Genomic DNA, 288,358 nt, shown 5'->3' on the forward strand with positions numbered 1-288,358 from the left:
ACACAACCCATTTTCAATGCCCTGGCTGAGGGAAGGAGGTTCTCACCCAAGATTTGACGGTACATGGCCCCGTCCATCGTCCCTTTGATGTGGTGAAGTTGTCCTGTCTCCTTAGCAGAAAAACACCCCCAAAGCATAATGTTTCCACCTCCATGTTTGACGGTGGGGATGTTGTTCTTGGGGTCATAGGCAGCATTCCTCCTCCTCCAAACACGGCGAGTTGAGTTGATGCCAAAGAGCTCAATTTTGGTTTCATCTGACCACAACACTTTCACCCAGTTCTCCTCTGAATCATTCAGATGTTCATTGGCAAACTTCAGACGGGCATGTATATGTGCTTTCTTGAGCAGGGGGACCTTGCGGGCGCTGCAGGATTTCAGTCCTTCACGGCGTAGTGTGTTACCAATTGTTTTCTTGGTGACTATGGTCCCAGCTGACTTGAGATCATTGACAAGATCCTCCCGTGTAGTTTTGGGCTGATTCCTCACCGTTCTCATGATCATTGCAACTCCACGAGGTGAGATCTTGCATGGAGCCCCAGGCCGAGGGAGAGTGTGCTCCTAATCTCAGCTCGTTACCTGTATAAAAGACACCTGGGAGCCAGAAATCTTTTTGATTGAGAGGGGGTCAAATACTAATTTCCCTCATTAAAATGCAAATCAATTTTTAACATTTTTGACATGCGTTTTTCTGGATTATTTTGTTGTTATTCTGTCTCTCACTGTTCAAATAAACCTACCATTAAAATTATAGACTGATCATTTCTTTGTCAGTGGGCAAACCTACAAAATCAGCAGGGGATCAAATACTTTTTTCCCTCACTGTATGTATATATATATATATATATATATATATATATATATATATATATATATATATATATATATATAATATATATATATATGTTCGAGACAGGTTATAGAAAATAGCAAAAGTGCTGCACTATCTGTTCAGAGCCCAGTCCTACATACAGGTTTTGGAAAATGTGCTCTTTATTATTTCTCCAGTAGGTTTTCTGAAGGAGAAAGCCTCCACTTCAATGTCGAAGATAAAACAAAAACACTACAGTAAATAGTACAGTACTTAAAAACACTACAGTAAATACTACATTAATTACTATAGTATATACTACAGTTTTCTTTTACTACAGTATTTATACTATAGTTAACTGTAAATACTACAGTATACTACAGTACAGTCTGCAAAAACCCTACAGTGAATACTATAGTATTTATACCATAGTGTACTATAGTATACAGTGCATTAGGAAAGTATTCAGACCCCTTGACTTTTCCCAAATGTTGTTACATTACAGCCTTATTCTAAAATTGATTAATTCGTTTTTCTTTCCTCATCACACTACCCCATAATGACAAAGGTTTAAAAACAGGTTTCTATAATTTTTTGCAAATGTATAATAAAATTAAAAACTGAAATATCACTTTTACATAAGTATTCAGACCTTTTACTCAGTACTTTGTTGAAGCACCTTTGGCAGCGATTACAGCCTTGAGTCTTCTTGGGTATGACGCTACAAGCTTGGCACATCTGTATTTGGGGAGTTTTCACATTCTTCTCTGCATATCCTGTCAAGCTCTGTCATGTTGGATGGGGAGCGTCGCTGCACAGCTATTTTCAGGTCTCTCCAAAGATATTAGCTTGGGTTCAAGTCTGGGCTCTGGCTGGGCCACTCAAGGACATTCAGAGACTTGTCCTGAAGCCACTCCTGCGTTGTCTTGGCTGTGTGCTTAGGGTTGTTGTCCTGTTGGAAGGTGAACCTACGCCCCAGTCTGAGGTCCTGAGCGCTCTGGAGCAGGTTTTAATCTCCACATCAATCTACACACAATACCCCATAAAGACAAAGCAAAAACAGGTTTTTAGAAATGTTTGCAAATGTATTAAAAATAAAAACAGATATACCTTATTTACATACAGTACCAGTCAAAAGTTTGAACACACCTACTCATTCAAGGGTTTTTCTTTATTTTTACTTTTTTCTAGATTGTAGAAGAATAGTGAAGACATCAAAACTATGAAATAACCCCAAAAAGTGTTAAACAAATCAAAATATATTTTACATTTGAGATTCTTCAAATAGCCACCCTTTGCATTGATGACAGCTTTGCACACTCTTGGCATTCTCTCAACCAGCTTCACCTGGAATGCTTTTCCAACAGTCTTGAAGGAGTTCCCACATATGCTGAGCACTTGTTGGCTGCTTTTCCTTCACTCTGCCGTCCGACTCATCCCAAACCTTCTCAATTGGGTTGAGGTCGGGGGATTGTGGAGGCCAGGTCAGCACTCCATCACTCTGCTTCTTGGTAAAAATAGCCCTTACACAGCCTGGAGGTGTGTTGGGTCATTGTCCTGTTGAAAAACATGAGAGTCCCACTAAGCCCAAACCAGATGGGATGGAGTATCGCTGCAGAATGCTGTGGTAGCCATGCACCCCCACCCCATAACACCTCCTCCTCCATGATTTACGTTGGGAAATACACATGAGGAGATCATCCGTTCACCCACACCGCGTCTCACAAAGCCACGGCGGTTGGAACCAAAAATCTCAAATTTGGACCAGACCAAAGGACACATTTCCACCGGTCTAATGTCCATTGCTCGTGTTTCTTGGCCCAAGCAGGTCTCTTCTTCTTATTGGTGTCCTTTAGTAGTGGTTTCTTTGCAGCAATTCGACCATGAAGGCCTGAGTCACACAGTCTCCTCTGAACAGTTGATGTTGAGATGTGTCTGTTACTTGATCTCTGTGAAGCATTTATTTGGGCTGCAATTTCTGAGGCTGGTACCTCTAATGAACTTATCCTCTGCAGTAGGGGTAGCTCTGGGTCTTCCATTCCTGTAGTGGTCCTCATGAGAGCCAGTTTCATCATAGCGCGTATTGACTGACCTTCATGTCTTAAAGTGATGATGGACTGTCGTTTCTCTTTGCTTATTTGAGCTGTTCTTGCCATAATATGGACTTGGTCTTTTACCGAATAGGGCTATCTTCTGAATACCCCCCTACCTTGTCACAACACAACTGATTGGCTCAAACGCATTAAGATGGAAAGAAATTCCACAAATTAACTTTTAAGAAGGAACACCTGTTAATTTAAATGCATTCCAGGTGACTACCTCATGAAGCTGGTTGAGAGAATGCCAAGAGTGTGCAAAGCTGTCATCAAGGCAAAGGGTGGCTATTTGAAGAATCTCAAATATAAAATATATTTTGATTTGTTTAACTCTTTTTTGGTTTCTACATTATTCCATATATGGTATTAAATAGTTTTGATGTCTCACTATTATTCTACAATGTAGAAAATAGTAAAAAATAAAGAAAAACCCTTGAATGAGTAGGTGTGTCCAAACTTTTGACTGGTAGTGTAAGTATTCAGACCCTTTGCTATGAGACTCTAAATTGATTTAAGGTGCTTCCTTTTTCCATTGATCATCCTTGAGATGTTTCTATAACTTGATTTGAGTCCATCTGTGGTAAGTTCAATTGATTGGACATGATTTGGAAAGGCACACACCTGTCTATATAAGGTCCAACAGTTGACAGTGCATGTCAGAGCAGAAACCAAGCCATGAGGTCAAAATATTTGTCCGTAGAGCTCCGAGACAGGATTGTGTCGAGGCACAGATCTGGGGAAGGGTACCAAAAAATGTCTGCAACATTGAAGGTCCCCAAGAACACAGTGACCTCCATCATTCTTTAATGGAAGAAGTTTGGTGCCACCCAAGACTCTTCCTAGAGCTGGCCGCCTGGCCAAACTGAGCAATCGGGGGAGAAGGACCTTGGTCAGGGAGGTGACCAAGAACCCGATGGTCACTCTGACAGAGCTCCGGAGTTCCTCTGTGGAAATGGGAGAACCTTCCAGAAGGACCACCATTTCTGCAGCACTCCACCAATCAAGCTTTTATTTTAGAGTAGCCAGACGGAAGCCACTCCTCAGTGAAATACACATGACAGTATTTCTTCATGTGGGTTCTCCCTCAGTTGCCTACCAAAGCAAAAAAAATAAAATCCAGACTTTGATCTTGGAGATTTTCCCTGAACACAGCAACTGCTGTCCAAACTAAATAAATACTTTTGGGGGGGTTATTTTGTCCCTCTGTAACCCTAATAAAGTCCCCATGTTCTTTTACTGAAGTTGGTACATCCATTTTAGTGATTTTCAATTAAAGCTGCATTATGTTTTGCACGACCCGACATAATTCAGATAGAAATATAGTTATAGATCTGTCGTTCTAATTAAACGCAAGTGTGATACATGGTAAATATGTTCTGTAGGCTAGATCTATTCTTCCTATCCTTAAGTTTAGCTTTTGCATCTTTTTACTATTCAGTTATGTTATGTACATCAGTTCATACTGCTGAAAATACAGTATTTTGGGTTATTGAAAATATATTTCACAGTGGTTTAGATGGTACAATGATTCTCTGCACTATTGCTTGTTTTAAATGTCACAAACTGAAATTAGGTGAACATTTTAGAATTTTAGCAACTGGATAATGGTGGAACAATTTCTACTTATTGCACCTTCAATAATAGCCACTGATTCTTGAAGAATACAACTTTTAAATGCCTCATGAGCTTATTAGTTCAACTGTCTGACGCTATCAGAACCCCAATTAAAAGCTTGTTTTACTCCATTCTTTAAAGCAATGTAATTGTAAACAAACACTGTATAGCTTAGAAACATGGTTAAAACGATCATTTTGATTTCATTGTCCTTGCATCTATAGCACCGTCTTTAAATTTGAGAGTGGTTGGTTATATTTCTCCATCCCCATCCCACAGCTGTTTACCAAAACAAGTGGTGTAACAAAACAAGTTGCGGGGATGACTGGTTTTTTATTGTTCGAATCCCAGATTGTAGCTTTAACAGAAAAACGTGTGTAATGTTTGAAGAAAACACCAGACTTCCCCTATTGATTTCTGAACTGCTGTTCATGAAGAAAAAAAACATGCCCTTTGCAAATTGGAGCTTAATGGAGCCGTATTATTTTTTCCTAAGTAATGGGAATACTCTTTGATAAGGCAGTTGGTCTATGAAGATAACACGTGTAGCCTGTACGTTGTTTTTTTTCAGAATAATTTCACAGTCTAATGAGGGAGACAAAACAATGACGATGACATTTTAAATATGCCCACTCCGCTTCATTTGTTATCAGAGGCACCCACGTCTTAATTAGTGATATTTAGGAACCAATTTAACCTTATTAAGTGTCATGCTGCATCGACTTTGTCAACTTTGGGAAACGATTCAGTGACTATTGCTTTTAAGCAAATGCTCCCGAAGTCACCTCAAAACCCCATGTACAGTAGGTTTTCATCCCAACCCACTTCATTTTGCCATCTAATTGACTAAGGGCTCAATTCAATCCATATTGCAAAACCAACATATGAAAACAAAACATGTAAAATGTACTGTTATATTTAAATAAATACAAATGTAACCTTTGTTCTAATTAACCCCTTGGCTTCTCAACCTTTAATTATAGAACACATATTAAAACATTAACTGGCATAATAATCCGTATCATGGGAGGCCAAAAAGCACTAAACCAAAGCCACGCCCCAACAAGCCACGCCTCCAAGTCTTCTAATAGGCAGCTGCTGCTACAATATATTTTGTCAAAATAATGTTTTATTGTACTTCACACATACCAAAAGCATACCAAAAGCACTAACATGCATAATTATTTTAATATTTTTTTAACTACAAACAAAGTGCATTATCGGTCATGTCGTGACTCCATGTCTTTCATGTGCATATGACAAATAAACAAACAAACTTGACAAGAGCATTGCAACCAACGTCCAACGGGCAAAACTTACGTGTACTGGGTAGTTCCACAAAATGAGTGCACATTGATATGTAGAAAAGTTTAATTTTTATGCATCAATACAGAATTTTAAAGGCCTGTTATTTGAAATGAAGTGCCCTTTAATATAGACAACATGGAGAATTCAATCAATCTGATTTTAACTCACTAACCCCAAAAAATAGTTTTTCATTGCTTTGACAAAGTTATTATTTATTTAATGTGTTTAGTGATTCATTTACGTCTCTCACTCATATTAAGGTCATCCCTGTTACGTGAACTGAACTCTCGTTTTAATGTGGTGAAACTATTCCTTTAAATATTTATTTCAAAATAAACACTAAATATCTAATAGTCAAATCATAGTGTAAAAGTGGGTGAGCTGTTTCTACTCTTTTTTGACATTTTCTAGTGTTTTGTGGCAAAAGACTGAGCGGGCTAGAAATAATTTAACAATGGAATTTTTTTGGTGTGATCTTGCATTCAATTGCCCCTCCCTGTTGCACACAACAAGCTTCCATTCCCCCTTTCACAATGGGATTCATAGCTGATTTAACAAGTAATTATCAGATTTTTCCCATATTTGGTACACTATCAGTCAAAACTTTTAGAACACCTACTAATTCAAGAGGTTTTCTTTATTTTTACTATTTTCTTGATTGTAGAATAATAGTGAAGACATCAAAACTATGAAATAACACATATGGAATCATGTACTAACCAAACATTTTTTAAACAAATCAAAATATTTATATTTGAGATTCTTCAAATAGCCACCCTTTGCCTTGATGACAGCTTTGCACACTCTTGCCATTCTCTCAACCAGCTTCACCTGGAATGCTTTTCCAACAGTCTTGAAGGAGTTCCCACATATGCTGAGCACTTGTTGGCTGCTTTTCCTTCACTCTGCAGTCGGACTCATCCCAAACCATCTCAATTTGGTTAAGGTCGGGGGATTGTGGAGGCCAGGTCATCTGCTGCAGCACTCCATCACTCTCCTTCTTGGTCAAATAGCCCTTACACAGCCTGGAGGTGTGTTGGGTCATTGTCCTGTTGAAAAACAAATGATAGTCCCACTAAGCCCAAACCAGATGGCAGAATGCTGTGGTAGCCATGCTGGTTAAGTGTGCCTTGAATTCTAAATACATCACAGACAGTGTCACCAGCAAAGCACCACCACACCATCACACCTCCTCCTCCATTCTTTACGGTGGGAAATACACATGCAGAGATCATCCGTTCACCCACACCACGTCTCACAAAGATACGGTGGTTGGAACCAAAAATCTCCAACTTAGACTCCAGACCAGAGGACACATTTCCACGGGTCTAATGTTCACTGCTCCTGTTTCTTGGCCCAAGCAAGTCTCTTCTTCTTATTGGTGTCCTTTAGTAGTGGTTTCTTTGCAGCAATTCGACCATGAAGGCCTCATTCACACAGTCTCCTTTGAACAGTTGATGTTGAGATGTGTCTGTTACTTGAACGCTGTGAAGCATTTATTTGGGAGGCAATTTCTGAGGCTGGTAACTCTAATGAACTTATCCTCTGCAGCAGAGGTAACTCCGGGTCTTCCATTCCTGTGGTGGTCCTCATGAGAGCCAGTTTCATCATAGCGCTTGATGGTTTTTGCGACTGCACTTGAAGAAACTTTCAAAGTTCTTGAAATGTTCCGTATTGACTGACCTTCATGTCTTAAAGTGATGATGGACTGTCGTTTCTCTTTGCTTATTTGAGCTGTTCTTGCCATAATATGGACTTGGTCTTTTACCAAATAGGGCTATCTTCTGTATACCCCCCCACCCTGTCACAACACAACTGATTGGCACAAACGCATTCAGAAGGAAAGAAATTCCACAAATTAACTTTTAAGAAGGCACACCTGTTAATTTAAATGCATTCCAGGTGACTACCTCATGAAGTTGTTTGAAAGAATGCCAAGAATGTGCAAAGCTGTCATCAAGGCAAAGGGTGGCTATTTGAAGAACCTCAAATATAAAATATACAGTTGAAGTCGGAAGTTTACATACACCTTAGCCAAATATATTTAAACTCAGTTTTTCACAATTCCTGACATTTAATCCTAGTAAAAATTACCTGTCTTAGGTCAGTTAGGATCACCACTTTATATTAAGAATGTGAAATGTCAGAATAATAGCAGAGAGAATGATTTATTTTTTATTTCTTTCATCACATTCCCAATGGGTCAGAAATGTACATACACTCAATTAGTATTTGGAACCATTGCCTTTAAATTGTTTAACTTGGGTCAAACGTTTCGGGTAGCCTTCCACAAGCTTCCCACAATAAGTTGGGTGAATTTTGGCCCATTCCTTCTGACAGAGCTGGTGTAACTGAGTCAGGTATTTTACATTTAGTAATTTAGCAGACGCTCTTATCCAGAGCGACTTACAGTTAGTGAGTGCATACATTTTCCATACTGGTATGTAGGCCTCTTTGCTTGCACATGCTTTCTCAGTTCTGCCCACAAATATTCTATAGGATTGAGGTCAGGGCTTTGTGATGGTCACTCCAATACCTTGACTTTGTTGTCCTTAAGCCATTTTGCCACAACTTTGGAAGTATGCTTGGGGTCATTGTCCATTTGGAAGACCCATTTGCGACCAAAATATAACTTCCTGACTGATGTCTTGAGATGTTGCTTCAATATATCCACATCATTTTTCTTCCTCATGATGCCATCTATTTTGTGAAGTGCACCAGTCCCTCCTACAGCAAAGCACCCCCACAGCATGATGCTGCCACCCCCGTGCTTCACGGTTGGGATGATGTTCTTCGGCTTGCAAGCCAACCCCTTTTTCCTCCAAACATAACGATGGTCATTATGGCCAAACAGTTATATTTTTGTTTCATCAGACCAGAGGACATTTCTCCAAAAAGTACGATCTTTGTCCCCATGTGCAGTTGCAAACCGTTGTCTGGCTTTTTTATGGCGGTTTTGGAGCAGTGGCGTCTTCCTTGCTGAGCGGCCTTTCAGGTTATGTCGATATATGACTCGTTTTACTGTGGATATAGATACTTTTGTACCTGTTTCCTCCAATATCTTCACAAGGTCCTTTGCTGTTGTTCTGGGATTGATTTGCACTTTTCGCACCAAAGTACGTTCATCTCTAGGAGACAGAACGCGTCTCCTTCCTGAGCGGTATGACGGCTGCGTGGTCCCATGGTATTTATACTTGCGTACTATGTTTCATGAGCTGAAAAAGGAAATCCCAGAAATGTTCAATAGGCACAAAGAGCTTTATTCTCAAAAAATGTTGTGCACAAATGTGTTTACATCCCTGTTAGTGAGCATTTATCCTTTGCCAAGATAATCCATCCACCTGACAGGTATGGCTTATCACGAAGCTGATTAAACAGGTGCACCTTGTGCTGGGGACAATAAAAGGCCACTTTAAAATGTACAGTTTTGTCACACAACACAATGCCACAGATGTCTCAAGTATTGATGGAGCGTACAATTGGCATGCTGACTGCAGGAATGTCCAGCAGAGCTGTTGCCAGAGAATTGAATGTTAATTTCTCTACCATAAGCTGCCTCCAACGTCGTTTTAGAGAATTTGGGAGTACGTCCAACCGGCCTCAGAACCACGTGTAAGTACGCCAGCCCAGGACCTCCACATCCGGCTTCTTCACCTGCGGGATCATCTGAGGAGAGGCAGGGATGCTGTTAACAACATTGAAATGTTTTTTCTTTCGTATTGGAAGTTCAGCGATTGAGCCGACATATGCATTGTTTACCGTGAATGCAGCCTCCACTAATGCAGTAACATCCGTGCTTCATTTGAGCCGGATCCTGCCCGAACAGGATCTGGCACCTCTCTATTTTTGACTGTTTCGTTCCGGGATCCTATTTGGACGAATCCGGTACCTCTTGTGGCATGAACAATTATTGTCACTTTTTGCTATGTAAAAAAAATCATAAAAAAAGTTAATTTGAGTTCCCTCATCATTAATTATCTTGCTTCCATTCAGCCACAAGAGCATTAGTGAGGTAGGGCCCTGATGTTGGGCGATTAGGCCTGGCTCGCAGTTGGCGCTCCAATTCTTCCCAAAGGTGTTCGATCGGATTGAGGTCAGGGCTCTGTGCAGACCAGTCAAGTTCTTCCACACTGATCTCGACAAACCATTTCTGTATGGACCTCGCTTTGTGCACGAGGGCATTGTCATGCTGAAACAGGAAAGGGCCTCCCCCAAACTGTTGCCACAAAGTTGGAAGCACAGAATCGTCTAGAATATCATTCTATGCTTTAGCGTTAAGATTTCCCTTCACTGGAACTAATGGGCCTAGCCCAAACCATGAAAAACAGTCCCAGACCATTATTCCTACACCAAACTTTACAGTTGGCACTATGCATTTGGGCAGGTAGAGTTCTCCTGGCATTAGCCAAACCCAGATTCGTCCGTCGGACTGCAAGATGGTGAAGCGTGATTCATCACTCCAGCGAACACGTTTCCACTGTCCAATGGCGGCGAGCATCACACCACTCCAGCCGACGCATGGCATTGCACATAGTGATTTTAGACTTGTGTGCGGCTGCTCGGCCATAGAAAAACATTTCATGAAGTTCCTGACGAACAGTTATTGTACTGACATTGCTTCCAGAGGCAGTTTGGAACTCAGTAGTGCAACCAAGGAAAGATGATTTTTACGTGGTTCAGTGCTCGGCGGTCCCGTTCTGTGAGCTTGTGTGGCCTACCGCTGTTGCTCCTAGACGTTTCCATTTCACAATAACAGCATTGACAGTTGACCGGGGAAGCTCTAGCAGAAATTTGACAAACTGACTTGTTGGAAAGGTGTCATCCTAGGACGGTGCCACATTGAAAGTCCCTTAGCTCTTCAGTAAGGCCATTCTACTGCAACTGTTTGTCTATGGAGATTGCATGGCTTTGTGCTCAATTTTATACACCTGTCAGCAACGAGTGTGGCTGAAATAGCCGAATCCACTAATTCCAAGGGGTGTCCACATACTTTTCTAGATACAGTGCATTCAGAAATTATTCAGACCCCTTTACTTTTTCCACATTTTGTTACGTTAAAGCCTTATTCTAAAGTGGATGAAATAAAAAAAAATCCTCAGCAATCTACACACAATACCTCATAATGACAAAGCGAAAATAGTTTGGTATAATTGTTTGCAAAGTTATTTAAAATAAAATACAGAAATACCTTATTTACATAAGTATTCAGACACTTTGCTATGAGACTTGAAATTGCGCTTAGGTGCATCCTGTTTCCATTGATCATCCTTGAGATGTTTCTTCAAATTGATCGGAGTCCACCTGTGGTAAATTCAATTGACTTGGACACGATTTGGAAAGGCACACACCTGTCTATATAAGGTCCCACAGTTGATAGTGCATGTCAGAGCAAAAACCAAGCCATGAGGTCGAAGGAATTGTCCGTAGAGCTCCGAGACAGGATTGTGTCGAGGCACTGATCTGGGGAAGGGTGGCAAAACATTTCTGCACCATTGAAGGTCCCCAAGAACACAGTGGCCTCCATCATTCTTAAATGGAAGTTTGGAACCACCAAGACTCTTCCTAGAGCTGGCCGCCCGGCCAAACTGAGCAATCAGGGGAGAAGGGCCTTGGTCAGGGAGGTGACCAAGAACCCGATGGTCACTCTGACAGAGCTCCAGTTCCTCTGTGGAGATGGGAGAACCTTCTAGAAGGACAACCATCTCTGCAGCACTTCACCAATCAGGCCTTTATGGTAGAGTGGCAAGGCGGAAGACACTCCTCAGTAAAAGGCACATGACAGCCTGCTTGGAGTTTGCCAAAAGGCACCTAAAGACTCTCAGACTATGAGAAACAAGATTCTCTGGTCTGATGAAACCAAGATTGAACTCTTTGTCCTGAATGCCAAGCGTCACGTCTGGAGGAAACATGGCACCATCCCTATGGTGAAGCATGGTGGTGTCAGCGTCATGCTGTGTAGATATTTTTCAGCGGCAGGGACTGGGAGACCAGTCAGGATCGAGGGAAAGATGGAACGGAGCAAAGTACAGAAAGATCCTTGATGAAGTCCAGCTCCAGAGCACTCAGGACCTCAGACTGGGGCGAAGGTTCACCTTCTAACAGGACAACGGCCCTAAGCACACAGCCCAGACAACGCAGGAGTGGCTTCGGGACAAATCTCTGAATGTCCTTGAGTGGCCCAGTCAGAGCCCGGACTTGAACCTGAAACGAACATCTCCGGAGAGACCTGAAAATAGCTGTGCAGCGATGCTCCCCATCCAACCTGACAGAGCTTGAGAAGATCTGCAGAGAAGAATGGGAGAAACTCCCCAAATACAGGTGTGCCAAGCTTGGAGCGTCATACCAAAGAAGACTCGAGGCAGTAATCGCTGCCAAAGATGCTTCAACAAAGTACTGAGTAAAGGGTCTGAATACTTGTGTAAATGTGATGTTTCCATTCTCTATTTTTTATATATTTGCAAAAATGTCTAAAAACCTGTTTTTGCTTTGTCATTATGGGGTATTGTGTGTAGATTGATAAGGGGAAAAAACGATTTAATCAATTTTAGAATAAGGCTGTAACGTAACAAAATGTTGAAGAAGTCAAGGGGTCTGAATACTCTCTGAATGTGATAGTAGAGGGAACACACTTAATGTGTTGTGAAAAGTGTTATGAAATGTTATGTCATGTAATACTTTAAATTCTATATACTGTAACTGCCTTAATGTTGCTGGACCCCAGGAAGAGTAGCTGCTGCCTTGGCAGAAACTAATGGGGATTCTTAATACATACAAAATGCATACACTTATACAAGACAACATTTCTAAATCAACAGTTAACTCCCTTCACCTGGGAAACAGTGTTGTGCAAATCAAATGCACTTATGAAAGTGCGGTGCTGAAAAATCACTATCTGGGCCTGTATTTTTGTGAGTTATTGTGGTGTTACCAAGGCTTGGATTGGTGCATCTTGTTAGTCGAGAACTTGGGACTAAATGGTTCTATCTGCAAAAAGATGATTCTGAGATAATTGGCTTTAAAGTTCCAATCCCTCATTGGTTTCAATGGTGTCAGCAATTTCTATTTTGTATTCTTTTGAACTTAACAGCATGAATTGGGGTATTTTGACAAGAATGCAGATATAACTTTATATTCCCAAGCTCTCGTAGTAACTGAGAAACTTTTTTGACTTTTACACAGTTTTGAGTATTCTGTTACACCAGACTGTCATATAAACACCAAATTGGTAAATAATAAAACATATATTTATTTAGAAAGACACAAGAAGACTGAATCTCACAGTGAGCTTGCATATTCACCCAAATCAACACATTGAGTAAAGATTTAATTTTTAAAAAGGACCAACTGATAATCAACTTTTACTTCCAATAAATTAGCCCAGTATTTTAGGGCAAGGCATGGATACAAACAAGCAGTATTGATGGTACAGTATTAATTTGCATACATTCACTGTTGCAGGATGACATTAATCTAGTGATTTAAAACCTCTATGTTGACGGTGCCTAAATTGACAAAAAACTTCAGAGGCTCAGGCACCATTGCAACAAGCAATACATTCTGTATTTTTACTTGTAGTAGTGGACTGCCCGCAGTTAAATATAAAGTATGTGGGCACTGGGCACAAATGTATTTACTTCCCAATAGACAGGTTTTGTGAAGTACAACCTCGATCTTGGATTTTGTGAAACATGCCCTGGATATAGAGTATCCTATTTCAATATTAATCTATTAACACTAGCATGTGCTATGATATGGCTTAGACATAAAACTAAACACAAATAATGGAACAAAGTCTTTACTATACTAGCTAATACCAACAGTTACCACATAACCTGTTACTCTGTTGTAGCCAGATAAATGTTATTATAAGGTATAAATGGGCACACCAAGCAGTCCACTACTAGAAGTAGCTAAAGTATCTCTTGTGTTTTTTCAGTGTAATTGCTTGTAATGAGCAGGCATTTACTGGTATGAAATACTTTTTGCTTGACAAATGTGAGGGTATGCAGGGGGCTGAGGATGAGTTTTCTCCCCCAAGACCTGAGCAGACAGACAGCCTGTCTGGGTGAATGAAGTACGGTGAGGTGTTGGGTTGGTGGGGAGGGCAGGAGGGAGGGAATAGAACGTACAGTATACCAGCGAGGCATTTGCCAGGAAGAAAACAGAGGCCACTTTGCAGGTCCCGAAGGAGTCACCACCGCCGCCTCCGCTGTTCCTCACTGCCTCGCTGCCCCTGGTAAATCGTTGATTAAGGACCTCTTTGATGAGGAATGTGATTGTTTTTCTTGAATGGCTTGTAAATCTCTGTGTTTTTATTATGTTGTATTTGTAAATGTTATAAATTGTGTATATGCATGGATCCCTTGCGAAATACGCCTTCGTCTCAATGGGACTCCCTGTAAAAATATTGGTTAAAAATAGAAGATGCTGTATTGTGGGGGATCAAGAGATCGGAGGAAGGGATTAAGAAAGGCAGTGAAGGAGCGTGGCCAAAGATGGCTGTTATAGGATGGAGGTAGTCGATAGGAGTTGATGGGAGAATAGATGTGGTTGACATAGGGTTTACATACGCTTGATATACAGTAGGATTGACATACAATAGGAGTGTTGAGGGTTGATGTTTTTGTAACATAAAAATCCTGTGGTAGAAGTTTTGAAGAAAAAGCTACTTCAGAGAGTCAGCCACCATTGCAACAGGGCAGGCAATGCTTTATACTGCAGAGTGTTTCCCAACCCTATCCTGGGGCACCACCAATCCACATTTTTGTTCTAGCCCTGCACTGACACACGTGCTTCATCTTATCACTGATCACAAAGCCCTTGATTAGTTGATTCAACTTACCAACTAATCAACAATACCTTGATTAGTGAAACAGGTGTCAGTGCAGGGCAAAATATTTTATTTGTTACATGCGCCGAATACAACAGGTTTACCGTGAACAACAACCTTACCGTGAAATGCTTACTTACAAGCCCTTAACCAACAATGCAGTTAAGAAAATAGAGTTAAGAAAATATTTACTAAATAAACAAAAGTAAAAAATAAATAAATAACAATAACGAGGCTATATACAGGGGGTACCGGTTCCGAGTCAATGTGTGGGGCTACAGGTTAGTTGAGGTAATTTGTACATGTAGGTAGGGGTAAAGTGACTATGCATAGATAATAAACAGCGAATAGTCTGGGAGGTTATTTGATTAATTGTTCAGCAGTCATATTGCTGTTAAGGAAGTTTTTGGACCTAGACTTGGCACTCCGGTACTGCTTGCCGTGTGGTAGCAGAGAGAACAGTCTATGACTTAGGTGACTGGAGTCTTTGACAATTTCTTGGGCCTTCCTCTGACACCGCCTAGTATATAGGTCCTGGATGGCAGGAGCTTGGCCCCAGTGATGCAATGGGCTGTACGCACTACCCTCTGTAGCACCTTAGGGTTTCAGATGTTTTTGGAAGATCGGCAAGGACTCTGCTGTCCTAGCTTCAGGGGGAAGCTGGTTCCACCATTGGGGTGCCAGGACAGAGAACAGCTTGGACTGGCCTGAGCGGGAGCTGCCCTCCCGTAGGGGTGGGAGTGCCAAGAGACCTGAGGTGGCAGAACAGAGTGCTCGGGTTGGGGTCTAGGGTTTGAGCATAGCCTGAAGGTAGGGACGGGCAGTTCCTCTTGCTGTTCCGTAGGTAAGCACCAAGGTCTTTTAGTGGATGCGAGCTTCAACTGGAAGCCAGTGGAGTGTGCGGAGGAATGGGTGACATGAGAGAACTTGGGAAGGTTGAAAACCAGGCGGGCTGCTGCGTTCAGGTGGGCCGACATCCAAGTTGAGATATCTGCCAGGAACGCAGAGATGTGTGTCGCCACCTGGGTGTCAGAAGGGGGGAAGGAGAAAGGTAGTTGAGTGTCATCTGCATAGCAATGATAGGAGAGATCATGTGAGGATATGACGCAGCCAATGGTCAGGGATGAGTTGATGAGGGAAGTGAGGAATGGGAGAAGGTCTCCAGAGATGGTCTGGAGAAGGGAGGAGGGGATGGGGTCGAGCGGGCAGGTTGTCGGGCGGCCAGACCTCACTAGTTGCAGGATGTCATCTGGAGAGATAGGGAGAAAGAGGTCAAGGCGTAGGGTAGTTCTGTGTGACTGAGACCAGTGGACTCAATAGGCTGAGTGAATGAGTAGCGGATGTCGTCAACCTTTTTTCCAAATTGGTTGACAAAGTCGTCCGCAGAGAGGGAGGAGGGAGAGGGGGGGGGGGAGGATTAAGGAGGGAGGAGAAGGTGGAAAATACTTTCCTAGGGTTAGAGGCAGAAGCTTGAAATTTAGAGTGGTAGAAAGTGGCTTTAGCAGCGGATACAGAGGAAGAGAAGGTAGAGAGGAGTTTAGTTTTCCTCCATTTTTGCTCAGCTGCCCTGTTCTGTAAACTCGCAATGAGTCACTCAGCCACGGAGCAGGAGGGGAAGGCTGAGCCGGCCGGGAGGAAAGGGGACAGTGCAAGTCATAGGATGCGGAAAGGGAGGAAAGTAGGGTCGAATAGGCATAATCAGGAGACAGGAGGGAGAAGGATTTAGCAGAAGGGAGAGATGATAGGACAGAAGAGGAGAGAGTAGTGGGAGAGAGAGAGCGAAGATTGTGACGGCGCATGACCATCTGGGTAGGGGCTGAGTAGTTAGGGTTGGAGGAAAGGGAGACAGAAAGGGACACAAAGTAGTGATCAGAGACCTGGAGGGAGGTTGCAGTGAGATTAGTAGGCGAGCAGCCTCTAGTAAAGATGAGGTCAAGCATATTGCCTGCCTTGTGAGTTGGAGGGGATTGGGAAAGGGTGAGATTAAAAGAGGCAAGGAGGGGAAAGAGAGTGTAAGAAAGAAATTAATCAAAGGCAGACGTTTGGAGGTTGAAGTCGCCAAGTAGAAAAAGCGGTGAGCCATCGTCAGGAAATGAGCTTATCAAGGTGTCAAGCTCATTGAGGAACTCTCCAAGGGCACCTGGTGGGCGATAGATGACAATAATGTTACGCTTGAGTGGACAAGTGACAGTGACAGCATGGAATTCAAATGAGGAGATGGACAGGTGAGGGAGGGAGAAAAGAGAAAATCTCCACATAGGAGAAATGAGTAGACCTGTGCCACCACTGCGATGAACAGATGCCTTCGGACTATGAGAGAAAACATAGTCAGATGAAGAAAGAGCAGCTGGAGTAGCAGTGTTCTCTGGAGTGATCCATGTCTCCGTCAGCGCCAAATAGTCAAGGGACTGAAGGACAGCATAGGCTGAGATGAACTCTGCGTTCTTGACCGCAGATCGGCAGTTCCAAACGCTGCCAGAGACCCGGAATTCCACATGGGTTGTGCGCGCAGGGTACACTAAATTAGAAGGGTTGCAGCCAAGCGGTGGGGAGCGTCTGTAAAGCCTACCGGGAGAGGTGCGAACAGGTATAGAAAACACACACATAGTTGAGCAAAATGAGAGAATCTGTAAATAACTAGGTAAAATACTAAAGTGAGAGAGTGGGGTGGAGCCTTCCTCGAACAACACCGCAGAACAACTCAGCAGAACCGTCTGTTTCGGTGACAGTCTTAGTTTTGCGACAAAACCGCCACTAACACAACCGCCGCTTACAGCTCCCACTAAGAAACCAGGGGAGACTGAAGAACTAACACTAATTGCTAATTGCCTAGGAGAGGTGGAACCACTCCCCCTCCAATACAGCCACTGATTACCAAAACAAGTCACAAATTGCCCTGCCCCTTGATCCTGGTTGATGTGTAAACAACTACAGTGGGGAAAAAAAGTATTTAGTCAGCCACCAATTGTGCAAGTTCTCCCACTTAAAAAGATGAGAGAGGCCTGTCATTTTCATCATAGGTACACGTCAACTATGACAGACAAATTGAGAAAAAAAATCCAGAAAATCACATTGTAGGATTTTTTATGAATTTATTTGCAAATTATGGTGGAAAATAAGTATTTGGTCAATAACAAAAGATTCTCAATACTTTGTTATATACCCTTTGTTGGCAATGACACAGGTCAAACGTTTTCTGTAAGTATTCACAAGGTTTTGTAGAGCATTCCTAGCATGGGTTCAATTCCCACGGGGGGACAGTATTAAAAACATTTAAAAAATAAAAAAAAGGATAATGTAAGTCGCTCTGGATAAGAGCGTCTGCTAAATGACTAAAATGTAAATGTAAAATGAGAGAGAACAAAGGCATTTCATTCAATTTATAACATCTGAAGGAGTAACCTTTCAACCCAAAACCAACCACCTTTGACCAATCAAACAATACCAAGTTTACAGTGTAACCTGACCACCAAGGCCTAATCTAAACAGGGTGTCACAGCATTTAAATGCTTGTGTGGGGGATGAGACCAGCGTAAATAATACATAATTCCTGAGAGGACCATAAAATATTTTTGTATTTAGTAATTCAGAGTTCAACCGAGATAGATAAAAGTAACCACAGAGATAATACATCCATATAGATAGCATCATAGTTATCCTCGGTGAACAAGTTTCAGATAGATACCAGACATGTATACTATAGCATTATTCTATCACATTAAATAGTCAGTCCTCTGAATACTGTAACAGAGAAACATTTGGTCCCTCAGAGGGGGGAAGAGCTGACTAGTCCTTTGGCATGGTCCTCTGTCTTCCAACTCCAGGTGTCAGAGAGCACATAAATTAGGGCCGAGTCTACGTGTGTGTATGGCATGTCAGGTTAGGTACCATGTCAGCAATATTATATATGTTATGATACAGTACACTATTACTACAATGTCTAGTGATAGTAATAGATGTCTTAGGGCAACCAGAACACAGGCTGTTAAAGGGAGTAAAGACAAACTTCCGGTGACAGTAATTACACATAAATCAGAATCTCCAAAACAGTTGGATGAATGGTCAAAGACTTTGAAGCATCCACGAGACGTAGGTATGAAGACGTGGGACCATTTCAAGCGATATCACAAACTCCACAATCTACATCCTTATGATGGGTTACAGTTGTCAGTCTTTGTTATGCAGACTGCTTACGTCGCTGTGTCGATGGTGGCATCGCTTGTTCTCGACCAACATCTTACTATCAAGTGTCCACATGCTGTTCATACTCTTTTAACAATGAATTGAGCTGCACAGGCCACAGCTGCTCGTTGGAACAAGTGGTCAACTGTGTTGGAGGCTCCTAACATCACCATACAACGTGGCACACCATCTAATCCAGCTACTCTGATGCTTCCTCCAGATACCACATTACTTGAACACAACTGTTGTGAGTTGTATCAGCTCTCTGATGGGTTTATTAACCCTCCCATTGTCCTAGGGTCAAAATGACCCGCCACTTTGTTGAACCAACTTTATTTAATTTTTATATTTTTGGGATAATTTGTGAGAAGGAGGCAGTGAGACTTTAAAGAAAGTATCACTGCCTCCTTCTCAGAAATGATCCAAAAAATATAAAAATTAAATAAAGTTGGTTCAACACAGTGGCGGGTCATTTTGACCCTAGGACAACGGGAGGGTTAAAAGTCATTCGTTGGAAAACCTTGAGTTTATGTCACGCCCTGGCTCTGGGACTCTGTTATGTTGAGCCAGGGTGTGTAGTTTCTATGTGTTTGGGTTATAGGTTCTTTATCTAGCTCATGTGTTTCTGTGTTGGCCGGGGTGGTTCTCAATCAGAGGCAACGAGTGTCAGCTGTTGCTTGTTGTCTCTGATTGGGAACCATACTTAGGCAGCCTGTTTTGCCACAGTGTTTGTGGGATCTTGTTCCGTGTTGGTTTTGTATTGTAACCAAGGACTTCACGTTATCGTTTTGTTGTTTTGTTCGTGTGGTGAATCTAAATAAAAGTATGTTCACTTATCACGCTGCGCATTGGTCCACTGTGTATGACGATCGTGACAGAAGATCCCACCATAACTGGACCAAGCAGCGTGTCCAGGAGCCAACGCCAGAGGTGACTCTGATGGATGTCCACCTCGACTGGGTCAAGCAGCGTGTCCAGGAGCCAACGCCAGAGAGGACTCTAATGGATATCAACCTCGACTGGGTCAAGCCGCGTGAGGAGGAGAGAGGTTGGACTTGGGAGCAGAAGATGGAGAGTCTGGTGAGAGCCATGGAGGCCATAGCCACGGGGGAGAGACAAACCCAATACATTTTTAGGGGGGGGCTCACACCGTGGACGACGGGGCTGCTGGAGGCAGATAAGGGGCGAGTTAGTGGACGAGGAGAGAAGGCCACCGGGTTACGGGAGCCATTGGCGAGTAGAGGGAAGGAAAATGTAGAGGCACGGCGAGAGGTACTGAGGTGTGTTGCCAGTCCGGTCCGGCCCGTTCCTGATCCCCGGGTAAGGCCAGTGGTGTGTGTTCCCAGTGCGGTCCGGCCTGTTCCTGTCCCTCGCACCAAGCCTGTGATGCGCGTCGCCAGCCCGGTCCGGCCTGTTCCTGCTCCCCGCACCAAGCCAATGGTGCGCGTCGCCAGCCCGGCCCGGGCTGTTCCTGCTCCCCGCACCAAGCCAATGGTGCGCGTCGCCAGCCCGGCCCGGGCTGTTCCTGCTCCCCGCACCAAGCCAATGGTGCGCGTCGCCAGCCCGGCCCGGCCCGTTCCTGCTCCCCGCACCAAGCCTGTGGTGCGCATCGTCAGCCCGGTTCGGCCCGTCCCTGCTCCCCGCACCAAGCCTGTGGTGCGCATCGTCAGCCCGGTCCGGCCCGTTCCTGCTCCCCGCACCAAGCCTGTGGTGCGCTTCGTCAGCCCGGTTCGGCCCGTCCCTGCTCCCCGCACCAAGCCTGTGGTGCGCGTCGTCAGTCCGGCACAGCCCGTGCCTGGGTCACCGGTGCCTGGTCAGGTACAATCAGAGGCAACGAGTGTCAGCTGTTGCTTGTTGTCTCTGATTGGGACCCATACTTAGGCAGCTTGTTTTGCCACAGTGTTTGTGGGATCTTGTTCCGTGTTGGTTTTGTATTGTAACCAAGGACTTCACGTTATCGTTTTGTTGTTTTGTTCGTGTGGTGAATCTAAATAAATGTATGTTCACTTATCACGCTGCGCATTGGTCCACTGTGTATGACGATCGTGACAGTTTATCTTATACACAGACGGTTCAAGCATTGGGAAGGTCCTTATCAAGTTTTGCTCATAACGAGGTCAGCAGTGAAAGTTCAGGGAAAATCACGGTGGATACATGTCACTCATTGTAAGGTTGTCCATTTTAATGACAAAGCAGAGACTGGAGAATAAATAAGTAATTGATTGGCAGTCGGGGGCCAATCTCGGGTAAAGAAGCATAGTAAGATGATCAGAACCTGATAAGCTTCTATGTTGTACATCGCAGTCATCATATTTGGGATATCTAGGTGGAAGGTCCACTTTTTCCTGAAAATTGGGACATGCTTACTTAGTGAAATCTAAGTGAAATATCAATTTCTCTTCAAACCAGGACATGTTTACTTTCTTTCCTTCATTACAGGTTATGATAATCTATTGTCTGAAGCTGCAGTAATATCCCTTGACCCAAGGCCTGTACCTGAAACGATACAAGATCACTGGTGAAGTGTTCATTAGAGACATCCTTATCAACCAGTGGAATGGAAGAAGAATTCCTCACTACCGGCAGGCTGTCAGAACATACTCTTTAATAGTTATCTATGTGGGACTTCCTTTGGAGTCTGTGTTATTGAAGAATAACATCAACTGCTAACACTATACAGTATACTATTGCTACAATGTCTAGTGATAGTAATATAATTTCTGTGCAAATGGGTACATAGATATATTTTATATTCTTATACCTCCCATTCTGCCACTCCTCTGCTCTGCCCTGTACCTTTTCTGCACTGTCTGGGACTTGTGCTGTCATAGCAACCTGCCATCCCGACCCATTTATTATGTATACTCCATGGCAACCAGTCCCTTATCACTCCATTATCCATAGCAACCTGACCTGTGTTACACCCCTGTCATTAGAAACCAGAGCCATGTTACACCCCTCTCCATAACATGAAGTGGAATAAAAAAGGTGCTGGTACTTATCTTAATTCTACTGTAGAAGCGTGTTAGAGATGTTATTGTATAAGAGCTGCAGTAGAAAATGTACTTACTATGACTGTGATATTTGTCTCACCTAGCTATCTTAAGATGAATGCACTAAATGTAAGTCGCTCTGGACAAGAGTGTCTGCTAAATGACTAAAATATAAACCACTGGTCCATCGCAACATGTCCCTCTGTCACTCATCTGTCTAGCAACCTGACCCGCTGGGCTAAAGATGGACCAGCCCATCTGACATTTGCCGGAACAGCTGAACTTCCCTATGGCCAGTCCGTTTCTGTCGTGCTCCTGCATAACAGACTTCAATGACTACCCATGAAGCGCTCATAGTGAACTATATTTTATGTGGGGTGGTCAAACTGTGAGAGCGCTCCTCTCCAGATTTCAACAGCACTCAAAGAGAAGCATAGTATGGACTTGGACTGGCTAGGAATTTCCATGGGGATTTAATTGGCTACAAGCATTCCTTGCTCAGAGTGGAGCGTTTTAGAACATATTTCATATCGTTTGTATAATACAATTACACAACCAAAGGAAAGAAAGATTTAAGAATGTAGAATTTGTAAATTAGCCTAAAGGAGAAATGTTGTCATAGGCCATATTGTCTACTCATTCAGAGATATAGCCACACACGAGTCACGACTGGATAAACTGTTCCCACTGGGCACACACTGGTTGAATCAACGTTATTTCAACGGAATCTTGTGAATGTATTGTGACGTGGAATCAACGTGGTAAATAGATTAGATTTGAAAAACGTCATCAACCAGTACTGTTTTCATCTCATTTCAACCAGCATTACAAACATTGAAATTAGGGTAAAACTTGACTAACAGGTTGATACATCAATCTAATTTAAACATAATCATCAGAACTATGTATACGTGGAGATTGCGTTGTAAATTCCACATATAAAAAGTTCACAATCTTTTTCTTCCTATATGCCTTCAGAAAGTATTCACACCTCTTGACTTTTTCAACATTTTCTTGTTACAGCCTGAATTTAAAATGCATTAAATTGAGATGTTTTGTCACTCGCCTACACACAATACCCCATAATGTCAAAGTGGAATTATGTTTTTCCCCCCAAAATAATGAAAATGTATTAAAAATGAAAAGCTGAAATGTCTTGAGTCATTAAGTATTCAACCCCTTTGTTATGGCAAGCCTAAATAAGTTCAGGAGTAAAATGTGCTTAACAAGTTACATAATAAGTTGCATGGACTCACTCTGTGTTTAACATTATTTTTTAATGACTACCTCATCTCTGTACCCCACACACAATTATCTGTAAGGTCTCTTAGTCGAGCAGGGAATTTATATATTTATATATATTTATACGTATATAGTGCTATTTCTATTTCTATTTATGTTTTATTACCATTTTCATTATTTTATTTCACTAGTCCTGCATGTTGGAGCTCGATGCCTAAGATTTTCGCTGTACCCTGCAATCCCACCTGCACACCTGTACATGTGACTATTAAACAGTCTGAATTTCAAACACAGATTGAACCACAAAGACCAGGGAGGTTTGCCAATGCCTCGGAAAGTGCACCTATAAAGCAGACATTGAATATCCCTTTGAGCATGGTGAAGTTATTGTTTATCTTTGGATGGTGTATCAATACACCCAGTCACTTCAAAGATACAGGCTCCTTCCTAATTCAGTTTCCGGAGAGGAAGGAAACCACTCAGGGATTTCAGCATGAGGCCAATGGCAACTTTTTAAAAAATTACAGAGTTTAATGGCTGTGATAGGAGAAAACTGAGGATGGATCAATAACATTGTAGTTACTTCACAATACTAACCTAATTGACAGAGTGAAAAGAAGGAAGCCTGTACAGAATGCAAATATTCCAAAACATGCATCCTGCTTGCAAAAAGGCACTGTTTGCAACTGCAACAAAATTTGGCAAAGCAATTCACTTTTTGTCCTGAATACAATCCAAGTCCAATACAACACATTACTGAGTACCATTCTCCATATTTTCAAGCATAGTGGTGGCTGCATCATCTTATGGGTATGCTTTTAATCGTTAAGGACTGGGGAGTTTTTCCAGGATAAAAAATAAACAGAATGGAGCAAATCACAGGCAAAGTCCTAGAGGAAAACCTGATTCAGTCTGTTTTCCACCAGACACTGGGAGGTGAATTCACCTTTCAGCAGGACAATCAAATGAAAATCAAATTGTATTTGTCACATACGCCGTGAAATGCTTAATACAAGCTTTTAACCAACAATGCAGTTTTAAAAAAGTAAGTAAGAAAAATTTGCTAAAATGCAGTTTTTAAAAAAGTAAGTAAGAAAACTTTGCTAAATAAATTTAAAGAAAAAATAGTATCACAATAAAATAAAAATAATGAGGCTATATACAAGGGGTACCGGCACCGGGTCAATGTGCAGGATTACGGGTTAGTCGAGGTAATTGAGGTAATATGTACAGTACATGTAGGTAGGGTAAAGTGACTATGCATAGATAATAAATAGAGAGTGAAGAGTGTGAAGGAATGTGAATCTCTGTGTGTGTGGCGTCAATATGCATGTGTGTGTGTGTATTGTGCATGTGTCTGTGTGTGTGTGTGTGTTTGTGTATCTGTCTGTGTGTGTGTGTGTTGGAGTGTCAGTGTAATATGTGTGAGTGTGTGGTGAGTGTCCAGTGTGTGGTGAGTGTACATTGAGCCTGTGCAAGAGAGTCAGTGCGAAAAATAAGAATATAATAAGGGGGTCAATGCAAATAGTCTGGTTAGCCATTTGATTAACTGTTCAGCAGTCTTATGGCTTTGGGTAGAAGCTGTTAAGGAGCCTTTGGTCCCAGACTTGGCGCTCTGGTACCGCTTGCCATGCGTTAGCAGAGAGAACAGTCTATGACTTGGGTGGCTGGAGTCTTTTACAATTTTTAGGTCCTTCCTCTGACACCACCTGGTATAGAGGTCCTGGATAACAAGCAGTTGCCGTGATGCAACAAGTCAGGATGCTCTCGATTGTGCAGCTGTATAACTTTTTGAGGATCTGAGGTCCCATGCCAAATCTTTTCAACCTCCTTAGGGGGAATAGGCATTGTCGTGCCCTTTTCACGTCTGTGTTGGTGTGTTTGGACCATGATAGGTCCTCAGTGATGTGGACACCAAGGGACTTGAAGCTCTTGACTGGCTCCACTGCAGCCCTGTCGATGTGAATGGGGGCGTGCTTGGCCCTCCTTTTCCTGTAGTACACGATCAGCTCCTTTGTCTTGTTCAAGTTGAGGGAGAGGTTATTGTCCTGGCACCACACTGCCAGGTCTCTGACCTCTTCCCTATAGGCTGTCTCATAGACATTGGTGATCAGGCCTACCACCGTTGTGTCATCTGCAAACTTAATGATGGTGTTGGAGTCGTGTGCAGCCATGCAGTCGTGGGTGAACAAGGAGTACAGGAGGGGACTAAGTACGCACCCCTGAGGGGCCCCTGTGTTGAGGGTCAGCGTGGCAGATGTGATGTTGCCTACACTCACCACCTGGGGTGGCCCGTCAGGAAGTCCAGGATCCAGTTGCAGGGGGAGGTGTGTGTCTCTTTGTCAATAACAGCTGGTACGCAATTTCTAATATTAAGGAAGTCTCAAGGTTTTGCTCGCCTGAGTTAGAGTACCTCATGATAAGATGCAGACCACACTATTTACCAAGAGAGTTTTCATCCATATTCTTCGCAGCAGTCTATTTACCACCACAAACCGATACTGGCACGAAGACCACACTCAACAAGCTGTATAAGGCCATAAGAAAACAAGAAAATGCTCATCCAGTGGCCAGGGACTTTAATGCAGGAAAACTGAAATCTGATTTTACTTCATTTCTACCAGCATGTCACATGTGCAACTAGAGGAAAAACAATTCTAGATCACCTTTCCTCTACACACAGAGACACGTATAAAGCTCTCCTTCGCCCTCCATTTGGCAAATAATCTAAAACACAAGGTCAAATCTACATTGTAGTTGCTTACCAAGAAGACAGTGAATGGTGCTGAGTGGCAGAGTTACAGTTTTGACTTAAATCTACTTGAAAATCAATGGCAAGACCTGAAAGTGGTTGTCCAGCAATGATCAACAACCAATTTGACAGAGCTTGAAGAATTTATAAAAAAGGGTAATGGGCAAATGTTACACAGAGACTTACCCAGAAAGACTGACAGCTGTAATCGCTGCCTAAGGTGCTTCTACAAAGTATTTACTCAGAGGTGTGAATACATTATTATAATTTTTTTTCACCTTTATTTAACCAGGTAAGCCAGTTGAGAACAAGTTCTCATTTACAACTGCGACCTGGCCAAGATAAAGCAAAGCAGTGCGATAAAAACAACAACACAGAGTTACATATGGGGTAAAAAAACAAAGTCAAAAAAATACAACAGAAAATATATATACAGTGTGTGCAAATGTAGCAAGTTATGGAGGTAAGGCAATAAATAGGCCATAGTGCTAAATAATTACAATTAGTATTAACACTGAAATGCTAGATGTGCAAGAGATTATGTGCAAATAGAGATACTGGGGTGCAAAAGAGCAAAATAAATAACAATATAGGGATGAGGTAGTTGGGTGGGCTAATTTCAGATGGGCTGTGTACAGGTGCAGTGATCGGTAAGGTGCTCTGACAACTGATGCTTAAAGTTAGTGAGGGCGATAAGAGTCTCCAGCTTCAGAGATTTTTGCAATTCGTTCCAGTCATTGGCAGCAGAGAACTGGAAGGAATGGCGGCCAAAGGAGGTGTTGGCTTTGGGGATGACCAGTGAGATATACCTGCTGGAGCGCAGACTATGGGTGGGTGCTGCTATGGTGACCAATGAGCTAAGATAAGGCGGGGATTTGCCTAGCAGTGATTTATAGATGGCCTGGAGCCAGTTGGTTTGACGACGAACATGTAGTGAGGACCAGCCAACAAGAGCGTACAGGTCACAGTGGTGGGTAGTGTATGGGGCTTTGGAGACAAAACGGATGGCACTGTGATACACTACATCCAATTTGCTGAGTAGAGTGCACAGTGCATTTGGAAAGTATTCAGACCTCTTGACTTTTTCCACATTTTATTACGTTACAGCCTTATTCTAAAATTATAATAATAATATGCCATTTAGCAGACGCTTTTATCCAAAGCGACTTACAGTCATGTGTGCATACATTTTTACGTATGGGTGGTCCCGGGGATCAAACCCACTACCCTGGCATTACAAGCGCCATGCTCTACCAATTGAGCTACACAGGACCACAAATTGATAAAATAAACATTTTTCCTCATCAATCTACACACAATACCCCATAATGACAAAGCGAAAACAGGTTAACATTTTTTTTTGCAAATGTATTACAAATTAAAAACAGAACTACCTAATTTACATAACTATTCAGACCCTTTGCTATGAAACTCGAAATTGAGCTCAGGTGCATCCTGTTTCCATTGATCATCCTTAGGATGTTTCTACAACTTGATTGGAGTCCACCTATGGAAAATGTAATTGATGGGACATGATTTGGCAAGGCACACACCTGTCTATATAAGGTCCCACAGTTGACAGTGCATGTTTGGAACCACAAAGACTCTTCCTAGAGCTGGCCGCCCGGCCAAACTCTGACAGAGCTCCAGAGTTCCTCTGTGGAGATGGGAGAACCTTCCAGAAGGACAACCATCAATGCAGCACTCCACCAATCAGGCCTTTATGGTAGAGTGGCCAGACGGAAGCCGCTCCTCAGTAAAAGGCACATGACAGCCCGCTTGGTATTTGCCAAAAGGCACCTAAAGGACTCTCAGACCATGAGAAACAAGATTTTCTGGTCTGATGAAACCAAGACTGAACTCTTTGGCCAAGCATCAAGTCTGGAGGAAACCTGGCACCATCCCTATGGTGAAGCATGGTGGTGGCAGCATCATGCTGTGGGATGTTTTTCAGTGGAAGGGACTGGGAGACTAGTCAGCATCGAGGGAAAAATGAACGGAGCAAAGTACAGAGAGATCCTTGATGAAAACCTGCTCCAGAGCGCTCAGGACCTCAGACTGGGGCGAAGGTTCACCCTCCAACAGGACAACGACCCTAAGCACACAGCCAAGACAACGCAGGAGTGGCTTTGGGACAAGTCTCTGAATGTCCTTGAGTGGCCCAGCCAGAGCCCGGACTTGAACCCGATCTAACATCTCTGGAGAGACCTGAAAATAGCTGTGCAGCGACGCTCCCCTGCCAACCTGAAAGAGCTTGAGAGGATCTGCAGAGAAGAATGGGAGAAACTCCCCAAATACAGGTGTGCCAAGCTTGTAGCATCATACCCAAGATGACGCGAGGCTGTAATTGCTGCCAAAGGTGCTTCAACAAATACAGAGTAAAGGGTCTGAATACTTATGTAAATGTGATATTTCAGGTTTTTTTATATATATATTTGCAAAAATGTCTAAAAATCTGTTTTTGAGTTGTCATTATGGGGTATTGTGTGTATCTTGATGAGGGGAAAAAATACAATTTAATCAATTTTAGAATAAGGCTGTAACGTAACAAAATGTGGAAAAAGTCAAGGGGTCTAAATACTTTCCGAATGCACTGTAGTTAAATGCACTAAAGAGGGACAATGGGTACATATTGAAGATGCGCATGCTCATCACCAGAATCTTTTCACATGTGTCCATTTTCAAAGGATAAAGTTAAGAACATTAACAACTTCATAGTTAAGAACACTATAACACCATGGAAGAAAATGAAACGTATTCTATAAGAACCAATATCACTCCCTAAAAACACAACCCTATGGAACAATCCTTGGATAGCTTTTCAGAATTCACCAATAAATTGGTCCACATAGAAAACTAACGGTATAGAAACCGTAAATTAAATGGTAATAGGAAATTTTCCATGACTGAATTAAATGGCAATTTTGGACTGACCAATGTAGATATTTTCCAATACATGCAACTTAAAAGTTTAATATCAAGAATTTTTTATTTAAAATCTTTTGGACATCAGATCAATCTTGAGGGAATACTAATTGAGTCAGAAAAAGACATTCATATGATAGGTAAGATATACAAAACCTTGCAGAGAGCCTATCCAACTGACAACCTCTTAGAAAAAATATAAACTATTGGAACCAAGACTTAAAAAGAACTGATATTGGCACAAGATGGAGGCAATGTTGAACATACCTAACAAAATTACAGTTCATGTGTCACGTTGTATACTGATAGAAGACAGGCGTATGTCATGACCCTCCCTGGGTGAGGATCAAAGGCCTCATATCAGCTTGGCAAATGGCCGACAACAACCACACCCTCTTACCCACAGGGGGGGCTGTGCCGGTCTTGACACCTTAATACTACCATAAATTAGAGAGGAGGAGAATCTATCTCTGGCCCTCAAGTATGGTGAAAGGAATGTCCTTTGTTTCAGAGACTTTTGCTGCCCAAATACTTCAACATCCAACAATGAACATTGGGACAATATATTTCAACATCCAAACGTTGGGAATGATGAGAAATGGAATATGGAAAATTAATGTATATTTTGTGATGTCATAAAAAAAATTATAAAGACGTTATAGCGAAAACATTGTAACTTGAAGAGCTTTTACACTGTCAGATTTACATCCTTTACATTGTGTAGAAAATATCAAGGAGGAAGAAAATGTTTTCGTGAAGATAGGAATGTGATTTTAGCTTTCTAACAAAATCATTTTGATAATAATACTTTTGCCTCGTAACTAGCCATGCCCGAGGGAGCTCAGAGCGTGTCAGTATGACGGAAACGCCCCTCTTTACCAGAGTGCATAAAAGACTGAGATAAGAATTATCAGATCAGACTAGACGGACCCCAAGCTGCAGCTTTTGTCCATATTGTTCCCGACCCTGAATATCAACACGAGGTGAAGACGACAAAGTTGCCTCCACTAACAATCAACGTCACGGCTGAGTAGCTGTTCTAAGTACTGTATCTAAGAAGGTGAATTTAAGTGGGACCATCCTGTTACTCTCTTCAAACCATCGTCGACTACACTGCTCTCATCACCCCACAGGGGATCATCGACACGGCTGATTAGCCATCCTCAGAAGACCATTTCCAGAATGAGGGAAAGTAAACAGACAACTAAGAAGAAGGACATTGTGACCTCTTGTGGACAATCTGAGCCTTACATCTAAAAGGCCTTCTGAGAGAGAAGGCCCAATAGACTCCTTCCCACGAAGGCCTGGGTCCAACAGAGATACACCAGAAGACGTCTAACACGTCAATACATGCATTGCTTTTCTTCCTTAATGGGCGGCAGTTCTGGGCAAAGTATTAGGATTACTGTGAGTATAGGTCCATGTGTATCCAAGTGTTTTCTCTCGCTCTCTCTCTCTCTTTAAATTGCCATCTTTTGTAACAAGTCTCATATTGTGTTAGTCCGCTAGGGACCCGTTTTCATTGTATTACGTTTCAAATCCCTACCTATACCATGTATGTGTTTGTATCTTGTGTTATCATTTTTAATTAGTTCGTAAATAAATAATTAAATCAATTTGTGTGGTACGGAATGATCAGCAAGACCCGGGTTCGTGCAGACATAAAGAGCCTACGACGTTCAGAATGAGACTGATATGAGGTAAATGATTAATAAATGACTGTTAAATGATAAGAGATATCTAGATATCTTTAGAGTTAATTTGGGAAACGGTAACTCGTTAAACAACTTTTCCCGTGGTGCCCCAAATTCCTAATGAGTTAATTGTTACATGATTAATTTAATCTAGTAACAATTAAACATAGTAGGTTATTCAATAAATAATAGTCATCACAATAATGAAAGGCACGTCATGACACGTAATAGGGTTTTTTATTACTCTACCCAGTGATGCGGGCGCTTGTGGGTCTGGGCAGGTGGGTCTGGGCAGGGGTGATGTTGTGGATGTTTGTGAGCGTCTGTATGTTGTCGTTTGTATGTGGATGTTTTGTATTGTTAAAAAAAAAGAAAACGTACATTTGGTTTTATAAATAGCGGTTTAGATGGAACAATGATCCTCTAGACATTGCTTGTTTTGTCACATAAACTGAAATTAGGTGAAATATTAGAATTTTAGCAAGCAGGAAATGGTGCAGCGATTTCTGCACATTGAACCTGTAACTTTTTTTGTACATAATGTTTCCGCCATCGTTTCCTATGACCGAAAAGAGCTTCTGGACATCACAAAAGCTATCACTAACCTCAATTTGGATGAGGACTTCTACTTCAATGAGTCGGAGGTGAAAGACATACTGATTATCCCAAATCCCCGACACTCGAAGAAGGAGGAGACGGCGCTGTAGAGGCTGGCGTGCAGGATACCTGACAAGCCTATATTGCAGAGTGTATAAATCACCTCTAAGCTATGTTCTATTGGCGAACGTGCAATCACTGGAGCTGTAATATCCTATGTAAATGTAAACCTAGCAGATTTTTCTATACATCGGCAGGACAGAACGGTGGCTTCGGGGAAGCTTCAGGGAGGGGGTGTGTGTCTCTTTGTTAACAACAACTGGTGCACGATCTCTAATATTAAGGAAGTCTCAAGGTTCTGCTCGCCTGAGTCAGATTACCTCATGATAAACTGTAGACCACACTATTTACCAACAGAGTTTTCAGTCTATTTACCACCTCAAACCGATGCTGGCACTAAGACCACATTCAACGAGCTGTATAGGGCCATAAGCAAACAAGAAAATGCTCACACAGAGGCAGCGCTCCTAGTGGCCAGTGGCTTTAATGCAGGACAACTGAAATCCATTTTAACTCATTTCTACCAGCATGTCACCTGTGCAACTAGAGACGAAAAAACTCTAGATCACCTTTACTCCACACAGAGACGCATACAAAGCTCTTCCACACCCTCCATTTGGTAAATCTGATCATAACTCTATCCTCCTGATTCCTGCATACAAGCAAAAACTCAAACAGGAAGTACCAATACTGAAGTGGTCCGATGAATCATATGCTAAGTTACAGGACTGTTTCGCTAGCACAGACTGGAATATGTTCCAGGATTCATCCAATGGCATTGAGGAGTTTACCACTTCAGTTACCAGCTTCATTAATAAGTGCATTGACGACGTCGTCCCCACAGTGCCGTACGTACATACCCCAACCAGAAGCCACAGCCGCACTGAGCTAAAGGCTAGAGCTGCCGCTTTCAAGGAGCGGTATGTTAATCCGGACGCTTATAAGAAATCCCACTACGCCCTCCAAGAACCATCAAACAGGCAAAGCGTCAATACAGGACCAAGAACGAATCTTACTACACCGGCTCTGATGCTTGTCAGATGTGGCAGTCCATGCAATTTATCACGGAATTCCATAAGACTGTTCGAGTTCCTCTGTGTTCACATCACTAAGGTATGATCATGGTCCACACACACCAACACAGTCGTGAAGAGGGCTCGACATCGACTCTTCCCCATCAGGAGGCTGAAAACATTTGGCATGGGCCCTCAGATCCTCAAAATATTTCTACAGCTGCACCATTGAGAGCATCTTGACTGGCTGCATCACCGCTTGGTATGGCAACTGCTTGGCGCTTCAGAGGGTAGTGCGTATGGCCCAGTACATCACAGGGGCCGAGATCCATAACATCCAGGACCTCTATACCAGGCGGTGTCAGAGGAAGGGCCTAAAAATGGTCAGACTCCAGCCACCCAAGTCATATACTGTTCTCTCTGCTACCGCACGGCAAGTGGTACCGATGCACCAGGTCTGGAACCAACAGGACCCTGTACAGCTTCTACCCCCAGCAGTTAAAGCTTACATTTTTCTGCATTGGTAGGCCTACTCTGTCTGGTGTGGAAAGGTAGGCCTAACTTTTGAAAGTACCATGCTCAGATTCCTAATGGCATGTCAGATTTAATTATTTGCAAACAGGGACAGTTTTGTTGCAAACAAGACACACTGATTTGGCATTGGAGAAATATGATAAGATGAATACACAGGCCTATCTCTCTGTCCATTCTAATTAGCCTGTAATTTCGGTAATTTGTGTGGTATTATAAAATATTCTGCTAATATGCAAAATGATGCAGAATTATATGACATTTTTATAAAAAGGACCAGCAAATACGTTGATGGACTCATACAATACTTTCCACCTCTGCTCTTGTCCACGAACCCACAACCTTCTGGCCCGCAGCCCTGTGCTCTATCAAAATTCCTGCGTTGCCATGTAACGCTAACAGGACGAAGAACAGGTTCTAAAACTGCATATCTAAGTCTCTGGTCTGTCCAAGAAGTGAGGGTAAATGGCAGACATGTTCTCTGCTATCCACTTAATGTTCTAATTATTATTTTGGGTATAGGGGAGGGTCAGCTGTTTTTTTTCAAGGGTTCAGGGAGGGTTTAGTAAAATATATTGTGCCATCCATTTTCATTTTAGAGCAGTCTGATGTAACCCTTATTATAAATAAAGTTCACTCCCTTACTGTTTATTATCTATCCTGTTGCCTAGTCACTTTACCCCTACCTATATGTACAGTGCATTCGGAAAGGATTCAGACCCTTTGACTTTTTCCACATTTTGTTACGTTACAGCCTTATTCTAAAATGGATCACCCAAAAAAACATCCTCATCAGTCTACACACAATACCCCATAATGACAAAGCGAAAACAGGTTTTTAGACATTTTTGCTAATTTATTAAAAATGAAAAAATGAAATACCTTATTTACGTAAGTATTCAGACCCTTTGCTATGAGACTCGAAATTGAGGAAACAGGATGCACCTGATTCCATTGATCCTCCTTGAGACATTTCTACAACTTGATTGAAGTCCACCTGCGGTAAATTCAATTGATTGGACATGATTTGGAAAGGCACACACCTTTCTATATAAGGTCCCACAGTTGACAGTGCATGTCAGAGCAAAAACCAAGCCATGAGGTGGAAGGAATTGTCCGTAGAGATCTGAGACAGGATTGTGTCGAGGCACAGATCTGGGGAAGGGTACCAAAACATTTCTGCAGCATTGAAGGTCCCCAAGAATACAGTGGCCTCCATCATTCTTAAATGGAAGAAGTTTGGAACCACCAAGACTCTTCCAAGAGCAGGCTGCCTGGCCAAAATGAGCAATCAGGGGAGAGGGGCCTTGGTCACTCTGACAGAGCTCCAAATCAAATCAAATCACATTTTATTTGTCACATACACGTGTTTAGCAGATGTTATAGCGGGTGTAGCGAAATGCTTGTGCTTCTAGCTCCGACAGTTCAATAATATTTAACAATTTCACAACATATACCCAATACACACAAAAAAGTAAGGAATGGGATTTAAGAGTATATACATATATGGACAAGCAATGACAGAGCGGCATGGACTAATATACAGAATAATATTACAGAATAGAATACAGTATATACATATGAGATGAGTAGTGCAAGATATGTAAACATAATTAAAGTGACTAGTGTTCCATTTCTTAAAGTGGCCAGTGATTTCAATAGGCAGCAGCAGCCTCTAATGTGCTAGTGATGGCTATTTAACAGTCTGATGGCCTTGAGATAGAAGCTGTTTTTCATTCTCTCGGTACTGACCTCGCCTTCTGGATGATAGCGGGGTGAACAGGCAGTGGCTCGGGTGCTTGATTTCCTTGATGATCTTTTTGGCCTTCCTGTGACATCGGTTGCTGTATGTGTCTTGGAGGGCGGGTAGTTTGCCCCCGGTAATGGGTTCGGCAGACCGCACCACCCTCTGGAGAGCCCTGCGGTTGTGGGCGGTGCAGTTGCTGTACCAGGCATCTGTAAACGTTTGTGAGGGGTTTAGGTGATAAGCCACATTTCTTCAGCCTCCTGAGGTTGAAGAGGCTCTGTTGCGCCTTCTTCACCACACTGTCTGCGTGGGTGGACCATTTCAATTTGTCGGTGATGTGTACGCCAAGGAACTTGAAGCTTTCCACCTTCTACACTGCGGTCCCATCGATGTGGATTGGGGGTGCACCCTCTGCTGTTTCCTGAAGTCCACGATCATCTCCTTTGTTTTGTTGATGTTGAGTGAGAGGTTATTTTCCTTGCACCACACTCCCAGAGCCCTCACCTACTCCCTGTAGGCAGTCTCGTAATTGTTGGTAATCAAGCCTACTACTGTTGTGTCGTCTGCAAACATGATGATTGAGTTGGAGGCGTGCTTGGCCACGCAGTCATGGGTGAACAGGGAGTACAGGAGGGGGCTGTGCACTCACCCTTGTGGGGCCTTAGTGTTGAGGATCAGCGAAGTGGAGATGTTGTTTCCTACCTTCACCACCTGGGGAAGGCCCGTCAGGAAGTCCAGGACCCAGTTTCACAGGGCGGGGTTCAGACCCAGGGCCTTGAGCTTAATGATGAGCTTGGAGGGTACTATGGTGTTGAATGCTGAGCTATAGTCAATGAACAACATTCTTACATAGGTATTCCTCTTGTCCAGATGGGACAGGGCAGTGTGCAGTGTGATGGCAATTGCATTGTCTGTGGATCTATTGGGGCGGTAAGCAAATTGAAGTGGGTCTAGGGCAGGGTTCTTCAATTCCGGTCCTGGAGGGCCGAAACACTTCTGTTTTTTTATTTTTACCTGGTAGTTAATTGCATTCACCTGGTGTCCCAGGTCTGAATTAGCCCCTGATTAGAAGGAGAGGATGAAAAACAGAGGTGTCTCGGCCCTCCAGGACCGGAATTGAAGAACCCTGGTCTAGGGTGACAGGTAAGGTAGAGGTGATATGATCCTTGACTAGTCTCTCAAAGCACTTCATGATGACAGAGGTGAGTGCTACAGGGCGATAGTCATTTAGTTCAGCTGTTGTTCGAGCCCTGACCGTGTGGAGGCACTGGCTCAAAGGGGCGAAACACCCTTTCCTCGTCTGGACGGACCACCGTAATCTGGAGTACATCCGGGCAGCGAGGAGGCTGAACCCTCGCCAGGCCAGGTGGGCCCTATTCTTCACCCGGTTTGATTTCACACTATCATACATCCCGGGTACGAAGAACATGAAGGCAGACGCTCTGTCATTGCTGTACGACACAGAGGAGAGGCCCAGAGACAACACCCCCATACTCCCGGCCTCCTACATTGTGGCGCTGGTAGTATGGGCGATGGACGCGGATATAGAGCAGGCGTTACGCACGGAACCATCTCCACCTCAGTGTCCAGCTGGGCTGCTGTACGTGCCTGCTGTTGTCCATGACCGTCTGATCCTCTGGTCACCCAGGTATCGGTCGTACAGTGCGCTGCCTGACCGGAAAGTACTGGTGGCCTACCTTGGCTAAGGACGTGAGGGTGTATGTCTCCTCCTGCTCGGTGTGCGCCCAGAGTAAGGCACCTAGGCACCTCCCAGCAGGTAAGTTACAGGCTTTACCAGTTCCACAACGGCCATGGTCTCACCTAAGTATTGATTTCCTGACTGATCTGCCCGTCTCTCAAGGTAACACCACCATCCTGGTCATTGTGGACCGCTTTTCCAAGGCCTGCCGCCTCCTTCCTCTGTCTGGTCTCCCCACGGCCCTGCAGACTGCAGAGGCCCTGTTTACATATGTCTTCCGGCACTATGGGGTACCAGAGGACATAGTGTCTGACCGGGGTCCCCAGTTCACATCCAAGGTCTGGAAGGCGTTCATGGAACGTCTGGGGGTCTCGGTCAGCCTGACCTCTGGTTTCCACACAAAGTCTAATGGGCAGGTGGAACGGGTAAATCAGGATGTGGGTAGGTTCCTGCGGTCCTACTGCCAGAACAGGCCGGGGGAGTGGTCGGTGTTCTTGCCATGGGCCGAATATGCCCAGAACTCTCTCCGTCACTCCTCCACTACCCTAACGCCATTCCAATGTGTTTTAGGTTACCAACCGGTTCTGGCACTGTGGCACCAGAGCCAGACCGAGGCTCCTGCGGTGGATGACTGGTTTTGGTGCACGGAGGAGACGTGGAACGCTGCTCATGTCCACCTCCAATGTGCCGTGCGTCGTCAGAAGGTCAACGCTGACCGCCAACACAGTGAGGCCCCGGGTGATCGGGTCTGGCTCTCGACCCGGAATCTGCCCCTCTGCCTGCCCTGCCGGAAGCTTAGCCCGCGGTTTGTGGGGCCGTTCAAAGTCCTGAGGAGGATCAACAAGGTTACCTATAGGTTATTACTCCCCCATGATTATCGTATTAACGCCTTGTTTCATGTGTCTCTCCTCAGGCCGGTGGTGGCTGGTCCGCTCAAGGAGTCTGAGGTGCGGGAGGTCCCTCCGCCTCCTCTGGACATCGAGGGGGCCCTGGTATACTCTGTCCGTTCCATCCTGGATTTGAGGCGTTGGGTGGGGGGCCTTCAGTACCTTGTGGATTGGGAGGGGTACGGTCCGGAGGAAAGGTGCTGGGTCCCGGTGAGGGATATCCTCGATCCCTCCCTGTTGCGGGATTTCCACTGTCGCCATCTGTCTCGCCCTGCTTCGCGTCCTCCTGGCTGTCCCCGAGGCTGGTGTCGGCGCGCTGCTGGAGCTGCATGTCAAGGGGGGTACTGTCACGACTTCCTCCGAAGCTGCCTCCTCTCCTTGTTCGGGCAGGCTTCGGCGTTCGTCGTCACCGGCCTTCTAGCCACTGCCGCATCTCATCTCATCATTCCATTTGTTTTGTCTTGTCAATTACACACACCTGGTTCATATCCCCTCATTAGTACTTGTATAAGTGTTCCCTCTGCCCTCTTGTCCTTGTGGGTGATTGTTTATTGTGAGGAGAGAGTAGCTCGGTTGAGCTACGTGTATTTTGTATTGCCGGGGTAAACTCTGTATTCTGTGATTTACCCTCCTGCGCCTGACTCCTTCAAATCACCCATCACACCGAGACCATTGTTCCTTCTCCACCAAACTTTACAGTTGGCACTATGCATTGGGGCAGGTAGCGTTCTCCTGGCTTCCGCCAAACCGAGATTTGTCCGTCGGATGGTGAAGCGTGATTCATCACTCCAGAGAACGCGTTTCCACTGGCAGCGAGCTTTACACCACTCCAGCCGACGCTTGGTGCGTATGGTGATCTTAGGCTTGTGTGCGGCTGCTCGGCTGCTCGGCCATGGAAACCCAACGAACAGTTATTGTGCTGACGTTGCTTCCAGAGGCAGTTTGGAACTTGGTAGTGAGTGTTGCAACTGAGAACAGCGCTTGCCGGTCCCGTTCTGTGAGCTTGGGTGGCCTACCACTTCGCGGCTGAGCCGTTGTTGCTCCTAGACATTTCCACTTCACAATAACAGTTCTTACAGTTGACTGGGGAAGCTCTAGCAGGGTAGAAATTTGACGAACTGACTTGTTGGAAAGGTTGCATCCTATGACGGTGCCACGTTGAAATTCACTGAGCTCTTCAGGAAAGGCCATTCTACTGCCAATTGTCACGTTCTCTGATGCGGATGTGGTGCGAATCAATTGCAGGACACAGGAGCTAAGTCAATCCAGACTTTACTAGAAATTCCAAAATAACAACACGGGTCAAACAACCCGGAGGCGAAATACGCCACAGTGCGTAAAACACTCCAAAACCGAAACTGCGCACAAAACAATAGTGCGTCAGTACACAAAGAGCGACTGGCAAACAGCACTGCACCAAACGACAGGAAAACAATTACACACAACACATGACAGAAACAACGAGAACTTATAGGACATATAATCAACACTAAACATGAACAGGTGTACTAAACAGACCAAACCAATCAAACATCGAAAACAAAGAATGGTGGCAGCTAGTACTCCGGAGACGACGACCGCCGAAGCCTGCCCGAACAAGGAGGAGGAGCAGCCTCGGCCGAAACCGTGACAGTACCCCCCCCTTGACGCGCGGCTCCAGCCATGCGCCGACCCCGGCCTCAAGGATGACCAGGAGGACGCGGAGCAGGGCGCGTGGGATGACCACGATGGAACTCAGTCAGAAGAGACGGGTCTAAGATGTCCCTCCTCGGCACCCAGCACCGCTCCTCCGGGCCATACCCCTCCCACTCCACGAGATATTGGAGACCCCCCATCCGACGTCTCGAATCCAAGATGGACCGCACGGTGTACGCCGGTGCCCCCTCGATGTCTAATGGGGGCAGAGGAGTCTCTCTGATCTCATCTTCCTGGAGTGGACCAGCTACCACCGGCCTGAGAAGAGACACATGGAACGAGGGGTTAATATTCTTATACTCAATAGGCAGTTGTAATCTGTAACACACCTCGTTCAATCTTCTCAGGACTTTAAACGGCCCCACAAACCGCCGACCCAGCTTCCGGCAGGGCAGGCGGAGGGGCAGGTTTCTGGTAGAGAGCCAGACTCGATCACCAGGTGCGTACACCGGCCCCTCACTGCGGTGGAGATCGGCGCTCGCCTTTTGACGACGGATGGCCCGCTGCAGATGGACGTGTGCAGCATTCCACGTCTCCTCCGAGCGCCGCACCCACTCATCCACCGCAGGAGCCTCGATCTGGCTCTGCTGCCATGGTGCCAGAACCGGCTGGTAACCTAACACACATTGGAAAGGGGTTAGGTTAGTTGAGGAGTGGCGTAGGGAATTCTGGGCCATTTCTGCCCAAGGAACATACCGTGCCCACTCCTCCGGCCGGCCCTGGCAGTATGATCTAAGAAACCTACCCACATCCTGGTTCACGCGTTCCACCTGCCCATTACTCTCAGGATGGTAACCCGAGGTAAGGCTCACCGAGACCCCCAAACGCTCCATAAATGCTCTCCAGACTCTGGAGGTGAACTGGGGACCTCGATCAGACACAATATCCTCGGGTACCCCGTAGTGCCGGAAAACGTGGGTGAATAGCGCTCGGGCGGTCTGTAGGGCAGTAGGAAGGCCCGGCATAGGGAGCAAATGACAGGCCTTAGAGAACCGGTCCACAACGACCAGTATAGTGGTATTCCCCTGCGAGGGGGAAGGTCAGTGATGAAGTCCACCGAGAGGTGAGACCATGGTCGTTGTGGAATGGGCAGGGGTTGTAACTTACCCCCTAGGCAGATGTCTAGGCGCCTTACACTGGGCGCACACCGAGCAGGAGGAGACATAAACCCTCACATCCCTGGCTAACGTGGGCCACCAGTACTTAGCACTAAGACAGTGCACTGTCCGGCCAATACCAGGATGTCCAGAGGAGGGTGACGTGTGAGCCCAATAAATGAGTCGATCCCCGAACCTCGAGCGGAACGTACGTCCGACCCACAGGACACTGTGGAGGGCTAGGGTCGGTACGCAACGCCCGCTCGATTTCAGCATCGACCTCCCATACAACCGGTGCCACTAGACAAGACTTCGGTAGTATGGAAGTGGGCTCAACGGACCTCTCCTCTGTATCATACCGCCGGGACAGGGCGTCTGCCTTACCGTTCTGGGACCCAGGGATGTACATGATTTTAAATACGAACCTGGCTAGAAACATGTTCCACCGAGCCTGGCGAGGGTTCAGTCTCCTAGCTGCCCGGATGTACTCCAGGTTCCGATGGTCAGTCAAAATGAGGAAAGGGTGTTGAGCCCCCTCATATGTTTCCAAGATGGCGAAGTAGTGCAGTTCTGTTTTTGTCGTGTGTCTGTAAATACCCTGTTTTTTTGTATTTTTCGTACATATTTCCCTATCACACTTTTCATCCTTCTACAAAATATACTTTCCTGCAACCCGCCTCACTCAATGTGGAACGGATTCTATTATTGACTTACCTTTTATATAGAATCTCCAGTTGAAACTAGCTAGCCAGCTAACTAGCTACTTGCTATTAGCCACAGTTAGCGGTATTTCACCCAGAACATTGGATTTTTTTTTCTGCGGGATTAATTTAATCACTGGATATTAATCACCGGATATTCGGCCAGTCTGCACAGCGCGTTATCGACCCAGAACATATCAGTTTTTCTGCCGGAATCACTGAATCACTGGACCTTTAACTCCGGATTCATCGCTACCAGCTAGCTTCAACTAAATGGACGCTGTGGTCTGGCTAATCATCCTGAGCTAGGCCCATCTCCCGGCTATCTACCTCTCTGTCAACCGGACGGGACCACCTAGTGTTGACACGGAGCCCCGCCGATCCTACACGACAGTCTGCTGGACTGTTCCTTTTTACGGTACTACATCCTGTTTATGTTTAGCCTCAGCCCAAACATGGTTAGCTTATTGTTGTTTCGGTTATTTGTAATTGTACTATTTCACTGTAGATCCCCCAGCCCAGCTAAACCTGCCTTAGATAGCTCCTTTGTCCCACCCCCCATACACGCAGAGACCGACTCAATTGATGCCTCTAGTGATACTATCTCTTTCATTGTTACCCAACGCTTAGGTTTACCCCCACTTTACTCATATCCTTCCATATACTTGTCTGTACATAATGCCCTGAATCTTTTCTACAACACCCGGAAATCTGCCCCCTTTATTCTATGTACCCAACGCACTAGAAGACCAGTTCTTAAAGCCTTTAGCCGTATCCTTATTCTAGTCCTCCTCTGTTCCTCTGGTGATGTAGAGGCTAACCCAGGCCCTGCAGCCCTCAGTATCACTCCTACTCCCCAGGCGCTATCATTTGCTGACTTCTGTAATCGCAAAAGTCTTGGTTTCTTGCACGTAAACATCAGAAGTCTACTTCCTAAGTTTGAGTTATTCACTGCGTTAGCACACTCCGCCAACCCTGATGTTCTAGCAGTGTCTGAATCCTGGCTCAGGAAGGCCACCAAAAATTCTGAAATTTCCATCCCCAACTATAACATTTTCCGTCTAGATAGAACTGCCAAAGGGGGTGGAGTTGCAATCTACTGTAGAGATAGCCTGCAGAGCTCTATCATACTATCCAGGTCTGTGCCCAATCAGTTTGAGCTTCTACTTCTAAAAATCCACCTTTCCAGAAATAAGTCTCTCACTGTTGCCGCTTGCTACAGACCCCCCTCAGCCCCCAGATGTGCCCTGGACACCATATGTGAATTGATTGCCCCCCATTTATCCTCAGAGTTCGTACTGCTTGGTGACCTAAATTGGGATATGCTTAATACCCCGGCCATCCTACAATCCAAACTAGATGCCATCAACCTCACGCAAATTATCAACGAACCTACCAGGTACAACCCTAAATCCGTAAACATGGGTACCCTCATAGATATCATCCTGACTAACATACCCTCTAAATACACCTCAGCTGTCTTCAACCAGGATATCAGCGATCACTGCCTCCGGATTCATCGCTACCAGCTAGCTTCAACTAAATGGACGCTGTGGTCTGGCTAATCATCCTGAGCTAGGCCCATCTCCCAGCTATCTACCTCTCTGTCAACCGGACGGGACCACCTAGTGTTGACACGGAGCCCCGCCGATCCTACACGACAGTCTGCTGGACTGTTCCTTTTTACGGTACTACATCCTGTTTATGTTTAGCCTCAGCCCAAACATGGTTAGCTTATTGTTGTTTCGGTTATTTGTAATTGTACTATTTCACTGTAGATCCCCCAGCCCAGCTAAACCTGCCTTAGATAGCTCCTTTGTCCCACCCCCCATACACGCAGAGACCGACTCAATTGATGCCTCTAGTGATACTATCTCTTTCATTGTTACCCAACGCTTAGGTTTACCCCCACTTTACTCATATCCTTCCATATACTTGTCTGTACATAATGCCCTGAATCTTTTCTACAACACCCGGAAATCTGCCCCCTTTATTCTATGTACCCAACACACTAGAAGACCAGTTCTTAAAGCCTTTAGCCGTATCCTTATTCTAGTCCTCCTCTGTTCCTCTGGTGATGTAGAGGCTAACCCAGGCCCTGCAGCCCTCAGTATCACTCCTACTCCCCAGGCGCTATCATTTGCTGACTTCTGTAATCGCAAAAGTATTGGTTTCTTGCACGTAAACATCAGAAGTCTACTTCCTAAGTTTGAGTTATTCACTGCGTTAGCACACTCCGCCAACCCTGATGTTCTAGCAGTGTCTGAATCCTGGCTCAGGAAGGCCACCAAAAATTCTGAAATTTCCATCCCCAACTATAACATTTTCCGTCTAGATAGAACTGCCAAAGGGGGTGGAGTTGCAATCTACTGTAGAGATAGCCTGCAGAGCTCTATCATACTATCCAGGTCTGTGCCCAATCAGTTTGAGCTTCTACTTCTAAAAATCCACCTTTCCAGAAATAAGTCTCTCACTGTTGCTACAGACCCCCCTCAGCCCCCAGATGTGCCCTGGACACCATATGTGAATTGATTGCCCCCCATTTATCCTCAGAGTTCGTACTGCTTGGTGACCTAAATTGGGATATGCTTAATACCCCGGCCATCCTACAATCCAAACTAGATGCCATCAACCTCACGCAAATTATCAACGAACCTACCAGGTACAACCCTAAATCCGTAAACATGGGTACCCTCATAGATATCATCCTGACTAACATACCCTCTAAATACACCTCAGCTGTCTTCAACCAGGATATCAGCGATCACTGCCTTATTGATTGCGTCCGTAACGGGTCCGCGGTCAAACGACCACCCCTCATCACTGTCAAACACTCCCTAAAACACTTTAGCGAGCAGGCCTTCCTAATTGACCTGGCCCAGGTATCCTGGATGGATATAGATCTCATTCCGTCAGTAGAGGATGCCTGGTTGTTCCTTAAAAGTAATTTCCTCTCAATCTTAAATAAACATGCCCCATTCAAAAAATACAGAACTAAGAACCGATATAGCCCCTGGTTCTCCTCAGACTTGACTGCCCTTGACCAGCACAAAAACATCCTGTGGCATTAGCATCAAATAGCCCCCGCGATATGCAACTTTTCAGGGAAGTTAGGAACCAATATACACAAGCAGTCAGGAAAGCAAAGGCAAACTTTTTCAAACAGAAATTTGCATCCTGTAGCACTAACTCCAAAAAGTTTTGGGACACTGTAAAGTCCATGGAGAATAAGAGCACTTCCTCCCAGTTGCCCACTGCACTGAGGCTAGGAAACACTATCACCACCGATAAATCTACAATAATCGAGAATTTCAACAAGCATTTTGCTACAGCTGGCCATGCTTTCCATCTGGCTACCACTACCCCGGCCACCAACTCTGCACCCTCCGCTGAAACTTGCCCATGCCCCCCCGCTTCTCCTTCACACAAATTCAGACAGCTGACGTTTTGAAAGAGCTGCAAAATCTGGACCCCTACAAATCAGCTGGGCTAGACAATCTGGACCCTTTCTTTCTAAAACTAGCCGCAAATTGTCGCAACCCCTATTACTAGTCTGTTCAACCTCTCTTTCATAACGTCTGAGATCCCCAGAGATTGGAAAGCTGCCGCGGTCATCCCCCTCTTCAAAGGGGGTGACACTCTAGATCCAAACTGCTACAGACCTATATCCATCCTGCCCTGCCTTTCGAAAGTATTTGAAAGCCAAGTTAACAAACAGATCACCGACCATTTCGAATACCACCGTACCTTCTCCGCTATGCAATCCGGTTTCCGAGCTGGTCATGGGTGCACTTCAGCCCCGCTCAAGGTCCTAAACGATATTATAACCGCGATTGATAATAGACAGTACTGTGCAGCCGTCTTCATCGACCTGGCCAAGGCATTCGACTCTGTCAACCACCGCATTCTTATTGGCAGACTAAATAGCCTTGGTTTCTCAAATGACTGCCTCGCCTGGTTCACCAACTACTTCTCAGATAGAGTTCAGTGTGTCAAATCGGAGGGCCTGTTGTCTGGACCTATGGCAGTCTCTATGGGGGTGCCACAGGGTTCAATTCTTGGGCCGACACTTTTCTCCGTGTATATCAATGATGTCGCTCTTGCTGCTGGTGACTCTCAGATCCACCTCTACGCAGACGACACCATTTTGTATACATCTGGCCCTTCATTGGACACTGTGTTAACAAACCTCCAAACGAGCTTCAATGCCATACAACACTCCTTCAGTAGCCTCCAACTGCTCTTAAACACTAGTAAAACTAAATGCATGCTTTTCAATCGAACGCTGCTGGCACCCGCCCACCCGACTAGAATCATCACTCTTGACGGGTCTGACCTAGAGTATGTGGACAACTACAAATACCTAGGTGTCTGGTTAGACTGTAAACTCTCCTTCCAGACTCACATAAAGAATCTCCAATACAAAGTTAAATCTAGAATCGGCTTCCTATTTCGCAACAAAGCCTCCTTCACTCATGCTGCCAAACATGCCCTCGTAAAACTGACTATCCTACCGATCCTTGACTTCGGCGATGTCATTTACAAAATAGCCTCCAACACTCTACTCAGCAAATTGGATGTAGTCTATCACAGTGCCATCCGTTTTGTCTCCAAAGCCCCATACGCTACCCACCACTGTGACCTGTACGCTCTTGTTGGCTGATCCTCACTACATGTTCGTCGTCAAACCCACTGGCTCCAGGCCATCTATAAATCACTGCTAGGCAAATCCCCGCCGTATCTTAGCTCATTGGTCACCATAGCAGCACCCACCCGTAGTCTGCGCTCCAGCAGGTATATCTCACTGGTCATTCCCAAAGCCAACACCTCCTTTGGCCGCCATTCCTTCCAGTTCTCTGCTGCCAATGACTGGAACGAATTGCAAAAATCTCTGAAGCTGGAGACTCTTATCTCCCTCACTAACTTTAAGCATCAGTTGTCAGAGCACCTAACCGATCACTGCACCTGTACACAGCCCATCTGAAATTAGCCCACCCAACTACCTCATCCCTATATTGTTATTTATTTTGCTCTTTTGCACCCCAGTATCTCTATTTGCACATCATCTCTTGCACATCTAGCATTCCAGTGTTAATACTATTGTAATTATTTTGCACTATAGCCTATTTATTGCCTTACCTCCATAACTTGCTACATTTGCACACACTGTATATATATTTTCTGTTGTATTTTTGACTTTATGTTTTTTACCCCATATGTAACTCTGTGTTGTTTTTATCGCACTGCTTTGCTTTATCTTGGCCAGGTCGCAGTTGTAAATGAGAACTTGTTCTCAACTGGCTTACCTGGTTAAATAAAGGTGAAATAAAAAAAATTAAAATAAAAAGCCAATGCCTCCACACCTTTAGGGCCTGTACCACGGCTAACAGCTCCCTGTCCCCTACGTCATAATTTCGCTCCGCCGGGCTGAGCTTTTTAGAGTAAAAAGAACAGGGGCGGAGTTTAGGTGGCGTGCCGGACCGTTGAGATAGAACAGCCCCTATACCGGCCTCAGACGCGTCCACCTCTACCTGAAATGGTAAGGCGGGATCCGGATGCGCCAGCACCGGAGCCGAAGTAAACAGGCCCTTCAGTTTCCCAAAAGCCCTGTCCGCCTCAGCTGACCACTGCAAGCGCACCGGACCCCCTTTCAGAAGAGACGTGATGGGAGCTGCCACCTGTCCAAAACCCCGGATAAACCTCCGGTAGTAATTCGCAAAGCCCAAGAACTGCTGCACCTCTTTAACAGTGGTTGGGGTTTGCCAATTACGCACGGCTGACACACGGTCCACCTCCATCTTCACCCCTGACGCGGACAACCGATAACCCAAAAAGGAGACAGACTCCTGGAAAAACAGACATTTCTCTGCCTTGACATACAGGTCGTGCTCCAACAGCCTCCTCAACACTCGACGCACCAGGGCTACATGCTCGGCTCGGGTAGGAGAGTACACCAGAATGTCATCAATGTACACGACCACACCTTGCCCCTGCATGTCCCGGAAGATCTCATCCACGAAGGATTGGAAGACCGAAGGAGCGTTCATCAACCCGTATGGCATGACGAGATACTCGTAATGACCCGAGGTGGTACTAAAGGCTGTTTTCCATTCATCGCCCTCCCTAATGCGCACCAAGTTATATGCGCTCCTGAGATCCAGTTTTGTGAAGAAACGCGCTCCGTGCAATGACTCCGTCATAGTCACAATCAGAGGGAGTGGATAACTGTATTTCACAGTAATCTGATTGAGACCACGGTAATCAATGCACGGGCGCAACCCTCCATCCTTTTTCTTCACAAAAAAGAAGCTAGAGGACGCAGGGGAAGTGGAGGGCCGTATGTATCCCTGTCTCAAAGATTCGGCTATGTAAGTCTCCATAGCCTTTCTCTCCTCTTGAGACAAAGGATACACGTGGCTCCGTGGGAGCGCTGCTCCTGCCTGGAGGTCTATCGCACAATCCCCCTGTCTGTGAGGAGGCAACCGCGTCGCCCTCGCCTTACTGAACACAAGTGCCAAATCCCCATATTCAGGTGGAATGTGCAATGCGGGCACTTGGTTTGGACTTTCCACCGAGGTCACCCCCACGGAAACACCCAGACATCGCCCCTCACACTGAGCAGACCACTCCTTAAGAGCTCTCTGTTGCCACGAAATGGCAGGGTTATGGGTACTTAACCAGGGAATTCCCAGCACCACCGGGTACGCAGGAGAGTCGATCAGATATAGCTGAATAGTCTCCTCATGACCCCCCTGCGTACACATCCTAAGTGGCGCTGTGACTTCCCTTATCAACCCTGACCCCAACGGGCAGCTATCTAAAGCATGAACAGGAAAAGGATCGTCGACAGGCAGGAGGGGAATCCCTAAATCTAAACAAAACTTCCGGTCAACAAAATTCCCAGCTGCGCCTGAATCTACTAGCGCCTTATGCTGGGAATGAGGTGCAACCTGTGGAAAACTAACAGGTATACAAAAGTGCACAACAGAGAGCTCTGGGTAAGTGGGGCGTCTACTCACCTTGGAATGCTCCCCAGGCCTGTCGTCCCCTCCTCCTGGAGACCCTCCCCAGCACCTGGCCGCAGTGTGCCCTCCACGGCCGCAGTTGGTGCAGGTGACAGCCCCCCTCGGGCTCCTTCTCCTCCTTTCTCTAGCGCCAGCACCCCCGAGCTCCATGGGGCTCGGCTCGGAGGTGTTGGAGGATGGAATGGACGGACCCCACTCGGAACGTCCACGGGTGGCCAGCAGGGTGTCCAGACGGATGGACATGTCGACCAACTGGTCGAAGGTGAAATTGGTGGCTCTGCAGGCCAACTCACGTTGAACGTCCTCCCGTAGGCTACATCGAAAATGATCGATGAGGGCCCGTTCATTCCACCCTGCATCTGCTGCTAGAGTCCGGAACTCCAGTGCAAATGCCTGTGCGCTCCTCCTCCCCTGTCGGAGGTAGAATAGACGCACCCCGCCGCTTTGCCCTCAGGTGGATGGTCGAACACGGCCTTGAAGCGACGGGAGAACTCCGCGTAGGAGATGGTGGTGGCGTCTATCCTCCTCCACTCGGCGTTGGCCCATTCCAACGCCTTGCCCGTGAGACAGGAGATGAGGGCGGAAACGCTCTCGTGTCCCGAGGGCACCGGGTGTACAGTGGCCAGGTAGAGCTCCACCTGCAGGAGGAACCCCTGACACCCGGCAGCTGTGCCGTCATACGCCCTCGGGAGTGAGAGCTGAATCCCACTGGGTTCCGGGCCTGGGACGGGCGGACCGACCGATGGTGGTGGTAAGGTAGGTGGAGGTGTGGGTACCCCTCTGGACTCCAATCGGTGCAGGGTGTTGATGACGTCCTGCAGAGCGGTCCCCAGTTGTCGGATCTGGTCATCCTGACCGCTGATATACTCCTCAAGCGACCCAGGTGCTGCAGCTGCTCCTGCTGATTCCATCTTATGGTGTGTAATTCTGTCACGTTCTCTGATGCGGATGTGGTGCGAATCAATTGCAGGACACAGGAGCTAAGTCAATCCAGACTTTACTAGAAATTCCAAAATAACAACACGGGTCAAACAACCCGGAGGCGAAATACGCCACAGTGCGTAAAACACTCCAAAACCGAAACTGCGCACAAAACAATAGTGCGTCAGTACACAAAGAGCGACTGGCAAACAGCACTGCACCAAACGACAGGAAAACAATTACACACAACACATGACAGAAACAACGAGAACTTATAGGACACATAATCAACACTAAACATGAACAGGTGTACTAAACAGACCAAACCAATCAAACATCGAAAACAAAGAACGGTGGCAGCTAGTACTCCGGAGACGACGACCGCCGAAGCCTGCCCGAACAAGGAGGAGGAGCAGCCTCGGCCGAAACCGTGACACCAATGTTTGTCTATGGAGATTGCATGGCTGAATGCTCTATTTTATACACCTGTCAGCAACGGGTGTGGCTGAAACAGCCAAATCCACTAATTTGTAGGGGTGTCCACATACATTACGTATACAAAAGTAGCTACCTCATACCCCTGCACATCGACTCGGTACTGGTACCCCGTGTATATAGCCAAGCTATCGTTACTCATTGTGTATTTATTCCTTGTGTTATAATTTTTCTAATAAGTATGCATGTCACTGGTAGTCTATACCCGTTGTTTACCACACGTGACAAATTTAAATACAATATGAAGCCCCAGTCCAACAATTTCCACATGTACAGTGACTGGTATATGCACTTCAGTGATAACCGGACTTCCATCCAGAAGCCTACTTTTTTATATTTTATTTATTTAACTAGGTAAGTCAGTTAAGAACAAATTCTTATTTACAATGACGGCCTAACCCGGACCAATTGTGCGCCGCCCTATGGGACTCCCAATCATGGCCGGTTGTGATACAGCCTGGAATCGAACCAGGGGGTCTATAGTGACGCCTCAAGCACTGAGATGCAGTACCTTAGACCGCTGCGCCACTAGACCGCTACTTCTATGTACTCTGCTTAGCTTTCAAAATAAGCTATGTTCGATTCAGCTGAGCCATCATGTCAACACATTTAGACGTTGATCAGCTTCCATAGTCATTTACATAGACTACCTCAAATTAAATGTCTAATCAAATATAACATTCCACATAATTTCAATCACTCAATACATGAATAGGATTAAAAAGATCTTGAATGTTTCTATGTGGAATTCTCAACGCAATTTCAACATATATATAGTTATGATGATTATGTTGAAATTATATTGATTTAACAACCTGTTAGTCAGATGTATTCAATTTATTTAAATTGAAGTTTTACCCTAATTTCATTATTTACAATGCTGGTTGAAATGAGAAGAAAACTGTTCTGGTTTATAACTTTTTTCAAATTCAATATATTTTCTACGTTGATTACACCTACATTGACAAATTACCTTTAAAACCAGTGTGTGCTGCAAATCATATTCACATTTACGTCATTTAGCAGACGCTCTTATTTTTCATACTGCCCCCCCGTGGGAATCAAACCAACAACCCTGGCGTTGCAAGGGCCATGCTCTACCAACTGAGTTACACGGGGCCACTGCCCACTGACATTCAGATTTAAAATATTCCTAATTACAATTTGCTCTGCTCATCACGAACAATTAACACAATATAAAAGTAACAAATAGGCTAGCTTAATCTAATTTGATAATCATGTAATATTGACATAATTTTACGCACGTGCGATGTCCCCTGTAGTCCCCTGTAGCTCAGTTGGTAGAGCATGGCGATTGCAACGCAAGGGTTGTGGGTTCGTTTCCCACGGGGGGCCAATATGAAAATGTATGCACTCACTAACTGTAAGTCGCTCTGGATAAGAGCATCTGCTAAAATGTAAAATGACAGCAATGCATCACGTGCTCCAGAAGGCTCTGCAGCCTAGGTTGAAGATGACAATGTATCTTTTCGCTCTAGCTAGCCTGACGACTCACACTAAATTCTACCACTGCTCTGACGTTCTCTATACACTTGAAGAAACTAACGTCCGTGGGCGTGGCAAGTAGTCTGAGTAGCCAGGCAACTTGTGCTCGCGACTATTTGTAAGAAAAAGGAATCCTTCCCTAGTATCATTAATGCTTAGTGGTGGTGGATTTCAGTTTAAGTATCGACTCCTTTCTCCTACAGGCAAGACATCTATCTCATCCATACCCCACCTCTCTTCACAGCGTTTGTTTTATCAGGAGCGGCAGGTGGAGACTGGAAGGAGGAAGCCTCAACATAAATCATGCTTTGTCGGGAGCGGTCGGCTTTGGAGCACGGGTAGGCTACGGGTCAAGTCCGTGTGGACGTCTCGTTCCTCATGGATAATTTAGCCAGTGTTTTGAGCTCGCCTAGCCTATGTTTTCTGAGTTATTTTCACATTTTAGCGATGGAAATACAAGGTGTTGTAGCCTATTAACTGTTGACAGTCTGTTAAGGGTTATGAAATAACATGCCGTGCAATTGTTGCTCGATTCTTGTTAATGTGGTCGAATGTTTCCATTCATAGTAGCTGTAGCCGTTAGGTATGACCCCCCCACCCCACGCGCACACACACGCACCCACCCACCCACACACACACACACACACGCACACACACACCCCCTCCAGTCAGACTGCGGAGCACCTCCCTTTATGAAGGGGACCAGATCCCTACATGACCCTCTGCTGAAGTCATCTTGATTTATCGCCTCAGATCATGGCATGCGGCTCATACCAGATCTCCATAAGCGCGGCGCCAAGGATCACGAGTGAACATGGGGATCAGGTCCAGAAATGTTGCTAACGGTTCTGAGGAGCAGAGGGACAAAAAGACATCAGCCCTGCCCGTGGACTTGGACCAAGGGGCCGGGGTGGACAAAGATGGAGCTCTCCTGTTGGTGGCTCCAGGTCGGGAAGATTTCAAGAGGAGCACGCAGGGTTTCGGACTGTTGGCCAAGACGCCCCTGGGGTACACGCGACCCGTTAAACGGAATAACATCAGGAAGCGGAGAATTCAAACCCTTATTTATGACGCCCTGGAGAGACCGCGAGGATGGGCGCTACTGTACCACGCGTTTGTGTAAGTAACCCAAATCTCGATGTGACGTCTGTTTTACTCACACACATACATTTGTTCCCTTTGTTCTACAGTATTTCAATTTGAAACATTTGCTGAGAAAAGTCTCTGGCAGAAAACTGTAGAGAAATAAAAAAGCACACCTGGCACCTGTGAAAATAATCACAGATGTCAAGTCAATTTTATTAATTTTCACTTCCAAGCCATTTATGCAGAAAATATTGCCCTAAGATAGAAATTGCGGTAGACAGCATGATATGCTCAGAGCACACATCTCAAGTGTCTCACTTATCAGTCTTGCCCAAGTAATTTGGGCATAAGTAGTCAGCCATTTCCAAGACTTAGCACTCACAATTTAAAACCTACATTTTTTTTAAGCCAGCCCTTTTGTAATTGAGCAAAATGTATGGTTTTTCTTCAACCTGTTTGTCCATGTCACAAATCCCTTCACAGATGAGTAACTGTGTATGTATGTAAGTCCAGTAATCGTTTAATTTTGATTAATTGGAGAAGTGGTAGTTTTAAGTCAATGAAAGACGTCTGTTTCACCAGGACAATACAATAACACCTAAATGGGATGGATGCCTCAAACCAAACCCAAAAGCAAATTGTTCTCAAATGAAATGATGACCAATAGTCTAGGGCAGGGATGGCCAACTTTGATGTGGGTGGGGGCCACAAAACATCGGAACTCATCATGGGGAGCCGCAGTGGCTCTTGGGTCGTATCCACATCTACCCATCCCCCCCCACCTTGTGAGCAAAACATTATTTAATGTTTTAAAGTTAATTTCCTGCATTTCTGCACATTTTGCCATGGGGCGTAGTGAATATTTTTCCATTTTAAAGCAAGTTTGATGCAATTCTACACATTTTGCCATGGGACGGAGAGAAAAATAAGCAGTTTTACAGCTAATTTCCTGCAATTCTACACATTTTGCAATAAAATGGAGGCAAATGTTTGTAGTTTTTGATATGATAACTGATGATCAATGGGCCCAACCCTAGTCGGTAATTTGACCATGCTTACTACAATTTTAGATAGCTGGCAGCTAAACATTTAGCTGACATAGGCTAGCTGAGTGACTGCTGATGCACAACCAAATTTCGAAATCGCACCTTGTGTATTCTATTATACTAACTCTCAACAGTAAGTTGAGACCCCGACTGAGTACCCAATCTGTGTGAAATAGGTCTCAATAACAGATTGCAAACTCTGTCTGTCTGTCTGTCTGTCTCTATCTATCTCGTATGGAGTCAGATAGGGCTGATTAATAACATTAATTTAGCCCAGGTCAGGGTTTACTTCCCTGCAATAGTAGAAAGAGGGCAGTTGCCAAGATTGATGTGTGACCCTGGAGTAGCAATAGCCCATTTCTAGTAAGGGACCCTTCAGAGTGTGTTCAGAGTGACTAAGGTTGGACTAGCGAGATGTGAGTGATAGGAGACTAGTGACAAATGGGATTCTTAGTAGTGGGGTGAAGGGATCAGGGAGAGGTACATATGGGTGGCACTTAGTTTCCCGGGGCTTGAGTAGAGGATGGCTGGAAGTGTTTGTGTGCGTGCATGTGTCTTTCAAATTTACTGTGTGTATTCATTTATATCACTATTTTACATATCAGGATGATGCTTGCGTATCTCTTTTCATTCTGTAACTAGTCAGGGCTATGGAAGTGTAAACACATAAAATGTGTAGCCCTATATTATTATTATTATTATTATTATTATTATTATTATATACAGTAGCAGTAAAAAGTTTGGACACCTACTCATTCCAGGGTTTTTCTTTCTTTCTTTTTTTTTTACTATTTTCCGTTCACCTACTCTGCGTCTCACAAAAACCAAAAATCTCCAATTTGGACTCATTAGACCAAAGGACAGATTTCCACCGGTCTAATGTCCATTGCTGGTGTTTCTTGGCCCAAGCAAGTCTCTTCTTCTTATTGGTGTCCTTTAGTAGAGGTTTAGTTGCAGCTAATCGATCATGAAGGCCTGATTCAAGCAGTCTCCTCTGAACAGTTGATGTTGAGATGTGTCTGTTACTCGAACTCTGTGAAGCATTTATTTGGGCTGCAATCTGAGGTGCAGTTAACTCTAATAAACTTATCCTATGCAGCAGAGGTAACTCTGGGTCTTCCTTTCCTGTGGCGGTCCTCATGAGAGCCAGTTTAATCATTGTGCTTGATGGTTTTTGTGACTGCACTTGAAGAAACATTCAAAGTTCTTGAAATTTTTCAGGATTGACTGACCTTCATGTCTTAAAGTGATGATGGACTGTCATTTTCTTTTTGCTTATTTGAGCTGTTCTTGCCATAATATGGACTTGGTATTTTACCAAATAGGGCTATGTTCTGTATACCACCCCTACCTTGTCACAACACAACTGATTGGCCCAAACGCATTAACCTCTTAAGGATCGGACCCCTTTTTTTTCAATTTTCGCCTAAAATGACATACCCAAATCCAGCTGCCTGTAGCTCAGGAACTGAAGCAAGTACAGTGAGGGAAAAAAGTATTTGATCCCCTGCTGATTTTGTATGTTTGCCCACTGACAAAGAAATGATCAGTCTATAATTTTAATGGTAGGTTTATTTGAACAGTGAGAGACAGAATAAAAAAAAAAAAATCCAGAAAAACGCATGTCAAAAATGTTATAAATTGATTTGCATTTTAATGAGGGAAATAAGTATTTGACCCCCTCTCAATCAGAAAGATTTCTGGCTCCCAGGTGTCTTTTATACAGGTAACGAGCTGAGATTAGGAGCACACTCTTAAAGGGAGTGCTCCTAATCTCAGTTTGTTACCTGTATAAAAGACACCTGTCCACAGAAGCAATCAATCAATCAGATTCCAAACTCTCCACCATGGCCAAGACCAAAGAGCTCTCCAAGGATGTCAGGGACAATATTGTAGACCTACACAAGGCTGGAATGGGCTACAAGACCATCGCCAAGCAGCTTGGTGAGAAGGTGACAACAGTTGGTGCGATTATTCGCAAATGGAAGAAACACAAAAGAACGGTCAATCTCCCTCGGCCTGGGGCTCCATGCAAGGTCTCACCTCGTGGAGTTGCAATGATCATGAGAATGGTGAGGATTCAGCCCAGAACTACATGAGAGGATCTTGTCAATGATCTCAAGGCAGCTGGGACCATAGTCACCAAGAAAACAATTGGTAACACACTACGCCGTGAAGGACTGAAATCCTGCAGCGCCTGCAAGGTCCCCCTGCTCAAGAAAGCACATATACAGGCCCGTCTGAAGTTTGCCAATGAACATCTGAATGATTAAGAGGAGAACTGGGTGAAAGTGTTGTGGTCAGATGAGACCAAAATCGAGCTCTTTGGCATCAACTCAACTCGCCGTGTTTGGAGGAGGAGGAATGCTGCCTATGACCCCAAGAACACCATCCCCACCGTCAAACATGGAGGTTTATGCTTGTGGTTTTAACTTCACCGCATTAAAGGGACGATGGACGGGGCCATGTACCATCAAATCTTGGGTGAGAACCTCCTTCCCTCATCCAGGGCATTGAAAATGGATCGGGGATGGGTATTCCAGCATGACAATGACCCAAAACACACGGCCAAGGCAACAAAGGAGTGGCTCAAGAAGAAGCACATTAAGGTTCTGGAGTCGCCTAGCCAGTCACCAGACCTTAATCCCATAGAAAATCTGTGGAGGGAGCTGAAGGTTCGAGTTGCCAAACGTCAGGCTCGAAAACTTAATGACTTGGAGAAGATCTGCAAAGAGGAGTGGGACAAAATCCCTCCTGAGATGTGTGTAAACCTGGTGGCCAACTACAAGAAAAGTCTGACCTCTGTGATTGCCAACAAGGGTTTTGCCACCAAGTACTAAGTAATGTTTTGCAGAGGGGTCAAATATTTATTTCCCTCATTAAAATGCAAATCAATTTATAACATTTTTGACATGCGTTTTTCTGGATTTTTTTGTTGTTATTCTGTCTCTCACTGTTCAAATAAACCTACCATTAAAATTATAGACTGATCATGTCTTTGTCAGTGGGCAAACGTACAAAATCAGCAGGGGATCAAATACTTTTTTCCTTCACTGTATATGCATACCATTTGAAAGGAAACACTTTGAAGTTTGTGGAAATGTGAAATTAATGTAGCAGAATATAACACATGAGATCTGGTAAAATATCATACAAACAAAAATTATAATAATAAATTTTTTCATCATCTTTGAAATGCAAGAGAAAGGCCACAATATAATATTGCAGTTTAGGCACAATGTGTGCAAAGTTTCAGATTGATCCAGTGAAGCATTGCAATACTGGACTATATTGAATCAAGTCTGCCCAAATGTGCCGCATTGGTCAATTGATACATTTTCAAGTACATAACTATAGAGAACATACAAAAATGATATGATAATACAAAATGTAAGTTTACACACTCCCAGGAATGTCATACATGATGGATCATTAGCTTATACACTAACTTTCACACTTCTAGATGGCCGGGCGGGGTGGGTGGGTGTGGAGGGGTTCAAACTATAGAACCCAGTTCCTACATTTGAATATAAAAATTGATTCAAACTGTAGAACCCTGTTCCTACATTTGAATATAAAAATGGATTTTATCAAACAAAACTATGCTACATTTTATCTCTGGGACCCTTAGGATGACAAATCAGAGCAAGAATACTGAATGTAAGTACATTATTTACCTTCAGAGGTGAATGTATAAAACCAGTTGCCGTGAAAAGTTTGTTGTTGTTGTGCACTCTCCTCAAACAATAGCATGGTATTTTTTCACTGTAGTAGCTACTGTAAATCGGACAGTGCAGTTAGATTAACAAGAATTTTAGCTTTCTGCCCATATAATGTCTATGTCCTGGAAAGTTTGCTGTTACTTACAACAGTCATGCTAATCACATTAGCGCACGTTAGCTCAACCCGTATACGGGACACCGATCCCGTAGAGGTTAAAAAGGAAAGAAATTCCACAAATTAACTTTTAACAAGGCACACCTGTTAATTGAAATGCATTCCAGTGACTACCCGATGAAGCTGGTTGAGAGAATGCCAAGAATGTGCAAAGCTGTCATCAAGGCAAAGGGTGGCTACTTTGAAGAATCTAAAATATATTTTGATTTGTTTAACACTTTTTTGGTTACTACATGATTCCATATGTGTTATTTCATAGTTTTGATGTCTTCACTATTATTCTACAATGTAGAAATAGTAAAAATAAAAACCCTGGAATGAGTAGGTGTGTCCAAACTTTTGACTGATACTGTATATATTTTTGCCTGATGACTCAAACTGAAATCTTCCCCTGCTCTACAGTGGGGAGAACAAGTATTTGATACACTGCCGATTTTGCAGGTTTTCCTACTTACAAAGCATGTAGAGGTCTGTAATTTTTATCATAGGTACACTTCAACTGTGAGAGACGGAATCTAAAACAAAAATCCAGAAAATCACATTGTATGATTTTTAAGTAATTAATTTGCATGTTATTGCATGACATAAGTATTTGATCACCTACCAACCAGTAAGAATTCCAGCTCTCACAGACCTGTTAGTTTTTCTTTAAGAAGCCCTCCTGTTCTCCACTCATTACCTGTATTAACTGCACCTGTTTGAACTTGTTACCTGTATAAAAGACACCTGTCCACACACTCAATCAAACAGACTCCAACCTCTCCACAATGGCCAAGACCATAGAGCTGTGTAAGGACATCAGGGATAAAATTGTAGACCTGCACAAGGCTGGGATGGGCTACAGGACAATAGGCAAGCAGCTTGGTGAGAAGGCAACAACTGTTGGCGCAATTATTAGAAAATGGAAGAAGTTCAAGATGACGGTCAATCACTCTCGGTCTGGGGCTCCATGCAAGATCTCACCTCGTGGGGCATCAATGATCATGAGGAAGGTGAGGGATCAGCCCAGAACTACACGGCAGGACCTGGTCAATGACCTAAAGAGAGCTGGGACCACAGTCTCAAAGAATACCATTAGTAACACACTACGCCGTCATGGATTAAAATCCTGAAGCGCACGCAAAGTCCCCCTGCTCAAGCCAGCGCATGTCCAGGCCCGTCTGAAGTTTGCCAATGACCATCTGGATGATCCAGAGGAGGAATGGGAGAAGGTCATGTGGTCTGATGAGACAAAAATAGAGCTTTTTGGTCTAAACTCCACTCGCCGTGTTTGGAGGAAGAAGAAGGATGAGTACAACCCCAAGAACACCATCCCAACCGTGAAGCATGGAGGTGGAAACATCATTCTTTGGAGATGCTTTTCTGCAAAGGGGACAGGACGACTGCACCATAATGAGGGGAGGATGGATGGGGCCATGTATTGCGAGATCTTGGCCAACAACCTCCTTCCCTCAGTAAGAGCATTGAAGATGGGTCGTGGCTGGGTCTTCCAGCATGACAACGACCCGAAACACACAGCCAGGGCAACTAAGGAGTGGCTCCGTAAGTGGCCTAGCCAGTCTCCAGACCTGAACCCAATAGGAAATCTTTGGAGGGAGCTGAAAGTCCGTATTGCCCAGCAACAGCCCCGAAACCTGAAGGATCTGGAGAAGGTCTGTATGGAGGAGTGGGCCAAAATCCCTGCTGCAGTGTGTGCAAACCTGGTCAAGACCTACAGGTAACGTATGATCTCTGTAATTGCAAACAAAGGTTTCTGTACCAAATATTAAGTTCTGCTTTTCTGATGTATCAAATACTTATGTCATGCAATAACATGCAAATGAATTACTTAAAAATCATACAATGTGATTTTCTGGATTTTTGTTTTAGATTCCGTCTCTCACAGTTGAAGTGTACCTATGATAAATATTACAGACATCTACATGCTTTGTAAGTAGGAAAACCTGCAAAATCGGCAGTGTATCAAATACTTGTTCTCCCCACTGTATGTTTGCTACATACACTGAGTGCACAAAACATTAAGAAAACCTGCTCTTTCCATGACATAGACTTATATCGTAGTCCCGTGTAGCTCAGTTGGTAGAGCATGGCGCTTGCAACACCAGGGTTGTGTGTTCGATTCCCACAGGGGCCATTATGAAAATGTTTGCACTCACTACTGTAAGTCGCTCTGGATAAGAGCATCTGCTAAATGACTAAAATGCAAAAATATGTAACCCCAGCAGTGTGGTGCTTGCTTGTAGAAGCCTATGGCTGTGCAATGTTAGTTTAGCAGACAAGAAGCTTTTATTTCCCGAGCCCTTATCACAGTGAAGACACTTATTTTATAGTATAAAACATGATGTAATATAACAGAATAAAATAGAACAAAATACTGCGGCTGGAACAGTTATTTTCAGCGATCATCGTTACAAACCAAAATCTGTCTTCTTTTTGATATACAGATGTTCGATTATTATTCCTTGGAATTTTCTACATGGATTAACAATTCTACATTGAACACTGCATGGCGATTTCATTATCTGTTTGGTGAGTGGGCTTAATGATTCTGATGAAAATACGCACTTTGTCTTTATCAAACTAATGTTTTTGCATATTTTCAGTATGGAACCTGTCTTCTTTTAGGGGGGAGGTTGTGATAGCCTAGGCTAACCAATTCTAAATGCCACTAGCAGTTTGCGAAGTAGGGTCGTTACTATCGTTAGTTACCACAGCCACAAAGTCATAAACCCTGCCTGTTTCTACAATTTCGCTTCTTTAAAATCTGATTTTAAACCTTACCCTTAACACTAGCCACACTGTTAAACTTATGCCTAACCCTAACCTTAAATTAAGACCAAAAAGCTAATTTTTGTTTTCATAAATCTTTACAATATAGCCAATTGTGTCTTTGTGGCTGTGGTAACTAGTGAAAATGGCGAAATAGTCTAATTATTAATTATTCCAAAACTGCAGCTCATTGTTGGAACACATATTTCCCTACTTCAGTCAACCAGTCCATTTTGAATTTGTGATAAAACTGTTGTCATTTGGCAAGGAATGTAGCTTGTGTATCCCATCAGTTAGATACCTTTTTATAGGCATTCATTTCTTTAGGCGCACACAGTGTGGGTGTGTGTGTGTGTGTGTGTAGAGCGAGCTTCCTGCCACTATACCAGGCGGTTGTCAGAGGAAGGCCTTAAAAATTGGCTAAGGTGTATGTAAACTTCTGACTTCAGCTGTATGAACAGTTGAAGTCTGAAGTTTACGTACACCTTAGCCAAATACATTTAAACTCAATCTTTCACAATTCCTGACATTTAATCCTAGTAAAAATGACCTGTCTTAGGTCAGTTAGGATCACCACTTTATTTTAAGATTGTGAAATGTCAGAATAATAGTAGAGAGAATGATTTATTTCAGCTTTTATTTATTTCATCACGTTCCCAGTGGGTCAGAAGTTTACATACACTCAATTAGTATTTGGTAGCATTGCCTTTAAATTGTTTAACTTGTGTCAAACGTTTCGGGTAACCTTCCACAAGCTTCCCACAATAAGTTGGGTGAATTTTGGCCCATTCCTCCTGACAGAGCTGGTGTAACTGAGTCAGGTTTGTAGGCCTCCTTGCTTGCACACGCTTTTTCGGTTCTGCCCACAAATGTTCTATAGGATTGAGGTCAGGGCTTTGTGATGGCCACTCCAATACCTTGACTTTGTTGTCCTTAAGCCATTTTGCCACAACTTTGGAAGTATGCTTAGGGTCATTGTCCATTTGGAAGACCCATTTGCGACCAAGCTTTAACTTCCTGACTGATGTCTTGAGATGTTGCTTCAATATATCCACATAATTTTCCTTCCTCATGATGCCATCTATTTTGTGAAGTGCACCAGTCCTGCAGCAAAGCACCCCCACAGCATGATGCTGCCACCCCCGTGCTTCATGGTTGGGATGGTGTTCTTCGGCTTGCAAGCCACCCCCTTTTTCCTCCAAACATAACGATGGTCATTATGGCCAAACAGTTCTATTTTTGTTTCATCAGACCAGAGGACATTTCTTCAAAAAGTACGATATTTGTCCCCATGTGCAATTGCAAACCGTAGTCTGGCTTTTTTATGGCGGTTTTGGAGCCGTGGCTTCTTCCTTGCTGAGCGGCCTTTCAGGTTATGTCGATGTAGGACTCGTTTTACTGTGGGTATAGATACTTTTGTACCTGTTTCCTCCAGCATCTTCACAAGGTCCTTTGCTGTTGTTCTGGGATTGATTTGCACTTTTCGCACCAAAGTACGTTCATCTCTAGGAGACAGAACGCGTCTTCTTCCTGAGCGGTATGACGGCTGCGTGGTCCCATGGTGTTTATACTTGCATGCTATTGTTTGTACAGATGAACGTGGTACCTTCAGGCGTTTGGAAATTGCTCCCAAGGATGAACCAGACTTGTGGAGGTCTACAATTTTTTTTCTGAGGTCTTGGCTGATTTCTTTTGATTTTCCCATGATGTCAAGTAAAGAGTTTGAAGTTAGGCCTTGAAATACATCCACAGGTACACCTTCAATTGACTCAAATTATGTCAATTAGCTTATCAGAAGCTTCTACAGCCATGACATCATTTTCTGGAATTTTCCAAGCTGTTTAAAGGCACAGTCAACTTAGTGTATGTAAACTTCTGACCCACTGGAATTGTGATACAGTGAATTATAAGTGAAATAATCTGTCTGTAAACAATTGTTGGAAAAATGACATGTGTCATGCACAAAGTACATGTCCTAACCGACATGCCAAAAATATAGTTTGTTAACAATAAATGTGTGGAGTGGTTGAAAAACAAGTTTGAATGACTCCAACCTAAGTGTATGTAAACTTCCGACTTCAACTGTACATATTTACCTTAATAAACTCACGGCACTGCGTATCGGCTCAGTACTGGTACCTCGTGTATATAGCCAAGTTATCGTTCATTACTCATTGTGTATTTATTCCTCGTTAATATTTTTCTCTCTGCATTGTTGGGAAGGGCCTGTAAGTAAGCGTTCCACTGTTAGTCTACACCTGTTGTTTTAAGAAGCATGTGACAAATACAAATGTATTTTATTTGAAACCCACTCTTGCTCCACAGACTCATGTTACGAGAGATATGCACTTAAAGGAGAGAGAGAAAAGAGCAGGATAGACAAATACAGATAGATATTAGAGATGGGGCGAGAGAGAGAGAGGAAGGGAGAGACGTTGTGCATCAGCAAATCTATCCTGGATCAGTATAGCGATCCTTTCCCTCGCCTTGGCATGCAGACAAACTGGTGCACTCATTGGCAGACAGCCCCAAATGCCTATGCTCTCAGAGTAGAGATAGCTGTATAATGCCTTGCTAATATGGAAGTATTTCCTTTTACTGGAAAAGGAAAGACTGCAATTACCAAGCAGGGCATTTCCTTACTTGGTTTTCAGCATGGCATATACAGTGAGGGAAAAAAGTATTTGATCCCCTGCTGATTTTGTATGTTTGCCCACTGACAAAGACATGATCAGGTTAATGGTAGGTTTATTTGAACAGTGAGAGACAGAATAACAACAAAAAAATCCAGAAAAACGCATGTCAAAAATGTTATAAATTGATTTGCATTTTAATGAGGGAAATAAGTATTTGACCCCATTGCAAAACATGACTTAGTACTTGGTGGCAAAACACTTGTTGGCAGTCACAGATGTCAGACGTTTCTTGTAGTTGGCCACCAGGTTTGCACACATCTCAGGAGGGATTTTGTCCCACTCCTCTTTGCAGATCTTCTCCAAGTCATTAAGGTTTCGAGGCTGACGTTTGGCAACTCGAACCTTCAGCTCCCTCCACAGATTTTCTATGGGATTAAGGTCTGGAGACTGGCTAGGCCACTCCAGGACCTTAATGTGCATCTTCTTGAGCCACTCCTTTGTTGCCTTGGCCGTGTGTTTTGGGTCATTGTCATGCTGGAATACCCATCCACGACCCATTTTCAATGCCCTGGCTGAGGGAAGGAGGTTCTCACCCAAGATTTGACGGTACATTGCCCCGTCCATTGTCCCTTTGATGCGATGAAGTTGTCCTGTCCCCTTAGCAGAAAAACACCCCCAAAGCATAATGTTTCCACCTCCATGTTTGACGGTGGGGATGGTGTTCTTGGGATCATAGGCAGCATTCCTCCTCCTCCAAACACGGCGAGTTGCGTTGATGCCAAAGAGCTCGATTTTGGTCTCATCTGACCACAACACTTTCACCCAGTTCTCCTCTGAATCATTCAGATATTCATTGGCAAACTTCAGACGGCCCTGTATATGTGCTTTCTTGAGCAGGGGGACCTTGTGTCCTTCACGGCGTAGTGTGTTACCAATTGTTTTCTTAGTGACTATGGTCCCAGCTGCCTTGAGATCATTGACAAGATCCTCCCGTGTAGTTCTGGGCTGATTCCTCACTGTTCTCGTGATCATTGCAACTCCACGAGGTGAGATCTTGCATGGAGCGCCCAGGCCGAGGGAGATTGACCGTTCTTTTGTGTTTCTTCCATTTGCGAATAATTGCACCAACTGTTGTCACCTTCTCACCAAGCTGCTTGGCGACGGTCTTGTAGCCCATTCCAACCTTGTGTAGGTCTACAATCTTGTCTCTGACATCCTTGGAGAGCTCTTTGGTCTTGGCCATGGTGGAGAGTTTGGAATCTGATTGATTGATTGCTTCTGTGGACAGGTGTCTTTTATACAGGTAAAAAACAGAGATTAGGAGCACTCCCTTTAAGAGTGTGCTCCTAATCTCAGCTCGTTACCTGTATAAAAGACACCTGGGAGCCAGAAACCTTTCTGATTGAGAGGGGGTCAAATACTTATTTCCCTCATTTAAAATGCAAATCAATTTATAACATTTTTGACATGCGTTTTTCTGGATTTTTTTGTTGTTATTCTGTCTCTCACTGTTCAAATAAACCTACCATTAAAATTATAGACTGATCATTTCTTTGTCAGTGGGCAAACATACAAAATCAGCAGGGGATTAAATACTTTTTTCCCTCACTGTAGGCCTAACAGATGTTTATTTTAAAGAGGGGATGCTGGACCCATACTGCAAAACAAAAGACAAGTTATTTTAACCTAAAACATTTTAGTAAAGACATTTATACATACATTTATAAGATCCAGGAACGATACATTTTAGGTTGAAACGATTGGTGCGATTCGGTTTGATTAGAGAACGATTCAGTTCAATGCGATACGATTCGATGCACTGACATTTGTTGCATAAACACATTAATTTTCCCTCCCTCCCTCATGTAAATTAACAGCTGTTACTGGTGGAACTCATGAGCTGAGCTTCTCTGAGCTGGATCTGTCTGAGCTGACTTTGTGTGTGTTTTGTAAATGATGTATGTGTATGTACTATGTAGGCATCTGAGCTGAGCAATACGGATGATTAAATGGCGCAGACGGAGAAGGGCGTCATCTTACTAGTTCCAACCTGACTTTGCTATTTGGTGACTTTTTTTGTGACCATCTTTATTCTCCCAAGTGGCGCAGCGGTCTAAGGCACTGCATCTCAGTGCTTGAGGCATCACTACAGACCCCCTGGTTCAATTCCAGGCTGTATCACAACCGGACGTGATTGGGAGTGCCATAGGGCGGCGCACAATTGGCCCAGCGTCGTCCGGGTTTGGCCAGCGTAGGCCGTCATTGTAAATAAGAATTTGTTCTTAACTGACTTGTCTAGTTAAATAAAGATAAAATACAAAAATATTTTTTTCTTTTTTTGTTGTTGTGGGGGGCTACATGCATAATACACAAGTTAATATAATTTAATAGTTAGCTCGCATCACAGAGCAAAAAAGTTACAATAAATATAGTATGTAAAGAGGAAAAGAAAAAAGAAAAAAGAAGTGAGCCTCCTTTGGGTGGTGGACTATTCTTGATACACACAGGAAACTGTTGAGCATGAAAAACCCTGCAGTGTTGCAGTTCTTGACACGAACCGGTGTACCTGGCACCAACTACCGTAACCCCGTTCTAAGGCACTTAAATCTTTTGTCTTGCCCATTCACCCTCTGAATGGCACACATACAGTTGTCTTAAGGCTTAAAAATCCTTATTTAACCTGTCTCCTGCCCTTCATCTACACCAGTGATCACCAACCTTTTCTGAGTCAACATCACTTTCGTAGTCAAAAAGCAAGCTAAGATGTACAGCCCAGATTTATTTTTTAAACATGACTTAATAAATGTAACAAAAATGAGGTTTGGGGAGTAGGTCTAATACATTATCACAGTATATTGGCTATATGCCTGGCCTGCCAATATTGTTGTTCTCAGACCATATTATATTTAAAAACTCGAGCTTTCATAACAAATTAGATCAGTTGGTGTACTTATGGTTATACTGAACGGAGCAGAGCAGGTATTGCCTGTTTATTACAATGGCTGAGGGATTGGCATCATATTTTAATCATATGTTCCAACACTGACCAAAGATATGACCATTCTAGTGCATCAAACGTTTCCTTGGGCAGTTTTTGGGAACTGCCCAAGGATCTTTGGTTTCTGGTGAAACATGTAAGATATGTAAACGGCATGATCATTACACAGGTGCACCTTGTGCTGGGGACAATAAAAGGCCACTCTAAAATGTGCAGTTTTGCCACACAACACAATGCCACAGATGTCTCAAGTTTTGAGGGAGTGTGCAATTGGCATGCTGACTGCAGGAATGGCCACCAGAGCTGTTGCCAGATAATTGAATGTTCATTTCTCTACCATAAACCGCCTCCAACGGCGTTTAGAGAATTTGGCAGTACGTCCAACCGGCCTCACAACCGCAGACCACGTGTAACCACGCCAGCCCAGGACCTCCACATGCGGCTTCTTCACCTGCGGGATCGTCTGAGACCAGCCCAAGGAGCTTTGGTTTCTGATTAAAGGCATGCCACCGGAACCGGACTTCCGCATCTTTACTTTTTTTTAAAATAGAAAGTTCATACTATTATGCAGTGGTTGGAACCGAAATCATTTTCCAATTGTTTCATTCTGAACATAACTATATATTTTTCCTCATTCTGTTCTACCAGCAAAATAACGTTTTGAACCGGTTCGAACCCCAAAAACGTACAGGTTTATATTGTTCCTTTCTGTTCTTTTTTAAATCTCTGAAATCAACATTTTTCTGTACATTTAGCTCGACATTAAATTACTTCACCATTCAGTGCAGATAGAGCAGCTAGGCTCTGTCGTAGCCGGCCGCGACCGGGAGACCCATGGGGCGGCGCACAATTGGCCCAGCGTCGTCCAGGGTAGGGGAGGGAATGGCCGGCAGGGATTTGGCTCAGTTGGTAGAGCATGGCGTTTGCAACGCCAAGGTTGTGGGTTCGTTTCCCATGGGCGGCCAGTATTAAAAAAAAAATAAATAATAATAATAATGTATGCACTCACTAACTGTAAGTCGCTCTGGATAAGAGCGTCTGCTAAATGACTAAAAAGTAAAATGTAAATGTATCCTTAACTAGAATTGAAAAAGTTGATCCATTCTTCTCTTATTTAAGAATCTCTCCCTAATTTCTGAATCACGCTTGTATGTCAGTAAGCCAGTAGCCTATGCTTCGGAGGGGCAGGTAGCCTACACACACACACACTGGTATTGATTTTCAGCTGGAAGGCAGACACTGGAATAAGTTTCTGAGTGACAGTGAAGGCTTTGCATAGGCGCTTTGTTGCGTTTTTTGTGGGACCCCAAAAATATAATGCCCGCAGCGTAAAATAAAGTAAACTGGTTCCCATGCTTTTAAAATAACGGTTCTGTTCCAGAAGAGTATAGATCACTTTCGTTCCCGATTCTGATCTAGTTCCTCGAACTTGTAGACGCAGCAGATGAGCTGGCATCCTTTCGAGACTGAGACGAAGGGAATATCGACTGGCACTCCCCTCCGTTCTATTTGCTAATGTCCAGTCAGTTGAGAATAAGATGGATGAGCTTCCTTTGAGGGTCTCCTATCAGAGACTTGAAAAGCTGCAATATTATATGCCTTGCAGAGACGTGGCTGGATCACTCAGCATTTTCACAAAGACCTAACTATATGTCATTTCCAAACATTCTATGAATTTAGGAAAACGTGAAAGTTAGCATGACTTGTCACAGAATGTAAAATGATGGGTCATATTCTTTACAAGGGTGTATATGAACAGATTTGAATAAAACAGTGTCAGTTCCTCTTTAACACTCCCATAGTATCACTCACTGCTCGGAAGAGGAATTACACTCTTTAAAAAAAAAGGTGTTATCTAGAACCTAAAAGGGTTATTTGGCTGTCCCCATAGGAGAACCCTTTTTGGTTCCATGTAGAACCCTTCTATTTGGGAATAAAAGTTCATTTAGGACTCTGCTGTAAAGAATTTGGATTTCATATATTTCCTCAGATATCATTGAATTGCCTTGTTTGAATTGCCAGTTTCTTTCCTATGTTTACACCTAAACTAATGTCGTTTTGGCATCTAAAACATGCCACTACTTCTGCATCACACGGACCTATAATATAAATAATATGCCATTTAGCAGACGCTTTTATCCAAAGCGACTTACAATCATGTGCGCATCAATTCTTACGTATGGGTGGTCCCGGGGATCGAACCCACTACCCTGGCGTTAAAAGCGCCATGCTCTACCAATTGAGCTACAGAGGACCTCCACCTAACTTCATATTTATTGGATACATAGCTGGAGGGTACACTTATGCATCCGGGAAATTAAATCAAGTATGCATAAATGCACGTACATTAATCGAGCACTCAATTAATCGCGGTCTTTACCGTACAGTGAATGTATCCATCGTTGGATGACATGCAATTACTCTTCAAACAGTGACAGTGGCACAAACGTGCTATTCATATTGCATGCCAGACCAGGGTTACACGGCATGTATGTGTATACGTAGGATTCAAGTGTTACTTATGGATTACACCTTTGAAAACATTGTTTTTCTTTTCAAACTTGACACGGTTTTCTAGATAAATTGCGCTCACACACTTTTACAGATCTACACACACTGAGTCAGACAATCACCTCATCGGTACACACACTGGGCTGTTTATCCTATTGTCACGACAGCGGTTTGTCACTGAAATCTCTCTGTTCCAAATAAAAAATGTGCCGAAGTGTAATCACTAATGTTACAAATGTTTTAATGTGTTTACCCAAAAGACAGAGTAATTCACCATAGGAGAAGATAAAGGGGATACCTAGTCAGTTGCACAACTGAATGCATTCAACCCAAATGTCTCCCCATTTAACCCAACCCCTCTGAATCAGAGAGGTGTGAGGAGCTGCCTTAATCCACGTCCACGTCATCGGTGCCCAGGGAGCAGTTGTTGTTGTTGGGGGTTAACTGCTTTGCTCAAGGGCAAAACAGCAGATTTGTCTGCCTTGCCGGCTCAGGAATTTGAACCAGCGCCTTTCGGTTACTGGCCGAATGCTCTTAAACGCTAGGTTAGGTGCCCCCTCAGGGAACCTACAGTCTTACTAAAATGTCATGATCAACGATTGGTCGCAATGACTTAGAGCAATGGCATTTGTTCATAGAAATGGAAAAATACCTACTTTATTGTCCAAACAATGTGGAGATCTGCGTTTGGATTCACACATACTACAGTGTAATAACATGAAGAGTTTCGTTCCAAAACGCTGTATCAACATCTTTTTCACATTTGTATTTTCCTCAGAAATTATTGCTTATGGGTACCTTCATATGTGAAATTCATATTTGAAATTCATAGAAAAACTCTATATGTCCATTGTTTGGCTGGAATGGAATGTTCGTATGCTGTATATTTGTCAGTGATATGTGGTTGTATCTCACCTACAGTTGAAGTCCCCTGTAGCTCAGTTGGTAGAGCATGGTGTTTGCAACGCCAGGGTTGTGGGTTTGTTTCCCACGGGGGGCCAGTATGAAAAATGTATGCACTCACTAACTGTAAGTCGCTCTGGATAAGAGCGTCTGCTAAATGACTAAAATGTAAATGTAAGTCGGAAGTTTATATACACTTAGGTTGGAGTCATTAAAACTAGTTTTTCAACCACTCCACACATTTCTTGTTGACAAACTAGTTTTGGCAAGTCGGTTAGGACATCTGCTTTGTGCATGACACAAGTAATTTTTCCAACAATTGTTTACAGACAGATTATAATTCACTGTATCACAATTCAGTGGGTCAGAAGTTTACATACACTAAGTTGACTGTGCCTTTAAACAGCTTGGAAAATTTTAGACTTTATTTAGACTTTTAATTTTAGGCTTTAGAAGCTTCTGATAGGCTAATTGACATCATTTGAGTCAATTGGAGGTGTACCTGTGGATGTATTTCAAGGCCTACCTTCAAACTCAGTGCCTCTTTGCTTGACATCATGGAAAAATGAAAATAAATCAGCCAAGACCTCAGAAAGAAAATTGTAGACCTCCACAAGTCTGGTTCATCCTTGGGTGCAATTTCCAAACGCCTGAAGGTACCATGTTCATCTGTGGCCTCCTGTAGCTCAGTTGGTAGAGCATGGCGCTTGCAACGCCAGGGTTGTGGGTTCGATTCCCACGGGTGGCCAGTTTGAAAAATGTATGAACTCACTAACTATAAGTCGCTCTGGATAAGACCATCTGGTAAATGACTAAAATGTACAAGCAATAATACGCAAGTATAAACACCATGGGACCACGCAGCCGTCATACCGCTCAGGAAGGAGACTCCTTCTGTCTCCTAGAGATGAACGTACTTTGGTGCGAAAAATGCAAATCAATCCCAGAACAACAGCAAAGGACCTTGTGAAGATGCTGAAGGAAACCGGTACAAAAGTATCTATATCCACAGTAAAAACGAGTCCTATAACGACATAACATGAAAGGCTGCTTAGCAAGGAAGAAGCCACTTCTCCAAAACGGCCATAAAAAAGCCAGACTACGGTTTGCAACTGCACATGGGGACAAAGATCGTACTTTTTTGAGAAATGTCCTCTGGTCTGATGAAACAAAAATAGAACTATTTGGCCATAATGACCATCGTTATGTTTGGAGGAAAAAGGGTGACGCTTGCAAGCCGAAGAACACCATCCCAACCGTGAAGCACGGGGGTGGCATTATCATGCTGTGGGGGTGCTTTGCTGCAGGAGAGACTGGTGCACTTTACAAAATAGATGGCATCATGTGGAAGGAAAAATGATGTGGATATATTGAAGCAACATCTCAAGACATCAGTCAGGAAGTTAAAGCTTGGTCGCAAATGGGTCTTCCAAATGGACAATGACCCCAAGCATACTTCCAAAGTTGTGGCAAAATGGCCAAAAGGACAACAAAGTCAAGGTATTGGAGTGGCCATCAAAAAGCCCTAACCTCAATCCTCTAGAAAATGTGTGGGCAGAACTGAAAAAGCGTGTGCGAGCAAGGAGGCCTACAAACCTGACTCACTTACACCAGCTCTGTCAGGAGGAATGGGCCAAAATTCACCCAACTTATTGTGGGAAGCTTGTGGAAGGCTACCCGAAACGTTTGACCCAAGTTAAACAATTTAAAGGCAATGCTACCAAATACTAATTGAGTGTATGTAAACTTCTGACCCACTGGGAATGTGATGAAAGAAATAAAAGCTGAAATAAATAATTCATTCTACTATCGTTCTGACATTTCACATTCTTAAAATAAAGTGGTGATCCTAACTGACCTAAGACAGGGCATTTTTGCTAGATTAAATGTCAGGAATTGTGAAAAACTGAGTTTAACTGTATTCGGCTAAGGTGTACGTTAACTTCCGACTTCAACTGTATCTATCTTAAGATGATTGCACTGGATAAGAGCAACTGCTAAATAACTATTGGCCGGATGAGCCAAAGAGCTCACTTATTGGCGGACTGGCTGATGCACAGACCAATGTGGTACACAGCGAGCTGTGCCCCAACGGTATGGAAAGCCAGTCGTTATAATTTAATATTAGATCTGTCTCAGAGCAGGCACATTGATCTTTCCAGGGGCTGGAACCATAATATTATTTTCCCATCGTTCCGTTCTGAACAGAACCCCTATTTTTTTAAATTCCCATTGTTATGACATGAACGGTTCATAGTTCCTTTTCGGAAATCAGCATAGGTTTTACATTTAATTTACTCCACCAATTATCACGAATGGAGCAGCTTGCTATGGAGCGGGTAAGCTAGTTTTTTACATGTTTGATGGACAGATGCGGTGCAGGCGCGAGATGTGACTGAAATGTCCAGTTGGGGAGACCGAGAGGGAGGGGTTGACATGTACGGGGCTTAGCTTGAAGCGAAAGAACATTATTGACTGGTTGTCAAGATTTGAAAATAACTCTTCTGTTTCAGAACACTAGACATCACTTTCTTTCCCGGTTCTGTTTCCGTTCAGGAGGACTTCGAGTTTGGTATCAGCCAAACAGGCAGCGGACAAAGCTCCTATTGGTTGAGTTGAACCCCATGGGCGGGGCACCTGAGGAAGAATCAGATTTGTATTGGACGATTTGAAGATGTGTGGGCGGGGCATCCCAAAGAGAAACAGAGCTGTTATTGGCGTAATGATGTTGATCATGGTGAGTGGTGGTCTTTTTATGACCTGCTCTTAACTTCGTACTCTGTTGTCTGGCGCCAAGCACAATTATCCCAAACACCAGAAGAAATCCGATTGTCCGGCGCTATCAGCACTCATCCGTTTCCCCGCTCCTTCCATCCCCCCTCCACCGCTCCAAGAGACACATTCTGCTATGCTTTCCCAGGCCCAGACAAGCGTAATGCGCATGGCGTACAGGTTCTCCAACCCTGCCCCAACCTCCCCCACCAGGGACCTTACTTAAGGGCTTAAGGAGGATGATGCCATCCAATTGAATTATGTCAAGTCATGCACAAAAAGCATGAACTACTCAGGTACCAGTCGTTTCACTACGGTTGGGCTGGGCAACTGTGCTGGAATGAAGCGTGCTTTAGACTTGCTAGAAAGACAGAGTGTATTGTGTTCAGACAGAGATGGTGGGTACGTCTCAAATGGCATCTTATTCCCTTCATAGTGCTATACTTTTGACCAGGGTCCATAGGGGATGCACTAGTAGTAGTGCACTATGAAGGGCACGTGTCAAACTCATTCCACGGAGGACAGAGTGTCTGCAGGTTTTCGCTCCGCCCTTGTACTTGATTGATGAATTAAGGTCACTAATTAGTAAGGAACTCCCCTCACCTAGTTGTCTAATTCTTATTTGAAAGGAAAAAACTAAAACCAGCAGACACTAGGCCCTCCATGGAATGAGTTTGACACCCCTGATGTAGGGCATAGGGTGCCATTTGGGAAGCACATTTTAAGTTGAAACAGAAAGTGGTATTGTCCCTTTAAAGCGTAAGTTGAAAGAAGATTTTACTCATAGCTTTATTGTTATAGCTACTATGGTGTGTGGTGCATTTGAAGAGAGATTTATGGTGTGAACAACAGTCAACAACAGACCTGCTGACTCATCTTATAGGTGGACTCGGGGACGGACTGGGACCAGAAATGTCAAGGTCCCCACACCAGCCTTTGAGGTCCTCATTATTAGCCAAATAATGACCATTCTGCATAAAAATGTTATGTGAAGCATTACCACATTGTAAAACACATGACCAGGCACACATACACTATCTTTGACTCTGACAACTCCCCAGTACCACTTCACATACAATGGACTTTTTTATTGTGGTGGTCATGACATTTTGTCAGCTGGATATTGTCATACAAAAGACTGCCGGTCTCACGGTAATTGATCGTTCATTAACATAAACACATTTAGCATCTCCAGGTTCCTCGCATACAAGCAGCATACAAGTCTCTGATTCGCCTCCTTTGGAACGTCTACATTTTAAAAAGTCTAATAAATAAATTGAATATCCACCATCACTATACGTAATTTAGTTTAGGCAGGTCTAAATAAACATGATATGAAGAAAATGTATTTCAGAAGAACAGAATATGAGTTTGCCTACTGTATGATATCTGGCTATGCGCCATGCTATAGGCTGTATGTAGGCTTGTTCATTTAGCAGACAAGATATACTTAAGTCCATTGCCAATTATATTATATGATTATATAGTAAGAAAAATATAATTGAACTGAATGAAATAGAATGGATATTTTTCCCATTCCGGAGCGAGAGTGAGCGCATATGAAGTGGCTATGTTGAGCGTAAAAGTGATCATTTGAAACAGGTCCTATACGCTAGATTTAGAGTTATTTTCCAACTTTAGTTGTGAATGATACAAACCTTAGAATGTCTTAGAAATCAAAACATACAGTGCATTTGTAAAGTATTCAGGCCCCTTGACTTTTTCCACATTTTGTTACGTTACAGCCTTATTCTAAAATTGATTAAATAAAACATGTTCCTCATCAATCTACACACAATACCCCATAATGACGAAGCGAAAACAGGTTGTTAGAAATTTCTGCAAATGTAAAAAAAATTACAAACAGAAATACCTTATTTACGTAAGTATTTAGACCCTTTGCTATGAGTCTCGAAATTGAGCTCGGGTGCATCGTGTTTCCGTTGATCATCCTTAGGATATTTCTACAACTTGATTGAAGTCCACCTGTGGTGAATTCAATTGATTGGACATGATTTGGAAAGGCACACATCTGTCTATATAAGGTCCCATTGTTGGCAGTGCATGTCAGAGCAAAAGCCATGAGATCAAAGGAATAGTCCGTAGAGCTTCGAGACAGGATTGTGTCGAGGCACAGATCTGGGGAAGGGTACCCAAAACAATTCTGCAGCATTGAAGGTCCCCAAGAACATAGTGGCCTCCATCATTCTTAAATGGAATAAATTTATAACCACCAAGACTCTTCCTAGAGCTGGCCGCCCGGCCAAACTGAGCAATCGGGGGAGAAAGGCCTTGGTCAGGGAGGTGACCAAGAATCCGATGGTCACACTAACAGCGCTCCAGAGTTCCTCTGTGGAGATGGGAAAACCTTCAAGAAGGACAACCATCTCTGCAGCACTCCACCAATCAGGCCTTTTTGGTAGAGTGGCCAGACGGAAGACACTTCTCAGTAAAAGGCATGAAAGCCTGCTTGGAGTTTGCCAAAAGGCATCTAAAGGACTCTCAGACCATGAGAAACAAGATTCTCTCGTCTGATGAAACCAAGATTTACAGTGGCTTGCGAAAGTATTCACCCCCCTTGGCATTTTTCCTATTTTGTTGCCTTACAACCTGGAATTCAAATTGATATTTTGGGGGGTTTGTATCATTTGATTTACACAATATGCCTAACACTTTGAGGATTCAAAATATGTTTTATTGTGAAACAAACAAGAAATAAGACAAAAAAACAGAACTTGAGCGTGCATAACTATTCACCCCACCAAAGTCATTACTTTGTAGAGCCACCTTTTGCAGCAATTACAGCTGCAAGTATCTTGGGTTGTGTCTCTATAAGCTTGGCACATCTAGCCACTGGGATATTTGCCCATTCTTCAAGGCAAAACTGCTCCAGCTCCTTCAAGTTGGATGGGTTCTGCTGGTGTACAGCAATCTATAAGTCATATCACAGATTCTCAATTGGATTGAGGTCTGGGCTTTGACTAGGCCATTCCAAGACATTTAAATTTTTCTCCTTAAACCACTCAAGTGTTGCTTTAGCAGTATGCGTAGGGTCATTGTTCTGCTGGAAGGTGAACCTCCGTCCCGGTCTCAAATCTCTGGAAGACTGAAACAGGTTTCCCTCAAGAATTTCCCTGTATTTAGCGCCATCCATCATTCCTTCAATTCTGACCAGTTTCCCAGTCAATGCCGATGGAAAACATCCCCACAGCATGATGCTGCCACCACCATGCTTCACTGTGGGGATGGTGTTCTCGGGTGATGAGAGGTGTTGGGTTTGCGCCAGAAATTGCGTTTTCCTTGATGGCCAGAAAGCTCAATTTAAGTCTCATCTGACCAGAGTACCTTCTTCCATATGATCTGTACTTCTACACAACTTTGTCCCTGACCTGTTTGGAGAGCTCCTTGGTCTTCATGGTGCCACTTGCTTGGTGGTGCCACTTGCTTAGTGGTGTTGCATACTCTGGGGCCTTTCAGAACAGGTGTATATATACTGAGATCATGTGACAGATCATGTGACACTTAGATTGCACACAGGTGGACTTTATATATCTAATTATGTGACTTCTGAAGGTAATTGGTTGCACCAGATCTTATTTAGAGGCTTCATAGCAACGGAGGTGAAAACATATGCACGCACCACTTTTCCATAATTTTTTTTTTCAGAATTGTTTTAAACAAGTTATTTTTTTCATTTCACTTCACCAATTTGGACTATTTTGTTATGTCCATTACATGAAATCCAAATAAAAATCCATTTAATTACAGGTTGTAATGCAACAAAATAGGAATAACGCCAAGGGGGATGAATACTTTTGCAATGCACTGTAACTCTTTGGCTTGAATGCCAAGCGTCACGTCTGGAAGAAACCTGGCACCATCCCTATGTGGTGGCAGCATCATGCTGTGGGGATGTTTTTCAGCGGCAGGGACTGGGAGACTAGTCAGGATTGAGGGAACGATGAACGGAGCAAAGTACAGAGAGATCCTTGATGAAACTCTGCTCAGGACATCAGACTGGGTCGAAGGTTTTCCTTCCAACAGGACAACGACCCTAAGCACACAGCCAAGACAACGCAAGAGTGGCTTCTGGACAAGTCTCAATGTCCTTGAGTAGCCCAGCCAGAGCCCGGACTTGAACCAAATCGAACATCTCTGGAGAGACCTGAAAATAGCTGTGCAGCGACGCTCCCCATCCAACCTGACAGAGCTTGAGAGGATCTGTGGAGAAGAATGGGAGACACTCCCCAAATACAGGTGTGCCAAGCTTCATACCCAAGAAGACTTGAGGCTGTAATCGCTGTCAAAGGTGCTTCAACAAAGTACAGAGTAAATGGTCTGAATTCTTATGTAAATGTGATATTTCTGTTTTCTTTCTGAATACACTGTATATGGGCTTTGTGATGCGACTATAGGCTATTGATGATTTTGGAAAGTCGCAAAAAAAAGTTTGCTCTCTGTTCCTTGCCTCAGGCTGCACACCCTGTTCTCTCATCAAGTGATCATATTTTCACCCATCAGACTATTCTCAATTAAATGTTGTCTTTACTAATATGTACTTTTGATTTAGAATGGCCCATTATCAAATAGGCAAGAATGGTGTCTAGACAAAAAAAAAATAATTTAGCAGACAAGATTTGCTTAGAATTCCATGGCATTATTTTATATGATTTTATAGTATGAAGAGTACAATTTGAACATAGCTGAATAAAATAGAAAGGATATTTTCTCCAAATGATTTGAGGGAGTGTGCACATGTGGCTATTTTGTGTTGAGCGGTTAACGAAGAAACAGGTCCTCATATGCTTAATTTAGAGTTATTTATGCAACTTTAGTTGTGATGCAAACGTTGGGCTATATGTTCGATTTTTAATACATTCTAAGGCTGCATGTTGCGACTAATGATGATTTGAAAAAAGTTGCATGAAAGGCATGAGCTCTGCTTAGTTTTTTTTGTGCAGGATGCACACACTTCATCAGTCTCTCATTCACAATTCGACAAGCACTTGATAATGCCTCAAATATTTCGGCGGCATCCCCTTTGTGTGGCCGTAATGCCCCCTAAAAAAATCCATGCCTTTTGCGGCCAGTGGCCATTGTGCCCTTGGGCTGACTATAATAATTATAATTCCCTTCTCCCGGCTGCATGTTCCAAAGCACTTCTCACTCTCTCAGATATCTCAATTCTTATTAGCTAATGCCAGTCACGTTATCGGGTGTTCTGCGTGCGTCCTTATCGAATTCCGAGGAGCATATTGAAAATGCTGTCCACATTTACTTTTCACCAGCTAACAAGATGAGTAGGCCTAACGAACAGCAAAATCACTAGCCTATGTCAGTCTACTATACCCCATAGTACAAAAGTTGACCTATTATATTCTGTGTGAGAAATAAATATTTCAAACATAGTCTGGGACAGTTGTGGGATGCGATAGCTACCAAATTAAAACAACCACTAGCATCAAAAAAACGTTTAAAAGTAATGAGGCTGATGCAACAGATCAGAACATTTAGTTTAAAATGTTGATAAACTATTAGGCTATTTATTCACAATTATAAGCGCAGCAATGCTCACACGGCAGTAGGCTGGCTATAAGCGCGAATGTTCCAAAAATGCAATCAATTAGCGGGAAAACACCATTCTCAAAAGTGACCGCAAATGCGATTATGCTTATGTTTTTATTATAAAGGTGCATTTTTATGGTAAATTATATTCTCCAAACTTGAAACTCAGGTGCCGCGTATGTATGCCAGTAAGGCTCTACACCCGTTGTAAAGTGGATTAATGTGCTTAATTTTAAGAAGTTATTTGGCCACTTTAGTTGTGATACAAACCTTATCAAAACATATAGGCCTATGGGCTAGGCTACATGATGTGTGCGACTATGATTTTGAAAAAGTCACAGAAAAAGGCATGCATTGTTTCTTGCTATACTGCACACAAGCTGAGCATAATTCACATGTGATAATATATCATTCACAAGTGATAGGCTAATATTGTCACCAATCAGACTATTCTTGATTTAATCAAGTCTTTACATGTACTAAATAATGTATGTGTGAAATGTGTTTGATTTAGAGTGGACCAATCGAGTGCTGAGTACCAGGCAGTTAGCAAGTTTGGTAGGCTACTAATGACCATCAGCAGCATTAGAGCTTGGAGAAGCCTAATTACTGTGACTAAACAGTATGTGGAATTCGACTGCCGTCATGATTCGTGACTGCTGTTGTGGCAGTAATACGGTCACCGTAACAGCCCTAGATGGACTTTATTTGATATTTAGAACAAACACACACACTCACCAAATCAGTCACCTACACACACACACACACACACACACACAGCACATCCCGCCACACACACCTCTAGATTGAGGCCTTCCTCTGGTCTCGCCATTTCTAAGTGTATTCTCCTACTTCCTCCAACTTGTCTCCCCCAGCCCTCTTAAAGGAGACTGAGATCAATATAGTAGCAGGCTTGAGGAGGAGCACCCTGAGGAGGATTCTCTTACACCCAGAGAGAGGAAAGGAGATCTGGCCAGTGTAAGTGGAAACCCCTCTCCATGGCGTGGGGCCCAGCAGCACATTCAGATAACAGATAGGTCGTGGCAGTGCTCTATTATGGTCACTCACGTTTTCAGGGTCGTGGAGAATGTAGACAGAAAGGAGAATTGGTTGACACTTGACATAAAGCCTGGCAGGTGCTTTGTTACCATGTTGTGAGCATGTACAGTATTAGCCTTTTATAATGTCTTATAACACAGATTATAGAAGCCCTCTCTTTTTATGTAGCACAAGTTAAAGGGATACTGTGAGATTTTGGGATTTATAGTACCAGTCAAAAGTTTGGACACACCTACTCATTCAAGGGTTTTTCTTTATTTTTACTATTTTCTACATTGTAGAATAATAGTGAAGACATCAAAACTATTAAATAACACCTATGGAATCATGTAGTAACCAAAAAAGTGTTAAACAAATCAAAATATATTTTATTTGAGATTCTTCAAATAGCCACCCTTTGCCTTGATGACAGCTTTGCACACTCTTGGCATTCTCTCAACCAGCTTCACCTGGAATGCTTTTCCAACAGTCTTGAAGGAGTTCCCACATATGCTGAGCACTTGTTGGCTGCTTTTCCTTCACTCTTTGGTCCAACTCATCCCAAACCATCTCAATTGGGTTGAGGTCAGGGGATTGTGGAGGCCAGGTAATCTGATTCAGCACTCCATCACTCTCCTTCTTGGTCAAATAGCCCTTACACAGCCTGGAGGTGTGTTGGGTCATTGTCTTGTTGAAAAACAAATGATTGTCCCACTAAGCCCAAACCAGATGGGATGGCTTATCGCTGCAGAATGCTGTGGTAGCCATGCTGGTTAAGTGTGCCTTGAATTCTAAATACATTACCGACAGTGTCACCAGCAAAGCACCATCACACCACCTCCTCCATGCTTCACGGTGGGAACCACACATGCAGAGATCATCCGTTCACCTACTCAGCGTCTCACAAAATCACAGCTGTTGGAACCAAAAATCTCAAATTTGGACTCATCAGACCAAAGGACAGATTTCCACCGGTCTAATGTCCACTGCTCATGTTTCTTGACCCAAGCAAGTCTCTTCTTCTTATTGGTGTCCTTTAGTAATGGTTTAGTTGCAGCAATTCAACCATGAAGGCCTGATTCACGCATTCTCCTCTGAACAGTTGATGTTGATGTGTCTGTTACCTGTACTCTGTGAAGCATTTATTTGGGCTTCAATCTGAGGTGCAGTTAACTCTAATGAACTTGTCCTCTGCAGCAGAGGTAACTCTGGGTCTTCCTTTCCTGTGGCGGTCCTCATGAGAGCCAGTTTCATCATAGCACTTGATGGTTTTTGTGACTGCACTTGAAGAAACTTTCAAAGTTCTTGAAACCTTCCGGATTGACTGACCTTCATGTCTTAAAGTAATGATGGACTGTCGTTTCTCTTTGCTTATTTGAGCATTTCTTGCCATAATATGGACTTGGTCTTTTATCAAATAGGACTATCTTCTGTATACCGCCCCTACCTTGTCACAACACAACTGATTGGCTCAAACACATTAAGAAGGAAAGAAATTCCACAAACTAACTTTTTACAAGGCACACCTGTTAATTGAAATGCATTCCAGGTGACTACCTCATGAAGCTGGTTGAAAGAATACCAAGAGTGTGCAAAGCTGTCATCAAGGCAAAGGGTGGCTATTTGAAGAATCTCAAATATAAAATATATTTTGATTTGTTTAACACTTTCTTGGTTACTACATGATTCCATATGTGTTATTTCATAGTTTTGATGTCTTCACTATTATTCTACAATGTGGAACTTATTGTGGGAAGCTTGTGGAAGGCTACCCGAAACGTTTGACCCTAAACAATTTAAAGGCAATGCTACCAAATACTAATTGAGTGTATGTAAACTTCTGACCCACTGGGAATGTGATGAAATAAATAAAAGCTGAAATAAATAATTCTCTCTACTATTATTCTGACATTTCACATTCTTAAAATAAAGGGGTGATCCTAACTGACCTAAAACTGTCACGCCCTGACTCAGGGGACACTTATATGTTGAGTCAGGGTGTGTATATTCCTTGTTGTGTTTGGTCTTTGTTTGTCGATGTAGTATGTATGGTTCTATGTTGGCCGGTGTGGTTCCCAATCAGAGGCAGCTGTCGTTCGTTGTCTCTGATTGGGGACCATACTTAGGCAGCCTATTGGCACTAGTGGGTTGTGGGATCTTGTTCCGGTTAAGGTATGTTGTGTCGTCTACCTTGGAGTTGTTTTGTCGTTGTGTTTAATAGAAAATAAACATGTACGCATATCACGCTGCACCTTGGTCTGTCCCATCAATGAACGAACGTGACAAAAACAGGGAATTATTACTAGGATTAAATGTCAGGAATAGTGAAAAACTGAGTTTAAATGTATTTGGCTAAGGAGTATGGGAACTACCGACTTCAACTGTGTGTGTGTGTGGGTATATATATATATATACAGTGAGGGGAAAAAAGTATTTGATCCCCTGCTGATTTTGTACTTTGTCCACTGACAAAGAAATGATCAGTCTATAATTTTAATGGTAGGTTTATTTGAACAGTGAGAGACAGAATAACAACAAAGAAATCCAGAAAAACTTATGTCAGAAATGTTATAAATTGATTTGCATTTTAATGAGGGAAATAAGTATTTGACCCCCTCTCAATCAGAAAGATTTCTGGCTCCCAGGTGTCTTTTATACAGGTAACGAGCTGAGATTAGGAGCACACTCCTTAAAGGGAGTGCTCCTAATCTCAGCTTGTTACCTGTATAAAAGACACTTGTCCAAAGAAGCAATCAATCAATCAGATTCTAAACTGTCCACCATGGCCAAGACCAAAGAGCTCTCCAAGGATGTCAGGGACAAGATTGTACACCTACACAAGGCTGGAATGGGCTACAAGACCATCGCCAAGCAGCTTGGTGAGAAGGTGACAACAATTGGTGAGATTATTCGCAAATGGAAGAAACACAAAATAACTGTCTCCCTCGGCCTGGGGCTCCATGCAAGATATCACCTCGTGGAGTTGCAATGATCATGAGAATGGTGAGGAATCAGCCCAGAACTACACGTGAGGATCTTGTCAATGATCTCAAGGCAGCTGGGACCATAGTCACCAAGAAAACAATTGGTAACACACTACGCCGTGAAGGACTGAAATCGTGCAGCGCCCGCAAGGTCCCCCTGCTCAAGAAAGCACATATACAGGGCCGTCTGAAGTTTGCCAATGAACATCTGAATGATTTAGAGGAGAACTGGGTGAAAGTATTGTGGTCAGATGAGACCAAAATGGAGCTCTTTGGCATCAACTCCACTCGCCGTGTTTGGAGGAGGAGGAATGCTGCCTATGACCCCAAGAACACCATCCCCACCGTCAAACATGGAGGTGGAAACATTATGCTTTGGGGGTGTTTTTCTGCTAAGGGGACAGGACAACTTCACCGCATCAAAGGTACGATGGACGGGCCATGTACCGTCAAATCTTGGGTGAGAACCTCCTTCCCTCAGCCAGGGCATTGAAAATGGGTCGTGGATGGGTATTCCAGCATGACAATGACCCAAAACACACGGCCAAGGCAACAAAGGAGTGGCTCAAGAAGAAGCACATAATGTTCCTGGAGTGGCCTAGCCAGTCTCCAGACCTTAATCACATAGAAAATCTGTGGAGGGAGCTGAAGGTTCGAGTTGCCAAACGTCAGCCTCGAAACCTTAATGACTTGGAGAAGATCTGCAAAGAGGAGTGGGACAAAATCCCTCCTGAGATGTGTGCAAACCTGGTGGCCAACTACAAGAAATGTCTGACCTCTGTGATTGCCAACAAGGGTTTTGCCACCAAGTACTAAGTCATGTTTTGCAGAGGGGTCAAATACTTATTTCCCTCATTAAAATGCAAATCAATTTCTAACATTTTTGACATGCGTTTTTCTGGATTTGTTGTTGTTATTCTGTCTCTCACTGTTCAAATAAACCTACCATTAAAAGTATAGACTGATCATGTCTTTGTCAGTGGGCAAACGTACAAAATCAGCAGGGGATCAAATGTTTTTTTCCCTCACTGTAGCAGTGGGCTGCTAAATCATTGCCGCCACTCCAAGAAATATGACATTTATTTATTTTTGGGAATACTTTTCAGGATGGTTATACATTGTCAGTGTAAACTTAAATGATTAAAACCAGAGATAAAATATGTGAAAAGATAAAGGAGCTATACATTTTTTAAATAAGATCATCTTTGAGAACTAACAGTCACCAATAAAAAATAGACTGTCAGATTGAAAGACAGAGGCAGTGGCAGAGAAAGAGATCTAGAGATTGACAGCGAAAGGGAGAGAGAGCGTGAGGGGCAGTGATAGCAGTTCCATTACGCATTTGCAGTTTTGTCTTGCATAAGTAGTTATCCTTGTCCCATCCTCCTGGCACTCTGACAATCCACTGTTTCTGTTGGCATACAGAAGTATCCACCATACCCTTCCATGGCTTTATAATTGGGCTGTAGCAATGAATCGCTTCACCAAGCCATTATTTATGTCAACACTTCGATTTAATCACAGAGGGATTTCTGTGGTCGTTAAACCATTCCGCTGCTTCTCTTTATGACTAGGACTTGACTCCTCTTTATATAAAAAGGCTACATAAAGCTGTCATAAAAGCATCTAATTATCATGATATGGCTGGTGTTGGAAAGTTTTCATTTCATAAACCATTGGCAAAACAGGCTAATTTCTAGTATGCTTTGGAGATGGACATGCAGAGTAATTCATAAGCTCTTTGACATCTGTTATGTCATTCCAATGATAGGGTTATGTAGGTCTTACAACAGAGATGTCTTATAACTTGTTAGGGCTGGGCGGTATACCGCATTTGACTATATACCGTGTTGGTGTACGGACTTGTTTGTTCAATGTGATACCCTACTCCGCCGTGTGTAGCATCCGTTTTTATAGTTTACTTCGCTACTTGAGTCGTCTCTCTCCTCCATCTCTCTCTCCATGCTACTTTCCACACAGACCAAGCCCCGCCCCCTGTTACTCAAGAAGCGCAGTTGTCGTTCAGTCTGCATGGTCAATGCAGCACATGAAACAAGATGTTGATGACAACGATGCTGATTTCCACTTCACTTCTTAATATAAATCCACAAGCGTTCTGTAATTACACTTAGTTTGTATATCGTGCTGTCTGTAAACGACTAGTTTGTACACTACATGACCAAAAGTATGTGGACACCTGCCCATCAAACATCTGATTCCAAAATGATGGGCATTAATATAGAGTTGGTCCCCCCTTTGCTGCTATAACAGCCTTCACTCTTCTGGGAAGGATTTCCACTAGATGTTGGAACATTGTTGCGGAGACATGCTTCCATTCAGCCACAAGAGCATTAGTGAGGTCGGGCACGGATGTTGGCCGATTAGTCCTGGCTCGCAGTCGGCGTTCCTATTCATCCCAAAGGTGTTCGATGAGTTTGAGTTCAGGGCTGTGTGCAGATCAGTCAAGTTCTTCCACACCGATCTCAACAAACCATTTCTGTATGGACCTCGCTATGTGCACAGGGGCATTGTCATGCTGAAACAGGAAAATTCCTTCCCTAAACTGTTGACACAAAGTTGGAAGCACAGAATTGTCTAGAATCTCATTGTATGCTGTAGCGGTAAGATTTCACTTCACTGGAACTAAGAGGCCTAGCCCGAACCATGAACAACAGCCTCAGACCATTATTCCTCCTCTATCAAACTTTAGTTAGCACTATGCATTCGGGCAGGTAGCGTTCTCCTGGCATCCGCCAAACCCAGATTCTTCCGTCGGACTGCCTGATGGTGAAGGGTGATTCATTACTCCTGAGAACACGTTTCCACTGCTCCAGAGTCCAATGGCGGCGAGCTTTACACCATTCCAGCCGACGCTTGGCATTGCACATGGTGATCTTAGGCTTGTGTGCACGGCTGCTCGGCCATGGAAACCCATTTCATGACGCTCCCGACTAACAGTTCTTGTGCTGACGTTGCTTCCAGAGCCAGTTTGAAACTCGGTAGTGAGTGTTGCAACCGAGGACAGACGATTTTTACATGCTTCAGTGCTCTGCGGTTCTGTTCTGTGAGCTTGTGTGGCCTACCACTTCGTGGCTGAGCTGTTGTTGCTCCTAGACGTTTCCACTTCACAATAACAGCACTTACAGCTGACCAGGGCAGCTCTAGCAGGGCAGACATTTGACGAACTGACTTGTTGGAAAGGTGGCATCCAATCACGGTGCAACGTTAGAAGTCACTGAGCTCTTCATTACGGGCCATTCTACTGCCAATGTTTGTCTATGGAGATTGCATGGCTGTGTGCTCGATTTTATACACCTGTCAGCAACAGGTGTGGCTGAACTATCCGAATCCACTAATTTGAAAGGGTGTCCACATATTTTGGGTAATGGAGTGTATTTTCTTAGCAAGTTGTGGCTAAAATAAATAGTTTTAGCTAATGCTAGTTAGCTGGCTAGCTTTTGTGTGTATTGTTAGAAACACAAGCATTTCGTTGCACCTGTGATAATATCTGCAAAATATGTGTACGCGACCAATAACATTTGATTTGACATACACATACACACTCCGCCACTTCCCACCTTCCCTCTGCTACTACCTTGAAGCACAGCTGCTGGGCGGCTAATTCCCGTCTGTACTTTAGTGTTGAACGGTATACCGAATCATCTGTACTTTTTCAATACTAGAGCATGAATAACAGTTCGGTACTAGAATGTTTATTACTTTTGGTACTTCTGTCAAATGTGTCTCACGGGTCAAGTCTGTCTATAAGTGCAGCCGATGTCCCACTTACAGCGCGAGCGCAACATGCCTGCTCGACTTAGCCTGCACTGGGAGTCTAGGCTGCATCGTGTTAGCTCCCCATTCATGCTGCAGAGACGTTAAAACACTTGAATAATGTGACACGACATAGAATTGTTGAAACTGTTAATTACTGTTCGCAAAACAATGTCCATACAGGCTTGAACACTTTGCAATGCAAGAAGATACCGGTAGCTTACAGCTTTGTAGGCTAACTTTCCTTGCTAGCTTACAGCTGAAGCTAACATCAATTCACTACCCTAGTACTTTATTTGTGAGCAAAATATGCTGATTTCAAATCTGAAAACATTATTCATTCACTTAATCGGTCTGTCTCTCATGTCTCTCCCAAAGATGATCTATTGCCTCAGCAAACTGACTGTGTGTGAATAGGGCTTGCCTCATGAATTACATTATTGGTAAAGAGAGCACACACCTTTAGAAAATAAGCTACTTCAATGCAAATGTCAGTACAATATAATAAGTCCCAAATGGAAGGGAAACAGATTGTCATCTGTAGCCCCATGAAATCAGCCAAAACAAGCTCAATAACTCAATGCGTGCACACACTCCAATTGAGTGTATGCATTCCCCTGTATTGTGAATAGGCCTAGGCTACATCTTGATTTACCCAGTTTATCAATAGAGATTGAACATTAAAATATACTGAACAAAAATATAAACCCAACATGTGAAGTGTTTGTTCCATGTTTCATGAGCTGAAATAAAAGATCCCAGAAATGTTTCATACTCACAAAAAGCTTAGTTCTCTCAAATTTTGTGGACACATTTGTTTAAATCCCTGATAGTGAGCATTTCTGGGGACAATAAAAGGCCACTCTAAAATGTGCAGTTTTGTCACACAAACACAATGCCACAAGTTTTGAGGGAACGTGCAATGGGCATGCTGACTGCAGGAATGTCCACCAGAGCTATTGCCAGATCATGTTAATTTCTCTACCATAAGCCGCCTCCAACGTCGTTTTAGAGAATTTGGCAGTACGTCCAACCGGCCTCACAACCGCAGACCACGTGTATGGCGTCGTGAACAGAGTGCCCCATGGTGGCAGTGGGGGTATGGGCAGGCATAAGCTACGGACAGCGAACACAATTGCATTTTATCGATGGCAATTTGAATGCACAGGGATACCGTGACGAGATCCTGAGGCCCATTGTCGTACCATTCATCCGCCGCCATCACCTCATGTTTCAGCATGATAATGCACAGCCCCATGTCGCAAGGATCTGTACACAATTCCTGGAAGCGAAACATTTCCCAGTTCTTCCATGGCCTGCATACTCACCAGACATGTCACCCATTGAGCATGTTTGGGATGCTCTGGTTCGAGTGTTCCAGTTCGAGTGTTCCAGTTCCCGCCAATATCCAGTAACTTCGCACAGCCATGAAAGAGGAGTGGGACAACATTCCACAGGCAACAATCAACAGCCTGATCAACTCTATGCGAAGGAGTTGTGTCGCGCTGCACGAGGCAAATGGTGGTCACCAGATACTGACTGGTTTTCTGATCCACACCCCTACCTTTCTCTGCTGAGGATCAGAAGAATATGTAATAATAATGATGAATTAGAAAAACAAGCCACCACCTTATGTGATCGGTTTACCTCCAAGGATTATGATAAGAAGCTATTGGATAATTGTGCATAATGTTACACAGGACAGCTTATTGACCCCTAACCCTGACCCTTCTCAACCTACTATATTTGTGTCTTATTCCCCTGTCTTTCAGGCTGTTAAATCTTCCATTAAATAGCAATGTTCGGTCTACGGACCCCTCTGTGGGACAGGCTTTTCAGAATATCCCTCGATTAACACTGGAGCCGCTGGGCCTCGACAGACCCCCTTTCAAGTTAATGTGCAGTCATTCTGACTGAAATAATATTATTATTATATTATTATTTATTATTATTATATTATTAAATGTTCTAAAAATGTAATTAATACATTTAATATATGCTATCGCAAAAATAATCATTTGGTTGTGTTTATGAAGGTCTTGGGTAACATTATAATACACATTTTATTTTATTTCAAATAACACAATAGCATTTTTATTAGTTTATGTTACTGTATGTAAAAACTAAAAACCACTAAAAACACATTCAGGTGTTCAATTAACTTTATTGGTGGAGTGCCTTTGTTACAACTATGAAACAGAAAGCATATGTGTTGGAATACGGTAACAGCTTCTTTTTATAACGGCAAGAAACAAACAAAAAATACCCCGACCACCAAGATGCACAGTCAAATGATGAAAACATCAGTAGCCTAAACATCATTATAAGCGTCAAGTGGCCTTGATAAATAGTGAAACTCAGCACAAAGCAATAAAGGCATTATTATGAATGTGTCTATGACAGCAGTCAAAAATAGTCAGTTATTGTCAGCTCGCGCTTGTGTGCGTCTTCACACAATGACATCAGTTGGATTTCATTTAGCTGTTCGTTATCCCTTGTCTTGACGCAATCTTCGTAACTTTCACTTGCTTGACACACTTTGACATATCTTTGTTTGGTTGTGGTGCGTAATAGTCTCTGGTTCTTTCTTTATTGTGTCCCCGTGGTCTTGTCATTCTTCAGTACCATTGTGGAGTACAACGGCTGTGCAGGTGCCTTATTTAGCGCAGAGGGAGGGTGCTGACCAGACTTGTTCTTTGCAAGCAACTTGTTCGCCAATGACAGTGAAGTGAAGAAATTGTCCATGGTGACATTTCTCCCCTTCCCAACATAAGGTTCCACAAGCCTCATCACCACACTCTCTGACACTTGCTCACCAGCTGCCCGATGTGGATATTTTCCCAGAGATTGAAAGCCGTTCAGCATGTACAATTTCGCACACTCTCACTGTTTAGCCTACTCCAAGTAGACCAGAGTAGACTGATAAGACTGCTGTGATTCGGTGGACTGATAAATGGTACATACTGTACCATTTTAAGATTAGAATTAGAATGGATCAATACAATAGAATGGCCCGCCCTGCTGTTCGTTCAAAATTGGTGATTACATAATAATGCGTCGTTCGCCTCCCCTCGTTCATTAACTCATCAACTCACCCCTTTCTCCCCAACATACTTTACATCATTTACTTCATCTGTTATATGTGTGACATTTGTTTCTGTTCAGTTTTGATGCAATTATCGGGGTGATTATCACTGGGCACTGCCTTTTAAACGGTCGGAAGAAGGAGTGGAGCAGACCCTACCATTGGGAGAAGGAGGGGCAATTGGGGAAAACCATAAAATTAATTACAATCCCTCCTGAAACTGGTTAACTCCAGTTCTGTTTGTGATATTAAGAGTCTAACACTGACAGTGTGTTATATATACTTATTTAGGAAAAGTAAAGGATGGAAGGGGGCATCACTTAAATGGCGGAGTAATACAAAAATATTAATCATGAGATGTCAAAATGACTGCTTTAGAGGTTCTAGTGTTAAACATGCTAGAAGCCTAAGGGACAGCCTGGTAAGAGTAGATTAATATGTACCCCCTCAGCATTTCCTATCTACCCTCAGGTAATTTTCCATGTCACAATTGTGTCAATTGTAATACAATGGTCAAGTGAAATTTGAAAGAACATGTAGCTCAGTTGGTAGAGCATGACGCTTGCAACGCCAGGGTTGTGGGTTCGTTTCCCACGGGCAGCCAGTATGAAAAATGTATGCACTCACTAACTGTAAGTCGCTGTGGATAAGAGCGTCTGCTAAATGACTAAAATGTAAAATGTATGTCAGGGGTAGAATTTCTTGTAAAATGAGATTTGTTGTCTATTTACTTAAGTGTCCATGTGGCTATTATGTTGGAAAGTCTAAGAGAGAACAAGAGCAACATCCGATCTGGTGACGAGCAACATCAGAACTGGTGACGAGAAGTCCCCTATAGCCAGACACTAATGTGGCGGGACATGATGTGTGCCAACTGAGGTTCCAGGGCTTAGAAGTTGCACAGCCACTAAAGAGAGGAGGTGATAGAGAAAAATCGCTGTTACAGAGAGAGGCATATTATATCCATAACAAACAAACGGAGAGTCCTAGAGGCCTTAATGAAGAACTCCTGCTAGGTTGCTTCCTGTCAGCAACAGGTGCGCTTTTCTTTGTTTCTTTGTTTGTTTTCTTTTTGAAAATAGTAGAAAATGTATGTACATATAAATATAAATATGCATGATTGTGAAAAAGGAAAGAAGCAGCACTGCAATGTTACACCATCTATGAATATGGGTTGAAGTCTATCGTTCTCCAAACGTGTCCATTTGTTCTGACCTTTGCTGCTAAAAAAATACATTTAAACATATACTCGTTTTTATTTAGTTTTATTAAAACGTTTATATTTCGTTTTTCTTTAATTTATTTTAGTGTTAGGGACAGAATACCTATGTGTGGAAGGCCAGGAGCCAGTTGCCAGGAGCTCAGTTGGTAGAACATGGCGTTTGCAACGCCAGGGTTGTGGGTTCGATTCCCACGGGGGGCCAGTATAAAAAAAAAAGAAGAAAAAGGTATGCACTCACTAACTGTAAGTCGCTCTGGATAAGAGTGTCTGCTAAATGACTAAAAATGTATAGTTTTTGTGTTTTTTGGGACGTCACCATCAGTTGGGGATCAGGAAAAAGCATTGTTTTGACATGGGGACAAAGTAGTCATGTGAAAACATAAAACAATTATGTTGACAGCTGCATTCCATTCACCAACTGAACCACTATGATTTTGAAGATCGCATTGCACTGATGTATCCTCATGTTATGTCTCGGCGACGTACAGTGCCTTCAGAAAGTATTCACAACCCTAGACTTTTTCCACATTTTGTTGTGTTACAGCCTGAATTTAAAATGGATTACATTGAAATGTTTTGTCACTGGCTTACACACTACTGTGTACCCCATAATGTCAAAGTGGAGTTCTGTTTTTCAAAATTATTACAAATTAATAAAAAATGAAAATCTGAAATGTCTTGAGTCATTAAGTATTCAACCCGTTTTGTTATAGCAAGCCTAAATACGTTCAGGAGTAAACCAATGCATAAGAAGTCACATAATAAGTTGCACAGACTCACTCTGTGTGCAATAATAGTGTTTAACATGATTTTTTTATGACTACCTCATCTCTGTACACCACACATACATACAATTATCTGTAAGGTCCCTCAGTCGAGCAGTGAATTTCAAACACAGATTCAACCACAAAGACCAAGGAGGTTTTCCAATGCCTTGTGACGAACGGCACCTATACACTTTGGATGGTGTATCAATACACTCAGTCACTACAAAGATACAGGCATCCTTCCTAACTCAGTTGCCAACAAGGAAGGAAACCACTCAGGAATTTCACCATGAAGGCAATGGTGACTTTAAAACAGTTAGAGTTTAATGGCTGTGATGGGAGAAAACTGAGGATGGATCAACAACATTGTAGTTACTCCACAATACTAACCTAATTGACTGAGTGAAAAGAAGGAGGCCTTTACAGAATACAAATATTTGAAAACATGCATGCTGTTTGCAACAAGGCACTAAAGTAATACTGCAAGAAATGTGGCAAAGCAATTAACTTTATGCCCTGAATACAAAGTGTTATGTTTGGGGCAAATCGAAAACAACACATTACTGAGAGTCCCTCGCCATATTTTCAAGCAGAGTGGTGGCTGCATCATGTTATGGGTATTCTTGTAATCATTAAGGACTGGGGAGTTTTTCAGGATAAAAAATACATGGAATGGAGCTAAGCACAGGCAAAATCTTAGAGGAAAACCTTATTCAGTCTGCTTTCCACCAGACACTGGGAGATTAATTCACCTTTCAGCAGGACAATAACCTAAAACACAAGCTACACTGGAAGACAGTGAATGTTCCTGAGTGGCCGAGTTACAGTTTTGACTTACAGTGCATTCGGAAAGTATTCAGACCCCTTCCCCTTTTACACATTTTGTTATGTTACAGCCTTATTCTAAAATGTATTAGAAATAAGGTTTCTCATCAATTTACACACAACACCCCATAATGACAAAGCGAAAACAGGTTTTTATACATTTTTGCAAATGTATTAAAAATAAAAAACAGAAATACCTAATTTACATAAGTATTCAGACCCTTTGCTATGAGACTCGAAATTGAGCTCAGGTGCATCCTGTTTTCATTGATCATCCTTGAGATGTTTCTACAACTTGATTGGAGTCCACCTGTGGTAAATTCAATTGATTGGACATGATTTGGAAAGGCACACACCTGTCTATTTAAGGTCCCACAGTTGACCGTGCATTTCAGAGCAGTTTGGAACCACAAAGACCCTTCCTAGAGCTGGCCGCCCGGCAATCGGGGGAGAAGAGCCTTGGTCAGGGAGGTGACCTGTTTTTGCTTTGTCATTATGAAGTATTGTGTGTAGATTGATGAGGATAAAACAAATATATATATATATTTTAGAATAAGGCTGTAATGTAACAAAATGTGGAAAAAGTCAAGGGGTCTGAATACTTTATGAATGCGCTGTAAATCTACTTGAAAATCGATGGCAAGACCTGAAAATGGTTGCCTAGCAATGATCAACAACCAATTTGACAGAGCTTGAAGAATTATGAAAGTAATAATGGGCAAATGTTGCACAATCCAGGTGTGGAAAGCTCTTAGAGACTTACCCATAAATACTCACAGCTGTAATCACTGCCAAAGGTACTTCTACAAGGTATTGACTCAGGGGTGTGAATACTTATGTAAATGAGATATTTCTGGATTTCATTTTCAATACATTTGCTAAAATTTCAAAAAACATGTTTTCATTTTGTCATTATGGAGTATTGTGTATGGGTAAGAAACAAGTAAGTCGCTCTGGATAAGAGCGTCTGCTAAATGACCCAAAAAAAAATACAACAAAATGTGGAATATGTCAAGGGGTATGAATACTTTTCAGTTAAGATTATAAGAAAAATTCATAACTACACAATGCAGCTGTGCTGCTGCCAGCAACGGTTTGGGTCTCACGGTGCCTCCCTTTCAGATGGTTAAGAATTGCACCTTTACTACCATTACTGTACCTCAATTCCACCACGCAAAGTTTGCATTTCTTTCTCATTTAACTTCTCAAAGTATTGCCATACAGGACTTTGCTGCTTTTTTCTGCTGCCATTTCTTCAACTGTTAACGACAATGACTCCTGGTTTTGACTCCCATTTCTCAGTGTCAAGCGGAATCGAATCCTAAAATGTAGTATTTTTGGAACGGAGGATTTGATTTGATTTATTATCATCCGATGCCAATGGAGACAGCTATTCTGATTAGTTGCTGTATTTCCGAGAACACACTCACAGCTTTCATAGCGAGCTAGCAAGGGACAGAGGGAGGGGCACAGTATAGACAGGTCGGCCACCAGGCAGACAGTCAGAACCGTGCACTAGGCCTATCTATCAGCAATCAAAAGCTGTATCTCGCAATGGAATGCAGTATCTCACAAAAAATATTATTTTGCGGTTAGGGATTTTTCTTAACGTTAAGGATCCCAATTTCGTTTAATATTTTTAACATTTAAATGTTCACACCTCTAGCCTATACATCGTGAATTTCCCGTAGTCTCGACGTAGTGCCTATAGGCATGTGTGCTATCTGGGTTCTTGCCACTGGGGGCAGTAATACATAAGATGAGGTCATAGGTTAGATTTAAATTATAAAGTCAATCTCAATGTGACTTAGATTTAAAAGGATTAGCGCCTAGACTAGTGCAAGAAATATGGTGGAAGGAGACAACGACCGACCACTGGTGGTTTAGCTGCCCCTTTTGGCTAGGCTAGCTACCTAGCAGAATTCTTCCCTGTTTGCAAGTGATACGCTACATTACCAAAAGTATGTGGATACCGGCTTGTCAAACACCTCATTCCAAAATCATGGGTATTAATATGGAGTTTGTCCTCCCTTTGCTGCTATAACAGCCTCCACTCTTCTGGGAAGGCTTTCCACTAGATGTTGGAACATTGCTGTGGGGACTTGCTTCCATTCAGCCTCGAGCATTAGTGAGGTCGGGCACTGATGTTGGGCGACTAGGCCTGGCTCGCAGTCGGCATTCCTATTCATCCCAAAGGTGTTCGATGGGGTTTAGGTCAGGGCTCTTTGCAGGCAAGTCAAGTTCTTCCACACCGATCTCGATTAAGCATTTCTATATGGACCTAGCTTTGTGCACGGGGGAATTGTCATGCTGAAACAGTAAAGGGCCTTCCCAAAACTGTTGCCACAAAGTTGGAAGCACAGAATTGTCAAGAATGGAATTGTATGCTGTAGCTTTAAGATTTCCCTATACTGGAACTAAGGGGCCTAGACCGAACCATGAAAAACAGCCCCAGAACATTATTCCTCCTCTACCAAAATGTAAAGTTGGCACTATGCATTCGGGCAGGTAGCGTTCTCCTGGCAACCGCCATACCAAGATTCGTCTGTTGGACGTCAGCAACTGGTGTGGTTGAAATAGCCGAATCCACTAATTTGAAGGGGTGTCCACATACTTTTGTATATATAGTGTAGCTAGTGATACCGATGCACAAGCTAGCGCTATTTAAAACGTCATCACCTGCCAGCATTTACCTACCAGCTTCTGAAACTTGAAAACCCCATTAGAAGAACGAAAAAAGCTTAAACTCTACGGTATTTGATATTTGCCCAAAGATAAAAATAAAAAACGGAACATAATTCATGATGGTTTTTGTTTTATTTTAGTTTGTTTGGGAGTCAAAGGTAATAGTTTCAGTATAGTTTTAGTTTTTTCAAACGGTTTTGTTAATTATTTTATTTCAGTTTACGAAATTGTTTTTTCATGATTAGTTTTTGTTTTAGTTTTTGTTTACTATAATTACCTAGCTGGACATTTAGTAAAAAATATGTTACACGTTCAGATGTTCCTCCTGAGATTCACTCAGTCCCCCCCAAACCACCTTATTTTACTTGCTTTTCTTTTCACCGTTGGGCTCCCTTGAAGAGAGTTGAGGTAATGGATCATGGAGAAATACCTTGTGCTGACACCAGCTTTGGGACACAGGAGGTGTCATATTAGAATGGAAATGTGGATTGTAACTGGATCTGCAGTGGCAGGGAGCTATATCTGGTAATATTTAACACATATTAAGGCCAATTCTCTTTGAAAAATGCAGTCCACGTATAGCGGTTGAAGGGTGAGAGAGGACACAGCTTGAGACCAGAGAGAGAGCGAGAGTAGAGGGATTTGGGGATTGCTGACACGACAGTTAGATTTTTATGCTTTCATTGTTTCTAAAGGGCAGTTTACATGCACGGTTTCAAAGGATAAGTACTGTCCCTGTCTCTGAAAATAACAGTTACAATACATACACTTTTTCAGAGGACAGTTCAGTTGTATTCTCTACTGCAAAGAACAGTTCCATTAGCTACTTCATATTGCATAAATCTCCCATCCACACTCTACACAACATTTCCAGAACATTTCGTAAACCTTCAGTCAAACAGAGAATTGGCCCGGACACTTGACACTTTACAACTGATGGATCTATGGGGAAAGCTGTCCCCAAGCATAAACTGACTCACTCAACCCTGATAACCATACACAAGCTCATAGCTTTGAAATAGCCTAACATTGCACTAAAGAACTTAGCCCTATGGTAGATGTGATGCTAGCTAACTAAAGTATTCTTATCATACCACTAGCAGCAGTGCTGATTTCTAACATTGCACATGCTTTTAACAAGTGATGGGATTTCAGTCTTGGCCCGCAACAGGTAACCCTCATTCACTCTTGTTTTAAGTCACGTCCTCGTTCAAGGCACAGGTCTAATGGTACAGTCCTGGGAAATATATATATCTATACAAATATAATTATATTGGTTGCGTACACATATTTGGCAGATGTTATTGTGGGTGTAGCGAAATGCTTATGTTCCTTACTCCAACAGTGCATTAATACCAGACAATACAAAACAATACACGCAAATCCCAAAAATAAAAATAAAGGAATTAAATATAGAAATATTAGAACGAGCATGGTCAGAGTCCGGAATATAAATATGCTACATGGCTAAAAGTATGTGGACACCTGCTTGTCGGACATCATTCCAAAATCATCGTCATTAATATGGAGTTAGTCCCCCCTTTACTGCGATAACAGCCTCCACTCTTCTGGGAAGGCTTTCCACTAGATGTTGGAACATTGCTGCGGAGACTTGCTTCCATTCAGCCACGAGCATTAGTGAGGTCTGGCACTGATGTTGGGCGATTAGGCCTGGCTCGCTGTCTGCGTTCCAATTCATCCCAAAGGTGTTCGATGGGTTTGAGGTCAGGGTTCTGTGCAGGCCAGTCAAGTTCTTCCACACCAATCTCGACAAACCATTTCTGTAAGGACCTTGCTTTGTGCACGGGGGCATTGTCTTGCTGAAACAGGAAAGGGCCTTCCCCAAACTGTTGCCAAAAAGTTGGAAGCACAGAATAGTCTAGGATGTCATTGTATTCTATAGCGTTAAGATTTCCCTTCACTGGAACTAAGGGGCCTAGCCCGAACCATGAAAATCAGCCTCAGACCATTATTCCTCCTCCACCAAACCTTACAGTTAGCACTATGTATTCAGGCAGGTAGCGTTCTCCTGGCATCCGCCAGATGGTGAAGCGTGATTAATCACTCCAGAGAATGCCTTTCCACTGCTCCAGAGTCCAATGGCGGCGAGCTTTACACCACTCCAGCCAACGCTTGGCATTGCGCATGGTGATCTTAGGCTTGTGTGCGGCTGCTCTGCCATGGAAACCAATTTCATGAAGCTCCCGACAAACAGTTTTTGTGCTGACGTTGCTTCCAGAGGCAGTTTGGAACTCGGTAGTAAGTATTTCAACCGAGGACATACAATCGGTGGTCCCGTTCTGTGGTATCGACAAGTTAATCTGACTCTGGGGAAGTACATAAAGGGCCTAAAAAATGCCAATCCCGAAGTATCCCTTTTAATCTGGATTGGTTGATGGCAGTATCAGATAGGCTAAAATATATTTATACTGAGTTAAATCGAACTCGGCTGATAACTAAACCAACGCCCTGAAAAATTGACTCTTTTAGATATTATTCTAACAAATGCCCCTCATAGTATACTGCCAATGGAATCTTTGCTAATGAGCTCAGTGACCATTGTCCCATTGCCTGCATAAGAGATGCTATGCTACCTAAATCCCGCCCACGCATAATTACAAAGAGACATTTTTTGAATTTTTATTAGCAACATTTCTTGTCTGATCAGGGGTTGTGTGACTGGGGGATTGTGTAATCTATCTCTGACTCGGATCAGGCCCTAAATTGTTTTACTTCTCTGTTTAACACTGTTGCAGATAAGCATGCTCCGTATAAAACACTAAGAGGAAAGGATAGATCAAACCCTTGGTTCACTCATGAATTGTATGAACAAATACAGGAAATAAATTTAGCTTGGGCTAAAGCTAGATTGACTGATACTATGTCTGACTGGCAGTCCTTCAGACATTTGAGAAATAAAGTGCCTTCAAAAAGTATTCACACCTCTCGACTTTTTCCACATTTTGTTGTGTTACAGCCTGAATTTTAAATGGATCAAATAGAGATTTTTTTGTGACTGGCCTACACACAATACCCCATAATATCAAAGTGGAAATATGTTTTTCAAAAAATTTCGAAATTAATTACAAATGAAAAGTTGAAATGTCTTGAGTCATTAAGTATTCAACCCCTTTGTTATGGAAAGCCTAAATAAGTTCAGGAGTAAACATTTGCTTAACAAGTCACAAAATAAGTTGCATGGACTCACTCGGTGTGCAATAATAGTGTTTAACATGATTTTTTAATGACTGCCTCATCTCTGTACCCCACACATACACTTACTTACTTACCTGTAAGGTCCCTCAGTTGAGCAGTGAATTTCAAACACAGGTTCAACCACAAATACCAGAGAGGTTTTCCAATGCCTCGCAAAGAAGGGCACCTATTGGTAGATGGGTAAAAATAAGAAAAGCAGACACGGAATATCCCTTTGAGCATGGTGTAAGTTATTAATAACACTTTGGATGGTTTATCAATACACCCAGTCACTACAAAGATACAGGCATCCTTCCTAACTCAGTTGCCGACGAGGAAGGAAACCACTCAGGGGATTTCACCATGAGGTCAATGGTGACTTTAAAACAGTTAGTTTATTGCCTGTGATAGGAGAAAAATGAAGATGGATCAACAACATTGTAGTACTGCACTATACTAACCTAATTGACAGAGTGAAAAGAAGGAAGCCTGTACATTTACATTTTAGTCATTTAGCAGACGCTCTTATCCAGAGCGACTTACAGTTAGTGAATACATTTTTTTTTTCACCAGGATCTCTAGTGGCACAGTTAGCACTGCGATGCAGTGCCTTAGACCACTGCGCCACTCAGGAGAATACAAATATTTAAAAAACATGCATCCTGTTTGCAACAAGGCAATAAAGCAATACTGTAAAAAATATGGCAAAGGAAGTAACTTGTTGTCCTGAATTATGTTTGGGGCAAATCCATTACAACACATTACTGAGTACCACTCTCCATATTTTCAATCATAGTGGTGGCTGCATCATGTTATGGGTATGCTTTTAATCGTTAAGGACTAGTGAGTTTTTCAGGATAAAAAAAAACGGAAAGGAACTAAGCATAGGCAAAATTCTAGAGGAAAACCTGGTTCAGTCTGCTTTCCATCAGACACTGGGAGATGAATTCACCTTTCAGCAGGACAATAACCTAAAACACAAGGCCAAATCTACACTGGAGTTGCTTCGCAAGAAGACAGTGAATGTTCCTGAATGGCCGAGTTAGTTTTGACTTAAATCTGCTTGGAAATGGTTGTCTAGAAATGATCAACAATCAATTTGACAGCGCTTGAAATGTTGCACAAACCAGGTGTGCAAAGCTCTTAGAGACTTGCCCAGAAAGAGTCACAGCTGTAATCGCTGCCAAAGGTGCTTCTACAAAGTATTGACTCAGGGTTGTGAATACTTATGTAAATTAGATATTTCTGTATTTCATTTTCAATAAATTCACCAAAATTTCAAAAAACATGTTTGTTCTTTGTCATTATGGGGTATTGTGTGTAGATGGGTGAGAAAAAAATAGATTTCATCAACAATCTTTTTTTTAGGTCTTAACACAACAAAATGTAGAATAAGTCAAGGGCTATGAATACTTTCTGAAGGCATTGCAGATGTCTATCTCTGGTTAGAAATGTCTACATACTGTGTATCTGAGAATGGTGGGAACCCAGGGAACTTCTGGAAATAAGTCAAATCTAGGGTTGCAAAAACCCAGTAACTTTCCCAAAATCTCCAGGTTTTCCATTTCGGGGAAGTTACCGGATTTTTTAAAACTCTAGTCAATTCTCTGACACAGAACTCCCCCCCCCCCATTGGTCCAGCAGGTTATGACAGCCTCTGGTACCTTAATAGACAAAATGGAAATTGATGGTGGTTTTAATAACCATTTGTGACCCGTTTCAGGAAGCTAGGAGTATGTCGCACATCACTACTTCACAGGAGAGGCATTTCAATATCTTTTTGTTTAAAATCAAAATGCGTCTTTTGGCAGAAATGGCTTCTGGAACGTGAGCTTTCATGTGCCTTAATAACAAAATTGTATTAAATCTGTAAATACCACTAGAATTGTCAAATTACTAGCCTTGTTGAGACAACGCTGGCCAAACAAGATGTAGCTACAAACAAACAGAGTTAAATGGTTCCAGTCTGCCGTGAATCGTTCATCCATGTATACGGGTAAGAGTCTAGCTACATTTTCAGATATTATACATTTATAATTTTGTCAGAAAGTTGTTTTCATTGCAAGTTAAAGCATACTGTTAGCTAGCTAGCGAATGTTAGCTTGCTGGCTCGCTAGCTAGCGTTATGTGTATGATCTGTGTAGTAATATCATTCGAATCAGAAATCCATTTGCATTGCTAGGAATAGCCTATTGTTAGCTAGCTAGCTAACAATTAACCTAGTTGGTTAGCTTTAGCTACCTTCATATTCATACTACAGCTATGATAATCAGTTTGTATTGGTGGTAGAATATGAGTTTGGATTATGCTGGTTCATTGTTTAGCTAGCTAGCTAGCTACATGGCTAAACAAAAGACTCCACTTTGCCAGATGATTACATGACCCATCAAGTTAGCCAGGTGTGTCTGGGGGTGATTACGGCCATCTATTGTATTTCATGAACATTTCTAGACATGTCTAGACAATAGTGACCCATCCACTTAGCAAGGTGTGGCTGGGGGGGGGGTGGTTATAGCATTTATTTCACATGACCCATCAATTTAGACAAGTGTGTCTGGGTAAGCGTCATCTAATAATTATAAAACATTTACAAAATATTTATCTGGACATTTTCTGTTTTTGATATTGCTACTATGCAAATATGCAAGTAACTTCACTGTACCTTTTACACCTTCGGTATCCTGTGCATGTGACAAATAAACGTATATAGTGTGTGTTTACCAGAGACGGTAATGTGAAGAACAACATGACCTGCACCAAAGTCAGATTAGGATATAGGCCAAGGACTAGATAGTGTATTTTTACCAGGAGTTTTTCCTTATTGTAGGCTACTACTTTTACCACTTTTTATTGCTGAATGGGGGTAGACAAAGAAGAGCTTTCCAGTAGGTGTACCAAAACATTCAAGAGCCATTTTCTCAAAAGTGGGGTTACAAGTTTATCAACTTTCAAAGTAGAATTACTTTCCAATTGTTACTCAACTGCAGTGTATGATATACCATCTAGCTCTGTCTCTACTTGTATCCCATGTAAATGTTGCTACATAGGACCATATCTAGGTGGTGGGCCACATTTTGCCTCAGCTGGCCATCTATGTGAAAGAATAGTTTCTGCAAATTCTTCTAATTCTTGTAGAAGGAGTCCTTTACTCACCTCGAAACAACAGACCGTAGAGAATGATACACATTCTCTATTTTCATTACAACCATTTTATATCTATGATGTACTAAGTGCCTTGCTAAAAATCGATGTAGAAAAAATCCACAGGGGCTGATTCTATTGATTCCTTACTGCAGCTCTCTGCCCCACTTATTGCAGGATCATTAGCCTATATTTTTTTTACTTAACAATTTTTTCTGGTGTTATCCCTAAGATGTGGAAAGTTGCATATGTCCTCTCCCTACCCAAAGGAGGAGATCCTTCTGACTACCATCCAATTTCCAAGTTATCTTGTCTTTCCAAAGTTTTAGAGTCCTTGGCCAACTCTTAGCTAAGAACTTTTTAAACTTCTCATTATATTCTAAATGTGCACCAGTCTGGTTTTAGACCTGGACATAGCACCGTTTCAGCTGCTACACTTGTTTTAGATGATGTGTTAAATTGCTTAGATCATAAAAAAACGTTGTGCTGCCTTATTTAGAGACCTTTCCAAGGCCTTTGACACTGTTTACCATTACATTCTCATTCAAAGGCTGATTGAAATTGGACTAGATCGGGCTTCTTGCAATTGGTTTGAGAATTATGTGTTAGATAGGACACAACGCGTGATTTCTGATGGTGTCAAGTGTAGTTTCCTGGATATTACAAAAGGGGTACCGCAGGGGTCAGTATTGGGACCTGTTCTCTTTACTATTTATATAAATACTATTGGTCTATCTGTTCATACTTGTAATATTCATCTGTTTGCAGATGACACAGTTATGCATGCCATTGCCCCAACTGTAGACCAGGTGTTGTTAGAGCTGCAATCTGACTTTGTTGCCTTACTGAAAGTCCTGGTTGGTTTAAAACTTGTACTTAATGCGGGCAAGACTAAATATGTGTTCTCTAATTATCGTAAGAATGTTTCAGATGGACTACATATTTATTCACTGGATGGTTCTCCTATAGATCGGGGTTCCGCCTATAAATATCTGGGCATTTGGATTGAAAAAGATTTCATGTTTTTAATGTTTAAAACGTACGTATGAGCTAGTTAAAAAGCGTACATTTTTAAATGGGCTTCTTTTTTTAGAAATAGATCTTGCCTCTCCCTAAATAGCAGGAAGCAGATTGTACAGTCAACTTTCCTGCCAGTTCTTGACTATGGTGACACCATTTACCAGATTGCAGCCACTACTCTTAAACCTATGGATGCCGTCCACCATAGTGCCCTTCGCTTTATCACAGGTGACAGTTTTAATACTCATCACTGCATCCTGTATAAAAAGGTTGGCTGGTCTTCATTAAAGTCCCGTAGATCACTTCATTATTCCCTTTTTGTTTACAAAGCTCTATTATACAAGCTTCCGACTTACCTAACTTCGCTGTTAAAATATAAAAACATAAGATACCAAACGCGATTCCTCGGGTCTCCACCGAACTAGGTAAATCCGCTTTTAGTTTTAAAGCACCACATTGCTGGAACCAACTACAAAATACATTACAATTGGATGTTCTGGTGCCGCTCTGACAATTTTAAATATTGATTGAGTACCTTCTTATTGAGGAATCTAATAGTTTTTCTTGATTATTTGTGTTGTGCTGTATTTTACTTGTTTTATATTGTATTTGATTTTGTCTTTTGAAATTGTATATGCAGGGCTCTTTTGTGAAAGAGACCCAGGTCTCAATAAAACAAAACAAAACATGGTTAGTTCTTCCATTCCTTCCACTACAGCCATTTATATGGCTGGAGGTTGCCCACTGAAGCCTCTCAGAAACATTTCCCAAGCGGGATTGTAAAATTAACAAAATAAATGTTTTTCTATTCACCATCCAATATCTTGCCACTATGCAATATGAACAATATGTATAGTGGCAAGATAAGTAAACCTACAATTAAAGAAAAATCCTCAAGTTGATTGATTGTGAGAACATGTGGGATTAACTCCTGCATATGCGTCTTAAATAATCTATTGGGATTTGTGAAACAGATGGTGTGGAATGTTAACTCAGCAGGACATTAGACTGTTCCGGGGTGAAGTTTCCCCTAGGTACATATCAAGGGTCAGTTCCCCCTCACCAATCCTAACTTTAACCATTACTGAGGAAAATGCAAAACTGACCCAAGATCAGCATCTAGGGGCAACTTCACTTTGGAAATCTGAAAACATTGGACAAATCTGATTTGGGGTTGTGAACTATACCTTTAAAGGCCCTCCCACATTGTACGTTGGATTCAGCCTTTTACAATTATTGCATGTTACTGTGCGACGTGACCAAATTAAAATCTTGATCAACCTGGCCAGATTGTACAATTTGCTTCATTTTTGTCGTTCTGCGATTGGCTTGCAAGGCTACGTCAGCCAACATAGGCTGTCAACTGCGATGTAGGCTAGGTCAACTGGGCATATCAAGCATGGCGTCGAAAGGAGAACGACAATCTGTTGGTATGTTGATGACAGACACCGCTCCTCCTACCTCTGTGACCATTCGCTCCTCGTATTGAAAATATAACTCTTGAATTGAAGAGGCACATCACAACATGGAAATGCTATAACGCTGAATATAAGTCCCATAGCTCAAATGTGATATGCGCCCCCACATAAAAGCATTGCGGTTTTGACATTTGAGGTGTGTTTATGCTATTTTTAACTACACACAGCCCATTAGTTGTGCCAAGTTTTCATTATATGATGTGTGAATTCTATAGTCAAATGTTGTATCTAAAAAATGCATTGCGTCATTGCCAGCCATGTTCCTATTGGTCAGTCAGTGGGATCGGCCTCTAACGCCAGCCACAATACACGATAAAGGCGAAACAATTCTGACGCTGCCAGAACTTTGTCGGAGCTTACGACCGTACGTAGTGGATCTAGACCCTGTCACACTGAATGAGCCAAGATGTCTGACAATCGTTTACGACATAAGAATTTGCGCTCGACGTGGATATTTTGTCAGGGACGGAAAAATCGTGGCTTAAGACGGCTAAAATCGTACAGTCTGTGCGGGCCTTAAGGTCCTTTGTGGCAATGAGACAAACTGCAGACAAGGCGGGGGGAAAACAACCCAAACCGACAAAAAACGTTGTGAGTTGTGCTGATAAATGTCCAGTTCTTTCACATCAGTGCAGAAGGAGGAGTAGGGTGAATTTGCCCCTAGACGCTGATCTTGGGTCAGTTTCGAATTTCCACACTAATGGTTAAGAATAGGATTGGGGGAAGGAAAGCTGAAACTTCACAGATGCTTGAAAGGAGACATGGAAGGGAAGCCACTTCTGATTGTCCATAGACACACTGAAAGAGCAACCAAGCTGTCTCCAGTCATCTCAATTCATATTACCATGATTCCTCGCATCCTATCAGCTCGCCTCCTTTTCAACCGTATTGGAGGAGATGGTCTGAGGTCCTTCCTATGAAAATTCCTTTCCAATATCTTTTTAGAAGAAGCAGAGGAGAGAGGATACAATGAATCAAGGAAGGATGAATGGAGAAAGAGCCTTTGACTGATCATGTGCCTTCACAGACATGTAGTCCCGTGTAGCTCAGTTGGTAGAGCATGGCGTTTGCAACGCCAGGGTTGTGTGTTTTCGATTCCCACGGGGGGCCAGTATGAAAATGTATGCACTCACTAACTGTAAGTTGCTCTGGATAAGAGCGCTTGCTAAATGGCTAAAATGTAAAAAGTAGGTAGCCATGCTTGCCTCGCCTCAGTGGCATTGAGAGTGTGGGACCGGGATGATCTGAGCATGTGCAGAACCCATTGACATTTCCCAGCCCAGGTTGGTGAATAATTGATCAGAGCCTTCACCTCTTTGAGTCTGTCTCTACTGTATGAGCAACACTCACTTCCTCCATCTCTTTCTCTATTCATCCCTTCTCTCTGTGACTATCCATCTGCACATTTCTCATTATCTTTGTCTTTCTCCTCTTGCTCCTTTCTGTCGCTCTCTCTTCTCAGAACCAGCACTCCAAAGGGCATTTTTCCTGTCTCTCATTTTTTCATCCTGTCTTATTCTATTTTCATGCCACTTGTTCTGTCTGCCTCCAGCCCTTAAACGTGGGCCTCTGTATCTTCTCTGTACCCCTCTGTCTCTTTTTCTAATAGTAGCTTTGTGTAATGTTTCTGTAGACCTGCTGATTTCCCTCTCTCTCTCATTGTCTCCAATGGTTTCTACCACCACTCTTAAGAACCACTTCTGCTTATTTTTACCTTTTTTCTGCCACCAGCAGTCATATTTCTCTTTCTCTCTCTGGCCTCTCCTAGTCCTCCCTCCCATCCCCTTGTTTTGTCACCAAAGTTGCATTCTCTCATCCTCGCTTGCTCTCGTTTGCTCCCCATACCCTGTCCTCTCAACTGGTCCTGCCACTCCTAGAGCATCATTTTGACCCCCCACTCTACTGTCATTATTCTTTTCTCTTTCATTCTCTCTCTCTCGCTCTCTTTATGGCCACTGGTCTTGTCACATTACCGTGTGCAGATGGTAAGGACTGCAGTTATTCAGACAGAATTTGTTTAGCCTTTCTTTCCTTGTGTCTTCAGCATCGTGGGCTAAGCAAGTGTTTTCTTGTTGAGCATTACACCCGATACGATGTGACTGGCCGTAAATTAGCTGAGAGATTAACCCACCTCATCACACACACACACACACACACACACACACACACACACACACACACACACACACACACACACACACACACACACACACACACACACACACACTTTTGTTGTAGGAGCATCCTTGCCTCTGAGATGAATGTTTGTATAACTCAAACGTAGCATGCCTGAGCTAGCAGCAAAGCATCTCACACTGCAGGCATTCCACTTGAAAATGCACCTCTTTCAAACTCTCATTGAAACTGTGCAACCGCTTCCACCAAGCGTCAGCAATATTACGCCCTCTTTTTGCAAACTTTTCTGTGACTATAGCTCTAATATTTTGTCACAACATTGGCAGTGCCAACTGGCAGCATCATGTTGTCTTATATAAGGAATGCTTGAATCATCAAAACGAATTGGCGAGGAAACAAGCTATTTTGAACAGATTAATCGTGGTGTGTTATGAACCCAGACACTCACAGCAGTTGGTTTCTGTCGTTGTATAACGCAGGCATGAATCTGCAAATATCACAACGCATTCATAAAGCCTTCATAATGCTTTCATAAGCAGTACATAAATGTTTTACAAAGTATCTATAACCATATGTCATGCTTTATAAAGGGTTCATAAATGTGGCATAATCACAAATGTCAAATGTCACATAACCCACTATGTCGAAATATGATATAAACATGTGCTTTATAAAGGGTGACATCTTGGATTGGGATACGCTCTAAATTGAAAAGTGAGTCACATTACACCTAATCTCGTTCCCAGACACTTCCGCCCAAATGTGGACCAACGCATTTTTAAATTTAAAATAAAATTTTAAGAAGATACATTGTACAAATGGGCAGGGTTTAGCCATAATTATGATTTTATTTTTGACTGTATTTTCACAGACCTCAAAAGTCATCCCCTGATGTGGTTTAAGCATTGTTGTGAACACAGAAAATCAAATGTTGTTTTTCTATTAAAAAAGTGTGAAAAAAAACTTGGGGAAAACCTGAAAAAAATGGGGAAATCTGAAACCTGGAAAAACGAAACTGAGAAAATTGAGTTTGGGGAAAAAATGAAGTAGGTAAAAAATTAAAACAGATTTTAAAAGGCCTCACCAACGTTTTTTGCTGTGCATGAATGCACTTTAAAGTGGGTGTCATCCTACAGCACAGCATTTTGGGGGAAGTTGAGGTCAGGTCCAATATTGATTATGCACCCAAGAGGTGCATCCTAGATATGTTTTAGAGTAATATAATATATCAAATTTAGCAGATGGTTTTATCCAAAGCAACTTAGTCATGCGTGAATACATTGTTACGTATGGGTGGTCCCGGGAATCGAACCCACTATCCTGCCATTGTAATGCTCTAGCAAGATGCATGACAGGGTTATAAACAATGTTTCCTAAAAAAAAATTAGGCACTGAGCAAATTTCTGGTCAGCTTAGCGCAACCTTGAAAATTCTGTGCAACTTCCGGCGTGCGTTTATTCTGAACACCCGCTTTAAGTTACAGTTTTAACAGTGGTCAAGTAGGCTACTGTGGCTATTTGATCATAATGTAGGCCTACCAGGGTTGCCTACCATCAAAAACTAAGGAGAAAATGCATCCCATAACATTTTAACATAGAAATAGCTGTTCTATTATTCAGCCTACAGCAGCAGCCAATGTGTGGTGTTCAATGTAGGCCTACATTCAATGAGACTTTTGAAAAAAAACATGCAAGGCTTGACATTAACCTGTTTATCCACTTGTCCTTCAGACAAGGAGGTTACAAAATGTTTTGTTGTGTTGTTTAATGCAAGAAACCACTTTACAAAAGAAAAAGCATTATTATTCCTGTACCATTGTTACAGAGAATCAGACTAATCATGCTACCCTCTGCTAATTGGCTACTTAGCTTATTCAAGCCTGTCTCAAAATACAACACTGTCCCTTTAAGATAAAACAAAAGGTCTTTACCTGACTCACTTTTCAAAGATGTCTAGAAATGCAAACCTTTTGTGCTCTTGTAGGAAGCAATCACTCCCCCATTGCTGACTACAAATGATATATAACTGGGCTAATAACTCACTAACTAGCAAAGGATATGAACAAATGTGCACACGTCGCTACATGTAGCTCTCGCTTTGATCTCAAAACAAGTCCAGTTCAAAGTGAATGGCACAGATCCATATATGGCAATAGTCGATTTACATGTAGGCCTACTGGAGCTCTAATTGGTTATAACGCACCGGTCTGTGTAGAGTACGGGCCTGAGTCGTGCCTGTCAAATTCAATAGAATCATACTTCGATGCGTTCTGCCTACAACAAAATCTCTTGCATAGTTAGTTTTGCATACTAACTCTTGCATAGTTCATTTTGTTTCGGTATGTTGCATTGAAAGTGGCTAATATTGCGTTGATTCGATCACAGTCCCAACAGTAAAGGGAAACGTTGATAGTGTTAACTAACAGGGAAGGTTGAGTGAAGTTCAATCTCATGCTTCTCTGCGCAGGCTGATATTTCTTCTGGGAGAGCTGCGCGCACATTGGTTATAAATGCTTTGTGAAGCCTCAATTTAATATGATTTATAAGGCTTTTGTTAAGCAGTGCTTATGCCACCCTTTATAAAGCACAGGTTTATGTCATATTTGACATAGTGGGTTATGTCACACAGTTATGCCACATTTATGAACCCTTTATAAAGCATAACATACGTTATAGATGATTTGTAACATGTACAGTGGGGAAAAAAAGTATTTAGTCAGCCACCAATTGTGCAAGTTCTCCCACTTAAAAAGATGAGAGAGGCCTGTAATTTTCATCATAGGTACACGTCAACTATGACAGACAAATTTAGAAAACAAAATCCAGAAAATCACATTGTAGGATTTTTTATGAATTTATTTGCAAATTATGGTGGAAAATAAGTATTTGGTCACCTACAAACAAGCAAGATTTCTGGCTCTCACAGACCTGTAACTTCTTCTTTAAGAGGCTCCTCTGTCCTCCACTCGTTACCTGTATTAATGGCACCTGTTTGAACTTGTTATCAGTATAAAAGACACCTGTCCACAACCTCAAACAGTCACACTCCAAACTCCACTATGGCCAAGACCAAAGAGCTGTCAAAGGACACCAGAAACAAAATTGTAGACCTGCAACAGGCTGGGAAGACTGAATCTGCAATAGGTAAGCAGCTTGGTTTGAAGAAATCAACTGTGGGAGCAATTATTAGGAAATGGAAGACATACAAGACCACTGATAATCTCCCTCGATCTGAGGCTCCACGCAAGATCTCACCCCGTGGGGTCAAAATGATCACAAGAACGGTGAGCAAAAATCCCAGAACCACACGGGGGGACCTAGTGAATGACCTGCAGAGAGCTGGGACCAAAGTAACAAAGCCTACCATCAGTAACACACTATGCCACCAGGGACTCAAATCCTGCTGCGCCAGACGTGTCTCCCTGCTTAAGCCAGTACATGTCCAGGCCCGTCTGAAGTGTGCTAGAGTGCATTTGGATGATCCAGAAGAGGATTGGGAGAATATCATATGGTCAGATGAAACCAAAATATAACTTTTTGGTAAAAACTCAACTCGTCGTGTTTGGAGGACAAAGAATGCTGAGTTGCATCCAAAGAACACCATACCTACTGTGAAGCATGGGGGTGGAAACATCATGCTTTGGGGCTGTTTTTCTGCAAAGGGACCAGGACGACTGATCCGTGTAAAGGAAAGAATGAATGGGGCCATGTATCGTGAATTTTTAAGTGAAAACCTCCTTCCATCAGCAAGGGCATTGAAGATGAAACGTGGCTGGGTCTTTCAGCATGACAATGATCCCAAACACACCGCCTGGGCAACGAAGGAGTGGCTTTGTAAGAAGCATTTCAAGGTCCTGGAGTGGCCTAGCCAGTCTCCAGATCTCAACCCCATAGAAAATCTTTGGAGGGAGTTGAAAGTCCGTGTTGCCCAGCGACAGCCCCAAAACATCACTGCTCTAGAGGAGATCTGCATGGAGGAATGGGCCAAAATTGGGCCAGCAACAGTGTGTGAAAACCTTGTGAAGACTTACAGAAAATGTTTGACCTGTGTCATTGCCAACAAAGGGTATATAACAAAGTATTGAGAAACTTTTGTTATTGACCAAATACTTATTTTCCACCATAATTTGCAAATAAATTCATTAAAAATCCTACAATGTGATTTTCTGGATTATTCTTTCTCATTTTGTCTGTCATAGTTGACGTGTACCTATGATGAAAATTACAGGCCTCTCTCATCTTTTTAAGTGGGAGAACTTGCACAATTGGTGGCTGACTAAATACTTTTTTTCCCCACTGTATGTAGTGTTTATGAAGGCTTTATGAAGCCTTTATAAGCTGTGCGTCATTTAAAGCTGGACCAAAGATGGTCTAGAGACCGTAGCTGTGACAGTGTATCTTTCGTTGTGTAACACAACCATGAATCTGCAAATATCACAAAAATGGAAAAGAAACAAAGTAGAGACAGTTATCTACAAAGGAGACAGTGAGAGTGTAGGAAAAAGTCTGTCTCAGATACCTCTCAAGTTGACCCTTTAACCCCTTTCACCGCTTGAAAGCACGCCTCCCATGAGCGCCCACCGGCATCTGGACCGTGGTGTTGCTATGGTAATGCCTCCATGCCGAGAGTTCCGCTTCTCTTGCTTCCTCTTTCTCCCACACATGGGGGTGCTGGGAGTAACACTCAGTGTGCTCTTTTTGTTTGAAGTGTATTTTTTCTTATATGCACTTGGTGTGTTGAACCCAAATGCTCTGTGTGTGTATGTGCCGTACTTTCTATTGGGCTACTAATTGCCAGTACAATATTCCCCAGCTAGCACATTTGGTTCCTTGGAAGTTGTGGGAACGTACATTTTTGGTTTCCTATTGGTTCTGGGAACAAAGCCATACGTTTCCTGACCGGTAAAAAAAATTAAAAATGTAACGTTCTGAGAATGGAAGTGACAATATCGCCTGTTATGGGAACATGCATTTTTAGGTTGCAGGGAGGTTCTGAGAACATTTTACTGTGGTTCCCTGAAAGTTTTCCTCTGAGGTTTTATTAACGTTCTGAGAACGGAAATCATAGGTTATTTCAAGGTAATTAAATAACGTTCTGAGAACATTCTCTAAATGTTGTGAATGTTTTGAAAGAAATGTAAATGTTATTTTGAGGTTTTTGAATAACTTCCTTAACTTTCACTAAATGTTTCAATAAGACTTTTAATAACACTGCTAGCTTAGTTTGGGTTAACTGTTTTGAACTCCAAGCACAGCTAGGACACATCAAAATCCATTTGCTTAGGCTTTAATCATGAAAACACATTTATTTTTTATTGTGGCACAGCATCAGTGAGATTCGAACCTTTGATATTCTGTTCTCTATCCATGGAATTCGTTTTTACTTATTCAAAGCTGTTCATTGTAGTCTAGTCAAACAGACCACATTTAAAAGAAAACAATAACTTATTAAGATCAGATTTTGTCAATTAGTGGGCACGGCCAACACACCTGAACACACTTAACAAAATAGAGGATAGAGTTTTGTTGACTCTGAGAACGGAATGTATGTGAACGGAATGTATACATTCTTAGAACGTTGTTTGAACCTGTAGGAAACATTATGGTGAAGTACTGAAATTCCCACAGAAGAACATTGTTTCTTAACGTTCTCTGAACTATTTGAAAACATTCCCAATGTCAAACCAGTTGTAGAACGTTCCTAGAACATTACCAAAAATGTAATTAAATGTAACCATGTTTGAACTTTTAGGAAACATTCTGTTAAAGTAATAAAATACCTTAAATGTTCCTTAAATGTGCTGAGAATGTTCTAAAGCCAAGCAACTATCCTGCACCATTCCCAGAACGTTGTGGGAAGGTTGTATGCAAAATAACCATAGGACAACCACACTCTCACCAAGCTCTAAGAAACACATGGTTCTCAGAATGTTATGTGCCAGCTGGGTCATGCCAGAACTAAATCAATATGTATTTATCTGTATTTGTGTAAGAGGGCTTTGCACATATTGTAGTATAGGATAGTTAAAATATACTGGGGCCAATGTCTTTAGAGTGTACACTGTACACATAGTGGCATTACTATAAAATGATGTTTCCTCTGGGACCAAGACTCCATAAAAGAGCACTGTCGAGCACCTATATTTAGAAAAAGGTTGTGTATGTCCGCATTATGAACTAGACTGATTTGTGTGTGTGCGTGTTTGTATTTGTGTGTGTGATTGTTTGCTACAGTACCATGACACAGCCATGTACAACAAAAAAATCACAGTTGCTAGGCAACCGCACCTAAAAACGCTCACTAACCAAAATACAGTGAGAGGAAAGCACAAAGCATCCAGCCTCTCTGCTGGAAGAGTAATAACACCTAGACAGCAATTCAAACACACACAGATAAGCCACCACTGCAATTGACTTGACGCTATACAATCCTGATTGAGGTTTCCAATCGCAGAATTGCCATTGGGAAAAATGTTCAGTAATTTTTGATAATGAGATATACCAGTTTGTTTTGAAGAATATGAGTGACATTTTCCTCCCGCAATGACACATGCGCTGTCAGCAAACTAATCATAACATTCCAAATCAAATCAAATGTTATTGGTCGCATTAACATATTTAGCAGATGTTATTGCGGGTGTAGCGAAATGCTTGTGTTCCTAGCTCCAACAGTGCAGTAGTATCTAACAATTCACAACAATACACATACATCTAAAAGTAAAAGAATGGAATTAAGAAATATATAAATATTAGGACGAGCAATGTCGGAGTGGCATTGACAAAAATACAGTAGAATAGAATACAGTATATACATATGAAATTAGTAAAGTAGTATGTAAACATTATTAAAGTGACCATTCATTCCATGTCTGTGTATATAGGGCAGCAGCCTATATAGGGTTGAGTAACCGGGTGGTAGCCGGCTAGTGATGGCTATTTAACAGTCTGATGGCTTTGAGATAGAAGCTGTTTTTCAGTCTCTCGGTCCCAGCTTTGATGCACCTGTACTGACCTCGCCTTCTGGATGGTAGCGGGGATGAACAGACCGTGGCTCGGGTGGTTCATGTCCTTGATGATCTTTTTGGCCCTCCTGTGACATCGGGTGCTGTAGGTGTCCTGGAGGGCAGGTAGTGTGCCCCCGGTGATGCGTTGGGCAGACCGCACCACCCTCTGGAGAGCCCTGCGGTTGTGGGCGGTGCAGTTGCCGTACCAGGCGTTGATACAGCCCGACAGGATGCTCTCAGTTGTGCATCTGTAAATGTTTGTGAGGGTCTTAGGAGCCAAGCTGGATTTCTTCAGGCTCCTGAGGTTGAAGAGGAGCTGTTGCACCTTCTTCACCACACTGTCTGTGTGGGTGAACCATTTCAGATTGTCATTGATGTGTACGCCAAGGAACTTGAAGCTTTTCACCTGCAGTCCCGTCGATATGGATAGGGGCGTGCTACCTCTGCTGTTTCCTGAAGTCCACGATGAGCTCCTTCGTTTTTGTTGACATTGAGTGAGAGGTTATTTTCCTGGCACCACACTCCCAGAGCCCTCACCTCCTCCCTGTAGGCTGTCTCGTCATTGTTGGTAATCAGTCCTACTACTGTTGTGTTGTCTGCAAACTTGATGATTGAGTTGGAGGCGTGCTTGGCCACGCAGTCATGGGTGAACAGGGAGTACAGGAGGGGGCTGAGCACACACCCTTGTGGGGCCCCTGTGTTGAGGATCAGCGTAGTGGAGGTGTTGTTTCCTACCTTCACCACCTGGGGGCGGCCTGTCAGGAAGTCCAGGACCCAGTTGCACAGGGCGGGATTCAGACCTAGGGCCTTGAGTTTACTGATAAGCTTGGAGGGTACTATTGTGTTGAATGCTGAGCTATAGTCAATGAACAGCATTCTTACATAGGTATTCCTCTTGTGCAGATGGGATAGGGCAGTGTGTAGTGCGATGGCGATTGCATCGTCTGTTCATCTATTGGTGCGGTATGCAAATTGAATTGGGTCTAGGGTGTCATGTAAGGTAGAGGTGATCCTTAACTAGCCTCTCAAAGCACTTCATGATGACAGAAGTGAGTGCTACAGGGCTATAGTCATTTAGTTCAGTTACCTTTGCTTTCTTGGGTACAGGAACAATGGTGGACATCTTGAAGCAAGTAGAGACAGCAGACTGGGATAGAGAGAGATTGAATATGTCCGCGGCTAGGGATGCCATCTGGGCTGGCAGCCTTGCTAGGGTTAACATGCTTAAATGTCTTACTCACATCGGCCACGGAGAACGAGAGCCCACAGTCCTTGGGAGCGGGCAGCGTCGTTGGCACTGTGTTATCCTCAAAGCGGGTGAAGAAGGTGTTTAGCTTGTCTGGGAGCAATACATCAGTGTCCGCGACATGGCTGGTTTTCCCTTTGTATTCCGTGATTGTCTGTAGACCCTGCCACATACGTCTCGTGTCTGAGCCGTTGATTTGCGACTCCACTTTGTCTCTGTACTGACGTTTTGCATGTTTGATTGCCTTATGGAGGGAATAACTACACTGTTTGTATTCAACCATATTCCCAGTCACCTTGCAAGGGTTAAATGTGGTGGTTCGCGCTTTTAGTTTTGTGCGAATGCTGCCATCTATCCACGGTTTCTGGTTTGGGTAGGTTTTAATAGTCACCATGGGACAACATCCCCTATACACTTCCTGATCAACTCAGTCACCATGTCCGTGTATCTGTCAATGTTATTCTCAGAGGCTACCCGGAACATATCCCAGTCCGCGTGATCAAAACAATCTTGAAGCATGGATTCCGATTGGTCAGACCAGCGTTGAATAGACCTTAGCACGGGTACTTCCTGTTTGAGTTTCTGCCTATAGGAAGGGAGGAGCAAAATGGAGTCGTGATCTGATTTGCCGAAGGGAGGGCGGGGGAGGGCCTTGTAGGCATCCCGAAAGGGGGAGTAGCAGTGATCGAGCGTTTTAGTAGCGCGAGTACTACAGTCAATGTGTTGATAGAACTACAGTAAATGCGGCCTCAGGATATGTGGTTTCCAGTTTGCACAAAGTCCAGTGTAGATCCTTGAGGGCCGTTGTGGTATCGGCTTGAGGGGGAATATACACGGTTGTGACGTTAACCAAAGATAATTCCCTAGGGAGGTAATACGGTCGGCATTTGATTGTGAGGTATTCTAGGTCAGATGAACAAAAGGACTTGAGTTTCTGTACGTTATCACAATCACACCATGAGTAGTTAATCAGGAAACATACATAACACTACCGCCTTTCTTCTTCCCAGAGAGTTCTTTATTCGTCTGTGCGATGTACTGAGAACCCAGCTAGCTGAATGGATGAGGACAGTATATCCTGAGAGAGCCATGATTCCGTGAAACAGAGTATGTTACAGTCCCTGATGTCTCTCTGGAAGGAGATCCTCGCCCTGAGCTCATCTACTTTATTGTCCAGAGACTTAACATTAGCGAGTAATATACTCAGAAGCGGTGGATGGTGTGCACGCCTCCTGAGTCGGACTAGAAGTACACTCCGAATATCTCTTCTCCGCCGGCAGCGTCTTGGAGCAGCCTCTTAAGATAAGTTCAATTGCCCTGGAGGGTACGAACAAAGGATCCAATTCGGGAAAGTTGTATTCCTGGTCGTAATGCTGGTGAGTTACCGCCGCTCTGATATCCCAAAGTTATTTCTGGCTGTATGTAATAACACTAAAAACATTCTGGACTAATAATGTAAGAAATAACACACAAAAAAACAAAATACTGCAAAGTTGCTTAGGAGCTAGAAGCAGAGCTGCCATGTCTATCGGCGCCATCTTGCCTGAGCTCTGAATTAAATTGAGTGCATTGCATGTGTCACACTGTTTACTTGAACTCCAACTGGTTGGAAGCAGCACAAGATCACCTGCAGAGCAGCGTCACTGGAGCAGGTTAGGGATTAAGTGCCTTGTTCAAGTGCACAATGGCAGTAGGTGTCACTTGCGCTTTTGACACCAGCCGTCAGCCAATGAATCAAATGTATTTTTTAAAGCCCTTTTTACATCAGCAGTTGTCACATAGTGCTTTACAGCCTAAAACCCCAAAGAGCAAGCAAATACAGATGCAGAAGCACTATGGAACAGATCCTCTTCTGGCTGTGCCGGGTGGATATTTAACCCTTTAACAGGCAAGGCGGTTGAGGTAAATATGAAAACCAATTTTAAATGAAATTAAACATATGAATTTTGTTTGGCATATTTGATCATCTTAACCAATGCCATTTAGTAAAATGATCATGTGGTTTTCATTATCGGACTGATGTATTTTTTTTATACACACATTCAAAGATTATTAGCAAAACCAAACATCATAAATCACACATTTTCAGTACTAATTTTGTATAAAATGGGAAATTACAAGACTGTAAAATGTTGTTGACCACTAAAACATTATTTTAGAAACTTATAAAATATGCTCTACCAGGCCGTTGAGTTGCCCATTTAAAGGAATTATATTTAGTCAAAGTAGAGCCCTGCACGGGCATGAATTTTAAGCCCGATCCCTACCCATGCCCATGACGTTCACGCCCTAAACTACCCAGGCCCGATTGCTTCTGCCAAATTGAAGGCCCAAAATCAGAAACAACTTCCTCCATTAGTAAATCCATTAGCTCTCTGTCTGTCACTCGATCGCTCCCTGCGCGCAGCTACCTCGCTCTGCATGCACTCTGCTCATTGCGGCTCTGAGTCTGTGTAGCCATAGCAACGGCTCCGCTTGGGCTGCTCTGCCAGAGATATTAGAGAAAGGAGGAGATAGGAGCGTATAATGCCCAACCCAGCAGACTGTCGACCAATCGCGTTCACGTTGTCATGTGGTTGCTAAGATAATCGTCACGCAATCCCATCTTAAAGTTAGGGTATGAGGTGAGAAATGTGCCTATTTTCCTCAAGTAGGCAATGTCATGATATCAGCCCTCATTAAACTAGGCCTGTCTTCCATTATAAGGAACTGAAGTAGACATAATGTTAATTAATGTATAATATTTTTGATGATTTTAAAAAGTCTATGCAAATTCAAATAGAAAATTAGTTTACCCATATTGGGCAACTGAACTGGCAGGTTGAGATGTTTGCGATGCGTTATCTATCAAGTTTGAAGTCATGAAAATTATTCATTTATGGCTAAATACACAGAGTTCTGAAAAATATTTGTTGGGATATTTATTTATTGGTGTGTCAGTTAAAGGGTTAAGAATACATGTGGCCATTAACGCCAGATTGTAATTCCAGATGTTCATAGATGACGAGCAGGGTCAAATAATAATAACCATGGTGGCTATAGAGGGTGCAACAGTTCAACACCTCAGGAGTCAATGTCAGATGGCTTTTCATAACCAGGCATTCAGAGAGAGAGAGAGAGAGAGAGAGAGATCGTTTACTATCTACTTCACTTGCTTTGGCAATGTTAACATACATTTCCCATGTCAATAAAGCCCTTAAATTGAATTGAGAGAGAGAGTCAGGTCAGGGGTCCGCAGCAGGCAGGACAGCAGTTACTCCTGGGTTTCGAACCGGCAACTTTCCGATTACTGGCCCTCCTCTCTAACCTCCTGGCGTCATTTGTATACTTCATGTGTGTGTGAGTTTGTAGCCTCACCAACAACCTCTATGGCAGCAGTTCAAGGCTCTCTCCCAGAAGCATTCCAATCCCCTTCACACTGCAGTTTGGGCCAAAGTGGATAATGAGACTGAGTTGGATGACCTTGGGGTAATTACTGATCTCAGAACAGCAGTGCTCTCTGACCTTCCAATATGCTGATTTGGCCCCAGAAGAGAGTGCCTTTGGTTAAAAAGGTTATTGGCAGAATTTTGATGTGGGATGTTCAGGTATTTTTTGCAGTTTCCAATCCAATTTCCATGATGCAAATATTGATTAGGTTGCACATATTATAATTTTTTGGTGATCTGTTGCCAGGGAAGAGAGTCATCGAATGTCGTATTGTTATGGTGGCAGTTTTGCATCCACACACATCCTCAAGGAAAATCCATACTTTTAAGATCCATGTCTCTGACCCCCCCACACATGCACACACACCACACAAACATGAATACTGTATTGTCAATTTGGCAAATAGTAGCACAATACAAAGTAGAATGTACACAAACACACACATACACATGCAACCCATTTGGATGCAACCTCAAGGACAGAAAGCCCTTTACAGGGACAATACTTGGTGAAACGGCGAGAGCAGTGCTTGATACAGGAAGGGAAGCGGAAAGACAGAACCGGTAGGCACATTTTGACCCCAGAGTTGGCAGGGAGGCAGGGGCAGAGCCATTGGGAGTAGAGATGAACACAGAGACACTGGGTTAGAGGTTATAGAGCTAGGTAGGAAACAGAACAGAGTAGCAAGATCAGACACAGGGGTAAAAAAAGGTGGAGAGGATAAAGACGTTGCGGGACTGAGAAAGAGAGACGGATATAAAGGATAAAGTAGGGTTGGGCGGCATCAAGATTTTCATATCATCATACCGTCCTTCTCTCATCCCGGATATACGGTATAACCGGCTTAGTACACAAGGGGGTGCCAAAAAATTGCTAAAAAGCCCACACGAGGCCAATGGTGACTTTAAAACGGTTAATGGCAGTGTTTAAAGGCTTCTTAACAGCTTCTACCCCCAAGCTATAAGACTCCTGAACAGCTAATCATGGCTACCCGGACAATTTTCATGCTTTAGAAACTTCTGATAGGCTAATTGACATCATTTGAGTCAATTGGAGGTGTACCTGTGGATGTATTTCAAGGCATTCCTTCAAACTCAGTGCCTCTTTGCTTGAAATCATGGGAAAATCAAAAGAAATCAGCCAAGACCTCCGAAAAAAAATGGTAGACCTCCACAAGTCTGGTTCATCCTTGGGAGCAATTTCCAAACGCCTGAAGGTACCACGTTCTTCTGTAGAAACAATAGTACGTAAGTATAAACACCATGGGACCACGCAGCCATCATACTGCTCAGGAAGGAGATGCGTTCTGTCTCCTAGAGATGAACGTACTTTGGTGCGAAAAGTGCAAATCAATCCCAGAACAACAGCAAAGGACCTTGTGAAGATGCTGGAGGAAACAGGTACAAAAGTATCTATAGCCACATTAAAACGAGTCCTATATCGACATAACCTGAAAGGCCGCTCAGCAAGGAAGAAGCCACTGCTCCAAAACCGCCATTAAAAAAGCCAGACTCCGGTTTGCAACTGCACATGGGGACAAAGATCGTACTTTTTGGAGAAATGTCCTCTGGTCTGATTAAACAAAAATAGAACTGTTTGGCCATAATGACCATCGTTATGTTTGGAGGAAAAAGGGGTTAGCTTGCAAGCCGAAGAACACCATCCCAACTGTGAAGCACGGGGGTGGCAGCATCATGCTGTGGGGGTGCTTTGCTGCAGGAGGGACTGGAGCACTTCACAAAATTGATGGCATCATGAGGAAGGACAATTATGTGGATATATTGAAGCAACATCTCGAGACATCAGTCAGGAAGTTAAAGTTTGGTCGCAAATGGGTCTTCCAAATGGACAAGCATACTTCCAAAGTTGTGGCAAAATGGCTTAAATACAACAAAGTCAAGGTATTGGAGTGGCCATCCCAAAGCCCTGACCTCAATCCTATAGAACATTTGTGGGCAGAACTGAAAAAGCGTGTGCGAGCAAGGAGGCCTACAAACCTGACTCAGTTACACCAGCTCTGTCAGGAGGAATGGGCCAAAATTCACCCAACTTATTGTGGGAAGCTTGTGGAAGGCTACCGAAAATGTTTGACCCAAGTTAAACAATTTAAAGGCAATGCTACCAAATACTAATTTAATGTATGTAAACTTCTGACCCACTGAGAATGTGATGAAAGAAATAAAAGCTGAAATAAATCATTCTCTCTACAATTATTCTGACATTTCACATTCTTAAAATAAAGTGGTGAGGGAATTTTTACAAGGATTAAATGTCTGGAATTGTGAAAAACTGAGTTTGAATGTATTTGGCTAAGGTGTATGCAAACTTCCGTTTTCAACTGTACATATTACCTCAATTACCTCGACTAACCGGTGCCCCTGCACATTGACTCTGTACCAGTACCCCCTGAATATATCCTACCTACTGTTATTTTATTTTATTGCTGCTCTTTAATTATTAGCTATTTTAAATTTTTAACTTAACACTTTTTTTTTTTTTGCATTGTTGGTTGAGGGCTTGTAAATATTGTACTGTAATGTCTACACCTGTTGTATTCGGCGTTTGTGGCAAATAAAATTTGATTTGATTTGATCTTTCTCTTTTTCTGTGGCTCAACCAACTAGGCTCGTAATTTAACATTTTATTTGTATTTACAGATGGCATACAAGTTTGTTATTAAGGCATGAAAGTTCACACGTTCCAGAACGCATTTCTGCAGAGAAACAACAACATTCAAATGCCTCTCCTGTGAAGTAGTGACGTGCGACATACGCCTAGTTTCCTGGAACGTGTTACTTATGGTATTACCGCCCAAGCCTAGTATAATGAGATACAGAGAAGAACGTGGTCCAATGTGTATAGGCTTTAGGCAACTCCTCTAACGATCATTGTCATACCATTCATTGTATTGGTAAGCACAGTCCGGAGTTGGTTGAAGCACATACAGATCTAGGACCAATCTAAATGTTGTGGGCTTTGCCAAAGATTGTTGATATTTGGGAGGTATTTCATCATTTACATTTGTCAATTCTCAAATTCAGACATAAACAAATGCACGTGGAACTTAATTAGGCACGCCTCTCCATTCTATTGCGCAAACTCCAAACATATCTCAGTGTGTGTCTGGATAGCACTTTGCTCTGGAGCCTGCGGCCTTGCTGGCTCGGTCGAACTGTCTATCTGACGGTCTAATTACACCAGTGGTCACCAACCTCAAGATCACTTTCTGAGTCAAAATGCAAGCCGAGATCTACCGCTCAGATTTGTTTAAAACATGACTTAAAAAACCTAAGCGTATGCAACATTAACCAATTAAAAACAGTTCTGTAGCAATGCAATTGGTGCAGTTGACTATAGGCCCAATACATTATCACTGCATATTGGCTATTCTTGAATTGCCCTGCCAATGCTGTTCTTCTCAGACTGTTTTGAAATGATATTTAAAAAATGTAGGTACAGTGCATTCGGAAAGTATTCAGACCACTAATTGTCACGTTACAGCCTTATTCTAAAATTGATTAAATTAATTTTCTACCTCATCAATCTACACACAACACCCCATAATGACAAAGCGAAAGCAGGTTTCTATATATTTTTGCTAATTTATAAAGAATAAAAACACAAATACCTTATTTACATAAGTATTCAGACCCTTTGCTATGAGACTCGAAATTGAGCTCAGGTGCATCCTGTTTCCATTGATCATCCTTGAGATGTTTCTACAACTTGATTGGAATTGTCCGTAGAGCACCGGAACAGGATTGTGTTGAGGCACAGATCTGATGGAAGGGTACAAGAAAATGTCTGCAGCATTGAAGGTCTCTAAGAATACAGTGGCCTCCATCATTCTTAAATGGAATAAGTTTGGAACCACCAAGACTCTTCCTAGAGCTGGCCGCCCGGCCAAACTGAGCAAATGGGGGAGAAGGGCCTTGATCAGGGAGGTGACCAAGAACCCAATGGTCACTCTGACAGAGCTCGAGAGGACCTCTGTAGAGATGGAATAATCTTCCAGAAGGACAACCATCTCTGCAACACTCAGGCCTTTATGGTAGAGTGGCCAGACAGAAGCCACTCCTCAGTAAAAGGCACATGACAGCCTGCTTGGAGTTTGCCAAAATACACCAGATTCTCTTGTCTGATGAAACCAAGGTTCAACTCTTTGGCCTGAATGCCAAGCGTCACGTCTGGAGGAAACCTGGCACCATCCCTACGGTGAAGCATGGTGGTGGCAGCATCATGCTGTGGGGATGTTTTTGCTTTGGGACAAGTCTCTGAATGTCCTTGAGTGGCCCAGCCACAGTCCGGACTTGAACCCGATCTAACATCTCTGGAGACATCTGAAAAAAGCTGTGCAGCGACGCTCCCCATCCAACCTGTCAGAGCTTGAGAGGATCTGTAGAGAAGAATGGGAGAAACTCCCTTAATACAGGTGTGCCAAGCTTGTAGCGTCATATCCAAGAAGACTTGAGGCTGTAATCACTGCCAAAGGTGCTTCAATAAGGTACTGAGTAAAGTGACTGAATACTTATGTAAATGTGATATTTCCGTTTGACATTTTTTATGAATTTTCTAAAATTTCCAAAAAACTGTTTTTGCTTTGTCATAATGGGGTATTGTGTGTAGATTGATGAGGGGAAAAAACAATTTAATCAATTTTAGAATAAGGCTGTAACGTAACAAAATGTGGAAAAAGTCAAGGGGTCTGAATACTTTCCGAATGCACTGTATATGATCACACTGGTAATATATGATTTGTTTTATTACTTGTGAGTCACAGCTAAGTGCTCAAAATATATTTATACAAATTTTTTTACTAGACTGATGGCCTGCATCTATCTGATGGTCAGTCTGAGGGGAGGGAGGGAGCAGCGGCGAGGCTGCCTCTCACCAAGCTCACTGACCCTCCGCTATCCCTCTCTCTGCTGAGAAACGGGGACACAGTCTTCTAGCTGATGGCGAAACCCAAGTCACACAGCATTATTTCTGCCTCATGCACCAATTCATGTTGTTACTCCTATGAGCAGTGAAAGTGAAATATTCCTCGATATTAAAAATGACACAAGCCGCTAATAATTACAACGCAAGTTTATCGGAACTTATAAAAGTTTTGAACAAAATGTTGACAGTGCTGAATAACAACTTAAACATGAACTTACTCGTAAAAACCACCGCTCAATGCTGTATTTGAGTCTCTCTGTAGTCATGGTTTTAAAAGTTTTGGAATCTCAGTATCAACTTTGCTGCGCATTCAAGGCTTCTTTTTACAGTCTATGGCTCGAGGAAACTGTGCCGACAAGGTGATCTGAGCTATCTGATTGGCTAGCGGTAGGTCTATAGGTGCACTTGATTTACTATCTGGGCCTGCCAGGTAGGCGGAGTTCTACCTTCAGACACATGAAATGGATCAAAATGGGAAAAATGTTCCTTCCTGGCGCTAGGGCTGCTGAATCAAGTGCACCTACCGCCACAGCGTGAAACTAATAAAAAGAATAGGGACACAAGGCTTTATCGTTGTTTTTTTTACAGACGTTTTTGGTGATCGACTAGGAATGCCTTGGAGATTGACCAGTCGATCGCGATCGAACGGTTGATGACCACTGCCCTGCACCCTCTAATTTTCACTCCCTCAGCTTTGGGACACTTGTGCAAATGGAGGGCCGATGGAAAGGGGGTGATTTGGGATTCAGCACCAGCCAGTAGGCATCCCCAAGGATTCCTTTCAGAACCCATTTTAAAATCCCACCTCTTTCGTTTTGGTTTGCAGTGGTTCATTTGTTAGTTCCCCTTTTCTGTTGAGTGACAATTATTGGTTTCTTTTTGGGGAACGTAACAGACTGACCTCAAGTCCTAACCCAAACTTTTCCCCCAAGTCACATTTGAACAATAACTAGGTCTTGTCTCTCACATCAGCAAAGCATGGTGATTTTTATCTACACTATGCTGAGAGACACATTCTCCACCTGCAAGATATTCGTCCTTTTCCGTGACTCACACACAAACGCACACACCTCTTAGTCATGTCCGACATCTCCATTTTCCCAAGCAGCTATTCAGAGTGCGAACATCCGCCGGCCGTGAAAAGATTAGCGGGACAGCGGGCTTATTGACAGCTCTGGAAACACAATGCAATTGCTTTGATGAGTGAGAGGGGTGCTTTGCAAAGCCTCAGCGAGCATCAAAATGAGACCTTGCATGCGTCCCAAATGGCACCCTATTCCCTACATAGTGCACTACTTTTGACCAGAGAAAAGTAATGCTATGGGTTCTGGTCAAATGTCTTAAGATGAATGCAGTTACTGTAAGTCGCTATAGATAAGAACATCTGCCAAATTACTTACATGTACAGTGCCTTCAGAAAGTATTCACACCCCTTGACTTTTTCAAAATGTTGTTGTTAAAGCCTGAATTTAAAATGGATACATTTACATATTTTTGTCACTGGCCTACACACAATACCCCATAATGTCAAAGTGGAGTTGGAGCTGAAATGTCTTGAGTTAATAAGTATTCAACCCCTTTGTTACGGCAAGCCTAAATAAGTTCAGGAGTACAAACAGTGCAGTTATGCCCTCACTAGGCAATCAAACAAGGCAAAACGTCAGTACAGAGACAAAGTGGAGTCAGAATTTAACGGCTCAGACACGAGACGTATGTGGCAAGGACTCCAGACAATCACGGATTACAAAGGGAAAACCAGCCATGTCGCTGACACAGACGTCTTGCTCCCGGACAAGCTAAACACCTTCTTCGACCGCTTTGAGGATAACACTGTGCCACCGACGCAGGCTGCTCCTGAGGACTGTATGCTCTCGTTCTCCGTCGCAGATGTGAATAAGACATTTAAGCGTCTTAACCGTCGCAAGGCTGCATCCCTAGCTGCATCCTCAGAGCATGCGCAGACCAGCTGGCTGGAGTTACGGACATATTCAATCTCTCCCTATCCCAGTCTGCACTCTCCACCATGGCCAAGACCAAAGAGCTCTCCAAGGATGTCAGGCACAAGATTGTAGACATACACAAGGCTGGAATGGGCTACAAGACCATCGCCAAGCAGCTTGGTGAGAAGGTGACAACAGTTGGCGCGAGTATTTGCAAATGGAAGAAACACAAAATAACTGTCAATCTCCCTCGGCCCGGGGCTTCATGCAAGATCTCACCTCGTGTAGTTGCAATGATCAGGAGAACGGTGAGGAATCAGCCCAGAACTACACGGGAGGATCTTGTCAATGATCTCAAGGCAGCTGGGACCATAGTCACCAAGAAAACAATTGGTAGCACACTATGCCGTGAAGGACTGAAATCCTGCAGCGCCCGCAAGGTCCAGGCTCAAGAAAGCACATATACAGGCCCGTCTGAAGTTTGGCAATGAACATCTGAATGATTCAGAGGAGAACTGGGTGAAAGTGTTGTGGTCAGATGAGACCAAAATCGAGCTCTTTGGCTTCAACTCAACTTGCCGTGTTTGGAAGAGGAGGAATGCTGCCTATGACCCCAAGAACACCATCCCCACCGTCAAACATGGAGGTGGAAACATTATGCTTTGGGGGTGTTTTTCTGCTAAGGGGACAGGACAACTTCACTGCATCAAAGGGACGATGGACGGGGCCATGTACCGTCAAACCTTCCCTCAGCCAGGGCATTGAAAATGGGTCGTGGATGGGTATTCCAGCAAGACAATGACCCAAAAGACACAGACAAGGCAACAAAGGAGTGGCTCAAGAAGAAGCACATTAAGGTCCTGGAGTGGCCTAGCCTACAAGAAACGTCTGACCTCTGTGATTGCCAACAAGGGTTTTGCCACCAAGTACTAAGTCATGTTTTGCAGAGGGGTCAAATACTTTTTCCCTCATTAAAATGCAAATCAATTCATACATTTTTTTACATGCGTTTTCCTGGATCTTTTTGTTGTTATTCTGTCTCTCACTGTTCAAATAAACCTACCATTAAAATGATAGACTGATCATGTCTTTGTGAGTGGGCAAACGTACAAAATCAGCAGGGGATCAAATACTTTTTTCCCCCACTGTATATACATTTGAAGTCGGTAAAACAGTAGGCAAACATTAAAGTGACCAGTGTTCAATGACTATGCACATAGGGCAGCAGTCTCTAAGGTGCAGGGTACAGTAGCCGGCTAGTAACAGTGCCTTAAGGTTCAAGGCAGGGTACTTGGCGAAGGCTGGCTAGTGATTACTGTTTAACAGTCTGATGGCCTGGAGATAGAAGTTGTTTATCAGTCTCTCGGTCCCAGCTAATTTATACATGAACAGGGTAATTTCATAAAGGACATCAATCATTGCTGCGAGCTTCGCATGATCGCATTCATTGGTCGGAGTCGGAGAAAATTCCAAACTGTCTAAACCATGCGCTTTTGAGACTGGGGTAAAATCCAAAGCTGCAATAAATTAATTGTCTAAAAGTCAAGCGAATTTCTAAAGATAAATATTGACATAGGGCTCTAAAGTGCGACCATTTTGGTCGCATATGTGACAAAATATTTAACTGTGCAACCAGGACTTGTATTTTTGGAGCACTGTGCGACTAGGAAAAACATCTCCCAGATAATAATGGTTGTAATGATAAGGCTTCGCTGTACCGTTGTTTCCAAGTGCCCTACAGAAAAAAGTGAGTGCAAATTCAATAGCACCATTACCACAGCGAAAACAGCTTGCCCAACCAGGTCAAAATATCTGACCCATATTACCGACGCAACACTTTTGTCTTCCTGTTTCTCAGGGTTTCCCAAACTCGGTCTGGGCGTTTGGGAAACCCAGCTATTGCTGATCGCCGGGAAGAATCTTATAATGATAAACCATGTCATGGGCCGTTCTAAAACTACTTGCGCTTTGTAAACCATTTGTTTACACTTTGTTCTGTCATGTTACCTCATTGGCTAGCTATCTAACAACCTGTTAACTTTACCAGTATATCTAAACATTTGTGGGCACAGAAAGAAAGGAAAAGGGATAGTTTCTTCAGGAGATCAATGATCATAGCAATGAATAAATGACAGATCTGTTGCATGTTGTCATCACCAGGTTGCAGGCACTAGTTACAGTTTGAAGCTTTCTCTTGAGTGGGCAGCCTGATGAAAGCCTGTCAATATTTAAATCACCCAGAAAGTATACCTCTCTATTGATATCACATATATTATCAAGCATTTCACACGTTATCCAGATACTGACTGTTAGCACTTGGTGGTCTATAGCAGCCTCCCACCAGAATGGGCTTTAGGTGAGGCAGGTGAACCTGTAGCCATATTACTTCAACAGTATTTAACATGAGATCCTCCCTAAGCTTTACAGGAATGTGGTTCTGAATATAGACCGCAACACCACCCCCATTGGCATTTCTGTCTTTTCTGTAAATGTTATAACCTTGTATTGCTACCACTTTTTCATCAAAGGTATTATCTAGGTGAGTTTCAGAGATTGTCAGAATATGAATGTCATCTGTTACTAGCAAATTATTGATTTCATTAACCTTGTTTCTTAGGCTACATATGTTAACGTGGGCTATTTTTAACACTTTTCTGGGATGCTTGATTATTTTTCTTGTTTTACTGGGAAGCTTAGCAGAGGTAGACATACCCAGGTTATTTTTATTAGTGCAGGGTGAGCTGCATACAGTGGACTTCCTACTAGGTCACACCACCTTAGTGCTAACAGTATTACTCTGGTTCATAGGCATATGATTAATGCATACAATAGTTGTAGAATCAGCAGAGGCATTTCGGGCAGTAAGAGGGACATAAATTAGGTTATTTACATTGTGTCTTCCAACGCCCCTAGGATAATGTTGTGATGCGTGATTTGAAGGAGTCAGGCGCAAGAGGGTAAATCACAGTATACAGAGTTTATTCCGTATTACAGCGTTAACCAGTTCAGTGTGCAAAACAGGTGCACTGGAACAAACAGGCACACGGGGAAAATACCCCGGCAATACAAAAATACACTGAGCTCAACCGAGCTACTGATCCTCACAATAAACAATCACGCACAAGGACAAGGGGGCAGAGGGAACACTTATACATGTACTAATGAGGGGATATGAACCAGGTGTGTGTAATAGACAAGACAAAACAAATGGAATGATGAGATATGGAGCGGCAGTGGCTAAAAGGCCGGTGACGACGAACGGCGAAGCCTGCCCGAACAAGGAGAGGAGTCAGCTTCGGAGGAAGTCGTGACAGTACCCCACCCTTGACGCGCGGCTCCAGCAGCGCGCCGACACCAGCCTCAGGGACGGCCAGGAGGACGCAGAGCAGGGCGAGCCGGTAGGCAACAGTGGAAATACCGCAACAGGGAGGGATTGAGGATATCCCTCACCGGGACCCAGCACCGTTCCTCCGGACCGTACCCCTCCCACTCCACGAGGTACTGAAGGCCCCTGACCCGACGCCTCGAATCCAGGATGGAATGGACGGAGTATGCCAAGGCCCCCTCGATGTCCAGAGAAGGCGGAGGGACCTCCCGCACCTCAGACTCCTGGAGCGGACCAGCCACCACCGGCCTGAGGAGAGACACATGAAACGAGGGGTTAATACGATAATCACATGGGAGTAATAACCTATAGGTAACCTCGTTGATTCTCCTCAGGACTTTGAACGGCCCCACAAACCGCGGGCTCAGCTTCCGGCAGGTCAGGCGGAGGGGCAGATTCCGGGTCGAGAGCCAGACCCAATCACCCGGTACGAAGACTGGGGCCTCACTGCGGTGGCGGTCAGCGTTGGCCTTCTGACGACGCACGGCGCGTTGGAGGTGGACGTGAGCAGCGTCCCACGTCTCCTCTGCGCACCGAAACCAGTCATCCACCGCTGGAGCCTCGGTCTGGCTCCGGTTATACGGTGCCAGAACCGATTGGTAACCTAAAACAAATTGGAATGGCGTTAGGTTAGTGGAGGAGTGACGGAGAGAAGACGTGTGTAAACAGGGCCTCCACCTTCTGAATGAATGAATTGTTATATTGAAGAAATAAGGCGCCTCTTATGAGTTCCGAGAACCGATCCTTTACACAACAAAATAACATCAATTTATTTAGCCTAATTGTTTTTATGACTCCTCTTTCCTGTCCTGTATGAAATAATTTGTCTGCATGTCTATTCAACATTCAGATAAAAAGAACCATGCCATGAATTAAGAACTATATATCTTTATTTTCACAATGCAATGCGGCACATTGACAGCACAATTCGCTTTGAAAGAACCTTCTAATAACCTAATGAAAGCCTATAGCTGACATAACAAAACAAGATATTTATTAGATAATAACATATTTTATTTGAGACTTAAATAAACAGTTCCCAGAATCGAATACAGGCTGCGGAAATCCTACATTGATTTAGTATAGGCCTACTCAAACTTTTACCATGTGGCCTGCTTACGGTCTATGAATGAAAGCCTGTATTAGACAACAAATAAAGCTACTAAAACAATAACTTTAGGCAAAGAAGTAGCCATTTTAATTATCAAAAATATTCCATTCATCACTTGAACAAAAGCCTGAATTAGCCAACAACTAAAGCTACTAAACTGAACAAAAATATAAACGCAATAGGCAACCATTTCAAAGATTTTACTGACAAGTAAATCAGTCAATTGAAATAAAATCATTAGGCCTTAATCTATGGATACTTTTTTTTTTAAATGAGGCCGTGGATCAGAAAACCAGTCAGTATCTGGTGTGACGATAATTTGCATCATGCAGAGCGACACATCTCCTTTTCATAGAGTTGATCAGGCTGTTGATCGTGGCCTGTGGAATGTTGTCCCACTCCTATTCAATGGCTGTGCGAAGTTGCTGGATATTGGCGGCAACTGGAAGACGCTGTTGTACACGTTGATCCAGAGCATCCCAAACATGCTCAATGGGTGACATGTCTGGTGAGTATGCAGGCCATGGAAGAACTGGGACATTTTCAGCTTCCAGGAATTGTGTAGAGATCCTTGCGACAGCACGAATCTCGTTGCGTTCAAATTGCCATCAATAAAATGCAATTGTGTTCGTTGTCCATAGCTTATGCCTGCCCATACCATAACCCCACCACCATCAAATCAAAGCACATTTTATTTGTCACATACACGTGTTTAGCAGATGTTATTGTGGGTGTAGCGAAATGCTTGTGCTTCTAGCTCCGACAGTGCAGTAATATCTAACAAGTAACATCTAACAATTTCACAACATATACCCAATACACACAAATCTAGTAAGGAAGGGAATTTAAGAATATATACAAATATGGACAAGCAATGACAGAGCGGCATGGACTAAGATACAGTAGAATATTATAGAATAGAATACACACAAATCTCTAATTGAACGGCGCCGGAGAAGATGGCTGCCGTTTTACAGCCCTCTAACCAAGTGTACTATTATGTGTGTTTTTCTGCGTTATTTGTAATTTATTTTGTACATAATGTTTCTGCCATCGTCTCTTATAACCAAAAAGAGCTTCTGGATATCAGGACAGCGATTACTCACCTCGTATTGGACTAAGATTTTTTCTTCAATGAGGCGGCCGCGAAGGATATCCTACAGACACCCGACAAGGCCCAAATCCCCGTCATTCGCATGAGGAAGAGACAGAGATATCGTGTACGTAGGTCGGGGTGCCTTGTAAGGATCCGACGGCGAGCGAGTAAACTGCCTCTTCCATCAATCCTATTAGCCAATCTTCAATCATTGGAGAACAAATTGGATGACCTAAGATTACGGTTATCCTACCAATGGGACATTAAAAACTGTAATATCTTATGTTTCACGAGTCGTGGTTGAACGACGACATGGATAACATACAGCTAGCGGGCTATACGCTACATCGGCAGGATAGAACGGCTGACTCCGGTAAGACAAGGGGTGGCGGCTTGTGTATATTTGTAAACAACAGCTGGTGCACAAAATCAAATACTAAGTCTCGAGGTTTTGCTCGCCTGAGGTAGAGTATCTTATGATAAGCTGTAGACCACACTATTTACCAAGAGAGTTTTCATCTATATTTTTCATAGCTGTCTATTTACCACCACAAACCAATGCTGGCATTAAGATTGCACTGAATGAGCTGTATAAGGCCATAAGTCAACAGGAAAACGCTCATCCAGATGCAGCGCTCCTAGTGGCCGGGGACTTTAATGCAGGGAAACTTAAATCCGTTCTACCTAATTTCTACCAGCATGTTAAATGTGCAACCAGAGGAGAAAAAAAACTCTAGACCATCTTTACTCCACACACAGAGACGCATACAAAGCTCTCCCTCGCCCTCCATTTGGCAAATCTGACCATAACTCTATCCTCCTGATTCCTGCTTATAAGCAAAAACTAAAGCAGGAAGCACCAGTGACTCGGTTAATAAAAAAGTGGTCAGATGACGCAGATGCTAAGCTACAGGACTGTTTTGCTAGCACTGACTGGAACATGTTCCGGGATTCTTCAGATAGCATTGAGGAGTACACCACATCAGTCACTGGCTTCATCAATAAGTGCATCGATGATGTCGTCCCCACAGTGACCGTACGTACATACCCCAACCAGAAGCCATGGATTACAGGAAACATCCGCACTGAGCTAAAGGGTAGCGCTGCCGCTTTCAAGGAGCGGGACTCTAACTCGGACGCTTATAAGAAATCCCGCTATGCCCTCCGACGAACCATCAAACAGGCAAAGAGTCAATACAGGACTAAGATTGAATCGTACTACACCGGCTCTGACGCTCGTCGGATGTGGCAGGGCTTGAAAACTATTACAGACTACAAAGGGAAGCACAACCGCGAGCTGCCCAGTGACACAAGACTTCCAGACGAGCTAAACCACTTCTATTCTCGCTTCGAGGCAAGCAACACTGAAGCATGCATGAGAGCACCAGCTGTTCCGGATGACTATGTGATCACGCTCTCCGTAGCCGATGTGAGTAAGACTTTTAAGCAGGTCAACATTCACAAGGCCGCAGGGCCAGACGGATTACCAGGACGTGTACTCCGAGCATGTGCTGACCAACTGGCAAGTGTCTTCAGTGACATTTTCAACATGTCCCTGACTGAGTCTGTAATACCAACATGTTTCAAGCAGACCACCATAGTCCCCGTGCCCAAGGACTCTAAGATAACCTGCCTAAATGACTACCGACCCGTAGCACTGACGTCTGTAGCCATGAAGTCCCAGAAACCCTAGACCCACTCCAATTTGCATACCGCCCCAACAGATCCACAGATGAGGCAATCTCTATTGCACTCCACACTGCCCTTTCCCACCTGGACAAGAGAAACACCTACGTGAGAATGCTATTCATTGACTACAGCTCTGCATTCAACACCATAGTGCCCTCAAAGCTCATCACTAAGCTAAGGATCCTGGGACTAAACACCTCCCTCTGCAACTGGATCCTGGACTTCCTGACGGGCAGCCCCAGGTGGTAAGGGTAGGTAACAACACATCTGCCACACTGATCCTCAACACGGGGGCCCCTCAGCGGTGCGTGCTCAGTCCCCTCCTGTACTCCCTGTTCACCCATGACTGCATGGCCAGGCACGACTCCAACACCATCATTAAGTTTGCTGACGACACAACAGTGGTAGGCCTGATCACCGACAACGACAGACAGCCTATAGGGAGGAGGTCAGAGACCTGGCCGTGTGGTGCTAGGATAACAACCTCTCCCTCAACGTGACCAAGACAAAGGAGATGATTGTGGACTACAGGAAAACAAAGAGGACTGAGCACGCCCCCATTCTCATTGACGGGGCTGTAGTGGAACAGGTTGAGAGCTTCAAGTTCCTTGGTGTCCACATCACCAACGAACTATCATGGTCCAAACACACCAAGACAGTCGTGAAGAGGGCACGACAAAGCCTATTCCCCCCCAGGAGACTGAAAATATTTGGCATGGGTCCTCAGAACTTCAAAAAATTATACAGCTGCACCATCGAGCGCATCCTGACTGGTTGCATCACCGCCTGGTATGGCAACTGCTTGGCCTCTGACCGCAAGGCACTACAGAGGGTAGTGCGTACGGCCCAGTACATCACTGGGCCAGCAGCCTTGCGGGGGTTAACATGCTTAAATGTCTTACTCAAGTCGGCCACGGAGAAGGAGAGGCCACAGTCCTTGGTAGTGGGCCTCGTCGGCGGCACTGTGTTAAACTCAAAGCGGGCGAAGTAGGTGTTTAACTTGTCAGAAATTATTTGGTTGTGCAAACCCACAGTTTCATCAGCTGTCCGGGTGGCTGGTCTCAGACGATACCTCAAGTGAAGACGCTGGATGTGGAGGTCCTGGGCTGGCGTGGTTACACGTGGTCTGTGGTTGTGAGGCTGGTTGGACGTACTGCCATATTCTCTAAAATGACGTTGGAGGCGGCTTATGGTAGAGAAATTAACATTAAATTCTCTGGCAACAGCTCTGGTGGACATTCCTGCAGTCAGCATGCCAATTGCATGCTCCCTCAAAACTTGAGACTTCTGTGGTATTGTGTTGTGTGACAAAACTGCACATTTTAGAGTTGCCTTTTATTGTCCCCAGCTCAAAGTGCACCTGTGTAATGATCATGCTGTTTAATCAACTTCTTGATATGCCACATCTGTCAAGTGGATGGGTTATCTTAGCAAAGGAGAAATGTTCACTAACAGGGATGTAAACAAATTTGTGCACAACATTTGAGAGAAATAAGGTTTTTGTGCCTATGAAACATTTCTGGGACCTTTTACTTCAGCTCATGAAACATGGGACCAAGACTTTACATGTTGCATTTATATTTTTGTTTAGTATAAAACAATACATTGAAAAACAGTCCATTCATCACTTGGATTTCTTCAAATTGTTGTGCAGGAAAAGGATGTCCTCCACCGTGCCTGGTTGCAGCTGGCTTCTCTCCTCTGACACCACAAATCAATTACCAGGTGAAGAGTAGGCTGTTTGCTGTCCTCCAAGGCGAGTGTGGCCTCTGAAGCGATAAAGGAAATCTATCCACACGTATTTTTACACAGTAGCTGGCCTTATGTTATCTGCAGTTTTGAGCTGGGAACTGTCCCAATCCATGGTGGAAAGCACCCTCCCTATGAGCACCCACTCTTTGTTTATGTAATGGGCTGTAAGGCACAAGTATCCTATTTTTGGTCCACATGTTAAGTGTAATTGCGCCATTGTGTTGCACCAAGTTCTCTCTCAACACTAGTGAGAGAGGAGAGACTCTCGGACAGAAACATTCACACCTCCATTGATTTAGTCTTAATAGCTTGGCTAGGTGTGAAAAATCAGTAACACTTGACACCCAGCATCATAACACGTTATGACACGGTCATAACCATATCATAATATGTCATAACAGCTGACAGAACTTGTCATAACCTGTCATAATAGGGTCATAACACTGTCATGACACATATTTAGACCTGTTGTGAAATATATTGCTTTATTTCAAGGCTGGTCATGACACCTACATAAGAGTGTCAAAACCCACAAAACCTGCCACACAAGACAAAACATTCCATTACAGCATAGCCTACTTGTCTACTGTATGTTTATGGTATATACAATTTTCTGAAATGGACCATATTAAATTGTCATTGTAATTGCGCACAAATTGATGTCAGACATGCCCCTACCCCAATGCTGTGTTTCTGATGACTGGAATAAATGCAGGAGCAGATTTCAGGAGCAGGAGAAGACACCCTCTTTTTGACTGATGACTGATATAAGGGCATGTACACTACCGTTCAAAAGTTTGGGGTCACTTGGAAATGTCCTTGTTTTCGAAAGAAAAGCAATTTTTTTGTCCATTAAAATGACATAAAATTGATCAGAAATACAGTGTAGACATTGTTAATGTTGTAAATGGCTATTGTAGCTGGAAACTGCAGATTTTTTATGGAATATCTACATAGGCGTACAGAGGCCCATTATCAGCAACCATCAGTCCTGTGTTCCAATGGCATGTTGTGTTTGCTAATCCAAGTTTATCATTTTAAAAGGCTAATTGATCATTAGAAAACCTGTTTGCAATTATGTTAGCACAGCTGAAAACTGTTGTGCTGATTAAAGAAGCAATAAAACTGGCCTTCTTGAGACTAGTTGAGTATCTGGAGCATCAGCAATTGTGGGTTCGATTACAGGCTCAAAATGGCCAGAAACAAATAACTTTCTTCGGAAACTCGTCAGTCTATTCTTGTTCTGAGAAATTAAGGCTATTCCATGTGAGAAATTGCCAAGAAACTGAAGATCTCGTACAATGCTGTGTACTACTCCCTTCACAGAACAGCGCAAACTGGTTCTAACCAGAATAGAAAGAGGAGTTGGAGGCCCCGTGGAACACAACTGAGAAAGAGGGCAAATACATTAGTGTCTAGTTTGAGAAACAGGTCCTCAACTGGCAGCTTCATTAAATAGTACCCGCAAAACACCAGTCTCAACGTCAACAGTGAAGAGGCAACTCTGGGATGCTGACCTTCTAGGCAGAGTTGCAAAGAAAAAGCCATATCTCAGACTGCCCATCTTAATCTTTTCTTTTTATTGGCCAGTCTGAGATATGGCTTTTTCTTTGCAACTCTGCCTAGAAGGTCAGCATCCCGGAGTCGCCTCTTCACTGTTGATGTTGAGACTGGTGTTTTGCGAGTACTATTTAATGAAGCTGCCAGTTGAGGACCTGTGAGGCGCCTGCAGACTGGAGTTTTACAAACTGGGAGATAAACTTCAGCATTTTCAGTGTTTCAAGACCACTAAAACATAAACAAAATTTTTTAGAGATGCCGATGTAACAGCATAGCGTTTGTCTCTTTCTGACCTAAGGTGGGAGCAAACCAGGGACCCTCTGCACCCTCTCACCACCCAAAGAAGCTCACGCAACTTTTAAATGAGGAACCACTGTAGGCTAATTTAAATTCAGTTAACATGATCGGTTAATCCTCTTGTCATTGACTGAATAGAAAAGTTACATTTCAGGAACTACATAGCGTAGTTACTTATTTTTTTGTGACTATAATGAACAATATCTCATTGTTTACTCCTTAGCTTATTTTCCTTGTGGCAACCCTTAGCGATGTGGAATCACTAGCTAGTTAGCGCTAGCAGCGGCCAAGTGAGGACACTGCCTGTCGCCAAAGCATATCTGGGTCAGTGGTACTGTCTGGGCTTCTTTGGGTGGTGAGAGGGTGCAGAGGGTCCCTGGTTTGCTCCCACCTTAGGGCAGAAAGAGACAGACGCTATGCTGTTACATCGGCATCTCAAAAAAATAAAAAAATGTTTTAGTGGTCTTGAAACATTGAAAATGCTGAAGTTTATCTCCCCGTTTGTAAAACTCCAGTCTGAAGGGTAGACAGAATTAATGTTGTTGTCCGTAGGGCAGTTCTCCATTTCCTAGTTTCATCTCTTTTAAATGTATTATATATGCCAGGAGTGTTTTCCTCTCATCAAATGTATTTGTGTCTCAGAGTTTGAGAGATTGGGGTAAATTCTTTTGGTTGATGAAAAGTTCCTATACCACAAGTGCTGAAAGTTCACTTTCCACATACCTCTGCTTATGTCAGTCATAACTTTATTACTTCAGATTGTTATATCACACAGGTTAATTGGCATCTAAAATTAAGATTTTATGTTTGAAGATTAGCTGTATTTATTTAATTTCGGTCTTAAAGGTAGACTTGGTGATATGACGTAGATGCAGAAACTATAGCATAGTGGGTCAATTTCCGCAACAACTAAGAGCGTTGAAGCGTGAGGCTCAACTTCTCCACTGTTTTGGTACCCTGTGAACAGCGGGAAGCAAACCTGTGCACATGCGCAGATACTGTGTGTGACTGTGTGAGAGCGAAGTCTTGCATCTCGCTCATCTCAATATCTGCGGTGCTGCTCGTAGCAAAGTCATTTAGCTGTCTATCTTTAATCTTATCACTTTACTTATCCTAGACATTTATTGGCTGGAAATTGAGATTAATTTTGATTTATGTCCAGTAATGCTTTTCATTAATTTAACACTCCTTGTTCTTCCGATTCTAATTTATTCGGGTCAAGTGTTTCGGATTTGAACAACCTCTTGTTTCAAGTACAGAGGCTCCCAACAGAATTCTGAATGATTCAGCCATAATGAGAATTTGACGTTTTCAGAGTGGCTCAAACTAAGGATATCAATGTAACATATGGTTTTAAGATTCATGACCACAGTGTCTGTTCACAATTGGTTGTTGAATTTGCCTGTCATAATAATACCCTCATAAACAAGATGTAACGCCCGTCTTAACATGCCATGACTAATTATAATAAATGGAAGTTGGAACTGACTGATGTAACCATGTTGTTAAATATGAAGTAAAATGTAAATGTATGGTGAGTGTAGCCTAATTAGCCTTTTTAGCATAATGTTATGTCTGATGTAAGTCTATGGCCGGGATTCAGTCAAATGTGCATTGTCAACAAGTGCACTGCACTTGGGCTGGGATTCAATGCAAGGCGCATTATAGTGCGGCACACTATACTGGACTTTAAAGGTAATTCAAATGTAACCTTTATTTAAGCAGGTAACCTTTATTTAAGCAGGGGAGGTCCATTGAGACCAAGGGCTCTTTTCCAAGGGAGCCCTGCATGGCAAGACATAGCAATTACACAATCAAGGCAGGAGCATAGGAAAGACAAAGAAAAATAAAAAAAACACAATCATAAAACACAACCACATTCCTCAGTGAAGAGGTCATCAACTAACAATCTGAATTGCCCGAAAGGCACCAATGCGTCCAACTGTAGGGTATTCTGAAGATTGTTCCATAAGTAAGGTGCGAAGAAACTAAAAGCGATTTTACCTACATCTGTAGTGTCAGAAAGAATTTCAAGAGTTAGCCATCCATTTGAATAGGTCGAGCCGACATCTGCCACATTTACCGTGAATGAGATCTCAGAACGCCAGGAAATTGCCTTTAAAAGTACAGTGTGTTTGTGTGTCTTTCATTGAATCCCGCCCTATATTTGGTCTCATCATCATGCTGCATCATGGCAGTCTTATCACCTGTACTAACAAGTAGTGTCAATGAAAGTTTCATCACTTCCCTTTTGGCCTTAATATTCTCATTTTTCTAAGAGCCATGAAGAAGCTCATAAAAGTGGCATTGGAAATGTAACTAATTCAGAACCTAATTACTTGCAGATGCCCAACATCTCCAGAGTAATAAGCTATAATGGATTTGTTTCATTAATTGTTGATGAAACATTTGACTGAGGTGGTTGTGTCGTCTACTGTTCTCAGCTGGAGAAATGACACAACATAAAGTAGCTAATTAGAGAAGCAAATTAGATCAAAAGGAGAGGAGAATAAACACTGCTTGAAATTGTTGTCGCAAGAAAACAAGACCATCAGGAAACCACACAATAGAAAACAGACCCATCAGGAAACCACACAATAGAAAACAAGACCATCAGGAAACCACACAATAGAAAACAGACCCATCAGGAAACCACACAATAGAAAACAAGACCATCAGGAAACCACACAATAGAAAACAGACCCATCAGGAAACCACACAATAGAAAACAAGACCATCAGGAAACCACACAATAGAAAACAAGACCATCAGGAAACCACACAATAGAAAACAGACCCATCAGGAAACCACACAATAGAAAACAAGACCATCAGGAAACCACACAATAGAAAACAAGACCATCAGGAAACCACACAATAGAAAACAGACCCATCAGGAAACCACACAATAGAAAACAGGACCATCAGGAAACCACACAATAGAAAACAGACCCATCAGGAAACCACACAATAGAAAACAGACCCATCAGGAAACCACACAATAGAAAACAGACCCATCAGGAAACCACACAATAGAAAACAAGACCATCAGGAAACCACACAATAGAAAACACACACATACGCATGCACACACAAATACATGACTTTCAAAGATATTGAATATGGTTGTTAGTGGAAAAAAGATTTGGAATCTGAGTTTTCACTGTGTGACTCAGATCATGGCCAACCAGTGCTCTTATTTTTACAACAGTGGTCTGAACTTGGCTGACCCAAACACAGAAATGTAAGACTTCTGATTCCTTTCATCCTGCAGCTATTCAGCTGTTATGTTCAGTTCTTGTTAGATTAATGTAGCTATTCTACTGTTATTTTTCCCTTTCTCCCTCATTTGGTGTACATAGCTAATGGACATTCGTCCTTTCATCGTGCTTTGGTCATGCTGAGAATTAGGCTACATAGCATCAGCTATCTTTGTGAACATCTTCCCGCTTAATGCTTTTGAAGTTGGTGTAAAGAAAACAGTTGAGCTTGTTAACAATTCACATTTTGCTGATCTATTCGTTTCAAAGTTGTATTCTTTCATGAGAAATGCAAAGGAACCGTTCCTGACTGTAATTAAAATAACAAACAGTTATGAAATTTGCACACAGATTTGGAAGAATAACATAATAAGAGAACTCATGCTGAGTCTCCAAATATGTTACATGAGTAAACTCCACCCTCAAATGGCACTGGATTTCATATGGCATGTTGACCGACTGGGGTTCAGATCCGGGTCTCCTGCATCACAAGACTGGGTTATCCCACTGACCTAAAGTCCAGGCATTAGTTTGGGGAGCTAACGTGAGTCTTCAGGTCTCAGGGAAGGTTACTCATCACTCATACAGCAGCATGGTGAATAAAGCAAATCCCTCTGTCTGATTCATACTAAATGGAGCCCATTACACGGAAGGTCAATTGGTACAATTCTGTACAATTCAGCACACATACATTTACATTTTGGTCATTTAGCAGACACTCTTATCCAGAGCGTCTTACACTCAGTGCATTCCACTAAGGTAGGTAAGACAACCACATATCACAGTCATTGAAAGTAAAGCTTTCCTAAATAAAGCAGCTATCAGCGAAATCAGTGCTAGGAAGGAGTTTTTGGAAGATGGGCAGTCAGTCTTCATGTCCACCTGGTGTGTTCTTTTTTAGTCCAAGTGATTCCACAATCAATGGTGTTAGATTTGTAAAATTGACATCCATTGCTTGTTTTCAGGCTTACATTAACAAAACAAAGTAGATTTCAAATACTTTTTAAATACGGGTCTTGTGATATCCCGCTTCAGTTTGCCTTTCTCAACAACTTTTGAGATCCTGGCCCGATTGTGTGGAAGGTGTATTTTATGGCTGTAGCTTACCGCGTCTTTCGCTTCACCACAATTCCTAAAACATCTAGATAGTATTCCTCCTGGACACAAAATGCACAACGAAATCTGTGTTCTCACACTGATTCCAAGGATTTGATGAGTAGATCTACTGGAGTGCAAAAATGCCCCTCTCCATAGCTCATTCAAACAGCGGGGCTTGTAAGCATGATGACTAGGGAATAATATGGTCAGATTAAATGTAGTGGCACGTCGCTGGGCAACGTCCTCCCAGGGACATGGCTCATCAGCATGGGGATGGGAAGGATACCTTCAGCCCCAGTACTATGGTCCATGGGGGATGATAGACTGAATGAATGAGGCTGGTTGTTATGCTGTATATACAGTTGAAGTCGGAGGTTTACATACACTTAGGTTGGAGTCATTATAACTCATTTTTCAACCACTCCACAAGTTTCTTGTTAACAAACTATAGTTTTTAGCAGGTCGGTTAGGACATCTACTTTGTGCACGACACAAGTAATTTTTCCAACAATTGTTTACAGACAGATTATTTCACTTATAATTCACTGTATCACAATTCCAGTGGGTCAGAAGTTTACATACACTAAGTTGACTGTGCCTTTAAACAGCTTGGAAATTTCCAGAAAATGATGTCATGGCTTTAGAAGCTTCTGATGGGCTAATTGACATAATTCGAGTCAATTGGAGGTGTACCTGTGGATGTATTTCAAGGCCTACCTTCAAACTCAGTGCCTCTTTGCTTGACCTCATGGGAAAATCAATCGAAATCAGCCAAGACTTCAGAAAATTTTTTGTAGACCTCCACAAGTCTGGTTCATCCTTGGGAGCAATTTACAAACGCCTGAAGGTACCACGTTCATCTGTACAAACAATAGTATGCAAGTATAAACACCATGGGACCACGCAGCCATCATACAGCTCAGGAAGGAGACGCATTCTGTCTCCTAGAGATGAACGTACTTTGGTGCGGAAAATGCAAATCAATCCCAGAACAACAGCAAAGGACCTTGTGAAGATGCTGGAGGAAACAGGTACAAAAGTATCTATATTCACAGTAAAACAAGACCTATATCGACATAACCTGAAAGGCCGCTCAGCAAGGAAGAAGCCACTGCTCCAAAACCGCCATAAAAAAGCCAGACTACGGTTTGCAACTGTACATGGGGACAAAGATCGTACTTTTTGGAGAAATGTCCTCTGGTCTGATGAAACAAAAATAGAACTGTTTGACCATAATGACCATCGTTATGTTTGGAGGTAAAAGGGGAGTCTTGCAAGCCGAAGAACACCATCCCAACCGTGAAGCACGGGGGTGGCAGCATCATGATGTGGGGGTGCTTTGCTGCAGGAGGGACAAGTGCACTTCACAAAATAGATGTGGATATATTGAAGCAACATCTCAAGACCTCAGACAGGAAGTTATGCTTGGTTGCAAATGGGTCTTCCAAATTGACAAAGTTGTGGAAAAATGGCTTAAGGACAACAAAGTGAAGGTATTGGATTGGCCATCACAAAGCCCTGACCTCAATCCTATAGAACATTTGTGGGCAGAACTGAGAAAGCGTGTGCGAGCAAGGAGGCCTACAAACCAGACTCAGTTACACCAAACATGTAAGTATTACAGACTGGGTCAAGGAGAGGTTGAAAATGTCAGTGAAGACACTTGCCAGCTGGTCAGCGCATGCTCTGAGTACGCGTCCTGGTAATCCGTCTGTCCCTCCGGCACTCACATTGTTAATGTTAACCTGTTTAAAGGTCTTACTCACATCGCCTATGGAGAGCGTGATCACACAGTCGTCTGGAACAGCTAGTGCTCTCATGCATAGTTCTGTGTTGCTAGCCTCGAAGCACCCATATAAGGTATTTAGCTCATCTGATAGGTTCGCTTCACTGGACAGCTCGCGGCTGGGTTTCCCTTTATAATCTGTGATAGATTATATCATCCAATGAGTTTCAGAGCCGGTGTAGTAGGATTCGATCTTGGTCCTGTATTGACGCTAATTGATAAATTATACTTGACAAATATTTTATGTTGGCCCGCAAACATTGTGAGCCCCAAGTGGTAGTTGAATGGAACCCAATGGGCTGATAGCTTAGCTAACTAATGGACTTGCTCTTGAGTTTTATTGGAAGAGATGGAGAAATGTAAGGGTGTCAATGTGAATTTGGAGAGGATCCGAGGCGGTATGTGTGTGTGAGTCGCTGAGTGGAACAGACCGTGGGGATTTACTGTATGTCAAACACCTTCTGATGTCGCTGCCCGGCAATTGGAGCAAACTCCTTCATTTTGATTAAGTCTAGACTGGAGACTACGTTTGGTTTATCTGACCCTGTGACAGAGTTGAACACTACTATCCTCACTTCACCTCCGTCACAGTTGCCAAATAAACCAAATGTTAGCACGGCGGCACACTATCAATGATGGATGCTTAACCAATACTGTTCCCGCCATTCTTACAAGTTGTCAGGACAGTGGGGCCTGGAAATCAGTTTGAGAAAATCATTGGGGAAAGGCCATTAAGAAATATGGCTTTGGGTTTTCACTTTACCTTCTATAACAATATTTTAATGTTTGGTTTGTTCAATGTGATATGCAACTCCGGTGCGTGTAATGTCAGTTTTTATAGTTTACTCCGTTTGCTACTTGAGTTGTCTTTCTACCTGTCCTCCTGCTGCACACTCAAAGAGAGAGCAGTTGCTTGACCCCAGAGTCATGAGCACTTTCTTGCTGTTCACTCTGCAGTCTGCATAGTCAGATAGGTGCAACAAGATGTTGACAATGATGCTGCTTTCCACAATTGTTCTATAATTACACTATTAGTTTGTGGATCTACTGTCTGCTAGTTTGTCTTTTCTTAGCAAGTTGTGCCTTTTGGCTAAAATAAATTGTTTTCGCCACTAATGCTTATCGCTAGTTAGCTGGCTAGCTGGAAACACTGACCAACACCTTGGTTTCCTACCCTGTCAATAATTCCTTCCTGGCTTATTCATTCATTGTCATGTCAAACAACTGTAGAATTAGAATAATCATTCTATTTCCATGAATCCAACAGTTCACTACTTAACTAAGCCTAGGAGTTTTGCCCATGCAGCCCTGTGTGGCAAAGTGTGGAAATAGGCAAGAAATTATAACAAAAGTGCAGGAAATGCAGAAATTGATGAAAATGCTCAATTATATTTGTTTAAATGCACAGTATAAAACAATCACAATGGAGAAAGCCCCATTGAAATCACTTATAATGGGTGTTGCCACCCTAGGGTCATGAATATTTATAACTTATTATTCAAAAAAATGAAATACCGTCATACAGTGCATTCGGAAAATATTCAGACCCCTTGACTTTTTCCACATTTTGTTACGTTAGAGCCTTGTTCTAAAATTTATTAAATTGTTTTTTCCCCTCATGTATCTACACACAATACCCCATAATGACAAAGCGAAAACAGGTTTTTATATGTTTATATATATTATTTTCTTTACTCAGTATTTTGTTGAAGCACCTTGACAGCGATTACAGCATCAAGTCTTCTTGGGTATGACGCTACAAGCTTGGCACACCTGTATTTGGGGAGTTTCTCCCATTCTTCTCTGCAGATCCACTGAAGCTCTGTCAGGTTGGATAGGGAGCGTCGCTGCACAGCTATTTTCAGGTCTCTCCAGAGATTTTCGATCGGGTTCAAGTCCGGGCTCTGGTGCCAGGTTTCCTCCAGACGTGACGCTTGGCATTCAGGCCAAAGAGTTCAATCTTGGTTTCATCAGACAAGATAATCTTGTTTTTCATGGTCTGAGAGTCCTTTAGGTGCCTTTTGGCAAACTCCAAGCAGGCTGTCATGTGCCTTTTACTGAGAAGTGGCTTCCGTCTGGCCACTCTACCATAAAGGCCTGATTGGTGGAGTGCTGCAGAGATGGTTGTCCTTCTGGAAGGTTCTCCCATCTCCACAGAGGAACTCTGTCAGTGTGACCATCTGGTTCTTGGTCACCTACCTGACCAAGGCCCTTCTCTCCCGATTGCTCAGTGTGGCCGGGCGGCCAGCTCAATGAAGAGTCTTGGTGGGTCCAAACTTCTTCCATATAAGAATGATGGAGGCCACTGTGTTCTTGGGTACCTTCAATGCTGCAGACATTTTTTGGTACCCTTTCCCAGATCTGTGCCTCGACACATTCCTTTCTCGGAGCTCTACGGACAATTCCTTCGACCTCATGGCTTGGTTTTTGCTCTGACATGCACTGTCAACTGTGGGACCTTTTATAAATCATGTCCAATCAATTGAATTTACCACAGGAGGACTCCAATCAAGTTGTAGAAACATCTCAAGGATTATCAATGGAAACAGGATGCACCTGAGCTCAATTTAGAGTCTCATAGCAAAGGGTCTGAATACTTATGTAAATAAGGTATTTCTGTTTTTTATTTTAAATACATTTTTCTGTTTTCACTTTGTCATTTTGGGGCATTGTGTGTAGATTGAGGGAAAACATTTATTTAATCAATTTTAGAATAAGGCTGTAATGTAACAAAATGTGGAAAAAGGCAAGGGGTCTGAATACTTTCCGAATGCACTGTATATGCTAAACGCCAGTCATTTGACAAATATAATGTAGGATCATTATTAATATCTAAAGGCTTGATTCTTAGCTTCTTTACCAGAGTTACCTCTGCTGCAGAGGATAAGTTCATTAGAGTTACCAGCCTCAGAAATTGCAGCCCAAATAAATGCTTCAGAGTTCAAGTCACAGACACATCTCAACATCACCTGTTCAGAGGAGACTGTGTGAATCAGGCCTTCATGGTCGAATTGCTGCAAAGAAACCACTACTAAAGGACACCAATAAGAAGAAGAGACTTGCTTGGGCCAAGAAACACGAGCAATGGACATTAGACAGGTGGAAATTTGTCCTTTGGTCTGGAGTCAAATTTGACATTTTTGGTTCCAACCGCTGTGTCTTTGTGAGATGCGTGTGGGTGAACGGATGATCTCTGCTTGTGTATTTCCCACCGTAAAGCATGGAGGAAGAGGTGTTTTGGTGTGGGGGTGCTTTGCTGGTGACAATGTCTGTGATTTATTTAGAATTCAATGCACACTTAACCAGCATGGCTACCACAGCATTCTGCAGCGATACGCCATCCCATCTGGTTTGGGCTTAGTGGGACTATCATTTGTTTTTATACAATGTAGAAAATATACAAAATAAATAAAAACCCTTGAATGAGTAGGTGTTCTAAAACCTTTGACCTACGGTAGTGTATATTATAATAATAATAATAATAATAATAATATGCCATTTAGCAGACGCTTTTATCCAAAGCGACTTACAGTCATGCGTGCATACATTTTTGTGTATGGGTAGTCCCGGGGATCGAACCCACTACCTTGGCGTTACAAGCGCCATGTTCTACCAGCTGAGCTACAGAGGACCACATTAAAATACAAAAACACAAATGAAACATCACAAATCACCTAGGAAAACAGTTACATTCCTCCACAAATAAGTCCCCAATCAATACTCTAAACTTCCCAAAGGCACCAGAACATTAAGATTAATTTATTTTGAGTTTTGTTCCAGCAATACAGTGCTTTAAAACTAAAAGCAGATGTACCTAGCTCGGTGGAGACCCTAGGAACCTCAAGAGTTAACCAATCCTGTGAACGGGTTAGGCAACTCAGGTGTCTATACTTCAAAAGCAAAGTTAGATAAGACAGAAGTTGATGAAGTAGGGCCTTGTAAACAAAAAGGGAGTAATGTAGAGATCTACAGGTCGTTAGCGAAGTCCAGCCAACCTTTTGATACAGGATGCAGTGATGGGTAAAACTGTCACCTGTAACAAAACGAAGGGTACTATTGTAGATGGCATCCAAAGGTTTAAGAGTAGTAGCAGCTGCACTTTGACAAATAATATCACCATAACCAAGAACAGATAAAAATGTTGACTGAATAATCTGCTTCCTACTGCTTAGAGAAAGGCACGATCTGTTTCTGTAGAAAAAGCCAACTTTAAATATTAGCTTCTTTACCAGGTCATATATATGTTTGTTTTTTTACGTCAATTCCATATAAATCCAAATGCCTAAGTATTTAAATGAAGGAACACGTTCATTTGGAGAACCATCTAATGAGTGAACATGTAGTTCATCTGAACCATTCTTACGAGAGTTTAAAAACAACATGTATTTCGTTTTGCCTGTGTTAAGCACAAGTTTTAAATCAGCAGTTTTGTAGTTTTGACACAGCCAGATCAACAGACGGGGCAATAGCATACATAATAGTATCCTCCGCATATAGATGAAGTATTATTATTATTTTACGGATTTACCTATTGTGTTTATATAAATAGTGAAGAGAACAGGTCCCAAAATCGACCCCTTTGGTACACCTTTGTGCACTTCAAGAAATGCAGACTTAACCCCATCAATCACTATGGCCTGAGTTCTGTCGCTAAGATAATCATGAAACCATGAACAGGTGTCAGAGCTCAGGCCTATCGAGGACAACTTATTCAATACAATAGCATGATCAACAGTATCAAAAGCTTTTGAAAGATCCACAAATAAAGCAGCACATTTCATTTTAGTGTCTAAAGCATTGACAAGATCATTAACAACTAAAGTGGTTGCTGTAATAGTGCTATACCCCGGCCTAAATCAATTCAAAATAATTTTCTCTGATAAAAATAACAATTTACTAAGGATTCAAGAATCTTAGCTAGACAAGGAAGCCTTGAAATGGGCAGATTATTATTAAGATCTCTACTATCCCTGCCCTTATGGAGTGGCAGCAGAATAACTGATTTCCATACTTTTTGAATATTTCCTGATAACAATGTCAAATAAAAATGTGGGTTATTGAGGCAACAACGATGGGTGCTGCACACTTCAGCAGACCGTGATCCAATTGGTCGGCCCCTGTGGATTTCTTGTTGTCTATTGGTAAGGTGAACACATTTTCTTGCAAAAGTATTGTTTTCCGCCTCAAACCTCCTGGCTACGAAGAAAACAAATGGTGTTACGTTAGCACAAGAAATTGAATTCAGATAACATTTCTGGTGGCACTTATATCACTCCATATCCAAGCTAAAAAAAAAAAAGAAAGCTTTTCTCTCCGGAAAATGAATAAAGATGAATATTTTGTTTTGTCACAATGAATGCAGTTACAACAGCGAACTGCGGTGTCCTCTACCTTGATGTTTGCATACTATAGTTTACTATAGAATACTGCAATACTTACTATGGAATTATATAGTAAACTGTAGTATACTATACTACACACTGTAGTATCCATTGATCATGTGTAGTACTTACTAATGAATGTTGTAGTATACTGTTGAATGTCCGCAAAAACACTTTTTTAAAACTATAGTAAAGCATTTAATTTGCATATACCCTGCCCATTCCCCTCCCCCATATCACAATTTGTGCCACCCATAGATGAGAAACCTACATGCCATTGACCATACACAGTTGAAGTCAGAAGTTTACAAACACCTTAGCTAACTACATTTAATCTCAATTCCTGATATTTAATCTTAGTAAAAATTCCCTGTCGTAGGTCAGTTAGGATCACCACGTTATTTTAAGAATAATAGTAGAGAGATTTATTTAAGCTTTTATTTCTTTCATCACATTCCCAGTGGGTCAGAAGTTTACATACACTCAATTAGTATTTGGTAGCATTGTTTTGGGTAGCCTTCCACAAGCTTCCCATAATAAGTTGGGTGAATTTTGGCCCATTCCTCCTGACAGAGCTGGTGTAACTGAGTCAGGTTTGTAGGCCTCCTTGCTCGCACACGCTTTTTCAGTTCTGCCCACATATTTTCTATAGGATTGAGGTCAGGGCTTTGTGATGGCCACTCCAATACATTTACATTTACATTTTAGTCATTTAGCAGATGCTCTGTTCCACCATTGGGGTGCCAGAGCAGCGAACAGCTTTGACTGGGCTGAGCGGGAACTATGCTTCCGCAGAGGAAGGGGAGCCAGCAGGCCAGAGGTGGATGAACGCAATGCCCTCGCCTGGGTGTAGGGACTGATCAGAGCCTGAAGGTACGGAGGTGCCGTTCCCCTCACTGCTCCATAGGCAAGCACCATGGTCTTGTAACGGATGCGAGCTTCAACTGGAAGCCAGTGGAGTGTGCGGAGGAGGGGGGTGACGTGAGAGAACTTGGGAAGGTTGAACACCAGACGGGCTGCGGCATTCTGGATGAGTTGTAGGGGTTTAATGGCACAATACCTTGACTTTGTTGTCCTTAAGCCATTTTGCCACAACTTTGGAAATATGCTTTGGGTCATTGTCCATTTGGAAGACCCATTTGCGACCAAGCTTTAACTTCCTGACAGATGTCTTGAGATGTTGCTTCAATATATCCAGCTAATTTTCCTTCGTCATGATGCCATCTATTTTGTGAAGTGCACCAGTCCCTCCTGCAGCAAAGCACCCCCACAGCATGATGCTGCCACCCCCGTGCTTCACGGTTGGGATGGTGTTCTTCGGCTTGCAAGCACCCCCCTTTTTCCTCCAAACATAACGATGGTCATTATGGCCAAACAGTTATATTTTTGTTTCATCAGACCAGAGGACATTTCTCCAAAAAGTACGATCTTTGTCCCCATGTGCAGTTGCAAACTGTAGTCTGTCTTTTTTATGGCAGTTTTGGAGCAGTGGCTTCTTCCTTGCTGAGCGGCCTTTCAGGTTATGTCGATATAGGTCTCGTTTTACTGTGGATATAGATACTTTTGTACCTGTTTCCTTCAGCATCTTCACAAGGTCCTTTGCTGTTATTCTGAGATTGATTTGCACTTTTCACAACAATGCACGTTCATCTCTAGGAGACAGAACGCATCTCATTCCTGAGCGGTATGACAACTATGTGGTCCCATGGTGTTTATACTTGCGTACTATTGTTTGTACAGATGAACGTGGTACCTTCAGGCGTTTGGAAATTGCTCCCAAGGATGAACCAGACTTGTGGAGGTCTACCATTTTATTTCTGAGGTCTTGGTTGATTTCTTTTGATTTTCCCATGATGTCAAGCAAAGAGGCACTGAGTTTGAAGGTAGGCCTTGAAATACATCCACAGGTACACCTCCACAATTGACTCAAATGATGTCAATTAGCCTATCAGAAGATTCTAAAGCCTTGACATCATTTTCTGGAAGTTTAAAGGCACAGTCAACTTAGTGTATGTAAACTTCTGACCCACTGGAATTGTGATACAGTGAAATAATTTTGCTGTAAACAATTGTTGGAAAAATTACTTCTGTCATGCACAAAGTAGATGACCTAACCGACTTGCCAAACATATAGTTTGTTAACAAGAGATTTGTGGAGTAGTTGAAAAATGAATTTTAATGACTCCAACCTAAGTGAATGTAAACTTCCGACATCAACTGTATTGTGTTCCCTACAGGTTATAGAAAATAATAGAAGCTCTGAACTATCTGTTAAGACCCCAGTCCTACCTAATGACCCACCTACCAACCTTCAGGTTATGAAAAATGTGTCTTTTTAACATTCAGTGTTTCTACAGTAGTTTTCCTGAAGGAGAAAGCCTCCAATTCTATATCAACGATTATAAAACAAAAACACTATAGTAAATACTACAGTAATGTCCGAAAAACACTACAGTGAATACTACAGTATACTACACTCCGCAAAAACACTACAGTAAATACTACAGTATTGTACAGTCCGCAAAAACACTACAGTAAATACTACAGTATCATCAGAAACACTACATTAATTACTATAGTATATACTACAGTTTTATTTTACTACAGTATTTATACTATAGTTAAGTGTAAATACTACATTATACTACAGTAAAGGCCGCAAAAACAATACAGTGAATACTGTAGTATTTATACCATAGTGTACAGTATTATAGTATTTTTTATGTGGGTAATACAGAGCAAATTTACTGTCAGAACTGCATATTCGGCAGCCTTTTATTGAATCTTCCCCGTAAATTGGTTGTTAAGAGTACCCAGAGGGATGATCACTGCAAGGGAGACTGGCAGAAAAAGGTGCTTCCACATTGCAGTGATATGTAAATGCATCACCAAAGAGAGAGCAACAGGTTAGCACAGGATGGAATGTTGACCTTTGATGTAGCCAACTCCGCCGTCATCCTCCAGAAATGTACATTCATAGTCAGTTAATCTGAGTTGATCAGTTTAGAAACTGTGTGTGTGTGTTTACACTATGAGTGTGAGTGCTATTATAGGTCATCAACAGCTCATCACAGTATATTACATTATAGCCACATTTCCCTAATCAATAATGATGTAATTGGCCATTGTTATTTTCTCCACATACTGAATATTTCCGAAGCTATTGCTTTTGTGTTGGAGTCCGACGTTTGTAAAGATCACTATGCTTCAGCGAGGGTACTACTTTGTATTCCGTTCTCTCTTTAGCCTCTCAAGGGAATGTCACGCCAGACACCACACAAACCCAGAAGAATCCATGCAAGTCTAAAACCTTGGTACCATGCCAGCACTCTGCTAGGATATTGGCTGTAGTTATACAAGCATTGTATTCGAGAGAGGGAGAGAGAGAGAGTGCAACATCTGATGTTCATTGATGTTCATTTGGTTAATTGGAGAGGATTCAATACCATGTAGTCTAAATTCTGACTCTTGATGTATCTAATTTATTACAGTGAGGATTGATTCATTACAATATCTTGTACTGTAGGCTTGACCCTAATTTATGTGCTCTCTGTCACCTTCGGCCGTATGGCAAATGGCCCAAGACGATGCCTAAGGGTCAGTACGCCCTTCCCCCGTCAAGAGGCCAAAATATACAGTATCTCTCTCTCTACAGTATCCAGATGACTGACTAATGAATGTGTGATAGATACCAAACATGGATACTATAATATTATTCTAACTGAAACTTGTTCACTGAGGATAACTCTTGATGCCATACATATGGTAACTTGTATCTGTACAGATTGAACTCTGACGACACTGTATACAAGGATCTAATTTGTCATCTCAGAAATGCTGTCTTATCTCTGTTGTACCCAGCCCACCCCCTCAGGTCATCACACATAGATGTGACCCCCTTCCTAGAGGATGTTGGCTGGTTCAATATGATATGGATATCTTAGTTTTGTTACCTTTAAATACACTTGCATTTAGAATCCATTATCAGAGCTTTCTTTACCTTTCTATTACTGTCTCTTCCACATTGCTAAACCATCTTTATGGAGTCAGATATTCATTTTAATAAACTTTGTCATAATTGCATAGTCATATTATGGGTCGTATGTGAGGTACAAATATTATACATCTCAAATATTACCCCAATACAGTACTATTTCTATGCTATTTCTGAATTTTCTTTAAAGCTAACAAACTGGGAGTACATGGGTCACATGTGTGGGTGAGTTAGTGCCTTTTCGGAGAGACATTTCTGGCTTCCTCTCATCAGAAGATGACTGCTGCGTAGCTAACAAAAGTCTGGGTAGCCATTTGATTAGATGTTCAGGAGTCTTATGGCTTGGGGGTAGAAGCTGTTTAGAAGCCTCTTGGACCTAGACTTGGTGCTCCTGTACCGCTTGCCGTGCGGTAGCAGAGAGAACAGTCTATGACTAGGGTGGCTGGAGTCTTTGACTATTTTTAGGGCCTTCCTCTGACACTGCCTGGTATAGAGGTCCTGGATGGCAGGAAGCTTGGCCCCAATGATGTACTGGGCCGTACGCACTACCCTCTGTAGTGCCTTGCGGTCGGAGGCCAAGCAGTTGCCATACCAGGCAGTGATGCAACCAGTCAGGATGCTCTCGATGGTGCAGCTGTAGAACCTTTTTGAGGATCTGAGGACCCATGCCAAATCTTTTCAATCTCCTTAGGGGGAATAGGTTTTGTCGTGCCCTCTTCACAACTGTCTTGGTGTGCTTGGACCATGTTAGTTTGTTGGTGATGTGGACACCAAGGAACTTGAAGCTCTCAACCTGCTCCACTACAGCCCCGTCGATGAGAATGGGGGCGTGCTCGGTCCTCTTCTTTTTTCTGTAGTCCACAATCATCTCCTTTGTCTTGATCACATTGAGGGAGAAGTAGTTGTCCTGGCACCACACGGCCAGGTCTCTGAACTCCTCCCTATAGGCTGTCTCATTGTCGGCAAACTTAATAATAATATGCCATTTAGCAGACGCTTTTATCCAAAGCGACTTACAGTCATGCGTGCATAATTTTCTTTCTTTTTTATGGGTGGTCCCGGGGATCGAACCCACTACCTTGGCGTTACAAGCGCCGTGCTCTACCAGCTGAGCTACAGAGGACCAAAGGTGTTGGAGTCGTGCCTGGCCATGCAGTCATGAGTGAACAGGGAGTACAGGAGGGGACTGAGCACGCACCCCTGAGGGGCCTCCGTGTTCAGGATCAGCGTGGCGAATGTGTTGTTACCTGCCCTTACCACCTGGGGGCGGCCCGTTTGGAAGTCCAGGATCCAGTTGCAGAGGGAGGTGTTTAGTCCCAGGGTTCTTAGCTTAGTGATGAGCTTTAAGGGCACTATGGTGTTGAATGCTGAGCTGTAGTCAATGAATACCATTCTCACATAGGTGTTCCTTTTGTCCAGGTGTGAAATGGCAGTGTGGAGCGCAATAAAGATTGCATCATCTGTGGATCTGTTGGGGCGGTATGCAAATTGGATTGGGTCTAGGGTTTCTGGGATAATGGTGTTGATGTGAGCCATCACCAGCCTTTCAAAGCACTTCATGGCTACAGACATGAGTGCTACGGGTCGGTAGTCATTTAGGCAGGTTACCTTAGTGTTCTTGGGCACAGGGACTACCGTGGTCTGCTTGAAACATGTTGGTATTACAGACTCAGACAGGGAGAGGTTGAAAATGTCAGTGAAGACACTTGCCAGTTGGTCAGCGCATGCTCAGAGTACACATCCTGGTAATCCATCTGGCCCTGCGGCCTTGTGAATGTTGACCTGTTTAAAGGTCTTACTCACATCGGCTACGAAGAGCATGATCACACAGTCGTCCGGAACAGCTGATGCTCTCATGCGTGTTTCAGTGTTACTAGCCTCGAAGCGAGCATAGAAGTAATTTAGCTCGTCTGGTAGGCTCGTGTCACTGGGCAGCTCGCGGCTGAGCTTCCCTTTGTAGTCTGTAATAGTTTGCAAGCCCTGCCACATCCTACGAGTGTCGGAGTCAGGCATAGCGGGATTTCTCATAAGCCTCCGGGTTAGAGTCCCTCTCCTTGAAATTGGCAGCTCAACCCTTTAGCTCAGTGCGGATGTTGCCTGTAATCCATGGCTTCTGGTTGGGGTATGTACGTACAGTCGCTTTGGGGACGACTTCATCGATGCACTTATTGATGAAGCCAGTTACTGATGTGGTGTACTCCTCAATGCCATCGGAAGAATCCCAGAACATATTCCAGTCTGTGCTAGCAAAACAGTCCTGTAGCTTAGCATCTGCTTCATCTGACCACTTTTTTAATGACCGAGTCACTTGTGCTTCCTGCTTTAGTTTTTGCTTGTAGGCAGGAATCAGGAGGATAGAGTTATGGTCAGATTTGCCAAATGGAGGGTGAGGGAGAGCTTTGTATGCATCTCTGTGTGTGGAGTAAAGGTGGTCTGGAGTTTTTTTCCCTCTGATTGCACATTTAACATGCTGATAGAAATGAGGTATAAACTAATGTAAGTTTCCCTGCATTAAAGTCCCCGGCCACTAGGAGCGCCGCCTCTGGATGAGCGTTTTCCTGTTTGCTAATGGCCGTATAAAGCTCATTGAGTGCGGTCTTAGTGCCAGCATCGGTTTCTGGTGGTAAATAGACAGCTATGAAGAATATAGATGAAAAGTCTCTTGGTAGATAGTGTGGTCAGCAGCTTATCATGAGATATCGGGCACCAGATATCAGGCACCAGCTGTTGTTTACAAATATACATAGACCGCCATCCCTTGTCTTACCAGAGGCTGCTGTTCTATTCTGCCGAGACAGTGTTTAACCCGCCAGCTGTATGTTAATCATGTCGTCGTTCAGCCACGACTCTGTGAAACATAAGATATTACAGTTTTTAATGTCCCGTTGGTAGAATATACGTGCTTGTAGTTCGTCCACTTTATTATGAAGCGATTGTACGTTGACCAATTGTACCGATGGCAAAGGCAGATTAGCCACTTGTCACCGGCTCCTTACCAGGCACCCCGATCTCCTTCTGCGACAGCTCTGTCTCTTTCTACTGCAAATTATGGGGATGAGGGCCCTGTCGGGATGAGGGCCCTGTCGCTGTTCTGAAGTCCATAAGCTATTTTCGGTCATAAGAGACGGTAGCAGCAACATTATGTACAAAATAAGTTACAAACACTGCGAAAAAACTAACAAAATACCACGGTTGGTTAAGAGCCCATAAAACGGCAGCAATCCCCTCCGGCGCCATGGGCATTAATATGGAGTTGGTCCCCCATTTGCTGCTATAACAGCCTCTACTTTTCTGGGAAGGCTTTCCACTAGATGTTGGAACATTGCTGCGGGGACTTGCTTCCATTCAGCCACAAGAGCATTAGTGAGGTCGGGCACTGATGTTTGGCAATTAGGCCTGGCTCGCAGTCGCCGTTCCAATTCATCCCAAAGGTGTTCGATGGGGTTGAGGTCAGGGCTCTATGCAGGCCAGTGAAGTTCTTCCACACCAATCTCGACAAACCATTTCTGTATGGACCTGGCTTTGAAAGGCAGAAATTTGACGAACTGACTTGTTGGAAAGGTGGCCTCCTATGACGATGCCACGATGAAAGTCACAGAGCTCTTCAGTAATACCATTCTACTGCCAATGTTTGTCTATGGAGATTGCATGGCTGTGTGCTCGATTGTATACACCTGTCAGCTACGGGTGTGGCTGAAATAGCCGAATGAACTAATTTGAAGGGGTGTCCACATAATTTTTTTATGTATAGTGTATGTCATGTCAACTCCATAGGTCGAGTTGAGATCAAGTTGAGTTGATATTATAAAAGTTAATGTTAGTTGCAATGGTACTAGACATATTTTTTTATTGAGGCAGTCAAGATTTTTAACAGTCTGTGCTTCCCAGAGACTGGTTTGATTTCGCTTTACTTCATCTGCTCCCTCATCCATCTCCACCTTTCCTAAATAAAATATCAATACAAAAAGATTTTGGATTTTTTTGAATGATTTTACAGTCCATCTTTTGTCAAATATCTCACACATGGCCTATTACTTTTACTGCTTTGCCGGAGCCATTGGGAAGAAACCGAATCCTCCCTTTGCAGCCAGTTGGCATTGCGTTTCACACTGAAATTGATTTTCTTGTTCTCTCCAGATGTATTTTCAAACAGGGTAGGCCCCTTGTAAGAATCCTATGATTGCCAATCACCTCAGAGATTGGATTGCACACCTCTTTTATTTAGCTAACATGGCGGTAATGGAGCGTTACAATGGAAGCCTCCAGTGTGCAGTATGGGTCTAACTTGGCTTCCAGTCAGGCAATAATCCAACAAATAGCAGAAAGTGTGAAGAACTGAGAGTTCATATTTGTGCCTTTGTGCTTCTTCCCATGCGAGTGTTACTCAGGGTTTTGTGTGAATTGGGAGTTATGAGGGATTTGCGTCAAAACTCGAGTTAGGATTTGTCCCAAAGTCAATACCAAGGTATTATGTCAAATTTGAAAGTACAACTACAGTCTTCGTCCTTGACATTTGAGTCTAATCAACAGTTGAGTCCAGTGTGGCATATCATGCTATTTGCGTACATGATGTGAAAATGGCAAGGTTCAAGTGAAACCCTTTTTAAATGTTCAATTTCAATTCAATTGAACTGAACACCTGTGAATCCTAAGTATACTGCATTTGATGAGGCTGCCATTTTCTATTGTTTTAGTGGTCAACTCTTTGATTTTACTCTATATTTGAGGCAATCCCATTAGACATTGACACTGCTGGTTGTGCCTTATTGAACAAACTGTTGGAAGCAAAACAAATATTATACAGGGCTCAAAACTGCGACTAAAACACTTGCATTTGCGACCCTTTGTCTTGGCAGTGTGACACCAATTATTTATTGGTCGCTGGGGTGACCTTTGCAATTCAGTCATCATGCGCTGTTTGAATAAACATTTCTAAAGGCTTTCCCAAAAAACCTTCCCAATTAAATGTTGACTGCAAAGTAGGCCTACCTGGCAGAATGATATCATAATGGTTTGTGTCAATCACGGGCCATTTATTTAGCAAACTCTGTCATAACATGTTTCCTACACTGTACGTTATACAGTACAAAAACATCCACTAGCCAAACACAACAGTCTCTAGCTAGGCAATCTTTTTGTATTATTATTATTCCCAGACTTCATAAGTGTTCTCCTGATGTGGTTTAAGCATTGTTGTGGGCATAGAACATCCAACTTTAGATATTTTTCTATAAAGAAGTGTAATTTTGAGAGTGAAAACCTGAATAAACTAGGAAAAATTAAACCAGGAAAATACCGGAATTTACCAAAAGATAAAACAGATTTTATAGGGACCTACAACTGTAAAGTGACTGTTCAAAATCGCTAACAATAACACCCTTTTTGAAATTGCGCATAGGATACATTTTTTCTCTCCAAACAATCAATGTAAATATGATATTGTCAAGTTGAAATGTAATTATTTGTGTATGGAGGGTAGGTCATTATAGGCTATAGGCTACTTGCTCAGCCCGCAAATTAAAGATAACATTTAAATTATGTGCACATCATCCGCTTTCCCGGGCCAGTATTCTTTTCATTCGAGCCAGTAGCTTTCAGTTGACACTGGCCTGGTGTGCAACTGGCAAATTTAACTGAATGTCAAGCCCTGCAAGGCAATGCTAATTTAAAAGATGGCTAGTCATTATTAGCCTGGTTCTGTATGGAATGCAGGTACATTAAGGGACACAGGTCAGGTCATTATCACTGCGCAGCTGCGAAAAATTGGTGCGATCAAATCAAGTTAGTCTAGAGCCCTGCTTATAGTTAAACCCCATTCATCTTTACTTGATAGATCTGTATCTACTGTATTCTATTGACCTAACATTGACATAACCAGGTCTGCAATGAATAAACAATGTCCTTTGGTTGACTTGTCCTTACAGGTTCCCGTTAGCTTGGGGGATACATAAAAGGGGAATCTGCACACTGCGTGTTCTGGTATAGCATTTCTGATTCTTTTGACAAATTATTAATTTGTGGGGATGGTGCTTGAAGTGGAAATGGGGATTTTCACTGCAAAGGATTGTAAACACAGGTGGACTTTTCAGAAGGGGAGGCTGGTGATTGGTGGATGTTTTGCTGTTTCCAGCCACTTCCCCCAGTTCAGAGTTGAACACCTTCCAATCAATCAAGTAGCTGCACACAAGATTTGGTTCTGGGTGCAAAAAGTTTGCATTGTGTATGACTCAGAACACATAACCACTTAAGAGTCAATAAAGACTAGCAAATTACTCACTCTCTGTTTGGGCTGCCATTGAAATGCTGTTATGATGTTGCGCTTCAGAACTTATCAGAGGTGTCGACGCAGCCTAATGGCAACACAAAAGGCCCATGAATGATTTAGTGTCTGGAAACTGGGGGAAAGTGCTGAGCATTAGATAATTAGGCAGGAGGAAACTCTCAAAGGCATCCCTTTGTGAGGACTCCATTTTGGATCAGAGCTGTCTAAAGTGCACTGCTCAAGTGTCATAAAAGGCAAGTCAACAACATACTGAAAACTGCAAACTGAAGTTCCCACATCACAGTTAACAGCCGTTTTTGTGACTTTTGTCGATTATTACTTCTACAAAGTCTTGTGAAGGCAACATTTATTCATTAGCAGGCTCAGTGTGTACACTACTGTAAGTCGCTATCCTTGTTAACTTAGCACGTTAGCTTAGCACGTGTTTTCAAGTCCTGTTTCACAACCCTCAAAGTTAGCTTTTGTCATGCGTGCAGCCTGTTTGCCTGCGAGCAGACCACTCTCTCCGAAAAAAGTACTTTAAAGTGTGTTAAGATATTTAGTATAAATAAAACATATCTAGCTACCATACCATAAAACACAACACAGAAGCACATCAATCAGCTACGTTTATTGTTGTCAGGGAAAAAATACAGAAAATGTTAGAGGTACAGACCTGATGCGGCACTTTTTAATTGTCTGAAAAGTTATCAATTGTCGCTATTGACATGTTACTGTAGCTGCGTTCTATGTCTGTAAAGGGTTGCGGTAGATATAACTTCATTGCCCAGCCCTAGTGGTCATACATAGGTAATAGGACCATTATTCTGCATTGTAAATTGTAATTGACATATACAAAATGGCTGTTTTTAAACGTTAAGCAAAATTGTCAATTTGTCACATCCCTCGTTTTAACCATTCCATCAAGTCTCAAAACCAAATTTAAGTGGATTAGGCTAAGTGGGTGAGAAAAACAACTACTTTGAAATTGAATTAAACCATGCTCTTTTGTAGTGCACAGGCATTGTGGGTTTTATGGCATCTGCCCCATACATAGCTTAGCATATAAAGCTACACTTACACTTCCCAGCCCTGCAGCACTGAACAGTTAGCTTAGCATAAGAGACAATTTATGCATGATCCTAAAATGTGGTCGGAGGCACTGTATGGATGGTGTGAAGCAATTGCAGAGCCTCCAGAGGCTAAATTGAGCTTCGAACCGCATCGCCGTGCGCCTCTCAAATGAATACTTTCCGAATGCACTGTATATATGAATAGGGTTGACTACACCTCCAGGATTATAAGCCAGGACCTAGTTACCTTGGAGGTACTGGGCAGGAACTAGTTGATCAGTTGAATCAGGTGTGTTAATGCTGTGCTAGAATGAACAAGTGCACCTCCTGTAGGGGTTCCCCTGGTAATTGATAGAGAAACACTGGGGGCTACCTTAGCAACACTTCCTGACTGAAGGTAGTTAGAACTGTACACAGTGCCTGCGTCCCAAATGGCACCCTATTCGCTTTGTAGAGCCCTGGCCAAAAGTAGTGCACTACATAGGAAATAGGTTGCCATTAGGGGCTCAGACACTTACCTGATTGATGGCTCTGTTTGGCACACAGCCTGTACTCTATAGACCATATCCTGTTAGCAGGCATCCGGGAGTGACAACTTCTAACCCCTCACTGAGCCATCAGTCAGCATTAGCCTAGATCCAAACTGAATTGTAGTGTTTCACTTTACAATTTCAACAAAAGAAGAGAGAAGTGAAATGGACCAATCCAGTTGGGATCCAGGCTAAGTTTCAAATCAGCATACCTACAGGCCTGAATAATTAATATCTACAAATGTGTTATAGAATTTCCAAATAAAGTGGTTTTCTAAGGAAATGTTTATAAGAGTATCCTCTCTGTGTGTATCTCAGTTGTGTATATCATTTGAAAATGTGCTCGAGTTCTCTAAAGAGGACAGTCAGTTAATGAGATGATAAAGTCTGTTTACAATTGTTTAAAACATTTTAGATAAAATTTACATTTTGTTGTCAAATGGGGTGTGAATTTTGTTTGTTTATTTAGGGGATATGTAAAGCAGAGATCTCTTGGTATTCTTGGAGGACTATAACCCACACATTAGAAAGGATTTAAGTCCCCCTAGTGGCATGACTTTGTGATTACAATATGGCAAAAAGGTTGGATGAAATACTGTCTCAAACTGAGTTCACTGATGACAATTATTGTTAATAAAAATACAATTCCATTTACTAATGAAGCATACTTTCTTATTACAGCACATGGGCTACCTTTGGTGTCAAATGGCTGGCCATACAATCTCGTGAATCTGTTGTGAACTGTTCTAGTTTTCTCTCTTTACAGATTTTTGATTGTGCTGGGATGTTTGATATTGGCCATACTAACAACTTTCAAAGAACACGAAATGGCCTCCGGCCATTGGCTTGTTATATTGGTAAGTTTGAAGATTTTTCTTGTAAATAAATGCACAAAAGTCCAATATTGAAATACATACATCATAAATACATCACATTTTAATATTGGGTCCAATTGCAACAATAATAAATACAAATGTGCTAATGCATAATAATAGCACAATTTGATGTGAAATCTTTCCTAAATGTATTCTATTTGTCTTGTTTGACTTTCTCAGGAAACATCCACCATATTTGTCTTCGGAACAGAGTTTGGGCTGAGAATATGGTCGGCAGGCTGTTGCTCCAGATACAAAGGATGGAGGGGGCGGCTCAAATTCGCCCGCAAGCCATTATGTATTTTAGGTAGGATGGAGGAAGAACAGAATCGTTTTGGTTGTACCAGTACACAGCCATATTAAGAGCACAGCAGTCTCTTCATCCAAAGAAACATAGATTTAGCATGTGTTTCATTTGTAGTCTTTGATTATTTGCAGTGCAGATAATTATAATTACTATTTACTACTATTACTATTATTTATTATTCATTATTAGTCAGGGCCATATCTGAAAAGTTAAGTACAAAATGCATATACACTCAATCAAATTTAAAATACTGTTACAAAATCCCATAAAGGCCCCCACAGACTGTACAATTTTAGCCCTCTTATGCCACGATATTGCCATCCCAGACAACATTTCCTCGTGGGCATATTCTTAGGTCGTAAATGATTGTCGGACATCTTGGCTCGTTCAGTGTGACAGGGTCTAGGTCTGCCAAATAAGTACATGACACATCTGAAATCAGGCTACCTAATGGGATTTTGATACATGCACAAAATCGCCAATCAAAATAAATGCTCTACCACAGCGACCATGTTATTTTTGGTAAGCCTATTTGATTCTGAGTTCGACATATAAAGTTTGTATTTGAAAACTATTTCTAAGATGCATGCTTTAAGTTTTTCCGAACTCACTTCAAATACTGTAAGTATAGAGGGAGGCTTGCGCTGCTGGTGCTGGCACATACGCATATCAAATATCCCGCTGAAGTTAACGTAGCCTCTCAAGCCAACTGCAGAATGTGACGACAGAACTGAAGCAAATTGTACAATCTGGCCAGGTTGATATCAAGACTTTAATTTGGTCACACTGCACAGTGTGACATGTTATAATCGTAAAAGACTGAATCCGACGTACAGTGGACGAAACCCTTTAGCTAATTACTAAAATATACTACTAAACAGCCATGTCTTTAAATAGTAAATACAGATATTCCCTGTCAAAGGAGGACTAACCCAGAGCAACCTGTTGGCACTACATCCAGAGTTGTGTTCATTAGGCACCAAAAAGGAAATGGACTGGAACAGGGACTACCTGGCTGGGACTACCTGGACTTGTCCAATAAGAAATGCTCAAATGCAAAAGGTTTTACAACATTTTCCGCTGTTGCGTGCCCTAACGAACACGACCCATGACTTTTCAAAACACAATCGTCCTCTCACACAGCATTCTTTATATCTGGCTGATATTGTAGACTTATCAGCTAAATATACAACTATGGGCTGGTTTTCCGGACACAGATTAAGTCTAGTCCTAGACTAAAAAGCATGTTCAATAGAGATTCTCCACTAGGCTTAATCTGTCTGGGAAACCGTCCCTAGGTTATACAAATTGATCATTGGTTTATGAATTTAATCTCATTTTTGATGTTTTGTCTTTTCAATTTCTATCTGGTAGACATTTTTGTGCTGATTGCCTCTGTTCCGGTGGTTGCTGTGCGTAACCAAGGCAATGTGCTTGCCACGTCCCTGCGCAGTCTTCGCTTCCTGCAGATTCTGCGCATGCTCCGCATGGACCGCCGTGGAGGCACCTGGAAACTACTGGGCTCCGCCATCTACGCACACAGTAAGGTATGGTGTCCATAAACACTTACTGCATCTACGCACACAGCAGGGTTTCCTTTAGGAAAATGTGGCACCGGACAGTTGACCGGCAACATTTTAATTTACGGGACATTTGAGAAATTTACCGGACCCATATGCATTGGGTGCGTAACCTGATTAGGTCGTCTGCCCACGGTGCTCAGAATGACAGAAATCACATTACGAATATGGTAATTCATATTAACAGAACATGCAAGTCCAGGATGCAACAATGTGCGGTCCTTCTTTTCGAATTCTGATGTGCATTTTGAACATGTTAGAATAACTGTCCACATTGACTTATCCTCAGCTAGCAAGATGAGTAACGAACAGCAAAATCACTAAACTATTTATATCTACTATAGTAGAAAAGTTTAGGCTGCCTATTCTATTGGTCAGCTTGTCGAGAAAGAAATGGCCTATTCCAAACAGACTCTGGCACAGTTGAGGGACGATCACACATTCATAGAACCGGTAGGCCTAGACTACATCATTTGATTTTGTTTTAAGCATTGAGTCTGATGCAACAGATCAGAACGTTTAGCTTAAAATGTTGATAAACTATTATTTCATCACTTAATTAGCACAGCAATGAGCACAAGGCAGTAGACTATGAGGCAATGTTCGTTCCATAATGCAATTAACGGGAAAACACTGTTGTCAAAAGCGCGTTGCAAATGCGAGTGGTTTCATGTGACAGAGATGAAAATATCCGTTAGAAATGTAGAAAGAGAGGAGATCTAATAGACTACTTTGAAGCAAGGTAAGACGTGCCTCATATGTATTAAAACGTTCCGGTTTCAAACAATTAAGTATACGTTTTCAAAATACTCCATCTACACACAGTAAGGTACAGTGTCCTTATACTCCCATCTACACACACTGTAAGGTACAGTGTCCTTATACTCCAACTACACACAATAAGGTACAGTGTCCCTATACTCCATCTACACACACAGTAAGGTACAGTGTCCTTATACTCAATCTACACACACAGAAAGGTACAGTGTCCTTATACTCCATCTACACACAGTAAGGTACATTGTCCTTATACTCCATCTACACACAGTAAGGTACAGTGTACTTATACTCCATCTACACACAGTAAGGTACAGTGTCCTTATACTCCATCTACACACAGTAAGGTACAGTGTACTTATACTCCATCTACACACAGTAAGGTACAGTGTCCTTATACTCCATCTACACACAGTAAGGTACTGTGTCCTTATACTCTATCTCCACACACAGTAAGGTACAGTGTCCTTATACTCCATCTACACACAGTAAGGTACAGTGTCCTGATACTCCATCTACACACAGTAAGGTACAGTGTACTTATACTCCATCTACACACAGTAAGGTACAGTGTACTTATACTCCATCTACACACAGTAAGGTACAGTGTCCTTATACTCCATCTACACACAGTAAGGTACAGTGTCCTTATACTCCATCTACACACACAGTAAGGTACAGTGTCCTTATACTCCATCTACACACACAGAAAGGTACAGTGTCCTTATACTCCATCTACACACAGTAAGGTACATTGTCCTTATACTCCATCTACACACAGTAAGGTACAGTGTACTTATACTCCATCTACACACAGTAAGGTACAGTGTCCTTATACTCCATCTACACACACAGTAAGGTACAGTGTCCTTATACTCCATCTACACACACAGTAAGGTACAGTGTCCTTATACTCCATCTACACACAGTAAGGTACAGTGTCCTTATACTCCATCTACACACAGTAAGGTACAGTGTCCTTATACTCCATCTACACACACAGTAAGGTACAGTGTCCTTATACTCCATCTACACACACAGTAAGGTACAGTGTCCTTATACTCCATCTACACACAGTAAGGTACAGTGTACTTATACTCCATCTACACACAGTAAGGTACAGTGTCCTTATACTCCATCTACACACACAGTAAGGTACAGTGTCCTTATACTCCATCTACACACAGTAAGGTACAGTGTCCTTATACTCCATCTACACACAGTAAGGTACAGTGTACTTATACTCCATCTACACACAGTAAGGTACAGTGTCCTTATACTCCATCTACACACACTGTAAGGTACATTGTCCTCATACTCCATCTACACACACTGTAAGGTACAGTGTCCTTATACTCCAACTACACACAGTAAGGTACAGTGTCCTTATACTCCATCTACACACACAGAAAGGTACAGTGTCCTTATACTCCATCTACACACAGTAAGGTACATTGTCCTTATACTCCATCTACACACAGTAAGGTACAGTGTACTTATACTCCATCTACACACAGTAAGGTACAGTGTCCTCATACTCCATCTATATACACAGTAAGGTACACTGTCCTTATACTCCATCTATATACACAGTAAGGTACAGTGTCCTTATACTCCATCTACACACAGTAAGATACAGTGTCTGTATACTCCATCTACACACAGTAAGGTACAGTGTACTTATACTCCATCTACACACAGTAAGGTACAGTGTCCTCATACTCCATCTATATACACAGTAAGGTACAGTGTCCTTATACTCCATCTACACACAGTAAGGTACAGTGTCCTTATACTCCATCTACACACAGTAAGGTACAGTGTCCTTATACTCCATCTACACACAGTAAGGTACAGTGTCCTTATACTCCATCTCACACACAGTAAGGTACAGTGTACTTATACTCCATCTACACACAGTAAGGTACAGTGTCCTTATACTCCATCTACACACAGTAAGGTACAGTGTACTTATACTCCATCTACACACAGTAAGGTACAGTGTCCTTATACTCCATCTCACACACAGTAAGGTACAGTGTCCTTATACTCCATCTACACACAGTAAGGTACAGTGTCCTTATACTCCATCTACACACAGTAAGGTACAGTGTCCTTATACTCCATCTACACACAGTAAGGTACAGTGTCCTTATACTCCATCTACACACACAGTAAGGTACAGTGTCCTTATACTCCATCTACACACACAGTAAGGTACAGTGTCCTTATACTCCATCTACACACAGTAAGGTACAGTGTCCTTATACTCCATCTACACACAGTAAGGTACAGTGTCCTTATACTCCATCTCACACACAGTAAGGTACAGTGTCCTTATACTCCATCTACACACAGTAAGGTACAGTGTCCTGATACTCCATCTACACACAGTAAGGTACAGTGTCCTTATACTCCATCTACACACACAGTAAGGTACAGTGTCCTTATACTCCATCTACACACAGTAAGGTACAGTGTCCTTATACTCCATCTACACACAGTAAGGTACAGTGTCCTTATACTCCATCTACACACAGTAAGGTACAGTGTCCTTATACTCCATCTCACACACAGTAAGGTACAGTGTCCTTATACTCCATCTACACACAGTAAGGTACAGTGTCCTTATACTCCATCTACACACAGTAAGGTACAGTGTCCTTATACTCCATCTACACACAGTAAGGTACAGTGTCCTTATACTCCATCTACACACAGTAAGGTACAGTGTCCTTATACTCCATCTACACACAGTAAGGTACAGTGTCCTTATACTCCATCTACACACAGTAAGGTACAGTGTCCTTATACTCCATCTACACACAGTAAGGTACAGTGTCCTTATACTCCATCTACACACACAGTAAGGTACAGTGTCCTTATACTCCATCTACACACAGTAAGGTACAGTGTCCTTATACTCCATCTACACACAGTAAGGTACAGTGTCCTTATACTCCATCTACACACAGTAAGGTACAGTGTCCTTATACTCCATCTACACACAGTAAGGTACAGTGTCCTTATACTCCATCTACACACAGTAAGGTACAGTGTCCTTATACTCCATCTACACACAGTAAGGTACAGTGTCCTTATACTCCATCTACACACAGTAAGGTACAGTGTCCTTATACTCCATCTACACACAGTAAGGTACAGTGTCCTGATACTCCATCTACACACAGTAAGGTACAGTGTGCTTATACTCCATCTACACACAGTAAGGTACAGTGTCCTTATACTCCATCTACACACACAGTAAGGTACAGTGTCCTTATACTCCATCTACACACAGTAAGGTACAGTGTCCTTATACTCCATCTACACACAGTAAGGTACAGTGTCCTTATACTCCATCTACACACAGTAAGGTACAGTGTCCTTATACTCCATCTACACACAGTAAGGTACAGTGTCCTTATACTCCATCTACACACAGTAAGGTACAGTGTCCTTATACTCCATCTACACACAGTAAGGTACAGTGTCCTTATACTCCATCTACACACAGTAAGGTACAGTGTCCTTATACTCCATCTACACACAGTAAGGTACAGTGTCCTTATACTCCATCTACACACAGTAAGGTACAGTGTCCTTATACTCCATCTACACACAGTAAGGTACAGTGTCCTTATACTCCATCTACATACACATTAAGGTAGAGTGTCCTTATACTCCATCTACATACACAGTAAGGTACAGTGTCCTTATACTCCATCTATATACACAGTAAGGTACAGTGTCCTTATACTCCATCTATATACACAGTAAGGTACAGTGTCATTATACTCCATCTACAAACAATAAGGTACAGTGTCCTTATACTCCAACTACACACAGTAAGGTACAGTGTCCTTATACTCCATCTACACACACAGAAAGGTACAGTGTCCTTATACTCCATCTACACACAGTAAGGTACATTGTCCTTATACTCCATCTACACACAGTAAGGTACAGTGTACTTATACTCCATCTACACACAGTAAGGTACAGTGTCCTTATACTCCATCTACACACAGTAAGGTACAGTGTACTTATACTCCATCTACACACAGTAAGGTACAGTGTCCTTATACTCCATCTACACACAGTAAGGTACAGTGTCCTTATACTCCATCTACACACAGTAAGGTACAGTGTCCTTATACTCCATCTCACACACAGTAAGGTACAGTGTCCTTATACTCCATCTACACACAAGTAAGGTACAGTGTCCTTATACTCCATCTACACACAGTAAGGTACAGTGTCCTTATACTCCATCTACACACAGTAAGGTACAGTGTCCTTATACTCCATCTACACACACAGTAAGGTACAGTGTCCTTATACTCCATCTACACACAGTAAGGTACAGTGTCCTTATACTCCATCTACACACAGTAAGGTACAGTGTCCTTATACTCCATCTACACACACAGTAAGGTACAGTGTCCTTATACTCCATCTACACACAGTAAGGTACAGTGTCCTTATACTCCATCTACACACAGTAAGGTACAGTGTCCTTATACTCCATCTACACACAGTAAGGTACAGTGTCCTTATACTCCATCTACACACAGTAAGGTACAGTGTCCTTATACTCCATCTCACACACAGTAAGGTACAGTGTCCTTATACTCCATCTACACACACAGTAAGGTACAGTGTCCTTATACTCCATCTACACACAGTAAGGTACAGTGTCCTTATACTCCATCTACACACAGTAAGGTACAGTGTCCTTATACTCCATCTACACACAGTAAGGTACAGTGTCCTTATACTCCATCTACACACAGTAAGGTACAGTGTCCTTATACTCCATCTACACACACAGTAAGGTACAGTGTCCTTATACTCCATCTACACACAGTAAGGTACAGTGTCCTTATACTCCATCTACACACAGTAAGGTACAGTGTCCTTATACTCCATCTACACACAGTAAGGTACAGTGTCCTTATACTCCATCTACACACACAGTAAGGTACAGTGTCCTTATACTCCATCTACACACAGTAAGGTACAGTGTCCTTATACTCCATCTACACACAGTAAGGTACAGTGTCCTTATACTCCATCTACACACAGTAAGGTACAGTGTCCTTATACTCCATCTACACACACAGTAAGGTACAGTGTCCTTATACTCCATCTACACACAGTAAGGTACAGTGTCCTTATACTCCATCTACACACAGTAAGGTACAGTGTACTTATACTCCATCTACACACAGTAAGGTACAGTGTCCTTATACTCCATCTACACACAGTAAGGTACATTGTCCTTATACTCCATCTACACACAGTAAGGTACAGTGTCCTTATACTCCATCTACACACAGTAAGGTACAGTGACCTTGTACTCCATCTACACACACAGTAAGGTACAGTGTCCTTATACTTCATCTACACATAGTAAGGTACAGTGTCCTTATACTCCATCTACACACACAGTAAGGTACAGTGTCCTAATACTCCATCTACACACAATAAGGTACAGTGTCCTTATACTCCATCTACATACACAGTAAGGTACAGTGTCCTTATACTCCATCTACACACAGTAAGGTACAGTGTCCTTATACTCCATCTACACACAGTAAGGTACAGTGTCCTTATACTCCATCTACACACAGTAAGGTACAGTGTCCTTATACTCCATCTACACACAGTAAGGTACAGTGTCCTTATACTCCATCTACACACAGTAAGGTACAGTGTCCTTATACTCCATCTACACACAGTAAGGTACAGTGTCCTTATACTCCATCTACACACAGTAAGGTACATTGTCCTTATACTCCATCTACACACAGTAAGGTACAGTGTACTTATACTCCATCTACACACAGTAAGGTACAGTGTCCTTATACTCCATCTACATACACAGTAAGGTACAGTGTCCTTATACTCCATCTATATACACAGTAAGGTACAGTGTCCTTATACTCCATCTATATACACAGTAAGGTACAGTGTCATTATACTCCATCTACAAACAATAAGGTACAGTGTCCTTATACTCCAACTACACACAATAAGGTACAGTGTCCCTATACTCCATCTACACACACAGTAAGGTACAGTGTCCTTATACTCCATCTACAAACAATAAGGTACAGTGTCCTTATACTCCAACTACACACAATAAGGTACAGTGTCCCTATACTCCATCTACACACACAGTAAGGTACAGTGTCCTTATACTCCATCTACACACAGTAAGGTACAGTGTCCTTATACTCCATCTACACACAGTAAGGTACAGTGTACTTATACTCCATCTACACACAGTAAGGTACAGTGTCCTTATACTCCATCTACACACAGTAAGGTACAGTGTCCTTATACTCCATCTAACACACAGTAAGGTACAGTGTCCTTATACTCCATCTACACACAGTAAGGTACAGTGTCCTTATACTCCATCTCACACACAGTAAGGTACAGTGTCCTTATACTCCATCTACACACAGTAAGGTACAGTGTCCTTATACTCCATCTACACACACAGTAAGGTACAGTGTCCTTATACTCCATCTACAAACAATAAGGTACAGTGTCCTTATACTCCAACTACACACAATAAGGTACAGTGTCCCTATACTCCATCTACACACACAGTAAGGTACAGTGTCCTTATACTCCATCTACACACAGTAAGGTACAGTGTACCTATACTCCATCTACACACAGTAAGGTACAGTGTCCTTATACTCCATCTACACACACGTAAGGTACAGTGTCCTTATACTCCATCTCACACACAGTAAGGTACATTGTCCTTATACTCCATCTACACACAGTAAGGTACAGTGTCCTTATACTCCATCTACACACAGTAAGGTACAGTGTCCTTATACTCCATCTACACACAGTAAGGTACAGTGTACTTATACTCCATCTACACACAGTAAGGTACAGTGTCCTTATACTCCATCTACACACAGTAAGGTACAGTGTCCTTATACTCCATCTCACACACAGTAAGGCACAGTGTCCTTATACTCCATCTACACACAGTAAGGGTACAGTGTCCTTATACTCCATCTACACACAGTAAGGTACAGTGTCCTTATACTCCATCTACACACAGTAAGGTACAGTGTCCTTATACTCCATCTACACACACAGTAAGGTACAGTGTCCTTATACTCCATCTACACACAGTAAGGTACAGTGTCCTTATACTCCATCTACACACAGTAAGGTACAGTGTCCTTATACTCCATCTACACACACAGTAAGGTACAGTGTCCTTATACTCCATCTACACACAGTAAGGTACAGTGTCCTTATACTCCATCTACACACAGTAAGGTACAGTGTCCTTATACTCCATCTACACACAGTAAGGTACAGTGTCCTTATACTCCATCTACACACAGTAAGGTACAGTGTCCTTATACTCCATCTACACACAGTAAGGTACAGTGTCCTTATACTCCATCTACACACACTGTAAGGTACAGTGTCCTTATACTCCATCTACACACACTGTAAGGTACAGTGTCCTTATACTCCATCTACACACAGTAAGGTACAGTGTCCACATACTCCATCTACACACAGTAAGGTACAGTGTCCTTATACTCCATCTACACACAGTAAGGTACAGTGTCCTTATACTCCATCTACACACAGTAAGGTACAGTGTCCTTATACTCCATCTACACACAGTAAGGTACAGTGTCCTTATACTCCAACTACACACAGTAAGGTACAGTGTCCTTATACTCCATCTACACACACAGAAAGGTACAGTGTCCTTATACTCCATCTACACACAGTAAGGTACATTGTCCTTATACTCCATCTAACACACAGTAAGGTACAGTGTCCTTATACTCCATCTACACACAGTAAGGTACAGTGTCCTTATACTCCATCTACACACAGTAAGGTACAGTGTCCTTATACTCCATCTACAACACAGTAAGGTACAGTGTACTTATACTCCATCTACACACAGTAAGGTACAGTGTCATTATACTCCATCTACACACACAGTAAGGTACAGTGTCCTTATACTCCATCTACACACAGTAAGGTACAGTGTCCTTATACTCCATCTACACACAGTAAGGTACAGTGTCCTTATACTCCATCTACACACAGTAAGGTACAGTGTCCTTATACTCCATCTACACACAGTAAGGTACAGTGTCCTTATACTCCATCTACACACAGTAAGGTACAGTGTCCTTATACTCCATCTACACACAGTAAGGTACTGTGTCCTTATACTCTATCTCCACACACAGTAAGGTACAGTGTCCTTATACTCCATCTACACACAGTAAGGTACAGTGTCCTGATACTCCATCTACACACAGTAAGGTACAGTGTCCTTATACTCCATCTACACACAGTAAGGTACAGTGTCCTTATACTCCATCTACACACACAGTAAGGTACAGTGTCCTTATACTCCATCTACACACAGTAAGGTACAGTGTACTTATACTCCATCTACACACAGTAAGGTACAGTGTCCTTATACTCCATCTACACACAGTAAGGTACTGTGTCCTTATACTCTATCTCCACACACAGTAAGGTACAGTGTCCTTATACTCCATCTACACACAGTAAGGTACAGTGTCCTTATACTCCATCTACACACAGTAAGGTACAGTGTCCTTATACTCCATCTACACACAGTAAGGTACAGTGTCCTTATACTCCATCTACACACACAGTAAGGTACAGTGTCCTTATACTCCATCTACACACACAGAAAGGTACAGTGTCCTTATACTCCATCTACACACAGTAAGGTACAGTGTCCTGATACTCCATCTACACACAGTAAGGTACAGTGTCCTGATACTCCATCTACACACAGTAAGGTACAGTGTACTTATACTCCATCTACACACAGTAAGGTACAGTGTCATTATACTCCATCTACACACACTGTAAGGTACAGTGTCCTTATACTCCAACTACACACAGTAAGGTACAGTGTCCCTATACTCCAACTACACACAGTAAGGTACAGTGTCCCTATACTCCATCTACACACAGTAAGGTACAGTGTCCTTATACTCCATCTACACAGATTAATGTACAGTGTCCTTATACTCCATCTACACACAGTAAGGTACAGTGTCCTTATACTTCATCTACACACTGTAAGGTACAGTGTCCTTATACTCCATCTACATACAGTAAGACACAGTGTCCTCATACTCCATATACACACACAGTAAGACACTGTGTCCTCATACTCCATCTACACACAGTAAGGGACCGTGTGCTTATACTCCACCTACACACAGTAAGGTACAGTGTCCTTATACTCCATCTACACACACAGTAAGGTACAGTGTACTTATACTCCATCTACACACAGTAAGGTACAGTGTACTTATACTCCATCTACACACAGTAAGGTACAGTGTCCTTATACTCCATCTACACACAGTAAGGTACTGTGTCCTTATACTCTATCTCCACACACAGTAAGGTACAGTGTCCTTATACTCCATCTACACACAGTAAGGTACAGTGTCCTGATACTCCATCTACACACAGTAAGGTACAGTGTACTTATACTCCATCTACACACAGTAAGGTACAGTGTCATTATACTCCATCTACACACACAGTAAGGTACAGTGTCCTTATACTCCATCTACACACAGTAAGGTACAGTGTCCTGATACTCCATCTACACACAGTAAGGTACAGTGTACTTATACTCCATCTACACACAGTAAGGTACAGTGTCATTATACTCCATCTACACACACTGTAAGGTACAGTGTCCTTATACTCCAACTACACACAGTAAGGTACAGTGTCCCTATACTCCAACTACACACAGTAAGGTACAGTGTCCCTATACTCCATCTACACACACAGTAAGGTACAGTGTCCTTATACTCCATCTACACACAGTAAGGTACAGTGTCCTTATACTCCATCTACACACATTAATGTACAGTGTCCTTATACTCCATCTACACACAGTAAGGTACAGTGTCCTTATACTTCATCTACACACTGTAAGGTACAGTGTCCTTATACTCCATCTACATACAGTAAGACACAGTGTCCTCATACTCCATATACACACACAGTAAGACACTGTGTCCTCATACTCCATCTACACACAGTAAGGGACCGTGTGCTTATACTCCATCTACACACAGTAAGGTACAGTGTCCTTATACTCCATCTACACACACAGTAAGGTACAGTGTACTTATACTCCATCTACACACAGTAAGGTACAGTGTCCTTATACTTCATCTACACACCGTAAGGTACAGTGTCCTTATACTCCATCTACATAAACAGTAAGGAACAGTGTCCTTATACTCCATCTACATACAGTAAGACACAGTGTCCTCATACTCCATATACACACACAGTAAGACACAGTGTCCTCATACTCCATCTACACACAGTAAGGGACCGTGTGCTTATACTCCATCTACACACAGTAAGGTACAGTGTCCTTATACTCCATCTACACACACATTAAGGTACAGTGTCCTTATACTCCATCTACACACAGTAAGGTACAGTGACCTTGTACTCCATCTACACACACAGTAAGGTACAGTGTCCTTATACTTCATCTACACATAGTAAGGTACAGTGTACCTATACTCCATCTACATATACAGTCAGGAACAGTGTCCTTATTATCCATCTACATACACAGTAAGGTACAGTGTCCTTATACTCCACCTACACACAGTAAGGTACAGTGTCCTTATACTCCATCTACACACAGTAAGGTACAGTGTCCTTTTACTTCATCTACACACAGTAAGGTACAGTGTTCTTGTACTCCATCTACACACACAGTAAGGTACAGTGTACTTATACTCCATCTACACACAGTAAGGAACAGTGTCCTTATACTCCATCTACATACAGTAAGACACAGTGTCCTCATACTCCATATACACACACAGTAAGACACAGTGTCCTCATACTCCATCTACACACAGTAAGGGACCGTGTGCTTATACTCCATCTACACACAGTAAGGTACAGTGTCCTTATACTCCGTCTATATACACAGTAAGGTACAGTGTCCTTGTACTCCATCTACACACACAGTAAAGTTACAGTGTCCTTATACTCCATCTACATACACAGTAAGGAACAGTGTCCTTATACTCCATCTACATACACAGTAAGGTACAGTGTCCTTATACTCCATCTACATACACAGTAAGGTACCGTGTCCTTATACTCCATCTACACACATGAATGTACAGTGTCCTTATACTCCATCTACACACATGTAAGGTACAGTGTCCTTATACTCCATCTACACACAGTAAGGTACAGTGTCCTTATACTCCATCTACACACAGTAAGGTACAGTGTCATTATACTCCATCTACACACATTAAGGTACAGTGTCCTTATACTCCATCTACATACACAGTAAGGAACAGTGTCCTTATACTCCATCTACATACACTGTAAGGTACAGTGTCCTTATACTACATATATATTCACAGTAAGGTACAGTGTCCTTATACTCCATCTACATACAGTAGGGTACAGTGTCCTTATACTCCATCTACACACAGTAAGGTACAGTGTCCTTATACTCCATCTACACACATGTAAGGTACAGTGTCATTATACTCAATCTACAAACAGTAAGGTACAGTGTCCTCATACTTCATCTACACACAGTAAGGTACAGTGTCCTTATACTACATCTATATTCACAGTAAGGTACAGTGTCCTTATTCTCCATCTACATACAGTAAGGTACAGTGTCATTATACTCCATCTACACACAGTAAGGTACAGTGTCCTTATACTTCATCTACACACAGTAAGGTACAGTGTCCTTATACTCCATCTACATACACATTAAGGTACAGTGTCCTTATACTCCATCTACATACACAGTAAGGTACAGTGTCCTTATACTCCATCTATATACACAGTAAGGTACAGTGTCCTTATACTCCATCTACACACACAGTAAGGTACAGTGTCCTTATACTCCATCTACACACAATAAGGTACAGTGTCCTTATACTCCATCTACATACACAGTAAGGTACAGTGTCCTTATACCCCATCTACACACACAGTAAGGTACAGTGTCCTTATACTCCATCTACACACAGTAAGGTACCGTGTCCTTATACTCCATCTACAACACAGTAAGGTACAGTGTCCTTATACTCCATCTACAACACAGTAAGGTACAGTGTCCTTATACTCCATCTACACACAGTAAGGTACCGTGTCCTTATACTCCATCTACACACAGTAAGGTACAGTGTCCTTATACTCCATCTACACACACACAGTAAGGGACAGTGTCCTTATATTCCATCTACATACACATTAAGGTACAGTGTCCTTATACTCCATCTACACACAGTAAGGTACAGTGTCCTTATACTCCATCTATATACACAGTAAGGTACAGTGTCCTTATACTCCATCTACACACACAGTAAGTTACAGTGTCCTTATACTCCATCTACATACACAGTAAGGAACAGTGTCCTTATACTCCATCTACACACCGTAAGGTACAGTGTCCTTATACTCCATCTACATAAACAGTAAGGAACAGTGTCCTTATACTCCATCTACACACAGTAAGGCACAGTGTCCTCATACTCCATCTACACACAGTAAGGGACCGTGTGCTTATACTCCATCTACACACAGTAAGGTACAGTGTCCTTATACTCCATCTACACACACATTAAGGTACAGTGTCCTTATACTCCATCTACACACAGTAAGGTACAGTGACCTTGTACTCCATCTACACACACAGTAAGGTACAGTGTCCTTATACTTCATCTACACACAGTAAGGTACAGTGTCTATACTCCATCTACATACAGTAAGGAACAGTGTCCTTATTATCCATCTACACACAGTAAGGTACAGTGTCCTTATACTCCACCTACACACAGTAAGGTACAGTGTCCTTATACTCCATCTACACACAGTAAGGTACAGTGTCCTTATACTCCACCTACACACAGTAAGGCACAGTGTCCTCATACTCCATATACACACACAGTAAGGCACAGTGTCCTCATACTCCATCTACACACAGTAAGGGACCGTGTGCTTATACTCCATCTACACACAGTAAGGTACAGTGTCCTTATACTCCGTCTATATACACTGTAAGGTACATTGTCCTTGTACTCCATCTACACACACAGTAAATTACAGTGTCCTTATACTCCATCTACACACAGTAAGGTACAGTGTCCTTATACTCCATCTACATACACAGTAAGGTACAGTGTCCTTATACTCCATCTATATACACAGTAAGGTACAGTGTCCTTATACTCCATCTACACACATGAATGTACAGTGTCCTTATACTCCATCTACACACATGTAAGGTACAGTGTCCTTATACTTCATCTACACACAGTAAGGTACAGTGTCCTTATACTCCATCTCACACACAGTAAGGTACAGTGTCATTATACTCCATCTACACACATTAAGGTACAGTGTCCTTATACTCCATCTACATACACAGTAAGGAACAGTGTTCTTATACTCCATCTACATACACTGTAAGGTACAGTGTCCTTATACTCCATATATATTCACAGTAAGGTACAGTGTCCTTATACTCCATCTACATACACTAAGGGTACAGTGTCCTTATACTCCATCTACACACAGTAAGGTACAGTGTCCTTATACTCCATCTACACACATGTAAGGTACAGTGTCATTATACTCAATCTACAAACAGTAAGGTACAGTGTCCTCATACTTCATCTACACACAGTAAGGTACAGTGTCCTTATACTACATCTATATTCACAGTAAGGTACAGTGTCCTCATACTCCATCTATATACACAGTAAGGTACACTGTCCTTATACTCCATCTATATACACAGTAAGGTACAGTGTCCTTATACTCCATCTACACACAGTAAGATACAGTGTCTGTATACTCCATCTACATACACATTAAGGTAGAGTGTCCTTATACTCCATCTACATACACAGTAAGGTACAGTGTCCTTATACTCCATCTATATACACAGTAAGGTACAGTGTCCTTATACTCCATCTATATACACAGTAAGGTACAGTGTCATTATACTCCATCTACACACAATAAGGTACAGTGTCCTTATACTCCATCTACATACACAGTAAGGTACAGTGTCCTTATACCCCATCTACATACACAGTAAGGTACAGTGTCCTTATACTCCATCTACACACACAGTAAGGGACAGTGTCCTTATACTCAATCTACACACACAGAAAGGTACAGTGTCCTTATACTCCATCTACACACACAGTAAGGTACAGTGTCCTAATACTCCATCTACACACAATAAGGTACAGTGTCCTTATACTCCATCTACATACACAGTAAGGTACAGTGTCCTTATACTCCCATCTACATACACAGTAAGGTACAGTGTCCTTATACTCCATCTACACACAGTAAGGTACCGTGTCCTTATACTCCATCTACATACACAGTAAGGTACAGTGTCCTTATACTCCATCTACATACACAGTAAGGTACAGTGTCCTTATACTCCATCTACACACAGTAAGGTACCGTGTCCTTATACTCCATCTACACACAGTAAGGTACAGTGTCCTTATACTCCATCTACACACACACACAGTAAGGGACAGTGTCCTTATATTCCATCTACATACACATTAAGGTACAGTGTCCTTATACTCCATCTACACACAGTAAGGTACAGTGTCCTTATACTCCGTCTATATACACTGTAAGGTACATTGTCCTTGTACTCCATCTACACACACAGTAAATTACAGTGTCCTTATACTCCATCTACATACACAGTAAGGAACAGTGTCCTTATACTCCATCTACACACCGTAAGGTACAGTGTCCTTATACTCCATCTACATAAACAGTAAGGAACAGTGTCCTTATACTCCATCTACATACAGTAAGACACAGTGTCCTCATACTCCATCTACACACAGTAAGGGACCGTGTGCTTATACTCCATCTACACACAGTAAGGTACAGTGTCCTTATACTCCATCTACACACACATTAAGGTACAGTGACCTTGTACTCCATCTACACACACAGTAAGGTACAGTGTCCTTATACTTCATCTACACATAGTAAGGTACAGTGTACCTATACTCCATCTACATATACAGTCAGGAACAGTGTCCTTATTATCCATCTACATACACTGTAAGGTACAGTGTCCTTATACTCCACCTACACACAGTAAGGTACAGTGTCCTTATACTCCATCTACATACAGTAAGACACAGTGTCCTCATACTCCATATACACACACAGTAAGACACAGTGTCCTCATACTCCATCTACACACAGTAAGGGACCGTGTGCTTATACTCCATCTACACACAGTAAGGTACAGTGTCCTTATACTCCGTCTATATACACTGTAAGGTACATTGTCCTTGTACTCCATCTACACACACAGTAAATTACAGTGTCCTTATACTCCATCTACATACACAGTAAGGAACAGTGTCCTTATACTCCATCTACATACACAGTAAGGAACAGTGTCCTTATACTCCATCTACATACACTGTAAGGTACAGTGTCCTTATACTCCATCTACACACATGAATGTACAGTGTCCTTATACTCCATCTACACACATGTAAGGTACAGTGTCCTTATACTTCATCTACACACAGTAAGGTACAGTGTCCTTATACTCCATCTACACACAGTAAGGTACAGTGTCATTATACTCCATCTACACACATTAAGGTACAGTGTCCTTATACTCCATCTACATACACAGTAAGGAACAGTGTTCTTATACTCCATCTACATACACTGTAAGGTACAGTGTCCTTATACTACATATATATTCACAGTAAGGTACAGTGTCCTTATACTCCATCTACATACACTAGGGTACAGTGTCCTTATACTCCATCTACACACAGTAAGGTACAGTGTCCTTATACTCCATCTACACACATGTAAGGTACAGTGTCATTATACTCAATCTACAAACAGTAAGGTACAGTGTCCTCATACTTCATCTACACACAGTAAGGTACAGTGTCCTTATACTACATCTATATTCACAGTAAGGTACAGTGTCCTTATTCTCCATCTACATACAGTAAGGTACAGTGTCATTATACTCCATCTACACACAGTAAGGTACAGTGTCCTTATACTTCATCTACACACAGTAAGGTACAGTGTCATTATACTCCATCTACATACACATTAAGGAACAGTGTCCTTATACTCCATCTACATACACTGTAAGGTACAGTGTCCTTATACTACATCTATATTCACAGTAAGGTACAGTGTCCTTATACTCCATCTACACACACAGTAAGGTACAGTGTCCTAATACTCCATCTACACACAATAAGGTACAGTGTCCTTATACTCCATCTACATACACAGTAAGGTACAGTGTCCTTATACTCCATCTACATACAGTAAGACACAGTGTCCTCATACTCCATCTACACACAGTAAGGGACCGTGTGCTTATACTCCATCTACACACAGTAAGGTACAGTGTCCTTATACTCCATCTACACACACATTAAGGTACAGTGTCCTTATACTCCATCTACACACAGTAAGGTACAGTGACCTTGTACTCCATCTACACACACAGTAAGGTACAGTGTCCTTATACTTCATCTACACATAGTAAGGTACAGTGTACCTATACTCCATCTACATATACAGTCAGGAACAGTGTCCTTATTATCCATCTACATACAATGTAAGGTACAGTGTCCTTATACTCCACCTACACACAGTAAGGTACAGTGTCCTTATACTCCATCTACACACAGTAAGGTACATTATCCTTATACTCCATCTACATACAGTAAGACACAGTGTCCTCATACTCCATATACACACACAGTAAGACACAGTGTCCTCATACTCCATCTACACACAGTAAGGGACCGTGTGCTTATACTCCATCTACACACAGTAAGGTACAGTGTCCTTATACTCCGTCTATATACACTGTAAGGTACATTGTCCTTGTACTCCATCTACACACACAGTAAATTACAGTGTCCTTATACTCCATCTACATACACAGTAAGGAACAGTGTCCTTATACTCCATCTACATACACAGTAAGGAACAGTGTCCTTATACTCCATCTACATACACTGTAAGGTACAGTGTCCTTATACTCCATCTACACACATGAATGTACAGTGTCCTTATACTCCATCTACACACATGTAAGGTACAGTGTCCTTATACTTCATCTACACACAGTAAGGTACAGTGTCCTTATACTCCATCTACACACAGTAAGGTACAGTGTCATTATACTCCATCTACACACATTAAGGTACAGTGTCCTTATACTCCATCTACATACACAGTAAGGAACAGTGTTCTTATACTCCATCTACATACACTGTAAGGTACAGTGTCCTTATACTACATATATATTCACAGTAAGGTACAGTGTCCTTATACTCCATCTACATACACTAGGTACAGTGTCCTTATACTCCATCTACACACAGTAAGGTACAGTGTCCTTATACTCCATCTACACACATGTAAGGTACAGTGTCATTATACTCAATCTACAAACAGTAAGGTACAGTGTCCTCATACTTCATCTACACACAGTAAGGTACAGTGTCCTTATACTACATCTATATTCACAGTAAGGTACAGTGTCCTTATTCTCCATCTACATACAGTAAGGTACAGTGTCATTATACTCCATCTACACACAGTAAGGTACAGTGTCCTTATACTCCATCTACACACAGTAAGGTACAGTGTCCTTATACTCCATCTACATACACATTAAGGAACAGTGTCCTTATACTCCATCTACATACACTGTAAGGTACAGTGTCCTTATACTACATCTATATTCACAGTAAGGTACAGTGTCCTTATACTCCATCTACACACACAGTAAGGTACAGTGTCCTAATACTCCATCTACACACAATAAGGTACAGTGTCCTTATACTCCATCTACATACACAGTAAGGTACAGTGTCCTTATACCCCATCTACATACACAGTAAGGTACAGTGTCCTTATACTCCATCTACACACAGTAAGGTACCGTGTCCTTATACTCCATCTACATACACAGTAAGGTACAGTGTCCTTATACTCCATCTACACACACAATAAGGTACAGTGTCCTAATACTCCATCTACACACAATAAGGTACAGTGTCCTTATACTCCATCTACATACACAGTAAGGTACAGTGTCCTTATACCCCATCTACATACACAGTAAGGTACAGTGTCCTTATACTCCATCTACACACAGTAAGGTACCGTGTCCTTATACTCCATCTACATACACAGTAAGGTACGGTGTCCTTATACTCCATCTACATACACAGTAAGGTACAGTGTCCTTATACTCCATCTACACACAGTAAGGTACCGTGTCCTTATACTCCATCTACACACAGTAAGGTACAGTGTCCTTATACTCCATCTACACACACACACAGTAAGGGACAGTGTCCTTATACTCCATCTACATACACATTAAGGTACAGTGTCCTTATACTCCATCTACACACAGTAAGGTACAGTGTCCTTATACTCCGTCTATATACACTGTAAGGTACATTGTCCTTGTACTCCATCTACACACACAGTAAATTACAGTGTCCTTATACTCCATCTACATACACAGTAAGGAACAGTGTCCTTATACTCCATCTACACACCGTAAGGTACAGTGTCCTTATACTCCATCTACATAAACAGTAAGGAACAGTGTCCTTATACTCCATCTACATACAGTAAGACACAGTGTCCTCATACTCCATCTACACACAGTAAGGGACCGTGTGCTTATACTCCATCTACACACAGTAAGGTACAGTGTCCTTATACTCCATCTACACACACATTAAGGTACAGTGACCTTGTACTCCATCTACACACACAGTAAGGTACAGTGTCCTTATACTTCATCTACACATAGTAAGGTACAGTGTACCTATACTCCATCTACATATACAGTCAGGAACAGTGTCCTTATTATCCATCTACATACACTGTAAGGTACAGTGTCCTTATACTCCACCTACACACAGTAAGGTACAGTGTCCTTATACTCCATCTACACACAGTAAGGTACATTATCCTTATACTCCATCTACATACAGTAAGACACAGTGTCCTCATACTCCATATACACACACAGTAAGACACAGTGTCCTCATACTCCATCTACACACAGTAAGGGACCGTGTGCTTATACTCCATCTACACACAGTAAGGTACAGTGTCCTTATACTCCGTCTATATACACTGTAAGGTACATTGTCCTTGTACTCCATCTACACACACAGTAAATTACAGTGTCCTTATACTCCATCTACATACACAGTAAGGAACAGTGTCCTTATACTCCATCTACATACACAGTAAGGAACAGTGTCCTTATACTCCATCTACATACACTGTAAGGTACAGTGTCCTTATACTCCATCTACACACATGAATGTACAGTGTCCTTATACTCCATCTACACACATGTAAGGTACAGTGTCCTTATACTTCATCTACACACAGTAAGGTACAGTGTCCTTATACTCCATCTACACACAGTAAGGTACAGTGTCATTATACTCCATCTACACACATTAAGGTACAGTGTCCTTATACTCCATCTACATACACAGTAAGGAACAGTGTTCTTATACTCCATCTACATACACTGTAAGGTACAGTGTCCTTATACTACATATATATTCACAGTAAGGTACAGTGTCCTTATACTCCATCTACATACAGTAGGGTACAGTGTCCTTATACTCCATCTACACACAGTAAGGTACAGTGTCCTTATACTCCATCTACACACATGTAAGGTACAGTGTCATTATACTCAATCTACAAACAGTAAGGTACAGTGTCCTCATACTTCATCTACACACAGTAAGGTACAGTGTCCTTATACTACATCTATATTCACAGTAAGGTACAGTGTCCTTATTCTCCATCTACATACAGTAAGGTACAGTGTCATTATACTCCATCTACACACAGTAAGGTACAGTGTCCTTATACTTCATCTACACACAGTAAGGTACAGTGTCCTTATACTCCATCTACATACACATTAAGGAACAGTGTCCTTATACTCCATCTACATACACTGTAAGGTACAGTGTCCTTATACTACATCTATATTCACAGTAAGGTACAGTGTCCTTATACTCCATCTACACACACAGTAAGGTACAGTGTCCTAATACTCCATCTACACACAATAAGGTACAGTGTCCTTATACTCCATCTACATACACAGTAAGGTACAGTGTCCTTATACCCCATCTACATACACAGTAAGGTACAGTGTCCTTATACTCCATCTACACACAGTAAGGTACCGTGTCCTTATACTCCATCTACATACACAGTAAGGTACAGTGTCCTTATACTCCATCTACATACACAGTAAGGTACAGTGTCCTTATACTCCATCTACACACAGTAAGGTACCGTGTCCTTATACTCCATCTACACACAGTAAGGTACAGTGTCCTTATACTCCATCTACACACACACACAGTAAGGGACAGTGTCCTTATATTCCATCTACATACACATTAAGGTACAGTGTCCTTATACTCCATCTACACACAGTAAGGTACAGTGTCCTTATACTCCATCTATACACAGTAAGGTACAGTGTCCTTATACTCCATCTATACACATAGTAAGGTACAGTGTCCTTATACTCCATCTACACACAGTAAGGTACAGTGTCCTTATACTCCATCTACACACACATTAAGGTACAGTGTCCTTATACTCCATCTACACACAGTAAGGTACAGTGACCTTGTACTCCATCTACACACACAGTAAGGTACAGTGTCCTTATACTTCATCTACACATAGTAAGGTACAGTGTACCTATACTCCATCTACATATACAGTCAGGAACAGTGTCCTTATTATCCATCTACATACACTGTAAGGTACAGTGTCCTTATACTCCACCTACACACAGTAAGGTACAGTGTCCTTATACTCCATCTACACACAGTAAGGTACATTATCCTTTTACTTCATCTACACACAGTAAGGTACAGTGTTCTTGTACTCCATCTACACACACAGTAAGGTACAGTGTACTTATACTCCATCTACACACAGTAAGGAACAGTGTCCTTATACTCCATCTACATACAGTAAGACACAGTGTCCTCATACTCCATATACAGACACAGTAAGACACAGTGTCCTCATACTCCATCTACACACAGTAAGGGACCGTGTGCTTATACTCCATCTACACACAGTAAGGTACAGTGTCCTTATACTCCGTCTATATACACTGTAAGGTACATTGTCCTTGTACTCCATCTACACACACAGTAAATTACAGTGTCCTTATACTCCATCTACATACACAGTAAGGAACAGTGTCCTTATACTCCATCTACATACACAGTAAGGAACAGTGTCCTTATACTCCATCTACATACACTGTAAGGTACAGTGTCCTTATACTCCATCTACACACATGAATGTACAGTGTCCTTATACTCCATCTACACACATGTAAGGTACAGTGTCCTTATACTTCATCTACACACAGTAAGGTACAGTGTCCTTATACTCCATCTACACACAGTAAGGTACAGTGTCATTATACTCCATCTACACACATTAAGGTACAGTGTCCTTATACTCCATCTACATACACAGTAAGGAACAGTGTTCTTATACTCCATCTACATACACTGTAAGGTACAGTGTCCTTATACTACATATATATTCACAGTAAGGTACAGTGTCCTTATACTCCATCTACATACAGTAGGGTACAGTGTCCTTATACTCCATCTACACACAGTAAGGTACAGTGTCCTTATACTCCATCTACACACATGTAAGGTACAGTGTCATTATACTCAATCTACAAACAGTAAGGTACAGTGTCCTCATACTTCATCTACACACAGTAAGGTACAGTGTCCTTATACTACATCTATATTCACAGTAAGGTACAGTGTCCTTATTCTCCATCTACATACAGTAAGGTACAGTGTCATTATACTCCATCTACACACAGTAAGGTACAGTGTCCTTATACTTCATCTACACACAGTAAGGTACAGTGTCCTTATACTCCATCTACATACACATTAAGGAACAGTGTCCTTATACTCCATCTACATACACTGTAAGGTACAGTGTCCTTATACTACATCTATATTCACAGTAAGGTACAGTGTCCTTATACTCCATCTACACACACAGTAAGGTACAGTGTCCTAATACTCCATCTACACACAATAAGGTACAGTGTCCTTATACTCCATCTACATACACAGTAAGGTACAGTGTCCTTATACCCCATCTACATACACAGTAAGGTACAGTGTCCTTATACTCCATCTACACACAGTAAGGTACCGTGTCCTTATACTCCATCTACATACACAGTAAGGTACAGTGTCCTTATACTCCATCTACACACAGTAAGGTACCGTGTCCTTATACTCCATCTACACACAGTAAGGTACAGTGTCCTTATACTCCATCTAAACACACACACAGTAAGGGACAGTGTCCTTATATTCCATCTACATACACATTAAGGTACAGTGTCCTTATACTCCATCTACACACACACAGTAAGGTACAGTGTCCTTATACTCCATGGACACACACAGTAAGGTACAGTGTCCTTATACTCCATGGACACACACAGTAAGGTACAGTGTCCTTATACTCCATCGACACACACAGTAAGGCACAGTGTCCTCATATACTCTTACTCCAGCTACTGAGGTATAGAGTCTACACCTGGGTTCAAATACTATTTGAAATCTTTCAAATACTTTATTGAGTGTTGGCCCTAGCCTGCCTTAACTGCCAGATGGGCGGGGTTTCCACTGTTGTGACTTTTTTATTGGTTCCATTGCAACAAGCAAGCTCAATGAAGTGCAGATTAAGTATTTTTAATAATTTAAAATAGTATTTGAATTCAGGTCTGACGGAGTTCTCATTACTTAAAAGCACAGAAAAGCTGAACAAAAGCTGAACCCAGTAGCTCTCCAGTACCGGAGTTGAAGATGTAATGTATAGTGTCCTCATTTAACTCCATCTATGTAAGTCATGGAGTCCTCATAATTCCATCAGACAAAGTGCCCTGATCCAACTCCATCTATGTGTGTGCTGGGTCATGTTCATTAGGGCAGGGAGTGGAAAACAATTTCCAACGGAAAACAGAAATGATAACTTCTTTTGGGTGCCTAATAAACACACCCAGGCACCTGCTCAGGAGGGTGAAGCGTTCAGATAGAAATGAATTGTGTAGAACATAAATTGTTTGTCAGATAGAATAGGGAATCTTGTCGACTCTATTCATTGTACGTATTTCAATCTGCAAAGTTCCGAGCGCTTCACGTCCCTAAATACACATCAGAACTCTTACTGTATGTTTCTGTGTGACTGGCTTTTAGGAGCTGATCACTGCTTGGTACATTGGCTTCCTGTCCCTCATTCTGGCCTCCTTCCTGGTGTACCTGGTGGAGAAGGATGATGTCACCATGGAGGTGTCGGACGCTGATAGCCCCACCATTAAGCCCGAACCCCAGGACTTTGACACATATGCTGACGCTCTGTGGTGGGGCCTGGTATGTATTTGTAGAAAGACCCATAGTTGGTACCATCCCAGGTCTTTGTTTAAAAGAGAATCTCAGCCAACTGACCTGGTATATTCCCAGCTAGCACAAAAAGTCCTAAGAACCATATGTTTCCTAGAGAGCGTGGTTGCCCTATGGTTTAGTGATGCGCGGGTTGACTCATAACCCACAGTCCCTGAGGTTATATCCGCGGGGCGGGCGGGTTTAGGATAATTAAATATTGTGTGGATGAAGGACGGGTGGGTGGCGGGTGGGTTGAAAAAAGAGAAAACAATACCTTAAAAAATCCATAAATGTATAATTATTGTGCAATTTATATCTATAGGCTATATTAAGGTTTTTCTTTCATTATTTTAGACTACCTGGCATTAGTGCGTAAGCCTAAACTTCAGGGCCTAACTGTACGCACGCCAAATAGGCCTACACGCCAATCGCCAAATGCTTTTGGGAATGGCAGAAAAAGTAAACGTTATTCATGGCGGCAAAAAGGACAATGTCGGAGTTTAATTCAATTAGAGAAAAGCTGCGAAATGGAGAGTTGAAAATAAAGAAAAGAGATGGTCAGAAAAGTCATGTTTGAGAAAGATTTGGTGAAGTGGTAAAAGAGGATGATAGCAGTGCCGGCTATGTTATGTGTGATGATTGTGAGGCGCTATACAAATTTGACAGTCACAAAACGGGGACTTCAAATAGGCCTATGGCATGTCAAGGGAACTGTAGCCTACTGTTCAGATGGGTTGAATAGAAACTGAAATCTGGACACTGACTGAAGGTCTATAACCACTCACATAGCCTTAATATTAACTCCTGCATAATAAAGCATTTCTTATGAGGCAAGTAACACTGAAACATGCATGAGAGCATCAGTTGTTCCGGACGACTGTGTGATCACGCTCTCCGTAGCCGATGTGAGTAAGACCTTTAAACAGGTCAACATTCACAAGGCCGCAGGGCCAGACGGATTACTAGGATGTGTACTCCGAGCATGCGCTGACCAACTGGCAAGTGTCTTCACTGACATCTTCAACCTCTCCCTGTCTGAGTCTGTAATACCAACATGTTTCAAGCAGACCACCATAGTCCCTGTGCCCAAGAACAACACTAAGGTAACCTGCCTCCATACCGTTGCAGTTCTTAACACACTCAAACCGGTGCGCCTGGCACCTACTACCATACCCTGTTCAAAGGCACTTAAATATTTTGTCTTGCCCATTCACTCTCTGAATGGCACACATACTCAATCCATGTCTCAGTTGTCTCAAGGCTTTAAAATCCTTCTTTAACCTGTTTCCTCCCCTTCATCTACACTGATTGAAGTGAATTTGCCAGGTGACATCAATAAGGGATCATAGATTTCACCTGGATTCACCTGGTCAGTCTATGTCATGGAAAGAGCAGGTGGTCCTAATGTTTTGTACACTCAGTGTATAATGACAGAATATAAGCTGCATGTATTTAATTGTAGAGAAGTTGACTAACAAATAGCTGACCAAAATGTCGGAAATTATAAGCAGAAACATATACAAATCAGGCAAAAAATAAATCCTGCACCTCTGTCAAAAAATAGTTCCGCTGTCTCTGACTGTAGCCTACAGTGCATTTTCCATGTTAGCGAGTTAGGGTCTGGTGCAGGCCTCAGATTTTCACTTTATCACATACATATAGTTGGGCGGTTGCGGATGGGATATTAGCAATTGCGGGCGGGTGCGGGTGAACAAACAGCTGACCCACGCACCACTACTATGGTTATTTTACATACTATGGTTATTTTTGCATACAATGTTGCAGGATAGTTGTTTGGCTTTGGAACATTCTCAGCACATTTAAGGAACTTGAAAAAAAACATGATTTTCTTGTTACATTTCATTACTTTAACTGAATGTTTCCTATAAGTTCCCACATTGTTACATTTAATTTAATTGTAGGTAATATTCTAAAAACAATCTCAAAATGGTGTGACATTGGGAATGTTCTCAAATAGTTCAGAGAACTATAAGAAACAACATCCATTTTGGGAGAATTTCATTACTTCAACATAACGTTTCCTACAGGTTCTATTTAATGTCATTTTTGGATGTTCTCAAAAATGATGCGATGTAAGGAATGTTCTCAAATAGTTCAGAGAACTTTAGGAAACAACATTATTTTGGGAGAATGTCAGTACTTCAACATAACGTTTCCTGGAGGTTCCCACAAGGTTCTATTTAAAAACATTTTTGACTATATTCTGGGAATGTTCAAAAAAATTGTGTGGTATTGGGAATGATCTCTGAACTATTTGAGAACATTCCCAATGCCACACCATTTTGAGGAAATGTTCTGTTAAAGTAATGAAATACCAAGATTTTTTTTATTTTTTTTTGTGAAGTTCACTTAAGGTGTCACGACCCGGTGCAAGAAACAGTCACTAATAATTGTCAGAACCCAGAGGATGAGGCAGACACAGCAGTACTAGAGATGGTGGTTTAATTAAAGAACAAAATCTTCAGGCAAAGAAACTAAATCCACAATGTCCAAAAATAAAGCCAAGAGGCACAAAGAGGAAAACCTCCAAAAAACAAAAGAAACTCCACAAAGTGGTAAAAAACAGCAGGGAAAAACAAACCTCAAAAGACTACTCAAACAAAACACAAGAACTAAACCAGAGAACCTCTGGAAAATCCCACCAGAGAAATATCTATATAAAACAAGGCTGGGGCTGGATGCTAACTACAAACATTGAGCAAGGAACTGAGGAACACACAGGGTTTAAATACTAACAAGGGAATGACCTACAGGTGCAAACAATAATTAGAGCAAGAAAAACAAAAGGTACAAAAAAGGTGCAATGGGGACATCTAGTGACCAAAACCCGAACAGTCATGGCCAAAACCTGACAGAATCCCCCTCCTAGGAACGGCTCCTGACGTTCCTACCAGCCTTCTCAGGGTGGAGGGCCCTGAACTGACGAATGAGGTCAGGGTCCAGTATGTCCTTGGCAGGAACCCAGGAGCGCTCCTCGGGACCGTAGCCTTCCCAGTCCACCAGATACTGCCAGGACCGCTGCACCCAGGCGGGAATCCAGTATCCGGTGGACGGTATAAGCCGACTGGCCACCGATGACACGGGCGGAGGGGGGAGGTCTGCCTGCCGGGATAAGGGGAGAAAAACAACAGGTTTTAATAAAGAAATGTGAAATGTTGGATTGATCTTAAGGGATCTGGGTAAGTGCAGGCGAAAAGTAACGGGATTGACTCTCCTGGCAATCTTAAAGGGACCGATGAACCTCTGGGACAGCTTGCGAGACTCCACCCGTAGTGGTAGGTTCTTAGTTGAGAGCCATACTCTCTGGCCGGGGTACAGGGTAGGACCGGGACGGCGACCTCTGTTGGCTTGTCGTTGGTACTGCTGAGAGGAACGCAGAAGATTAAGACGTGCCTTCTTCCACGTAAGCCGACAGCGTCTGATGAACCTCGAGGCTGAAGGCACTCTGACTTCTGCCTCCTGGTCCGGGAACAATAGAGGTGCATAGCCAAACTGACACTCATGCGGGGACATACCAGTGGAGGAGGAGCACAAGGTGTTGTGCGCGTACTCGGCCCAAACAATGAAGGATGACCAAGTGGACGGGTTGTTGGAAACCATGCATCTGAGGGTGGTTTCCAGCTCCTGATTCATCCTCTCAGTTTGGCCATTGGACTCGGATGGTACCCTGAAGATAAACTGGCCGTGGCCCCTATGAGTTGGCAGAAGGCCTTCCAAAACCTTGAGGCGAACTGGGGACCTCTGTCGGAAACCATATCTTGCGGAATCCCAAAGACTCGAACACATGGTTAATCACCAACTCAGCTGTTTCCTTGGCAGAAGGTAATTTGGTCAAAGGAACAAACCTGGCCGCCTTAGAAAACCTGTCGATGATGACTAGGATCGTAGTATTACCATGGGACGGAGGAAGGCCAGTAATAAAGTCCAACGAGATATGGGACCAGGGTCGGTGGGGGAATAGATAGAGGGTGAAGGAGTCCTTGAGGGCGGAGGTGAGAAGATTTGCCCTGGCAGCACACGGAACAGGCCTTGATGAAAGTGGCAACGTCTTCTTTTATGGTGGGCCACCAGAACTTACGCTGGATGAACTCCAAGGTGCGGCCTACGCCCGGGTGACAGGTGAGGCGAGAGGAGTGCCCCCACCGAAGGACTTGGGACCTTGCTGCCTTGGGAACAAACAACCGATTAGCAGGACCTCCTCCAGGGCCCGGTTCGATGGCTTGAGCTTGTTTCACGGTATCCTCCACTTGCCACGAGATCGGAGCCACGATCTTAGCGGCCGGAAGGACAGTCATGTCAGTATCTTCTCGAATGGCAGGAGAGTAGATTCGTGACAAGGCGTCCGGTTTGAGATTCTTCGACCCGGGTCTATAGGTGAGGATAAACTGAAATCGGCTGAAGAAAAGAGACCATCGAGCTTGTCTGGCGTTCAACCGCTTCGCCTGCTGGATATACTCCAGATTCTTGTGGTCCGTAAGCACTTGAAACGGTTGAGAAGCCCCCTCGAGCCAGTGTCTCCATTCCTTCAATGCCATCTTAACCGCTAGGAGTTCACGATCCCCCACATCGTAATTCCTCTCGGCCGGGGTAAGCCGGTGAGAGAAGAAGGCGCAAGGATGAAGCTTCTTGTCTTCACCCCTCTGAGACAGGACAGCTCCAACCCCAACCTCTGATGCGTCTACCTCCACCACAAAAGGTTCATCCGCCGTTGGTAGTGTCAGGATGGGAGCAGAGAGGATGCGCTGCTTGAGTCCTTGGAAGGCCGTCTCAGCTTCTCTTCCCCACAGAAACCTTGTGTTGCCACCCTTGGTTACCGCCGAGAGAGGGGCTGCCACCGAGCTGAAGTTCTTGATGAACTTGCGGTAAAAGTTGGTGAAGCCCAGGAAACGCTGAACTTCCTTAACGGACTTGGGGGGTGGGCCAATCCGCTACCGCCTCTACCTTCTTGGGGTCCATCTGGACTCGTCCGGGTTCCACTATAAATCCCAGGAATTGTACTCGAGAGGAATGGAATTCACACTTCTCCGGCTTAACGTACAAATGGCTGTCTAGGAGGCGTTTGAGCACTTGTCTGACATGCTTAGTGTGTTCTTGAAGGGAGCTCGAAAAGATGAGGATGTCATCCAAGTAAACAAACACAAAGATGTTAAGCATATCTCTAAGCACATCGTTTATGAGCGCTTGGAACACAGCCGGAGCGTTGGTCAGGCCGAAGGGCATCACCGAGTATTCGTAGTGACCAGTAGGCGTGTTGAAAGCGGTCTTCCACTCGTCCCCGGGTTTGATCCGCACAAGATGGTATGCGTTCCGCAGGTCAAGCTTAGTGAAGACAACTGCTTCCTGGAGCAGCTCAAAGGCTGTGGCCATAAGGGGTAGCGGGTAGCGGTTACGGACGGTTATGGCATTGAGTCCCCGGTAGTCGATGCAAGGTCGTAATCCACCGTCTTTCTTGGCCACAAAGAAAAACCCTGCTCCCGCCGGGCGAGGTAGATGGACGCATGAGGCCTGCTGTCAGAGCGTCCTTGATGTAGGTATCCATAGCAGCTCGTTCGGGAGGAGAAAGGGAAAAGATCCGACCCCTGGGAGGGCAGGTCCCCGGCAACAGGTCGATGGTGCAATCGTAAGGTCTATGGGGTGGTAGTTTGGTGGCCCTCTGTTTGCTAAATACCAGTTTGAGGTCATGGTAACACTCGGGGAACTCGGGACAAGTCGATGGATTCTAGAGACTCGGAAGGAGAACTCTGGGAACTCGGGAAGATACAAGTGGCTTGGCACGTAGGACCCCACTGCTTGATAGTGCCCACAGACCAGTCGATGTGAGGGTTATGGCTGTGAAGCCAGGGATAACCAAGGACGAGAGGAAACTCGGAACAGGAGATCAGATGAAAGTTAATCACTTCCTGGTGTTGGGAAACTGAAAGTCGTAAGGGGGGTAGTGGCACGAGTGACAAGTCCAGATCCCAAAGGACTTCTATCCAACGTAGTAACCCTTATGGGGTCACTTAGAGGTTCAGAAGGAACGCCATTCTCCTTCGCCCAGATCCCATCCATGAAGTTACCTGCGGCTCCAGAGTCTACCAAGGCTTGAAGAGAAAACTCGTGGTCGTCCCAGGAAAGGGTAACTGGAATGAGCAGGCGGGAGTTGGATGGATGGGAGGAGGTTATGTTTCCCGTTACAGTCCTCCCAGGCCTGCACGGGAGAGTGCGTTTCCCTGGAGCCCGGGACACGTGGAGCGGAAATGGCCCGGTTTGCCGCAATATAGACAGCATCGCTCCCTCATCCGGCGGTCTCTCTCAGCCTGGGAGATGCGTCCAACCTGCATGGGTTCTGGTGGAGCCCGCGAGGATAAAGGTGGAGACTCGGAGCTGGAACCGATAGGAGCTAGGGTGAGCGGTCTATGGTTTTGTTCTCTCTCTCTCAGACGCTGGTCTATGCGTGAAGCCAACTTGATAAGGGACTCGAGGTTGTCCGGTGGTTCCCGAGTGGCCAGTTCATCTTGGATGGTGTCAGAAAGACCCTTCAAAAAACACACTGTGAGCGCCTCGTCGTTCCAGCCACTTGCTGCTGCCACAGTGCGGAACTGGATGGCATAGTCCGTCACGCTGCGCCGACCTTGGCGGAGAGTCAGGAGCTGTTTGGCTGAGTCAGGGCCGTTGGTAGGACCTTGAAACACTCGCTTGAATTCTTCAGCAAAGGTAGAGTAGCTGGCACAGCAGGGACTTTGGGCATCCCACACAGCAGTAGCCCAGGCTAGGGCCTTTTCCGACAGCAGGGTGATGATATATGCTATCTTGGACCGGTCGGTGGGAAACGCAGCGATGGTTGCAGCTCAAAGGAGAGAGAACATTGGGTGAAAAAACCCCTTACAAACACTCGGATCCCCTGAGAACCGTTGGGGAGGCGGCAGACGAGGTTCAGCCAGGGGATTAACTGCCAGGGGCCCTTGAATCGGATGAACTGGAGCAGAAGCGGTTGCCGGGGAAAGTCGATCCGAAATCTGCTTTATGGAAGTCAGCATCTCTGACAGAAGTTGAGAATGTCTAGCCATTAAGGCCTCTTGCTGAACCAGAGCAGCCTCGTGGCGTTGGACAGTCCCCTCATGGTGGGACAGCATGGAAAAAAGATCCTGGTTACTGGCTGCCTCTGGGTTCATAATAATGGCTCAGTGTTTCTGTCACGACCCGGTGCAAGAAACAGTCACTAATAATTGTCAGAACCCAGAGGATGAGGCAGACACAGCAGTACTAGAGATGGTGGTTTAATTAAAGAACAAAATCTTCAGGCAAAGAAACTAAATCCACAATGTCCAAAAATAAAGCCAAGAGGCACAAAGAGGAAAACCTCCAAAAAACAAAAGAAACTCCACAAAGTGGTAAAAAACAGCAGGGAAAAACAAACCTCAAAAGACTACTCAAACAAAACACAAGAACTAAACCAGAGAACCTCTGGAAAATCCCACCAGAGAAATATCTATATAAAACAAGGCTTGGGCTGGGGCTGGGTGCTAACTACAAACACTGAGCAAGGAACTGAGGAACACACAGGGTTTAAATACTAACAAGGGAATGACCTACAGGTGCAAACAATAATTAGAGCAAGAAAAACAAAAGGTACAAAAAAGGTGCAATGGGGACATCTAGTGACCAAAACCCGAACAGTCATGGCCAAAACCTGACATAAGGTGCTGAGAATGTTCCAAAGCCAAGCAACTATCCCTCAACATTCCCATAAAGTTGTGGGAAGGTTGTATGCAAAATAACCATAGAACAACCACGCTCTCACAAGCTCTTAGAATGTTTTGTGCAAGGTGGGATATATAGACATACTGTAGAACTAAACTCAATCTATCATGCCTTAGCAATGTTTATGTAATATTTTTGTACACGTTTATGTACACTTTTGCCCATGTATCTTTAATGTCTGAGAGCTGGAAGCATCTGCAGTCCTTGTGGATATTTATAATACCAGCTGGCCATGTCAAACTAGTCAACTTTTAACTTTGAAATCAAGATCCTACCTGTATCTCTGCAAATAAAGCAACATTCACATCACATTACCAACCATTTTGTATATTTCTTCAATATCCATGGATATCACGTCTCTCTCCCTTGTACGTAGATCACATTGACCACCATTGGTTATGGGGACAAAACCCCAAAGACGTGGGCTGGGAGACTGTTAGCTGGCACTTTTGCTCTCATTGGAGTGTCCTTCTTCGCTTTGCCTGCAGTAAGTAAAAACTCTTTGGATAGGGTTGAGTCCATGATTATATAAAATCTAAGTGAGAATAAATTCCACATATATTATTTTGAAATGTATGAATTATCACATACCTTACACATGCATTTGTTTTGCAATTGTACATCAAGATGCAAATTCTATACTACGTCAGTGTCAATTTGCTCGAATGTTAAAATAAATATTAATGATGTACTGTATAGTAAGATGACTTATTTACACACTTGTCATTCTCCAAGAATTAGGTGAATGAATCATCAAAATTAAGAAGTAATATTTTATTGCTGAATAAGGTCTGTTTCCTTAATGGATACATACAGTATTTGATATAAAGTGTAAGTTCCTTAAGTTATGTGTAAACTTGCTAAACTCAGTGGCTTCTCAAAGGCGATCAGTAGTTGATTAAAAGCCCAGTGCAGTCAAAAATGTGATTTTCCTGTGTATTATATATATTTCCACACTGAGGTTGGAATAATACTGTGAAATTGTGAAAATGAAGATAATACCTTTTTGTGTGAGCTGTTTGAAAATACCACATTAAATCTTTGCCTGTTTTGGTGGAATGGAGTTTTGGCCTGCCTGGTGACATCACCAGGCGGCTAATTAGTTAATAGACCAATAAGTAAATGAGTTCTAAACCTCTCTGCCAATAACAGCTAGTTTTCAGTTTTGCCCTCCCCACTCAGACCACTCCCAGACAGTCCTAGTAACATTCTTGCTTGAGAAATTGCTCTTTACTAAGAAGCTATTTTTGTTGGAGACATTCACAGTAAGGTACTTAATTGTTACCCAGAAATGATATGATATTGAGATAAAAACGGTTGCATTGGACCTTTAATGCAGTCTTTTCCGCAATGGGAACGATAGTTAATTAATGCTGCCTTTCTCTCCCCCCCTAGGGCATCTTGGGCTCAGGCTTGGCTTTGAAGGTCCAGGAGCAGCACAGACAGAAGCACTTTGAGAAGCGAAGGCATCCAGCCGCTGGACTCATTCAGGTGAGACTACAGTAACAGTAAAGGTGCAATGCCTCTTTCACATACAAAAAGCCCTTAATGGTTATGGCATACAGTATCTGAATGAAACTCAATGAGAGAAAAGGGACATGTTTTATTATATACTGTAGAAATCAAGGGGTATATGTTACTGACACAACCTAAATCCCGAATCCTGGCACCTATCGGCCCTACTCTGTACAATTATCCAAAATAAGCCAGCAGTGTTATTCGAAATATTAATTAAACATTCAGTGAAAGTTAAAACAAATTGTTATTCAAAAACCTCCAAATAACCTTTCAATCCTGTTCTCGGAGTGCTAAGAAAACGTTTACTAATAACAATAATAAAACTTCCACAACGTTTAAAGAATGTTCTCAGAATGTTATTTAATCACCTATAATTTCCGTTCTTAGACCTATACATTCGTTAATGAAATGCTCACAGAATCCCCCTTCAACCTAAAAACAAACGTTCACAGAACAGTCTGGAATGTTAGCTTTTGTTCTCAGAATGTTTAAAAAACGTTCAGTTTTACCGGTCAGGAAACTTGAGGGTTTTGTTCCCAGAACCAATCTGAAACCAAAAACACATGTTTTCATAACTTCTAAGAAACCAAATGTGCTAGCTGGGAAGACTTGAGAAAACAGGATAGATCTGGTATATCTCATTAATGGAAAAATGACAGCGGGTCAAGGACTGAACCCTGTGGGGCCTCTGACATTAATTCCCACTGCATAGGCATAGTGGTGGAATTATGTAGACAGAAGAGCTGACTAGTGATTTCCTTAAAGGTGCAGTCAAAAACATGATTTTCCAGTTGTTTTTAATGATATTTCCACACTACGAGGTCATAATAACACTCTGAAATTGTGAAAATGATGATAACGCCCTTTTTGTGTAAGAGCTGTTTGTAAAAAAAAATGCTTGGAATTTCAGCCTGTTCAAGTGGAATGGGTTTTTTGGCCCAGATCATGACATCACAATCTGATCTGATTATTCTGACCAATGGCCAGTCATCTTTTATTTGCATATGCATCCTCCTTTTTTAAGGGGTGAAGGTGTCCGCATGCTTCCCATCTGAAACAGTTCGGAACAGTTCGTGCATATACAGTGGGGGAAAAAAGTATTTAGTCAGCCACCAATTGTGCAAGTTCTCCCACTTAAAAAGATGAGAGAGGCCTGTAATTTTCATCATAGGTACACGTCAACTATGACAGACAAATTGAGAAAAACAAATCCAGAAAATCACATTGTAGGATTTTTAATGAATTTATTTGCAAATTATGGTGGAAAATAAGTATTTGGTCACCTACAAACAAGCAAGATTTCTGGCTCTCACAGACCTGTAACTTCTTCTTTAAGAGGCTCCTCTGTCCTCCACTCGTTACCTGTATTAATGGCACCTGTTTGAACTTGTTATCAGTATAAAAGACACCTGTCCACAACCTCAAACAGTCACACTCCAAACTCCACTATGGCCAAGACCAAAGAGCTGTCAAAGGACACCAGAAACAAAATTGTAGACCTGCACCAGGCTGGGAAGACTGAATCTGCAATAGGTAAGCAGCTTGGTTTGAAGAAATCAACTGTGGGAGCAATTATTAGGAAATGAAAGACATACAAGACCACTGATAATCTCCCTCGATCTGGGGCTCCACGCAAGATCTCACCCCGTGGGGTCAAAATGATCACAAGAACGGTGAGCAAAAATCCCAGAACCACACGGGGGGACCTAGTGAATGACCTGCAGAGAGCTGGGACCAAAGTAACAAAGCCTACCATCAGTAACACACTACGCCACCAGGGACTCAAATCCTGCAGTGCAATACGTGTCCCCCTGCTTAAGCCAGTACATGTCCAGGCCCGTCTGAAGTTTGCTAGGGTGCATTTGGATGATCCAGAAGAGGATTGGGAGAATGTCATATGGTCAGATGAAACCAAAATAGAACTTTTTGGTAAAAACTCAACTCGTCGTGTTTGGAGGACAAAGAATGCTGAGTTGCATCCAAAGAACACCATACCTACTGTGAAGCATGGGGGTGGAAACATCATGCTTTGGGGCTGTTTTTCTGCAAAGGGACCAGGACGACTGATCCGTGTAAAGGAAAGAATGAATGGGGCCATGTATCGTGAGATTTTGAGTGAAAACCTCCTTCCATCAGCAAGGGCATTGAAGATGAAACGTGGCTGGGTCTTTCAGCATGACAATGATCCCAAACACACCGCCCGGGCAACGAAGGAGTGGCTTCGTAAGAAGCATTTCAAGGTCCTGGAGTGGCCTAGCCAGTCTCCAGATCTCAACCCCATAGAAAATATTTGGAGGGGAGTTGAAAGTCCGTGTTGCCCAGCGACAGCCCCAAAACATCACTGCTCTAGAGGAGATCTGCATGGAGGAATGGGCCAAAATACCAGCAACAGTGTGTGAAAACCTTGTGAAGACTTACAGAAAACGTTTGACCTGTGTCATTGCCAACAAAGGGTATATAACAAAGTATTGAGAAACTTTTGTTATTGACCAAATACTTATTTTCCACCATAATTTGCAAATAAATTCATAAAAAATCCTACAATGTGATATTCAGGATTTTTTTTCCTCATTTTGTCTGTCATAGTTGACGTGTACCTATGATGAAAATTACAGGCCTCTCTCATCTTTTTAAGTGGGAGAACTTGCACAATTGGTGGCTGACTAAATACTTTTTTCCCCCACTGTATTATGACAACATTTTGTGACGTTTTTGTTTGTTTTGGTCTTCGGCAAGGTTTTTTCGGCTGTTCATGCAAACCCAAAAAATTGAGGCAGGCCGAAGTTCGGAGCCAAAGTCTACACCCCTTTGTCAGTCATTGGTCAACAGTAGGGATTCTTCAATAAAATGTTTGTTGTCGTTCAACTATAGATGACTGGTTTTCATGCAAAAACAATTACTTGAGAAACACTGCACCACACATCTTAGTTAGATGTAAAAATGCGCGGCTAAGATCTCCTTGGCAAAAATGACAAAATGAATGACAGATTTCTTGAGTTATCTTAGATTAATTCGGACTACTTTGAAGTAGTGTATACTGGCTACGGCGTCTCAAGATGGACAAACACTACTATTGCTGCTTTTTCTCATTTTTCAAGCGAAGGTCTTTTAAGGGCGTATGCGAGCACACTCGTTCGGTTGACCAGCCGAACCAAAGCATGCTGAAGCCTTAAGCAGGGTAGGTTCGAGAGTCTAGACCAGTGGTCACCAACTGGTCAATCTCCAAGGCATTCCTAGTCGATCACCAAACATTTCTGTAAAAAACCCAACGATAAAGCCTTGCGTCCCTATTTTGTTTTAATCGTTTCGTGCTGTTGACGGTAGGTGCACTTGATTCAGCAGCCCTAGCGCCGGGAAGGCAAAGTGTTCACATTTTGAACCATTTAATGTGTCTGAAGGTAGAACGACTACCCGGCAGGCCCAGAGAACAAATCAAGTGCACCTATAGGCCTACAGCTGGCCAATCAGATAGCTCAGATCACCGTGTCGGCACAGTTTCCTCGAGCCATAGACTCTAAAAAGAAGCCTCGAACACACAGCAAAGTTGATACTGTGAGATTTCAAAACTTTTAAAACCATGACTGGAGAGCGACTCAACGAATACAGCAAAGAGCTGCTGTTTTTACGAGTAAGTTCATGTTTAAGTTGTTATTCATCACTGTCAACACTTTGTTCAACAGTTTTATAAGCCATAAAATGTGCATTTTCCCTACTTCCACTCACGTACAACCAGCACTGCAGCTAAAATGAATGAGTGTAGCAAAGTGTTTTGATAAGCTTGCGTTGTTATTATTTGCAGCTTGTGTCTTTTTTAATATCGAGGAATATTTCACTTTCTCTGGTCATATGAGTAACAACATGAATTGGTGCATGAGGCAGAAATAATGCAGTGCGACTTGAGTTTCGGCATCAGCTGGAAGTCTGTGTCCCTTTTTCTCAGCGAAGGGAGGGAGAGCGGAGGGACGGTGAGTCGGGTGAGAGGCAGCCTCACCGCTGCTCCCTCGCTCCCCTCAGACTGACCATCAGATGCAGGCCATCAGTCCAGTAAAAAAAATAAGCTAATTATTATGCTCACTTAGCTGTGCCTCACAAGTAATATAACAAATTATCTATTACCAGTGTGGTCATATACCTAAAATGGATTAATATAATTTCAGAATGGTCTGAGAAGAACAACATTGGCAGGGCAATTCAAGCATAGCCAATATGCAGTGATAATGTATTAGGCATATAGCCTACTGCACAAACCTCATTGCTAGGTAACTGTTTTTAATGGGTTAATGTTGCATAGACTTATGTTTTTTAAGTCATGTTTTAAAAAAATCTGAGCGGTGAATTTTGACTCAGAAAGTGATCTTGACTCAGAAAAGGTTGGTGACCACTGGTAAGTATATTTTATCAACACGCCCACACAATCAGACGGAGCATTTCAATGGCAAAAGGAGGCTCAGGGAAATAAATGATACAAAACATATTTGGAGTTATATTCATGAAATAAACACATGGTGATTTATTGGACATACAGTGAGGGAAAAAAGTATTTGATCCCCTGCTGATTTTGTACGTTTGCCCACTGACAAAGACATGATCAGTCTATAATTTCAATGGTAGGTTTATTTGAACAGTGAGAGACAGAATAACATAAAAAAATCCAGAAAAACACATGTCAAAAATGTTATAAATTGATTAGCATTTTAATGAGGGAAATAAGTATTTGACCCCTCTGCAAAACATGACTTAGTACTTGGTGGCAAAACCCTTGTTGGCAATCACAGAGGTCAGATGTTTCTTGTAGTTGGCCACCAGGTTTGCACACATCTCAGGAGGGATTTTGTCCCACTCCTCTCTGCAGATCTTCTCCAAGTAATTAAGGTTTCGAGGCTGACGTTTGGCAACTCGAACCTTCAGCTACCTCCGCAGATTTTCTATGGGATTAAGGTCTGGAGACTGGCTAGGCCACTCCAGGACCTTAATGTGCTTCTTCTTGAGCCACTCCTTTGTTGCCTTGGCCGTGTGTTTTGGGTCATTGTCATGCTGGAATACCCATCCACGACCCATTTTCAATGCCCTGGCTGAGGGAAGGAGGTTCTCACCCAAGATTTGATAGTACATGGCCCTGTCCATCGTCCCTTTGATGCAGTGAAGTTGTCCTGTCCCCTTAGCAGAAAAACACCCCCAAAGCATAATGTTTCCACCTCCATGTTTGACGGTGGGGATGATGTTCTTGGGGTCATAGGCAGCATTCCTCCTCCTCCAAACACGGCGAGTTGAGTTGATGCCAAAGAGCTCCATTTTGGTCTCATCTGACCACAATAAATTAACCCAGTTCTCCTCTGACTCATTCAGATGTTCATTGGCAAACTTCAGATGGGCATGTATATGTGCTTTCTTGAACAGGGGGACCTTGCGGGCGCTGCAGGATTTCAGTCCTTCACGGCGTAGTGTGTTACCAATTGTTTTCTTGGTGACTATGGTCCCAGCTGCCTTGAGATCATTGACATGATCCTCCCGTGTAGTTCTGGGCTGATTCCTCACCATTCTCATGATCATTGCAACTCCACAAGGTGAGATTTTGCATGGAGCCCCAGGCCGAGGGAGATTGACAGTTCATTTGTGTTTCTTCCATTTGCGAATGGAAGAAACATTCTCACCAAGCTGCTTGGCGATGGTCTTGTAGCCCATTCCAGCCTTGTGTAGATCTACAATCTTGTCCCTGACATCCTTGGAGAGCTCTTTGGTCTTGGCCATGGTGGAGAGATTGGAATCTGATTGATTGATTGCTTCTGTGGACAGGTGTCTTTTATACAGGTAACAAGCTGAAATTAGGAGCACTCCCTTTAAGAGTGTGCTCCTAATCTCAGCTCGTTACCTGTATAAAAGACACCTGGGAGCCAGAAATCTTTCTGATTGAGAGGGGGTCAAAAACTTATTTCCCTCATTAAATTGCAAATCAATTTATAACATTTTTGACATGCATTTTTCTGGATTTCTTTGTTGTTATTCTGTCTCTTACTGTTCAAATAAATCTACCATTAAAATTATAGACTGATCATTTCTTTGTCAGTGCGCAAACGTACAAAATCAGCAGGGGATCAAATACTTTTTTTCCTCACTGTACAGTGATGATTTAAAAATAAAAAAATGCATGGGGGCTTTAATTGGCAACTGGTACACACATAAACATGGAAAAAACTGTAAGGTGACTTTCCTTAGAAAATATGTATTGTTTTCTTTCGTGTGCAGTCTGCCTGGCGATACTATGCCACCAATCCAATCAGAGAGGACCTTATTTCCACGTGGAGATTCTACGAAACGGTCATCTCATTACCCTGTTTCAGGCAAGTACTTGCATGCATTTATGATACAGATGTAGGATCTTAATTTGAGCCAGTTTGCTACAGCAGGAAAATAATCCTGCAGCAACAGGACATTTGCATTTTTATGTGGATTATAATTATTGGATATTTTTGTAGGGGTTGAAAATCAAGTCTGACATTTCAAATTGGAAATTACAAACTTCAGAAGCTTTTTTAAACCTCAAATACACTACAAGTTTTAAATTCCCTGCATTTCAGGAAAGTTATCCTGCAACAGGGTGATCAAATTAAGATCATACATATGTATATGAAACTCTCAACATTTATATATGGCATGCTGTTTTCTTGTTTGATCAAGTGTTGTATTCATGTTGTCGTTGTCAATCCAACATGTACAGTCGTGGTCAAAAGTTTTGAGAATGACACAAGTATTGATCTTCACATAGTTCGCTGCTTCAGTGTTATGAGATATTTTTGTCAGATGTTACTATGGTATACTGAAGTATAATTACAAGCATTCCATAAGTGCCAAAGGCTTTTATTGACAATTACATTAAGTTTATGCAAAGAGTCAATATTTACAGTGTTGACCTTTCTTTTTCAAGACCTCTGCAATCCGCCCTGGCATGCTGTCAATTCACTTATGGGCCATATCCTGACTGATGGCAGCCCATTCTTGCATAATCAATGCTTGGAGTTTGTCCGAATTTGTGGGTTTTTGTTTGTCCACCCGCCTCTTCAGGATCGACCACAAGTTCTCAATGGGATTGAGGTCTGGGGAGTTTCCTGGCCATGGACCCAAAATGTCGATGTTTTGTTCCTTGAGCCACTTAGTTATCACTTTTACCTTATGGCAAGGTGCTCCATCATGCTGGAAAAGCATTGGTCGTCACCAAACTGTTCTTGGATGGTTGGGAGAAGTTGCTCTCGGAGGATGTGTTGGTACCATTCTTTATTCATGGCTGTGTTCTTAGGCAAAATTGTGAGTGAGCCCACTCCCTTGGCTGAGAAGCAACCCCACACATGAATGGTCTCAGAATGATTTACTGTTGGCATGACACAGGACTGATGGTAGCGCTCACCTTGTCTTCTCCGGACAAGCTGTTTTCCGGATGCTCCAAACAATCGGAAAGGGGATTCATCAGGGAAAATGACTTTACCCCAGTCCTCAGCAGTCCAATCCCTGTACCTTTTGCAGAATATCAGTCTGTCCCTGATGTTTTTCCTGTAGAGAAGTGGCTTCTTTGCTGCCCTTCTTGACACCAGGCCATCCTCCAAAAGTCTTTGCCTCACTGTGCGTGCAGATGCACTCGCACCTGCCTGCTGCCATTCCTGAGCAAGCTTTGCACTGGTGGTGCCCCGATCCCGCAGCTGAATCAACTTTAGGAGACGGTCCTGGAGCTTGCTGGACTTTCTTGAGCGCCCTGACGCCTTCTTCACAACAATTGAATCTCTCTCCTTGAAGTTCTTGATGATCCGATAAATGGTTGATTTAGATGCAATCTTACTAGCAGCAATATCCTTGCCTGTGAAGCCCTTTTTGTGCAAAGCAATGATGACGGCACGTGTTTCCTTGCAGATAACCATGGTTAACAGAGGACGAACAATGATTTCAAGCACCACCCTCCTTTGAAAGCTTCCAGTCTGTTATTCTAACTCAATCAGCATGACAGAGTGATCTCCAGCCTTGTCCTCGTCAACACTCTGACCTGTGTTAACGAGAGAATCACTGACATGATGTCAGCTGGTTCTTTTGTGGCAGTACTGAAATGCAGTGGAAATGTTTTTGGGGGATTAAGTTCATTTTCATGGCAAAGAGGGACTTTGCAATTAATTGCAATTCATCTGATCACTCTTCATGACATTCTGGAGTATATGCAAATTGCCATCATCAAAACTGAGGCAGCAGACTTTGTGAAAATTAGTATTTGTGTCATTCTCAAAACTTTTGACCACGACTGTACAGTATGAGTTTCTTAATGATTTTATCAATTCATTTGTGCGTTTGTATCATCACCATATGATTTGTTCAACTTTATTTGTTTTGTTTTTTAGTTTGCATGATTTACATTACCCTGAGTTGGAGACATTGGTTTCCAATGAAAACTGGATTCCTGCAACCAAACAGGATAACAATCTGTGAGGTAACACAGATGTCATCTGGTCCTGTTTTAACTGTCTGTCTGTCTCGTCACTGCTTTGTTTTCTTGGTCAAAATATACATCAAGTGAAATGTCTGTTAAAGGACTTAAATAATATTGTCATTAGAAATAACAATTGTCTTTGATGACTGAATGAGCATCTAACCCAGGGGTGTCAAACTCATTTTAGCTCAGGGGCCACATGGAGGAAAATCTATTCCCAAGTGGGCCGGACCGGAGAAATCATGGTGTATATACAGTGGGGAAAAAAAGTATTTAGTCAGCCACCAATTGTGCAAGTTCTCCCACTTAAAAAGATGAGAGAGGCCTGTAATTTTCATCATAGGTACACGTCAACTATGACAGACAAATTGAGGGAAAAAAATCCAGAAAATCACATTGTAGGATTTTTTATGAATTTATTTGCAAATTATGGTGGAAAATAAGTATTTGGTCACCTACAAACAAGCAAGATTTCTGGCTCTCACAGACCTATAACTTCTTCTTTAAGAGGCTCCTCTGTCCTCCACTCGTTACCTGTATTAATGGCACCTGTTTGAACTTGTTATCAGTATAAAAGACACCTGTCCACAACCTCAAACAGTCACACTCCAAACTCCACTATGGCCAAGACCAAAGAGCTGTCAAAGGACACCAGAAACAAAATTGTAGACCTGCACCAGGCTGGGAAGACTGAATCTGCAATAGGTAAGCAGCTTGGTTTGAAGAAATCAACTGTGGGAGCAATTATTAGGAAATGGAAGACATACAAGACCACTGATAATCTCCCTCGATCTGGGGCTCCACGCAAGATCTCACCCCGTGGGGTCAAAATGATCACAAGAACGGTGAGCAAAAATCCCAAAACCACACGGGGGGACCTAGTGAATGACCTGCAGAGAGCTGGGACCAAAGTAACAAAGCCTACCATCAGTAACACACTACGCCGCCAGGGACTCAAATCCTGCAGTGCAAGACGTGTCCCCCTGCTTAAGCCAGTACATGTCCAGGCCCGTCTGAAGTTTGCTAGAGTGCATTTGGATGATCCAGAAGAGAATTGGGAGAATGTCATATGGTCAGATGAAACCAAAATAGAACTTTTTGGTAAAAACTCAACTCGTCGTGTTTGGAGGACAAAAAATGCTGAGAACACCATACCTACTGTGAAGCATGGGGGTGGAAACATCATGCTTTGGGGCTGTTTTTCTGCAAAGGGACCAGGACGACTGATCTGTGTAAAGGAAAGAATGAATGGGGCCATGTATCGTGAGATTTTTAGTGAAAACCTCCTTCCATCAGCAAGGGCATTGAAGATGAAACGTGGCTCGGTCTTTCAGCATGACAATGATCCCAAACACACCGCCCGGGCAACGAAGGAGTGGCTTCGTAAGAAGCATTTCAAGGTCCTGGAGTGGCCTAGTCAGTCTCCAGATCTCAACCCCATAGAAAATCTTTGGAGGGAGTTGAAAGTCCGTGTTGCCCAGCAACAGCCCCAAAACATCACTGCTCTAGAGGAGATCTGCATGGAGGAATGGGCCAAAATACCAGCAACAGTGTGTGAAAACCTTGTGAAGACTTACAGAAAACGTTTGACCTGTTTCATTGCCAACAAAGGGTATATAACAAAGTATTGAGAAACTTTTGTTATTGACCAAATACTTATTTTCCACAATAATTTGCTAATAAATTCATTAAAAATCCTACAATGTGATTTTCTGGATTTTTTTTCCTCATTTTGTCTGTCATAGTTGACGTGTACCTATGATGAAAATTACAGGCCTCTCTCATCTTTTTAAGTGGGAGAACTTGCACAATTGGTGGCTGACTAAATACTTTTTTGCCCCACTGTATAACTTATAAACAACAACTTCAGATTGCTTTCTTTGTTTTAATACGATCAACATACAACATAAAGCTGGAGCCTGAGGACAGTGTGTCCAAAATAGTACAAGCACAACATCACTATTAATCATAAAACACGTCAGGTTTATTTGAAAATTCTAAAGAAAAAGAACACACAAACACACAATGCCTCAGTGATTAACAGAACTGTTTCACAGATCACAGAACTATATCAGGGTGTCATTTCTCAGGCAGAAATGTAGATAAAAATAATGAAATCCTGTTCCCCAAACAAGTGCAAGAACCACAGAGTCAAGAATAGGTTAAATATACAAATAAAATAAAAACAATTAAAAACAATAGCACATCAACATAAAAACATATAAAAATAAAGCTGGAGCCTGAGGACAGTGTCCAAAAGCACAACATCACTATTAATCATAAAACACCTCAAGTTATTTGAAAGTTCTGAGGACAAAGAACACACAAACACACAATGCCTCAGTGATTAACAGAACTGTTTCACAGATCACAGAACTATATCAGGGTGTCATTTCTCAGGCATAAATGTAGATAAAAATAATGAAATCCTGTTCCCCAAACAAGTGCAAGAACCACAGAGTCAAGAATAGGTTAAATATACAAATAAAATCAATTAAAAACAATAGCACATCAACATAAAAACATAAACATAAATCTGAAAGCGTTGCTCAAACTCCCGTAACAGTCCCGTTATTTTATCTTTGAACCGCTTCATGTCTGCCACATGTTGGGTCGCGCACACATTTTTCAGACAGGGGAAGTGAGCTGCATCACCACCGGCAAGTTGCGTCTCCCACAATGACAGCTTCAACTTGAAAGAACGTATGCTGTCATAATACTGCGTGACAACTTTGTTGCGCCCTTGCAGCTGTTTGTTCAAGTTATTCAGGTGCTCTGTAACATCCACCATAAATGCAAGGTCCTGCATCCATTCTGCTGAATGAAATTCTAACACTGGTTTGCCCTTTTCTTCCATGAACTGTTCAATTTCTTCTCGTAAATCAAAGAAACGCCTCAGCACAGCACCTCGGCTTAACCATCTTACCTCAGTGTGGTATGGCAGGCCATAGATGTGGTCTTTCTCTCTGAGAAGGCTGTCAAACTGACGGTGATTCAGGCTTCTGGATCGGATGAAATTAACAGTTTGGATGACCACCTTCATGACATTATCCATCTTTAATGACTTGCAACACAAAGCCTCCTGGTGCAAAATACAGTGAAAAGTCAAAAAATCACGTCCTCCATTTGCAGATTGCACTTTCTCTCTGAACTTTGTCACAACGCCTGCTTTTTTCTCGATCATTGAGGGCGCACCATCTGTAGCCAGGCTGACAGCGCGGGACCAGTCCACTCCGACCCTGTCCAGCGCGCCGACAAGTGCGGTAAAAATATCAGCTGCTGTCGTTGTATCTGTCATCGGCATCAACTCCACGAACTCCTCGGTGACGGTCAATCTGTCATCAACTCCGCGAATGAAAATGGCCAGTTGTGCAACATCTGTAATGTCCGTGCTTTCATCAATTGCAACCGAAAACGCAATAAATGACTTTACTTTTTGCTTCAACTGGCTGTCCAAATCCACTGAAAGATCGGAAATCCTGTCTGCAACTGTGTTTCTTGTCAGGCTGATATTTGCAAAAGCCTGCCGCTTTTCAGGGCACACAATCTCCGCTGCCTTCATCATGCATGTTTTTACAAATTCACCCTCACTAAATGGTTTTGAAGCCACTGCGATTTCATTAGCAATGAGGTAGCTAGCTTTCACTGCAGCGTCACTGATGTCTCGGCTGTGAGTAAACACAGACTGCTGTTTCTTCAGACCCGCCAACAGTTCATTCACCTTCTCTCATCTCCGCTGTCCTTGAAAGTTGTCATATTTGTCGGCATGAAGACTCACATAGTGGCGGCAGAAGGTTATATTCTTTCAGCACTGCAACATGCTCTGAACACACCAAACATACAGCTTTCCCATTCAATTCCGTGAATAAATAGGATGACCATTTTTCTTGGAACACTCTGCACTCTGCGTCCACTTTTCTCTTTTTTGACAGAGACATATTGGGGCAATGAGGGTGCAAAAGCACATAATGTTAAAAGTAGAAGCCATAATAAATATCGCGGGCAAAACAAAGTAGCTCATTGGCTGCACGTGCTTGACCTACTTGCTCTGCCCCGGTATAAACAGTTTGCTTGCTTAACACAATTGCTATTGCGCCATCTAGTGGACGCAATTGGAACAGCAGTTTATTTTATTAAAAAAAATTTTTATAATCTCGCGGGCCGGATTAAACCCGTTTGCGGGCCTGATCCGGCCCGCGGGCTGTACGTTTGACACCCCTGATCTAACCTCATGTTAACTGCCTCATAGAGCCTAACAGCATTATTAATATAGTTTTAATGCCAAGACTCTACCTTAGCTTCCTCTTGTAACATGGTCCTACATTATCTGAAATATATCATATGTAAACTTAGTGCCTAAATATTTTCATACAGTTTTACTTATTTATCTATAGGCCTAGTCCTGTTTTTCACTGGTATTCTCTAGTACAGGACAAAGATAGAGATTGAGATGTTGGAGGTTGTGCAAAACTACTGTCCTTAGTGTCGATTTAATGTTATATTGAGTGGTGGCATGCATTTTAAGTTCTTAAAACTGTTTTAATTTACTGTCTTTTCTTTCTGGATCCAAAGGAAGGATAATTTGGAGGGCATAGCAAGGTAGGTCACCAATCACTGATCTCTTCTACTGATAAATAATGTATAGTCACGAGTATAACAATCTCTCATGGCATTTTAATTAGCTCACAAGACTAACGAGGGTCCCAGAATATCCCTTCTTCAAATAACTTCCTCGATTAATTCACAACTCGTATAAATCTGCCAACAAAGTAGTGGCTAATGGCCATTATAAATATGTGTTCTATGACATTCTCTCACACATGTCTTCTTCTTTAATGAAGAAGCCTCTCAAATTGGACACATCAAAGCATTTAGGTTTTCAATTTCTTATTTTTAGAAATCTATTAGCGAGTCCATTAGTTACTTTTCAATTATAATGACTATTAGATCATCCGGAGAGTGGGATAATTCTGTGAGTTTTGGCATTCGTAAATTAATTTTTTATTTGACCATAGGACATTAATACAGGGCTAGGGCTGTTACGGTGACTGTATTACCGCCACACCGGCAGTCATGAGCCATGGCGGCAGTCAAATTCCACTTGACCGTTTATTCACGGTAATTAGGCTTCTCCAAGCTCTGATGCTGCTGATGGTCATTAGTAGCCTACGAAACTTGCTAACTGCAAGGTACTCAGCACTCTATTTTCCTTCTAATCACTCTGAAATCAATGCAAATGTAAAATCTAATCAAACACCTCATGAGAGCCCATGAGCTCATGTTGCGCAACATTTCTATAGGCTATGCAATTGCGAGAGAAAACAGAGTTTTGATCCCATCAGCTTTCTATAGGCTAGGCCTACTATATTTATTTCTCAACTTTCCTAATATTAAGTACATTGCTTCTCTTTACAACAGGAGTATAGCCTACTTGGCTGATATGAAAATGAACCACGGGAAAAGCGTCCTCCATTTGCTATTTAAGTGCATAGATGACATGTATTTTTTCCCACTGCTCCTGTTATCGAGACAGGTGCATGATAATGGTCCATTCTAAATCAAAACAAATTTCACACATATATTATTTAGTATATGTAAAGATTAAATCAAGAATAGTCTGATGGGTGACAATATTAGCCTATCACTTGTGAATGATATATTATCACTTGTGAATGATGCCCAGCTTGTGTGCAGTAAGGCGAGAAACAGCGCATGCCTTTTTTTGCGACTTTTTCTAATCATAGTCGCACACCTCATGTAGCCTAGCCCATGGGCCTATATGTTTTGATAAGGTTTGTATCACAACTAAAGTGGCCAATAACTTCTTAAAATTAAGCACAATAATCCACTTTAGAACGGGTGTAGATCCTAACTGGCATACATACTTTCAAGTTTGGGGAAGATCATTTTCACCATAAAAATGCACCTTTATAATTAAAGTATTACAAGCATAATCGCATTTGCGGTAACGTTTGAGAATGGTGTTTTCCCGCTAATGGAACATTTGCGCTTATAGCCTACTGCCGTGTGCACATTTCTGCGCTTATAATATGAAGAAATAGACTAATAGTTTATCAACATTTTAAGCTGATGAAAAGTAATTGTAGACAGTTCTTCCAATATCTTCAATATGCGCCTCGGAATTGGATAAGGACTCGATGTGTCTGTCTTCACTTGTAGCCTGTGAGAAAGACCTGATCATGTGACTGGCATTGACTAATTAGAATTGAGATATCTGAGAGAGTCATGTGAGTGAGAGGTGCTTCGGAGCACGCAGCCGGGAGAAGGGAATTATAATTATTATATTCAGCCCAAGGGCACAGCGGCCACTGGCCGCAAAAGGCATGGAATGTTTTATGGGGCATTACGGCCACACAAAGGGGATGCCACCGGGAAAGTCGAGGCATTATCAAGTGCTTGTAAAATTGTGAATGAGACTGATGAAGTGTGTACAGCCTGCGCAAAAAACAAAGCAGAGCTCATGCCTTTCAAGCGACTTTTTTCAAATCATCATTAGAGTAGCATCATGCAGCCTTAGAATGTATTAAAAATCAAAACATATAGCCCAACGTTTGTATCACAACTAAAGTTACATAAATACATGTTGCTTTGTTAACCGCTCAACACAGAATTGCCGCATGTGCGCATTCCCTCTAATTGTTTGGAGAAAATAGCCTTTCTATTTTATAAATTCTATGTTCAATTGTATTCTTCATACTATAAAATAATGCCACGGAATTCTAAGCATATCTTATCTGCTAAATGAACTAGTGTAGCCCACAGCCATATGGCATAGCCAGATCAGGGCCTAACATAAGGACAACTCAGAGTATGCTATTCTGTTCTTCTGAAATAGACTACATTTTCTTCACATCATGTTTCTTTAGACCTGTCTAAAATAAATAATGGATTTATTGTGATGGTGTAGGCTATATTACATGGATTTATTATACTTTTCAAAATGTAGATGTTCCAAAGGTCTGCATCAGTGGCTTGTAGGCTATGCATGGAACCGGGAGATGCTAAATGTGTTTGTTAATTAACGGTCAGTTACCGTGAGACCTGCAGTTATTTGCTTGACAATCACCGGCTGACAAAATGTCATGACCGCCACAGCCCTATACAGGGCCACATCAAAATGTATCAAAACCATTAGGAAGTGATTGATTCAAGTTCTTTATTATGTGTTGCTCATATAATGTCATCTGGCCGTTCATTCCATTCAATTTACTGACCAGATTAAGACTTAACAATAAAACAATGGGTTGATGCATTTACTACATACTGCAGTGAATTTGGGGGGTCCAGCGACTGTGAACCCCAAAACATTAGCCATTACGCTAAAATCCACAAATCTTGACAACGTTGCTAGGTTTTCTGTTAACGTCACTACAGTACTACACCATTTATTTTTCATTTGGTCCCTTCTCTGTTCATATCCTGGCCTGTCTTCTCTTTCATCTCCTCCTGTGTCAGTTTTCCTTCTCTCTCTCAAAAAAAATGGAGACGAAATATATCCTGTTGCCTACATCTCTTTTTCTATTCCTCTTTCATATCATTTAATCACCTTCACCTCCCTCTCTTAAGCGTAGTTTATACCTGGCACTAACATGTGTCCTGTGTCTTGTCCACATTTCCAGAAATGTGTCTACACATGGTATTAAAATGTATCTGTAATCCGTCCACTGTGTCTGCATTGTGACCAGGTTTCCTGGTCTCTCCCTGAATGCAAATGATTTGACAGATGTTCTTTCACTTTGAAGACACATTAATGCCATAAGTAGGGCTGTGGTGGTCACGACATTTTCGTCAGCCGATCAATCAATCAATCAATTTTATTTTATATAGCCCTTCGTACATCAGCTAATATCTCGAAGTGCTGTACAGAAACCCAGCCTAAAACCCCAAACAGCTAGTAATGCAGGTGTAGAAGCACGGTGGCTAGGAAAAACTCCCTAGAAAGGCCAAAACCTAGGAAGAAACCTAGAGAGGAACCAGGCTATGAGGGGTGGCCAGTCCTCTTCTGGCTGTGCCGGGTGGAGATTATAACAGAACCATGCCAAGATGTTCAAAAATGTTCATAAGTGACAAGCATGGTCAAATAATAATCAGGAATAAATCTCAGTTGGCTTTTCATAGCCGATCATTAAGAGTTGAAAACAGCAGGTCTGGGACAGGTAGGGGTTCCATAACCGCAGGCAGAACAGTTGAAACTGGAATAGCAGCAAGGCCAGGCGGACTGGGGACAGCAAGGAGTCACCACGGCCGGTAGTCCCGACGTATGGTCCTAGGGCTCAGGTCTCTCAGTTGGCTTTTCATAGCCGATCATTAAGAGTTGAAAACAGCAGGTCTGGGACAGGTAGGGGTTTAGTAACCGCAGGCAGAACAGTTGAAACTGGAATAGCAGCAAGGCCAGGCGGACTGGGGACAGCAAGGTGTCAGCATGCCCGGTAGTCCTGACGTATGGTCCTAGGGCTCAGGTTCTCAGAGAGAAAGAGAGAACGAGAGAATTAGAGAGAGCATACTTAAATTCACACAGGACACTGGATAAGACAGGAGAAGTACTCCAGGTATAACCAACTAACCCCAGCCCCCGACACATAAACTACTGCAGCATAAATACTGGAGGCTGAGACAGGAGCGGTCCGGAGACACTGTGGCCCCATCCGAAGAAACCCCGGACAGGGCCAAACAGGAAGGATATAACCCCACCCACTCTGCCAAAGCACAGCCCCCGCACCACTAGAGGGATATCCTCAACCACCAACTTACAATCCTGAGACAAGGCCGAGTATAGCCCACAGAGGTCTCCACCACAGCACAAACCAAGGGGGGCGCCAACCCAGACAGGAAGATCACGTCAGTAACTCAACCCACTCAAGTGACGCACCCCTCCTAGGGACGGCATGAAAGAGCACCAGCAAGCCAGTGACTCAGCCCCTGTAACAGGGTTAGAGGCAGAGAACCCCAGTGAGAGAGGGGAACCGGCCTGGCAGAGACAGCAAGGGCTGTTCGTTGCTCCAGAGCCTTTCCGTTCACCTTCACACTCCTGGGCCAGACTACACTCAATCATATGACCTACTGAAGAGATAAGTCTTCAGTAAAGACTTAAAGGTTGAGACCGAGTCTGCGTCTCTCACATGGGTAGGCAGACTGTTCCATAAAAATGGAGATCTATAGGAGAAAGCCCTGCCTCCCGCTGTTTGCTTAGAAATTCTAGGGACAATTAGGAGGCCTGCGTCTTGTGACCGTAGCGTACGTATTGGTATGTACGGCAGGACCAACTCGGAAAGATAGGTAGGAGCAAGCCCATGTAACGCTTTATAGGTTAACAGTAAAACCTTGAAATCAGCCCTTGCCTTAACAGGAAGCCAGTGTAGGGAAGCTAGCACTGGAGTAATATGATCAAATTTCTTGGTTCTAGTCAGGATTCTAGCAGCCGTATTTAGCACTAACTGAAGTTTATTTAGTGCTTTATCCGGGTAGCCGGAAAGTAGAGCATTGCAGTAGTCTAACCTACAAGTAACAAATGCATGGATTAATTTTTCTGCATCATTTTTGGACAGAAAATTTCTGATTTTTGCAATGTTACGTAGATGGAAAAAAGCTGTCCTTGAAACAGTCTTGATATGTTCGTCAAAAGAGAGATCAGGGTCAAGAGTAACGCCGAGGTCCTTCACAGTTTTATTTGAGACGACTTTACAACCATCAAGATGAATTGTCAGATTTAACAGAAGATCTCTTTGTTTCTTGGGACCTAGAACAAGCATCTCTGTTTTGTCCGAGTTTAAAAGTAGAAAGTTTTCAGCCATCCACTTCCTTATGTCTGAAACACAGGCTTCTAGCGAGGGCAATTTTGAGGCTTCACCATGTTTCATTGAAATGTACAGCTGTGTGTCATCCGCGTAGCAGTGAAAGTTAACATTATGTTTTCGAATAACATCCCCAAGAGGTAAAATATATAGTGAAAACAATAGTGGTCCTAAAACGGAACCTTGAGGAACACCGAAATGTACAGTTGATTTGTCGGAGGACAGACCATTCACAGAGACAAACTGATATCTTTCCGACAGGTAAGATCTAAACCAGGCCAGAACTTGTCCGTGTAGACCAATTTGGGTTTCCAGTCTCTCCAAAAGAATGTGGTGATCGATGGTGTCAAAGGCAGCACTAAGGTCTAGTAGCACGAGGACAGATGCAGAGCCTCGGTCTGACGCCATTAAAAGGTCATTTACCACCTTCACAAGTGCAGTCTCAGTGCTATGATGGGGTCTAAAACCAGACTGAAGCATTTCGTATACATTGTTTGTCTTCAGAAAGGCAGTGAGTTGCTGCGCAACAGCTTTTTCTAAAATTTTTGAGAGGAATGGAAGATTCGATATAGGCCGATAGTTTTTTATATTTTCCGGGTCAAGGTTTGGCTTTTTCAAGAGAGGCTTTATCACTGCCACTTTTAGTGAGTTTGGTACACATCCGGTGGATAGAGAGCTGTTTATTATGTTCAACATAGGAGGGCCAAGCACAGGAAGCAGCTCCTTCAGCAGTTTAGTAGGAATAGGATCCAGTATGCAGCTTGAAGGTTTAGAGGCCATGATTATTTTCATCATTGTGTCAAGAGATATAGTACTAAAACACTTAAGTGTCTCTCCCAATCCCAGGCCCTCGCAGAGCTGTGCAGATCCAGGACAGCTAAGCCCTGGAGGAATACGCAGATTCAAAGAGGAGTCCGTAATTTGCTTTCTAATGGTCATGATCTTTTCCTCAAAGAAGTTCATGAATTTATTACTGCTGAAGTGAAAGCCATCCTCTCTTGGGGAATGCTGCTTTTTAGTTAGCTTTGCAACAGTATCAAAAATAAATTTTGGATTGTTCTTATTTTCCTCGATTAAGTTGGAAAAGTAGGATGATCGAGCAGCAGTGAGGGCTCTTCGGTACTGCACGGTACTGTCTTTCCAAGCTAGTCGGAAGACTTCCAGTTTGGTGTGGCGCCATTTCCGTTCCAATTTCCTGGAAGCTTGCTTCAAAGCTCGGGTATTTTCTGTATACCAGGGAGCTAGTTTCTTATGACAAATGTTTTTCGTTTTTAGGGGTGCAACTGCATCTAGGGTATTGCGCAAGGTTAAATTGAGTTCCTCAGTTAAGTGGTTAACTGATTTTTGTCCTCTGACGTCCTTGGGTAGGCAGAAGGAGTCTGGAAGGGCATCAAGGAATTTTTGTGTTGTCTGAGAATTTATAGCACGACTTTTGATGCTCCTTGGTTGGGGTCTGAGCAGATTATTTGTTGCAATTGCAAACGTAATAAAATGGTGGTCCGATAGTCCAGGATTTTGTGGAAAAACATTAAGATCTACAACATTTATTCCATGGGACAAAACTAGGTCCAGAGTATGACTGTGGCAGTGAGTAGGTCCAGAGACATGTTGGACAAAACCCACTGAGTCGATGATGGCTCCGAAAGACTTTTGGAGTGGGTCTGTGGACTTCTCCATGTGAATATTAAAATCACCAAAAATTAGAATATGATCTGCTATGACTACAAGGTCTGATAGGAATTCAGGAAACTCAGAGAGGAACGCTGTATATGGCCCAGGAGGCCTGTAAACAGTAGCTATAAAAAGTGATTGAGTAGGCTGCATAGATTTCATGACTAGAAGCTCAAAAGACGAAAACGCCATTTTTTTTTGTAAATTGAAATTTGCTATCGTAAATGTTAGCAACACCTCCGCCTTTGCGGGATGCACGGGGAATATGGTCACTAGTGTAACCAGGAGGTGAGGCCTCATTTAACACAGTAAATTCATCAGGCTTAAGCCATGTTTCAGTCAGGCCAATCACATCAAGATTATGATCAGTGATTAGTTCATTGACTATGACTGCCTTTGAAGTGAGGGATCTAACATTAAGTAACCCTATTTTGAGATGTGAGGTATCACGATCTCTTTCAATAATGGCAGGAATGGAGGAGGTCTTTATCCTAATAAGATTGCTAAGGCGAACACCGCCATGTTTAGTTTTGCCCAACCTAGGTCGAGGCACAGACACAGTCTCAATGGGTATGGCTGAGCTGACTACACTGACTGTGCTATTGGCAGACTCCACTAAGCTGGCAGGTTGGCTAACAGCCTGCTGCCTGGCCTGCACCCTATTTCACTGTGGGGCTAGAGGAGTTAGAGCCCTATCTATGTTGGTAGATAAGATGAGAGCACCCCTCCAGCTAGGATGGAGTCCGTCACTCCTCAGCAGGTCAGGCTTGGTCCTGTCCCAGAAAGAGGGCCAATTATCTACAAATTCTATCTTTTGGGAGGGGCAGAAAACAGTTTTCAACCAGCGATTGAGTGCTGAGACTCTGCTGTAGAGCTCGTCACTCCCCCTAACTGGGAGGGGGCCAGAGACAATTACTCGATGCCGACACATCTTTCTAGCTGATTTACACGCTGAAGCTATGTTGCACTTGGTGACCTCTGACTGTTTCATCCTAACATCGTTGGTGCCGACGTGGATAACAATATCTCTATACTCTCTACACTCGCCAGTTTTAGCTTTAGCCAGCACCATCTTTAGATTAGCCTTAACGTCGGTAGCCCTGCCCCCTGGTAAACAGTGTATGATCGCTGGGTGATTCGTTTTAAGTCTAATACTGCGGGTAATGGAGTCGCCAATGACTAGGGTTTTCAATTTGTCAGAGCTAATGGTGGGAGCCTTCGGCGTCTCAGACCCCGTAACGGGAGGAGTAGAGACAAGAGAAGACTCAGACTCAGACTCCGACTCGCTACATAATGGGGAAAACCGGTTGAAAGTTTCTGTCGGCTGAATGAGCGACACCGGTTGAGCATTCCAACAGTATTTCCCTCCAGAAGCCATGAGAAAGTTGTCCGGCTGCGGGGGACTGTGCGGGGGATTTATACTAACGTTACTATCTGTACTTACTGGTGGCACAGACGCTGTTTCTTCCTTTCCTACACTGAAATTACCCTTGCCTAACGATTGCGTCTGAAGCTGGGCTTGTAGCACAGCTATTCTCGCCGTAAGGCGATCGTTCTCCTGTATATTATGAGTACAGCGACTGCAATTAGAAGACATCATGTTAATGTTACTACTTAGCTTCGGCTGTTGAAGATGTTGACGAACCATGTCCAGATAAAGCGTCCGGAGTGAAAAAGTTGAATGAGGGAAAAAAGTTGCGATGGAAAAACTAAAAATATAAACGGTAATTAAAAACAAAACAAAACAAAAAAAACATAAAGTTGTCAGCTAGCAAAATAAAGTAAAGTTGGCAGCAAAAACGCACAGCAACAAAACGCACAGCAACACGTCTGATGGATATACTGAGATGATTGTCAAACAAATAACTGTCAGTCTCACGGTAACTGACCGTTAATTAACAAACACATTTAGCATCTCATGGCTTCCACACATACCATACAAGCCACTGATGCAGACCTTTGGAACATCTACATTTTAAAAAGTCTAATAAATCCATGTAATATAGCCTACACCATCACAATAAATCCATTATTTATTTTAGACAGGTCTAAAGAAACATGATATGAAGAAAATGTAGTCTATTTCAGAAGAACAGAATAGCATACTCTGAGTTGTCCTTATGTTAGGTCCTGATCTAGCTATGCCATTTGGCTGGGGGCTACACTAGTTCATTTAGCAGTCAAGATTTGGTTAGAATTCCGTGGCATTATTTGATATTATTTTATAGTATGAAGAATACAATTGAACAAAGCTGAATAAAATACAAATACTATTTTCTCCCAACGATTTGAGGGAGTGCGCACATGTGGGTATACTGTATTGAGCGGTTAACAAAGAAATAGGTACTCCTATATGCTTAATTTAGAGTTATTACTGTAACTTTAGTTGTTCGAAATTACATGACGTGACTCTAATGATGATTTGAAAAAAAGTTGCTTGAAAAGCATGAGCTCTGCTTTTTTTTTTTGCGCAGGCTGTAAACACTTCATCAGTCTCTCATTCCCAATTTGACAAGCACATGATAATGCCTTGAATTTCCCGGCGGCATCCCCTTTGTGTGGCCGTAATGCACCCTAGAACAATCCATGCCTTTTGCGGCCAGTGGCCATTGTTCCCTTCTCCCTGAGTGCTCCGTGCTCGGAAGCACCTCTCACTCACATGGCTCTCCATCACGTGATCGGGTCTTTCTCACAGGCTACAAGTGAAGACAGACACTCCGCGGACACAACTGCGCGTGTCATTATCCAATTCCGAGGTGCATATTTAAGATATTGGAAGAACTGTCCACATTTACTTTTCGTCAGCCATCAAGATGAGTAGGCCTAACGAACAGCAAAAGCACTAGCCTATGTCAATCTACTATCGCCCATAGTACAAAAGTTGACCTATTCTATTCTGTGTGAGAAATAAATATTCCAAACATAGTCTGGGACAGTTGTGGGATGCGATAGATCCCAAATTAATACAACCACTAGCATCAACAAAAACTTTTTCACGCAATGAGACTGACGCAACAGATCAGACTGTTTAGCTTAAAATGTGAAAAACTATTAGGCTATTTCTTCACATTATAAGCGCAGCAATGCGCACACTGCAGTAGGCCGTAAGGGCAAATGTTCCACCATTATCAAAAGTGACCGCAAATGCGATTATGCATGTAATGCTTTTATTATAAAGGTGCATTATTATGGTGAAAATAATCTTCCCCGAACTTGAAACTCATGCGCTGCTTATGTATGCCAGTTAGGCTCTACACCCCTTACAAAGCGGATTAATGTGCTTAATTTTAAGTTATTTGGACACTTCAGTTGTGATACAAACCTTATCAAAACATATAGGCCTATGGGCTAGGCTACATGAGGTGTGCGACTATGATTCTAAAAAGTCGCAAAAAAAAGGCTTTGTTTCTTGCCTTGCATCATTCACAAGTGATAATATATTATTCACAAGTGATAGGCTAATATTGTCACCCATCAGACGTTTTGGCCTTTTCTTTGCAACTCTGCCTAGAAGGTCAGCATCCCGGAATCGCCTCTTCACTGTTGACGTTGAGACTGGTGTTTTGCGGGTACTATGTAATGAAGCTGCCAGTTGAGGACCTGTGAGGCGCCTGTTTCTCAAACTAGACACTAATGTATTTGTCCTCTTGCTCAGTTGTGCACCGGGGCCTCCCACTCCTCTTTCTATTCTGGTTAGAGCCAGTTTGCGCTGCTCTATGAAGGGAGTAGTACACAGCGTTGTACGAGATCTTCAATTTCTTAGCAATTTCTCGCATAGAATAGCAAACACAACGTGCCATTGGAACACAGGACTGATGGTTGCTGATAATGGGCCTCTGTACGCCTATGTAGATATTCCATAAAAAATCTGCAGTTTCCAGCTACAATACAACATTATGCCTACACTGTATTTCTGATCAATTTTATGTTATTTTAATTGACAAAAAAATTGCTTTTCTTTCGAAAACGAGGACATTTTTAAGTGACCCCAAACTTTTGAACGGTAGTGTACATTGTCCTGGGAAAGACAAGAAGGCCCAGGGCCCACTTATGTTCGTACTCCCACCTTTCAATAGTCCTTTTCATTCATGGATATTCATTCGCCTACAAATAATGGGATGTTACTTTGACAACAACCACCTTTCTAAACATTGGCTACATCCCAATTATCTCTGCTTCCTCCCAAATTGTGCACTTGTTCAATTCCCTTCAAAGGAAATTACTGGTATAAAACAAATATGGTCAAAATTCACTGAATCCCAGGCCTCCACCAATCCAATGCTTTTAGATTTTTGGGAGGTGGTGAACGAGTGTACACTTCAGGAGAAAGAAGATATTATTGTCCTGCGCACCCATTGTCCTGGCACATGCCCACTCCTCTGTTTCTGAGTTCCGATAGGCCCTCATTACAAGACTAGAAGAGGATGCGTTCTGCTCCAATGCCCTGGCTGCCCCCCTCTCTGCTAATCCATGTTCACCACTCAGGATTGAATTACTGCCCCTAAATGCTCCTTGGCAGCCGCCCCAAAGGCTGTCCCAAGCACCTCTGTCAAGTCTGAGACAGGGAGAGAGAGAGGGGGAGAGAGACAGACAATAGAGGGATTGGAAGAGAAAGATGGAGGAGTGATAGTGTTTCCATGTCATTTGAAAGATCAGGTGGATATCACAGTGGAAATCAAATCAGTTTTAGTTCATATGAGAAACAAAAGTGGCCCGATCTACAACTAACGGGAAATAAGCAAAAACGAGAGGTGATTTATTGTTTCTTACCGGCTGATCGCTGTGTTTTTCCTACTGCGGTCTTTGAGTCTTCGTTTACGCCTCAGTACTGAAGCACTGTTACGTTTAGGCAGCAGACTGTGAATCCGTCTCCAGTACAAGGCAGACAGCCCAAACAAAATGGAAACCAAGTTATTGGGTTTTCTGTCGAGCGTCTGGTATCATAATGCGTGTCCACAGAGAAGATCCTGAATTTACCTCTATTTTGGAGAATTTGATTCACAGTAGCTGATTGCCTGCCTTGTTTAAGTGTTTATTACCATATTGTCATTACTGCTATTATCATCTATGTAACTTAATACATTTAGTCACTCTTAGTAAAAATACTTTCCCCTCCCCTCTCTCTCGTCTCAGTCAAAAGCTGAGTTTGCTGGAGCGTTGTCGCATGCCTAATTCGCGACAGTCGGCGGCAGTGAGGGGCAGGGTGCTGATGCCGGGGAACCCGGACTCCATTGAAGAGAGTCCTTCCAAGGAAACCAAACCCGGCGGCTTCAGTAACCGGGAGCGCTTTCGCACAGCCTTCCGGATGAAGGCCTACACCATGCGTCAGAGCTCTGATGGTATAACAACACTTCCAATTCAGCCAATTCCAATCCACATTTCCTCAATTATAATTAAAGTTTACTTTCTGACTTGACTGAATTGAAATTAAATTGACACCAACCCTGCTGTCAATCAACACAACTGTGACCGTCTGTGAAATAATTCAGTAAAATAATCTGGTGTTACAGTATGTGGTAATCTGGAGTTATGACCTATTTTGTTTTGCCCAAGGAACTGTTGTGTCACCCTTAATAAGGTATGACATAGGCTTATGGAAGATTTGTGAAATATCTATGTAGTGCTCATGAAGACTTTATGTATGCTATATAAAGCCTTTATAACGTGTAGTTTGTAAGTAGGGCCAGTCTTTGTTCCCAGATGCTGGAGCCCTGCAGGACCCTGAGGAGAGGGGCTTCCCTGCAGACATCCTCATGGAGGAGATGATCCCCACGCTGAAGCTGGTCATCAGGGCAGTCAGGTAGTAGAAGGAGTTTAAAGGGGAAGTTCCGTATTCAACAACTTAATGTTACATTGTTCGACACCCTGAAAGTAATCTGTGGCCAGGAGAAACTGTAATCCATGATTTGGAACAGCCACTACAACTCCAGCTAACTTTAGCCACATCTAGCTAAAAATCAATGGAAGAGATAGAACTTACATGCATATGACATACTTTAAAGCCAACCACTTGGCTCTCTATAAACTGAGGGATGGGACCTGAGAAGTGTAACCTCTTTTAAATTCATAGACAGAGCTATGGATACAAGGATTGACTTCATGAGATCAACATGAGTTTGTTTTAATCCCGGCCTTATTGTGGTACCTCTTTACATTCCAGCTCGGTAATAACCTGGTAATCAGATGGTAATAACTATGTATTTACTAGGTAATTAGCTAGTAATTACCATTAGTAGTTACCATGTTGTTTCTTCCCCAATCCTTTCCTGACATCCCAACCAGCCCATGGTTGTTACCTGGAAACAGTGACTGTAGTTTCAGTGCTGGAAAGTGCATCATTACCTGTTTCTCTTTAGTTTTACCGTTATATCCCTTCCCCATAACAAACATAACAGTGACATGTGCTTGTAAAGTAAAATGATTCACTTTTTTTTACCAATCACAAGAGCTGAACGCCCTAATGGACTTGCCGCCACTGGGCTGTTTCCTTCCATACCATTGTCCGTGGGTGAATAGGGTTTTGCATGGGATGGCAAGTTCTGTAGGGTTTCATTTAAAAAAAGGTGAGAGTGAGACTTGTCTAGCTCCATAAAACTATGGGAAAGGTCACCAGAAACTGGATTGCTTTTTTCTACTCAGAGATAGATAGAGACCATATTTTATGACAAACAACTTATATATGTCCTCTACCATTAGCAACTGTAATTTAATTTCTAGGGACATTGAGTTTAAATTAAATGGACCGAGAACAGAACTACCGTAGCATTACTTTTGTACCTGCCGGCGGGGCGGGAGTAACAGCTGGCGAGAAGTGCACAATATCTGTCTTATCTCCATGTTTCTGGTTTGTAATGCTTGTTAGTTTCAACAAATGTATTTGTTTGTGATGATTTTAATAATAGGTTGGACATTTATGAAAATGAACCATGCGTCAACGTCGCAATGATGCACAACCACCATTTTCTGCCTTTTTTATATTTATATTTTTATAAAATGGATCACATAATAGCTATGTTAACCATAATTTTCTCATCTCACTTTAATAGGAATGTAGTAAATGTTTTTCACCATTTTTTATGACCAATCAGGTGCGCTACAGCTGTCCTTGTCATGCGTGCTCCTCGTGTCTTGATAGAATAAACGTATATTATTCTCTTCACAAAAGGCGAACTCATCATGCTTATTACATTGTGTCACCCTGGCGCCGGAGAAGATGGCTGCCGTTTTACGGCCCTCTAACCAATTGTACTATTATGTGTGTTTTTTCGCATTATTTGTAATTTATTCTGTACATCATGTTTCTGCCACCGTCTCTTATGACCAAAAATAACTTCTGGATATCAGGACAGTGATTACTCACCTCGCATTGGACGAAGATTTTTTTCTTCAATGAGTCGGACGCAGAGGATATTCTACAGACACCCGACAATGCCCAAATCCCCGTCATTCGCATGAGAAAGAGACGGAGATAACGTGGACATAGGTCGGGGTGCCTTGTAAGGAACCAAAGGCGAGCGAGTAAACTGCCTCTCCCATCAATCCTATTAGCCAACGTTCAATCATTTGAAAATAAATTGGACGACCTAAGATTACGGTTATCCTACCAACGGACATTAAAAACTGTAATATCTTATGATTCACTGAGTCGTGGCTGAACGACGACATGGATAACATACAGCTGGCGGGATATACGCTACATCAGCAGGATAGAACGGTTGACTCCCGTAAGACAAAAGGGTGGCGGTCTGTGGATATTTGTAAACAACAGCTGGTGCATAAAATCTAATACTAAGGAAGTCTCAAGGTTTTGCTCGCCTGAGGTAGAGTATCTCATGATAAGCTGTATACCACACTATTTACCAAGAGAGTTTTCATCTATATTATTCGTAGCTGTCTATTTACCACCACAAACCGATGCTGGCACTAACATTGCACTCAATGAGCTGTACAAGGCCATAAGCAAACAGGAAAATGCTCATCCAGAGGCAGCGCTCCTAGTGGCCGGGGACTTTAATGCAGGGAAACTTAAATCCGTTCTACCTCATTTCTACCAGCATGTTAAATGTGCAACCAGAGGGAAAAAAACTCTAGAAAACCTTTACTCCACACACAGAGACGCGTACAAAGCTCTCCCTCGCCATCCATTTGGCAAATCTGACATTAACTCTATCCGCCTGATTCCTGCTTATCACCAAAAACTAAAGCAGGAAGCACCAGTGACTCGGTTAATAAGGAAGTGGTCAGATGACGTAGATGCTAAGCTACAGGAATGTTTTGCTAGCAGAGACTGGAATATGTTCCGGGATTCTTCCGATAGCATTGAGGAGTACACCACGTCAGTCACTGGCTTCATCAATAACCGCATCGATGATGTCGTCCCCACAGTGGCCGTACGTACATACCCCAACCAGAAGCCATGGATTACAGGCAACATCCGCACTGAGCTAAAGGGTAGAGCTGCCGCTTTCAAGGAGCGGGACTCTAACCCGGACGCTTACAAGAAATCCTGCCATGCCGTCCGCCGAAACATCAAAGAGTCAATACAGGACTAAGATTGAATCGTACTACACCGGCTCCGACGCTCGTCGGATGTGGCAGGGCTTGCAAACTATTACAGACTACAAAGGGAAGCACAGCCGCGAGCTGCCCAGTGACACAAGCCTACCAGACGAGCTAAATCACTTCTATGCTTGCTTCGAGGCAAGCAACACTGAAGCATGCATGAGAGCATCAGCTGTTCCAGATGACTATGTGATCACGCTCTCCGTAGCCGATGTGAGTAAGACTTTTAAGCAGGTCAACATTCACAAGGCCGCAGGGCCAGACGGATTACCAGGACGTGTACACCGAGCATACCCTGACAAAGTATTGCAAGTATCTTCACTGACATGTTCAACATGTCCCTGACTGAGTCTGTAATATCAACATGTTTCAAGCAGACCACCATAGTCCCTGTGCCCAAGAACACTAAGATAACCTGCCTAAATGACTACTGACCCGTAGCACCCACTTCTGTAGCCATGAAGTGCTTTGAAAGGCTGGTCATGGCTCACATCAACACCATTATCCCAGAAACCCTAGACCCACTCCAATTTGCATACTGCCCCAACAGATCCACAGATGATGCAATCTCTATTGCACTCCACACTGCCCTTTCCCACCTGGACAAGAGGAACACCTACAGTTGAAGTCGAAAGTTTACATACACAAGTCATTCAAACTCGTTTTTCAACCACTCCACAAATTTCTTGTTAACAAACTATAGTTTTGGCAAGTCGGTTAGGACATCTACTTTGTGTATGACACAAGTCATTTTTCCAACAATTGTTTACAGACAGATTAGTTCACTTATAATTCACTCTATCACAATTCCAGTGGGTCAGAAGTTTACATACACTAAGTATGTAAACTGTGCCTTTATACAGCTTGGAAAATTCCAGAAAATGATGTCATGGCTTTAGAAGCTTCTGATAGGCTAATTGACATCATTTGAGTCAATTGGAGGTGTAGCTGTGGATGTATTTCAAGGCCTACATTCAAACTCTGTGCCTCTTTGCTTGACATCATGGGAAAATCAAAAGAAATCAACCAAGACCTCAGAAATTTTTTTGTAGACCTCCACAAGTCTGGTTCATCCTTGGGAGCAATTTCCAAACACCTGAAGGTACCACGTTCATCTGTACAAACAATAGTATGCAAGTATAAACACCATGGGACCACGCAGCCGTCATACCACTCAGGAAGGAGACGCGTTCTCTCCTAGAGATGAACGTACTTTGGTGCGAAAAGTGCAAATCAATCCCAGAACAACAGCAAAGGTCCCTGTGAAGATGCTGGAAGAAACAGGTTCAGAAATATCTATATCCACAGTAAAACCAGTCCTATTTCGACATAACCTGAAAGGCCGCTCAGCAAGGAAGAAGCCACTGCTCCAAAACCGCCATAAAAAAGCCAGACTACGGTTTGCAACTGCACATGGGGACAAAGATCGTACTTTTTGGAGAAATGTCCTCTGGTCTGATAAAAAATAATAGAACTGTTTGACCATAGTGACCATCGTTATGTTTGGAGGAAAAATGGGGTGGCTTGCAAGCCGAAGAACAACATCCCAACCGTGAAGCATGGGGGTGGCAGCATCATGCTGTGGGGGTGCTTTGCTGCAGGAGGGACTGGTGCACTTCACAAAATAGATGGCATCATGAGGAAGGAAAATTATGTCGATATATTGAAGCAACATCTCAAGACATCAGTTAGGAAGTTAAAGCTTGGTCGCTAATGGGTCTTCCAAATGGACAATGACCCCAAGCATAATTCCAAAGTTGTGGCAAAATAGCTTAAGGACAACAAAGTCAAGGTATTGGAGTGGCCATCACAAAGCCCTGACCTCAATCCTATAGAAAATGTGTGGGCAGAACTGAAAAAGCGTGTGCGAGCAAGGCGGCCTACGAACCTGACTCAGTTACACCAGCTCTGTCAGGAGGAATGGGCCAAAATTCACCCAACTTATAGTGGGAAGCTTGTGGAAGGCTACCCGAAACGTTTGACCCAAGTTAAACAATTGCGATGAAAGAAATTAAAGCTGAAATAAATCATTCTCTCTACTATTATTCTGACATTTCACATTCTTAAAATAAAGTGGTGATCCTATCTGACCTAAGACAGGGAATTTTTTACTAGGATTAAATGTCAGGAATTGTGAAAAACTGAGTTGAAATATATTTGGCTAAGGTGTATGTAAACTTCCAACTTCAACTGTACGTGAGAATGCTATTAATTGACTACAGCTCAGCATTCAACACCATAGTGCCCTCAAAACTCATCAGTAAGCCACGGACCCTGGGACTAAACACATCCCTCTAGAACTACATCCTGGACTTTCTGACGGGCCGCCCCCAGGTGGTAAAGGGTAGGTTACAACACATCTGCCACGCTCATCCTCATCACGGGGGCCCCTCAGGGGTGCATGCTCAGTCCCCTCCTGTACTCCCTGTTCACCCATGACTGCATGGCCAGGCACGACTCCAACACCATTATTACGTTTTCCGACGACACAACAGGGGTAGGCCTGATCACTGACAACGATGAGACAGCCTATAGGGAGGAGGTCAGAGACCTGGCCGTGTGGTGCCAGGATAACAACCTCTCCCTCAACGTGATCAAGACAAAGGAGATGATTGTGGACTACAGGGAAAAAAAGAGCACTGGGCACTCCCCCATTCTCATCGACAGGGCTGTAGTGGAACAGGTTGAGAGCTTCAAGTTCTTTGGTGTCCACATCACCAACAAACTATCATGGTCCAAACACACCAAGACAGTCGTGAAGAGGACACGACAAAGCCTATTCCCCCTCAGGAGACTGAAAAGATTTGGCATGGGTCCTCAGATCCTCAAAATGTTCTACAGCTGCACCATCGAGAGCATCCTGAATGGTTGCATCACCGCCTGGTATGGCAACTGCTCGGCGTCCGACCGCAAGGCACTACAGAGGGTAATGCGTACGGCCCAGCTTCTACCCCCAAGCCATAAGACTCATGAACAGCTAATCATGGCTACCCGGACTATTTGCATTGTCCCCCCCACACCTCTTTTACGCTGCAGCTACTCTGTTTATTATCTATGCATAGTCACTTTAACTCTACCCGCATGTACATATTACCTAAATTACCTCCACTAACAGGTGCCCCCGCACATTGACTCTGTACCGGTACCCCCTGTATATAGCCACCCTACTGTTATTTTATTTTACTGCGGCTCTTTAATTATTTGCTATTTTTATTTTTTGCTTATCTATTTTTTTACTCAACACTTTTTTATTTTCTTAAAACTGCATTGCTGGTTAAGGGCTTGTAAGTAAGCATTTCACTGTAAGGTTTACACCTGATGTATTCGGCGCGTTGTGGCAAATAAAATGTGATTTGATTTGATTTCTATGGCTTGACATAAGGTAATTGACCCCAGAATCATAAATATATATTTTTCTAACCACTAACCTGTCGATAAAAGCTTATGCGAGAAGATGATCCATCAAGTCAATTGATTAAGGCATAATTTGAATATCATATCATTTTCAAACATTCAGTCACTTGTTGATATTTTGCTAACATTATAAAAGGAATATGAACTAGAGTAGACAATGGCCTATGCTTACATTTTTATTTTATTTTATTTTATTCCAGGTCATCAGTTCACCTTGTTACTTTTGTCCCACCCGTCTCTCCTGTAACTTCTCCTAGGCTAACACCCAATACCAACTAGCATGATACTTGAAACCTATGCTGTCATTTAGTGACTAGATGGGTTAAGAAAATGATATATGTTTGGAACCTGAAACATTAAACACATCTCTACAACCGAAAAACATTCCTGAGTCCTTTTTTAAACTTATATCGCTCAAAACCACTTTTTGTTGATAACTCTGCAAAACATGGTCTGATTTGGATTTCTTTTTGCAAGGAGGTCGTCCGCCACATTAGGAACGTGCTGACTTCACTACGTCATTTTAGCTTTTGTTTTATCTGAGAAAATGTGTATTCACCCCCTTGGCATTTTTCCTATTTTGTTGCCTTACAACCTGGAATTAAAATTGATTTTTTGGGGGTTTGTATCATTTGATTTACACAACATGCCTACCACTTTGAAGATGCAAAATCTTTTAGATTGTGGAACAAACAAGAAATAAACTTGAGCGTGCATAACTATTCACCCCCCCCCCAAAGTCAATACTTTGTAGAGCCACCTTTTGCAGCAATTACAGCTGCAAGTCTCTTGGGGTATGTCTCTATAAGCTTGGCACATCTAGCCACTGGGATTTTTGCCCATTCTTCAAGGCAAAACTGCTCCAGCTCCTTCAAGTAGGATGGGTTCCGCTGGTGTGCAGCAATCTTTAAGTCATACCACAGATTCTCAATTGGATTGAGGTCTGGGCTTTGACTAGGCCATTCCAAGACATTTAAATGTTTCTCCTTTAAACCACTTGAGTGTTGCTTTAGCAGTATGCTTAGGGTCATTGTCCTGCTGGAAGGTGAACCTCTGTCCCAGTCTCAAATCTCTGGAAGACTGAAACAGGTTGCCCTCAAGAATTTCCCTGTATTTAGCGCCATCCATCATTCCTTCAATTCTGACCAGTTTCCCAGTCCCTGCCGATGAAAAACATCCCCACAGCATGATGCTGTGTTCTTGGGGTGATGAGAGGTGTTGGGTTTTCGCCAGACATAGCGTTTTCTTTGATGGCCAAACAGCTCAAACAGCTAAATATTTGTCTCATCTGACCAGAGTACCTTCTTCCATATATTTGGGGAGTCTCCCACATGCCTTTTGGTGAACACCAAACGTGTTTGCTTATTTTTTTCTTTAAGCAATGGCTTTTTTCTGGGCACTCTTCCGTAAAGCCCAGCTCTGTGGAGTGTACTGCTTAAAGTGGTCCTATGGACAGATAGCTCAGCTGGTAGAGCACGGCGCTTGTAACGCCAAGGTAGTGGGTTCGATCCCCGGGACCACCCATACACAAAAATAAATGTATGCACGCATGACTGTAAGTCGCTTTGGATAAAAGCGTCTGCTAAAATGGCATATTATTATTATTATTATTAGATACTCCAATCTCCGCTGTGGAGCTTTGCAGCTCCTTCAGGGTTATCTTTGGTCTCTTTGTTGCCTCTCTGATTAATGCCCTCCTTGCTTGGTCCGTGAGTTTTGGTGGGCGGCCCTCTCTTGGCAGGTTTGTTGTGGTGCCATATTCTTTCCATTTTTTAATAATGGATTTAATGGTGCTCCGTGGGATGTTCAAAGTTTTTGATATTTTTTTATAACCAACCCTGATCTGTACTTCTACACAACTTTGTCCCTGACCTGTTTGGAGAGCACCTTGGTCTTCATGGTGCCGCTTGCTTGGTGGTGCCCCTTGCTTAGTGGTGTTGCAGACTCTGGGGCCTTTCAGAACAGGTGAATATATACTGAGATCATGTGACAGATCATGTGACACTTAGATTGCACACAGGTGGACTTTATTTAACTAATTATGTGACTTCTGAAGGTAATTGGTTGCACCAGATCTTATTTAGGGGCTTCATAGCAAAGGGGGTGAATACATATGCACAAACCATTTTTCTGTTATTTATTTTTTTCATTTCACTTCACCAATTTTGACTATTTTGTTTATGTCCATTACATGAAATCCAAATAAAAATTTGAATTACAGGTTCTAATGCAACAAAATAGGAATAACGCCAAGGGGGGGTGAATAATTTTGCAAGGCACTGTACTTTCACCCCATGTTACTTTCGTCCCGGCTCTCCCCTACGAAGCAGTTTAGGATGAGTTTTTTTCAAACACAAAGCTACTGCACTAGCTAGGTTATCTTCTGTTCTGTATTGTGGTTTTTGAGTCCTTTCTTTGATTTTGATTTACAGGTGTCCTTATAAAGTAATGTTAACCATTTCACATGTTCTGATTGGATGAAGTTAATTATTAACTTTCCTCACAATTTATCTGGTTCTAATTTGAGGAGTTAATTCACTTCATCCAGTTTGTATGGTATTTATGGTACCTTTTTACTTGGTCAAAAGACCAGCTGCACCTAACCCACTTTGGACGCTGTCTCACAGGAGGAATGAAGTTCCCTCTGGGAAAAATTAAGTAATTCAGTTTTGTTCTACAGGATTATGAAGTTCCTCTTGAACAAGAAGAAGTTTAAGGAGACTTTGAGGCCTTATGATGTCAAGGACGTGATTGAGCAGTACTCTGCCGGCCACCTAGACATGCTCTGTAGAATCAAATACCTCCAGACAAGGTAAGCAGAGTTGGGGTTACATTTTTGAGTTGACGGAAATGAACCGAGTTGACACTGAACAGCACAGTGAATTGTATTACCCAAAGCATTTGATTTACTGTGCTTAGTGAAAGTCTACACACCCCTTTACATTCTTCACAGTTTGCTGTTTTAAATTGAAATCTAAAAAGCGATTACATTTGATGTAATCGAATGTTAATCCCAAAGACACACCAGAATAGCTTTCCAAGAGGTGTTGAGCGTTCCTGAATTGTCCAGTCTCAGTCCTGACTTAAATCTGCTTTAAAATGAGAAACAAGATTTGAATATTGCTGTCCATCAATGACTCCCAACCAAATTTACTGAGCTTGAGACATTTTGACAAAAACAATGAGTTGTTCAAAGTTGGTAGAATCTTATTCAAAGTGATTTACATGTTTAAAATGTCCATGAGATCCAAGGTGTCAAAAATGTACATGTTTTAAGTAAACAAGGCACCAATTCAGTGCACGCTGTGTAATTGTAAGATGCTGTGGTATGTTTGGCTTCAATTCCATTTGAATCCAGACAAAATAGGAAATTAATAAAAATAATTTCACAAATCCTCACCAAAATGAATAGACAATATTTAGAATTCAAGAACTGTATTTCAATTAATTATCTGGCCTGTATCCCAAAGGCAAGGCCTCCCATCCTGAAACGTATACAGTACCAGTCAAAGGTTTGGACACACCTACTCATTCAAGGGTTTTTCTTTATTTTTTATATTTTTTACATTGTAGAATAATAGTGAAGACATCAAAACTATGAAATAACACATATGGAATCATGTAGTAACCAAAAAAGTGTTAAACAAATATTTTATATTTGAGGTTCTTCAAATAGCCACCCTTTGCCTTGATGACAGCTTTGCACACTCTTGGCATTCTCTCAACCAGCTTCACCTGGAATGCTTTTCCAACAGTCTTGAAGGAGTTCCCACATATGCTGAACACTTGTTGGCTGCTTTTCCTTCACTCTGCCGTCCGACTCAATTGGGTTGAGGTCGGGGGATTGTGGAGGCCAGGTCATCTGATGCAGCACACCATCACTCTCCTTCTTGGTAAAATGGCCCTTACATAACCTGGAGGTGTGTTGGATCATTGTCCTGATGAAAACAAATTAAAGTCCCACTAAGCCCAAACCAGATGGGATGGCGTATCACTGCAGAATGCTGTGGTAGCCATGCTGGTTAAGGGTGCCTTGAATTCTAAATAAATCACAGACAGTGTCACCAGAAAGTACCCCTACACCATAACACCTCCTTCTCCATGCTTTACAGTGGGAAATACACATGCAGAGATCATTTGTTCACCCGCACCGCATCTCACAAAGACACAGCGGTTGGAACCAAAAATCTCCATTTTGGATTCCAGACCAAAGGACACATTTCCACCGGTCTACTGTCCATTGCTCGTGTTTCTTGGCCCAAGCAGGGCTCTTCTTCTTATTGGTGTCCTTTAGTAGTGGTTTCTTTGCAGCAATTCGACCATGAAGGCCTGATTCACACAGTCCCCTCTGAACAGTTGATGTTGAGATGTGTCTGTGACTTGAACTATGTTAAGCATTTATTTGGGCTGCAATATCTGAGGCTGGTAACTCTAATGAACTTATCCTCTGCAGCAGAGGTAACTCTGGGTCTTCCATTCCTGTGGCGGTCTTCATGAGAGCCAGTTTCATCATAGCGCTTGATGGTTTTTGTGACTGCACTTGAAGAAACTTTAAAAGTTCTTGAAATTTTCCGTATTGATTGACCTTCATGTCTTAAAGTAATGGTGGACTGTCGTTTCTCTTTGCTTATTTGAGCTGTTCTTGCCATAATATGGACGTGGTCTTTTACCAAATAGGGCTAACTTCTGTGTACCCCACCTACCTTGTCACAACACAACTGATTGGCTCAAATGCATTAAGAAGGAAAGAAATTCCACAAATGAACTTTTAACAAGGCACACCTGTTAATTGAAATGCATTCCAGGTGACTACCTCATGAAGCTGGTTGAGAGAATGCCAAGAGTGTGCAAAATTTGTCAGGGCAAAGGGTGGCTATTTGAAGAATCTCAAATATATTTGTTTAACACTTTTTTGGTTACTACATGAATACATGTGTTATTTCATAGTTTTGATGTCTTCACTATTATCCTTCAATGTAGAAAATAATAAAAATAAAGAAAAACCCTTGAATGAGTAGGTGTGTCCAAACTTTTGACTGGTAGTGTACATCTGCTAAACTTTCCACCATGAACTTCTGTGTAAAAAATGGAAGTTTAACTAATCCTTTGGTTGCACTTAGCATTTGTGCAATTTATGCGGAGAACATTTGAGCCCTTGTGTGGTGACATGACTCTTTGTGTTGAAACCATATCACAATATCTGTTCATACTCATGTTATCTGTTCTTTTTTTTTTTCTTTTTTTCAGAATAGACATGATCCTTGCCCCTGGTGCCCCTCTGACCCCGAAACATAAGAAGAGCCAGAACAAACAGAACCCATTCTCCTTTCCAACTCAACAGTCACCAAGGTCTGACTGCAAAAGTCATTTTCCGTCAAAACATTAGCCCACCATCATACAATCTTGCATTGTTTATAATAATGCCACCCTCAACGATTTACCTAATGAAGATGTGTGGTGCTTGCATCTTGTACTGAATTGCTCTGATCAAACTGTATTCATCCCTAAATGTGTTGCAGGCATGAGTCCTATCTAGCCAAAGCATCCATGCCAGATGCTGACCAAGACCAAAGCATGATGGGTAGATTTGTCAGAGTGGAGAGACAGGTACAGTAATGTACAGAACATTTTCCATAATGCCTTATCAGTCCATGTTCAGTCCCTTTTCTCCAGGTGTGGTCCAAATTTGCGTTATATATATATATATATATAAACCTTTATTTTACCAGGGAAGACATGTTGAGACCTATGACTTTTTTTCAAATGTGACCTGTACAATACAATACATTATACAGAAAATATGCATACACATTAAAATACAAAACACAGTCATGGGAAACACAAGTAAAACATCACAAATCACCTACAAAAACAGTTACATTCCTCCAAAAATATGTCCCCAATCAATACTCTAAACTGCCCGAACGGCACCAGAACATTGATTAAATGTATTTAGAATATTGCTCTAGCAATACAGTGCTTTAAGACTAAAAGCAGATTTACCTAGCTTGGTGGAGACCCTAGGAACCTCAAGAGTTAACCAATCCTGTGAACGGGTTAGGCAACTCAGGTGTCTATACTTCAACAGCAAAGTTAGATAAGACTGAAGTTTATGAAGTAGGGCCTTGTAAACAAAAAGGAAGTAATGTAGAGATCTACGGGTCTTTAGCAAAGTCCAGCCAACCTTTTGATACAGGATGCAGTGATGGGTATCAAAACTGTCACCTGTAACAAAACGAAGGGCACTATTGTAGATGGCATCCAAAGGTTTAAGAGTAGTAGCAGCTGCACTTTGATAAATAATATCACCATAACCAAGAACACATAAAATGGTTGACTGAATAATCTGCTTCCTACTGCTTACAGAAGGCACGATCTGTTTCTGTAGAAAAAGCCAACTTTAAATCTTAGCTTCTTAACCAGCTCATCTATATGTTTTTTAAACGTCAAATCCATATCAATCCAAATGCCTAAGTATTTATATGCGGGAACACGTTCAATTGGTGAACCATCTAATGAGTGAACATGCAGTTCATCTGAAACATTCTTACGAGAGTTTTAAAAACAACATGTAGAGGGACAATACACTCCAAAATCAAAGTTTGTCATATGTTTTCAGACCTCAAAAGTGGTTCCAAATTAATGGAAAAGTGTGGTCACCCAGGAGAAGTTTGGAAATGTAGATTGTTGGGACACTGGGTTGCAGATAGGTAGGGAAATTGAGAGGCAGGTAGACAATAATCAATTTATACTGAACAAAAATATAAACGCAACATGCAAACATTTCTAAGATTTTACTGAGTTACAGTGCATATAAGGAAATCAGTCAATTGAAATAAATTCATTAGGCCCTAATCTATGTATTTTACATGGGTGGGCATAGGCCCACCCACTTGGGAGCCAGGTCCAGCCAATCAGAATTAGTTTTTCCCCACAAAAGGGCTTTATTACAGTCCAAAATACTCCTCAGTTTCATCAGCTGTCCGAGTGGCTTGTCTTAGACGATCCCGCAGGTGAAGAAGCCGGATGTGGAGGTCCTGGGCTGGCGTGGTTACACGTGGCCTGCGGTTGTGAGGCCGGTTGGATGTACTGCCAAATTCTCTAAAACAACGTTGGAGGTGGCTTATGGTAGAAAAATGAACATTACATTCTCTGGCAACAGCTCTGGTAGACATTCCTGCAGTCAGAATGCCAATTGTGCGCTCCCTCAAAACTTGAGACATCTGTGGCATTGTGTTGTGTGACAGAACTGCACATTTCAGTGGCCTTTTGTCTCCAGCACAAGGTGCAGCTGTGTAATGATCATGCTGTTTAAACAGCTTCTTGATATGCCACACCTGTCAGGTGGATGGACAAATGCTCATTAACAGGGATGTAAACAAATTTGTGCACACAGAGAGAAATAAGCTTTTTGTGCATATGGAACATTTCGGGGATCTTTTTTTTCTGCTCATGAAACATGGGACCAACACTTTACATGTTGCGTTTACTGTATATTTTAGTTCAGTATACATGTATTGTTTTTCAGTATATTTGTTATACACAAAAAAAGGTGCTAAGTAGAACCATATAGGGTTCTTGGGTTTGTTCCCAGAGGGCAACCCTTTTTGGTGCTTGTTAGAACCCTTTGCAGAGGGTTCTTCAAATAATCCTCTGTAAATTGTTCTACCTAGAACCCTCTATGAAGGGTTCTACCAATAACCCTTTTATCATCTAAAGGTTCTTCCTAGAACCCTCCATGTAGGGTTCCAACAGCCTTATTAGCCTTTACAATTAAACTAATTATGACAATATATAACATATCATTTGAGGGCCTTGTTATACCCTAACACAGTGGTGTAAGGAAACTCCTGGTTTACAGGCCACATTAGGCCTGCATGCCACATTATGCTGGCTTGCAAAGTGATGTGTAATTCCTATTGGAATCCAGCCAGAGTGAGTATATCATAAAATTGGATATTTTAAATCACCCGTAACCTGCATTCAGAATGACTGCATGTGTAGGGAGGATTGAGTAATAAGAATACCTAAATCATCTAAACTGGAAGAACCATCTCAGTAACGGGTGCAATAAGTCCAACTACTAAGAGATTGGATTAGTTAGTCTTTTTTTTTTGTAGCATAAGATTAATCAACCACTCAATGTACAGATTTTGAAACAAACAATTCTGAAAATCAACCTACAGTAGAGCAATACGATAATGATGGGTGATGGTTTGACTGTTTTACCCTACACAGAGTAAAAATGACACAATCACACTCAACTCTGGCTATTAAAGACATGCTCTAGAACTTTGGCGATTAGTAAGTATTTTTTCAACCTCACGATTTTGGCTGGATTTGTCAATGTGTAGTTCATACATGCATAATCTACCTCAATTAGCCACGAAATCCCTAGTTTAAAACCGATGGTTTACTGGAAGTTGTGCAGCACCATTTTCCCTACATTTTCCCCCCACGTGGGCCAGCCTCGTAGCAATTCGAGTTCCAGCCAATGAGGTTCAGCCCCTCGCCATTTGAGTGACAGCTAGCAAGATGCACACACAGCAGAGCGAGACAGAGAGAGCAATGACACATATGTGAAGTAGTACGCAATTTTCGGGGACCACTTTTTAAACATATCAGATTACTCAAACTCCTGATGCTCAGGCACTAATGCTCAGGTACTATTTAAAAGAGAAACATACAATAAAAAAGCTTATTCAGAAGGGTTCTATGTAGAATCCTTCTTGCCATACAAAGAATCATCAAAGAAACCTTTCTTCCAAAAAATAGTTCTTAGAATGAAAAAGGTTTGAGGTAGAACCCTTTGCCTTTCAAGGAACCCTCGTCTCCCAGAAAGGGGTCTTCAGATGAAAATGGTTCTTCGTAGAACCCTATCCCTCAGCAAAGAACCCTTTTAGAACCCTTTTTTCTAAGAGTGTAGAATTGTAGTAGTTACAGTATGTAGGTGAGTAACTGTTGTGTGGTCTCAGGTGGAGGACATGGAGAAGAAGCTGGACTTCCTGGTGGACATGCACATCCAGCACACTGAGCACCTTCAGGTGGACTCGGCCGGCGCCGCCCACATGACCATGGAGCCCCTTGACCCTGTGACAGGCAACACCTTGTGCGGCTCTGACGGCAAGGAGGGCTGTGGTTACACCGAGATCCGCCGGGTCTTCTTCAACTACACAGAGACATGCCCCCAAATGTCCTACCAGGTGCCTGTGAGCAAGGTGACGCCTTACTACAGCTTCCGCAGGGAGCCCAGTGCTGCAGCTGGAGGGGCGGGAGGAGTTGGGGGACTGGGGCTGCCTGGGGGTGGCTACATCCCCCCTGACCATCAACTCCCACCTGGCCACCACCCAGCCCCGATCCCTACCTACACAGAGCGGCCAACCGTACTCCCCATCAGCTCCCTCCTGGACACCCAGGTGGCTGGACGGGATGGAGGGCATGGGCCCCACAGTCCCTACACGGAGCACCTCACGCTGGGGCTGGGCAGGACCATGGGGCAGAGGGCGGCGACGGACACGTCGCCGCTATCCATGCTCTCTGTGAACCACGAGGAGCTGGAGCGCTCACTCAGCGGGTTCAGTATATCGGGGGAGCGCGAGGATAGGGAGGACCCCATGCTGGGGGCATCAGGGGGGTCGGGAGGGTTGCAGGACAGGCGTTACCTGGCAGAGGGGGAGACGGACACAGACACGGAACCCTTCACGCCCAGCGGGGGTGGGGGGCAACTCCCCATGTCATCCACGGGAGAGGGCTTCCCTGATTCTGTATGGAACACACCCCCCTGAGTCGCACCTCGCTTTTCTTCCTTAATCTTACACCTCCCCACCAACCTTATTTAGTTTGAGTCAAATCGACAACCTTAAGCCCCTAAACCCATGCCTCTAAAAGCCAGTTGTCTTTTGGGTTAAACGGACATCACTGAACTCAACGCAGTGTAAGTTCAATCGGCACATGTCAATTATTTTGGGTGAAATCCATGTCTCTACACACAAGTCAGTTTGGATCGACTTTATCCCCATAGACCCCAATTCAATTCGGATTTAATTGACACTGAAACCTGACTCAATTTGGTTTACACCCTACACTCAATGTGTGACCCAATGGCCCAGAGAAAGCCAAGGTCTCAAGACTGCGTACACACACGAAAATAAAAGACACCGTTTGTATAGTAAACACTTTGTCAAGTACAGCGCACTCATCACAACATACATTCACAACATACATAACGCTAAGATGAAAAAAAGATATAGCATTAATATAAATATATACGCCCAAACCTTTATCGCTGCAAAGCAAACCGCACTGCATGTACCGCATGCAATTTTTTGTCGGAGACACTGCAATGTTCAGGTTTCAGGAAAAAGAAAACAATTTTGAATGGGTACTTATAAATACTGTCATTTTTTGTAATACTTATTTTTTATATATAAATACATTGTATTTTTTTTGCATGGTTTGCATGATGATGCACCATTTACAGACAGTTGACCTGGATATTTTTAACTAAAAGTCTCCTGCCTCATTCTTTAATACAGTAAGTGTGTTGCTTATTAATGTATGTGTGAGTTGGGGAAAGAATGACAAGCCAGAGAGAAAAGACAACTTCCACTTCCTTTTTGTCAATAGACAATATAGGGGTGTTTACAAAGGGATGTCCCTTCTTTCATGCTGTGCGGTTTTTGAAAGGTTGTTTTAGTTCCTATCAGAAATACATTCATACATAAAATCATAGTCATTAATTCACTATTATCCTTAAATGAGAGAACTCTTCCTCTTCATTGACACACCACATATTTATTTGGCATACAGTAGTTCTTGCATCTAAAAACAAAACTTCAGGACAACTCAAGTAAGTTCTATGATGAGGCATGGTAAGAACCAATTCTTGCATGATAAGTTACAGATCAGTTGGCGGATATGGTTAACTGTCACAAACTGACATCAGGCTTAAAGTGAATTTGCACAAGCCACTTCTAGATTAGAATAAACAGTTATCTAGCAAGATTGCATCACAAATTCTGATTCCATAATTTTTAAAAATACATATTGTATGTACTTAGACTTATAACAAATGACTATATAAATAGTACAATATCTGAAAACAGCTAGAATAATACCATAATATGACATATGTCTATGTCATAAATATATAATCTACATAGTATGTAAAATCAGAAAACAGTGACAATATCATTACATTTTCACAGAATGTAATGACAAGTGTAGCATGATGTAGGTCAACTTCAACGATAAGTGAAAAAATTGTGTAATGTCTTATTTTATTACTGAGAGCAGATTGGCAAATAAATCACAGTGATGTGAATCATTTGAAGAAATATGAACAAAAGTGAAATATTTATTCCCCCCTCACTAATGTAACATTGAAGTTATAGTGTTTTTCCAAAATGGTTTATTTTCTTTTTGGTTTAATTGGACAATTGAGCAAATAGTCAGGGATGTTTCTTTATAGTTGTCAGTCCAGCGAGCAAAACTGTTTGCAATTACGTCATTATGCTGTCTTTTATGACGGCATGGTCTGAGGAAGATTTGCTAACGTCTTTTTAACAACCAGAAAAGTGTAATCTGACCAAATAACAACAATTTATTGGAATGAAACAAAATGCCTTTATCTGGTTGTAATCTGGATATATGACATCTTCTCAACCAGAAATACAGCATCCAGACAAAGTGAAGTCTTTAAGACTTAATTAGCCACATTTTTGACTCAAAGGTTAAATCTATCTACATGTTTATATTTTACAATACAGATTGTAAAATAGAGATATCTATGTAACATGTTTGTATTTGCGGTGAAAGGTGACAGCGCTAGAGCGGTGTTTGTCAGACCATGAGACATCCCGAATATCAGTCTTCTCACAAAATCGTCTGTAGCGTCCAAACGATTATGACCACTCTATGGAAAGACGAGACTCTCACGAACACGATGGTGTTTTCCGTTTTGCTCTACAACCCCAACAAGCGTCTTGGGACTCGTCTGAAGTCGGTACAGCCGATCTACCAACTTCTGTCTGTAGCGTCCACAGTTTGGGCTACACACTAATATGACCCCTCTGTGTAAAGGTGAGACTCTCACGAACATCTCGGTTGTTTTGCTCTAGGACGCCCACAGGCCTCATAAGACTCGTTTGAAGGTCCCCCGGTACCAGTTGAAAAAATGAATGGAAGTATATATGAAGACTGTTTAGTGACAAGAATAAGGGGTTAAATAAATGTCACAAAAAAAAATCTCTCATATATGATACACTTCAGAACAAACTTCCTTTAGAGAATTTTTTTGGGGACTCTCTGTTGTTCCATATAGTGAATCTGTTATTCAATGCGTTTGTATGGGCTAATAGCAGTAAAGCCAAATAAAATATTATCAAATAATTGTTGTATATATATTTTTTATACTTCAAGGGGTCTTAAAATTCTAAATCAAATAGCAAAATGATCCTAGGTATGACCTTCTTAAAACAATTCCATATAGCTTAGTAGTACCCCCTCCCCCCCGGCTTAGACTTATGGGTTAATAGCTAAATCAGTTTGGAACTAACTATTAACGTATGTGTAGATTTAGCATGGATAGTCAAAAGTAATTGTCTGCCGTTACCAGAGAGGTGAATAGCTCAATTGATTATGACAGTCTTACATTGTAAAATATGACAAAACTCACATTGAAAGCAAAGTAAAAGAAAACGGTTTTAAGTCGACTTTTGAAGGTCTTATAACCATAGAGACTAAACAAAGATATCCCCATGTACACTAGAGCCGCGTCTTTCTTGTGCCTCTTACAGCTTGTTTCTAGCCTAAAGCATTGCAGAGTTATGCATCCTATACATGTATATAATCCGTCTTTGGGGGGGCATTTGGACGTGAGCTAGCTAACATTTACATTTACATTTTAGTCATTTAGCAGACGCTCTTATCCAGAGCGACTTACAGTTAGCGCATACATTATTTTATCGAACCCACAACCCTGGCGTTGCAAACGCCATGCTCTACCAACTGAGCTACACCCCCTGCCGGCCATACCCTCCCCTACCCTGGACGACGCTAGGCCAATTGTGCGCCGCCCCATGGGTCTCCCGGTCGCGGCCGGCTACGACAGAGCCTGGATTCGAACCAGGATCTCTAGTGGCACAGCTAGCACTGCGATGCAGTGCCTTAGACCACTGCGCCACTCGGGAGATGTAACGTTAGGTATCTTCTGTGTCAAGGTCAGCGGTTGTCTGCTAATGGCTGAAGTAATTTGTGTAAAAACCTTCCATGCCCAAATATAGCTATCTACCTTTCTTTGCCTGTTCGTTAGCTAGCTAGCTTTCAGCTGACTTTGGATAAGCAAGCTAATATTAGCTATCTAATGTTAAATAACTTTACAGTATTACGTTGGCTAATGTTACCTAGCTAACTGGCTATCATAGCAGCCAAGGACGTTCCCTAGCTTATTTGTGCATACGTGTTTGTGCTTTGTGTCTAGGTCAGCAGTTTACGCAGATGACATCAGCCTTATATGAAAAACCTTCCTTGGCAAAAAGATTGCTAGCTAGCTTTCCTTGCTTGTTGGTTAGCGACCTAGCCAACGTTAGCTCTCGTCTGACTGGTATAACGTTACATTAGCTAGCTAGCTATCTACAGCTACCGTCTACAGCTAGCTTATCAAATTGGAAACAGCTCATTGATAACAACCAACCAATTTTTTCATGTCAGACAATTATCTGTATGCATTTTGAATACCAACATATATCTACAGTAGCCTAGGTTTGTTCTCAACCACTTCTTATGCTTGGTGCAGGCATAAGAAGCTGTGTTATTGAGTTGCTGAACAACCTAGTTGCTGGGCCCGGTTTTAGATAGAACTCTTGAGATTCGGCTGAACAATATGTTAGCATTGTTAGAAATGCTACAAAAAGGTAGCACCTCGTTGGTTCTCCATTGGCACGTGAGAGCGATAAATTATACATTTAATAAAAACTGTTGCACCTACAAATGTATTCGAAAGGTGGCAAGTCTAATGGTCACTTTATGGACGCTGTAGTCTCGTTCTTATCCGATGCCTAGATCTTGAGCTAGGTCGGGTCGTGCCAGAAGATACCGACCCTACCATTACGCTTGTTTATGCTGAGATGCACTGGGGTCGGAACGCAATCATGGTTACATTAAGACACCGTGGAGCCGGCGTGTGATATTGGTCAGAAAACGTACCTCAATGCAGGGATGGGATATGCCACTGTACTCCAAATTTGACCTTTATCCTCACTGCTCCATGAAAACTGCCCTCTTCATCCTCAAGAAATGGTATTTCTCCTAATGCTAACGACCCTGTTAAAATTCCAGTATGTGGTTTTCGGTAAGGGCTGAACGGATAATGACGAGAGGCGGGGAGTGTGTTTTGTACCTCCAATCAGGTTGATTTGCGAAGTTTCATCGACATTGGTGTAATATTGGCTTAGAAAAACATTAGGGAGATTTTAATTTAACATGGAGTTTAAACCAATCCCATACTATAGTCGAGCCTATAATATCACATAACACTTCACTGACTGTCAGATAATACAGCAAATGAGAATCAGTTTATTGATGAAAGATGTACAGTACCAGCTCTTTTGTATTATTCTGCCTTTAAAGCCCCAATGCAGCCATTTTTTTTATAAATATCAAATCATTTCTGGCTAACAATGAAGTAAGTACATTACTGAAATAGATTTCCATTAAAATGGGCAAACATAGCTTTTTAGAAAAAACCTTTCGCAAGCAAGATTTTTTCTAGGACTGTCTGTGAGTGTTCTGCGTGGGAGGGGAAAACTAGCTGTTATTGGCAGAGAGGTTTGGAACTGTCTTTGTTATTCGATAACCATGGAAAGCCGAAACTGCTGCCCAGGCAAACCTGCGGATTAGAAGGTCCGGTATTAATTGTATTTTAAACCAGCAACTATCAGGAATAACACTGTCCATTTTATGTTACACTTTTACAATGTTAATTTAATCAGCTGTTGGTACAATATGATACAAAACACTGGGAAAACATAATTTTGACTGCACTGGGCCTTTTAAAACATGCAGTTCATAATGTGTCCCTAATGTCATTTTCCATTAAAGGTTTCCATAGTTCTGCATTAGAACACATCCCTCACTATTTGCAACATTTGAGTGTCCATTTTGCAAATTTCATTTTTCCCCCATTCAAAACGTAATTACTAAGTTTGTAGACAATGTTATTGAAACAGCTCCTGAATTGGATTCTCTTTTTGAGTTACATTGCGAATCATGCTCATCACGTCGGTAGAAAGACAATTCATCCAGTTCATATTTGAGTAATCACAGCAAGTCCTGGAACAGCTTTGGGATCCATCCATTCACCAAATAGTGCTTGTAGATTTGCACGGTAGTTTACTGTTAACACCTTCAGAAAGTATTCATACCCCTTGACTTATTCCATATTTTGTTGTGTCACAGCCTGAATTCAAAATGGATTAAATTATTATTATTTTCTAACCCATCTACACACAATACTGTCACGGTTTTCAAAGCCAGAACCCAGAAGCAGACCAGGACAAGGTAAGTTGAAACAAAGGTGAGTGTTTATTTAACAGATCCACGAGTGAGGCTGAATAATCCAGGGAACAGAGCGGGCGGCGTGGATGGGTTGTTGAGGGTGCAGTGGTAGGTCCAGTAATGGCTCGGCAGCCGCCGACCATCAGGCAGAGGTGGGGTGAAGGTTCCGGATGAGTGATGTTCATGGCTAACGATCCGGCAGGGAATGGATGTTAGGACAGAGCCTAAGAAGGGTGATGATCAGGACCAGGTGTGCAGATTGCTGATGGGATGCAGGTGCGGAAATCAAGAGAGCTCCCGCCTAGCAACGTTGCCCGGCAACCAGGCAGGGAGCGTTCCAGAACCCTCGGGAAACTGGAGATCCCGAGCAGAAAACTACTAACCCAGACAGGAACCGACTCAGACTGCAGGGTTCGTTACAGTACCCCCCCTCCGACGAACGCCACCGGGCGGACTCCCCGGAGCGCCAGGATGGAGGCGGTAGAAGTCACGAATGAGGTCAGCATCTAGGATCTGTCGCCGCGGAATCCAACTCCTCTCTTCAGGACCATACCCCTCCCAGTCCACGAGATACTGGAAACCCCGGCCCCGCCGTCTGGAATCCATAATGCGTCGCACCGTGTAGGCAGGACCACCTCCGATCATCCGAGGAGGAGGAGGAGGAGGCGGAGGAGGCAACAGAGGACTGAGGAGAACAGGCTTGAGGCAGGAGACATGAAAGGTGGGATGGACTCTGAGCGTTCTCGGTAGTTTGAGTCGAACTGCAACCGGATTGATCACCTTCTCCACCACAAACGGACCAATGAACTTCGGTGACAACTTCCTAGACTCAGTCCGTAAAGGAAGATCCCGTGTGGCCAACCAGACCCTATCTCCGATGGTATAGGTGGGAGCGGGAATCCGGCGACGATTCGCCTGGAGCTGATACCGGTCCGAAACTCTAAGGAGTGCCTTTCTGGCCCGATGCCAGGTCCGGTGGCAACGACGAATATGGGCCTGAACAGAGGGCACTGAGAGCTCCTTCTCCTGAGAAGGGAACAAGGGTGGTTGGTAGCCATACAGGCACTGGAAGGGGGACATCCCAGTGGCAGATGTAGGGAGAGTATTGTGGGCATACTCAACCCAAGGCAACTGAGAGACCCAGGAGGTGGGGTTGGAGGAGACAAGGCAGCGTAGCGTGGATTCCATCTTCTGGTTGGCTCTCTCCGCCTGACCATTAGATTGGGGGTGAAAACCAGATGTGAGACTGACTGTAGCTCCAATGGCCAAACAGAAGGACTTCCAGACAGCAGAGGTAAACTGAGGGCCACGGTCGGAAACGATATCACTGGGCAAACCGTGGACCCTGAAAACCTCCCTAACCAGGATCTCGGACGTCTCCGAGGCAGAGGGAAGCTTGGCAATTGGCACAAAGTGGGCGAACTTGCTGAATCTGTCCACGATAGTCAGAACGACCGTGTTCCCCTCAGAAGAGGGCAACCCAGTGACAAAGTCCAGGGGCCAGATGCGACCATGGTCGCGGGGAATAGGAAGAGGGTGAAGTAGTCCAGAGCTGGGCCGATTGGTACTCTTATTCTGCGCACACACTGGACAGGCAGCAACAAAACCCCGAGTATCCTCGGCCATGGCAGGCCACCAAAAACGTCTGCGAAGAAACGCCATCGTCCGAGCCACGCCAGGGTGACAAGCCATCTTGCTGGCGTGGGACCATTTGAGGACAGCAGAACGAACCGACTCAGGCACAAACAACCGACCGGGTGGACCGTTACCGGGACCGGGCTGCGTCCGAAGGGCCGCCATCACCTCCTCCTCAATCTTCCACATAACTGCTCCCACGACACAGTTCCGGGGGAGAATCGTCTCGGTCTTGGACCCACTCTCCTCCGTCTTGGAGAACATCCGGGACAAGGCGTCCGCCTTGCCGTTCTTAGATCCAGGTCGGAACGTCAGGGAAAAATTGAATCGTCCGAAAAACAACGCCCACCTGGCCTGACGGGAGTTGAGACGTCTAGCCGATTGCACGTAAGCAAGATTCTTGTGGTCAGTCCAGACAATAAACGGTTGCTCCGCCCCCTCCAACCAGTGGCGCCACTCCTCCAAGGCAAGTTTCACCGCGAGAAGCTCCCGGTTACCCACATCGTAGTTCCTCTCCGCCGGCGAAAGACGACGAGAGTAGTAAGCGCAGGGATGGAGTTTACTGTCCGTGGAGCATCGCTGCGACAGGATGGCGCCAACTCCCACATCAGACGCGTCCACTTCAACGACGAACTGACGGGCCGTGTCCGGTTGAGAGAGAATCGGTGCGTTGGTGAATCGCCTCTTCAAATCCAGAAACGCTCGATCCGCCTCCGGATTCCACTTGAAGGTCCTGATACTGGAAGTCAAGGCAGTTAACGGAGCGGCCACACGGCTGTAATCCCGGATGAATCTGCGGTAGAAATTCGCAAACCCCAAAAATCTCTGGAGCTGCAATCTCGTACCGGGCTGGGCCCATTCCAGAACCGCTCTAACCTTCTCCTGGTCCATCCTAATCTCTCCCCTGGAGATGATGTACCCGAGGAAGGATGTCGTGTGGGCGTGAAACTCGCACTTCTCGGCCTTCACGAACAGGCGATTCTCCAACAATCGCTGCAGAACCTGCCGGACATGCTGGACGTGGTCGGAAGGTTCCTTCGAGAAGATCAGAATGTCATCCAGGTAAACAAACACAAAGAGACCGATCATATCTCTCAGGACGTCGTTCACCATACTCTGGAATACCGCTGGAGCATTGGTCAGTCCAAACGGAATCACCTGATACTCGGAAGTGACCCATCGGTGTATTGAAACCCGTCAACCACTCGTCCCCCTCTCTGATCCGGACCATGTGATACGCATTGCGTAGGTCTAGTTTGGTGAACACCGTAGCACCCTGTAAGGAGTCGAAGGCAGAGCTCATCAAGGGCAGGGGATACTTGTTCTTGACCGTGATGTCATTCAACCCCCGATAATCAATACACGGTCGAAGAGAGCCATCCTTCTTACCCACAAAGAAGAATCCTGCCCCCAGGGGTGATGACGAGGGACGAACGAGACCAGCAGCTAGGGACTCCTTGATGTAGGTCTCCAAAGCCTCACGTTCAGGTCGGGAGATACTGTATAACCTTCCCTTGGGGTAGACAGCTCCAGGGAACAGGTTGATGGCACAATCATATGGTCTGTGGGGAGGGAGTGACAGAGCCTTCTGCTTACTGAACACTTCCCCCAAATCGTGATATGTCTCGGGAACCAGGGACAAATCTGGGGGTTTAGCCTCAATCACCTGACTGGGAACCGAATGGGGACAGGCAGTCTTGAGACAGTTAGCATGACAATCAAGGCTCCAACTCGTTACCTTGCCCGTCACCCAATCGAACGTGGGATTGTGTTCCTTCAGCCAGGGGTATCCAAGGACCAGAGGAACATGGGAAGACGGCAGAATGAAGAATGAAATCATCTCAGAATGATTCCCCGACAACAGCATCTTAACCGGTTCAGTCCTCATCGTGATACGTGCCAGACTACTGCCGTTCAGAGTGGTAGCTTCAATGGCTTCCGGCAATTGCTCCTTGGAAAGCCCCAGCTGTTCCACCAACTCGGCATCAAGAAAGCTTCCATCGGCACCTGAATCGATAAAGCGTTAATCGCTAAGCTCTGATTCCTGTTCATAAGGGTAGCCGGGAAACGGGGTCTGACAGAGGTATTGAGAGGTCGAAACTGGCTCGCTAAAAGTCCTCCCAACTTTAGCGAGCCGCGCAGTTTGACGACTGCCGGGAACAAGTGGCGAGGTAATGTCCCGAACCACCACAGTAGAGGCAACAGTTAGTCCTACGTCTGTGTTGGCGCTCCTCCTTGGTTAACCCGTGCCGCCCCACTTGCATGGGTTCAGAATCGGGAGACAGGACCTCTCCACTAATCCTGTGTGGTGGACGATGATCGACGTATTCTGGTCCAACCCCGACCCGAACTGGAACCTGAGAAGCTGATCGGTTGGACGGGACCCATTGCTTCTCCCTCCTTCGCTCTCGGACTCGATTATCCACCCGAATAGACAAGGCTACCAAGCTGTCCAGGTCACTAGGCTCCGGATAGGAGATCAACTCATCCTTGAGCTGCTCCGACAGACCCTGGTAAAAGGCCGCTTGCAGAGACTCCTCATTCCACCCACTCTCCACAGCCAACGTCTTGAACTCGATCACGAAGTCGGCCACGCTGCGAGTTCCTTGGCGAAGCGAAAACAGGCGCCTAGCTGCGTCCCTCCCTCGGACGGAATGGTCGAAGAGCTTCCTCATCTCGGCCGTGAACCCCTGGTATGAAGCCATGCAGGGATCCTGTCGTTCCCAAACGGCTGAAGCCCACTCCAGCGCTCGACCACGCAGCAACTCAATCACAAAGGCTATCCTAGCCTTGTCTGTGGCATAAGAGTAGGGCTGTAGATCGAACACTAACCCACACTGCATAAGGAAGGAACGGCATCTTCCCAGCTCCCCCTCATATTTATCCGGCGTCGGAACCTTGGGCTCACGGAAGGACACAGCTCCAGAAGCGGCAGGCGAGATGGGTGAAACCGGTAGTGGATCCTCCACCGGAAACTTGCGCTGGTTCTGGACCTCCGTCAGACCGGTAGAAAGGTTCCGAACTGACAACGCGATCTCCTGTAGTACCGTGCTATGATGGCCCAACATCTTCTCCTGATGGGTAATGGCATGGCGAACAGAGTCCAGGTCCGCTGGGTTCATTACTGGCCGGATCGTTCTGTCACGGTTTTCAAAGCCAGAACCCAGAAGCAGACCAGGACAAGGTAAGTTGAAACAAAGGTGAGTGTTTATTTAACAGATCCACGAGTGAGGCTGAATAATCCAGGGAACAGAGCGGGCGGCGTGGATGGGTTGTTGAGGGTGCAGTGGTAGGTCCAGTAATGGCTCGGCAGCCGCCGACCATCAGGCAGAGGTGGGGTGAAGGTTCCGGATGAGTGATGTTCATGGCTAACGATCCGGCAGGGAATGGATGTTAGGACAGAGCCTAAGAAGGGTGATGATCAGGACCAGGTGTGCAGATTGCTGATGGGATGCAGGTGCGGAAATCAAGAGAGCTCCCGCCTAGCAACGTTGCCCGGCAACCAGGCAGGGAGCGTTCCAGAACCCTCGGGAAACTGGAGATCCCGAGCAGAAAACTACTAACCCAGACAGGAACCGACTCAGACTGCAGGGTTCGTTACAAATACCCCATAATGACAAAGTGAAAACATGTTTTTAGAAATTATTGCAAATGTATTGAAAATGAATATCTAATTTACATAAGTATTGAGTTAAAATTAATGTTAGAATAACCTTTGGCAGCGATTACAGCTGTGCGTTTTTCTGGGTAAGTCTCTAAGAGTTTGCACATCTGGATTGTACAAATCTTGCCAATTATTCTTTTCAAAATTCTTCAAGCTTTGTCAAATTGGTTGTTGATCATTACTAGACAACCATTTTCAAGTTTTGCCATAGATTTTTTTAGTTATTATCCTGCTGAAAGGTGAATTCATTCCCCAGTGTATGGTGGAAAGCAGACAACCAGGTTTTCCACTAGGATTTTGCCTGTGCTGAGCTCCATTCCGTTTATTTTTTATCCTGAAGAACTCCTCAGTCCTTAATGATTACAAACATACCCATAACATGATGCAGCCACCACTATGCTTGAAAATATGGAGAGTGGTACTCAGTAATGTGTTGTATTGGATTTGTCCAAAACAGAACACTTTGTATTTAGAACAAAAAGATAATTGCTTTTTTGCAGTATTACTTTTGTGCCTTGTTGCAAACAGGAAGCATATTTTTATTCTGTACAAGCTTCCTTCTGTTCACTCTGTCAATTAGGTTAGTATTGTGGAGTAACTACAATGTTGTTGAGCCATCTTCAGTTTTCTTCTATCACAGCCATTAAACCCTGTAACTGTTTTAAAGTCACCATTGGCCTCAGGGTGAAATCCCATAGTGGTTTTCTTAGTTTCTGGCAACTGAGTTAGGAAGGATGCCTGTATCTTTGTAGTGACTGGGTATATTGATACACCATCCAAAGTGTAATTAATAACTTCACCATGCTCATAGGGATATTCAATGTATTTTCTTTTTTTTTTTACCCATCTACCAATAGGTGCCCTTCTTGCGAGGCATTGGAAAACCTCCCTGGTCTTTGTGGTTGAATCTGTGTTTGAAATTCACTGCTCGACTGAGGGTTCTTACAGATAATTGTATGTGTGGGGTACAGAGATGAGGTAGTCATAAAAATGTTTTAAACACTATTATTACACACAGAGTGAGTCCATGCAACTTATGATCTAACTTTTTAAGCAAACTTTTACTCCTGAACTTATTTAGGCTTGCCATAACAAAGGAGTTGAATACTTATTGAATCAAGACATTTCATATTTTCATTTGTAATTAATTTGTAAACATTTTGAAAACATAATTCCATTTTGACATTATGGGTTATTGTGTGTAGGCCAGTGACAAAAAAAATATAAATTTAATCCATTTTAAATTCAGGCTGTAACACAACAAAATGTGGAAAAAAGGGGTGTAAATACTTTCTGAAGGTAGTGTACATTTATAAACCCTTTTGATATTTTCAAATATAATTAGAGGTCTTCCAAGACATTACTTTAGAGGTAAACTATGAATGATTCCACTTAGTTTTTAAAGTAAATGGTAAAAACATATAGGGGCCATACTTGCGAACATTAGAACATGTTCAAGTTTTTAATTTAAGGGCACTTTTCAATCTGTAACAGAATCCACAATATAAATGTAAAGTTAATTTCCGATTGATCCAACATAAGCAGCATTTACCGTGAATGCAGTCTCCGCTAAAGTGGGAACATTGCCTTTAAATTTCAATCACGCTATAAAGCTGAATTTCCATGATGTGGATCGAATAGAACCCTAAGTTTAAGCATCAGCCAATTAAAATCGTTGACGTGGTTGCACTTGATCAAACACTAAATGTTAGCTGTCCCATCCAGATAACCTGGCAGACTTAGCCCTATGCTAACATGAGCATGTGCCAGTGATTATTTCCTGTAACAAATTCTGCATCAGCCTATCAAATATATTAAACTTTTTTTCCACCAACCAATGGTATTTCTTAAAATAGGTCAACTTTGCCACCAGAGGGATATTTTAAACCTCAATTTTCAAGGTTTACATTTGTTCCACTCACTTGGTCTGTCTCAAGTGTAGAGTGCCATCTTGCATGATCTGATTCATCATTGACTAGGCTACTAGCTAACATTATACAAAATTCAAAAAGGCACATTTTCGCATATATGACAGAATCTCATGTTTTTGCTCATCCGTTTCACATCCCATGTGCTTTTATGGAAAAAATATAAAAGGTCTATACATATATCGTACATAATTTTTTTTAAACAGTCGATGAGCCTCATGGACTTGTCAGATAGCTGTTATGTACCATTGTTATCATTGGTCCCATGTGGCACACACCACTGAAACGGTTGGCTCAGCAACGACAGGGTACATTAATCGTGGGTTCGCACACCCAACTATTTCAATGATTTTAATTGGCTGATACGGAATTTGAACCGGAAATAATCACAGCCACCTGGTGACGTTAGCATAGATGTACCGGGTTATGTGATGGGAAGAGCTAACATGTAGTCTTTGATCACGTGCAATGCGTCAACTATTTTAATTGGCTGATGATTAAACTAAAACTTGAACTTTTTCTGATGTTCACAAGTATGACCCTCAAATGTCCTGAGTTACTGTGTGTAGCCTTGCATTCTAGAGGTTTTGAGCATCTTTAATGTATTTCATTGAAGCAGTTTTGAATGCCCTTAAAGTATGAAAACCAAATTGGGTGTATTGTGTGAAAGTATCACATGACTGTCTAGATGCCTGCTTTTGGCATTGGAGTTCGGGAGATACCCTTTAAGCTTTTATTTGACAATCAGGGGTTTCAACCAGTGTATTCACATGGATTTTGGGTTTGGTTCATTGGACAGTACCAGAAATCAATGTTTTTGAAAGACTGTGGAAGACACTGTTGAATTGTAAAACGTGCTAGCTGAAAGTTCGACCTCATGTTGAGGTCCTTGGCTGTCCAGCAAGTGAAGTCAGAACTGGGTTGGATTGTATTCATTAGCGCACACCCAGGGTTGGGGAGTTACTGATTACATGTAATCTGTTACATGTAACTGCTTACAAATAAAACAACTGTATTCCTTTACCAGCTAAAATATTGTAATCAGATTACAGATACTTTTGAAAAACTACTTTTAGGATTACTTTTAAATTCAGAAAGGATGTTTGCGAAAAAGTTATTTATGACACCTTTCTGTTTTCTTAATGATATTCAAATCAGCATTGAAAAAAGCAGCAAGTTTAAAGAGCGACTGCCTTTAAAAAGCTAATAATCCCTTTGAAAACAGCCTATGTGGCATAGATTCAAGTCAGAAACAGGTATTAGGTCAAAATGTGTAAATAGGATAATTTTGGTCATAAAGTCAGTTGCGTCTAAAACGGACTTTGGAACATCAGTCCGTCACAATGGGTAAATGAAGGTTGAGCTTTGATTTGACGATGTCCATTTGCCCACTAACATGGGGTGAACAGCTGTGGTGATTGCGCTCTATCCAATAGCATAGACAGTGAGACAGACCTACCCAGCAGCTCTGACTTTGTTTACGTAAGACAACACGACATGCATTTTTTAACTTGAGAAATACTGCAGCAAACACCTTAGTTAGGTGAAAAAATGCACAACTAAAACATCCTCTGCAAAAATGCCTACATTAATTACAGATTTCTTGAGTTATTTTGGATTCATTCTAATTATTTTTAGGACGTGAAACAGGCTTCCGCGTCTACAGTGCCTCATGGGAGACCAGTGTCATTAACCAAACGCGGAATCTGTCAGGAAACACCTCCCAAGACTGAAATCTAATGAGCAACAGAACAACACGTGTGCCAACCGGTGTGTTCAGTGGCTATTTAAGTTTGTTCCACCTGAGTGAGTCTGACTACAAGTCAGAGCAGGGCCGGTGCCAGAACGAATCAGTTGGGTGGGCCTTTGATTTCCCCTAGGCGAGCACGCGTGCTTGCGCGTTCACAATTTTTGTAAAAATAGTGAAGACCAAGAATAACGTTTTCGTTTCTCAAAATCATTGTCAGGTGGTTAATCATAAAAATCTGATGTAAAATGATAAAAATCTCAAAGTTAAAATTCAACTAAGGTCGAGAGCACCAGCCTCACATGGACACATTGATACACTGTGATCCATTGGCGGCTAAAGAAATGAGAGCATAGAACTCAGAGATAGCCTATAGGCCAATGCAGCAGTAGGCCTATAACTTCATCATCAACAAAGTAAAATACATAGGCCTGAAGTCGACAAAAAAAAAAACTGTAGAAAATACCCTGATGAAAATTCTGGTTCTTTCAATCACATTCATCTATCTCCCTTGCCTGTCTGCCTCCCTTTCTATCTGTTTTGACTTGAGCTATTGCTAGTGAAGTTCAACATTGTATCAAATCATCACCAAGTCCGGCCCGTCGCTAAAGAACTTGCAATATTGTATCAACGAGCCTATTCCGGGCCAGTGAGCTCAGGACAGACAGCTGTTTTTTTATGATGTTTCCACTGGATATATGGGATCATCAGATCATGACATTCTGCTCATGACAGAGAAGCTCAGCTTACAGTATTAGTGGTGTACGTGGTGAGTTAAGACAATCAGAAATCAGACATTGGGCACTTTCCTACCTTCTTCTTGATGCAACATTTTAAATTATACTCAAGACACATTATCTTCACACATTTTTTAGACGGTTTTCACTGACAGCCGCAACTTAATCAGATCGACCTATTGCCAAGCGCACTACCCAAATTGTGGGCTTCCCAAATAGGCATAGGCTTGTGATGTGAAACAATCCACAGCTATTTTTTCCAATAATCTAATGATCCTCTGTGGCTAAGTCATGCTCCCTGGTAAAGATTTTTTTTAGACTGGAGTAATTATATAATTTTGGCAAAACATCAATTTACTTTAGGGCAATCCAGCATCCTAACAGTGCACTATGCACCTGCTGAAACCAGAGATTAGTATATAATGACGTGATGCTCATGTCTCCGCCCTAACAATGGGAGTCTTTGTCCCAAAGGCGGGAAGGCAGGCGCCAAGCTTAGGTCTGCATATTATGCCCATAGAAACGCATTGGGCAATTTGGGCTTATTCTGGACAGATTTTGGCGAGAGTGAGCCCTCTCGCGTCGCCTCTTCCTCTCTGCTGAAACTATTTCACTGGAGAAAGCATCCGAGTGAGCGAAACAGCGCCCCTCTATATGTAGCCCACGTATGTGGTATGTGACGCTATCTTGTCAAAAATAGTATCATACTCTTTTGGTCCAGACAGCATCAGATACACTACATGGCAAAAATTATGTGGACACCTGCTCATCGAACATCTCATTCCAAAATCATGGGCAATAATATGGAGTTGGTTCCCCCTTTGCTACTATAACAGCCTCCACTCTTCTGGGAAGGCTTTCCACTAGATATTGGAACATTGCTGCAGGGACTTGCTTCCATTCAGCCACAAGAACATTAGTGAGGTCAGGCATTGATGTTGGGCGATTAGGCCTGGCTCGCAGTCGGCGTTCCAATTCATCCCAAAGGTGTTCGATGGGGTTGAGGTCAGGGCTCTGTGCAGGCCAGTCAAGTTTTTCCAAACCGATCTCGACAAACCATTTCTGTATAGACCTCACTTTGTGAACGGGGGGATTGTCATGCTGAAACAGGAATGCTAGAATGTCATTCTATGCTGTAGCATTAAGATTTCCCTTCACTGGAACTAAGGAGCCTGAACTATGAAAAACAGGCCCAGACCATTATTCCTCCTCCACCAAATTTACAGTTGGCACTATGCATTGGGGCAGGTAGCATTCTCCTGGCATCCGCCAAACCCAGATTTGTTCATTTTACTGCCAGATGGTGAAGCGTGATTCATCACTCCAGAGAATGCGTTTCCACTGCTCCAGAGTCCAATGGCGGCAAGCTTTACACCACTCCAGCTGACGCTTGGCACTGCGCATTGTGATCTTAGGCTTGTGTGTGGCTGCTCGGCCATAGAAACCCATTTCATGAAGCTCCCGACTAACAGTTCTTGTGCTGACATTGCATCCAGAGGCAGTTTGGAACTAGGTAGTGAGTTAATTATTATTTATTTTTTTCACCCTTATTTAACCAGGTAAGCCAGTTGAGAACAAGTTCTCATTTACAACTGCGACCTGGCCAAGATAAAGCAAAGCAGTGCGATAAAAACAACAACACAGAGTTACATATGGGGTAAACAAAACATAAAGTCAAAAATACAACAGAAAATATATATACAGTATGTGCGAATGTAGTAAGTTATGGAGGTAAGGCAATAAATAGGCCATAGTGCAAAAATAGTTACAATTTCGTATAATACTGGAATGATAGATGTGCAAAAGATGATGTGCAAATAGAGATACTGGGGTGCAGATTAGCAAAATAAATAACAAAATGGGGATGAGGTAGTTGGGTGGGCTAATTTCAGAAAGGCTGTGTACAGGTGCAGTGATCGGTAAGCTGCTCTGACAACTGACACTTAAAGTTAGTGAGGGAGATAAGAGTCTCCAGCTTCAGAGGTTTTTGCAGTTTGTTCCAGTCATTGGCAGCAGAGAACTGGAAGGAATGGCGGCCAAAGGAGGTGTTGGCTTTGGGGATGACCAGTGAGATATACCTGCTGGAGCGCAGACTACGGGTGGGTGTTGCTATGGTGACCAGTGAGCTAAGATAAGACAGGGATTTGCCTAGCAGTGATTTATAGATGACCTGGAGCCAGTGGGTTTGGCGACGAATATGTAGTGAGGGCCAGCCAACAAGAGCGTACAGGTCACAATGGTGGGTAGTATTTGGGGCTTTGGTGACAAAACGGATGGCACTGTGATAGACTACATCCAATTTGCTGAGTAGGGTGTTGGAGGCTATTTTGTAAATGACATCGCCGAAGTCAAGGATCGGTAGGATAGTCCGTTTTACGAGGGCATGTTTGGCAGCATGAGTGAAGGAGGCTTTGTTGCGAAATAGGAAGCAGATTCTAGATCTAACTTTTGATTGGATATGCTTAATGTGAGTCTGGAAGGAGAGTTTACAGTCTAACCAGACACCTAGGTATTTGTAGTTATCCACATACTCTAGGTCAGAACAGCCGAGAGTAGTGATTCTAGTCAGGTGGGCGGGTGCAAGCAGCGTTCGGTTGAAGAGCATGCATTTAGTTTTACTAGTGTTTAAGAGCAGTTGGAGGCTACGGAAGGAGTGTTGTATGGTATTGAAGCTCGTTTGGAGGTTTGTTAACACAGTGTCCAATGAAGGGCCAGATGTATACAAAATGGTGTCGTCCGCATAGAGGTGGATCCGAGCGTCACCAGCAGCAAGAGCGACATCATTGATATACACAGAGAATAGAGTCGGCCCGAGAATTGAACACTGTGGCATGCCCATAGAGACGGCCAGAGGTAAAGAAAACAGGCCCTCCGATTTGATACATTGAACTCTATCTGAGAAGTAGTTGGTGAACCAGGCGAGGCAGTCATTAGAGAAACCAAGGCTATTTAGTCTGCCAATAAGAATGCGGTGGTTGACAGAGTCGAAAGCCTTGGCCAGGTCGATGAAGACGGCTGCGCAGTACTGTCTTTTATCGATCGCGTTTATAATATCGTTTAGGACCTTGAGCGTGGCTGAGGTGCACCCAGGACCAGCTCGGAAACCGGATTGCATAGCGGAGAAGGTACGGTGGGATTCGAAATGGTCGGTGATCTGTTTGTTAACTTGGCTTTCAAATACTTTCGAAAGGCAGGGCAGGATGGATATAGGTCTATAACAGTTAGGATCTAGAGTGTCACCCCCTTTGAAGAGGGGGATGACCGCGGCAGCTTTCCAATCTCTGGGGATCTCAGACGTTACGAAAGAGAGGTTGAACAGGCTAGTAATAGGGGTTGCGACAATTTCAGCGGCTAATTTTAGAAATAAAGGGTCCAGATTGTCTAGCCCAGCTGATTTGTAGGGGTCCAGATTTTTTAGCACTTTCAGAACATCAGCTGTCTGAATTTGTGTGAAGGAGAAGCGAGGGGGGGCATGGGCAAGTTGCAGCGCAGGGTGCCGAGCTGGTGGCCGGGGTAGTGGTAGCCAGGTGGAAAGCATGGCCAGCCGTAGCAAAATGCTTGTTGAAATTCTCGATTATTGTAGATTTATCGGTGGTGACAGTGTTTCCTAGCCTCAGTGCAGTGGGCAATTGGGAGGAGGTGCTCTTATTTTCCATGGACTTTACAGTGTCCCAAAACTTTTTGGAGTTAGTGCTACAGAATGCACATTTCTGTTTGAAAAACCTAGCCTTTGCTTTTCTAACTGATTGTGTATATTGGTTCCTGACTTCCCTAAAAGGTTGCATATCGCGGGGGCTGTTCGATGCTAATGCAGTACGCCACAGGATGTTTTTGTGCTGGTCAAGGGCAGTCAAGTCTGAGGAGAACCAGGGGCTATATCTATTCTTAGTTCTGAATTTTTTTAATGGGGCTTGCTTATTTAAGATTGAGAGGAAAGCACTTTTAAAGAACAACCAGGCATTCTCTACTGACGGAATGAGGTCAATATCCATCCAGGATACCCGGGCCAGGTCAATTAGAAAGGCCTGCTCGCTAAAGTGTTTTAGGGAGCGTTTGACAGTGATGAGGGGTGGTCGTTTGATCGCGGACCCATTACGGACGCAGGCAATAAGGCAGTGATCGCTGAGATCCTGGTTGAAGACAGCGGAGGTGTATTTAGAGGGTAAATTTGTCAGGATGATATCTATGAGGGTGCCCATGTTTACAGATTTAGGGTTGTACCTGGTAGGTTCGTTTATAATTTGTGTGAGATTGAGGGCATCTAGTTTAGATTGTAGGTTGGCCGGGGTGTTAAGCATATCCCAGTTTAGGTCACCAAGCAGTACGAACTCTGAGGATAGATGGGGGGAAATCAGTTCACATATGGTGTCCAGGGCACAGCTAGGGGCTGAAGGGGGTCTGTAGCATGCGGCAACAGTGAGAGACTTATTTCTGGAAAGGTGGATTTTTAGAAGTAGAAGCTCAAACTGTTTGGGCACAGACCTGGATAGTACGATAGAGCTCTGCAGTCTATCTCTACAGTAGATTTTAACCCCACCCCCTTTGGCAGTTCTATCGAGACGGAAAATGTTGTAGTTGGGGATGGACATTTCTGAATTTTTGGTGGCCTTCCAAAGCCAGGATTCAGACACTGCTAGAACATCAGGGTTGGCGTAGTGTGCTAACGCAGTGAATAACTCAAACTTAGGAATGAGGCTTCGGATATTAACGTGCAAGAAACCAAGGCTTTTACGATTACAGAAGTCAACAAATGATAACGCCTGGGGAGTAGGAGTGATACTGGGGGCTACAGGGCCTGGGTTAACCTCTACAACACCAGAGGAACAGAGGAGTAGAATAAGGATATGGTTAAAGGCTTTAAGTACTGGTCTTCTAGTGCGTTGGGTACAGAGAAAAAAAGGGGCAGGTTTCCGGGCGTTGTAGAATAGATTCAGGGCATTATGTACAGAAAATAATATGGAAGGATAGGAGTACAGTGGAGGTAAACCTAAGCGTTGGGTAACGATGAAGGAGATAGCATCACTGGAGGCACCGATTGAGTCGGTCTCCGCGTGTATGGGGGGTGGGACAAAAGAGCTATCTAAGGCAGGTTTAGCTGGGCTGGGGGATCTACAGTGAAATAGTACAATAAGAAATAAGCGAAACAGCAATAAGCAAGGCATATTGTCATGGGAGAGAGGCATAAAGCAATCACAGGTGTAATTCGAGAGAGCTAAGACAACAGCTGGTAATGGCGACAAAGTTTGGGCTGAGGCTAAACATAAACAGGATGCGGTACCGTAAAATGGAACAGTCCAGCAGGCATCAGCTATATAGCTGAGTTATCATAAGGTCCGGTGAACAGCAATAGGAGAGTTCGGAGGTAGTTCGGAGGCTGCTACAGCACTAGCTAGCAAGAGGCCACGGCTAGCGTGTGCTGGCGGGCCGGGGCTATCAGATGGATCTTCGTGGTCGACGTCGTAACGGGAAGCCTGTTGTAACCACATCAGACGATTTCGTCGGCAGACCAGTCGTGTTGGATCGGCGGGGCTCCGTGTCGACTCTAGGAGGTCCCGTCCGGTTGACAGAGAGGTAGATAGCCGGGAGATGGGCCTGGCTCAAGGCTAACTCAGGGCTGATTAGCCAACCACAAAGTGGTGAGTGTTGCAACCGAGGACAGACAATGTTTACGCGCTATGCGCTTTAGCACTCGGCGGTCCCGTTCTGTGAGCTTGTGTGGCCTACCAATTCGCGGCTGAGCCGTTGTTGCGCCTAGACATTTCCACTTCACAATAACAGCACTTACAGGTGACCGGGGCAGCTCTTGCAGGGCAGAAATGTTACTAACTGACTTGTTGGAAAGGTGGCATCCTATGACGATACCACGTTGAAAGTCACTGAGCTCTTCAGTACGGGCCATTCTACTGCCAACGTTTGTCTATGGAGATTGCATGGATGTGTGCTCAATTCTATACACAGATCAGCAACGGGTGTGGCTGAAATAGCCAAATCCCCTAATTTGAAGGTGTGTCCACATACCTTTGCCCATGTAGCGTACATGGTCTACACATACTGAGACAGAGGAGCGCTGTTTTGCTCGCTCTGATGCTTTAACTGAGATTGATGCGTCTTTCTCTCAGTGAGCATCTCAGTCAAATAAATCAATATTTCCATATTTTATTTGGACGGGCAAGGAGGTATGGTAGGGCGGGCCAGGCCCCCTAAGGCCTGCCCATAATGCAGAGAGTCAGAGATGACACACCACATGCGTTTGATGGATCGCGGGAAAAATGCAGGAATAGGCTTTTGTAGGCTACAGTTCAAGCAATGTCTTCCAATGGTGTAACCTACAGGCGATATGGATATTACTTATTATTGATAACTACATAGTGCATTGATGTGACTCACACTGCTGCTCTCTCATTGAGCTATTTGTGTCTTACAGATTGTGGTTGTTGGGGATGGCTGTTCACAAAATGTCTGTGTATTTTAACCCAACAATGGTTGAATTGAATACGTTTTTGCGACCAGTGGCCAGCCAGTGAAAAGTCCGCTCTTGCAACAGCTGCATAGTACGGATCCCAGCCTATGGAAGAAAAGTTTGAGGGAGTTCATCCCTTCTAAACTCCTCCGTGGTATTGTGGTCCATACTGTCAAACACAAGTTAGACGCTTTTATTGGTCAATCTAATTCGTGCTGATAAAAAAAAAAAAAAACTTTTGATAGACTTAAATAGCTACAAATTATCGAGATATCAAAGTGTCAACAACAAAAAACTTAAATAATAGGCCTATTCTTAGAGCAAATGCAGCATATGGCATACATTTTTCACATGCAAATAACACTTTTTGGTAGTGCTCAAAGCATGCCATTCCATGAGCAGCATTTATTTTTCATCTCGACGTAATGAGCCCAATCAGTCCTCCATGACAACAAAACATAAACAGAGCAGGCTAATAATTACTTAGTTTTGGGGTTACGCTCAGGTAAAACAATTTGGCTGATCTACAGTGCATTCGGAAAGTATTCAGACACCTTTACTCTTTCCACATTTTGTTACATTACAGCCTTATTCTAAAATGTAATAGATTGTATTTTTTCCTCATCAATCTACACACAATACCCCATAATGACAAAGCAAAAACGGGTGTTTAGAAATGTTTGCTAATTTATAAAATAAGATAAACTGAAATACTACATTTACATAAATATTCAGACCCTTTACTCAGTACTTTCTTGAAGCAACTTTGGCAGCGATTACAGCCTGGAGTCTTCTTGGGTATGACGCTACAAGCTTGGCACACCTGTATTTGGGGAGTTTCTCCCATTCTTCTCTGCAGATCCTCTCAAGGTCTGTCAGGTTGGATGGGGAGTGTCGCGCTGCATAGCTATTTTCAGGTCTCTACAGAGATGTTAGATCGGGTTCAAGTCCGGGCTCTGGCTGGGCCACTCAAGGACATTGAGGGTTGTCCCGAAGCCACTCCTGCGTTGTCTTGGCTGTGTGCTTAGGGTCATTGTCCTATTGGAAGATTAACCTTTGCCCCAGTCTGAGGTCCTGAGTGCTCTGGAGCAGGTTTTTCATCAAGGATCTCTCTGTACTTTGCTCCGTTCATCTTTCCCTCGATCCTGACTAGTCTCCCAGTCCCTGCCGCTGAAACACATCCCTACAGCATGATGCTGCCACCACCATGCTTCACCATAGGGATGGTGCTAGGTTTCCTCCAGAAGTGACGCTTGGCATTCAGGCCAAAGAGTTCAATCTTGGTTTCATCAGACCAGAGAATCTAGTTTCTCATGGTCAGTCTTTAGATGCCTTTTGGCAAACCCCATGTGCCTTTTACTGAGGAGTGACTTCCGTCTGGCCACTCTACCATAAAGGCCTGATTGGTGGAGTGCTGCAGAGATGGTTGTCCTTCTGGAAGGTTTTCCCATCTCCACAGAGGAACTCTGGAGCTCTGTCAGAGTAACCATCGGGTTCTTGGTCACCTCCCTGACCAAGGCCCTTCTCCCCCGATTGCTCAATTTGGCCGGGTGGCCTGCTCTAGGAAGAGTCTTGGTGGTTCCAAACTTCTTCCATTTAGTAATGATGGAGGCCGCTGTGTTCTTGGGGACCTTCAATGCTGCAGAAATTTGTTGGTACCCTTTCCCAGATCTGTGCCTTGACACAATCCTGTCTCGGAGCTCTACGGACAATTCCTTTGACCTTATCGCTTGGTTATTGCTCTGACATGCACTGTCAACTGTGGAACCTTATATAGACAGGTGTGTGCCTTTCCAAATCATGTCCAATCAATTGAATGTACCACTGTTGGACTCCAATCAAGTTGTATAAACATCTAAAGGATGATCAATGGAAACAGGATGCACCTGAGCTCAATTTCGAGTCTCATAGCAAAGGGTCTGAATACTTATGTATTAAAGGTATTTCAGATTATTCTTTTTAATAAATTGGCAAAAATGTCTTAACCTGTTTTCGCTTTGTCATTATGGGGTATTGTGTATAGATTGATGAGGAAAATATGTATTTAATAGATTTTAAAATAAGGCTGTAACGTAACAAAATGTGTAAAATGTCAAGGGGTCTGAATACTTTCTGAATGCACTGTATATTTCCAAGTCCTAGTCTTGAAAATCAAGGGGTATTAAATTATTTGGACTGGAAATCTGACAGACTTGGGTTTTTAATGTAAAGATATAACCTAATCATATTATCTGTATTAAAGTAGAAAGCAATGGGTTAGAAGAAGCCTACATAACCAACGCATAAAGTAAAATGCAACATCCATTTATGGCCAGCTATGTAAACTAACATTGATTTATCCTGCAATATCAATAGATGTGGTCAAAAAAGTGTGTTTTTCTAATGCCTCCTAAGGGGATAGTAATCCAAATGTAACTGAAAGTAAAAAAATTACTGAGTTTGGGTAATCCAAAAGTTACGTTACTGATTATAATTTTGGACAGGTAACTAGTAACGGGTTACATTTAGAAAGTAACCTACCCAACCCTGTGCATGCAAAATGTTTTGCAACAGAAATTTTTTGCAATGGAAACAACTGTTTGTTATTGGACACCTTCAGTTAATTCCCTTCCCTGTTTCAATCCAGTTATTTTTTTTGTTGGGTGCCTAGTGAATTTGAGCTTGGTGTTTCCATAGAACACATGGTCCATGTGAACATTGCTGAAGTATAGCTGTGAAGCCCAATCCCAAATGCACTTGTGGATCTCCACAATGGCCTCTTATTGTCTAAGTGACATTTTCACCATATTGCTCACACCAGTGTTTAGAGGTCAGGGTGAAATGGCTAGGGGTTGATTTGCGTTTGGACGTAACCCACACTTACTTGCGCCATACCTCCTCAGTTAATCCAAATATCACTTCTATCTTCAAAAAATTTATAACTGGTCCGTCCTGTGCACCTTATCCAACAGTAAAACACAACACAGAATATTGTTCATGCTGTAACGGATGACAAGAGATTTGAACATAAAATTAAGTTAACCCTTTACCAATCATTTTGCCGTTTTACAAAAGGTGTCTAAAATATATTTTTATTTCATATTTATCACACTGTGGACATGTACAGTGGGGAAAAAGTATTTAGTCAGCCACCAATTGTGCAAGTTCTCCCACTTAAAAAGACGAGAGAGGCCTGTAATTTTCATCATAGGTACACGTCAACGATGACAGATAAATTGAGGAAAAAAAATCCAGAAAATCACATTGTAGGATTTTTAATGAATTTATTTGCAAATTATGGTGGAAAATAAGTATTTGGTCAATAACAAAAGTTTCTCAATACTTTGTTATATACCCTTTGTTGGCAATGACACAGGTTAAACGTTTTCTGTAAGTCTTCACAAGGTTTTCACACACTGTTGCTGGTATTTTGGCCCATTCCTCCATGCAGACCTCCTCTAGAGCAGTGATGTTTTGGGGCTGTCGCTGGGCAACACAGACTTTCAACTCCCTCCAAAGATTTTCTATGGGGTTGAGCTCTGGAGACTGGCTAGGCCACTCCAGGACCTTGTAATGCTTCTTACGAAGCCACTCCTTCGTTGCCCGGGCGGTGTGTTTGGGATCATTGTCATGCTGAAAGACCCAGCCACGTTTAATCTTCAATGCCCTTGCTGATGGAAGGAGGTTTTCACTCAAAATCTCACGATACATGGCCCCATTCATTCTTTCCTTTACACGGATCAGTCGTCCTGGTCCCTTTGCAGAAAAACAGCCCCAAAGCATGATGTTTCCACCCCCATGCTTCACAGTAGGTATGGTGTTCTTTGGATGCAACTCAGCATTCTTTGTCCTCCAAACACGACGAGTTGAGTTTTTACCAAAAAGTTTCATCTGACCATATGAGATTCTCCCAATCCTCTTCTGGATCATCCAAATGCACTCTAGCAAACTTCAGACGGGCCTGGACATGTACTGGCTTAAGCAGGGGGACACGTCTTGCACTGCAGGATTTGAGTCCCTGGCGGCGTAGTGTGTTACTGATGGTAGGCTTTGTTACTTTGGTCCCAGCTCTCTGCAGGTCATTCACTAGGTCCCCCCGTGTGGTTCTGGGATTTTTGCTCACCGTTCTTGTGATCATTTTGACCCCACGGGGTGAGATCTTGCGTGGAGCCCCAGATCGAGGGAGATTATCAGTGGTCTTGTATGTCTTCCATTTCCTAATAATTGCTCCCACAGTTGATTTCTTCAAACCAAGCTGCTTACCTATTGCAGATTCAGTCTTCCCAGCCTGGTGCAGGTCTACAATTTTGTTTCTGGTGTCCTTTGACAGCTCATTGGTCTTGGCCATAGTGGAGTTTGGAGTGTGACTGTTTGAGGTTGTGGACAGGTGTCTTTTATACTGATAACAAGTTCAAACAGGTGCCATTAATACAGGTAACGAGTGGAGGACAGAGGAGCCTCTTAAAGAAGAAGTTACAGGTCTGTGAGACCCAGAAATCTTGCTTGTTTGTAGGTGACCAAATACTTATTTTCCACCATAATTTGCAAATAAATTCATAAAAAATCCTACAATGTGATTTTCAGGATTTTTTTTCTCTCAATTTGTCTGTCATAGTTGACGTGTACCTATGATGAAAATTACAGGCCTCTCTCATCTTTTTAAGTGGGAGAACTTGCACAATTGGTGGCTGACTAAATACTTTTTTCCCCACTGTATATGTACATTCAAACTTCCATATATTTAAGAGTAGGAGCACTTCATGACATAAGAACAAATCGAGAGGGCAGTAGTATTTGCTGTGATAAATGTTTTGTTCTCTTTTTGGAATTTTGGTAATTTAAATGCATACCAAACAATGCACTTCTTATGATGTATACATTCTGCATAACCTGTATTTATGGACATATGAATGCTATGAATTATTTGTGCCTTGCCTTTTTACAGTCCTAAGTTCTCAGTGTATGTTCATAGATTTTTGGGTAAAACCTAACTTGCTGTATATTATATTATATGGCCTTGCAAAACTGCGACATAATGACTGATAGACATTCTACACAAGCTCCCAATGGACGTGAATGCTGTGAGAAAGTCATTTGATACTTAAGTCAGTCAACATGTTCATTAAGACACACAACGGACATTTCTTCTGTTTTGTTTTTGCGACAGAAAACAAGAATTAACATTTCTTTTTGGACAAGCATAGGGAGTCCCTCCCTTTCCCCCCCCATTTGGTTCCTACCTAATGAAGACGATCCAGCTGTGTTAGTCAGCAGGCATTATGTTGCTGTGACAGTGTTACGTTGGCTACGTAACAGCAACTTAATTTAAGGTAGAACTGGTTCTTGCTTTAACTGTTTATTTAAGAAAACGTTAACCTTACACTAGTGGCCTTCATTTATCACAGCAAGCACTACTGCCCTCTCGATTCGTTCTTATGCCATATGCTCCTACTCTTAAATGTATGGAGGTATGGAGGTTTGAATGTACATAAACAGTGTCTACAGTGAGATTTTTTCAGTTCTCTCATTTCTTATTTAAGAAAATGTTAACCTTACACTAGTGGCCTTTAGACTGTGTATAATTGTTTCTCATTCCAGTTGTAAGAAAATATTACTTGTCATTTCTATTCTGAACTATTCCACTTTTAATATTTTGATTTAATTATATAATATGTAAATTATATTCTTACTTGATATGTTATGTTTCCCTTTGTCTTTTTAATTGCACCAGTTATTAATAAAGAGGCATTCAAATGAGTCAGTTTGGAGTTTATATCAAGTTCTATCAAGCAATAGATTTCCACACATAATTGCATAGAAATAACTGCCTTGATTTGTTCCCAGAAAAAGAGATGGACAACTGTTTTTGAACTGATTTCAGTATTTTTTTTAATGAACAATGGGGTTCGGACCTGGGTATCAGTGCCAGAAAATGAGAAAAGTATATTTTCCTGCTAAGTCAGGAAGCCAATGCAACTCTTCAGGCAAAGTCACTCATGGTCAACAGCCACCTACATTACACGTCACCCTTTGACCTGATCCTCCTCACAGACACCTGAGTCACAGCACAATGTAACTGATGTAATTCAAACCCGGGTCTCCTGTGTGCGAGAAGAGTGTGTTAGCCTGCTAAAGCCCATACATTGGCTCAGGGAGCAACTCCGGTCACTGATCCACCTCCTTTAAACATAGATCGTTTCAGAATGTTAACATATTTACGCTGAGATTCAACAATTGGTTTTGATCGTTTGCCTTCAATTGTATTGCTTATGAGTGGTCAAGAAAGCACTGTACCTAGATAACAAGGTTCAACATCAGGTTTAACAGATGTTATCTATTTGCACAGTTTTTCCCCATTAAATAGTTTGTGTACTGCATGAAAGAAGCTTTTACAAGGTAGTAGGCTACCTGGACTTTTCCCATGAGAATTCTTTCCCAGGCCCATGCCCATTTCGACCCTCTGCCAGTTACAGCTGTGTGCCCGGTGAATCCGAGTGCCACTGTTACACCGTCATTAAAGACACCTATTCAAACGTATTTTTCCTCCACTGCCACCCGGTCTCATATGACACACCAGCAGCTTATTACAGCTATTTACAGGGCCACTGTTAGGAACCCAACAGGACTGGGCTTAGTGCTCTCACTATGTCTGCCTATGCCCAGCGTCCTGTGCCCACCGAAGTGCCCAGCCTGTGCCCGCCGACGCAGAGCTCAGTGAAGGGGCAGTCTAGTCTGCTGCCAGGCTTTGCCATCCTGCAGTGGGGGAGAAAGGCTTGTTCCACAAGCCATGGGTGTTTGTTTGAATTGACAAGCTGTCGCTGGGTGAATTGTGTGGCTGAATTCAGGCTGAGGATTCAGAGGTAAGCTCTGTTTGTTGTTAAGAGAGACTATGAGTGATGGGACTTGTTCAAAAATTATATAAGATACTGGAAAAAAGAAACGCCACCTGAAAAAGGAACGTGTCATGGATCATGAAAATCAAGGTTATCAGATGTTTCTCTATGTACCTGGCTGTGACAATGAGGTGTGCAAAAAAAGAAACTGTCTTTAGATGTGAATTAGTCTATTATTGTGTATATGTAAAGCATAAAATTAGTGTCTTGTAATTTCTGTACCACTATGACCTCAATTGATGGCCACACATGCTTTTGATAACCAGTCAATACATGTACAGTGGGGAAAAAAAGTATTTAGTCAGCCACCAATTGTGCAAGTTCTCCCACTTAAAAAGATGAGAGAGGCCTGTAATTTTCATCATAGGTACACGTCAACTATGACAGACAAAATTAGATTTTTTTTCTCCAGAAAATCACATTGTAGGATTTTTTATGAATTTATTTGCAAATTATGGTGGAAAATAAGTATTTGGTCAATAACAAAAGTTTCTCAATACTTTGTTATATACCCTTTGTTGGCAATGACACAGGTCAAACGTTTTCTGTAAGTCTTCACAAGGTTTTCACACACTGCTGCTGGTATTTTGTCCCATTCCTCCATGCAGATCTCCTCTAGAGCAGTGATGTTTTGGGGCTGTCGCTGGGCAACACAGACTTTCAACTCCCTCCAAAGATTTTCTATGGGGTTGAGATCTGGAGACTGGCTAAGCCACTCCAGGACCTTGAAATGCTTCTTACGAAGCCACTCCTTCGTTGCCCGGGCGGTGTGTTTGGGATCATTGTCATGCTGAAAGACCCAGCCACGTTTAATCTTCAATGCCCTTGCTGATGGAAGGAGGTTTTCACTCAAAATCTCACGATACATGGCCCCATTCATTCTTTCCTTTACACGGATCAGTCGTCCTGGTCCCTTTGCAGAAAAACAGCCCCAAAGCATGATGTTTCCACCCCATGCTTCACAGTAGGTATGGTGTTCTTTGGATGCAACTCAGCATTCTTTGTCCTCCAAACATGACGAGTTGAGTTTTTACCAAAAAGTTATATTTTGGTTTCATCTGACCATATGACATTCTCCCAATCCTCTTCTGGATCATCCAAATGCACTCTAGCAAACTTCAGATGGGCCTGGACATGTACTGGCTTAAGCAGGGGGACACGTCTGGCACTGCAGGATTTGAGTCCCTGGCGGCGTAGTGTGTTACTGATGGTAGGCTTTGTTACTTTGGTCCCAGCTCTCTGCAGGTCATTCACTTGTGATCATTTTGACCCCACGGGGTGAGATCTTGCATGGAGCCCCAGATCGAGGGAGATTATCGGTGGTCTTGTATGTCTTCCATTTCCTAATAATTGCTCCCACAGTTGATTTCTTCAAACCAAGCTGCTTACCTATTGCAGATTCAGTCTTCCCAGCCTGGTGCAGGTCTACAATTTTGTTTCTGGTGTCCTTTGACAGCTCTTTGGTCTTGGCCATAGTGGAGTTTGGAGTGTGACTGTTTGAGGTTGTGGACAGGTGTCTTTTATACTGATAACAAGTTCAAACAGGTGCCATTAATACAGGTAACGAGTGGAGGACAGAGGAGCCTCTTAAAGAAGAAGTTACAGGTCTGTGAGTGCCAGAAATCTTGCTTGTTTGTAGGTGACCAAATACTTATTTTCCACCATAATTTGCAAATAAATTCATTAAAAATCCTACAATGTGATTTTCTGGATTTTTTTTCTCTCAATTTGTCTGTCATAGTTGACGTGTACCTATGATGAAAATTACAGGCCTCTCTCATCTTTTTAAGTGGGAGAACTTGCACAATTGGTGGCTGACTAAATACTTTTTTCCCCCACTGTATATGAAGTCAGGTGATTTACGTAAAACATTTGTATATGATAGCAACTGCCCTGGGCTGGGTTTCCCAAAGTATTTGTAGTGAATGTGGCACTTTATTTTTCCCAACTACCCTGACTGACGTCACTTGTAGAACAGCAAAGTGCTTCATTTGACAGATGTTGTTTGTTCACACACTGGCCATCAAATACCAATTGTATAACCATGTGTCAGGATTGTGAACAGAGAACTACCATACCATGTTAAGGCTTTGGGAAACACCCCCCTTATTTACCTGAGAATTCTTGGCATATCCTTTGACTTGTGCTTGTCAAACCTCAAACACATTACATCACTGAAGCCAATGAAGTCATTAGCTAGGTTTCCATCCAATTTGCAACATATTTCCATGCGAATATTCTAAAATATGCACAGAGATGTTTCCATCAAACTGACTTATTGTGGATAGAAGTCTGTGGGTGATGACATAGTGCAGTCGTTCCCAACCTTTTTTGGGTACTGTACCCCTAACACCTTGACCTATTTTTACATTTTAGTCATTTAGCAGACACTCTTCTCCAGAGCAACTTACAGGAGCAATTAGGGTTAAGTGCCTTGCTCAAGGGCACATCGACAGATTTTTCACCTAGTCGGCTCAGGGATTAGAACCAGCGACCTTTCGGTTACTGGCACAACGCTCTTAACCACTAAGCTACCTGCCGCCCACTATTTGCACCATAGGAGCTCTGTCAACATCCCCTGTAGAAAGGTAGGTGTAAAGCTGCTAGAAACAACTTATATCCCCATTTCCTCTCCCAGAATTTGATCTTCTTCATGAATCCACATGTTTATAATGTGTGTCTTTACCTTGCAGTTAGATTCAGGTTGTTCAGTTTGCTGAACACATCATCAAGATAGGTAAGGCGGGCTCCCCAGTCTGTGTCCTCCAACACAGCCACAAGGGGGTGTGAGTGCTCAGACAGAAAATCACTTACTTCGGCGCGCAGCTCAAAAAGCCTCTGTAGCGTTTACCCTCTGGATAGCCAACGGACGTCGGTGTGAAGCAGTAGCTGCTTGTGCTCAGTCCCACTGTCATCACAGAGCCTTTCAAACAGTCGGTGATTCAGAAGCCTGGACATTATAAAGTGAATCACTTTCACTGCGTCATTCAAAACATAATGTAACTCAGGACTCATTATCTTGCTGGCCAATGCCTCTCTGTGAATGATACAGTGGGATTTACCTTCTTTATGTGGGCAATTCATAATTTCACTCTCTCAAGCATTGATGCAGCACGATCCATGAACACAGGTTTTCCAATCCAGATTGTGCTCTGAGAAAAAGTTGTCAATAACGTGAAACACATCCTCACCTGTAGATCTCCCCATTAGCTTCTTGCAGAACAGAATGTGCTCATTCATTTCCTAAATGTTTCTGTATCTCACAAGCGCAATTAACTGGGCTTCCCCACTGACATCAGTCGATTCGTCCAACTGCAGAGAAAATGGACCGGAATAATTTTTTCTCCACTTTATCAACAATATCAATACCCATGTCATCGATCCTACGGCACACTGTGTTATTTGACAAAGGTACAGTATTCAGTGCATCAGCTGGACAGGACATATTCCTATCAGACTTCCAGTGGAACCCTTTAGCTTTTGTCAGGTCACACACAAGTTTACACACACAAACTTACAAGTCTCTGCATCATAAATTACAGTGTCTTCCCCAGCCCAATCTAGTGACCACCTTCCTCTGGACTCAGCCAGCCTAAACGGGCAGGTATACACAACACTGGGACATTGTTATTACATTATCATAACGGACATTAACATCTTACGTAATGGTGGATGTGTACTGCACTGTTGAGAAGAGCCCATGAGTAAGCATTTCACTACAACATTTGGCCTAAATCCTGTGCATGTGACCAATAAACTTTAATTTGATCACATCTGACGTTATTCAGTTCAAACCTTGATTTCCATCTTTCCATCGAAATCTAGACATTGTATTGTCTGTATCTGTGTTGTGTAGCACCAGGTTAGTATGCTATGATCTGATGTGAGGACGACACCCTAAGAACAGGTGGGTTCAAGGAGGATGGAAACCTAGAGTTCAACATGAGGGCCATTTTCTACAGGAGATACCCAGACACACACATCTGTATTGAGGTTAGAAAGAGACATACAGGGTGTTTCTCAGAATGCATACTGCTGTGCTCCGACCACGCAAATTGGAGCACGGGAGGGTCGGAGTAGGAGTCCAAATCAAAGTATGTGAAACGGAGCACGGAGGGCACTTTTCTAATGCGTACTCCGTTTGTACATATTTTGAAGCATGCACCGACGCAAGCTTCAACGGAAAGTATGCAAAAAAATGACGCAACCACGTAAAAAAAGTAGCACATTTTCTTGAAATCTATTTGAGCTGAAGCTAAAGAAAATACACTGACTTTGGAATGAAATGTTACCTATTCATATCTCATATGTTGCCTGACTAAAATATTTTATCTTGATACGTTAATAAAATACATGCCGTTTTATTTTGCCATGGTTACCTGCCTACAATACCCACTGTAGTGTGTGTAGGTCGCAAGCCCATAGTAAGTCAATAGAGCTAACTGGCTAGCTACTACTGTTAGCTAGCCAGATAGCCATGAAGAAATGTTAGCTAGCTACCCACGAAGAATTGACATCTACCTTGGATAACATTGGTTTATATTACCTGATTCACTATTATTCACATACAACTAGCTGATAGTTATGAAGTCAAAAGTTTGCTTGTGAATATCTTGTTTCGTCTCGATTGTTGCCATTGTCTTGGCTGGAAGAAGGTTCAGTGAATGGGGAGATGCAGCGTGAGGTAATAAAGTAGGGGGAGAGCGAGTGCTTCTGAAATTAAATGTTTTATGTGTTCTCCACAATCTCGTCCTCACAAGAACATACTCAAGAGAACCTCCTTGGAGAATGCACTTAGAGCATGAGTGTGGAGCATGGTAGTATGCATATTGAGAAACACCCACAGTTTACTGGGTTGACACAAAGGTTACAGCACAAATGATTTGAGTCACGTGTGAGATAAATAATTAATCTGGTGAATAATTTAGCCTCACATGGTATCTGATTATCACAATACTGTAATTTGTCTATGGCGACACATGATGTCAATGACATTCTTATGAGGTATAGCTAAGCTAAGTTATCACTTGTGTGTCTGTCTCTGTGTGTTTTATCTTTATAGTGGCAGATACCCGAGATGATTCCAGACCAGCTGGACAGGACATATTCCTATCAGACTTCCAGGGCAACCCATCTTTAGCTTTTGTCAGGTCACACACACACAAAAAAATGTGTGGGCCTTTGGAAAGTATTCAGACTCCTTGACTTTCTCCACATTGTTACGTTACATACTAATTTTAAAATGGATTTAAAAAAATAATAATTCTACACACAATACCCCATAATGACAAAGCGAAACATTTTGAAATTTTTGCAAATGTATTAAAAATATAAAACAGAAATACCTTATTTACAAAAGTATTAAGACCCTTTGCTATGAGACTCGAAATTGAGCCCAGGTGCATCCTGTTTCCATTGATCATCCTTGAGATGTTTCTACAACTTGATTGGAGTCCAGCTGTGGTAAATTCAATTGATTGGACATGATTTGGATGTCAGAGCAAAAACCAAGCCAATGAGGTCGAAGGAGCTGTCCGTAGAGCTCCGAGAAAGTGTTGAGGCACAGATCTGGGGAAGGGTACCAAAACATTTCTGCAGCATTGAAGGTCCCCAAGAACACTGTGGCCTCCGTCATTCTTAAATGGAAGAAGTTTGGAACCACCAAGACTCTTCCTAGAGCTGGCCGCACGGCCAAACTAAGCAATCGGGGGAGAAGGGCCTTGGTCAGGGAGGTGACCATGAACCCGACGGTCAATCTGACAGAGCTCCAGAGTTCCTCTGTGGAGATGGGAGAACCGTCTAGAAGGACAACCATCTCTGCAGCACTCCACCAATCAGGCCTTTATGCTAAAGGACTCTCTGACCATGAGAAACAAGATTATCTGGTCTGATGAAAGCAAGATTGAACTCTTTGGCCTGAATACCAAGCGTCACATCTGGAGGAAACCTGGCACCATCCCTAGCGCTCAGGACATCGGAAGGTGAACCTTTGCCCCAGTCTAACAGGACAATGACCTTTAGCACACAGCCAAGACAACGCAGGAGTGGCTGAGGGACAAGTTTCTGAATGTCCTTGAGTGGCCCAGCCAGAGCCCAGACTTGAACCTGATCGAACATCTCTGGAGAGAACTGAAAATAGCTGTGCAGTGACGCTCCCCAGCCAACCTGACAGAGCTTGAGAGGATCTGCAGAGAAGAATGGGAGAAACCCCCCAAATACAGGTGTGCCAAGCTTGTAGCGTCATACCCTAGAAGACTCGAGGCTGTAATCGTTGCCAAAGGTGCTTCAACAATGTACTGAGTAAAAGGTCTGAATACTTATGTAAATGTAATATCCGTTTTTTATATATAATACATTTGCAAAAAATTCTTAACTTGTTTTTGCTTTGTCATTATGGGGTGTGTAGATTGATGAGGGGAAACAATTCAATTCAATTTCAATTTTAGAATAAGGCTGTAACGTAAAAAAAAAAGTGGAAAATTCAAGGTGTCTGAATAGTTTCTGAATGCTCTGTACACACACACACATAACAAAAATATAAAATCATCATGTGACAATATCAACAATTTTATTGAGTTACAGTTCATATAAGGAAATCAGTCAATTGAAATGAATAAATTAGGCCCTAATCTAAGGATTTCACATCACTGGGCAGGGGTGCAGCCATTGGTGGGCATAGGCCCCAGCACCAGGTGCACCTGTGTAATGATAATGCTGTTTAATCAGCTTCTTGATATGTCACACCTGTCAGGTGGATGGATTATCTTGGCAAAGGAGAAATGCTCACTAACAGGGATCTAAACAAATTTGTGCACACAATGAGAGAAAAAAGCTTTTTGTGCGTATGGAATATTTCTGGGATCTTTTATTTCAGCTCATGAAACATGGGACCAACAATTTACATGTTGCGCTTTTGTTCAGTGTATATAGCTAATTAGCAAGTTTAACTAGCTGTTGTCAGCATATAACTAGCTAAATTTAGCTCGTTAGCTAGCAATACCAACTAATTACAATGCTGAACCAACTAACCAACCAAAACGATTACGCGATCACAGCATCCGACCTCTTACCTTCCATTCCATTCCCTGGACTACACTAGCTAGTCATTCCACATACAGTGCATTCGGAAAGTATTCAGACCCCTTTACTTTTTCCACATTTTGTTACGTTAGTCTTATTCTAAAATTGACTTTTAAAAAATTCCCCGTCACCAATCTACACACAATACCCCATAATGACAAAGCAAAAACAGGTTTTTAGAAATGTTTGCTAATGTATATTTAAAAAACATCGCTGCACAGCTATTTTCAGGTTTCTCCAGAGGGTTCAAGTCTGGGCTCTGGCTGGGCCACACAAGGACATTCAGAGACTTGTCCCGAATTCAGTTTATAAAGAATAACGTTCTTTAGTATTTATTTTACAAGAAGATACAACTACTTCACCCTGATGTGGTCTATGGGCCAGGAGAAACTGTAATCCATTACCAAGGCCCTTCTTCCCCGATTGTTCAGTTTGGCCAGGCGGCCAACTCTAAGAAGAGTCTTGGTGGTTCCAAACTTCTTCTATTTAAGAATGATGGCAGCCACCGTGTTCTTGAGGACCTTCAGTGCTGAAGACATTTTTTGGTACACTTCCCAAGATCTGTGCCTCGACACAGTCCTGTCTCGGAGCTCTACGGACAATTCCTTCAACCTCACGGCGTGGTTTTTGCTCTGACATGCACTGGCAACTGGGGGACCTTATTCAGACAGGTTGTATGCCTTTCCAAATCATGTCCAATCAATTGAATTGACCACAGGTGGACTCCAATCAAGTTGTAGAAACATCTCAAGGATGAACAATCGAAACAGGATGCACCTGTGCTCAATTTCAAATCACATAGCAAAGAGTCTGAATACTTATAATAATAATAATAATATGCCATTTAGCAGACGCTTTTATCCAAAGCGACTTACAGTCATGCGTGCATAAATTTTTTGTGTATGGGTGGTCCCGGGGATCGAACCCACTACCTTGGCGTTACAAGCACCGTGCTCTACCAGCTGAGCTACAGAGGACCACTTTACTTATGTAAATAAGGTATTTTATTTATGTTTGCAAAAAAATCTAAAAACCTGTTTTCGTTTTGTCATTATGGGGTATTGTGTGTAGATTGATGGGAATTCTTTAAAAAAAAATCAATTTTAGAATAAGGCTGTAATGTAACAAAATGTGGAAAAAAGGAAGGAGTCTGAATACGTTCTGAATGCACTGTATGTCATCCTGAGACCCAGCTAGAGCCCTGCCGCAGCCTGCAGTTTGGGAACCACTGCTTTACAGTCAATATCATTAACACGTCAGGATTCAACATACAGTCGATCAGTATTATGTATAATTTGTCTAATTCACTGACATGGCACACCCTTTCAACAATAGTCTATTTAATTAAGCAATAGACTGGTGTAATTGTATTATACAGCAGGAGATGCTGAATGCTAGCTGTAGTAGAAAGCAGACCAGGGTTTCAAATTACTTCAAAATTGATTCAAAGCTTGAGTCTGCCTGGAGTGCCAGATGGGCAGGGTTTGACTTTTCTACTGTTTTATTAAGCCAGGCAAGCTCAACCAGGCACAGATAAAGTATTTGAATAGATTTTTGAAGTATTTGAAACCCAGCTCTGGTAGAAGCACCTCTGATTAAGCTGATAGTATAAAAACACATTTAAAACTGTAAAAAAACATCCTGTAGCACAAACGTATTACTTACAAACATTTCTTATAAGTTTGTGTTGTAGTTTCTAATTTCAGAAGTAACGCGGCCAACATGTTTCCAAAGAGGAATTGCTATTCGGCTCCCAAGTGGCGCAGCGGTCTAAGGCACTGCATCTCAGTGCTTGAAGCGTCACTACAGACCCCCTGGTTCGATTCCAGGCTGTATCACAACCGGCCGTGATTGGGAGTCCCATAGGGCGGCGCATAATTGGCCCAGCGTCGTCTGGGTTTAGCCGGTGTAGGCCATCATTGTAAATAAGAATTTGTTCTTAAATAAAGGTAAAATAAAAAAATTATTTAAAAAATTGTGTAACGAATGAGACAAACAACTTAACAGATGAGACAGGATTTGTTTCTTTCATTATGGAATGTCTTATATTGCCATGTATAAAACCCCTGATTATAATTTACAAAGAATGATAGCTCCTGAGTGGCGCAGTGGTCTAAGGCACTGCATCGCAGTGCTAACTATGCCACTAGAGATCCTGGTTCGAATCCAGGCTCTGTCGCAGCCGGCCGCGACCGGGAGACTCATGGGCGGCGCACAATTGGCCCAGCGTCGTCCAGGGTAGGGGAGGGAATGGCCGGCAGGGATGTAGCTCAGTTGATAGAGCATGGCGTTTGCAACGCCAGGGTTGTGGGTTCGATTCCCATGGGGGGCCAGTATATAAACAAAATATGTATTCACTAACTGTAAGTCGCTCTGGAAAAGAGCGTCTGCTAAATGACAAAAATTTAAATGAACCCATATTTAATCCTACAGAAGTTGTCACTCTTTGCAACAGTCATTATGAGAAACTACAGTGCCTTCAGAAAGTATTAATACCCCTTGACTTATTCCACATTTTGTTGTGTTACAGCCTGAATTCAAAATGGATTAAATGGTTTTTTTCCTCAAAGATCTACACACAATACCCCATAATGACAAAGTGAAAACACGTTTCTAGAAATGTTTGCAAAATGTATTGAAAATGAAATACGGAAACATCTAATTTACATACAGTACCAGTCAAAGGTTTGGACACACCGACTCATTCCAGGGTTTAACTTTATTTGTTACTATTTTCTACATTAGAATAATAGTGAAGACATCACAACTATGAAATAACACAAATGGAATCATGTAGTAATATAGATGATTTTCAAGTACATATGTTGTAAAATTAAAAACCTATATGCCTTAAAATGTTTATGGATTGAGAACCAGTTGAAGGGTTAATACAGAGCAGAGACATTTATGTGTTTTTCATAAACTCCCTGCAGCTGGGCTGGGTATGTCAATGACGTGTGTGGAGATTGGAGTAACAATGGAACTAGTGTTATCATTTTTTGTGCTTATGACCTTATGACCTGACACATGGCCACATGCACATAATCTCAGGGGCTGGGAGGATGATGAATGATAAATGTTTTATAATGTGTTATGAAATGATAATGGTGAAACAGAATGAACATGTTTGATATTTTATAATCCAGATACATGCTTAAATAAGGAATATAGACATGGAGTATATGCTGTGTTTTAAATGAATGCATGTGTTCTTTCACAGGGGCTCTTAAACTGTGGCCCATGGGCTTGTTATAGACACATGGTATGCATTACATTTGTTCTTTTTTTAAGAAGGGGCCTAAGCCACGCAGCCAATAGAATGATAGAATGAGAGGCTTCATATAGAAAAAAGCATTCATGGCCTTTTGGAGTGGACATTGTGTGACAGCTGGACGTTGGAAAAAAAGGGTGGTGCAGAACTAAAAAAATTAGGAATGTACGCATGTTTTTTCATATGTGTGTATATAAGAGATCTCTAAGCCAGAGAGAGACAGTTGTTCCATGGGGCAAACTCGGCTTTGTTTTGCAATAAAGTCTAATTCTTGAATTCACAAGCTCCGGTGTCTTGAGAGATATTTTTGAGTTGATTACCTATTAGTCAAATATTTATACCACGACAGTAACCAAAAAAGTGTGAAACAAATCAAAATATATTTGAGATTTGAGATTCTTCAAAGTAGCCACCCTTTGCCTTGATGACAGCTTTGCACACTCTTGGCATTCTCTCAACCAGCTTCACCTGGAATGCTTTTCCAACAGTCTTGAAGGAGTTCCCACATATGCTTAGCATTTGTTGGTTGCTTTTCCTTCACTCTTCCGTCCGACTCATCCCAAACCATCTCAATTGGGTTGAGGTCGGGGGATTGTGGAGGCCAGGTCATCTGATGCAGCACTCCATCACTCTCCTTCTTGGTAAAATGGCCCTTACATAACCTGGAGGTGTGTTGGATCATTGTCCTGTTGAAAAACAAATTAAAGTCCCACTAAGCCCAAACCAGATGGGATGGCGTATCGCTGCAGAATGCTGTGGTACCCATGCTGGTTAAGTGTGCCTTGAATTCTAAATAAATCACAGACAGTGTCACCAGAAAGTACCCCTACACCATGACACCTCCTCCTCCTGGGAACCACACATGCAGAGATCATCCGTTCACCAACACCGCGTCTCACAAAGACATAACATCTCCAATTTGGACTCAAATTTGGACAAAGGATACATTTCCACTGGTCTAATGTCTATTGCTCGTGTTTCTTGGCCCAAGCAGGTCTCTTTTTCTTATTGGTGTCCTTTAGTAGTGGTTTCTTTGCAGCAATTCGACCATGAAGGCCTGATTCACGCAGTCTCCCATGAACAGTTAATGTTGAGATGTGTCTGTTACTTGAACTCTGTTAAGCATTTATTTGGGCTGCAATCTGAGGTGCAGTTAACGCTAATGAACTTATCCTCTGCAGCAGAGGTAACTCTGGGTCTTCCTTTGCTGTGGCGGTCCTCATGAGAGCCAGTTTCATCATAGCGCTTGATGGTTTTTGCGACTGCACTTGAAATTTTCCGGATTGACTGACCTTCATGTAGTTTCTCTTTGCTTATTTGAGCTGTTCTTGCCATAATATGGACTTGGTCTTTTACCAAATAGGGCTATCTTCTGTATACCACCCATACCTTGTCACAACACAACTGATTGGCTCAAACGCATTATGAAGGAAATAAATTCTACAAATTAACTTTTAACAAGGCACACCTGATAATAGAAATGCATTCCAGGTGACTACCTCATAAAGCTGGTTGAGAGAATGCCAAGAGTGTGCAAAGCTGTCGTCAAGGCAAAGGGTGGCTACTTTGAAGAATCTCAAATCTCAAATATATTTTGATTTGTTTAACACTTTTTTGGTTAATACATGATTCCATATCTGTTATGTCATAGTTTTGATGTCTTCACTATTATTCTACAAAGGTAGATAATAGTAAAAATAAAGAAAAACCCTGCAATGAGTAGGTGTGTCCAAACTTTTGACCGGTACTATATATATGTATCCATACATGTACATATGTCACATAGAGTGGGGAGAACAAGTATTTGATACACTGCCGATTTTGCAGGTTTTCCTACTTACAAAGCATGTAGAGGTCTGTAATTGTTATCATAGGTACACTTCAACTGTGAGAGACGGAATATAAAACAAAAATCCAGAAAATCACATTGTATGATTTTAAAGTAATTAATTTGCATTTTATTCCATGACATAAGTATTTGATCACCTACCAACCAGTAAGAATTCCAGCTCACACAGACCTGTTAGTTTTTCTTTAAGAAGCCCTCCTGTTCTCCACTCATTACCTGTATTAACTGCACCTGTTTGAACTCGTTACCTGTATAAAAGACACCTGTCCACACACTCAATCAAACAGACTCCAACCTCTCCACAATGGCCAAGACCAGAGAGCTGTGTAAGGACATCAGGGATAAAATTGTAGACCTGCACAAGGCTGGGATGGGCTACAGGACAATAGGCAAGCAGCTTGGTGAGAAGGCAACAACTGTTGGCGCAATTATTAGAAAATGGAAGAAGTTCAAGATGACGGTCAATCACCCTCAGTCTGGGGCTCCATGCAAGATCTCACCTCATGGGGCATCAATGATCATGAGGAAGGTGAGGGATCAGCCCAGAACTACACGGCAGGACATGGTCAATGACCTGAAGAGAGCTGGGACCACAGTCTCAAAGAAAACCATTAGTAACACACTACGCCGTCATGGATTAAAATCCTGCAGCGCACGCAAGGTTCCCCTGCTAAAGCCAGTGCATGTCCAGGCCCATCTGAAGTTTGCCAATGACCATCTGGATGATCCAGAGGAGGAATGGGAGAAGGTCATGTGGTCTGATGACAAAAAAATAGAGCTTTTTGGTCTAACCTCCACTCGCCGTGTTTGGAGGAAGAAGAAGGATGAGTACAACCCCAAGAACACCATCCCAACCGTGAAGCATGGAGGTGGAAACATTCTTTGGGGATGCTTTTCTGCAAAGGGGACAGGACGACTGCACCGTATTGAGGGGAAGATGGATGGGGCCATGTATCACGAGATCTTGGCCAACAACCTCCTTCCCTCAGTAAGAGCATTGAAGATGGGTCGTGGCAGGGTCTTCCAGCATAACAACGACCCGAAACAAACAGCCAGGGCAACTAAGGAGTGGCTCTGTAAGAAGCATCTCAAGGTCCTGGAGTGGCCTAGCCAGTCTCTAGACCTGAACCCAATAGAACATCTTTGGAGGGAGGTGAAAGTCTGTATTGCCCAGCGACAGCCCCGAAACCTGAAGGATCTGGAGAAGGTCTGTATGGAGGAGTGGGCCAAAATCCCTGCTGCAGTGTGTGCAAACCTGGTCAAGACCTACAGGAAACATATGATCTCTGTAATTGCAAACAAATGTTTCTGTACCAAATATTAAGTTCTGCTTTTCTGATGTATCAAATACTTATGTCATGCAATAAAATGCAAATTAATTACTGCAGTGAAGTTGTCCTGTCCCCTTAGCAGAAAAACACCCCCAAAGCATAATGTTTCCACCTCCATGTTTGACGGTGGGGATGGTGTTTTTGGGGTCGTAGGCAGCATTCCTCCTCCTCCAAACACGGCGAGTTGAGTTGATGCCAAAGAGCTCGATTTTGGTCTCATCTGACCACAACACTTTCACCCAGTTCTCCTCTGAATCATTCAGATGTTCATTGGCAAACTTCAGATGGGCCTGTAAATGTGCTTTCTTCAGCAGGGGGACCTTGCGGGCGCTGCAGGATTTCAGTCCTTCACGGCGTAGTGTGTTACCAATTGTTTTCTTGGTGACTATGGTCCCAGCTGCCTTGAGATCATTGACAAGATCCTCCCGTGTAGTTCTGGGCTGATTCCTCACCGTTCTCATGATCATTGCAACTCCACGAGGTGAGATCTTGCATGGAGCCCCAGGCCAAGGGAGATTGACAGTTATTTTGTGTTTCTTCCATTTACGAATAATCGCACCAACTGTTGTCACCTTCTCACCAAGCTGCTTGGCAGTGGTCTTGTAGCCCAATCCAGCCTTGTGTAGGTCTACAATCTTGTCCCTGACATCCTTGGAGAGCTCTGGTCTTGGCCATGGTGGAGAGTTTGGAATCTGATTGATTGATTGCTTCTGTGGACAGGTGTATTTTATACAGGTAACAAGCTGAGATTAGGAGCACTCCCTTTAAGAGTGTGCTCCTAATCTCCGCTCGTTACCTGTATAAAGGACACCTGGGAGCCAGAAATCTTTCTGATTGAGAGGGGGTCAAATACTTATTTCCCTCATTAAAATGCAAATCAATTCATAACATTTTTGACATGCGTTTTTCTGGATTTTGTTGTTGTTATTCTGTCTCTCACTGTTCAAATAAATCTACCATTAAAATTATAGACTGATCATTTCTTTGTCAGTGGGCAAACTTACAAAATCAGCAGGGGATCAAAACTTTTTTCCCTCACTGTACCTCTATTTCCCTTATAAGAAACAATGGGACAACCTAAGAGTTCCATGAGTAAATGTTTTAATTTTGGCATTTTAACTACCAGCAATTGGTCACAGCATAGTACGCTGCCCAAACTTACATCATTAGAAAGAATAGGTTATCCTGATTAAAATGGCGTAGAACTATAAAACATCAAAATATACTGAACAAAAACATAAATGCAACAAAGTACAATTTCACTGACATTCCTGCAGTCCACATGCCAATTGCACGCATCCTCAAAATTTGAGACATCTGTGGCATTGTGTTGTGTGACATAACTGCACATTTTAGTGTGGCCTTTTATTGTCCCCAGCACAAGGTGCACCTGTGCAATGATCATGCTGTTTAATAAGCATCTTGATATGCCACACCTGTCAGGTGGATGGATTATCTTGGCAAAGGAGAAATGCTCACTAACAGGGATGTAAACAAATGTGTGCACAAAATTTGAGAAAAATAAGCTTTTTATGAGTTGTGGCAGATCAGGGGGGTTGGGTCAAGACGTTTACACAGATCAGACACGGACAGAGTATGATTAGCTCGGTTTCAAGGGTGTTTATTAATAAAATAATCAAAAGAAAAGGTTAGGTCTCCCCCAAGAGATCGTCTCCAACTACACGGGGGTTACCTTACTTCCCCCAGTCCTCTCCCATGTGCTGCCCTTCTGGCAGCTTTATGGGCCTTGCACAGCTGGTGAGCAATCCGCCCTTAATTACTCACCAGCTCCCAATCAGCCCCAATTAGTCCTGTCCGGCGAGCCCGTCGAGACCTGGCACGTCCAGCAGATGGAGCCACCGCCTCGTGATGTATACGCCATCTGTTACCAGGCCTCGACGAGTCTCCCCCTGGTGGCTGACCTGCTCTGTCAGGGAGGGGACGGTCATCAGTGCAACTTCTGTCTCCCTTCTCGATAGGGCATCCGCGTTTCCATGCTTCGCCCGTGACCTGTGCACAACAGAAAAAGAGAAGTGTTGAAGGGACAAGAACCAACTGGTGACCTGATCGTTTGTGTCTTTTCCCCTGGCCAGGGGAGCATGGTCCGTGACCAGGGTGAAGTGGGTACCTAACAGGTAATACTTGAGAGTGTCTAGTGCCCACTTCACCGCCAGACACTCTTTCTCAACAATCTAGTATTTATTTTCTCTCTGTATCAGCTTTCGGCTGATGTACATGATGGGGTGCTCTTCCCCATCGTGTATCTGGGACAGAACGGCCCCTAGTCCCGTATCACATGCATCCGTCTGGACCACCATCGGCACCTGGAAATCGGGCGTTATGAGAATCGGATGGGAGCACAGCGCTTCCTTCAGATGGCTGAACGCCGCTTCTGTCTCGTCCGTCCATTTCACTTTTTTCGGGAGGCGGGCCCTGGTTAGATCGGTGAGGGGGGAAGCTATAGCCGCAAAGTTGGGGATAAACCGGCTATAGTATCCTGCCAGACCCAGGAAGGACTTGACCTGTGTCTTGGTGCATGGAACGGTCCAGTCACGTACCGCGTGAACCTTCCTCTCCTGGGGCTTGACGTTCCCCCGTCTGATCAAATACCCCCAGGTACTCCACCTCCTCGAACACTAGCTTGCATTTCTTGGGGTTTGCGGTCAACCCGGCTTGTCTGAGCACCGCCTGGAGGCGCGTCAGGTGCTCCTCCCAACCTTGGCTGTGGATGATGATATCATCCAGGTAGGCCGATGCGTACTGCTGGTGGGGTCGAAGCACTCTGTTCATCAGTCACTGGAATGTGGGCGGGGCTCCGTGGAGTCCGAACGGGAGCACCCGGTACTGGTACAGACCGTCTGATATCGAGAAAGCCGTCTTCTCCCGGGAGGAGGCTGCCATTGGTACCTGCCAATATCCTTTGGTCAGGTCAAGGGTGCTGATGTACCGGGCCTTTCCCAATCGGTCGATTAGCTCGTCCACCCTCAGCATGGGGTAGGCGTAGAATACGCTTATATCGTTCACACCCCGGAAATCATTACAAATCGTCCGGTTTGGGCACCAACACGATGTGGCTGCACCATGCACTGTGGGACTCTTCAACGACCCCCATCCTCAGCATTGCCCCCACTTCTTGTTTCACGGCCTTCCGTCGGGCCTCCGGAATTCGATACGACCTCTTTCTTAACGTTTCCCCGGGCCAGGTACGGATGTGGTGTTCAATGAGGGTCGTGCGGCTTGGCTTCTCAGAGAACACCGCCATGTTCTGATCGACAAGCTCCCGGAGCTCTTGCTTCTGGGCTGGGTCGAGGTCCTCACTGCTTGGGACCACCACTGGTACCGTTGTCGTCCTGGGTCCCGACCATAACACGGCCAAGGCTGTCCTCTCGTGCCACTTCTTCAACAGGTTCACGTGGTAAATCTGTTGAGGTTTCCATCTCCCCGGTTGCCGTACGCGGTAGTTGACAGGTCCCAGTTTCTCGACCACCTCGTATGGTCCGTGCCATGTTGCCAGGAACTTACTTTCGGCCGTGGGGATCAACACCAACACCCTGGAGTCACCGCCTCGTGATGTATACTCCATCTGTTACCAGGCCTCGACGAGTCTCCCCCTGGTGGCTGACCTGCTGTACGCCACAGAGTATCGAAAATTGATGGGATCTTTTATTGCAGCTCATGAAACACTTTACATGTTGCATTTATATTTTTGTTCAGTATACATACATTTTGAGATATTTGGCGAAATAGACAGACATGTCCCTATTTCCCCAAAACAATAGCAGTCTGAAAGTTCTAAGAGCAGTATTTGATTTAACCAACTACATTTACATTTACATCATTTAGCAGACGCTCTTATCCAGAGCGACTTACAAATTGGTGCATTCAACTTATGATAGCCAGTGGGACAACCACCTTTATTTATTTTTTTATGGGGGGTGGGAGAAGAAGGATTACTTTACACTATTCCAGGTATTCCTTAAAGAGGTAGGGTTTCAAGTGTCTCCGGAAGGTGGTCAGTGACTCCGCTGTCCTGGCGTCGTGGGGGAGCTTGTTCCACCATTGGGGTGCCAGAGCAGCGAATAGCTTTGAGTGGGCTGAGCGGGAACTGTGCTTCCATTGAGGTAGGGGAGCTAGCAGGCCAGAGGTGGATGAACGTAGTGCCCTCGTTTGGGTGTAGGGTCTGATCAGAGCCTGAAGGTAAGGAGGTGCCGTTCCCCTCACAGCTCCGTAGGCAAGCACCATGGTCTTGTAATAGATGCGAGCCTCAACTGGCAGCCAGTGGAGTGTGCGGATGAGCGGGGTGACATGAAAGAACTTGGGAAGGTTGAACGCCAGACGGGCTGCAGCGTTCTGGTACCATTTGCCTTTTTGTCTTCCAAATTTTGTGGTTTGAACTAGGCCTCTATATGAAAGCGTGGCAATAACTTATTAACTTTTAATTATTTACAGATTTACTTCTCAGATGACATGGCAGGCAGGCGGACACCTCTGAAGGCAAGCAGGCAGGCAGCACACCTGAATTTCAGTAAAGCAAAGGCTCTTTTAAGAGATACCAGATTTATTTAAATAAGCACATTTTCAGTGTCTGTGTCTTCATTGTCTGTGTCCAGTGTCTATATGTTAAGGGGGTGTTACTTTGGCAGATAATGTTACCCATGTAAAGAAAGTGTTTTTTAAATAATTAACTAAATGTATGTTTTTGGTTTATCCGTATGGCCTGTCAGTTTTATTGTTATGCTATAAATTGTTCTTTTATGGTTGTAAGTGAACTAGCAGATATTTTATATTTTGCAATTCTGAGTAATTACTGCTTCAGTAAGGATATACACTTTATTCAGTGACCTTAGGTGTATAAACTTTTTGATGGTCTGATCACGTTGTTTAAAAAAATGAATGAACTGCAATTACTAAATAGTGTACAATTTTGTAAGCTTGCCTTGTTGATATTTGCAATGCAGCTAAAGTAACATAGCTAGCTAACTATTTTCTTGCTTATTGTGAAGTGGAGGATAAAAATACCTGTAAGACAAACTTGCTATGCTGAATTCTTGACGCACAATCGAATGTGCTGCTGTATGGTGCCAGGGTGGCAGGTAGCTTAGTGGTTAAGAGCGTTGTGCCAGTAACCGAAAGGTCACTGGTTCTAATCCCCAAGTCGACTAGGTGAAAATCTGTCGATGTGCCCTTGAGCAAGGCACTTAACCCTAATTGCTCCTGTAAGTTGCTCTGGATAAGAGCGTCTGCTAAATGACAAAAAATGTAAATGTAAGCACACCCATAAGCGAGCTACTCTGGGCGGCCGGAGCGGTACGCGGCAATTTACTGCGTACAAACGTTTTTTCAACTTTTCTCCAATACTATTGGTCCATTACCATGTCAATCAACACTGAATCAAAACTTAGCTCACACCCTGGATTTTGATGCCAACACAGTTGCTACAGTCCCATTAGTTTTCATCGCAGCCTCGTTTGAATGCCGCGGTTGCCCACATATGTACGGAACGGAGTTAGCTACCGTTAGCTAACAACCATGGAAGAAGGTGAAAGGATAGCAGCTCCAACTGTCAAATAAGGGAAAGAGTAGGCTATTCTGGATAGGGCAGGTACTTTTGTGTAGTTCTAGTCCCTAGAAAGAAGTGAGGACAGAGATGATAGTAAAATAATACTGCTGTCTAATTTGCAGTGGTGGAAAAAGTACCCAATTGTCATACTTGAGTAAAAGTAAAGATACCTTAATAGCAAATGACTCAAGTAAAAGTAGAAGTCACCCAGTAAAATACCACTTTAGTAAAAGTCTAAAAGTTTTTGGTTTTAAATATACTTAAGTATCAAAAGTAAAAGTATAAATCATTTCATATTCCTTATATTAAGCAAACCAGACGGCACCATTTTCTTGTTTTATTATTTTATATAGGCAGGGGCACACTCCAACACGCAGACATAATTTACAAACAAAGCATTTGTGTTTAGTGAGTCCGCCAGATCAGAAGCAGTAGGGATGACCAGGGATGTTCTCTTGATAAGTGTGTGAATTGGAAAGAAATTCTGCCCTGCTAAGCATTCAAAATGTAACGAGTACTTTTGGGTCTCAGGGAAAATGTATGGAGTAAAAAGTACATTGTTTTCTTTAGGAATGTAGTGGAGTATAAGTAAAAGTTGTCAAAAATATAAATAGTAAAGTAAAGTGCAGATAAGTACTTAAGGTACTACTTAAGTACTTTACACCACTGCTAATTTGAGTATAATGAAGTCTGTTTCTTGTGATGTTTTCTGTCCTCAGATACAGTGAGCTGTGAAAGAGGTCCCCAATGAAGAGCAGTGGTTCTCAGTCCTCTTCCTGGGGACTCAAAGGGGTGCACCTTTTAGTTTTTGCCTTAGCACTACACAGCTGATTCAAATGATCAACTCATCATCAAGCTTCAAGTGGTATTTATGTATTAATTTGTGACGCTATCCTTGATATGATCCTGCTGTTGTCACATGCTACACAGGCACGTGTGTGCACATGCATGTATCTATCCAATGTTATCATAATTTGTTATAGGATATATTATACTTTAGTAATCCACAATGGATTTAAAAGGTGATGTAAAAGGCTAATAATGACAATATCTTCCATATACCTACAGATACCTTGCAACCGGAGATTCCTTCAAAACGATTGCCTGCAGTTGGGTGACCCGGGCCATCTGGGACTGCCTCGTGGGGGAATGCAGGCGTGTGTGAAGGCTACCTGTGTCCTGCATAACTTAATGAGGATGGACACAAGGTCCAGGAGGGGATCTGCAGCTCACCGGCGTGTGCCAGAGGAGATGTCTGCTGCTCTGCAGGATGTTGCAAGGATGGGGGCCAACAACGCGGCACGGGAGGCAATCCATGTGCGGGAGATCTTCACCTCCTACGATTCGTCTATTTCAGCCACTCCCGTTCCTATTACTGAAAACATCGTTTTTATAATGAGCCTTATTCACGAAACACAATGTTATTGTCCTCATCAGATGATAGCCGAACATGCGCCATATTGAGTTATAGGCCTCAATTTGAAGATTTATTGGTAATAAATGAAAAACTGGTAGACTAATAACTGACATCAAAATTACTTTAATTTTCATATTCAGTCTAAGTGTTTGTTGTGTGTTTTGTTAACATTCAAATGGGACAGTATGATTCTATCAACAATAGAGTGCCTTTTAGCTCTCGCAGTCTTGTTTCACACTCGGGAACTGACCAATAAAAACATGTTAAGAAACGGAAAACACGCTCAATCAAAACCGTCTAACCAATTACAGAGTGGTGGTGTAACGCCTTTCGCTGTTGATACTCCCACCTCTGTTGACACGACGACCTTCAGACACACTCCATGTATGTAGTTACCCATACTTGTTTTAAGTCGCCCTGGATAAGAGCGTCTGCTAAATTACTAAAATGTAAAATGTTACAGAGAGAAACAGACACTAGATGGCAACATCTGCTTGCTCACTGATAGAATTACACTGAGTGGATAAAACATTAGGAACACCTGCTCTTTCCATGACAGACTGACCAGGTGAAAGCTATGATCCCTTCTTGATGTCACCTTTTAAATCCACTTCAATCAGATGAAGGGGAGGAGGCAGGTTAAATAAGGATTGAGACAATTGAGACATGGATTGTGTATTTTTTTTATATATATATTTTTTTAGTCATTTAGCAGACGCTCTTATCCAGAGCGACTTACAGGAGCAATTAGGGTTAAGTGCCTTGCTCAAGGGCACATTGACAGATTTTTCACCTAGTCGGGTCGGGGATTAGAACCAGCGACCTTTCGGTTACTGGCACAACGCTCTTAACCACTAAGCTACCTGCCGCCCTATGTGTGCCATTGAGGGTGAATGGGCAAGTCAAAATATTGAAGTGCCTTTGAATGGGGTATGGTAGTATTGCCAGGCGCACTGGTTTGACCACGATCAACAGTTCCGCATGTGTATCAAGAATGGTCCACCACACAAAGGACATCCAGTCAACTTGACAACTGTGGGAAGCATTGGAGTCAACATAGGCCAGCATGTGGAACGCTTTGTTGACACCTTGTAGACTCCATGTCCCGACGAATTGAGGCTGTTCTGGTTCTGAGGGCAAAACTCAATATTAGGAAGGTGTTCCTAATGTTTTGTACACTCAGTGTGTACACCCTCATCACACTGGATATGGCCATTTTTGGCATAACGCCATTAGAATTCACTTATTAATCATTGGATTTCTAATTATGATGTATACATTTTTTCATTATGGGGTTGTGATAGACTCAATGACAACACGTTAGCTTTTTCATCCCCTATTTATTTGTAATTATTTATTTTATGTTTATCTACTCAAATCGAGTTGGGGACACGGTTAATTTGTGGTGTGTGCATTTTATAGGAATGATATTGTAATGTTTGAGAAATGAAGACTGTATTGTTTTCACTAACTGTAAGTCGCTCTGGATAAGAGCGTCTGCTAAATGACTAAAATGTAAATTAATGTGAGGCCTACGTATTGAAACATGCATGTCCAGTGTCTTTTCACTCGATTTAACTGGGGTGTAAAGGGAACTAGCTTTATATTTATATGGTAATTGGAGGTCGGTGCACCTGCTATGTACTGATTATAATCAGATCGAATCAGCTCCTCTGCGATTCAAGTGAGGGGAATTGAATCCTTACACAAGTGAGAATGAAAAGGAGCATCCTGTTTTGGGAGCATTTGAATGGATCAGAGGCTATCTACAGGAAGCACGGCTACAAGGTCTATTGAGTATTGAATGGAAATGTCTGTGGGGATGTGTAGAAATAGATCTGAGCACACACCGTTTTTTAAAATGACCAATATTTTGTATATTTACCATGAATATATACTTTCTTTTAAGGTGTCGACCCATCCAGATTCAGTAAATGTGGAGATTTCTTGGCTGAAAGCCACTGCCATCTTCATTCAGATCTTAACCTACAAATCTGCCTAATAATTTAACTCCTTTATGTTGTGGTAATGAATGGTGGACACCACAATGTACCTCTAAGTCGGGACTGGTAGATTTAATTTAATTTGAATGTGAACCAGATATTCAACCCCTCTTGGAGGAAAACAGAAGTTGAAAACAACAGTCTTTCTATGAAGAAAGGTGTATAGAGAACATACAAAAATGCTATGGTAATATTTTTTTTTTGTTTACACACTCCCAGGGGGTCAAACTGTAGAACCCAGTTCCCACATTTGAATATAAAAATAGATTTTATCAAACAAAACGATGCTACATTATATCTCTAGGACCCTCAGGATGGAAAATCAGAGCAAGATTACTGAATGTAAGTACATTATTTACCTTCAGAGGTGAATGTATCAAAAGTGTTTTGTTGTTGTGCACTATCCTCAAACAATAGCATGTTATTTTTTTGCTGGTATAGCTACTGTAAATTGGACAGTGCAGTTAGATTAACCAGAATTTAAGCTTTCTGCCCATATAAGACACGTTTATGTTCAGGAAAATTGCCATTTTTTACATTCTAGTCACATAACGCATATGTAGCCGCTACCGTCCCGGTATAGGGACACCCATCCCGTAGAGGATAAGGTAGGATAATGCGTTGTAAAAGATGCTACGAGGCATTCCTAGGTATTGCATCACAACTATAAAGCCCCGCTTATACCTGGATCCTGATCCTGTCCACATTCTGATTGTGCCCACATTTGTCGACAGGTGTAGACAATCAAAAGACTCATTGCGATCTGATTGTGATGAGATTTTCCTGACCACCTCCGGAGGTAGTCGAAGACGCATCTTGTACAGATATCCTTCACGTGTAAATGAATCCTAATAACGAAAGCGTATACATTTGCCCAACGTCACGGTTGTCCCGCCCTCCCAAAAAAGTTGAGGTAGTAATTATGGACAACTGATACCTCTACAATTCCTCCAGAATTAAGATAATTAGAAACCAAGTGCCTACTGGTACTGTGGTCGGATGGCACAGTCCAATCGAAATTAGATCAAGAAATAAAGATATGCATGAAGAGATATAGTCGTGAATGAGAGAAAAAGCAACCCCCCCAGTTCCCACGTCGAGCGCAAAACCAGATTTGTACAGAAAGGCCTAGGACTGTGATAGAAGGAGTGGCAACGGGAGAAACCAATGCCCATTTTATCCAGTGCTGGAGGTGGTATTGGGTGACCATCCCACCACCCGCCCACCGTTCGTTCTGGACAGTGCTGTGGCAATATTGAGGGGAAAGCTGCTGAGCGCTTTAACAATTTTTTTTTTGTAATGTGAATAGTCTATTTACGTTTCTATATCCGATATGAAAATAATACAGTGTTATACAGTGGCTTGCCTATGGAAATGTTATAAAAGTCCCTCTGGCTAGATCTAAAGATACAGGTAAAAAATGTGACCTATAGGCCTACACATTATACCTCGCCATACACTTGTCATGCACTGCGCTCTTCTGCTGCGACTAGTAGTCCGTCCCATGCATCCCCAATACATTTGTAGTTCAGTTTCAATTCTGTAATGCTAGTATATCAGTCTATCAACCCTCGATGAGTGAAAGACTCTGTTCCTGAATTATCACTAATCAATGATTTGGAGGAAAACCAAACCACTGTCGTTCTCCCAGCAGTCACTCTTTTTCTTTATTTAGTATGCCTACTGTTTAGGCCTATACTAAGTAAGAATCGGACTCCTGGAATATAATGCAATCCTTTTCGATGTTATTCTATTCTATTCTATTCTGTGAATCTTTGATCATTTTCCAAGCAAATCGCTAGCAATAAAGTGCAGAATATGTCCAAACCGATGCGTAATAGTTCATAATTTCATGAGCGAGGCCACCATCCAATATGATGTACAATAGGAAGGACTCTTTAGGCTACTTTTAGATTTACAGTGCCTTCAGAAAGTATTCATACCTCTTGACTTATTTCACATTTCGTTGGGTACTCAGTGATGTGTTGTGTTTGTATTAAGAACAAAAAGTTAATTTCTTTGCCACATTTCTTGCAATATTACTTAAAATGTAA

General features: G+C 42.7%; 1 protein-coding gene and 1 pseudogene across 1 annotated transcript; both read left to right on the forward strand.

Annotated features, from left to right (window-relative positions):
• Positions 1–981: 981 nt before the first annotated feature.
• Positions 982–1,033, forward strand: LOC121535813 (annotated as a pseudogene).
• A 49,487-nt stretch (positions 1,034–50,520) lies between these two features.
• On the forward strand, positions 50,521–237,076 carry kcnq3 (potassium voltage-gated channel, KQT-like subfamily, member 3). The gene is made up of 16 exons (XM_041841454.2): positions 50,521–50,758; positions 51,174–51,539; positions 157,552–157,642; positions 157,841–157,967; positions 159,342–159,514; positions 183,808–183,981; positions 192,134–192,244; positions 193,153–193,248; positions 199,519–199,613; positions 206,309–206,335; positions 218,353–218,558; positions 218,920–219,019; positions 227,876–228,007; positions 230,443–230,544; positions 230,715–230,802; positions 234,171–237,076. Exons 2-16 carry the CDS (start codon positions 51,235–51,237, stop codon positions 234,978–234,980), a joined length of 2,637 nt encoding a protein of 878 aa, XP_041697388.1. The 5' UTR covers positions 50,521–50,758; positions 51,174–51,234; the 3' UTR covers positions 234,981–237,076.
• Positions 237,077–288,358: the final 51,282 nt, after the last annotated feature.

The sequence above is a fragment of the Coregonus clupeaformis genome, unplaced genomic scaffold (assembly GCF_020615455.1).
Source record: "Coregonus clupeaformis isolate EN_2021a unplaced genomic scaffold, ASM2061545v1 scaf0021, whole genome shotgun sequence".
Taxonomy (NCBI): domain Eukaryota; kingdom Metazoa; phylum Chordata; class Actinopteri; order Salmoniformes; family Salmonidae; genus Coregonus; species Coregonus clupeaformis.

Excerpts from the sequence above, each read along its gene's own strand:
- kcnq3 (XM_041841454.2), top strand. The coding sequence starts at position 51,235 with ATGGGGATCAGGTCCAGAAATGTTGCTAACGGTTCTGAGGAGCAGAGG. Across the intron at positions 183,982-192,133 it reads ACGCTCTGTGGTGGGGCCTG|ATCACATTGACCACCATTGG; the intron begins GTATGTATTTGT and ends CCTTGTACGTAG. Across the intron at positions 228,008-230,442 it reads ATCAAATACCTCCAGACAAG|AATAGACATGATCCTTGCCC; the intron begins GTAAGCAGAGTT and ends TCTTTTTTTCAG.